The 264,493-nt window shown below is 43.3% G+C and overlaps 5 protein-coding genes and 1 long non-coding RNA gene across 9 annotated transcripts; 3 read left to right on the top strand and 3 right to left on the bottom strand.

Annotated features, from left to right (window-relative positions):
* Positions 1-20,945: 20,945 nt before the first annotated feature.
* On the top strand, positions 20,946-46,014 carry NHLH1 (nescient helix-loop-helix 1). 3 transcript variants are annotated; one of them, XM_069950121.1, is made up of 4 exons: positions 28,533-28,588; positions 28,937-29,033; positions 29,178-29,255; positions 43,360-46,014. In XM_069950121.1, the coding sequence occupies exon 4, from the start codon at positions 43,621-43,623 to the stop codon at positions 44,008-44,010; it is 390 nt and encodes a 129-aa protein (XP_069806222.1). In that variant the 5' UTR covers positions 28,533-28,588; positions 28,937-29,033; positions 29,178-29,255; positions 43,360-43,620; the 3' UTR covers positions 44,011-46,014. The 3 variants fall into 3 exon arrangements, with proteins under 3 accessions (XP_069806224.1, XP_069806222.1, XP_069806221.1); XM_069950120.1 differs by having other exon boundaries at positions 28,538-28,618; XM_069950123.1 differs by lacking the exons at positions 28,533-28,588; positions 28,937-29,033 and adding an exon at positions 20,946-21,033.
* A 31,449-nt stretch (positions 46,015-77,463) lies between these two features.
* Positions 77,464-165,345, top strand: VANGL2 (VANGL planar cell polarity protein 2). 2 transcript variants are annotated; one of them, XM_069950324.1, is made up of 10 exons: positions 77,464-77,478; positions 92,967-93,066; positions 131,536-131,715; positions 146,937-147,210; positions 148,351-148,474; positions 151,430-152,034; positions 153,983-154,116; positions 160,971-161,106; positions 161,992-162,223; positions 164,316-165,345. In XM_069950324.1, exons 4-10 carry the CDS (start codon positions 147,140-147,142, stop codon positions 164,574-164,576), a joined length of 1,563 nt encoding a protein of 520 aa, XP_069806425.1. In that variant the 5' UTR covers positions 77,464-77,478; positions 92,967-93,066; positions 131,536-131,715; positions 146,937-147,139; the 3' UTR covers positions 164,577-165,345. The 2 variants fall into 2 exon arrangements, with proteins under 2 accessions (XP_069806425.1, XP_069806424.1); XM_069950323.1 differs by lacking the exons at positions 77,464-77,478; positions 92,967-93,066 and adding an exon at positions 102,509-102,886.
* LOC138770435 (snake venom metalloprotease inhibitor 02A10-like) lies at positions 86,841-95,073 on the top strand. Its single transcript, XM_069949538.1, has 3 exons — positions 86,841-86,977; positions 92,967-93,020; positions 94,452-95,073. The coding sequence occupies exons 1-3, from the start codon at positions 86,841-86,843 to the stop codon at positions 95,071-95,073; spliced, it is 813 nt and encodes a 270-aa protein (XP_069805639.1).
* Positions 165,346-169,889: 4,544 nt separating the features above from the next.
* Positions 169,890-170,992, bottom strand: LOC138770934 (uncharacterized). The gene is made up of 2 exons (XR_011359528.1): positions 170,450-170,992; positions 169,890-170,419 (listed from the first exon to the last, which is right to left on the bottom strand). It is a non-coding gene; the product is annotated as an uncharacterized lncRNA (long non-coding RNA).
* Positions 170,993-171,011: 19 nt separating this feature from the next.
* LOC138770933 (SLAM family member 6-like) lies at positions 171,012-181,463 on the bottom strand. Its single transcript, XM_069950254.1, has 5 exons — positions 181,362-181,463; positions 179,985-180,296; positions 175,907-176,155; positions 174,939-175,026; positions 171,012-171,224 (listed from the first exon to the last, which is right to left on the bottom strand). Exons 1-5 carry the CDS (start codon positions 181,396-181,398, stop codon positions 171,188-171,190), a joined length of 723 nt encoding a protein of 240 aa, XP_069806355.1. The 5' UTR covers positions 181,399-181,463; the 3' UTR covers positions 171,012-171,187.
* Positions 181,464-212,779: 31,316 nt separating this feature from the next.
* Positions 212,780-218,461, bottom strand: LOC138770997 (SLAM family member 9-like). The gene is made up of 4 exons (XM_069950379.1): positions 218,398-218,461; positions 216,948-217,274; positions 214,648-214,932; positions 212,780-213,458 (listed from the first exon to the last, which is right to left on the bottom strand). The coding sequence occupies exons 1-4, from the start codon at positions 218,438-218,440 to the stop codon at positions 213,316-213,318; spliced, it is 798 nt and encodes a 265-aa protein (XP_069806480.1). The 5' UTR covers positions 218,441-218,461; the 3' UTR covers positions 212,780-213,315.
* Between the last annotated feature and the right edge of the window lie 46,032 nt (positions 218,462-264,493).

Raw genomic sequence — 264,493 nt, 5'->3', positions numbered from 1 at the left:
TAACCCCTTCCTTGCTGTGTTCGCTCCACCCTGGGTCGGGATGTGTGCAGGATGACAGAACGGTCGTTTAAGCGCTATGGACAGTGCCAGATACATGGAGACTGATGCCAGGACCCCGGAGGTGACCTGGCCTCCTCTCATCTTACTCCTCCATCCATGTTCCAGCTCCTCTTCCTCTCAAAGTTAAATATTCCAGTTATTTCATTAGCTTTATAGGATCTCTTCCTGTCATGTTATATTTATTATGTCATTAGTTTTATATTATCTGCTCTTGGATGCGCAGCACTGTTGTTACCCAGCTTTCCAGGGTGGAGGCCGCCAGATAAGACTGAGGCTCTACCCCTAGGTGTACACAACAGGTACGTGTCCCCTTTAATTGCCCTATACATCCTGCGGGCCCTCATGGGCTCTGTTATGGCTGCGGCCCACCATGATTTTTAGGTCTCGGGCCCACCGGAGGATTCTCCTGACTTGTTGTCCTGCGCAGGAAAGTTTGCCGTTCAGCAGCCAAGGAAAGCTGACACCAGACATTGCTCAGAACACTTTAGCATCAATAATCCATGTGCTAGAAGCGTTCTGGAGCCGGGAATTCATTTCCATCGCTCCGCTTCACACACAGCAGGAGCCGCCGCCGGGCTCTGCAGCACAACCTGGAGACACCTGAACCCACAACAGATGAAAACTCCCAAAATCCTGGCTACAGGCTCTAACAAAACCAAAGGACAGGTATGGGGAGCTGTGAACACTAAACGGGTGGCATCGGCTCCAGCACGAACCCCGGCAAAGAAAATATCATCGGGTCTCGTAAAAGGTTTGGGGAGTAAAGTGATAAATAATTCTTTGCCTTCTTCGACTTTCGAAATCAAGAAGAATATGGACTTATCCTTTAAGTGCACAGAGAGTAATAGGGGCGGAGTCTTGACAACCTTGAATTTTTATGAACAGGAATATAGTTGTCACCATGAACAGGTGACATGGTATAATCCTAGTATGAACGGGGTACATTTCCTGGAGCCTTTGAAATTAAAGTAATAAATAAATGTGGACTTATCTTTTAAGAGCTCATACAGTATTAGGGCTGTGACAACTTTCTGTTTACCCAGGAAATACATAGGCGTCGTGCCAGCACGCTCTGGGGACCATTGCATTTCATTGTTCCATGCTACAATAAAGGGCTGATTGGATATAGTTCTCTTTTTGTGAACTTCTATAGTACTTTCAAAGTATATTAGCCCTCTCCTGCCGCTGCACTGTAAATTAACGTCGCTGCAGCCTATGCCTGATGCTGCAGCGCCATTAATTTACGATCAAGGATAACACAGGCGCAGAAGCTGCGCCTGTGTCATCCCTGGCGGGTCCTGGCTAGCACACTCCGGTGCTGAGAGTTAACCCTATAGATACTGCGGTCAGCACGACCGCAGCATCTATAGGGCTCCTGACAGAGAATTCTCCCTCCACAGAGGGAGAATTCTCTGTCCGGTGTCCATCGGGGCTCTGCAAAATGATCGCAGAGCCCCGACGGTAGCCATGGAAACCGGAAGCCTCAGGCTTCTGGTTTCTTGGCTACTGAGGCCGGCGGCGGAGGAAGAGAAGGCAAGGCGCGCGGCCATGCGCTCTGCCCCCTTCTCTCTCTCCCCTGCCACTGTCACAAGATTGTAACAGCGGCAGGGGACCGAGGAGAGGGGGCAGACACAGGAAGACCTGGGCATTGATGTATCAATGACCCCAGGTTTAAAAAGGGTTAACTCCTCCTATGCTTTCATCTACTCAGTGGACTGTTACTGCCAGTGTTTTTTTGGAATCAGGTGAACTTTTTTCTTTTTCTCCTGATCACATAAACCCCAGATAAACCAGCAATTTGTCCTGATCTAGCTGTTACTAGAGACAGATTTCTCTTGACAGCAGACAGTGGAAAGGAGACACCTAGTGGTCAAGTCTAAAAGGGGTGCTTCAAGGAAAGGACTTTTTTTTCATATATAGGCCTAGGGATGGGTTGTATGAAAATAATACAGCACACTGATGTCCCTGGCTCCCCCGCCCCCCGCCGCTATCTTGCTGTTCTGTTACACTGTTCAGCGGCTTCTGGGTCCTAGGGCCATGAATTTGCAGGCCCACCCAGCCAATCAGTGTCCCACCTCAGTCGTTTTTGGTTAATGACACAGGAAGAGAAGTTGTGTGAAATGAGAGTGACCATTTAAGTGCACCTACTGTAATAGGGGTAGCGCTTAACCAACCTTTTTTATTCATATTTATGAATAGGGGAGTGGTTGTCACCATGGACCAGTATGAACAGGGCACATTTTCGGGGCCTTTGACTTTAAAATACTACACAAATGTGGCCTTATCCTTCAAGTGGCGGAGCTGTGACTACTGTTTCACTTTTATATACAGGAGAGTGGTTGTCAGCCTAAATATATGAAGCCCTAACAATAGTATAAAAGGCTATATTTCAGGGGGGTATGGTAGTATTATGTATGCACTGTATGGTAGTATTATGCACTGAACATCATCATTATTATGCAGGTACTGTAAGGTAGTTTATGTGGGCACTATATGAAACCCTAACATCAGTATTAGGCAATGTTCACACAACGTCAAGAATGGAGAAAAAACGTCTGATTTCGCTATTTAAAAAAACGTCAGTTTTTGTCGCGATTTAACTGAATGCAATGGCAATGCATTGGAGTCAATGGAAAGATGGATGTCCAATGCACACTATGCATTGAAAAACGGACGTTTTTGTTACGGACGTCATAATATTGAACATGAATATTATTTTTGGACGTCTTTTGCAAATCCCAAACTAAAATAATGAGGAGGCAGGCTGCTAAAAAAGGTCCGTTATTTTAGACTCAAAATAACGGACGTCATTTTAAACGGAGCAGAAAAAAAAACGTTGTGTGAACATAGCCATAAGGGGTATGTTTCAGAGGGTTTGAAAGCAAGTTAACAAAGGAATGTGAACCTTTAAAGGGGGTGTTCAGCTTAAAAAAAAAAAAAAATGACGCTTTCTTCCAGAAACAGCACCACTCCTGTCCTCAGTCTGGGTGTGGGCTTTGCAGCTCAGTTCCACTATAGTTAATGGAGCGTAATTGTAATTCCACACATAACCTGGGGACACGGTGGGGCTGTTTTTCCCTTTCTGATCCTGGATAGCCCTTTTACCTGTACAAATAGAGGCAAGGCAGTGACAACCTCTATTTCGAATAGGTGGACTTAAAGTGAATGCACCACTATAAGTAATCAGTTAAGTTTTCCATATCACTCGATTGTAAGGGTGTCATCTGTTACTACTATTGCTGCCCATTTGTACTTGTCTGGTTTGGTGCACTGGAGGCGGGCTCACTGATAGCTCCTCCCCTCAGTGACTTGTCAGGGACAGACTTCATTGGTGGAGAAGAGAAGAAGATATCAGTGTACAGGGGGCGCTGAGCCCGCCTCCAGTGTACCAAACCAGGCATATGCAGGAACTCAGGATCTCAGGAACCAGCCACCAATGGGAGGAATGGACGGCACCATTACTGGTGATGTGGAAAACTTTATTTAGTAGTTATAGTGGTATATTGGTTTTAACTTTTAACATTTTTAATAAAAAGCGCTTGTGGGTGGAGTTGACCTCTAATTATAGGCAACATGGCACACTACAGTCAGTTATACTGGAAAGCAAGGGCAGTCAGAGGGGCGGGGCTAGAGGAGCCTGTGTGGTATGTGCAGGGTGCCAGAGGGGGCGCTAATAAGCCACTCTGCCGTGCCCACTATTAGGAATAGGGTTAGGGTCGACGACGGAACGTCCATCTTCTTGAAATAACAGTGTAGTAGATGTCTGCACAGTGTATGTTCAGGAAAGTTCAGGACCCCACAGACCCCTCAGAAAAAGAGAATATATATAATTCCGGTGCTAATATAGACGCCATCTCTTCACCTGGCTTCAGTGCCCAGACCAACACCGAGGTACAAAGGAGGCGCATCGTGTACCAGCATGGACAAGGCGCCGGAACGCAGCGCCCGCTGAATGCAAGGGACAAGTCTTGGCAGCAGACGAGGTGACATATTGCACAGGCACACTCAGGGGAAATCCTTTGGTCTGTTCTGTTAGAAAGAACAGACGGCTTTAACCTTTCTTATGCTGGAGCAGCAGGAGGCATATTTTAACTCTGCTAGCTGCAGCCAATGAGGTGTAGTAAACAGGAGCTTAACCCCTGCTTAACCTCAGCCCTGCAACCCTGTCTTGTTATGTCTCCTAGGAGTGTCTCCCATTATAGGGGCCCCCGGAAATCCTAGTCATGTAAACTCTTAGGGATCATTTATCCTGACTACGTCTTCACAGGAGGCGGCTGATGGGTGACAACCCATTACAGAGGTACAGGGGGTCACTTATTCTGAGAAACACTGATATGTGATGTATCAGGTAGCAGCAGGTTGAACCACTGATTTATATAGGACACCTCCTCAAAGGGGCATATGGCTCTTTCATCATACCTCAAAACTACTATAAAATATAAGTAAATACAGACCCCAGACCAGACCCCTAAGTAATCTCAAACCCCAAAATATAGACCCCAGTTCAGACCCCCAAAATAAATACAAACCCCAGACCAGACCCCTATGTAAATACAAACACAAAACCAAACCCCCAAATGAATACAAATCCCTGAGTAAATACAGACCCCAAGACCCCATATAAATACAGACCAGACCCCTAAGTAATCACAAACCCGCAAAATAAATACAAACCCCAGACCAGACCCCTAAGTAAATATAAACCCCAGACCAGACCTCTAAGTAAGTACAAACCACAGACCAAACCCCCAAAATAAATACAGACCCCAGACCCCTAAGTTAATATAGACCCCATACCAGACCCCTAAGTAAATACAGACCCCAGACCAGACCTCCAAAATAAATACAGACCCCAGGCCAGACCCCTAAGTAAATATAAATCCCAGACCAGACCTCTAAGTAAATACAAACCACAGACCAAACCTCCAAAATAAATACAGACCCCTAAGTTTATATAGACCCCATACAAGACCCCTTAGTAAATACAGACCCCAGACCAGATCCCTAAGTAAATACAGACCCCAGACCAGACCCCTAAGTAAATACAGACCCCAGACCAGACCCCTAAGTAAATACAGAGCCCAGACCAGACCCCTATGTAGATATAGATCCCAAACCTCTAAGTAAATACAAACACAAAACCAAACCCCCCAAATAAATACAGACCCCTAAGTAAAATCTAATACATACCCAAGATGAGTCGCCCCAAATATTCTGTAAGCGCAGTATGGTAGTTCTATGTAAATATAACAATGAACAGTAATATTATATAGGCCTTATGGAGGAGATTTATCAAACTGGTGTAAAGTGAAACTGGCTCAGTTGCCCCTAGCAACCAATCAGATTCTACCTTTCGTTTTCCAAAAAGTCTGTGGGGAAAGAAAAGTTGAATCTGATTGGTTGCTAGGGGCAACTGAGCCAGTTCTGTTTTATACCAGTTTATCAAATCTTCCCCTATGTGTCAGTATTATGAAAGCAAAATACAGTAGTTTTATATAGATATTCTATGTAATATATACCAGGCTTGTTTGGCAGTATCATGTAGGCACTGTAGGGCACCATTAAGTAGGAACTAAAATGGTAATATTATGTAGGCGTTGTATGGAGGCACTGTACAGGACCACCAGTATGTCTCCCTAACTGATAGAAAAGTGTTTGGTGTCCCACCACGGGTGTTGCCATTGGTTACACCTTTCGCAAAAGCCTGTAATTTCTGTAAGCAAGTGGTGATGTAGTAGTGATAAAGTTTTGCCATAAGATGTCGCTATTGTGAGCATAAGCACTTAGTTGCTGCACAGGGGAAGTATGGAAAGGGTTATTGTTTGCTTATATGTCACATTGATCTGTGGACCAATGAGAGCATCTTCTTCTATCCTATCATCTCTTTCTTTACTTCTTTTGTATGCACTCTTCACCCATACACAGCACACCTTACAGGGGCTGTTGATAGGAAGTCACATGGGTAGAGGAAGTTTATGAGTTCCTTGATGCTGGACTTTGTAGAGACAAGATGCAACTAACAGTTTCTCTTCAAGTAGCTTTACTCAGCACTAAGCAGTGTTAAACCCTTCACAGGAGAGGACAAGTCAGAGATCATCTCAACTCACGTCATGGACTAGGAGAGTCACAGTGCAGGACAGTATCCACAAAGGCAGAAAGCTAGGAACTGATTCGGATAGAGCAAAGTTGCTGTAAGCTTATGAACTCTTTCTCTCAGCGCGGGTGTTAGCAGGTAACAAGGTCTGGGGCTTGTGTCACCCACTAGGACGGGTCCCCCAACACTGGTAGGGCAATAGGTGGTTTATTCCGACAAGAGTCGATGCACGGGCACAAGTATTCTCTCACAAGTATTCTTCTATTTCTACCTCATCCTCCAACATCCCAGCAGAGCACAGTACTACTTGGGGTTGGGACTCCTCCCTGCTCCTCTGATTCTTCTTTGTATCTCTCAACACGCAACCCAGTCAACACGACTGTACCACTCTCTACACTCTCATCACAGATCTGAATCCTGTACTATTAAGTGTATTATCAAATGTAAAGTATTCTGACAAGGCAAAGCTGTATGTTCTGCTGCACACAAGTATCTTCCGAGTAAACAGGAGATTATTTATGATAAAGAGACTCTGTGATTCCTTCGCCTTGCACCAACACAGTGTACACACACTCCTTGGGACATTTCCCCTTTCTGTGGGTGGCAGTACCAATAGTCCAGGAGGGTCACTATTCCACTCCGGCCCACCGTGATAATATCCCAAGGGACCCCTCAGCAGCCCCGCAGATCACTGTCCACAGGGAAAAAGGTACAACCGGCCCTTTAAACTAAAAGCAGGTGTGCCATCATACCTGTGTGCCCAACCGGCACTGGCATCACAACATAACCTCACTGGGCCCGGCTGTATCTCGGCCAACAACCACAGAAGTGGCGTCACGCTTCACCATCTGGCAAGTGATCGGCCGTACCTCCGCCATAGCACTGCGAGGGTATAGCACATGTTATAGTAGTTTTATACAGAAAGGCAGCTGGGTAGGCTTCCTCATGCTGCAGTTCCTTGCACAACGGGTGGAGCGCCGCCATTGCATAGTGCTGAGGGTACAGCACTATATCAACGCTGCAGCCCCCATTTTCTCGTTTCTTAATGTAATGGCAGTCACTTTAAAGAATACATCTGTGTACATATCATACAGAGAAGTATAGCTGCCATATATCATACATATAAATAAAACCTTTACATACTGCTCACAATAAACAATGTCGCTATATATGATCATGATCGTATTTGCGGCCGCCATTATCTATATACGGCTGTCATTTTACACTAAAATCTTGTAGTGACCTGACTAATACAGACAAATACAATGTGAATTTCCTCTGTTAGGCGCTGTTTGGTGTCATCATGAGGATACTATATGGCAGTAATATTTCAGCACTGTATGCTAGCGTTACATGAACCATGTATGAACGTCTTATGTATGCATGGTATGATCATTTTTTACAGGCGTTGTAATAGGTCTAGGTAGATATATACAGATCATGTATAGTATTCTTATTCAAGCACTATATGGCAGTATTATTTTAGCACTGTATAGTACTACTATTATATGAACCATCTATGTCTTATGTAAGCATGGTATGGCAGTATTATGTAGGTACAGTACTAGTTCTATAAAATCATGGAACTTGAGTGATATAGAGAGGAGCCATGTACAGTAGTATTATATAAGCACTATATGGCGGTATAATTTAAGCACTGTACAGTGCTACTATTATATGAACCATCTATGGATGCCTTATGTAAGCATGGTATTGCAGTATTATGTAGGTACTGTACTAGTTCTATAAAGTCATGGCACTTGAGTGATATAGAGAGGAGCCATGTACAGTAGTACTGTCAGTACGATATGGCGGTATAATTTAAGCCCTGTATAGTGCTACTATTATATGAACCATCTATGGATGTCTTATGTAAGCATGGTATTGCAGTATTATGTAGATTCTGTACAAGTTCTATAAAGTCATGGCACTTGAGTGATATATAGATGAGCCATGTACAGTAGTATTATGTAAACACTACATGGCGGTATTATGTAGATTACATATGGCAGTGTTCTAAGGCCAATGCACAATACTTTTATTGTCACCACATGATCCTTAACCAATATTTGGGCAACTCACATGCACACAAGTGTCCCCCAGTACCATGGCGGGCCCTGACCCTGCTTGAGGCCGTATGTCAGCCAGAATCATCTCTACTATGAGCGTCACTTACTAAAAAGAGCTTTCTACTACTGATTCAGTAAAACTTTCTAAAAGTTTAACATTCCTGTAATCTCCTATAATCTAATGAGAATTAGCCATAGCTCCTGTGTTATTAGCTGACAGCGGAGGAAGGGGGGGGGGCGCCATATAACGGATGATAATCATCCGCCCCCATTACCGCCACTCACTACTTATTGAGACGTGTGCACTAATATGAGCTTAATGCGACAAAAGCTTCGGCTTCACTTTGGCTCATTGCTCCTATAAAAGAGTTAGAGGACCCTATGGGCATCTTTAAAAGCTGCACCTGTGGCCCACTTAGGCTGCCCTCCCCTGTTTTATGCTGAAGACCTCTGCTTGGAGGGGATTGTCAAGGCAGCAGGGTTTTATGGTGAGCGGGGAAGGCGTCCAGGTTCAGCGGTGTACTGACTGCCACATCACCCCCCCTCCTGCTCTGGAGATGGCTTCAGGCTCTGGCCTTGTGCCTCTTCCTCCCCCATAGTACAATGTTATGGTCAGGTTAAGCTGTCACTACTGTGCATTTAATGTGACAACTTGCCGTGAGTTACTTGCATGCCGGGATGGCAAGAGTCCATGCTCTGCTTAACCCCTACAGTGCTGCACAGTGGCAGAACCCAACCAGTATAGGATATGATAAGGATCATGAAAATTAAAGGGCATATCCCCCTGGAATAAATTCCTAGTAATAATAAACGTAATAATAAAAGTAAGTCATATTTTACCAAGTAATGGATTTTTTTTATACATCATTAGTTTTCCATTATCTGTTCCATTGCAAACTTAGTGGAGTGTTTATCCAGAATTAGAAAACGTAGCTGTTTTTTTTTTTTTTTTTTTAACACAGTGCCACCCCTGTCCTCAGGTTGTGAGTGGTATTACAACTCAGCTCCATTCACTTCAATGGAATTAAGCTGCAATACCACACCTAATCTGATGGACAGGAGTGGACAAAAGCTCATGCCAAGATTGAACCAGCAAAATGGTGATATAATGTTGACGGACACGACATCACAATTTTCCCTAACGTTTTGACACCAAAATCCTTCCCACTCCTCTACTATTAGTGACAACCACTGTCCTGTTCATGAACTGAGTGATTGTACTGTATCAATAAAGTTTATTGAACAGTGGTACTGATGGTGTTTCCGTCAATAAACTTTATTGACATACTTCTGGAGAACCTTCTCTATTAAAGTTAAAGGGGTTGTCCAGGATTGGTCACCAGTAGAGATGAGCGAGTAGTGAAATATTCGACTTTCGAGAATTTGAATCAAATAGGCACCGATATTGGACTATACAAATATTGGACCGATATTGGACTACTACAAATATTCAATCCCATTATAGTCTATGGGGAAAAAATTTGCGGCACTTGGAAATCAAAATTCGACCACTTGGAGGTCACCAAGTCCCTCATGAAACCTCCCTAAATGATGGCAACACCTCCAAATGACACTGTGACATCAGGGGGAGCATGCCTGGGTGCACCCAACACACCAAAATCGCTGTATAATGCCACTCTCCGCAGTTGTGAAGGAAAAATATTTGCGAGCGCTTTACAAACGTTTATGGCAATGTTCACACATTTCCTTCGTATTTCTTATGCAGTGTTACATACATGATTCCAAAGTGCGTCTGTAAAGCGTCATATTATTCCCGCGTATCACGCGTCATGCTGTACGAACGTTACTGGAACAGTATGTATGACGTGCCTTTTACTGGGCTACTGGAACAGTATGTATGACGTGCCTTTTTCTGGGCTACTGGAACAGTATGTATGACGTGCCTTTTTCTGGGCTACTGGAACAGTATGTATGACGTGCCTTTAACTGGGCTACTGGAACAGTATGTATGACGTGCCTTTTTCTGGGCTACTGCAACAGTATGTATGATGTGCCTTTTTCTGGGCTACTGGAACAGTATGTATGACGTGCCTTTTTCTGGGCTACTGGAACAGTATGTATGACGTGCCTTTTTCTGGGCTACTGGAACAGTATGTATGACGTGCCTTTTTCTGGGCTACTGGAACAGTATGTATGACGTGCCTTTTTCTGGGCTACTGGAACAATATGTATGACGTGCCTTTTTCTGGGCTACTGGAACAGTATGTATGACGTGCCTTTTTCTGGGCTACTGGAACAGTATGTATGACGTGCCTTTTTCTGGGCTACTGGAACAATATGTATGACGTGCCTTTTTCTGGGCTACTGGAACAATATGTATCACGTGCCTTTTACTGTTTTTGCTTTTTCGCTCTGTGTGCGTACTCCCAGGGTCCCTCACGGCCTCCCTGCATAGTCATTGGATAAAAAAAAAAGTGCCAACTGCGATGGGAGGGCTTTCGAATGTTTCCCGCGTATTCGCCACACTACTCGATTGAGTCTGAATCTTTCGAATACCACAATATTCGATTGAATATCATCTCGATTGAATCATATTCGCTCATCTCTAGTCACCAGTGCTTGCATCCACAGGTCGTGTCTATTATAGAAGCTTAGACCAATTTACTTTACAGGAGCTGCGATACCGGACACAGCCCGTGACCAGGTGTGGAGCTGTTTCTGGAGGAATGTAGCCATGTTTTTTTCTCTTGTACATTACTTGCAAATTACATTCTGTCGTTGATCATGAAAAAAATAAGGTTTCACAGTTAAGACGTCAAGCGTTTCCAAGTTCTTAACCTGTTGCTAGCTGTATTCTCCTAGGTGACGTAAGTAACAGTTGTGGCCATGGAGGGTCTGGTCCATATAGAGTTACGTGTCAATCTTCCTGTTTTTAGCACTTTGTGTCCCTGTGGGTGGAGCGGGTCTTCTGGGAGTTCTCCATCTGTCAGATTTACCTGATTAGTCAGCGTCAGTCAGAGCAGGTAGGAGGAGGTATTGATTGGGTTACACTGTGAGATCCGTCATGGAGCTGGAGGACACGGTGTCTCCATGCATCTACACAATGTTTTTCTCCAACATGTTTGTGCTTCTCAATGGTAATTTATTGTTATAAGGGACATACACTGGTGGGCTAGACTGAGGGTCATCATGGACATCCGGTAACTTCTCCACACCTCCCCATTAAGTGTCCAGATGAGAAGAGTAATCCACTAGGCTCCATATTCAGGTGGTGATCCAATACATGACCCCACCACCTGCTAGGACCCACTTGGTATTCATCGGTTCCCTGATTGGCAAACATCTAGCAATCCAGGGACAAAATGAATAGGTTGTTCAACCATGGGGTACTTGGCAGACCAAGGAGGGTGATCGCAAAAAGTGTCAGTATCAAGCACCCATTGACCACTCCACTATTGGCATTCATCTGGTGGCCATGATATGCTTGTTAACAGTCCCCGGACAATCCTGGGAATGAGACTGCAAAGAGGGTGGCGTTTATATAAATCCTGACCAAAATAGGGGGATGATTATGGGAATTTCAGGGTCTGTCCCGAGCATCCTCAGGGGTGGGGCTTAAATGTCACCATATTATCTTTTACAATTTAGATAAACATGCTGTGATAGACAAATATTGCTAAAGTAAGGGGATTGTATAGGATAACAGATACAACTCATGGATAAGCCTAGCTCTGTTTAAAGGAGAAGTCTGGCCATGTAATTTTTTTCTCAAAATACATTGCTCAATTGCCACTCTGGGACCCCTGCTGGGCTCCAGGATTTCCACAGGACCCGACATCATGACCTGGTTGATGGACTGGCCGCTCAGTCACTCAGTGATTGCAGTCACTGACTGGCTGAGCGGCCAGCCCATCAGCCGGGACGGGCATTCCCCCACCAAGTCATGATGTCAACACAGCCGGTCACGCGGTGGATCGCGGGCATGGGGAGAGGTAAGGATTGGTTGTTATGTTCACCCCTGCTACCATTTAGATTTTATCCAGTTCTGGACTTCTCATTTGATGAACATTTGGTTGTGTGGGAACAATGTTGCGATGGAGAGGAAACAGATAACCAGAAGCTGATGGGGCATAGGTGGTAGTCACACACAGGGCCGCCATCAGGAATTTCGGGGCCCCATACAACCAAAGTGTCTGGGCCCCCCACATTAATAAAAAAAAAAAAAAATTGTGTGTTCGCCCCACGCCTTGCTGGGAGGTATAATTTGGTTCAGATCAATTCTAGAGAACTGGCTCATATTCCCCATTTTCCCCAGTGGCTTAAAATGTAACCTCTGTTATACAGTTATAAAATTGTAGAAATTAAATGTGAACAAGGTGCAATTCAAATAGACACTTACTTGTATAGCTGCCTCTTGTGCTCTGTATGCAGTGCATTATATTCACCCCTGCAACGTACAATTTATAGCGTGTCTACAAGCCCAGCGGGGCTCATTATGATGGAGACTAAAACTTATACAAGAGTGGGGTAGGGGTTCCCCTGTATTCAGAATGCTGGTGAGTACCAGGCAATGCCCCGTTTGGGATTATTGAATTTCGAGGGTCTGGGGGGCTGTTTGATTTGTATATGTTCACCAATATCCCCCCCCCCCCCCCGGTATGCTCACTAACATAGAATATGTTGATAAGGCTAATATAATGAGGCTTTTCCATGTTAGTGAGCATATACAAATCACCCCCCCCCCCAGGCAGACTAGTTTAGCTCACCCAAGCCAGTGATAGCGAATACATGGCGGTGAGAACGCTTTCTAGGAGATCCTGTTTGTGCAGCAGAGGTGTCTTTATCCTGCTCTGCATAGACCCTCGAAATTCAATAATCCCAGACGGGGCATTGCCTAGCACTCAACAGCATTCTGAATACAGGGGAACCCCGACCCCACTTTGTATAAGTTTTAGTCTCCATCATAATGAGCCCCGCTGGGCTTGTAGACACGCTATAAATTGTACGTTGCAGGGGTGAATATAGAGCACAAGAGGCAGCTATACAAGTAAGTGTCTATTTGAATTGCACCTTGTTCACATTTAATTTCTACAATTTTATAACTGTATAACAGAGGTTACATTTTAAGCCACTGGGGAAAATGGGATATATGAGCCAGTTCTCTAGAATTGATCTCACACACAGACACCAGCACACATGTATACAGACACCAGCACACATGTATACAGACATACAGACACCAGCACACATGTATACACACATACAGACACCAGCACACCAGGGCACGATGAAGTTTGAACTTCTGCAACCTGGAGAAATCACCTGATATCACCTGCAGTCCTATGTAACACCACATAACACAGTGGTATCTCTGAGTACAGATAATGTAGTAGATTTCACCTGCAGTCCTATGTAACAGCACAGATAACACAGTGATACCTCTGAGTATAGATCATGTAGTAGATGTCACCTGCAGTCCTATGTAACAGCACAGATAACACAGTGATATCCCTCTGAGTACAGATAATGTAGATGTCACCTGCAGTCCTATGTAACACCACAGATAACACAGTGATATCTCTGAGTACAGATAATGTAGTAGTCACCTGCAGTCCTATGTAACACCACAGATAACACAGTGATATCTCTTGAGTACAGATAATGTAGTAGTCACCTGCAGTCCTATGTAATAGCACAGATAACACAGTGATATCTCTGAGTACAGATAATGTAGTAGCTGTCACCTGCAGTCCTATGTAACACTACAGATAACACAGTGATATCTCTGAGTACAGATAATGTAGTAGTCACCTGCAGTCCTATGTAACACAACAGATAACACAGTGATATCTCTGAGTACAGATAATGTAGTAGCTGTCACCTCGGGGCGCCCCTACTAAATGATGTTCTATAAAATAAGAAAAGTGTCATACAGGGACTCACAGGTGACGTCTTCTTTGATCTGAGGCGTCACTTTCCCTTTTCCTCTCCATCCGGCCCAGACCTCCATGATGATTCCTTCCAGATACGTTTCATCCCCTTAGAACCTGCGAGACAAACAATTTAGGCTCCGCACATTTCTAGCAACTTCCTTTCCTTTCTCCCCCCTGTAGGCTCCCATAGTAACTGCGCTGTGTGGGATGCCCCCTGTATGTAGGATCCCCTGCTGTGCCCCCTGTATGTAGGATCCCCTGCTGTGCCCCCTGTATGTAGGATTCCCAGCTGTGCCCCCATGAGCTAATAATGCCCCCAGAGGTGCCCCCATGAACTAATAATGCCCCCAGAGGTGCCCCCATATACTAATAATGCCCCCAGAGGTGCCCCCATGAGCTAATAATGCCCCCAGAGGTGCCCCCATATACTAATAATGCCCCCAGAGGTGCCCCCATATACTAATAATGCCCCCAGAGGTGCCCCCATATACTAATAATGCCCCCAGAGGTGCCCCCATATACTAATAATGCCCCCAGAGGTGCCCCCATATACTAATAATGCCCCCAGAGGTGCCCCCATATACTAATAATGCCCCCAGAGGTGCCCCCATGAACTAATAATGCCCCCAGAGGTGCCCCCATGAACTAATAATGCCCCCAGAGGTGCCCCCCATATACTAATAATGCCCCCAGAGGTGCCCCCATGAACTAATAATGCCCCCAGAGGTGCCCCCCATATACTAATAATGCCCCCAGAGGTGCCCCCATATACTAATAATGCCCCCAGAGGTGCCCCCATATACTAATAATGCCCCCAGAGGTGCCCCCCATACACTAATAATGCCTCCAGAGGTGCCCCCATATACTAATAATGCCCCCAGAGGTGCCCCCATATACTAATAATGCCCCCAGAGGTGCCCCCATACACTAATAATGCCCCCAGAGGTGCCCCCATACACTAATAATGCCCCCAGAGGTGCCCCCATATACTAATAATGCCCCCAGAGGTGCCCCCATATACTAATAATGCCCCCAGAGGTGCCCCCATATACTAATAATGCCCCCAGAGGTGCCCCCATACACTAATAATGCCCCCAGAGGTGCCCCCATATACTAATAATGCCCCCAGAGGTGCCCCCATATACTAATAATGCCCCCAGAGGTGCCCCCATACACCAATAATGCCCCCAGAGGTGCCCCCATACACCAATAATGCCCCCAGAGGTGCCCCCGTAGACCAATAATGCCCCCAGAGGTGCCCCCATACACTAATAATGCCCCCAGAGGTGCCCCCATGAGCTAATAATGCCCCCAGAGGTGCCCCCATATACTAATAATGTCCCCAGAGGTGCCCCCATACAATAATAATGCCCCCAGAGGTGCCCCCATACACTAATAATGCCCCCAGAGGTGCCCCCATACACTAATAACGCCCCCAGAGGTGCCCCCATACACTAATAACGCCCCCAGAGGTGCCCCTAAAAAAAACAAACATCCTACTCACCTAATCCGCGCTGTGCAGGCAGCAGCTCTTCCTCCTCCTCTTCGGGCTCCATCTTGCGAGCCGGAGGGACGGGACTTCCGGCAGACGTGATGACGTCACATCATCACGCCTGCCGGAGGGGCACATGATCACGGCCCGGCCTCCCATAGGCTGCTGGTATGAAGTGCCGGCAGCCTATGGGAGAGAATACAGGAGGAGGACGCTGACAGGTCCTTCTCCTGTATTCTGATCGCTTTAATGTTCCGCCCGCTGTGCGGGCGGAACATTAAAGCGATCAGTGCGTCCCGAGAAGCTGCGTGGCCGCAGCTTCTCGGGATGCTCAAAAACAGGTGGCAAGGGGGGCCGTGCGGGCCCCCCTAGCGTAGCGGTCGGGGGGCGGCGGCCGGCGGGCCCCCCCCCCCGTGTCTCTTAGGGTCCGGGCCCCATACGGCAGTACCAGTTGTACTGCCCTATCGGCGGCCCTGGTCACACATATCTCTCTGAGGTGAGTAAGCAATCCCTCTGGCTATATAGGAAGACACCAAAATTCTAAATTATGAGTATATGTAGACTTTCATAGAAACATAGAAGATTATCAGCAGAAAAAGACCACTGGGTCCATCTAGTCGGCCCTTTTAGTATTTCCATACTTATTATCTTAGGACAGATATATGTATATACCAGGCATGTTTAAATTCTGTTATTGTAGATTTACCAACCACATCTGCTGGAAGCTTGTTCCAAGTATCTACTACTCTTTCAGTACAGTAATATTTTCTCATGTTGCTTCTGATCTTTCCCCCAGCAACCTCTCACTGTGTCCTTTTTTTTCGTGAGATCAGTTTTTGACTAAAAACACTTCCATCCTGAACCTTATTTAGTCCTGTAACATATATAAAGGTTTCCATCATGTCCCCCCTTTCCCGTCTTCCTCCTGTAACATATATAAAGGTTTCCATCATGTCCCCCCTTTCCCTTCTTCCTCCTGTAACATATATAAAGGTTTCCATCATGTCCTCCCTTTCCCTTCTTCCTCCTGTAACATATATAAAGGTTTCCATCATGTCCCCCCTTTCCCGTCTTCCTCCTGTAACATATATAAAGGTTTCCATCATGTCCCCCCTTTCCCTTCTTCCTCCTGTAACATATATAAAGGTTTCCATCATGTCCCCCCTTTCCCTTCTTCCTCCTGTAACATATATAAAGGTTTCCATCATGTCCCCCCTTTCCCTTCTTTTCTCCAGACTATACAGATTCACATCCTTAAGCCTTTCCTGATGTTTTATGTCTGACACCCTCCACCATTTTTGTAGCCCGAGAGATGAGAGATGTGCCACTTGTCACCATAAAAACTTTCATCTAATCCAGGGGTCTCAAACTCAATTTACCCGGGTCCCGCTGGAGGTAGAGTCTGGGTGAGACTGGGCCGCATCAGGGTTTCCACAAGAAAAGCTCTTACAAAAACATTCCAATGTCATCAAATGGTTTCTCTTACCCTACTTCTCTCCCCCATGCTTTTCTCCGCTGTTTCTCTCCCCCATCCCCATGTTTCTCTCCCCCATCCCCATGTTTCTCTCCCCCCTGCTTCTCTCCCCCATCCCCATGTTTCTCTCCCCCATCCCCATGTTTCTCTCCCCCCTGCTTCTCTCCCCCATCCCCATGTTTCTCTCCCCCCTGCTTCTCTCCCCCATCCCCATGTTTCTCTCCCCCATCCCCATGTTTCTCTCCCCCCTGCTTCTCTCCCCCATCCCCATGTTTCTCTCCCCCATCCCCATGTTTCTCTCCCCCCTGCTTCTCTCCCCCATCCCCATGTTTCTCTCCCCCATCCCCATGTTTCTCTCCCTGTCTCTCCCCCCCTTTTCTACCCCCTGCTTCTCTCCCCCATCCCCATGTTTCTCTCCCTGTCTCTCCCCCCCTTTTCTTCCCCATGCTTCTCTCCCCCATCCCCATTCTTTTCTCCCCCATGCTTTTCTCCAGTTTCTCTCCCCCATCCCCATGTTTCTCTCCCTGTCTCTCCCCCCCTTTTCTACCCCCTGCTTCTCTCCCCCATCCCCATGTTTCTCTCCCCCATCCCCATGTTTCTCTCCCTGTCTCTCCCCCCCTTTTCTTCCCCATGCTTCTCTCCCCCATCCCCATGCTTTTCTCCCCCATGCTTTTCTCCAGTTTCTCTCCCCCATCCCCATGTTTCTCTCCCCCCCTTCCTCCTCACTTCCTCCGAGATAGTCACCGCTGCTGTCTGCCTCACCTACTGGCCGCCCATAGGGCCCGGACGTGCTCCTCCTATCCAATCAGCGAAGACTGGGAGCGTGGTGCACTGCGGCCGGCCATAGCGCACACGTTGATTTGATGCATGCATCACGGACCGCCGCAGCGCACCACACTCCCAGTCTCCGCTGATTGGATAGGAGGAGCACGTCCAAGCGCTACAGGCAGCCAGTAGGTGAGGCGGACAGCAGCTGTGGGCTCGTAAGAGCGGGGCAGACGACATCCGGACTCCAGGGACAGCGCACACCACAGCAGCACATTACTCAGGGGCCCGCTGGGCCCCGAAAGTGACGTGCTGCCGTGTGCTGCAAACTAATAATGTGGGCGGCGGCATGGGCCCCCCCGGAGCCTCGGGCGCCGGGTGGCCTCCCAAACCGCCCACATTATAATCCGCCACTGTCAGTGACACAGGGCCGCACTTACAGTAAAGTTACCATTGAGGTGGGGGCCGCAAACTAGTGTCCCGAGGGCCGCAGTTGGCCCGCGGGCCGCAAGTTTGAGACCCCTGATATAATCCATCAGCATCTTGTTACAAAGCAGAAGGAGCTGAGTAGATTGATATATAACTTTAAGAAAAAAGATTCAATATAAGTTTGAATTTATTTAGAGGCCAAGTGGGCGGTCTTACTGAGTCATACTGCCCACTGGACTCCTAGGTCCAGAATGAGCAATTGTTTAAATTAAATAACTACACGTTCTGCTGAAATTTTCTCCATGAAACTATATATCAGTCTACTCTGCTCCTCCTGCTCTATAACATGGTGCTGGTAGATTTAACATTTTCATGGAGACAGGTTCCCTTTAAGTCTTAGTATTTTAAACATAATTTAGAAAGGCAAGTTAGACATTTCAGGGGTGAAGCTAAAAGGAATTGAGAGGGAGCCACTGCACCCAGGTCCTTGTGCAGGAGGAGGCCTAAAGGTCCCAGTCCAATGGATACTAGTATTATAAATGGCACATAGTATTCAGGGGCTATTACATATTTTCCATTGGGAGCATGAAATTCTATCTCTGTGATTCTCAGGCAAGCGAAGAAAGAGTTAATCATGAGCAACTTAGAGAAACGATGAGGAACGGTGGAAAACAGATGGAGATAGACGGTCAAAATGAACAAACTAGAAGTTTCAATCATAAAATATGCTTCCAAAGTGAGCTGATACACAGGACAATCCAAGCCGGCACCAGAGCCTCATCTGGCCACGCTCCCCAGGCTGTGCATAAAGTTCCCATCGGGAATGAGACCAAGAGGACTCCATGTCACCTCCCGAAAACAGTCCTCGGTCTTCTCCACTGGCCGGCAGGATGCCCAAACTGCAGCCTAGGATCAGCTGGGGAGGCAGCTGTGATATGCTACATGCCTTCCCGGCTGGAAGGAAGAAGCAGGAAAAGAGACTGCAGGGGGCAAATAGGAACTCATCCCAGAAACCAAGATGTGAGGTCCCTGTGGGGTAGAGGACTCGGGTGATGAGGGTCTGTGGTGCATAGAGCATGGGAAGAGCGCAGAGCAAATCTATCAAATGTCTCTCTACAAGAATACAACAAGATCAGAAGGTAGAGAATAGGGCAAGGGCAGGATAAGTGAGCCCCCAAAAAGGCAGGATAAGTGAGCCCCCAAAAGGGCAGGATAAGTGAGCCCCCAAAAGGGCAGGATAAGTGATCCCCCCAAAAGGGCAGGATAAGTGAGCCCCCCAAAAGGGCAGGATAAGTGATCCCCCCAAAAGGGCAGGATAAGTGAGCCCCCCAAAAGGGCAGGATAAGTGATCCCCCAAAAGGGCAGGATAAGTGAGCCCCCCAAAAGGGCAGGATAAGTGATCCCCCCAAAAGGGCTATGTGACCTCCAAATGTTCAACTCTATCTAATTCCTATCTATCTATCTATCTATCTATCTCCTATCTACAGTATCTATCTATCTATCTCCTATCTATCTCCTATCTATCTATCTATCTATCTCATATCTATCTATCTATCTATCTATCTATCTATCTATCTATCTATCTATCTCCTATCTATTATCTATCTATCTATCTATCTATCTATCTATCTATCTATCTATCTATCTCCTATCTATCTATCTATCTATCTCCTATCTATCTATCTCCTATCTATCTATCTATCTATCTATCTATCTCCTATCTATCTATCTATCTATCTATCTATCTATCTATCTATCTATCTATCTATCTCCTATCTATCTATCTCCTATCTATCTATCTCCTATCTATCTATCTCCTATCTATCTATCTATCTATCTATCTATCTATCTATCTATCTATCTCCTATCTATCTATCTATCTATCTATCTATCTATCTATCTATCTATCTCCTATCTATCTCCTATCTATCTATCTATCTATCTATCTATCTATCTATCTATCTATCTATCTCCTATCTATCTATCTATCTATCTATCTATCTATCTATCTATCTATATGTTATCTATCTCCTATCTATCTATCTATCTATCTATCTATCTATCTATCTATCTATCTATCTATCTCCTATCTATCTCCTATCTATCTATCTATCTATCTATCTATCTATCTATCTATCTATCTTCTATCTATCTATCTATCTATCTATCTATCTATCTATCTATCTATATGTTATCTATCTATCTATCTATCTCCTATCTATCTATCACATATCTGTCATCCATGTCTCCTTTGAGTTGTGTGTATCTCAGCCATGTTGTGTCGGTGTCCTCGGTTAGCGCCGGTGTATTGTATCTATTAATATAGCAGACATTGAGCCTATAGCAGATTGTGTTTCGGCTGGGTTGTGTAGGTGTTTGTGTATATTGTGCAGGGGTTAATGGCTGAGCGTGTGTGTGTGTCAGATGTCTGTCTAGGCGCGTGTGTGTTCAATTTCAGGGTGGGTGATGTTATTGCCACAAGCTCATTAGGCCGATATTGTTTTTTAATCAGTGCCATGGCAACGATGATGCAAGCCTGCACTCCACACCTGATCCACTGCGCTCTCACCACCCTCTTCTTCTCTGCAGCGATGTCTCTTACTGCAAGGCCTCTGAGACCATCTGTGTCAAGTTGGTGGGAGGGAGAACTTGCCCCGGCTCTCTTCCGCTCTGGAATTCTGACTGGGGACCAGGGGCTGCGGACTCGCTGTAGACTGGATACAAGGCGGCCTTCACCATAACATAATGTCATGGAGGTCAATGACTGATTTATAGGGAACCTGTCATCACACAAAAGCAACATGCTAAACTAGTAGCCACAACTGCCCCCCACCGAATGCCCCCACTCCATATAAAATCTCAATGACCTAATTATAGAGTATCAGCCTTTATTTATGGTTCTCCATAATAGACCAGTCTCCATTTTGTCATATTATGGTGGACCATCATCAGTTCCACTCCATTCTACATTAATCATAGGGACCATCATCAGTTCCACTCCATTCTACATTAATAATAGGGACCATAGCGACCACTACCATACAGCTCATACTTCATATATTCCATGTCATTTGCACTCTTCAAGGTGGCCACATCCTTGACAGTCTCCATTTTAGATTTCATCATTGGACCATGTTGGATGCCATTGAACCATTGGCGATTTATAACTTTGGTTCCTTGATCGTTTTGGGTCAGGCTAATCTAAGGTGCAGAGTGTATTGAATCTCCTCATTCTTCACCCTTAACCCTATAAGAATGATGGAACTTCATGGGTGGAGTCACAAATTGTGGTCCACAGTGTAGTTGCCGCTGGTGGTGGGCAACTATATGCATCTAGAACAGTAAGTGAGGTGTTATGCTATCATAGTTCATGGGGGGCAGTGGTGGACCAATCATACCAGACTCTATTGTTTTTTTATATCTACATGGACCATACTAGCTTCTGTTCTTCAACCGATGTCGATGTGAAATCTTTGTTCTCAATGGATATACCATCGTGTTTACATTTACTTTAATGTAGCAGTCTCCCTATAATCATATTATAGGGAGCCATGACGAATCTGGTCCATCAGAATAACAACCTCCAAAGTAGACCTGATTCTTACCCATCTGATTTCTATATACCAACACAGTGCCCCCCCCCAAGCTTGTATCAATGTGACATCAGCTTGTCAATCTTGATGGACCATCGGTTCTAAGCTAGAATAAGACTGATGTCAGTACTGTGGTGGATGATCTTTACTTACATCTACATCCAAGGAAATTGGCAAAAACATTGACATAACAGCGACCGTTCTAATTCTCGTATTCTGAAGATACTACTTTAGTTTAATAACTTCAAGGCTGCGGTCGCGTTTTATGCCATTTGTGACAAATCTACCAAGTAAAGGATTCCTAATCGAATTACCAAGTGACATAGCAGTTAGCCTGGCCAAACTCCAGTGCTAATTATTCCCTAATTTAACGTGGGCACAATTACATTTCCTCTCGAAATCTGTTCTTCTTGTCATTAACAGAAAAGACCAAACAGTTTAGAAGAACATTTGGCCATTTATCCAATCAGTTTTCCCATGAAGCGTGGAGCTTACCTCCGCTGCGTCCTAATTCATGGGCTGTTTCTCCACTTACGAGGAAAGTTTACTTATCCTTTCAATTTTCGTAAAAGTTTTCTAAGCTAAGACACAGAGTTCTACTGACTTCATGTGTGATGTGGCCCAAGAGGTCCCCAAGGGCTCCACCATTTTATTGTGGTTGCTTTAGGTCCCTGGTCGGACCAGTTCACCAGCCCTGAGAGTTTATATCTATTTTGTCTCTATTGACTGTATCTTATGAGTAGTGTTGTTTTCTGACGCATGGTCGTTTGGCATGTCCCCTACTGATATGGATTCTTCTTCTGATACGTCTCCATCTTATGATGTTGTCAACTGGGTAATGTTACCTTCTGTTAGGCACTAACGCAATATAAATATTTAAGAGTCAAAGGCCTCAATTAAGAGTCTTAAAACAAAGGAATGGCCAGGTATCCCTCTGAAGAAGGACCTAGAAAAGGGGTGGCTCCTCTAAGGAGACCACCACGACCACCATATTAAGTAGCCATTTCAGTCAATATCCAACTTACGAGTCTAAGGATAAGACAAGGTAAATACCAAAGCCAAGTATAGTCCAAGTGATGTCATCTTCTGATATCCTTTGTGCTCTGACATCTCCTGAATGTTGTCTTCTGAAATATCTACATCTTCTGATATGTTTTCTTCTGACATGTTATTTTCTAAATAATGTTACTGCTTGATATTATATCTCCAGAGTGATGTTATATTACATTATCTCCTGAATGATGTTGCTTTTTGACTTTTAAGACCACAGCTGATGTTCTTCTACATGTTATCTCCTAATTGATGTTTTCTTCTGACATGATATCCCATGAGTGATGTTTTCTACTGACATTTTATCTCCTGAGTGATGTTTTCTTGTTCTTTTACTGATGATTTCTTGCCAGTTATCTCCTGAGATAAGTCATGTTGTCTTCTGACAGATCTTTACCTTTCTTTACTATTCTTCTGATATGTCACCTCATGAGTGATGATATCTTACATGAGTGATGTTATGCTATGTGATATCCCATGAGTGATGTCTTCTTCTAAAAGTCTATCCCATGAGTGATGTTTTCTTCTGACATGTTATACCATGAGTGATGTTTTTTTTCTGACAAGCTATCCCATGAGTGATGTCTTCTTCTAAAAGGCTATCCCATGAGTGATGTTTTCTTCTCACATGTTATCCCATGAGTGATGTTTTTTTTTCTTTTTTTTACTGATGATGTCTTACATGATATCTCAAAAGTCATGTTGTCTTCTCACAGATCTTTACCACTTGATATGTTATCTCCTGATATTATCCTATTAATGATGTCATCTTCAGACATGTTTTGTCACAAGTGATGTTCTTTTTTGACATATTATGTTTCGTTTGATAAGATATAAATTTTTATCATATGAATTCGGACAACACTTTTGGTGAAATCTTCTTCTCTTCCTCAGGTCAAAATTTCAGATACTGGATATTTGGCCTTAAGGAAGAGGAGAAGACTCCTATAACAAAAAATAATATCTCATTCCTAATACCTGGGTCTGTCTTTGTGTGACTTGCAGGCTCCATCCATGAGACGAGTGTATGCCCAGGAATCCACAAACTTTGGATCCCTACTGAGGAAAGGCTTCATCGGTAATTCCATGTATTCCCATGCCATGTTTTCTCCTGAGGGATATCTTACACATTATCTTCTGCAATATGATATCTTACATGTTATCTTCGGAGTGATATCTTACACGTTATCTTCTGAGTGATATCTTACATGGTATCTTCTGCATGACATCTTACACATTATTTTTACATTTTATCTTGTTTGAATGTTTGATACCAGTTTGTTCACATGCATAAAAGACTAAAATATTAAATAATATATACTGTGGTGCCTTAGATTAGGAGTATAATTTGTTCCGGGACCGCGCTTGTAATCCAAATCCATTCTAAAACCAAAGCATATTTTCCCATAAGAAATAATAGAAATGCAGACAATTGGTTCCACACCCCAAAAATAATGATTTATTATTCTGAATAACATGTAAAACAGATGAAACAAACATTCAGAAACAGCTGAATATGTGATATTATAAGTTACTGTACAGTAATGGAGAAGATGGGAAACACAAGGGCGGACAGAGACTGCAGGGAGCATGAAGAAATGAGCAGGACAGATGTGAGCACAGTATAGCAGCACTCTCTGTCCGGGGAGAGAGGGGTTACAGCTATGGAGAGATTACCTCAACCGTCTTGTCCCCTGATGTAAGCCCCAGCCTGAAGTGGATCTGGTATGATTTGGAAGGTGAGGGAGACTTCCTGGGTCAGAGTACAGGGCTGTAGACCCCGCTATGCAGGCCATGCCCCTCCCCCACTCCCCCTCCTACCCAGTACAGGGAGCTCTTACACCAAAGCAATGTTTTTAAACCAAGTCACAAATTTTAAAAAACTGTGAGCTCTTAAACCAAAACGCTCTTAAACCAAGTTACTCTTAAACCAAGGTACCACTGTATTTTTTTTAAATTATATAAAAAAAATTTGGGGGGGTTTTAAACCATGTTTAGAATTTGCAGGTGGTCTCAGAGAGTGACAGAACATGTAACCTGTAACACGGGCGATGTCTGGTCCTGGGTGTTTAATGGACATGTAGCCGGTTGTAAAACAGCTGTTTAAAAAGGAAAGCACAGAAGTCCTTCCATCCAGGCAACAGGCTGGAGGAGACGACAATCTGTCAGCTCTGTAATAAATGACCCATTGTATTAAGAGATCAATGGAGAAGGAAGAATGTTCATCCCAGAGTCTCCCACGATGCATTGCTGTCAGGAGGCTAATTACACAAATAATGATCAAGTAGATCTATGAACCTGAAGTCGCGTTGAGCCGGCTCCATTAACGTTCTCCGCTTCTGTGTTTTGAGGCGATGTGAATCTTTGACAAGTTTATTTGCCAGAAAATGTCTGATGTTATCTTAGATTTCGGTGAGAATTTCCATTCAGGAGACGAATGATTTAAAGGGATTTTTCATGCTGCCTAAACCAGGAGTCTTCAGGGCGTTCTTTCCTATCCATCAGGCTTCTTTCCATCTTGATTGATAGATTTGTCCCTACACCCAAACAGGGGGAGACCTATCTATAAAGGTCAGCGGGGCTGGGAGAAAGTGTTGGCATCCGCTCCATTGAGGTTTACTATAGCATAGTGTACTTCCTAAGGCAAATTGACTTCTAGTTTCCATTTGACCTTTCTGAGGGCTACCGGTTGGGTATTTGGGTAGACCCTAATCTGTGTGGTCTGACCATTGATTTATAAAGTTGTAGAGCCAGATGTAAATCTGTAATGAACCTATTACTGCTAACGTGGGCCTAGGGAAAGTCGGATTGAATAGAGCCCAGAAGAAGCCATCGCAGAGCCCTGCCCCAACACCACATGGAGAGTCTCCAACGTCTTGGCAAAGGCTTATCTGCCCATCAGGCCTGTCCAAATACATGTATAGTCATCACTTAACATACAATTAAATATGAATCATTAAAAAAAGTATACATTATAACCAAAGTGCTATCCAAAGTGCCCACTTACATGTCATCATATGTAAATGCAGAAATGTAAAACCCAAGACATCCAAGAACGTCCATGAGTCCATGTTTTTGGCTGTTTTTTGCATAAATTTAGCCCCGTCTACTATACAGTTCCTGTGATTTTCCTGGCCTATATGTTCCTGATCAGATTAGTGTGACCGGACCCTTATAAACCTATATTAATATTTATTTTCATTGAGATACTCCAGCATATATTCTCTTCCAAAAGCATAATGCCAATCCGTAGTTACCCGAGAGAAGAAGTATTAAAGGGAACCTGTCACCCCCCGTGCTGGGGTGACAGGCTCCCGAACCCCACTACAGCCCCCTATACTCACCTGATCCCGCCGGGTCCCGCTTCTGAATCCGGTCGGGTCACGGAGATCTCAGCCACTGCAGGCCGGCCCGCGCGCTGAGAGAGCCCAACGCTCATAGAGAGTCCAGCGCTCCGTCATTCTCTATAAGCGTTGGACTCATCTCTCAGCGCGTGCGCCGGGCTGCAGCGGCTGAGATCTCCGTGACCCGACCAGATACAGAAGTGGGACCCGGAGGGATCAGGTGAGTATAGGGGGCTATAGCGGGGGGTTGGGAGCCTGTCACCCTGGCACGGGGGGTGACAGGTTCCCTTTAAGGTCCTATTATGCTGCGTTTACATGGAACGATTATCGTGCAAATTTGCACGATAACGGTCGAATTCGAACGATAATCGTACGTGTAAACGCAGTGAAAGATCAAACGACGAACGATCTTTCAACATGTTCTCAAATCGTGGTTGATCGTTCGCAAAAAATTTGCAGATCATTCCGTGTAAACGGTCGTCGCGAAAGTCCGGACGCCCGCGCCCCCCGCTCGCAGCCCGGCCCCCCGCTCATCCGCAGCCCGGCCACGCATCCTACAGCCCCCCCCTGCCGGCTCGGAGCGGCATGGGTGGCGATCAGGGCAGCGGGGTGGCGATCGGGCCGGCAGGGGTGGCGATCGGCGGGGCGGCGGGGTGGCGAACGGCCCGGCGGGGGTGGCGATCGAGCCGGCGGGGGGGGCTGTAGGATGCATGGCCGGGCTGCGGATGAGCGGGGGGCCGGGCTGCGAATGAGCGGGGGGCCGGGCTGCGGGCGATCTTAAAATGATCGCAAAACGATTTTTCCGTATGATATATCATACCGTCTAAACGCTGATCGTTATGTAAAAGAAAACATTACTCTAACATCGATAATCGTATGATCGGGCGAATTATCGTTCCATGTAAACCCAGCAATAGACACAGCGAGTTTTATCGATTAATGATTGCAAACGAGATCGTTTATCGTTAACCTGAAATTGTTCACCATATTACACAAAGCGATAGTCGTTACTACGATCGTTTACTCCATCTGGTCCCAGCAAACGAAGGAACGATGTGGAATTACACTGAACAAATAGGGAATTACACCGAACGATTAACGATGATATTGGTGTCAGCATCAAACAATTGATGAATAATTTCTCGTTGGTGGTCTGATCATTGCCTGCATTTACACTAAACGATTATCGTTTACATTTGCATAATATAATGATAATTCACACGATAATCGACCCATATATTAGGGCCCTTATAGGCCTATGGTTCCCAAGAACACCATTTGACTTCTTCTGGAGCCCCCGTCATTGAAGACAATTCTTAAATATTAGAAATGAAGATCTGTCTATAACATGACTTAATTCCCTCAGAACACAGGGGTGTAGAACATCTACACCATGACAATGACAGGACAGTCAAGAGAGATAATAATGTGGATGGAGAGGGTTAGTGGGGTACTGAAGAAGAGACATCTGTTATGGCTACGTGGGATTAAACTAGGGAGAAGAGGTAGGTTATTCTTGAGAGACGAGAATGAAGGAAGAAGAGGCAAATTCTTATCAGATGATACTGAGGTGTCCATAGACATTAGTGAAATTCTGCCAAACCCAGATCGGGAGCGGTTTACCTTGTTTCCCTTACGGATACTTGGCCAAGCCAAATTTTGGCGTAAATAGAGGGATCAGGTCGAATGAACGTTCATTCGGCCTGTACAGCCGAAGCGCTTTGGCTGTCCAGTCATGATGGGAATTATAGTTTTGCAACAACTGGAGGGCTGAAGGTTCCCCATCCCTGGTGTAGTGCAAAGTTTATGATCCTCAGGGGTGGGAGATAGAAACAGAGGGAGGGAAGTATTGATCTATATAGGATATAGGAGAAATAGATAGATTGATAAATAGATAGATAGATAGATAGATAGATAGATAGATAGATAGAGATATATAAAAAAAATTACTAGCAAAGTTGCTTAAAGGGGTTGGCCACTTTATAGTAAAATTGCTCAGTGTATAGTATTAGTAACTGTACTCACTGTATATACTGACAGCAGCTCCCGCTGTACCTCATAGAGCTAACATCAGACTCTCCTCCTCCTCCAGGCTGTACTGCCCTGCTCTGTGGTGTTTTGGTCCATAAGATGGCTGACATAGAGGAGCATGTGACCAGGCCCCGCCCTCCAGTGTCCACCACTGAGCCTGTATATGTCTATGGAGGACACAGGGGACAGGGCCTGGTCACATGCTCCTCCATGTCAGCCATTTTATGGACAGAAACAAAACAGAGCAGGGCAGCCCAGCCTGGAGGAGGAGAGTCTGATATTAGCTCTATGAGGTAAACAGAGAGCTGCTGTCAGTATATATAGTGAGTACACTTACTAATACTTTGTACTGACCTATTTTACTATAAAGTGGCCAACCCCTTTAATTTTTATTTTAAATACATTGTGACCAAGCTAAAATGGTTGTGACTGTGGCCGGGTCTATGATTTGTGTTCTTGGTGTTTGTGCAGGAGGTGGGGGTGGGTGGATTCTCCTTAACATTTCACACAATGGAACACCTCTATAGCTGCGGACCTTGGATATATGGAACCACTATTGTTATGGAATATTTTATTGTGGCGTCCTTTCTGTGATCTAGAATGTCCTCCTATTCATCTTACAAGGTCTATATATTTCACAGGTTACAATGATTTCCCACAGCTGTCCTATCAGCACTGAAGTCATGGAACAAAGGCGTACATACAGCAACAAGGGGCGCCAAGAATGGTGGATCCTGGGTATTTACTGCTATTTACAGGTTACCAACCACTATGCAAACTGGACAGTGTAAAAAACACAAGATACTGAGTAACAAATGTATAGGTGGAGGGAGCCACTCTCTGCACTTCTCGTCAATTGAATGGGCATTTCTTTATATTTAGAGGAGGTGGAGGAGATGGCAGCAGCCGGGGATCCGGGAGATGAGGAAACTTAGGGCTCCTCTATTACACAGAGCAATGGTAAGGTAAGTTAATACTTTATTTTACACTAAAGGCAAGGGCTGCACGGACATTGCTAACGATGTCTGTGCAGCCCTTGCTGTTTAATAGTTGGTTCATGTAATTGCTCAGTAAATAAGAAGCAATCTGGCAGGATGTTTTTTTTTTTGCTCTCGCCACTCGTGACATGCCAGCACCGAGATGACAGCAGCCACAGCCTCTAACAGCAATGCCTGGCCCCACCACGTATTGCCTGCCCGACGTACTGCCCGGACACTGCTCCAGTCACCTGGCACTAGTTCATTGGTCATGTCCCCTGGCAGTAATACATTGCAACACAGCCAGCCATAGCGGGTCAGGTGGGGTACTGTGTGTGTGTGTGTGTGTGGGGGGGGGGGGGGTTGGGGGTCACGTAGGGTAGTGTGTGTGGGGGGTCAGGAGGGGTAATGTGTGAGGATGTGTGTGGGGAAGGGTCATGTGGGTTACTGGGTGTGTGGGGGGGGGTCAGGTGGGGTACTGTGGGGGGGGGGGTTGGGGGTCAGGTAGGGTAGGGTACTGTGTGTGGGGAAGGGTCAGGTGTAGTAGTGTGTGTGTGGGGTCAGGTGGGGTACTGTGTGTGGGGAAGGTTCAGGTGTAGTAGTGTGTGTGGGGAACGGTTAGGTGGGGTACTGTGTGTCTAGGGAAGGGTCAGGTGGGGTACTGTGTGTGTGTGGGGTCAGGTGGGGTACTGTGAGTGTGTGTGTGTGTGTGTGTGGGGGGCCAGGTGGGGTACTGTGTGTGTGGGGTCAGGCGGGGTACTGTGTGTGTGTGTGTGTGGGGGGGGGTTGGGGGTCAGGTGGGGTACTGTATGTGTGTGTGGGGTGGTGAGGTGTGGTACTGTGTGCAGGGGGTTGGGGGTCAGGTGGTGTAGTGTGTGTGTGAATGAGTCAGGTGGGGTAGTGTGTGCGGGGGGATGGGGGTCAGGTGTGGTAGTGTGTGTGGGGATGAGTCAGGTGGGGTAGTGTGTGTGGGGATGAGTCAGGTGGGGTAGTGTGTGTGGGGGGATGGGGGTCAGGTGTGGTAGTGTGTGTGGGGAAGGGTCAAGTGGTGTAGTGTGTGTGGGGATGAGTCAGGTGGGGTAGTGTGTGCGGGGGGATGGGGGTCAGGTGTGGTAGTGTGTGTGGGGATGAGTCAGGTGGGGTAGTGTGTGTGGGGATGAGTCAGGTGGGGTAGTGTGTGTGGGGGGATGGGGGCCAGGTATGGTAGTGTGTGTGGGGAAGGGTCAGGCAGGGTACTGTGTGTGTGTGGATGAGTCAGGTGGGGTAGTGTGTGTGGGAGGGATGGGGGTCAGGTGGGGTAGTGTGTGTGTGTGGGGGGGGGGAAGGGTCAGGCAGGGTACTGTGTATGTGTGTGGTCAGGTGGGGTAGTGTGTGTTGGCATGGGTCAGGTGGGGTACTGTGTGTGAGGGGGTTGGGGGTCAGGTAGGGTAGGGTAGTGTGTGTGGATGAGTCAGGTGGGGTAGTGTGCGTGGGAGGGATGGGGGTCAGGTGGGGTAGTTTGTGTGGGGATTGGTCAACTGAGGTAGTGTTCTGCACATATTTTATTGTAGCTGGGGGGTGGGGGGGAGTGGCGGGGGCCCATGCCCCGGATGTTTTAGGATCCTAGCAATGCCCCTGCTTACCAGACTGACCAAACAACACCCTATGACCCGCTACTATAGAGTGAAGGTGGCATTGATTGACATAAACTCATATGTCAACAAAGCAACAAAATAATTATGGCCACTAGAAGGTGACAAAAGTGTGGTGGTGACTTCAGGCAGCCAAAATGTTTTTATTTAAAGTGTATAAGAAATTTAAAAATCTGCATGGTTTGGATACATTAACTCTTCATAGTAGTGACAAGGTGATGTTAGTGCTCACTCTGCTGTCATTGAGTCCCATCCATCGTGCATAGATATTTCTCATGCTCCACATTTCTGGAGCCGGGACGACAGATGGGCTGTTCACCAGTAGCACACTAAGGGCACTATATAGGTTTGCTCTGTGTTGGGTGGATCAGGTATACACTACTATCGATGGCATGTTGGGGGTGAAGGAGTTACTGGTACAGTGATTAGTTTTGTAAGGTTCCATATGAGCGGAAATGAAAGAACTGCAAGAAAACAGTTACCCTTAGAACTGAATAGGCTGGCACTGGGCTTGGGGATGATTTATACAGTACAGTAATATAGATGGCATGTGGAAGGGAGAAGAGGTTACTGATACACTGGCTTTGCAAGCAGCCCTGGTCTAAACAGTGAACTACAGCTGATAATGATCAAGATGATAATAATAATAAAAAACTATAGACGGGATTATGGCAAGGAAAGGGTTACATCACAAAAGCATCCCTGGTCTAAACAGTGAACTACAGCTGACGATGATCATGATTTTGATAAAAAGCTAGAGGAAGGGGATTATAACAAGGAAGGGGTTACATCACAAAAGCAGCCCTGGTCTAAGCAGTAAAATATAGCTGCTGCTGTAGACGAGGATGATGATGATAAAAAGCTAGAGAGAGTGGATATAGCATGGAAGTAAAGGATCAAAAAAGCAGTCCTGGCTTTCTTCTGGACACAGCATCAGCTAAGCCCTGACCCCACTTCATGTTACTAGAGACAGACTAAGCCTAACAACAGACAGTGAACTGCAAATTCAATAGAAGTAAATTTTTAATGACAACAAATTGCAGATTTTCTTTTGATCGCTCCTGCTCTCAGATGTGCACAGGTAGCGTAATATGTTTATGTCAATTGCAGAGGATTTGGGACTGTGGTCACTATAAAATGCAAAAAGCTGAAAGGTGGAGCTTCCCTTTAAGGGTGTGACAGGTTACAGATTAAAAGCTTACATTATAATAAACAGTAAAACCATAAAATAAACTGATAACTGTCTGGTTGGAGTCTTTATGGGAGGTGGTCGGTGACTTCCAGTGTGACAGGAGATACAGAGCGGAGGGAAGGTGGCGGAGTGTTATTATACAGGAGGTGACGCTCCAGTGACTGCTGCAGAATAATCATCTGATGTCACCTCTCACCTCTAGGGAAATCGCAGCCTTCCCGGCTATGTCCTACACATCTGCAGAGCATCGCTCTGTCTCATCTACCTCCTGACAGATACATGGTGATATATTCTGCAGATTATCACACCACTGACCTCTCTACACATCTGCAGAGCATCGCTCTGTCTCATCTACCTCCTGACAGATACATAGTGGTATATTCTGCAGATTATTACACCACTGACATCTCGAGAGGTCTGCGTTAATGTCCTCTCATTATATATTCTAAACCATTGACCTCTCTAGATCCGCAGAGCATCGCTCTGTCCTCTATGCCCCCGACAAATACATAGTGATATGTTCTGCAGATTATTACACCACCGACCTCACTAGAGATTTGCAGAACATTGCTCTCTTTACCTTCTGTCAGATACATAGTGATATGTTCTGCAGATTATTACACCAGTGACCTCATTGGAGATCTGCAGATCATTTCTCTGTCCTCTCCACCTCCTGATAAACATATAGTGATATATTCTGCAGATTATTACACTATTGACATCTGTACAGATCTGCAGAGCATTGCTTTGTCCCTGCTACCTCCTTACAGATACAGTGATATGTTCTGCAGATTATTACACCACTGACCTCATTGGAGATCTACAGATCATTTCTCCGTCCTCTCCACCTCCTGATACACATATAGTGATATGTTCTGCAGATTATTACACCACTGACCTCATTGGAGATCTGCAGATCATTGCTCCGTCCTCTCCACCTCCTGTTACACATATAGTGATATCTTTGGCAGATTATCCCACCACTGACCTCTTTACTGATCTGCAGAACATTGCACTGTCCCCTCTACCTCCTGACAGATACATAGTGATATATTCTGCAGATTTTCACACCGGTGACCTCTTTAGAGATCTGCAGATCATTGCTCCGTCCTCGCCACCTCCCGATACACATATAGCGATACATTCTGCAGACTATTACACCACTGACCTCTCCAGAGATCTGCAGATCATTGCTCCATCCTCTCCACCTCCTGATACACATATAGTGATTCGATCTGCAGACTATTACACCACTGACCTCTCCAGAGATTTGCAGATCATTGCTCCGTCCTCTCCACCTCCCGATACACATATAGTGATATATATCTGCAGACTATTACACCACCGACCCAACGCCTGCGTCCTGTATAAACTCTGTCCCATCTCTGAGCTGAATCCCTTTAACTCTTCGCGCTCCCACCTGCCTCGCAGTGCCGCAGACATCCACCACCCTCCCCGCCGCTCGCCGTGCGCTATCCTGACAGGAAGACGCGGAGCATTTCCAAGTCGCTAAATAATTCAAGCAAACGGCAAAGCGCGTTATTAGCGACGACAGAAATAGAAAGGGAACGTATTTTCTGCATAACATAACGGTAGTAATATTGATGATATTACGGTGGTGGTGTGTGTGGGGGGGTAGGGTCATTATCTGGCGGTGTAATAACCAGTCGGAGTTCCAGCTCTTTACTTATGCATAGTACCACGCCGCATCCCTTGGCGTGAAACGCGTTAACATCACAGCAGCTTTCTGAATGGTGCAAAAGTTCACAACATCCTGTCCGAAACTTTATTGGGAGCAGTATTGCGGAGCAGGAGCGGGGGGCAGGTGATGGGGGGCGGGTGGCGGCTGACAGAGCGGTGGCGGAGTCTCTCTCCCATGGTCTGTCACTTTCCCCTGATTGACTGTCCCCGGCCTGTATGTCCCGGCTCCCTCTCCCTCCTATCTATCCCCCTTCTCTTTATGAAATATGCATGCTGAACAGATGTCCTCATCCCCCAGCCAGTCCTGGTCCTCTCCCTCTGCCCCTCAGCCAAGTCACAGGAGCTCTTCCAACGCCTCCCTCTCCCATCCCCAGGGTTTTCCCATTCTGCCAGCCAATGTCTTGCCATCCCAGCTGTTTAATATGTATGATGGAAGGCTCTGCGGTGGCCAATGAGAGCCGCCACCTCTTCCTCATGTGGTGTGCTCCGTGTCACCCTATATATATAAATATATGGGACTCCTATACACATGGGTGTATGTCTACAGACCTCCTATACGTGGGGCTGGGATCTCAGGCAAGAAACTTCCGCCTGGACCTGAGGAAGGAAACTTTAGCTGAGCTGCTCCCTGTATACATGGCTACCTGAGGAGAAGCTGCGGACGCTGGGACAATGTGCAGGTAAGGAGAGGAGACTCACCCCGGGGATGAGGGAGAATACTGCTGGGAACAGATCCGAATATACTGGGACTTTATGTCAGTGACTGATCAGATATAGAGATGAAATGATAGAATATGGAACTATTGGTCTATCTATATATTATCTATCTTGTATCTATGAAGTATTATCCATCTGTTTCAGATACAGTTATATGTTCTGCAGCTTATCTATCATCTATCTATTATTATTATTATTATTATTATTATTATTATTATTATCTATCTATCTCCTATCTATCTACTATGTATCAATCTATTATCTATCTATCTATCTCATATCTATCTATCTATCTATCTATCTATCTATTATCTATCTTCTATCTATCTATCTATCTCCTATCTATCTATCTACTATGTATCGATCTATTATCTATCTATCTATCTATCTATCTCCTATCTATCTGCTATCAATCTATCTATCTATCTATCTATCTCCTATCTATCTATCTTTCTATCTATCTATATATCTCCTATCTATCTATCTATCTATCTATCTATCTATCTATCTATTATATTTCTCTCTCTCTCTCTCTCTCTCTCTCTCTCATACCTATCATCTATCTGTGTATTATCTATAAACCCTGGGCCAACAAGGGTTAACCAATCCCTTTGTCTGGAAAGTTTATGGCTGTGGTATTAGTGAGTGGATGGCACTGCTCCTCACCCAGCATCTGTCAGGCGAATGTTGGAGTGCTTCAGTATAGGAGTCATATGCTTCCTCCCCGTCCAGGGTGGTTTCCTCTCCACTGACAACAACAAACAACATTCAGCACCAAAACACCATTCCGCACATAGGCCGCAGTCTTAGCCCGATACGCCGTGTACACAATGTCATTAAATAGTTAACTCCCTGCAGAGCGCATCCAGCCCTGATGTGCCTATCATCTTCTGAATGACAGCTGTCAATCAAACCACAATTTGCAATCAATGACCCGGAGAGCAAATACAACGCCCGACGGGTAATGTTCTATGTGATTTGTTTTCCTCATTTGTGTATTAAGTATCAGAACAGGGGATCACAGCTAGAAGGAAAGACACAAATGATCTAGTCACAAGAGCTGACACTCTTCTAGATGGTGTATAGATATACGTGGTGGAGTCTGACTGCCTCTGATGTATTATAGACTGTGCCTATTATTATAGCTATTATGATGATACTGTGATATTGGATAAGCCTATCGTCTGCAAATGGTTCACTAGACTAATACTTTTTGTATTTGTAATTAAATTTATTTTATTTTTTGTGTTAGAATTTTTTATTTTTGTATAGTATTTATATTCTATAATATTTATAGTTTCTTATATTAACAAAAGATTCATCATTTTGTATTTTATAGACTAAACATTGTAAAGGATATTTTTTTGTATTTTGTATGCTCTTTATCTATCTATCTATTTATCTATCTATATATCTATCTATCTCCTATCTATCTATCCCCTATCTATCTATCTATCTATCTATTATCTATCTATCTATCTATCTATCTCCTATCTATCTATCTATCTCCTATCTATCTATCTCCTATCTATTTATCTATCTATCTATCTATCTATTATCTATCTATCTTCTATCTATCTATCTATCTATCTCCTATCTATATATCTATCTATCTCCTATCTATCTATCTATCTATCTATCTATCTATCTCCTATCTATCTCCTATCTATCTATCTATCTCCTATCTATCTATCTATCTATCTATCTATCTATCTCCTATCTATCTCCTATCTATCTATCTATCTATCTATCTATCTATCTATCTATCTATCTATCTCCTATCTATCTCCTATCTATCTATCTATCTCCTATCTATCTATCTATCTATCTATCTATCTATCTATCTCCTATCTATCTCCTATCTATCTATCTATCTATCTATCTATCTATCTATCTATCTATCTCCTATCTATCTCCTATCTATCTATCTATCTATCTATCTATCTATCTATCTATTTATTTATCTATCTTCTATCTATCTATCTATCTCATATCTATCTATCTATCTATCTATCTATCTATCTATCTATCTATTATCTATCTATCTATCTATCTATCTATCTATCTATCTATCTACCTATCCCCTATCTATCTATCTATCTATCTATCTATCTATCTATCTATCTATCTCCTATCTATCTATCTATCTATCTATCTATCTCCTATTATCTATCTCCTATCTATCTATCTATCTATCTATCTCCTATCTATCTATCTATCTATCTCCTATCTATCTATCTTCTATCTATCTATCTCCTATCTATCTATCTATCTATCTATCTATCTCCTATCTATCTATCTATCTATCTATCTATCTCCTATTATCTATCTCCTATCTATCTATCTATCTATCTATCTATCTATCTATCTCCTATCTATCTATCTATCTATCTATCTATTATCTATCTATCTATCTACCTATCCCCTATCTATCTATCTATCTATCTATCTATCTATCTATCTATCTATCTATCTCCTATCTATCTATCTATCTATCTATCTATCTATCTATCTCCTATTATCTATCTCCTATCTATCTATCTATCTATCTATCTATCTCCTATCTATCAATCTCATATCTAATCTATCTATCTATCTCCTATCTATCTATCTATCTATCTATCTATCTATCAATCTCATATCTAATCTATCTATCTATCTTCTATCTATCTATCTATCTATCTTCTATCTATCTATCTATCTATCTATCTTCTATCTATCTATCTATCTATCTATCTATCTATCTATCTATCTATCATCTATCTATCTATCTATCTATCTATCTATCTATCTATCTATCCATCTCCTATCTATCTATCTATCTATCTATCTATTTCCTATCTATCTATCTCCTATCTATCTATCTATTTCCTATCTATCTATCTATCTATCTATCTATCTATCTATCTATCTATCTATCTCCTATCTATCTATCTATCTATCTATCTATCTATCTATCTATCTATCCATCCCCATGTGTGTTGCATAGCTGGTGGATGTCTGTGAGGCTTGCACTGATAGAGACTATACTGGACACAAAGGGACAATTACCAATTCCGTACAATTGATCACTGACAAACTCCTAACTTGTGACAGATGGGCGATTCAATACAGAGCCGTATGCCAGCCTGACAACCTTTTCAGATCTTTTTGCCCTGTTGAATGCAGCCTTCAAAACAGTTTACACAATCCAGAATTTTCTATTTTCATTGAATAACAAAAAACAAATGTAAAAAGAGAAATTCAAAAATCTTTCGAACCCCCCTAAATGGTGCTGTCACTTTTTATCATTATTATTTCAAGTCAATTCTTTCAATTTTCATATAACTTTTTTATATTTGACATTTTCATTAATTATTATATTAATCAAATATTTCAGTTCAACAAGTGAATGTAAAAAAAAGCATAAAAACTATTTAGTTAAAAAAAAATCTTGATTTATATTGCGCTTTGATTTCCTTCATTTCTAATTTAATAAAAAGTTACTTTAACATTTAAAAAAAAGTTTCCTCCTCAAACATTTCATAGAATCTCATCCCCCCCCTTTAAAAATGTAAAAAATAAATTCTAAACAATAAAACTACACGGATAGAAACAGTTCAAAATTTTAAATTCGGATTTCCATCCATCATTGTTTTGCACTCACGTCCTTTCTACATTATTTCATACTTGTAAATTATTTATTTCACGACCCAAATTTTGTTAATGTCCATTATCACATATCGACTATGACACGATCACTTTCCCCTTTAAATGGGAATTAACCCCTTAGAGCCCCGTTAGAGTTCTACAACCCGGAACTATCTGTGGAAAAAAAAAAAAAAAAAAAAAAATCCCAACTTTGCTCCATTAAACGGATTTACAAGCAATTAGGGAATTTTCTCAGATGGCGTTAAATCTCGACTTTCCTTGTTCTGTTGTTGTTGTTGTGTTTTTTTTTTTTTTTCGGGAGCTCACATTTCATTAAGCAATAAACACCTCTAACAAGGCTCCAGTGGGCCGTGTGATTGCTTATATACAGGGACTCAGCAGCCGGTATAAACTGGATGCCTCTTACATTTCATTTCATAGCGCGCACTTTTCCGGATTGAGTATGACACACGAGTAAAGGAAGAAGGTTGTTCAACTTTACGACGTGCGTTACTCTGTCAATGGCCGCGCCTGGAGATCTTAAAACCACATTAATGCTAGTAAAATCCCATCAGGTCCCGGAGAAATTTCAGTGCATTTATCCCATTGTCCACACTAATGAGCTGAGAGTGGCCCTACCTCACTCATTACAAGACTAAAGTCTTACCTCCTCACCACTTACAAACCCAGATTTTTTTTTTTTTTTGCTTTTTCCTCTGATAGATCGGTACATTTTTGAATTTTTTTAAATTTTAAAATTATTATTATTTTTTTTAACACAAAGTTGAAACCAACTCAGCATTGGTAAAACTGATGTGTAAACAGACCTCAGATACCCACTGGGACCATGGGAGGAGACAGTTTTCCAGTGTACACATAATTTCCTTAAGTGGATATAGAAATAATAATAGACGATCGCCAATCACCTTCGATGGCTTCGATGTACGTGAAAAAGTCAGGACTTTCTCAAGCGTATTCTTTTAAGTAATGTTACCACTGACTGGCGAAAAAGCATCACGGTTCCTAATCGGAAGAGTACTGTATAGGACATAGGACTGCTTTATGTAGGCAGCTACTCCTTTAAGTGTTCTTTAAGGCGGGTCTTTACTTATTCTGTAATTTACTCGGTCGAGCTTCTTGAGTCATGTGACACAAGTTTTGCCCAATTCGGGTCTCCTTGAGTGTTCCCCTTTGCTGGGCTGAGCTGTCAAACTTCTGCGACTAGTCAATGTACGTGTTTTTTTTAATCTCTTTTTACTAAACTTTATTTATATCAGATGAGTCCTGACAATGGACAAATCTATACATCTGTATACACATGTGCTTGTGCCTCCTGTAATTCGATGATGGCAATTGTTATAGATGATGGCTGCCAAAAACGAAATAATGTCTTCTCTCCTCTGTGTGTTTTGCACCTTATTCCTCCCAGAATCCAATCTGTAAGATTACATTACTGGTTAGTAAGGTGCCCCGCAATCCGGAGCGCTCCGCCACGGTAATCAGATGAAATTCCCAGGCCTGCTACAGAAAAGAGGCCATATTTATCCTGCTTTCCTCCTGACAATAGGTGTGCCCATTAATCATCCCCGGCCACTCCGCCTACCCCCATGTCACCATGGAATAAGATGGAGAGACGGAAATAACATACGGGCTTTATCTGGAGTCACACAACACAGGGAACACTCAACACTTACTTTAAATGGCGTAGACAAGGCCCATTCCTGATCGAAGGACGCACAACTGGGGGGATATATCCCTAGATAGTAGATAGATAGATAGATAGATAGATAGATAGGAGATAGATAGATAGATAGGAGATAGATAGATAGATAGATAGAGGATGGAGAGTCCACAGCACACCAGCTCAAGTGGTAAAAAAGTGAGTTTTATTCCAAAGATGAAGAACAAAACAGATGCAACGTTTCAACAACCTCTCGTTGTCTTTCTCAAGAAAGACAACGAGAGGTTGTTGAAACGTTGCATCTGTTTTGTTCTTCATCTTTGGAATAAAACTCACTTTTTTACCACTTGAGCTGGTGTGCTGTGGACTCTCCATCCTCTACTTTCGGAATCCTTGGCCTAAGGACTTATTACCTGAGCACCCGCCACATCACAATCGGACGTGCGGCTTGTTTTCTATTTTTCTAGATAGATAGATAGATAGATGATAAATAGATAGATAATAGATGGATAGGAGATAGATAGGAGATAGATAGATAGATAGGAGATAGATAGAAGATAGATGATAAATAGATAGATAATAGATGGATAGGAGATAGATAGATAGATGATAGATAGATAGATAGATAGATAGATAGATAGATAGGAGATAGATAGATAGAAGATAGATGATAAATAGATAGATAGATAGATAGATAGATAGATAGATAGATAGGAGATAGGAGATAGATAGATAGATAGATAGATAGAAGATAGATGATAAATAGATAGATGATAGATAGATAGATAGATAGATAGAAGATAGATGATAAATAGATAGATAGATAGATAGATAGATAGGAGATAGATAGATAGATAGATAGATAGATAGATAGATAGATAGAAGATAGATGATAAATAGATAGATAATAGATGGATAGGAGATAGATAGATAGATATGTCTGTCTATTTCTCCTATTCATCATCATCACAGACTATAAAGTGTGGCCCAGCACTGAGGAGGTTAATGGTATACCCAGCTGTTGGTGCTAGGTAAAGCATGAAATGTGGAGTTTATGGTAGATTAGGAGAACATTGTGTAGCCGCCAGCCCTTCTCATCCCCCATCTCGCCTACAGTTACTTTCTATTCTAATCCTGACCAACCTGTGGATGTGGCATCTCCAGGTGCTTCCTGACAGGAGACACTAATCCCAGTGTTAGGGGGTCTGTGACTATGGGGGGCGCTGTATAATAACACAACCCTAGGAGTCCCATATACGGGAGTGACGTCATAGAACGGTATCAACCTGATTGGTATATTCACCACTCACTATGGATATATAATAGATAGTCAGCCCTAAATTGTTGTTTACATGGGCCATAAGGAAGCTATACTGGGAGGAGCTTCTATCTATGTCACATTCCCACTGGGACCCCCATGGAGTTGAGACCTTTTCAGACACATTGCACAAAACAGCTGTGTTGGGTTCCATATGTCTCCAGTGGTAGAATCTGTGACATACGGGCTAATTTAATATACACCCCCCCCCCCCCCCCCCAATATCTCCTCCCCCCTCCCTCTGTCTCTCCTTCCCATCCATCCACCACCTGTCCTGTCTCAGGAGACCCCAGAGAGAAAAATGCATTTTCATTTACATCTATCTTTATGAAATGTGCTGCGTTCCCTGCGGGCTCCGGCCACTGCCTTTGGGTGCTCGCTTCCATCTCTCTCATTTGTCCTCCCCGTCAGCTCCACTTAGTGTGAGAGGAGAAGACACTTTACTCTCACAATAATCTTTGACGGTGATATCAGCGCGTTTTTCTCGGGCCTGTCATCCATCTTTCCCTTGTTCCCGGCTCGTTTCTGGGTTATTTTCTTTCCATTAATGTTTCCGCCACCTTCCCCTGACACATAATATATTTGCCATTACTATGACATCTTATTTTTCGTGACTAATGCGTTACAGTGTACATGTGTACAGAGACATTGGCACCCCCACTCTTTAGCTAGTCGTATACGAAGTCCTCTTTTAGTCAAAATGGTAAAATTTCTGTTAGGTCTCTGGGAAAACTTGGTGATAACCAATATGGCTGACGTGATAGCTTCCATTGGGAATTGGGATGCAAAAATGGGCCCCCAGTGTTACATTTGGAAGATGTGACAGATGTATGGGATTAGACTATTACCTTCCTCTTTATACATAATGCTGTGAAATATAACACCATTGTCAAGGGGTTTGCCTTTGACACAGATTGCCTTTGAGTGCTTTATAGATAGATAGATAGATAGAGATAGATAGATAGATAGATAGATAGATAGATAGATAGATAGATAGATAGATAGATAGATCAATTGTCTTTCTATCTGCTATTTATTTCCCATTTATCAATTGTTTATCTATCTATCTATCTCCTATCCATCTCCTGTCTATCTATCTATCTATCTATCTGCTATCTATCTATATCTATCTATCTATCTCCTTTCTATCTATCTATCTATCTATCTATCTATCTATCTATCTATCTATCTATCTCCTTTCTATCTATCTCCTATCTATCTATCTATCTATCTATCTATCCATCTCCTGTCTATCTATCTATCTATATCTATCTATGATAGAAGACAGATAGATAGGAGATAGATAGATATAAGATAGAGAGACAGATAAATAAATAGTTTATAATAAATTAGTTGGTTTCATAAATGTGAACTATATTATGCTAAAACGTTGCGGTCACGCCATGGGTTATACGTCACCCTATAGTTCATGTCTGATTATCAATAAGAACACAATACTTTGACATTTTCCCTGTACATCATGTAACTATATAAAATAACGTTTTGTTCATAGAAACAAGTCTGACATTTTCACAATAGCATTGTTTCATCATTGAGGTGCAATGGACTCAATGTGGACCCCATTACAGTACCAAAAATGAGGCTTTCACTGTGTTACACAAAGAAAAGTCAAGAGGGTGCCCTCTGATCATGGTTTAATGAGGCATCCTAATCGTCTAGATTAGGATCGTCTAAGATTAAGGTCACTTCCTAAGGTCACTTCTAAAACTTGGGAGAAGTTTTTCTCCTACAGAAATTTCTGAGCCCATTCTTTGTTGGTCTAGTTGCGGGAGCAGTATGCACAGCAATTTACACTGACCTTTTTGAGAGCTTTTCTGTAAAATTCTGACCTCTACAATTTGGTAACAATTTGTCTATTGAAAAGTATATTTCTATTGTTGGAACAATTTTGTGGTAACGTTCTGTCCCTCTATGTGCTGTAGTCTTGCAGTGATACCAGAAATGGTTGATATTATTGACTAATCTATTTATCGAGCCTTGAATAAACCTGTGTTGATTCGCCATTCCTTTTACGAGGCTCCTAATCGCTTTGTTTCTTTTTTACTTTGCTTTATATTTTTTTCTGTGCTTTTATACTTCTCCTACATACCATACTATCTCTTTCCCATTAAATTTGCTTTTTATCTTGTTGGCACAATTCCCTTCATAGCTATTAAGGAACCCTTTTATAATTTCTCTATTTCTCTTTTGTTCCAGGGGGAAAAACAAGAACGAGAAAGCAGAGAGGAAAATAAAGGCTTAATCTCAGCTGAACACTTTTATGAGTTAAATTCTTTCTCTTAAGTGCATTGTGTGAGTGGGCAATCACATCAGGTGCCTGAAAGCAGTATATTTCGCAACATACCCATACGTTCCAAGGCGATCCATGAGATCGGGAAGACGCTGTCTTGCGTGAAGCACTTTATCGACTGATCTGGGGTATATAAGGGGACACAATCTAAAAATCTTCAAACGGGAATGATGTTAAACTCCGAACAAACAGAAATCCCGGCTCATTCAGAGACTGAATCCGTGTTTAGCGATTGTGGAGGTGGAGGAGGACTAAATGACGCGGGAGGCATCAGTTTATGTGGAGAAACGCGGATTTGCGAAGCGAGTGATGCAGTAAAACGAGAGCTTCAGCACTTAAGTCGAGAGGAGAGGCGAAGGCGGAGGAGAGCCACCGCGAAATACCGCACTGCACATGCTACACGGGAACGCATACGGGTAGAAGCCTTTAACTTAGCCTTTGCAGAGTTGAGAAAGCTTCTGCCAACTCTCCCCCCCGACAAGAAACTTTCAAAAATCGAGATTCTCCGACTCGCTATCTGCTACATCTCCTATCTCAACCATGTTTTAGATGTGTGATAGCTCCAAGGTGCACTATATGGGGTTATATCTCACCCTCTTTATTTTATGCTGCTGTATTCAGCTACAGACTAGGACTTTATGACAGAGGAGAACCTGTGGGACCATATGTTTTCTACTCTGTCATGGATTTTTGTAGAGTCCCCAAGTCCCAACCTAGAATGTAAAGCTCCTGCCTTTCCAACATCAGCCATTTTGGTCACCCTTTCCATGCTTTCTCTACAAGCATAGTCACATTGTAGCCATCTATCATGGAATTAAGACCATCAATCCCAACTACCTGCAGATATAGCTTACACAAGACCATTATTCATCCAAGACCATTATTCATCCATTAAGAACTCTAAGGACCTTCTTAAGGTCTTCAAATAATTGCTAAAACTTTAGACTTACGTCATGTTGCACTTGTACAATTTAGTGACGGCTGATCCGCAAGAACTTGGTGTAGCTAACATACCTCCTGCAAGATAGATATGCACAGGGCACACATAAATCCCTATCAGGAGGTTTTGAGCACTTCCTCGTCACAAACACCATGAGATGGACAGCCACGGGTGGGGGACTTTTCCCAAAGGTGAATCTCTAGAGCTCCATTTATCGATCCCTTCATAAGTCTCATATGGATACCATGTGGCACTCATATTTCAAACATATGTCCTACATAGATTGACCCCTTGCCCTTTTTCAGTGCACCATCGAAAGGCTACTACAACTCCCATGTACAGTCTCCTATTGATATAGTTGGATAAATAGTCCGTTTCTAGGCAGGAATTTACTTACTGAGAATATAGTATGAAATGTGCACTTTCCTTCCATATGAAAGTCGATATCTAGTTGTTTAGTCTTCGTTCACTGGATGGTAACAAAAAGAGCTACGTCTACAAGTATAAATTGCTTGTGGTTGGTTGATAGGTCTTATGGATGGGCTACCTGACCCAATAAAATCCTCATTTGAGGTTAAAAGAAAACACTAGTTACGTTACATAGATGACATACTCGAAGTTTTCCTTTAACTGAATAGAAAATGAACCATACGATATCGCCAACCTCAAGGAAGTCATATTCTAAAGACTTAACGCAACAACCAATACTACCTACTCTAGATAGGAGCATGATGGACAGCAATGTAGATTATAAAATGACCTCATAGCCAAAGGTAACATAATCTCCTATAGATAGTTTAATTTTCACAGATAAAATGTCCTACCTTCTGGACAAGGGCGTACCTACCATGAAAGCAGCCACGTGCTGCTACTACAGAGCCAGTAAATAAGTGGATACTTCTCCCTTGTTCCTCGTGGGTGGGGTTTACCAGGACTACTCCAAGACTGGGGAAAACAGGGCAGACGGCCACACCACCCTTGAAGGGATAGGAGGGTGAAGAAGCACTGGGACCATGAATGGTTATATTTTGATATTGCTATGGGTCCACCTTAACTACCTTATGTTATAACTTTTATTGTGAATTAACCCTACCTCCTACAGTCCATAAAATGTCCCGAGCAATGAGGAAAATTTCACCTTGGATTTCTGAGTTAAGGGTTACATGACATGGAGCTGAAAGGGTTGACTAAAACCACACGACCTATTGGTTTCTAAGCAAAGTTCTCATCTTGGTGCTGCCACCACACCCTACGTACACAATCTTTCCCACTATGACTACTATCACCTTTTTTTTCCATGTTTACCCCCTTTAAGTGACCCGAAACGTACGTGCCAGGAATTAACAAATTTATTTATTTATTTTTATTTATTTATATGAGTCATTATTTATTTCATGTGTCGTGCACTTTGTAAGAGAAAGAAAAATGTGACAAAAAAATTTTTTTCACCGGGACTTGGGCGCGGGCCTCCGAGCACAGTGGACCTGGACTCAAGTCTTACCTCCGTTCTGCCACCGAGAGCCTCGATTCTTCTGTAGATACGTTCGATGACCTCTAAAAAAAGCTCTTGAAATGAAGGGGAAAAAAATCCTGTAAATACTTTGACAATGTTTTATGTGTTTAGAATGGATACAGACTATTTATGATTTCTTAAAAAAGTTGAAGGATTCAATTAAAAAAAAAAAAAGAGAAACATGTTTCAGTCTGTTTATTTGTCACCTTTACATCCAATATCCTACTGTATACAGGGAAGCCTGACTCCTGTGCCCTTTGTTGTTTGAGCCTCCTGGGAGTCAGTAGGCTGTACAAGGAGTGCTCCCCCTGGTGGACACCTCAGGGCTGGAGAGGTCTATTGATACTGATCTGTACACTGTATACTAGGTGGAGGTACAGCTCCTCTCCTGTATACTAGGTGGACGTACAGCTCCTCTCCTGTATACTAAGTGGACCTACAGCTCCTCTCCTGTATACTAGGTGGTGGTACAGCTCCTCTCCTGTATACTAGGTGGCAATACATCTCCTCTCTTGTATACTATGTGGCGGTACAGCTCCTCTCCTGTATACTAGGTGGCAGTACATCTCCTCTCCTGTATATGAGGAGGTGGTACAGCTCCTCTCCTGTATACTAGGTGGCAGTACATCTCCTCTCCTGTATATGAGGTGGTGGTACAGCTCCTCTCCTGTATGCTTGGTGGCAGTACAGCTCCTCTTCTGTATACTAAGTGGAGGTACAGCTCCTCTCCTGTATACTAGGTGGCGGTGCAGCTCCTCTCCTGTATACTAGGTGGCAGTACAGCTCCTCTCCTGTATACTAGGTGGCAGTACAGCTCCTCTCTTGTATAGTAGGTGGTGGTACAGCTCCTCTCCTGTATACTAGGTGGCAGTACAGCTCCTCTCCTGTATACTAGGTGGCAGTACAGCTCTTCTCCTGTATATGAGGTGGTGGAACAGCTCCTCTCCTGTATATTAGGTGGTGGTACAGCTCCTCTCCTGTATATTAGGTGGCGGTACACCTCTTCTCCTGTATAGTTGATGTGGTACAGCTCCTCTCCTGTACACTAGGTGGAGGTACAGCTCCTCTCCGGTATACTAGGTGGCAGTATAGCTCCTCTCCTGTATAGTTGATGGTGGTACAGCTCCTCTCCGGTATACTAGGTGGCAGTACAGCTCCTCTCCTGTATACTAGGTAGCGGTACAGCTCCCCTCCTGTATACTTGGTGGTGGTACAGCTCCTCTTCTGTATACTAGGTGGGGGTACAGCTCCCCTCCTGTATACTTGGTATTGATACAGCTCCTCTTCTGTATACTATGTGGCGGTACAGCTCCTCTCCTGTATACTTGGTGGTGGAACAGCTCCTCTCCTGTATACTTGGTGGTGGTACAGCTCCTCTCCTGTATACTAAGTGGCGGTACAGCTCCTCTCCTGTATAGTTGATGGTGGTACAGCTCCTCTCCTGTATACTAGGTGGCGGTACAACTCCTCTCCTGTATACTTGGTGGTAGTACAGCTCCTCTCCTGTATAGTTGATGGTGGTACAGCTCCTCTCCTGTATACTAGGTGGCGGTACAACTCCTCTCCTGTATACTAGGTGGCGGTATACCTCTTCTCCTGTATAGTTGATGGTGGTACAGCTCCTCTCCTGTATACTTGGTGGTGGTACAGCTCCTCTCCAGTATACTAGGTGGCGGTACAGCTCCTCTCCTATATACTAGGTGGACGTACAGCTCCTCTCCTGTATACTAAGTGGACCTGCAGCTCCTCTCCTGTATACTTGGTGGTGGTACAGCTCCTCTCCTGTATACTAGGTGGCAGTACGCTTTCCCCCTCTCCTGTGTACTCTCATCTAACCCATCGTAAATTAGCATTTCATATCAGGTCAAGAGAAGGGAGCTGTGGTGTTATCTCAGAGCACAATACATCACTTCATCTCCATTGTGAGGACACAGCTTGTAGAAGACTCCATCACCCGCCCTGTGTATATAACACTCACTGCTCAGGAGGAGCCATTGACCCTCATCTTAAGGAAAATGGCCGCCTCTTATCATTGTGTAGTTTAGACAGCTGCGTAAACTTCAGGCCAAGACCCGGAGAGAGACGACACAGAGCCAAGACTAGCACAGATCCCTCAGGCAGTATCACACATAATAGGCTCAGATACACCGGCTGAGCAGGCAGTATCACACAGGAAGGGCTTAGGATATGTTCACACAACTACTTTCTAGCTCCTTGGATTTGTGTCATGTATTTTACTCGCTATCATGGATGCAGATTGGCCCTATTCAATGGGCACTGGTGGATGGCGCTTTCCAGGTGATACACTCTGAAAAAGTGTATCACCTATTCTGAATCGATTTGATTAATTAATTAAATTGATTGATTCTGAATTATTTGAATGTGTGATATATATAAAAAAAACGTCAAAATACTAATCGTGAACCATCAACCATGGTGTAAAGTGAGACTGGCTCAGTTGCCCCTAGCAACCAATCAGATTCCACCTTTCACTTTTCAAAGAGTCTGTGAGGAATGAAAGGTGGAATCTGATTGGTTGCCGGGGGCGACTGAGCCAGTTTCACTTTACACCATGTTTGATAAATCTCCCCCAAAAGGCTTAGATACATGACTAAAGATGGAGTATTATGGGATAAATTTAGGTATAGTGGCGCTGTAGACAGTATCACATATAATTAGTTTAAGTACAGCAATTCAGCTGCACATTTTTAGATATGAAGGTTAGATACACCAGTTTAGCGACAGTATCACACAGGATAGGCTTAGGTATAGAAGCTCAGAAATAAGCATCACACATGATAAGGTTGGATACAGTATCTCAGCGGACAGTATCACATGTGACAGGCTTAGAAACATTGGTGCAGTTAACCGTATCACACATGAAATACTTAGATACCTGGCTCAGCAGACAGTATTATATATGATTAAATACACTGGCTTGACGGACATTATAACTCATAATACGTATAGTGACAGCAGCTCAGCAGAGAGTATCACACATAATAAGATTAGATACACCAGCTAAATGTGCAGCATTACATACAGAATGATTGGGCTAAGGAGACAGTATCACACATAATATGATAAGATTAGATACAGCAGCTCAGCAAACACTACCACACATGACAGGCTTAGATACATCACATCAGCATACAGTATAACGCATTATAAGGTTACATGAAGCAGGCTCCACAGACAGTATCATACATGGTAGGCTTAGATACACCAGCTCAGTATCACACTGCCCCTAGAGATCATTTATATGGCCACATCTGCCCTATATACAATGACTAGGTATACCCTGCACATTTGGATACACTGCTACTCGCTGTGTAGACTATGGGAGCGCTGCTCTGGCTGCGGATAATGATATTCGTGGAGCCGGAGTGTTACATCTGTTGTATCCACACTCTACATAATTCATAAGGACGGGGCCAGATGAATTTCCAGGGGACGGACCTGAGATTCCATTCTTTGTAAATCAAACCTGATTTTGCCGGTGTCACAGGATGACAAGATTAATCAGGAAATTGAATTTATAAGAAAAGATGTGCGGTCTGCGGCGGTATTAACACTGCTACATAATGCCTGCTGACAGAACCAATATCTCAGCGCAGGACTCCACGTAAACTGTGTCTGGAAACATCCCTGGGAAGACAATAATAAGGCGGAGGGTCATTTACATCTTACATGTTATTATGACTGAGGTACTGAGCATAAAATTGCCTTCCCTTTAAAAATTTTAAGGGAAATTCCACTTTTCCCCCCATATACATAGTGCCATCTGTTCCATATGTTCCAGGCCCATCCAATGGTTCATATACCCTGCACACTACCAGGAAGCTGCCTGATAAGCCAAGACTGTTTCCTTTGTTTCTCCCTTTATGTCCTCCCAGTCTTGGCAGAACTGTGACCATGTTATAGGGTCAGGAACATCTATGCCCAAACAAATGCTGAAGGAAGAACAGGATGGGCTTGCCAGGATCTGGGAATCTCTGGGTAAATTAAATGGTCCCCGTTATTTCAATTTCCCCCCATGTGATAGCATAAGTGATCCCTATTTTTTTATAAATCACTTCATTAGCCATAACTATGATTACTTATCCCAGTCTTGGCCACTTGGTGTCTCCCTTCTCTACAGTCTCCTGTCCACTGGCTGTTGTTAGGGGAGTTTTGTATCTAGCAACAATAATAACAAGACAGATTACATAAAGTCAGGCTTAGTATCTCCTTTGTGCTCTCTAAAGAAGAGAAAGCTATTCAGCAGCGTCTGTGAGTGTCCTGAGGATCTGCACTGTCTATACACGGTCAAATAAAGGTTTCCCTCTTATCTTGCAGCTCAGTGCTTAGAGTAAGGGGCCTATTCCACGGAGCGATAATTGGCCGATTATTGCTCGGTGGAATAGAGAAAACGATCAGCCGATGATCGTGTCATCGGCTGATCGTTTATTTAGGCCCAAACCTATAATCACCGGTCACCCACAGCACATCGCTGTGTGGAATAGCGATGCGCGGTGAGCGACCAATGATTCAAGCAGCATACATTACCTAGCATGGCTTCTCCTCCGCTCCGTCTTCATCCCGATCCCGCTCGCAGCAGTGGCTTCGGTGCCGCCTGACTGAGCTGTCAGACCGCTCAGCCAATCACAGGCCGGGACCGCCACTGCCAGTGATTGGCTAAGCGGTCAGACAGCTCAGTCAGGCCGCTCCGGAGTTGATGCTGCGAGAGGGACCGTGATGAAGACGGAGCGGAGGAGAAGACCTGCTAGGTAATGTATGCTGCAAGGACATCGGTAACGATATCCCTGCAGCCCTCACTAAACGATCATCGGGCCGTGGAATAGGCCCAGTAAACGAGCGCCAATCTAGCAGCTTGGCGCTCGTTTACATTAGCCGTTCCTTTCTTTGCTGCTGTTTTCTTTCCTTTCTGTCATAGCAAAGCCAGTGCATCATTAACCCCTTCTCCGCCCATCTATAGCATTGTACTGAACAAATCTCCCCTTAGCCCAGTGCCAGCCTCTTCAGTGCTTAAGTTAACCTTTTCCTTGCTGTTCTGCTGCTCTTTCCCCTTTCTGCATACATCCGTGCATCAGTAACCCCCTTCTCCCTCTATAGTAGTGTACTCTGTGTTCCGTGTACTCTTACCAGCACTATGCCACCATCTAAAAGCTACTTTTTTCATTTGGGATGTTTTTTGGCCCTTTTCATTGTTGTTTTTTTAAACAGCAACGCCATTCAACTAGGACAATAGTGGCATCTTTTTTTTTTACCTATTGTCATCTATTACGTCGCCTTATGTAGAATTTATACCATTTAGGCCTTTAAGAAAGCTAAAAAAAACTAATAGCGGCCACATAGGTAGTCACCCAGCTTTCCTCGAAGCAGCCAGAATTAACAAATAGCACTGACAGCCTCTTTGCGCCTCGGACACAGATCTCTATTTGCCCACATTATAGACTTCAGTTATTGTTCAGCCTGCGTGGTGACTTCCCTCTCTCAGCTGGAGTCACTGTCACTTTGTATAGAGGGAGGTGTGAAGAATAAGAGCCAGAGGGGAGATAAAGGAAGAGGGGGTGGGGTACGTGGGGAGATGGGATGATGAGACAGCCTCCGCCATGACTTAAGATCGCACGAGCCAGGGTCAGCTGTGTAAGTTTTCCCCGGGGAGAGCATTGCCCAGCCTGGTGTAGATGGCGGTGACAGCAGGCCCGGGGTGGAGAGGTGTGCCCATTTGTCACCAAACAAAGGAGTCGGCCTGGAGAGGGTGTCATTTTTATATTGCTCAGCTCATCTTCAGTCCCACATGGGAGGCGGCGAGGTGACCCGGCCTGCGCCTGATCAATACTTGTAATTGAGTCTTTGAAGTCGCTGTGATTGGTAGACGCCGCCTTGTTAATATCATCCGCCATCAAGGGGGGATCTCGCTCCGGAGGTCATTCTGATAGATTCTCATTTGTGAGCCCCGGCCGCAGCTGTCCACATGTTAACCCCTACACCACCGCAGATTGCCTCCATACAAAAATACTGGGCTCTGTACTGAGCGGTCAAAGACAAGAAACCTCTATCTGCTCTAACCTTTAACTTCTTCATTCGGAAGGCTGAGCAAGCCAATTGGAGTAGTCACCCAGCTTTCCATGAATTCTGAATAATGTGCCTTGTTTTGTGCGAGCTGAGCCATAGTTCAGGACCTTCTGTACTACACAGTTGATTTTTGGGAAATTTGTGGACAATCCCTTTAAGAACAATTTATTACTTTATGGTATTATAATGGTGCTGCGTAAAGATCAGGATTACATCATATTGTAGTGAGTAGAGCTGAGCTGCAGTACCAAAAGGTGCCTGTGGACAGGTGTGGCGTTTTTATAGAGAAAGTCATCCTGTACAGCCCCTTTAAAACAGATTCATTATTACGGCAGCCTGGCACTGAACAGTCCCCATCTACTGACGACCATATTCTTACATAGCTGTTGGTAGCTCTGATAGGGAACAAAGGGCTGGATATCCTTCCCTGATGATAGATGTTAGGGGAGTCAATGACAACCAAACACATTAGCTTTGCTGCATTTTGATATTTTTTCCCTAGACTTGAGTACCAATCACTAACTTGTCCCTAGTCCAGATTAAGGAGGAACTCTGGATAGGGAAAATAATTTTCTATTAAAAAACATATTAAAAGTTATATAGATATCACTATATAATATATCACTGTGTCTGGGCAGTTCGGCCTCACTGGAAGTTGAAGAAAACTGGCCTCCCTGCAATCCACTCTGACTCCTGCTCCCTCAGCTGCTGTCCCTCTCCTCAGAAGATAGAGATCATGTGACCTCTGTCTCACATTTAGTTTGTTTGCTGAGCACAGACTGACGATACAGATGTAAAAGGGGGCCTGGGGCTGTGGGTCATGGGTGGGGTTTATGGGGAGGGAGAAACAGGACGTTCTGAGCATGTACCGTGAAGACTACTGGGAAATGGTAGTCTGATAGCAGTGCAGGGGAACCTCAAGAGAAATTGTACAGACAAAAAACGGTATTAGAGAAGCAAGACTACTGTAAAACAACATGAAGAGTGTCGGAAAGGTTTGGAAGTTTAAAGTTGTTTTTTTTTTCTTTTTTTTAAAGGCTACCGGGATTTCCTCTATAAGTCCAGGACAATCCTGTGAATTGGCCTTTAATAGGGGTGAGCTTTATGTAAGCCTTACCCCACTGGTGTAGCTACCAAAGTGGTAGACCACGCAGCTGTTATGAGGCCTGCGTGGCCTGTCCCGGCAAGTCGTGGTCTGCCTCTATGGGGCTGCTCACACCAGTACCCCCCTTCTCCCCCGGACAGCTGCCAGCCCACACTGGCACCCACCCCAACACCGCACAGCCGCCAGCCTGCTCTAGCCCACTGACCCGACCCTGGGCAGCCGCCAGCAAGCACTGTCCCCCCACCCCCAGACAGCTCCGGGGATAAAAATCGGATTGAGACACCTCTGGGCCTAGAGAAGTCGAAAAACCTGGACTGATGATGTGACCGAATGTGAAAATCTGCCCTTTCAGCCTACAAAATCTAATGTGTATTTCTATCTTCAGCTACAGGCTAGTACTGGAACAAGTAGTAACTAGTTTTAGAAATTCTTCAGTAGACTATCTAAATATACGACCACCTCTATGGGCCCCTACGTTGTTGAATCTCCTGATCACGCTGTCCACCCTTGGTGTCGTTGATCATGTTGCATTGGTTTGGACGACTGCAATGGCCGATATGGACTAAAATGTGTATAGTTATTTCTATGAGACGATCAATTTATCTAATGTGTATGACTATGCTGAGATCCACTTCACTTATCCCTAACCAATCACGTAGCAGAATGTGGTCATAAAGAACAAAAGGGTTTCCTTACACAACCTGTGGTCCAAAGTGTCTTACACTGAGAAGGTCATTGCCCCGTTTTGGTAGCAATTGGCTGAAACACATGCTGGACCCACAGTATGCAATTTTCCCGTCAGGAATTTTCTCATCAGTCTTGACCTTCTATAAGTGAGCACACCATGGTCGATCGAGGCAGCAGTGTTTAATAAATCACAGACATATTCGAGATAATTGACCATCTCAATAGGGGCATTTTTGGATCTATGGTTGTCTACCCCTGCTCGTATATTATGAAGGCCTGATGGCAATGTCTTCTCGACACTCAGTGTGTGACCAGGGAGGAAGGGGTTAGTTCTACCATGATTTTGCTTTTGTTTACCCTCAGAACATGGGGGTCCCCTCAGGGAACGAGGGCTGCAGCTGTTCGTTCAGTTGCTCCAAATTTCTTCAGAGAATCGGTTGGACACGGTAGCATCGCTTCCCAGCAGGGATGCATTAGATCAAAAAATAGGCAACATCAGAGTGAAAAATCGAGTGAAGGAGTGTGAAATGGCCATCCGCCATCCAAGGAGATGAATTTTAATAAACGCTCCACTGAGCGGGCAACCATCGGACTCTCGTAGCTTCCAAGTGCAGAAGACGAGTCACTGGCTCGAGGTGGACCTCCCTGTCTCTTGCTGTGGTCTCTAAAAGCCAATGTTTGCTAAAGCTTATGACCCTCTCAAACCACTGCGTCGCCACAGCCCCAGGAATGAGGAGTAGAAGGGAACACAGAGGGGGGCATGGAGATTGAACCAGTCGCCTGGCTGAATATTTACTGTGCTGGGGATAATGTCTCGACGGGGGCAAGATGTGTCCGAGGAGCTTCTCAAAGAGGCAACCTGAGATCCGTAGGTAAACATTCAGGGATATTTAAAGAATTGCAAATCAGGAAATGTTATGAGTCGCGGCTGTATATTCTATGCGGAGACGGTAAAACGATTCCGGATTAGATGCTGGATGAGCCGAATGCTTTATAACAAATAGAATTTCCTAGTTTGGGATGTGTAAGAAATACGTTCGGCAGATGTGACCTTTAGAACAATGACAAAGTTGAGAAGAGACGACTGATCCATCTAAATCCTAGTCCCGCCATACCCTGTGCACACGGGATGTCGCCACTTTACTTTTTCGTATTTAATATCAACAAGTAACCCTCAAGTCAAGCACATATTTGCCCATAGAATAAGGATCTCGCAATGCACTGCCTGCCTGTTGGGCTTCAGCTTTGTAGCTAAGGTAAAGAAGCAGAGCTGCAGTATAAGGCATGGAGCCCATGATAAAACTTGGAGCATGTGATTGGTCCAAGTCTATTTGGGTAGGGTAGGTTTACACCAACGGATTCCGTAGCTCGCACCCGTTCACGGCTGCTCGCCTCTCCACCCATGCCATAGACACCATACTATGCACGGGCGGATTCCGCATTACGCCGAAAGGGTAGGTTCACACTACGGAACCACAGCGGAGAATTTCCTATGGATTCCGTAGCTCGTAACCGTTCACGGCCGTGATCCTTTTAGCTGGCTCCATAGATTCTTTGGGCTGCCCGATTCCGCTATCTGCTGAAAGAATTGACATGTCAATTATTTCGGCGGAATGCGGAATCCGCCCGTGCATAGAAGGGTGTCTATGACACGGGCAGAGAGGCGCACGGACGTGAACGGGTACGAGCTACGGAATCCTCCGCTCGGGTTCCGTAGTGTGAACCTACCCTAAATGTAAAGATGAGACAACAGTGAAGCTGCAATCATCTGATCAATGACCTTGTAGGTCTATAAAGAAGGTCAATGTCACGCCCTTCATTACAGACGAGTCCTTTATTACCTACCAGTATACAAGTAAAGGGGTTTATGATCTTTCGCCACATATACACATAAGCAGGAGCATACATACCTCAGTGGCAGCCTGGCTAGCCCCTATATAAGCTGGCCTTAAAAAGGTCTAGAGGTGCCAGTATGAAGCCATACCCTAATGGACAGTATCTTTGTAAAGGACAGGGTTAGTGTGGACCTGTGTGACGTAACACAGGCCGGGGAGGGACATCTGTGAGGAGAAAAGAGACCTCCCATGGAGTATTAATATATTTCTGATAACCTTGTATTCAGGAAACATTTAAGCAACAGTGCCAACTAGTGTGAATGTAACCATTAAGATTGTGTGCCTCATCTGAGAATTGCAACCATTGAGGCTGATGTGCCACTATATATAAAAAAGCGTTATGTAAATCTGATCTCTTTACAATTTACACATTACAATGGGCAGTCCTATTTAAAGAGGAACTATAGAGGAGACAGAGCATGTTACAAGAAAGATTGATAGATAGATAGATAGATAGATAGATAGATAGATAGATAGATAGATAGGAGATAGATAGATAGGAGATAGATAGATAGATAGATAGATAGATAGATAGATAGATAGATAGGAGATAGATAGATAGATAGATAGATAGGAGATAGATAGATAGATAGATAGATAGATAGATAGATAGATAGGAGATAGATAGATAGATAGATAGATAGATAGATAGATAGATAGAAGATAGATAGATAGATAATAGATAGGAGATAGATAGATAGATAGATAGATAGATAGATAGATAGATAGAAGATAGATAGATAGATGATAAATAGATAGATAGATAGATAGAAGATAGATAGATAGATAGATAGATAGATAGATAGGAGATAGATAGATAGGATGTATGCATAGAGAGGCATCAGGACATCAACCACTTTAGTTAATCCCATAAATGACCAGACCACCTGCTATTCTTCCTACAAGCAGCTGACTCCTGTGACTTACATGTCGGCTCCTTTAAGAGATAAGACAAGCAGGGAAGTGTCCCCGGTCTCTCTGGTGCTATTACAAGCTCATGAACAATGGAATTTATTTGTCACATCTCATAAAAATCCAATTTCCCCTCCTCCCCTGAGCCGCAATGCTGTAAACATAAACAGGGCCCAGGCCAGGGACCCCCTCCTCATCCTCATTGCTCCCCCAGCCCCAGAGGTTGCATGAAGTGTGTGCAAAGCAACAGATGAATGTACTGTGAGGAGTGTGAACATTCTGCCGCTGCTCCCGGCCTTCTGGGACGTCCATTGTTACCATTGATGGCATATGGTCACCATTGTGCGCCACACAAAACCTCCACTTAATGCTCATTCAGCTCCATGGTCCGGCCTGATCATGCCGACAGACTGGCTTCTCAGTATGTTCATTCCAAGAAGAAGAAGAAGAAGAAGAGGCAGGGAGGGGGGGCAGTGTCCTGAAGAGGCTGCGTGAGTGGTCTCCGAGCCCGGGCACAGCTGGACTAGAGAACCGTTTTAGCAAAATGAATGAAATTCAATTGTTTGCCCAAGTCGGTTTCATTAGATATTGAAAGGTAAAGGACTGATTGAGCTGGAACCCTCTACACCGCACAATCACAGGCGGCAGAACGTCCCCATGGAGAGAGAGGCGCATGCCAGACCGCTACCGTGAATTCTGCTCGCTTTTAGTCTATTTATAGGGGCTCAGAAAAGAACATCTCCCCTTTAAATTAACAAAACAACTATATTGCATAACCCCCCCCCCCCTTATTGTAGAAGGGTTGTCACTCATCCTTTGAGCGACCCAATATGGACTCTTCTTCTTAGACAAGGTTTGCTTACCTACCAATAGACATGGGATTGTTTTAGCAACAGGGCAACAAATAGGCGGGTCTTATATTTCCATAAAAATTCCAGGAAATTCCTTGCTTGAAAGTGTGTGGAGGGGACGAGAATGTAAACTGTTCTGTCAAACATTAAGTATTGCGCTATGCCGAGGTAGCTTGTGTGGTGTTGTGGCTGCAACGTGGGTGCAGGGTCACTTGGGCACTTGTCACGGTAGCCTGGAATGGCACTGGGACCCACCTTACCGGACAAACGGGCACTGCATTCGAAGTTCTGGCTAGCCAAAGTGTAACCTGGTGTGTATGTACAGGTGCGGAATGATAGACCAGAGTCCAATATCTTAAACAGGGTAACGTGCGATTACTAAAAATCTTCAGTGCAATACAGTAAGAATACGTTGGTAACTGTAGGTGTAACTGTAGGTAGTAGAAGTAGACTGTGTAAGCAAGCATAGAGTGGAGTAGTGCAGCATCTTGAGGGCCTTGTTGTGTACTCTGCCAAGATAGCGTAGTTGAGGATACAAGAAGAAGATACTCGTACTCATGTATAGGTTCTTTCCTGATCTGACTGTCTTTTTCCCTATAATTTCGGGGTACCCGTCCTGCTAGGGTAGTACGATGTCCCAGGTCCCTGCGCTTGGCTGAGCAGACTTTCCAGGGTTTCCCAGAATAGCTGTGCATTACAGTAAGATATGTAGGCTTAATCTGCAGCTTTGTCCTACTGGGGTCAGTACCTAGCCTCAGGTATACTGCTCTGAGTAGTGCTAATGGTATCCCTGGCATGGACAAGGTGATCCTCAGAGGACGTCCTTCCTGCTGAGGGGTCTAGTTCTGCATGCTAGTTATTCTTTAAGGAGTTACTTTGCCTTGGTGCATAAAGAACCTAGTGGCACACCTGTGCTGGGACATTATACAATGTTCCCTTAATTGCAGGAAGCTTTAAATGAGCCTTCCCCCAAACTAAGTTAAAGGAAACCTATCAGAACGAAAATACTTCTTTACCATGTTATAGAGCAGGAGGAGCTGAGCAGATTCAGCATAACCTGCAATTTATTGATGGAAATCCCTGTTCATTTTAGGCTTAGCCCAAAATGTGAAGGGATGTTGATTAACCCCTTCCTGCATCCGAACATAACTGGACGTCCTGATGCGGGTGGGGGCGTTCAGAGAGGGGTCGATCCTGGGTGCTATCTGTAGCCCGGGACTGCAGCTATTAGCGGGCGCAGTCCGATCGCTGCGCCCACTAATTATACATTTAAATGCAGCTTTTTAAAACTGACGGCTGCATTTAAATGTATTATGTCCCCCTTTCTCTGGTGTAGTGGGGGGATCATCCTCCCCCTCCCCCCATAATGCGGTCGTGAAGGGGAGATCCCTTCTCTTTACCGGGGCCGGGGCTCATCATCGCACTGACGCTAATCCCGGCTCGGCAATCGATGTGTCTGGTCTGCTATCACCAGGTTAGACTAATTGTGCAGAAGATGGCGAGGATGAAGGTATGTCTCTTAGATGGCTCAGTAAGACCGTAGGAGCACTACCCTGCCCCTATAGCACCGATCTGCCCCAAGCTGGCACGCCCCTTTCTAATGATAACCAATGGAGCAGGCCAGATTGTCAACGTGGGGGCGGGGCATTGCTCCTTACAGTCAGAGGACTTACTGGTTTTGCAGTAGATGCCACAGTCTGCAGATATCTCCAGATTTCATGTGTTTTTTCTCTCTGATCATCCCTGATCATAACCAAACTAAAGAAAATTTTGAGTAAATCATAAAAGGTAACTATTCTGCAACCTGAATCAATACAGCTGGATGGAGTTTCTCTTTCAGACCTAAATATGTTGTCGTATATATCAATATTTATGGGGAGTGGAAAAAGACTAATGTTCTGCAATTCCCTTGGGAGGCCAGTAACGTAATAATCTGCAATCTATACAGGATTATATGCAGCATGTGTTAATATATGAATGAGGTGGGTGGGTAGAAACCAGGAGATGAGTACAGAGGCCTTAAAGGGAACTCGTCACCATGAAAATGCTACCTAAGATATCGGCATCATGTTATAGAGCAGAAGGAGCTGAGCAGATTGATATATAACTTTTTGGGAAAAGATTTAGTATAACTTGCAATTTATTGATTGAAAGCGCTGATGTTTCCATGCTAAAGAGTCCAGTTCATTGAGTGACACCGCCCCCAGGACTCCTTATCACAGAATGATCGTGGATTTCAATCAACAAATTACAAGGTATACTGAATCTTTTCCCACAAAGTTATATATCAATCTGCTCAGTTTTTCCTGCTCTTTAACATGATGGTGATAGCTAAGATAGCATTGTCTTAGTGACAGGTTTCCTTTAAGACATCTTGGGTCAGATAAGTAGAGTCCTGGGACGGAACTAGAAATGGCTAGGCCCCGTAGCAAACTTTTGAATGGGGCCCCCCGGGGCCTGCGCCGACACCCCACTCCCCCCTCCCAGCCATCAAGTGAAGTCATCAGTGACTATCAAAGCAGTTATTGAAAGCGTTGCTGTAATTGGAGTACCCTATGCTGTGTCTGTGTCAAAAGTTACTGATCACAGCAGGTGCTGAGACCTGCTGCAATCCTGAGATACAGGTGGGCTAATAGGGAGTGTGCGGCAGTGTGTTCCTACCGCCAGATGGCGCATTGTCCAACTCTTAAGCCCCTATTACACGGGGCGATCAGCAGGAGCAATCGAGTGCCGATCTGTCAGGTCAGATCTCGCTTGTTCTTCGTTCCCTGCTTGCTGCCAGTGGTATTACATGAACCGACAGCAAGCTGGTAAGAGCTGGATGGGGGGGGGGGGGGGGGGGGGGGGTGGCGACATAGCGGCGGTCTGCTGCCACTACTCCTATTACACGGAGCGACGGCAACAGATCGTTGCTATTCAGATAGTCGGTCTTTCGACATGTTGACAATGATCAGCCGACATCCTGCATGCATTATATTACAGGAAGTAATTATTGACCAAATACCGCCGATAGTCACTTCGAATAATAGGGCCTTTACGCTTCATACTAATGAAGTGAACCTTCCGCACTCTCCCCCCCAGCTGTTTCTTGGGATCACATTGGGTCTCAGCAGTGAGACGATCTGTGGGATCACCATGCACCCCTGCCCTGGTGTGCGTCTCAACTCCTTGATAAAGGCAGGTGCCGAAATGCGCACAGGGGTGTGTGGTGATCCAGGGTATACTGGTATATATCACTGCATAAGAGGTCATCCATTTTTCTGTGTAATTTTTCACTTACTCAATCATTTGCATAGAGCACTGGTCACTTTATACACACTTGGGACTTACAATTAAATACATTCTATGCTATAATATACAATCATTTAGCAGCTATTATTAAAGAGCCGCTGTTGTTGTAACTTTCAAAATCTAAATCAACAGTAGTTTGCTATTTAAATTCATTATTTTTTGTTGTTGTTATCATGCTGTAAAACAAAGCTAAACTTACCAGAAATCCAGGTCCAGTCTCCTGAAGGCTGATATATAACAGCTATACTTACTGTATCCAGGTTCAGTCTCCTGAAGGCAGCTATATAACAGCTATACTTACTGTATCCAGGTCCAGTCTCCTGAAGGCGGCTGCTATATAACAGCTATACTTACTGTATCCAGGTCCAGTCTCCTGAAGGCTGCTATATAACAGCTAAACTTACTGTATCCAGGTCCAGTCTCCTGAAGGCAGCTATATAACAGCTATACTTACTGTATCCAGGTCCAGTCTCCTGAAGGCGGCTGCTATATAACAGCTATCCTTACTGTATCCAGGTCCAGTCTCCTGAAGGCTGCTATATAACAGCTAAACTTACTGTATCCAGGTCCAGTCTCCTGAAGGTTGCTATATAACAGCTATACTTACTGTATCCAGGTCCAGTCTCCTGAAGGTTGCTATATAACAGCTATACTTACTGTATCCAGCTCCAGTCTCCTGAAGGTTGTTATATAACAGCTATACTTACTGTATCCAGGTCCAATCTCCTGAAGGCGGCTGCTATATAACAGCTATACTTACTGTATTTAGGTCCTTTCTCCTGAAGGCTGCTATATAACAGCTATACTTACTGTATCCAGGTCCAGTCTCCTCAAGGCTGCTATATAACAGCTAAACTTACTGTATCTAAGTCCAGTCTCCTGAAGGCAGCTATGTAACAGCTATACTTACTGTATCTAGGTCCAGTCTCCTGAAGGCAGCTATATAACAGCTATACTTACTGTATCCAGGTCCAGTCTCCTGAAGGCAGCTATATAACAGCTAAACTTACTGTATCCAGGTCCAGTCTCCTGAATGCTGCTATATAACAGCTATACTTACTATATCCATGTCCAGTCTCCTGAAGGCAGATATATAACAGCTATACTTACTGTATCCAGGTCCAGTCTCCTGAAGGCTGCTATATAACAGCTATACTTACTGTATCCAGGTCCAGTCTCCTGAAGGCAGCTATATAACAGCTATACTTACTTTATCCAGGTCCAGTCTCCTGAATGCTGCTATATAACAGCTATACTTACTATATCCAGGTCCAGTCTCCTGAAGGTAGATTTTCTGACTGCTGGCTGAAAAAAAAACAGACTAAACAGAATTCGGGCTAGAATAGAGAGTCACGGCTCAATGTGCCCATCAGTCACATGACTGTCTTCTCTCTGTGAGAGCTCAGATGGCCTGGAATACGTAGGACTTCCTGTTTTCTGACTGTTTCCTGTATTTTGAGGAAAAAAAAGTAAGAAAACAGGAGGTGCCGTGTTTTCCATCATAGCTAAAAAAATAATGAATGTAAATTCCAAACTTGCTGTATATCACATCTATTGATGATTTAGAGTTTGAAAGTTATAACAACAGTGACACTTTAACCCTTTGAGGACCAGGCCCAAAATGACCCAGTGGACCTTGGAAATTTTCATTGTTGTGTTTTCGTTTTTTCCTCCTCCCCTTCTTAGAGTTCTAGCACTTTCAGTTTTCTATCTACAGGGCCATGTACAGGAGTAGTTTTACTTTGTAATGGCGTCTTTCATTCTACCATAACATGTATGAGGGAACCCCAAAAATATTATTTCTGAAGATATAAATTGGTGAAATCGTAAAAAAGGGTGTTCCTGTGTCTACGTAATGCACTATACAGTAAAAGCGACATGATACCATTATTCTATAGGTCAGTCCAAACACAGCCACATGCAGGTTTACACAGAATTTTTTTAAAATAAAATCCTTTTTTTTTGCAATTTCTTATTAATAAAACAGGCCTTTTGTGACGCTTATAACGGTTTTATTTTTTCACCTATGGGGCTGTATGGGGTGTAATTTTTTTCCTACATAATCTCTAGTTTTTATTAATACCATATTTGTGAAGATCGGATGTTTTGATCACTTTTTAATACTTTTTTTTATATATAATGTAAAAAAAAAATCGGTAATCACTCTTTTTGTTTACGCCGTTCGCCGTTTGGGATGATGACTGTTATATTTTAATAGATCGGACAACTACGCGATTGCTGCAGCCTGTCATTAACGGTGAGGCCCACCTGCTATAAAGCGTGCTCCGCTCCAGAACGCGCTTCATAGCTCAGGACGTACCGGTACGCCCAGGGTCGTCTGGGGACAGACTTCCAGGGCGTACCGGAACGTCCTTGGTCGTCTAGGGGTTAATAGCAGCTGCTGCAGAAACTCTTTGGAAGCAGAGCGTCAATCACCTGATAGATACTACTTAAGTGCAAAATGGGGCAATATATAGGGGTAGCATCTTTCATGTGTAACGGGGTGAGGGTGGGGGGTTACAACTAAAAATCAGAGCTCAGCATACATAGAAACAAACCTGTTAATCATTTGAGACACTGCTGACACACACACAAACACACCCACACATACCACTGACACAGACACTGACACACATACACACACTCCACGTATACTTTATTTAACCATATTCACAGTCAGCAATGCAAGGTACAAAATAGGCAACGAACGTTTCACGCTTAGTCGCGCTTCATCCTCCCCCTGCCTACTGTTCCTGCCTCCTCCCCCTGCCTACTGTTCTTGACTCCTCCCCCTGCCTCCTATTCCTGATTTTACTCCCTGCCTCCTGCTCCTGACTCCTCCCCCTGCCTCCTGTTCCCGACTCCTCCCCCTGTCTCCTGTTCTTGACTCTTCCCCCTGCCTCCTACTTTCTGGGGTCTTAGAGCATCTGCCTTACACACAGAAAAGGAGTCGGGAGACAAGGGGGAGGAGGCAGGAGATGTACTTGCCACACTATGTCCTGGTTAAGCAGTCAGCCTTAGGGTAGAGGCCTGCTTGCAGTCTGTAACCCTTAAAGTTATGGCACTGTAGGCAGAGCTGGCCTTAGGGTAGATGTCGCTCTCTGCAGAATTTGCCCCCCCCCCCCCCCTCAGAACCAGCAGGACATGAGACAAGAATGCATACAGGTAGTGCGCTCATATACTGTGTACGGAGAGCACCGCTAATAATTTTTATCACCCACATGAACCCCTTTAAGGACATGCTCTAAGTCTCCTCACACAGTATGATGCCTCCTGTAGTGCCCCGCACACAGTATAATGCCCTCAAATTGCCCCACACAGTATCAAGTGCCACAATACATACATAGTTATCTCATAACATTATTACCACCATACAGTGATTACATTTTGCCTCCATACTGTCAATGAACAAAACAGAAAGATATTACCAATGATACCACTAATAATACCGCCACACTATGACCACTATTGCTACCACTACAGATCCTATAGGAGAGTGCAATTATATCCCACAGGGGGCATCTTCTGATCAGAGTAGTTCACTTTTCTTTTTTCTATCCATCCAGCCTGGGACATCTTGAAGTCTTCTCCTAGCCATGAATCCTCTCTGCAGAATCTTCCAGAGAAACAGTTTAGGCTCCTTGCTCCAGCACACATAGTAGTTAGGTCCCCTGTGCCCCTATATAGTAGCTAAGTCCCTTTTTGCCATCATAGAGTTTTAAGGCTCACCTGTGCCTCCAAATAATAGTTAGGTATGCTCTTTGCCCCTATATAGTAGTAAGGTCTTTATATAGTATAGGCCCTTTTGTGCAGTCCTCAAATAGTATAGGCCCCTCTGTGCAGTCCCCATTTAGTCTGAGGCATCGCTGTGCACTGCAATGTATTATGAGACCTCTCTCTGCAGCCCACAACTAGTATAGTCCCCCTGTGCAATCCCTATATAGTATCAGGCTCCCCTCTCTGGAGCCCTTATATAGTATCAGGTGCCTTCCTGTGCATCCCCCATATGGTATCAGCACCACCAGCACCCAACACCCTCCATTTAATATCAATCCTCTCTGCAGCATGAGCCCCACCTGCAGCCACCATATGATATCAGTCCCCCCCCCACACACACACACAGCCCCCATGTAGTATTAGGACCCCTAAATATCCCCCTTCAGTCTCCATATGGTATCAGTCCCCCCGTGCAGCCCCCATATAGTATCAGGACCCCCCCAGTCTCCCCCTGAAGGCTTCATATAGTATCAGTCCCCCCCTGCAGCCCCATAGTGTCAGGACCACCAGTCCCTCCCTGCAGCACAAGATGCCATTGGCTTCTCGCAATCTTCTCGCTTCTGTCAATCACACTAGTGTTTTTTTTTTTATTTCTGCACACTGAGACTATATTGAGGGTGCAGGGGGAAGGGGTGGAAGCAGGGTGCCCTATCAAACTATAAGCATGTCATCAGATATGCTTATAGTTAAAGGGGGTGGTGCAGCACCCGATGGTGGCCCTCTTGTCCGGGTTCACTGGTATCCCCTTTGCTTGACACACAAGTCGCACACCCCTAAGACCCTGTCAGGTAGTAGGTGGGGAGAGCACTGTTCTGCAGATAACTAGAAAGGCCAGCGGTGTAATAATCTGCAGAATATATCACTATGTATCTGTCAGTAGGTAGCGAGGACACACCAATGTTCTGCAGATCACTAGAGAGGCCAGTGGTGTAATAACCTGCAGGACCTATCACTATGGATGTGTTTGGATGTAGAGGGAGTAAAGACTTAACACCTGAGATGATCCAGTGTGCCAAGGCCTCGAGACGTCTTGAGTTGGACCCGAGCAGCTCTTATCGTCTGCCATCATGTTGTCATCTAGAATAACACAGCCTCTCCAGATATTCAAGGTCTGCTCTTGTGCGGAGCCTCATCTGGTTCCCTCTATTGACTTTGGGATTGAATTTTCCTGTAGAAGTCGGCAGGAGAGCAGCTGCTCCGCTGCCTCGCACACCCCACAATAATCTTGTGTGCACACACGGATCTGTTTGCACACTTTGTTTCAAAACATGGGCCTTTGTGGTGCCGCCATCTGGGTTCCTGGACTGGCACCCAAGTAGGCAGAGTGGCAGCTCGTCGGCTGCCGGAATAAATCACAGCAGAATGTTCTATGATCATTATTATTATTATTATTCTTATATACTGAGGAACACTGACGGGCGTCTGAGCGGCCCCCGGTGGCCATTTTCCCCAAACGTTATGCAAGGGCACATTTTTTAATGTGGCCGTTTAGATGCATCTGACTTATGTAGGTTTCATCCTGTTTTCCATAACATCTGTTACTCAAGGTTGGCAAACACTTTACATAATGCATTGGTGCCAGGTGGGCATGCCATAGAGTCTGGAAGACATGGTAGTGGAGAACAAGTTGCCCGTAGCTCTGCATGAGAGAACGCCCCCTCTGCCCCCACACGTTCAGCTTCTTTAATGGACTACCCAGAAAGGGAGAGACATACATATATTATACATATATTATTATAGTAGTTATATTCTTGTATATAGGAGCAGTATTATAGTAGTTATATTCTTGTGTATAGGAGCAGTATTATAGTAGTTATATTCTTGTATATAGGAGCAGTATTGTAGTAGTTATATTCTTGTATATAGGAGGCAGTATTATAGTAGTTATATTCCTGTATATAGGAGCAGTATTATAGTAGTTATATTCTTGTATATAGGAGCAGTATTGTAGTAGTTATATTCTTGTATATAGGAGCAGTATTATAGTAGTTATATTCTTGTGTTAAGGAGCAGTATTATAGTAGTTATATTCCTGTACATAGGAGCAGTATTATAGTAGTTATATTCCTGTACATAGGAGCAGTATTATATTAGTTATATTCTTGTACATAGGAGCAGTATTATAGTAGTTATATTCCTGTACAAAGGAGCAGTATTATAGTAGTTAGATTCTTGTATATAGGAGCAGTATTATAGTAGTTATATTCCTGTATATAGGAGCAGTATTATAGTACTCATATTCCTGTATATAGGAGCAGTATTATAGTAGTTATATTCCTGTATATAGGAGCAGTATTATAGTAGTTATATTCTTGTATATAGGACCAGTATTATAGTAGTTATATTCTTGTATATAGGAGCAGTATTATAGTAGTTATATTCTTGTATATAGGAGCTGTATTATAGTAGTTATATTCCTGTATATAGGAGCACTATTATAGTAGTTATATCCCTGTATATAGGAGCAGTATTATAGTAGTTATATTCCTGTATATAGGAGCAGTATTATAGTAGTTATATTCCTGTATATAGGAGCAGTATTATAGTAGTTATACACGAACTGGAGAGAGTGGAACGGCTGCACATCCCATCTATGGCTGATACTAATGCCGCTAGGCCTATATTAAAAAATCAACACCAGAGTGTCTGTATATGAATTGATCAAGCCATATTGCCCCGTGTACCACCGCGCAGGTCCTCTGGTCCACACGGGTCAATATGGCTTGATCAATTCATATACAGACACTCTGGTGTTGATTTTTAATATAGGCCTAGCGGCATTAGTATCAGCCATAGATGGGATGTGCAGCGGTTCCATTCTCTCCAGTTCGTATTATAGTAGTTATATTCTTGTATATAGGGGCAGTATTATAGTAGTTATATTCTTGTATATAGGAGCAGTATTATAGTAGTTATATTCCTGTATATAGGAGCAGTATTATAGTAGTTATATTCTTGTATATAGGAGCAGCACTTGGCGTACACTCCCGGAGGCTGCGGGAGGGGGCGTCGACCCCGCGCCCAGAGGAATCAATGACGAGATCTGAAATGTCTGTAAGTCATTATCACTGTATAAATTGTCTGTTTGTCATTGTGTGCTTTTGGCTTGAGAAAGGTGGCCGCTATGCCACTGAAACGCGTTGTCCAATAAACCGTATCCAATACATCCTGTTTACTGCAATTGTGGCGTGGTATCGCATGGATTGGGATTGTTCCCCTTAACTGGCTTTCCTGGAGGGGGATGAGATACTGGTTATCTATCCCCCAAGCGAAGTAAGTAAATTCCACAATTTATTTAGCACTTTGGTTTATCTTGAGCGCGGTCCTTTTCTTTTGTCTTCTCTCTTTTTGGCTTTGTTACCGGTGTGGATCTCCACGCTCGGGCACCGGACCTGCGCTCTCCCCTTGTGGATGTATAACCATTGAACCTACCTGGCTCTAGGTGATGTGGGTGTTCCAAGTAATACCCACAATCACCGGGTGAGTGTCACTCTTTGTTTACATCTTTTTTATTTGGATAAGCGCTGCTCTATGCATTACTCATATATTCCTGTATATAGGAGCAGTATTATAGAAGTTATGACACGAACTGGAGAGAATGGAACCGCTGCACATCCCATCTATGGCTGATACTAATGCCGCTAGGCCTATATTAAAAATCAACACCAGAGTGTCTGTATATGAATTGATCAAGCCATATTGCCCCGTGTACCACCGCGCAGGTCCTCTGGTCCACACGGGTCCCTACGCTAACTCCACACCGTGTCGGTCAGCGACCGCCAACCCCGCAAAGCGTGCACGTGCAGGGAAGGGAGGCCATGGAACGGCCCTGCAACCCCAATGTCACAGGACCAGACCCAAAAAGCCCCACCATAACCCAGCCAGCACCACCGGCGGGGAAGGCTGCCCCCAAACGACACAAGTATGGATATGGTATTACACTTACCATTGCTGCTCTCACAGAATGGGGAAGACATAGGGTCCAGACATGTGAGCACAGACATATCCTGCTAATTTTGGTCATGTGGGTCTTATAAAGGAGTGCTAGCTGTTCAGAGAGGGAGAATTGCAAAACACGAACTGGAGAGAATGGAACCGCTGCACATCCCATCTATGGCTGATACTAATGCCGCTAGGCCTATATTAAAAATCAACACCAGAGTGTCTGTATATGAATTGATCAAGCCATATTGCCCCGTGTACCACCGCGCAGGTCCTCTGGTCCACACGGGTCCCTACGCTAACTCCACACCGTGTCGGTCATTATAGAAGTTATATTCTTGTATTTAGGAAGCAGTATTATAGTAGTTATATTCTTGTATATAGGAGCAGTATTATAGTAGTTATATTCTTGTATATAGGAGCAGTATTATAGTAGTTATATTCTTGTATATAGGAGCGGTATTATAGTAGTTATATTCTTGTATATAGGAGCAGTATTATAGTAGTTATATTCTTGTATATAGGGCAGTATTATAGTAGTTATATTCTTGTATATAGGGAGCAGTAATATAGTAGTTATATTCTTGTATATAGGAGCAGTATTATAGTAGTTATATTCTTGTATATAGGGCAGTATTATAGTAGTTATAGTCTTGTATATAGGGGGCAGAATTATAGTAGTTATATTCTTGTATATAGGGGCAGTATTATAGTAGTTATATTCTTGCATATAGGGAGTAGTGATGAGCGAATACTGTTCGATCGAATAGATATTCGATCGAATAGTGAGATATTCGAATATTCGTACGAATATCCCACGAATATTCGATAAATATTCTATAAGCGTTCCAATCCCCCAGCTTCCGCTTTCACCCTCCAAATGGTCAAATAGATGTTTTTCCCTATTCGAATACTTGTTCCCATAGACTTTAATGGGATCGAATAATCATCACTAATAGGGAGCATTATTATAGTAGTTATATTCTTGTATATAGGGAGCAGTATTATAGTAGTTATATTCTTGTATATAGGAGCAGTATTATAGTAGTTATATTCCTGTATATAGGAGCAGTATTATAGTAGTTATATTCTTGTATATAGGAGCAGTATTATAGTAGTTATATTCCTGTATATAGGAGCAGTATTATAGAAGTGCAGCAGTTCCATTCTCTCCAGTTCATGTTTTACAGTTCTCCCTCTCTGAACAGCTAGCACTCCTTTATAAGACCCACATGACCAAAATTAGCAGGATATGCCTGTGCTCACATGTCTGGACCCTATGTCTTCCCCATTCTGTGAGAGCAGCAATGGTAAGTGTAATACCATATCCATACTTGTGTCGTTTGGGGGCAGCCTTCCCCGCCGGTGGTGCTGGCTGGGTTTTGGTGGGGCTTTTTGGGTCTGGTCCTGTGACATTGGGGTTGCAGGGCCGTTCCATGGCCTCCCTTCCCTGCACGTGCACGCTTTGCAGGGTTGGCGGTCGCTGACCGACACGGTGTGGAGTTAGCGTAGGGACCCCTGTGGACCAGAGGACCTGCGCGGTGGTACACGGGGCAATATGGCTTGATCAATTCATATACAGACACTCTGGTGTTGATTCTTAATATAGGCCTAGCGGCATTAGTATCAGCCATAGATGGGATGTGCAGTCGTTCCATTCTCTCCAGTTCGTGTATTATAGTAGTTATATTCTTGTATATAGGAGCAGTATTATAGTAGTTATAGTCTTGTATATAGGAGCAGTATTATAGTAGTTATATTCTTGTACATAGGAGCAGTATTATAGTAGTTATATTCTTGTATATAGGGAGCGGTATTATAGTAGTTATATTCCTGTACATAGGAGCAGTATTATAGTAGTTATATTCCTGTATATAGGAGGCAGTATTATAGTAGTTATATTCTTGTATATAGGAGCAGTATTATAGTAGTTATATTCTTGTACATAGGAGCAGTATTATAGTAGTTATATTCTTTTACATAGGAGCAGAATTATATTGACGTGTTACCCTTGTAACAAGCAGTATTGTGACAAGTCTGTGTTCTCCTGAATGGATGAGCTGATCAGAGTGGAAGTTTCATCTCTGCACCCTTCTGAATCATGTCCATACATTTTGGTACAATAAAAATGCATTTAAGTTATTTTTCTTTTTACTTATTAAACCTTCATAGACTTTATGACAACTACTGTTTATAGTAAGTGGAGATCCCCCCTTACATTTAGAATAATAGGAACATAAAGTGTAATTCATGCTGGGGATTGTTAATCCATATCCTTTCTATACATGGAACAGTAATATTATACAAAGTATATTATATTATTCTTATTCTTATTATTCCTATTATTATTTTTGATATTATAGAGCAGACACACCCTTACAACTTATTCCTTATCCTTACTCGCCACCTAGTGTTCAAATGTGAGTAAGCAGCATTGCCAAATAAGAATGATTACAAGCGCCACTATATCAATAGAAGGTGAAGAGGGTTATTCACATATTGTAGAGGAAGGAAATGGAAGTATTGCTGCCATAAGTCACAACAAATAATAGTGACATGCCTAAATAATGGCAGTAATACAGTGCAATGCTTCATTTCAGCCACCACTTTTAAAGGGTCCATTTTCCACAATAAGGGTGGGTTTACACTATGGAATTCTCGCGGATAAACTCAGCAGGATTCCGTCGACTGTCCGCGCGCATGCACGCCTTTCCGCCGGCTCCATAGACACCATTCTATGGGCCGGCGTATTCCGTTATCCGCCGAAAGAACTGACATGTCACTTCTTTCTGCGGATAGCGGAATACGCCGGCCCATAGAATAGTATCTATGTAGCCCGCGGGCAGTCGATGGAATTCTGCTGAGTTTATCCGCGAGAATTCTGTAGTGTGAACCCACCCTAAAAACATCCAAATGTCATCCATATTTGGAAAAGAGCCATGGAAGGTAACATGTTGCCTGCGAACATCCAATCCAATATTGCATATAATAAACATATAATAACAGACCATATCATAACAGGTGCTAAAGCATCATCCGTTACGCACAGGGCAAGTTTTAGACTAGATGTGGCCCTGGGCAAAGTTAAAGGTGGGGCCCCAAATGCTGAAATATTTTAGCAACAATTTAAGGTCCCCATACATTTTACTCTTTTGTTGGTAGTACCTGTTGCTCCTGTTGGGTACGACCATCAGTGTAAGGTGTATGGGGCTCTCTGGACAGTCCTCTGACAGATGATATCAGTGGACATAGGGGGTCGAGCTTGATGGAAAATCAACGCCCAACCTCTCTGTTCTCAGAGAGATAAGCCGGCATCAGATCTGTATGGCTATGGCTTTCCCCTCTCATAGAGAACACAGGAACACTCAGATGTGCCAAATTTCTGTGTATGGGGAGGACGGGACCGGATGGGACAGATAATTGTCAGCTGAAGGATTGTTCAGCCAGCAGTTATTGGAAGCATACGGCCACTTTTAAGGCCGTATTACAAGGCCTGATATTCCGCAGAAGCGAGCGCCAATCTGGTAGAATGGAGCTCGCTTAGAGAGCCTACTACATGGCTCTTTTAGGATGCAGCAAAAGCTATGGAGGAGATTTATCAAACTGGTGTAAAGAAGAATTGGCTCAGTTGCCCCTAGCAACCAATCAGATTCCACCTACTTAGAATCTGAGTAATGAAAGGTGGAATCTGATTGGTTGCTAGGGGCAACTGAGCCAGTTTCATTTTACACCATGTTTGATAAATTTCCCCCTATGTGTATATATACAGTATATCATTAGTGATGTGTGTGCAATCCTTGCTGTATATAGTAAACAATAAAGATATATACTACCTGATCACGTTCCCCGGTGTCCTCAGGCCTTGTCTGTGATATATACTACCTGATCATGTTCCCCAGTGTTCTTAGGCCTTGTCTGTGATATATACTACCTGGTCATGTTCCCCAGTATCCTCAGGCTTTGTCTGTGATATATACTACCTGATCACGTTCCCCGGTGTCCTCAGGCCTTGTCTGTGATATATACTACCTGATCATGTTCCCCAGTATCTTCAGGCCTTGTCTGTGATATATACTACCTGATCATGTTCCCCAGTATCCTCAGAGCGATATCGTCCTGATTCGGACAATTTTCCCTCCATGTATTAGGGCCCTTAGTTCAGAAGGTTACATGCCAGGACTGCCGTTACATGCCAGGACTGCCGCTACATGCCAGGACCGCCGCTACATGCCAGGACTGCCGGTACATGTCAGGACTGCCGCTACATGTCGGGACCGCCGCTACATGCCAGGATTGCCACAACATGTCGGAACTGCCGCTACATGTCGGGACTGCTGCTACATGCCAGGACTGCCGCTACATGCCAGGCCTGCCGCTACATGTCGGGACTGCCGCTTCATGCCGGGACCGCCGCTACATGCCGGGACCACCGCTACATGCCAGGACCGCCGCTACATGTCGGGACTGCCCCTACATGCCAGGACTGTCGCTAGTGGTGTAAACACAAGAACTATTTATATGAATTGCTTTAAAAAAATAAAATAAAAAAATCACTATAATCAGGACCAAATATTACCTCCATACCGTTAAGAAAACACACTATATATAGGCCAATATTACCACCATAAAGTGACCGCCCCATAATGACTCTATATACACTATATACAGACCAATATTACCGCCATAGAGTGACCACCACATAATGACTCCATATACACTTTATACAGACCAATATTACCGCTATAGACTGACCACTGTATAATGAATGACTCTATATACACTGTATACAGACCAATATTATGTTGCTGTCACTCTATGGCTGTACTATTGGTCTGTATATAGTGTGTATATAGAGTCATTATGTGGCAGTCAATCTATGGCAGTAATGATATACGCTATACACTATACGCTATATATACGCTATATACAGACCAATATTACCGCCATAGACTGACCACCACATAATAACTCTATATACACACTATATACAGACCAATATTACTGCCATAGATTGACCACTGCATAATGACTCTATATACAGACCAATATTACTGCCATAGACTGACCCCTGTATAATGAATCTACTGTATATACACTGTATACAGACCAATATTATGTGGCGATCACTCTATGGCTGTACTATTGGTCTGTATATAGTGTGTATAGAGTCATTATGTGGTGGCCACTGCATGGCGGTAATATTGGTCTGTATATAGTGTCATTATGTGGTAGTCAATCTATGGCAGTAATGACTCTATATATATATGCTATATACAGACCAATATTAATGCCAAAGAGTGACCACTGCAAAATGACACTATATACAGACCAATATTACTGCCATAGACTGACCCCTGTATAATGACTCTATATATACACTGTATACAGACCAATATTATGTGGCGATCACTCTATGGCGGTAATATTGGTCTGTATATAGTGTATATAGAGTCATTATGTGGCGATCACTCTATGGCTGTACTATTGGTCTGTATATAGTGTGTATATAGAGTCATTATGTGGTTGTCACTGTATGGCGGTAATATTGGTCTGTATATAGTGTCATTATGTGGTAGTCAATCTATGGCAGTAATGACTCTATATATACGCTATATACAGACCAATATTAATGCCAAAGAATGACCACTGCATACTGACACTATATACAGACCAATATTACCGCCATAGAATGACCACCACCTAAGGACTGAATACCACCTTATTTTTTTCTCAATAAAATACACTGTATTACCTTAGTGATGTCATCATAAGCTATACATAGGAGCTGCAGCAATTACATAGGACTGATGAGGCCAGAGAACAGCTGCAGCTCCTATGTACAGTCTATTCACCTCAACACTTGGAGTCAGCAGTGCTGATATACACACACACCATTATATATATATATATATATATATATATATATATATATACTCTCACCGGCCACTTTATTAGGTACACCTGTCCAACTGCACGTTACCACTTAATTTCTAATCAGCCAATCACATGGCGGCAACTCAGTGCATTTAGGCATGTAGACATGGTCAAGACAATCTCCTGCAGTTCAAACCGAGCATTAGTATGGGGAAGAAAGGTGATGTGAGGCCTTTGAACGTGGCATGGCTGTTGGTGCCAGAAGGGCTGGTCTGAGTATTTCAGAAACTGCTGATCTACTGGGATTTTCACGCACAACCATCTCTAGGGTTTACAGAGAATGGTCCGAATTAGAAAAAACATTCATGCATTATACACTTACATTCATACACATTACACACTTCATGTACAGTATACTTACTCCATCTAGCATGCTGGGTGTAGTGGTGAATCCCCCTCATGTTCCTTGCAGCAGCAGCAGGCTGTCATCCTCACCCGGTAGCCCCTCAGTCACGTGTAATAAGAGGAGCTGGAGGGAGGGGGAGGGGGAGCAGACACCGAGCCCAGCGTCCTGCAGCCTCTGTGTGACCCCTGATAGCAGCAGCCAGGGATCACTCCCAGACGCTGCAGGACCCTGTCTGTGCTCTCCTCTCCTACTGTAACTGCGGTAGGGGGCCCCTGGGGGATGGGGGCCCTGGGCAATTGCCCTGCTTGCCCCCCCTAACGCCGTTCCTGGTTAAGGCCCTATTCCACCAACAGATCTGACGAGAGATTATCTGCCAAAGATTTGAAGCCAAACCCAGGAACAGACTATAAACAGAGAACAGGTCATAAAGGAAAGACTGGATTTCTCCTCTTTTCAAATCCACTCCTGGGTTTGGCTTCAAATCTTTGGCAGATAATCTGTCGTCAGATCTGTTGGTGGAATAGGGCCTTTACACAATTGATATCCGTAATAATATACAATTTGCTCATCTATCGTCTGCCTCCTCCCTGACCTTTTTTGCAGATTCCCAAATATGGAGACAATACAGATGCATTACAGATGACTTTTTGCAGAACGCAGACAAAAAATTGTAAAAAACGAACCCGGACAGAAAGAGCAAATCTGATCTGTTAAATGGAACCACAGGTCTTCTTCACACGACCATATTTTTAGGTGCGCATACTATACATTGATTCCTATGCAACCCTCCCCATGCATTCACATTTGCATCCGCAAAAAAAAGGACCTGCATTTAAACATTCCATATCTGCAGAACATAGAAGTCAATGGGTCTGTGAAGAATAAGGATGGCATACAGATTAGGCCAGATAAGTCTATGGGCAAATTCAGACGTCTAGTCCATGTGTTTGCTTGTAGCCTGACTCCACAGCAGGGACTATTTCGATTTTCAAAAGGCAGCCCTGGCAAAACAATGTTCCAGTTATGACCTGGGATGCCTCGCCCCCTGTGCCTTTCACTATAAGCACTCGTAACGAGCACTTATAGTTACATTGTAAACAGGGCCGTATTTACCACTAGACACCCATGGTCCGGTGCCTAGGGCAGCAGCTTTCAGGGGGGCAGCACCAAGGGAGGAAGAAAAAAAATATTTTTTTGTTTAGTTTTTTTACTCTCCCACCTCCCCTTCAGACTTGCCAGTAAATCTGGTGTATTTGTGTGTGGCGGAAACCACACTCCCATTTCATCCCCACGATTCATGTGCTGTTACCAGGATTGTTGACCATACACCTATTGGTTACCACATGAGTGTCTGGTAGCTGCTGCATGTGGTGAAGTACAGTAAATGTGTGAACGCAGCCTAAGACTGATCAGATATCAATGTGATGGGGAGTGAAGATGGGGCGTCTTCAGGTTTAGTGCCTAGGGCAGCAGCAGCTGTTAATACGGCCCTGATTGTAAACATAAGTGTATATGGCCTATAGCTGAATCCATATTTTCCAGGACTCCCCTGGAATCGAATGCCAAATGTTTAATTCCATGAATGTTGCCAAACCCGAACAGTGTGACAGATCCGCTCAACACTAGAGTCAGGAGGATGGCTGGGCCCGCTGACATCAGTGAGGTCAATTGACTTTTTACTCCTGTGTATGGGACCTTTATTTGTGATGTATTATTGTATTGTGTCCTTTTTTATGCACATTTCAACACTCAGCAGATTGTCTGTTCTGCTAAATCCCGCACTGTACTATTCGTGTAAATGGGGCCGCCTGCAGTTCTCTACAAAACCATGTGACTGAGAGTGCCCCTATGAGGGGAAAACTTAGAAGAGGACATGATGCATACAATGAGGACAGTATAGAGAAAATTTAGCAAAAACCAATCTAGAGACAAGCCACACACCCAAAAACCCACACCCACAACAGGCCGCACCCCTCATTGACAAAGCCAGTGTCCCTGGAAAAAACTTTCAAATATTGGCAACTATGCCAACCATGTATACAGCTAGTCAGGCTCTTCCCGGCAGCCATCTTTTATCTTTTTGTATTGCAGATGTTTTTGTGGTTTGCAAATACAATATGGCCTTGTGAAGCAGACCTTATAATAAGATTCTGTTTGTTGTCCATAGCAACCAATCTCGGCCTAGATTTCACTTCTTATGTTGCTCCGGTAAAATGAAAGCTGAGCTGTGATTGGTTGCTATGGGCAACAGAAAATCTTTCTATAAAACAGCCCGATGACTGATCGTCTGTTAATGAGGGTGACACAGGATGACGTATCATCACAGCGCACAAAAAGTGCTGTGTGGCTGTGTCAGTCAAGTAGCGTGAACATTTAAAGGGAAACTGTCACCACCCTTACTGTATATGTCCACAAGCTTGGATACTGCACGTGATATATACCTGCATAAAACCGGTCTGTGCCTTCTTTCTGCTCTAAAACGGCATCATTTTATTGGTGGACAGTGGCACCTAGGCGGAGCCTAGAAGATCCGGGAGATGGGGCCCAACTGCCATGAGGCCCCGCCTAGTTGACACTGTCCACCGATGAAATGAAGTGAGAGGCACTTCAAACTGTTTTGAAGCTCCGGCATCATGATCATAATGTAGGAGCTCCAAGTTCTGGCCCGCAGAATACTGTCCGTGCACGGACAGTATTTTGTGATCATATGAATGCCCCCTAAGAAGGAATTGTTGGAAACAAATGAAGTATGTAAGTGATCACAATATTAGAGTGATAAGGAGAAATTTATTGGGAAAACTACAATGAAAGGAGGCTCTAGGACCCTGTTGGGCACCTCTAGCCTGTATCATACCTGCCAATGTTTCACATCCATAGCCATACCACACCCCATGGCATACAATGCTGTTCACACACTCATAGGGTAGTGCCAAACGCTGCAGATCTTTTGCAGCAGAAGAATATAGCAAAAGCCAAAAGTGAATTTATACCATAGCGTCACACTGTTACTGACTAAAGCCAGTAAACAAAACAAAAATTACCAATAATACCAGAAACATATGTTATTACCACACTTTCACCCCATAGTGACTAATACCACCCCACTAAAAAATACACTATAAAAAGACCAGTATCCCACAGTACACTGACCTATATGGAGGTAGATACCAATGGTACACAGGCTCTGCTCTCTTTTCTTCTACATCTGGCCCGAGCATCATAAAGACATGTATTGCGCCACACTGTGACTGTACCCACTTTCTGTCCCCATGTAGCATTTAGGCCCAGTTTGAATCCTCAAACAGTACTCTATAGGCCTCCACTTTGCACTAACATAGAAGATCATTCTCCTCTGTCTGTGCCACCATATAGTATAGTAGTCAGGCCCCTCTGTGCCACCATATAGTAGTCAGGCCTTCTATGTGCCCCCATATAGTACTTATGCCCCTCCCATACCATAGTGAGGCTCCTCTGTGCCCCTAAATAGTAGTTACACCTGCCACCTATATACAGGAATATAACTACTATAATACTGCTCCTATATACAAGAATATAACTACTATAATACTGCTCCTATATACAAGAATATAACTACTATAATACTGCTCCTATATACAAGAATATAACTACTATAATACTGCCCCCCTATATACATGAATATAACTACTATAATACTGCTCGTATATACAAGAATATAACTACTATAATACTGCCCCTATATACAAGAATATAACTACTATAATCAGAACACGTAATAGTAAAAGAGGCGGTCACTCACCACGGATTAACCGATGCAGTCTTTAATCGTGATCACACTGTGAACATGAGCAGGGAAGGGGGAAGATGGAACAGCGGAAGGTAACAGACAAAGGTTTTCTCGCTTCAACAGTGCATCATCAGGTCAGGACTATAATACTGCTCCTATATTCAAGAATATAACTAATCTTCATGCAGGTAATGGCTTTATTCAAGGCAACATTAGGCAGATACATAAGGTGTGGTGCCCGGGGCTGTCTCCCCCTGCCCCTTTGTCCATCTGCCTGATGTTGCCTTGAATAAAGCCATTACCTGCATGAAGATTGGTGAGTGCCGCTGGAACAGTGGCGTAGCTACCTTGAAGGCAGGGAAGGCGACTGCTATGGGGCCCTTGTAACTGTAGCGCAGGGTGAGCGGGCTGCACATCAGAAGGAGAGGGACAGAGGAACAGGACCTGCCAGGTCCTGTACACACAGAAGGAGAGGGATGAAGGACCTTATCACATGACCCAAAGGTCCTCAATACCTCTATGTAAGGAAGGATCAGCCCAGACTACAGGAGGAGGAGGGGGAAGCCTGGGAGCTGTCAGTGCTTTGTATGTGTGTCAGTGTGTGAACATATGTATCTGTGTATATATGTATATGTCAGTGAGTGTATGTATGTATCTGTGGGTATATGTTAGTGTGTGTACATATGTATCTGTGTATATATGTATATGTCAGTGAGTGTATGTATCTGTGGGTATATGTATATGTCAGTGTGTGTACATATGTATCTGTATATATATGTATATGTCAGTGAGTGTATGTATGTTTGTATCTGTAGGTATATGTATATGTCAGTGTGTGTACATATGTATCTGTGTATATATGTCAGTGAGTTTATGTGCGATGCCCTGGCCCCTGGGGGCCACTTCCGCAGTGCTGGTGTTATGAGTGGGCAATGACCGGGGCAGCTGCAGGGGTTATACTTGTCACGGTATAGGCCTGAGGGCGGCACAGCTGTAGGGCCGGTCTGTGGAATCTGCGGTTGATGATGGGCGTGCGATTCTTCGCTGCACTTAGTCAGGGCACCAGTTAGTGGACACCAATGCCAGGGTTCAGTAACAGCGGTTTTATTATAGATGAGGTAACTAGTAGCAACAGTTCTGTCCGGATGCAACCGGGTATATAGCAGGCTTTGACCAATAAAGCAGGAGTGGTGCTGCATAGGCTGTGAGAATACGTGCCGGATGATGGGAGTAGGAGTATGAGAGAAATAGCGTTGCTGGGTGGATTAGCTTGAGAATAATACTTGCTGTGAATCCTTGTAGCGATGATGAGAGATAACGGAATGACACCCAGATGAGAGAGAAGACTCCGGACACTTGAGCAGGCAGATACAGCCGAAGACTTGAACACAGCAGAGCACTCGATCCACATTTCTAGTGGTGAAGTGGGAGCTGCAAAGAAGAAGTCCAACTCCTCTGAGGTAGGAGAGGGACGACACACACCTTTCTTGCTTGGAAGCAGGGGGAAGACTAACTTGTTAGGAGGAAGTGGGAGGTCACATGGTTGCTCCTGGCCAGAGCTAGTCGGCCATTGGAGGAACCATGGTTACAGGGCACTGGCACGGTCACGTGATCAACAGCCTTGCATACCACTGTACAATGTAATAATACACAGGAATACATGAGAATGCACATTACCAGAGAATACTAGGGGAAAACCAGCAGCAGTTGCAGTGCAAACACTTACCAGAACAGGCATTGACACAGCAATAGAAATGGCCATAATAGGAGTAGTAGTCTGCATGTTCTGGGACACTGCATATGTATCTGTGGGTATATGTCAGTGTGTGCATGTATCTGTGGCTATATATGTATATACTGTAGTGTCTGTAACACTGGTGTATATGTGCGTGTGTGTGTCAGCAGTGTCTAAAGTGATTGACAGGTTTGCTCCCAAAGAACCCACCACTAAAAGAAAATGCTGCAGATATCATTTCTGGTTCTTATTACACTTGGGGATGATTTCCCTGTATATGGTCTATTCATGATGTATATGTTATCACTAGTGTAATCACATGTCAGTGGTGTATTTGTATATATGTAAATAGTGCCTCTGTGTGTGTATATATGTGCGTCATTGTGTGTGTTTGAGAGTTGCCTATCTATGGGGGATGGGAACGTACAGGATTCAAGGGGCCCCGTACAGTTTTTTGCTATGGGGCCCCATGAATCCTAGCTACGCCCCTGCGCTGGAATCAATACTTCATACTTTCCTACTGGCTTGTGCTTTCTATAACTACTATAATACTGCCCACTTTACATAAATTGCATAATACTACTGCTCAATATAATACTACGTCCTCCTCACATTGAGTTGTTATTTTTTCTCAGGATTGTATATACTACACTGTATACTATATTGGGTTACACAGGTTCCCTCACACATACAGTGCCCGGGGCAGCAGACAGGTTGGCAGAGGTGGTGATGTACTTGTCACCTGGCACAGGAGGAGATGTCTGCTCTGTATAAATCTCTTATGGCCGCCGCTAGAAATTTCTCATGATTAAGTTGTTCTGTGCTCACATGCTGGCTTCTAACCACACACGCACAGTAACACTTCCCGTCTGATTTGGATCCTCAATGAGTTGTTTGCTATCATTGTGCAGATCATTCACCCTACACACCAATGAGCCAAAACATTAATACCACTGACAGGTAAAGGGAATAACAAGATGGCAGCAAGTGATCAGCTATCTAAAGGAATTCATAAGTCTCAGTATAAGGGGAATTTATCAGTATTTGCTCTTATTCTGTATATACAGTATATATATATATATATATATATATATATATATATATATATATATATACACTGCACAGTACCACTTCTCCTGTCCTGTATACTGGGTGTAATCCTCAGTATCTGCTCTTATTCTGTATATATATACACTGCACAGTACCACTTCTCCTGTCCTGTATACTGGGTGTAATCCTCAGTATCTGCTCTTATTCTGTATATATATATATACACTGCACAGTACCACTTCTCCTGTCCTGTATGCCTGATGTAACTTGACTTTAATGGCTCCCATTGCTAAACCTTATGTGTAAGCATGCCCTGACAGAGAGCCCAGAACCTTACATAGATGCATTTCGCCCAAAGACCTGAAAGGTGTCATTATCACAATTTACCAGCAGGGGGCAACATGTTACTATAATCTGTATTTGTATCCAGATCTCTGTTTATCTTACACAAAAGTAGGAAGAGGGAAACTACTGGATCTAATCTAATATTTCTATCTCCTATCCATCTATCTATCTCCTATCTATCTATCTATCTATCTATCTATCTATCTATCTATCTATCTATCTATCTATCTATCTCCTATCTATCTATCTATTTCCTATCTATCTATCTCCTATCTATCTATCTATCTCCTATCTATGTATCTATCTCCTATCTATCTATCTCCTATCTATCTATCTATCTATCTCCTATCTATCTATCTATCTATCTATCTATCTATCTATCTATCTATCTATCTATCTATCTCCTATCTATCTATCTATCTATCTCCTATCTATCTATCTATCTCCTATCTATCTCCTTTCTATCTATCTATCTCCTGTCTATCTATCTATCTATCTATCTATCTATCTATCTATCTATCTCCTATCTATCTATCTATCTATCTATCTATCTATCTCCTATCTATCTATCTATCTATCTATCTATCTATCTATCTATCTATCTCCTATCTATCTATCTATCTATCTATCTATCTATCTATCTCCTATCTATCTATCTATCTCCTATCTGTCTATCTCCTATCTATCTATCTATCTATCTATCTATCTATCTATCTATCTATCTATCTATCTCCTATCTATCTCCTATCTATCTATCTATCTATCTATCTATCTATCTATCTATCTATCTATCTATCTATCTACCTATCTCTTTTCTACCTATCCTTCTATCTATCGCTCTCCCTTCCTTTTCCCACCATCTATCACTTCTGGGATCACATTACATTTCTATACAATGTCTCCTCATTACTTATTTACTGTTTCGCTTTTCCTGTTAACCCTTCCCTTCCCGCCTCCCCCCTCCCTTCCCTCTGCTGTGTATGGGACAATGAGCTGGGAGCCTCGGCCGCACAAGGGGTTAACCCTCCCCGTCCTGCTTCCTATTCTTCAGCAGAATTTGAAATGCGGCCAATGAGCAGAGAGAGGCGGGCGGTGCGGTGAATGGTGGTATACTGGGGGTGAGGACCTGTGTCCCTGACTACCGCCTTCTGTCCTATTGAATAAAAGTGAAAAACCTTTGTATGAGATTTGCTGTTCCCTAAGAAACTGGAAGAAGCCCCTTACCCTTTAACTCTTTCCTCTGACTCATACCGGTATAGGGACTTGGAAGAAAATCCAGTTCTATAGGGTGTGATAACCTGAAATGCGTGGTGCCCCCGGTGACTACCTGCAGGAGTGGCACCATGCACTTACTAGTGTCATAGGGTCATATCATGGTCCCTATTGGTTGTGGTGGGCACAGTGTGGCTCCCCTCGCCCTTTAGGTTTCTATAATTTGGGACCGGTGAAATGAACGAGGCATTGACCCCTTTAAGGGAATCCTATTAATGTGTAGGATCCGTAGGGATTTTCTAGAATAATTGGGGACTTTCCCTAATCTCAGGTTGTAAGTGTCTCCAGATGGTGGGTTTGCCGCCCTGTTTTCTGTATTTTGGCAGCGTCGCGCCCGTCTCCTCCCTCCAGGCCGGGATGACGGTAATTATGTCTGTCTTGGAAATTAAATCTGCAATACTTCATTACTGCCGCCTTCCCCTAGTCGCTACATCTCATTGAAAACATGGAAACCCTCTAAGGGGGAGATTTATCAAACATGGTGTAAAGTGAAACTGGCCCAGTCGCCCCCGGCAACCAATCAGATTCCATGTTACATTCCTCACAGACTCTTTGGAAAATGAAAGGTGGAATCTGATTGGTTGCTAGGGGCAACTGAGCCAGTTTCACTTTACACCATGTTTGATAAATCTCCCCCACTATGTTTAAAGGATAGGCATCTCCCCCATCTTATACCCTCTTAGGTGCCAGGTACCAAAATATTTCTGCAAAAAATATCCACCATTAGAAGTGAGGACTGTTACCTGCTGCAGCTTTTCTGTGCACAATGGCGCCACTCCCAGCTACCTGCTGGATAGGGAACTACAACACAGGCCCATTTAAAGTAGAGGTCAGAGGTCAGACCCCCACAGATTACAATATTAAGGTATATCCTTGAAATATGGTGATATTTCCTTAAAGTGGTATTCCTAACTTACTCAGTTATCTCTTATGCAAAGGAGAGCTGGTCGGGGTCCGACCACTGGGTCCCTCACTGATAACTGAATGGAGCACATCATGCATTAGTGGACAGCACTCCAGGCATTCACTTTGGGGCATCCGGTACTTATCAGCAGCTGTATGTCCTGCAGGAAGTGGTGTATTCTTTCCAGTCTGGAGAGCAGGAGAGGTTTTCTATGGGGATTTACTACTGCTCTGGACAGTTCCTGACATGGACAGAGGTGGCAGCAGAGAGCAGAAAGAATTCACCACTTCCTGCAGGACATACAGCAGCTGATAAGTACTGGAAGACTGGAGACTTTTTAATAGAAGTAAATTACAAATCTCTGGCACTTTCTGACTCCGATTTGAAAGAATTTTTCCCCTTGCTGGAGTACCCCTTTAAAGAGCTCTTTCAGCTCACACAGTCATTACCTATGCATTGGATAAGCAATAACAAGCTGATTGGTGGGGGTCCGACCACTGATCTTAAAGGGGTACTCCAGTGAAAAACGTTTTCATTCGAATGAACTGGCTTCAGAAAATTATATAGAATTTGTAATTTGCTTCTATCTAAAATCCCCAGTCTTCCCATACTTAGCAGCTGCTGTATGTCCTGCAGGAAGTGTTGTATTCTCTCCAGTCTGACACAGTGCTCTCTGCTGCCCCCAGCTCTGTCCATGTCAGGAACTGTCCAGAACAGGAGAGGTTTTCTATGTGGATTTGCTGCTGCTCTGGACAGTTCCTGACATGGACAGAGGTGGCAGTATAGAGCACTGTGTCAGATTGGCAAAAATACACCACTTCATGCAGGACATACAGCAGCTGATAAGTATGGGAAGACTTAAGATTTTTAAATAGAAGTAAATTACAAATCTACATAACTTTTTGTAACCAATCTATTTAAAAAAAAATGATTTTCACTGGATAACCACCTTAAGAACAGAGGAAACCTGACCCCTTGAAGATACCTCTATAGGTGCTGGCTACAGATAGGTGTCTGCTACAGGTTCGCATATGTGACAGTACCCCAATAAGTGCCGAAGAAGATGAATGATAAATGCCAGCTATAGATGCTCCTCTACTTACCCAACTAAAATACCCCCATAGGATGCAGCCATGTATAATTCCATAGGTGTCTGCTATAGAGTCTGTCTATTTCTGACATATTGCCTCTATTAGGAAGTGGCAACAAGGAGGACCCCAGGGTGTGACAGACCAGGCGGGTTCTGCAAACAGGAAGGACAGCAAGAAGAGTCTCTATACTGGGTCAGAAAGTCACCCAGCTTGATATCCGCTGCATTTATTAAGGTTCAGCGGCAGCTGAGGTGTTTGATGAGGTTCTGCAGCAGCTGAGGTGTCTGATCAGGTTCTGCAGCAGCTGAGGTGTAGTATGAGGTTCTGCAGCAGCTGAGGTGTATGATGAGGTTCTGCAGCAGCTGAGGTGTCTGATCAGGTTCTGCAGCAGCTGAGGTGTAGTATGAGGTTCTGCAGCAGCTGAGGTGTAGTATGAGGTTCTGCAGTAGCTGAGGTGTATGATGAGGTTCTGCAGCAGCTGAGGTGTAGTATTAGGTTCTGCAACAGTTGAGGTGTCTGATGAGGTTCTGCAGCGGCTGAGGTGTGTAATGAGGTTCTGCAGCAGCTGAGGTGTCTGATGTGGTTCTGCAGCAGCTGAGGTGTCTGATGAGGTTCTGCAGCAGCTGAGGTGTAGTATGAGGTTCTGCAGCAGCTGAGGTGTAGTATGAGGTTCTGCAGCAGCTGAGGTGTGTGATGAGGTTCTGCAGCAGCTGAGGTGTGTGATGAGATTCTGCAGCAGCTGAGGTGTATAATGAGGTTCTGCAGCAGCTGAGGTGTCTGATCAGGTTCTACAGTAGCTGAGGTGTAGTATGAGGTTCTGCAGCAGCTGAGGTGTAGTATGAGGTTCTGCAGCAGCTGAGGTGTATGATGAGGTTCTGCAGCAGCTGAGGTGTATGATGAGGTTCTGCAGCAGCTGAGGTGTCTGATGAGGTTCTGCAGCAGCTGAGATATATGATCAGGTTCTGCAGCAGCTGAGGTGTATTATGAGGTTCTGCAGTAGCTGAGGTGTATGATGAGGTTCTGCAGCAGCTGAGGTGTAGTATTAGGTTCTGCAACAGTTGAGGTGTCTGATGAGGTTCTGCAGCGGCTGAGGTGTGTAATAAGGTTCTGCAGCAGCTGAGGTGTCTGATGAGGTTCTGCAGCAGCTGAGGTGTCTGATGAGGTTCTGCAGCAGCTGAGGTGTAGTATGAGGTTCTGCATTAGCTGAGGGGTATGATTATGTTCTGCAGCAGCTGAGGTGTAGTATGAGGTTCTGCAGCAGTTGAGGTGTCTGATGAGGTTCTGCAGCAGCTGAGGTGTATTATGAGGTTCTGCAGCAGCTGAGGTGTATTATGAGGTTCTGCAGTAGCTGAGGGGTATGATTATGTTCTGCAGCAGCTGAGGTGTATTATGAGGGTCTGCAGCAGCTGAAGTGTATTATGAGGTTCTGCAGCAGCTCAGGTGTGTAATGATGTTCTGCAGCGGCTTAGGTGTGTAATGAGGTTCTGCAGCAGCTGAGGTGTATTGAGGATCTGCAGCAGCTGAGGTGTATTATGAGGTTCTGCAGCAACTGAGGTGTATGATGATGTTCTGCAGCAGCTGAGGTGTATGATGATGTTCTGCAGCAGCTGAGGTGTACAATGATGTTCTGGAGCAGCTGAGTTGTAGTATGATGTTCTGCAGCAGCTGAGATGTATACTGTCATGTCCCATTTAGACTTGCCATTCAGGATTCCAGGAAAGCTGGGTGAAATGCACAGTAGTCTGCCGGCAGTTTATTGCGTCTTTTACAGTCAGTGATGAGATTACATTGGGCAGTTTATTAGCGGTCATCTAGTCAGCAGTCACTCACCTGCCCGTCTGTGTCATCCCGGAGGATAATGAAATGCGTTGACTGTAACTCCGCCCCTTACTGTGCAGCTCCTGGCAGCCCGGCGCTAGAGGTGACAGCCACACAGCTGCTTCTACGGGCATGCTGCCACCTTATAAAGATGTCCTACTTGGAGACCAGAGACTAGAAGGGACCAACTCCAAGGTGACAGATGTTCCCGAATGGAAGCCGACCAGCGCGTTTCACATCACCGAAACATACAGAGAGAAGAGACCCTGGTATAACATGGTGGCAGGGATTTATGTCTTTAGTCGTGGCCACAGAGTCAGCCATATTGAATGAGATGGTCACATAACAGTCCCCCCTAGTAAAAATTAAAGGGGTACTCCAGCAAAAAAAAAATTCTTTAAAATCAACTGGTTTCGAAAAGCTATAAAGATTTGTAAATTACTTCTATTACTTTGTAAATTACTTCTATTACTGGAAAATTGTCTTCCAGTACTTATCAGCTGCTGTATGTCCCGCAGGAAGTGGTGTATTCTTTCCAGTCTGACACAGTGCTCTCTGCTGCCACCTCTGTCCGTGTCAGGAACTGTCCAGAGCAGCAGCAAATCCCCATAGAAAACCTCTCCTGCTCTGGACAGTTCCTGACATGGACAGAGGTGGCAGCAGAGAGCACTGTGTCAGACTGGAGAGAATACACTACTTCCTGCAGGACATACAGCAGCTGATAAGTACTGGAAGAATGGAGATTTTTAAATAGAAGTAAATTACAAATCCCTATAACTTTCTGAAACCAATTGATTTAAAAGGGGGGGGGGGGATTTGCCGGAGTACCCCTTTAAATTGTTTTCTCTAATGGCTTCAGGACATGGCTGGACCTGTGTTATTGGAGGGATGCAGGGAAGACACACACTTGTGTCCCCCCTGCATTGCTCTATATAGAAATCAGTGATCTAATGGCTGTATACAGCATTCTACACCTCCCAGCTGTCAGGATAAGTACAACCCTCATCATGTTCTGCTGGGAGTTGTAGTTGCCAGTGAATAGATGTGACTCAGGGATTGGATATTTACTGCACTGGTGATGTTATGGGGAAACGCTCTTAAAGGGAGGGATAATTGTTGGTGTGTGTTATATAGGCCGCCCTCAGGTACGGCACCCACGGCTTGCTTCCATCTCCTGGGACACACCTATGTTGTACGCCGGCCAGATGACTCCAGGCCATACACATCATCAGGAGTCCAGCTCCGTCTTCTCATTGGTGTAAGTGATACCTCCCCTGTAACTTATTCAGATAAGGAGGAGAATCTTGGCTGCTTGGGATCCATGTCGTGTGTTAGCTGTGCGATTGTGTACACAGGACAGCTGCGGAATCATGCTTATATATACACTCTCTTGTACTGTTATTATAAACCACTATGATTGCTGAGGACATCACATGGCGCATTACAGCTGCTGCAAAACTACCAAACAGCTATGATAGGTGTTGTAGTTTTGCAACAGCTACAGAGGCTCCGGTTGGGGAATATTGCCATAATAGTGGAGTAACGCAGGGGAGCCAGGTGGTGTAAGCCAGGCCAGATGGGATGTTCCGCTAAGGCATTTGTCATGGTGGTGGGAGTGGTGTATGCCCACCCCTGGATGTACTGACACACAATGGTTTAGTAGGTTGGGTGTAGTGCAGGTGTTCCTGCAGAGTCCAGCAGATAAACTTAAAGGGGTAGTTGAACAGAAAAAAAATTCTTTCAAATTAACTGGTACCAGTAAGGGCTAGACATCTATTAAAAAAAGTAAGTCTTCCAGTATATATCAGCTGCTGTATGTCCTGCAGGAAGTGGTATTCTTTCCAGTCTGGAAAGCAGGAGAGGTTTTCTATGAGGATTTGCTGCTGCTCTGGACAGTTCCTGACATGGACAGAGGTGGCAGCAGAGAGCACTGTGTAAGACTGGAAAGAATACACCACTTCCTGCGGGACATACAGCAGTTGATAAGTACTGAACAACTTAAGAATTTTAAATGGTAGTAAATTACAAATCTGTGGCACTTTCTGGCACCAGTTGATTTGAAAGAAACATTTTTTTTTGTGAACTACCCTTTAACCAGGAAACTGTTTCCTAAATCTTTAGAGGCAGTAATACAGTCACAGCTTCTCTCTGGTGGTTAGAAACAGTCTCTGAATACATGGATAAACTGTCTTGAAGTTGTAGCTAGCAGTGGTGATAGTGGACTGCCAGTAGGATGAAGAGATAGCTGTGGGGGCTTTAGAGAAACGGTACCTACGTCAATGGGTATGTTTCTTCTGCCTATTGCTGTTGGTGGGCATGGAGTGACATGCGATCAGGGACGTAGGCAGAACTAGCCGTTACAAAGACCCCTGAATAGCAGTGGACAATCGCTCTTGGACACTGCATTAGTTTCAGTCATCTCCCCCATAACAGGGATAAGCAGTAACCCCCTTAAAGTTTCACCATTCCCCCCCCCTTCATAACTGACCTGATGATTAATAAGATAGACAGAATTGATACCCTATAACAATGCCATGATAATACAATCAAGTGCCTCCATACCACTATCAATGTTGTCATAACAGCTCTACATCTAACTTCTTCAAAGCCTGACAGAGTATCCCTATAATAGTATTACTAGAGTGTCCCAATAACAGTGTCAGCCACAGTACCCCATAACATTATCAGCCACAATGCAACACAAAACAACAGCCACAGGATCCGATGACAGTACTGTATTAGCCACAGTGCATGATCTAACAATGACTACCCATATCACAGGTTGCCATGATCAACCTGAGTGCCCCACAGCAGATCCACACCCAGCACCCTCATAAGCATGCACCAGATCCCCTATAATAGTTCAACAAGAGTGGTCTCATTACAATGTCTGCCATGGTGCCATCGTGCCTCGGTGCCCCATAGTAGTATCAGCCACTGTACTCCTTTAACAGAGCCGGCCTCAGTGCCCCTTAACAGTATCAGCCACTGTACTCCTATAACAGAGCCAGCCTCAGTGCCCCATAATAGTATCAGCCACTGTACTCCTATAACAGAGCCAGCCTCAGTGCCCCATAATAGTATCAGCCACTGTACTCCTATAACAGAGCCGGCCTCAGTGCCCCTTAACAGTATCAGCCACTGTACTCCTATAACAGAGCCAGCCTCAGTGCCCCATAATAGTATCAGCCACTGTACTCCTATAACAGAGCCAGCCTCAGTGCCCCATAATAGTATCAGCCACGGTACTCCTATAACAGAGCCGGCCTCAGTGCCCCTTAACAGTATAAGCCACAGAACACCATAACTATATCAGCCACTGTAACAAAACCAGCCTCGGTGCCCCATAGTAGCCATATCAAAACCCCCATATCAGTGTCAGCCACAGTACCATGATACACAGTGAACCTGGTTGTACCTATATTAGCCACTGTGGCCCCATAACAATATAGCTGTTCCCCTTAAAAGTATGAGTACCTTAAACAATGACGGTCCAGTATCATCCCCAGTGCCCTCATAACATATTTGCTATAACAGTTCCATACCTAACTCCCCCATAGCTGAGCCATGCACATTTTTTTTATTATAGTTCAGTCACAGTGACCCCACAACAATGATAGCCACCGCTGTACCATAACAGCTCCAACACTAGCTCCTCCATGGATGCAGAGTATCCCTGTGGTGTCCCACCACGGGTGTTACTAGCTTATACACTCCCCCCCCCCCCCCCCCCCCCATAAAAGCCTGTACTCTAAGTCAAAGTGGTAATGAAGTCGTACCTAAGTTTTGCCACTAGGTGTCGCTAGTATGTACAGTATGTACTCAAGTGTTGCACAGCTGTATTGCTCAAGGGGTTATTGTTCTTTGTGATTTGGATTTGTGCACCAATGAGAGCTCTTTTTTCTTCTCCACCTATCTCTGTTATCTTTCTTCTTTTGCACTCTCTTCTCACTCGCTCACAGCAAGTATTACATACCCTGTAGGAAGTTGTCACATGGGGGGAGAAAGTGTAGACACACTTAGTCAGTCTTAGTCTGGTTCCTGTACAGAGAGGACACAAGCCAGGACAGTCCCTACAGCAGTCAAGTTGGGCCCTGGCTTATGCCAGGTCCCCTGAGAGAGGACGAGTCCAGTGTAGTCTGAAGTGAGGTAGTCGACAGACACACATGGGAAGAACAGACACATGTTTCTTGAAAGCAGCACTTCTACACAATATGCAGTGCTAAACGCTCACAGAGAGGACAAAGCCATAGATCATCGCAGCCCACGGAGGTGAACAAGTCTAAAGGTGCAGGACGGTATCCTGGAGCAAGAGGAACTGATCCGGATAGAGCAAAGTTGCTAGAAGCCTACGTACTCTATCTCGTAGCACGGGTGTAACCAGAAAATTCTGACCCGTCTGCTCAATCCAGGTAACAAGGTCTGGGGCTTGTGTCGCCCTAGGAGGACAGGTCACCCGACACTGTAGGGCAATAGGTGGTGCAAAGACAAAGGTCAAAACACGGGCACAAGTATTCTCTTTATTCTCAAGTATTCTACTTCTCCTATCTCTAAAATTTCCAGCAGAGCAAGTTACTACTTGGGTTGGGACTCTCATGACATCCTTCTCTCCACTTCTCTGAACTTACTCTATGCAACCAAGCCAGCACGGCTATACTGAGCACTAGCCTTGTCAGTCAAGTCCAAAGTATATTATCAAGTCACAAGTCTACTATCTACTATTGTATTGAGCATTCCTGAAGTAAGGAAGATTTTATTTATGGTAACAGGACAGTGATTATCACTCTAACACCGATACAGTAATTTCACCTTCCTTGAGTCACCTGCCCTTTTTGTGGGTGGCGGTACCAATAGTCCAGGTGGGCCACAACTCCACTCTGGACCACCGTGATAAGCGCCAAAGGGACCCTCTCACAGCCCGGCAGGTCACCGACCACTCACCGACCACAGGGGAAAGGGTATAGGTAGCCATTTTAAACTAAAAACAGGTGTGCCCCCACAGTGATAGTGCCACATGACTCTATAACAATATAAGTGTCCCATAGCAGTGCCAGCTAACAGTTCCCCCATAACAATAAAGGCAAGTAACGCTCCGTAAGTATCACCCTGTATCATATATATATATATATATATATATATATATATATATATATACACAGTGGTGCCTTGGATTACGAGCATTATTCGTTCTGGGGCCGTGCTTGTAATCCAAATCCACTCTTAAACCAAAGCAAATTTTCCCATAAGAAATCACTGATATGCAGACAATTGGTTCCACACCCCAAAAATAATGATTTTTTTTATTCTGAATAACATGTAGAACTGATGAAACAAACAATGAGAAACAGCTGGATTTGTGATATTATAAGTTACTGTACAGTATAGCAGCATGTGGAGTATAATGTATAGTAACTGTATAACCCTGATAACACAGCAGCAGTTCATAGATACAGGATGGAGCAGCAGATCCCCATAATGCAGTAGTGTAGTACAACAGGCTAGAATAGAGGAGCAGGGCTGCTGTTAGAGGTCTGTGTGGACAGCATGACGGGTTCAGCATAGACCAATCAGGAAGTTAGAATCACAGAGCTGTGCAGGAGGACAGTGACAGAAACTTTTCTATACAGCAGTGTGAATGGCTGAGTGTAAGTGCAAGCACATTATAGCAGCAGTGTGTATTGCTGACTGTGAGTGTAGGCACATTATAGCCGTGTATATAGCTGACTGTGAGTGTAGGCACATTATAGCAGTGTGTATAGCTGACTGTGAGTGCAGGCACATTATAGCAGTGTGTATAGCTGACTGTGAGTGCAGGCACAATATAGCAAGAATGGAGAGGATGGGAAACACAAGGGCTGACTGAGACTGCAAGGAGCATGAAGTAGGAAGGAAGTAGATCTGTCATGATTTCGAAGGTGAAGGAGACTTCCTGGGTCAGAGAATAGTACTGTAGACCATGCCCCTCCCCCACTCCCCCTCCCACCCAGTACAGGGAGCTCTTAAACCAAAGCAATGCTCTTAAACCAAGTTACAATTTTGAAAAACTGTGAGCTCTTCTTGCGAAACACTCTTAAACCAAGTTACTCTTAAACCAAGGTACCACTGTATATTCCTCCACAATATGTTGATGAAAACGTTAGATTTTTCTGGTTTGTCCTCAGGATGGCCCGCCTGTAACCGATGAAAGGAATAATCCCCTTCCCCCATGTAGTCTCCACATTCATGTGGATAATTATTACATGTCTCTTTCTCCTTCAGGTTAATCCTTAATATACGACAGGAACGACTCTCTGGGAAATGTGCAATTTCCATGTAATCTGGTAATCAGAGCCGTAATTCCCGCTCACATGCGCAGAAGGTAATTAGCAATCAGTCTCTTCCTGTCTCAGTAATCCGCAGTCTTTCACGTCCGATAGCTGACAAAGTCACCTGCACTCTCATGCCCGCTCCCAGGTTTTGGACTTTCTACAAATGTATCCCCTTCTTTGTTTTCTGGCTTGGCAGCCACAGACTGGACTTTGTATGCAACTCTTACTGTTCATCCTGAGCTTCCTGGTTCATAAATAAAATGCCAGAACTACAGTAAATACTGACACATTAGGAGTCGAAGCCTTTAAACCCTCAGTGATATGTATTAGTTGAACACATGGTTTAACAGGTCTAATTCTAGATTTTCTTACGTTATCTGAAGTTTTGTTTCTTAAAAGGAAAAATAGAGTTGAAAATGCAATCCAGTTTGTGAGCACCATGTTATAGAGCAGGAGGAGCTGAGCAGATGGATATATAGTTTTATGGTAAAATATTCAGTAATTCTAGTAAATTGTTCATTTAAATCTCTGGCTTTAGGAGTCAAGTGGGTGGTTCTAAACAGTGATTGGTGCAGGGAAGGCTGTCAGTCACTGAGTAGTCCCACCCACTAGGCTCCTAGACCCAAAGTTAGCAGAGATTTAAATTAATAAATCATAAGTTCTACAGAATATTTTCCCACAAATATGTATATCGATCTGTTCAGCTCCTCCTGCTCTATGACATGGTGCTCGTAGATTGGACTACATCTTAAACATCATGGGTTCCCTTTAAAGGAACCTCTAAGAGGTCATATAGACTTCAGCCACATGTTGAGTTTAGCTATGCACTGCAGCTGTTCCCATCTTCCCTATCTGTTCATATTGAGCTTTCTGGTTTATGACTTTAATGGTAGGACTACAGTAAAGACTGACAGTTAAAGCAGCCATACACACTCGATAGCTGGAAGCCCTGACTAGAATCTAGAGACTCTTCCAGTCATGGAAAAGGGTATCTCACAAAACAGGTGTGTATGGGTATCTGGAGCTTGTACTCCAGAGCTTGTTGGCTCCCAGCTTGTATAAGAGTCTTTACCCAGAATTAGAGCTGCAATTCTTAACTGTAGGGTGCAGGTTTGAGGGTGTAGGGCTTGGTAGCCACATGTTCCTATGCCTCTCAGGAAGTCCATGGGGATCCTAGGGTAATGCTGTAATGCTGTGGGGCCTTGTGCAGCTTCTTCCCAAGGGCTAGCCTTTCCTTCCTCTGATCAGTCTCTTTATTTCTCTGCTCTAGGAAGTGACACGGTGGCAATGAGAACCAGGGCTATGTTCTCAACAGGAACTGGTCTTGCTTCATGCAAAGGGAAGATCCATCCACCACTGACCACAAGGGAAAGGAAGATTAATCCACCACTGATCACCAGGAAAAAGGGAACAACAATCCACTATTGACCACCAGGGAAAGGAGGATTAGTCTACCACTTACCACCAAGGAACAGAAGATCAATCCACCACTGACCACCAAGGAACAGAAGATCAATCCACCACTGATCACCAGGGAAAGGAGGATTAGTCCACCACTGACCACCAAGGACCAGAAGATCAATCCACCACTGACCACCAAGGAACAGAAGATCAATCCACCACTGATCACCAGGGAAAGGAGGATTAGTCCACCACTGACCACCAAGGACCAGAAGATCAATCCACCACTGACCACCAAGGAACAGAAGATCAATCCACCACTGATCACCAGGGAAAGGAGGATTAGTCCACCACTGACCACCAAGGAACAGAAGATCAATTCACCACTGACCACCAAGGAACAGAAGATCAATCCACCACTGATCACCAGGGAAAGGAGGATTAGTCCACCACTGACCAACAAGGAACAGGAGATCAATCCACCACTGACCACCAAGGAACAGAAGATGAATCCACCACTGACCATCAAGGAACAGAAGATGAATCCACCACTGACACACCAAGGAACAGAAGATCAATCCACCACTGACCACCAAGGAACAGAAGATCAATCCACCACTGACACACCAAGGAACAGAAGATCAATCCACCACTGACCACCAAGGAACAGAAGACTGACCACCACTGACCACCAAGGAACAGAAGACTGACCACCACTGACCACCAAGGAACAGAAGATCAATCCACCACTGACCACCAAGGAACAGAAGACTGACCACCACTGACCACCAAGGAACAGAAGATAAATCCACCACTGACCACCAAGGAACAGAAGATCAATCCACCACTGACCACCAAGGAACAGAAGATCAATCCACCACTGACCACCAAGGAACAGAAGATCAATCCACCGCTGACCACCAAGGAACAGACAATCAATCCACCACTGACCACCAAGGAACAGAAGACTGACCAACACTGACGACCAAGGAACAGACGATCAATCCACCACTGACCACCAAGGAACAGAAGACTGACCACCAGGGAAAGAAAGATCAATTCACAACTGACCACCAGGCAAAGAAAGATCAAGCCACCTCTGATCACCAAGGAAAGGAGGATCAATCCACAACTGACCATCAAAGAAAGAAAGTTCAATCCAAAACCGACCACCAGAGAAAGAAAAATTAATCTATCTATCTCCAAACACCAGGGAAAGGAAGATTAATTCTCCACTGACCATCAGGGAAAGGAAAATCTACCCACCACTGGCCACCAGAAAAAAAAGGTTAAATCCACCAGTAACCATCAGGGAAATGAAGGTTTAATCCACCACTAGCCATCAGGAAAAGAAAGATCAATCCACCACTGATCACCAGGGAAAGTGACTCTGTACCCACAATCTAACCACCCCCCCCCACCCCCCCACCCAAACCACCTGTACCGTCAGATGTTGCTTTTAATCCAAGATCTGTCCTCTAGCCCGTTCGGCAGGTGTTGCAGTTATTGTCCTAAAAAAAAACCTTTAAACTTTCAGCCCTGTGCCCAACGGCCGTGGCCTAGAGTATTTGTGCCCTAACTTTGCACCACCCCTCCGTCCCTCCTCCCCACCTTCTTCATCATTAGGAATGCCCCTAGAACATTTTCTCCATGCTGAACATTGCACAGGTGCCTTAATGATCCAGCCCGTGTTCAGTATTCACACAGCTGATGAATAGGAGGCAATCTGCCTGGAGCATTCCTAATGGTGAAGAGGGCGGGGAGGAGGGACAGAGAGGCATCGCAGGCCTAGGGCACAAACACTCTATACCATGCACGTTTGACACGGGGCTGCAAGTTTAAAAGTTGTTTTTTAGGACAATAACTGCATCACCTGCCGAACGGACCCCAGGACAGATCTTGGATTAAAAGCAGCTATCCGAAGGTACAAGCGGTTTGGGGAGGGTTAGATTGTGGGTACAGAGTCGCTTTAATTCACCACTGACCACCAGACAAAGGAGATCTCAATCCACCACCGCCTACCAGGGAAATTAAGCTAAATCCACCGAACCTGTAGGACAAATCATTGGACTAGACAGGAGTTTCTGTTTATTCGCACACTCACACATTGCAGTTCTTGTTATGCTCAGATTACTGTCATCTTCTTCTCAGCTGTGCAGCAATAACTTAGCATAAATCCCTTTAATTGACCTGCCTGCTCTCAGCTTGTCCCATCTCTCCTATACTAACACATAAGCAAAAATAATAAGAGGCAAAGGCAATGGTGGCCCGGGGGGCTGTGACCTGCCGAGCAGGGGACACTGATATTGGAGAGCTGGCTGCAGCTAGCATGGCTGGGATTCTTGCATATTTCAGAGGAAGGCAGGGCAGGGCAGGGCGCAGAGGAGTAACCTGTCAGATCCCATGCACAGCTCCCTGGGTGTTACCTTACCTGCTCTAAGGCCTGCAAAACCTGCGCTCATTAACCCTTTCCCTGCACTGCTTATCACACAATAGGTTCAGATACTCTGTATCACATCCTAATGGATTACATACACTGGCCTAGCAAACATTCAGTCACAGAATCATCAGGCTTAGATACATGAGCTCTAGGGACCCTATCTTACATGAAAGGCTTAGACACATCAGTTTAGTAAACTGTATTACATGTGACAGGCTGGTATATAGCTATACACGTAGATAGATGTAGGCTTAGATACACCAGCTCATCAAATAGTATTTTATATGACAGGCTTAGATACATCAGACAGTATTTTATATGATAGGCTTCGATACACCAGCTCATCAGATAGTATTATAAATGACTGGCTTAGATACACCAGCTCATCAGATAGTATTATAAATGACTGGCTTAGATACACCAGCTCATCAGATAATATTATATATGACTGGCTTAGATACACCAGCTCATCAGATAATATTATATATGACAGGCTTAGATACACCAGCTCATCAGATAATATTATATATGACAGGCTTAGATACATCAGCTCATCAGACAGTATTATATATGACAGGCTTAGATACACCAGCTCATCAGATAGTATTATATATGATAGGCTTAGATACACCAGCTCATCAGATAGTATTATATATGATAGGCTTAGATACACCAGCTCATCAGACAGTATTATATATGATAGGCTTAGATACACCAGCTCATCAGATAGTATTATATATGATAGGCTTAGATACACCAGCTTATCAGACAGTATTATATATGACAGGCTTAGATACATCAGCTCATCAGACAGTATTATATATGATAGGCTTAGATACACCAGCTCATCAGATAGTATTATATATGATAGGCTTAGATACACCAGCTTATCAGACAGTATTATATATAAAAGGCTTAGATAGACCAGCTTCTCAGACAGTGTTATATATGGCAGGCTTAGATACATCAGACAGTATTATATATGATAGGCTTAGATACATCAGAAAGTATTTTATATGACAAGCTTAGATACATCAGCTCATCAGACAGTATTATATATGACAGGCTTAGATACACCAGCTCGTCAGACGGTATATATGATAGGCTTAGATACACCAGCTCATTAGACAGTATTACTTATGATAGGCTTAGATACATCAGACAGTATTTCATGTGACAAGCTTAGATACATCAGCTCATCAGACAGTATTATATATGATAGGCTTAGATACATCAGCTCAGTATTATATATGATAGGCTTAGATACATCAGCTCATCAGACAGTATTATATATGACAAGCTTAGATACATCAGCTCATCAGACAGTATTACTTATGATAGGCTTAGATACATTAGACAGTATTTTATATGACAGGCTTAGATACACCAGCTCATCAGACAGTATTATATATGATAGGCTTAGATCCATCAGCTCATCAGACAGTATTATATATGATAGGCTTAGATACACCAGCTCATCAGACAGTATTATATATGATAGGCTTAGATACATTAGACAGTATTTTATATGACAGGCTTAGATACACCAGCTCATCAGACAGTATTATATATGATAGGCTTAGATCCATCAGCTCATCAGACAGTATTATATATGATAGGCTTAGATACACCAGCTCATCAGACAGTATTATATATGATAGGCTTAGATACATTAGACAGTATTTTATATGACAGGCTTAGATACACCAGACAGTATTTTATATGACAAGCTTAGATCCATCAACTCATCAAACAGTATTATATATGATAGGTTTAGATACAGCAGCTCATCAGACAGTATTATATATGATAGGCTTAGATACATCAGCTCATTAGACAGTATTTTATATGACAGGCTTAGATACATCAACTCATCAGACAGTATTATATATGATAGGCTTAGATACACCAGACAGTATTTTATATGACAAGCTTAGATACACCAGCTCATCAGACAGTATTATATATGATAGGCTTAGATACATCAGCTCATCAGACAGTATTACTTATGATAGGCTTAGATACATCAGACAGTATTTTATATGACAAGCTTAGATACATCAGCTCATCAGACAGTATTATATATGATAGGCTTAGATACATCAGCTCATCAGACAGTATTATATATGATAGGCTTAGATACACCAGCTCATCAGACAGTATTATATATGATAGGCTTAGATACACCAGCTCATCAGACAGTATTATATATGATAGGCTTAGATACATCAGCTCATCAGACAGTATTATATATGATAGGCTTAGATACACCAGCTCATCAGACAGTATTATATATGATAGGCTTAGATACATCAGCTCATTAGACAGTATTTTATATGACAGGCTTAGATACATCAGATCATCAGACAGTATTATATATGATAGGCTTAGATACATCAGCTCATTAGACAGTATTTTATATGACAGGCTTAGATACATCAGCTCATCAGACAGTATTATATATGATAGGCTTAGATACATCAGGCAGTATTACACAAGGTTATAAAGAAGTGCCCGGGCACTGATCCCCCGCTGCCCTGGCATTAGGTATGATGAGTAGCTGCAGCTTGGCGGTAATATATTCAGTGTTTGTTATCATCAGCCGCCCGCCTGTCAGTGATCCTGCTGAGCAGCAACAAATGTGATCGCCATCATTGTACAGGGCGCTGGAATGTGAATCTACAAGCAGACAGATGATGGCAACATGAAGCATGGTGATATCCTGCAGACCGGGCCTTGTACAGAGACCCTCCTAGGAACCCCCACCGCAATGAGCCCCCCCTTATAATGCTTCATTTATAGTACTGGTCCCCTAATATAGGAAAATTGTTCCTTATTGGTTCCACCACCACATCCTCTAGTTATACCCTGGTGGGAGCAGAAGGTATTACACCCACATGATAGGGGCCCATATTGCTTTGAATGGCCTCCCTCCTGTATGGGCCATCAGATTGCCGCAGACAATGAGGATATCATGGCTGAAGATATTACATTAGTGAGACCCACAAATTTATTGTAATACAGCAGAAAAATCAAGACCATGATGCTTTGCAGCAAAGCTCCTTATTCAAATTACTCTTGGCCTGGGAGGGGCTTGGACAGCTCCACCCCTAAGGGGCAACAACTCTGTAATTCCATCATAGCAGGCTATTGTCTTCTGCTATTTCAGAATTTATTATACGTTCCTGGGAAAGCTGGGTGACAAATGCTATAGCTGCCATTATGGATTCTGCGGGTTTCCTACCCATTGCTCCTAAGCATTTTATTGAGATAAGACTATGCAGGATCCTGAGAAAGCTGGGTGACAACCACAATAGTTTTCAGATTTGACAGGTTTCCTAAGCAGTAGCTTAGTTATATTGTACTTTAGAAGAAGGGAAGAGCCAGTGAGTCATATCCGTGCAGGATCCTGAGAAAGCTGAGTGATAACCACTATAGCTGTCTTCTCAGATTCTTTTTCTTCCCATTCCCATGCATTTTTATTTATATGGTGATAGGAGATGAGTAATGAACCAACAGATAATAGGAGGGATGCATTATTTTCTGTGCAGGATCCTGAGAAAGCTGGGTGACAACCACTATTGCTGCCCATACCGAATGCTTCCATGCAGATCTTCCTCTGTTGATAGAGTAGGATGGATGGATGGGTTGTTCACCAATTTATTTATTTTTTTCAAATCAATTGGTGCCAGAGATTTGAAATTTACTTATAATTTTACTGTAATTTTCTATAAAAAAAATTCTTTAGGCTTACAGTACTTATCAGCTGCTGTATGTCCTGCAGAAAGTGGTATATTTTTCCCAGTCTGACACTGTGCTCTCCGCTGCCACCTCTGTCCAGAGCAGGAGCAAATCCCCATAGAAAACCTCTCTTGCTCTCCAGACTGGAAAGATTACACTACTTCCTGCAGGACATACAGCAGCTGATAAGTACTGGAAGACTTGAGTTTTTTTTATTAATAGAAGTAATTTACAAATCGCTGGCACCAGTTGATTTGAAAGAAAAAGAATTTTGGTGAACTACCCCTTTAACATACTTCCTGTGCAGAATCCTGGAAAAGCTGGGTGACCACTAGTATTTTAACCATGGATTCTGCACCCAAAGCTTTCTCGCTGCTGCATTTTGTGATGATCTAGAAGGGGAGATGAACTGAATAAATTTTCTGTGCAGGATCCTAAGAAAGCTGAGTGAAGCCCCTGCAATGGGCTTTTCAGGAAACAGGGGCCATGATCACAATAGCTTTCCGCCTAACTTTCCAGCTCAACAACAATACACTATATATGGGGGAGATTTATCAAACATGGTGTAAAGTGAAACTGGCTCAGTTGCCCCTAGCAACCAATCAGATTCCATCTTTCATTCCTCACAGGCTCTTTGGAAAATGAAAGGTGGAATCTGATTGGTTGCTAGGGGCAACTGAGCCAGTCTCACTTTACACCATGTTTGATAAATCTCCCCCATAGTTCTGCAGCTCGGTCCATTTTAGAATTGTAAAATGTGCACAATTGCTTCCACCCAGCTTTCCCAGATCCCTGAATGGTATACTATGTTATTCTAGATGTGAGGTATGACCAGATAACTGGTCCTAGGTACTATACAGGAAACCTATAATCATAATCCGCTTAAGAGTCGCCATGCTCATCACCACCCAGCTTTCCCAGATACAGATATATCTGGATGGAATAATGTCTGGGCATGTCCTGGAAAGAGCATAGGGGGCAAGTGCTAGTATTGCCCTTTAAGGGTACAAACACACACAGCAGATACGCAGCAGATACGCAGCAGATTTGATGCTGTGTTCAGTTATTTAGATCTAATCTGCTGCGTATCTGCTGCGTATCGCAGCAGTAAATACGCAGCGTATAAGCCGTGTGTGTTTGTACCCTAAGACTTATAGATTGGTGGGTACTAACATCTGTTGCAAAACTACAAGTCCCAGCATGCCCAGACATATTTTTTCCCTTGGCCACATTTTTTGTTTTTATTGTTAGTTTTTGATGCCAGGGGGCGTGGCTTAACCAAAGTAATATTTTTTATATTTATTATTATAAATATTTATATTATTATTATTATTATTATTATTATTATTAATAATAATAATAATAATAATAATAATAATAATAATAATAATAATAATAATAATAATCTATATTTATTTATTATTAAAAATATTTATTTATTATACATTTATTATAAATATTTATTTGTTATTAAAAATGTTTATTTATTATTTATTTATAGCTTAACATTCCGTTGATCCGTAAAATTTCTCATCCATCTTGCGCCAATTTGATAAATCTAACATAAGAGAGCACGGCAGATAATTCCCCCATGGATAAACTGCGCCCCCCAGTGCCAGGGCAGCGCTCCTACACTGTGGCAGTGCCAGGGCCAACAAAAGGCATCTGTTTCGCCTCCTCCTGTCATGTGATCCCATTGCAAAAACAAAAGAGGGGATAATGTCCCAAAATAAGATCAAGGAGGGGGGAAGCCCTGAGGTCCTGAAATCCCTTGAAACAGCAACACATTAGAAAGAGAAAGGGGATCTGTGAGTGTGATCTGAGACAATGGTGAGAGAGGGCAGGAGCAGAGGAGGAGGGGAGCAGAGGAGGAGGAGGAAGGGAAAGGGTTGTCCTTGGAGCAGCCACAGAGGTGTAGAATCTGCATTCTGGAGAGACACACGACTCCGCACACATCCATAGATCCTGGGGAATCACTTTATCCATCCGTCTGGAATTCCGCCCTTCCCCACTGGGATCCACTCACCAGGACTGGGATCTACCCTTCCCACCCTTACTCCTCTTCCCCTCTCTCCATTTGCAGAATGTGGATTTTCTAACACAACAGTGGACAACAAAAGCTTCCTCATATAAAAGGAGACTCTACCTCCCCTCCTCCTCCTTTTTTTTTTTTTAAACAGCCACAGTCCTGCTTCCCTCCCTTCCCCCTCCTCCCTCCTTCTTTCCCAAGAAGTGATCCTGGAAGCCAGGGGATTGCACATGTCTGAGGCTTTTCCTAGCCGCTTGGGGTAAGCTGCAGAAAATCTGCACAATATTCTGTTGTTTTTTCTTTGCACTTGTTGGGGGGTCTGTCTGGCTGGAGATCAGGATTGGGGAGGGGGGTCGGTTGGATACATTGTAACACTGAGCTGATACATTGTAACTGATCTGATGGGAGCCATTCTCTGCTGAGGATCTGCTATTAGATCAGTAGGAGATCTCGGGGTTGTGATCTTGTAAATAATCCTAATCCATATTGCAATCTCATTAATATCACCCAGAGATAAGGGGCGGCTAATCCCAGGCTTTTACCAGGGGGCTTTATTGGATTATAGAGCGTATCGCTGGCCTTCCTCTTCCTCCTCCAGCAGGCCCAATGAATCCCTGGACTTTCCTAAAGTCCCAGCCCTGGTGGGGATGCAGCTGGTCGGGTGGATGTGGAGAGGGATCTGCCCACTAATCCCCTCATTAGGCTTGTAATTGTTTGCTGTTGCTAGCCACTCCGGTGTGACTTGTTTGCAGGGTGGGGGTTGGGGGGAGTTGGTCACCCCCTTTTGTTGGGTCGATGCTATGGTCTGGGAAGTGGCCCTATCGGAGGGCATGTTAATCATTAACATTCCCGTACACAGACTGATGGGAGCGATAGGGATCAGACAAGGTGACGGATTACCCGCAGATAAGATGGGGGGACACAACATTACCATGCGCTCGCCGGTTTTATGGGCTTTGTTGTTTTAATTCAATTTTGTTGTGGATTTTTTTTTTTCTTCTGAAAGACAAAGGTTTCGTTTATGGCAGCGAGATGGCGTTCGTGAAATTGGCATTGTGGTTAGGACCCAATGTCGGGTTTGGCATCATGGGTCCCTCCGTGACTGGCTGTTACATTGTAGATATGGGGGTTCTGCTAATGGGTCGACACTGATTGAGGAAGGGATCATAGGTCCTGATTATATGACTGTGGGCCTGTGATCTTGGGGTCATGTTGTCTCTGGATATGGGTGGTCCCACATTGCCTGCTGATTATAAGGGACTTGGATTACGCTTTTGATCTGTGGTCCCGACCCATAAAGTCTATGGGAGCTTCTCAGTCACAGTAGTGGCCCCCTTAACCAAAGGGGCCCCATTATCACAACGACTCCACTATCAAGCGTGTTATCATTTACTAGAAGTCACCATTTTTGTGGTTACAGCATAAGTCTAAGGGGCCTATTCCCCGATTATCACTCCGTGGAATAGAGAGAACGATCAGCCGATGATGGTGTCATCGTCTGATTGTTCATTAAGGTTCAAACCTGAAATCACCGACGATTTCACAAACATCATACATTACCTGTCCAGGCGCAGGTCTTCTCCTTCTCCCGGTCCCGCGCATCAGCTTCGGAGCGGCCTGTCTGAGCTGACAGACCGCTCAGCCAATCACTGGCCAGGACCACTGCGGCCAGTGATTGGCTGAGCGGTCTGTCAGTTCAGACGGCCACTCCGAAGCTGATGCTGCCGCGTGGGATCGGGAGAAGGAGACCTGCGCCTGGAAAGGTAATGTATTAAACAAGGGCTGCAAGGACATCGCTAACGATTGTCGGGCCCAGTAAACGAGCGCCGATCTAGCAGATCGGCGCTCATTTACATCGTTGATCAGGCCCTGCTCGGCCTGTGGAATAGGACCCTAAGTGTCCCACATAGAAAACGACAGTCTAATTGTGGGTCCCTCTATTGCCTGCTGGTGGTCCCGAGCGTTGTACTGACTGGCAGCCACCTGCTGTCTATAAGGAACCTGTGAGTGAACTTGGAATTTCTGGTCAGCCTTGATTGGCATTTGCCTGCTGGCTATGGGTTTGGCACCTTGGCTGTCCATCAGACTTATCATATGTCCCATATTGACTGTCTATTGCCCAAGACTCCCAAAAACTCCTGTAGAGTGATGTCCGAAACCTCTTTCAGATCCCACAAGGTCCAACCTCTCGTGAGCAATTGTGTTTCTAGGAAATGGTCTGTATAGGTGACACCTAAAGGTTAATTTCCTGGGGTTGCTTCGGTCAATAAAGGAAAGCTATATGGCATCTCGGAGGTGGAGATGTCAGTAATTAGATAACAATGACTATCTCAATTTGTTTATAGCACCATTGTCACAAGAGTCTCTGCTCGGCCTAATATGGTATCAACCTTTGTGTGACTGTGCACCTTGGAAGAACCTCTTTGGAGTTGCGTCACCACCAATACTTTAAAGGCCGAATTCTCAGACCCATAATACATATTGCAAATTTTAATGGGCTTTCCATTTTACTTCCATATGTTGTGAACCCTAAGACATTAGGACAGTCTTCTAACCTTCAGTTTGGGGGGGGAGGGGTAATCTTCATTATGGTTGTGGGTCTGTGAACAAGACTACTTGGGATTTGTCCTGAGAGGGTACATCTGCGCCAACATAGAGAAATTGCCAGCTAGCCCTTATGCAGGTACCTTCATAGGATAGATAACAGGAAGGCCAAGTTGGTGACTGAGTGTACGTGGCTGGAAATCTTACGACTGACAAACCTTTTACTGGCCGTCGGTGACAGTCAAATGATATTGGGGTATTGGTGACCAACGATGAAGGATTGGTAAATGGCATTGGTCTTTCCAGCTGACGTTGTGGGCAGATTATAAAGGGTGATCTGGCCTGCTATGTTTTTCTTCTCACAGGGTCTATACAACCTTTAAAGGAATTGGGTGTTTTTGAGAAACCTAAAGCCAGGGCTACTGGGCAACTTCAGATTTGAGATAACCCATGGCTTCGAGAGTCGATAAGCAAGCTTAGCTATGTCGGTGCCGCTTGGTGTGACCATGTTGACGACTTTCAGGAAAGCGTCAGTTGACACCGTCGCTCTACGAGCGAAATCAATAGTAAATGTCACATGACCACAACACAACTGTGGCGCAACCTATACTTCCGACTGGTAGTGATGGTGGTGGGGGGGGTTCAATAGTATCTACACTGAATTGTCCTGTCTTGGGACAATGCAACTAAAACTGCCGTGTAGCCTGGGCTAAGGAATGCTTGGCACTATGTACCCAATAATGGTGCCCCTCCCATTCACTTGACATCCTGCTGATGGAATGTGGCACCAAAGTGTTGAAATTCAAATTGACTCTCGGCAGACCTCACCAAGTGAGTCACAGCGTCCTCTGTATACTGGTTCTAGGTGGTCAGCCTCTAGGGAGATGGACGCTAACTAGGCTGGTTGAACTGTATGGCGATGGCCTATGTACTGATAAGTCGGATCACGCTAATGTGGATTAATGGTTGTGGCTATGCTGTGGAGATTTTCTACATCAAACCAGTTAAGCATGATCTTACCCTTAAGGTAAACGGTATACAATTTTTTCGGGTTTATCCAAAGTATAAGGGGATCGGCTGCAGAATGTTCCCGCAGAAAATCCATAGAAAGCTGCAGGGAAAAGGGGTTAAAGGGATATTCAGGATTAGATTAAGCACAGCTTCTTTCTTTACAAAAACAGCGCCACCCCTGTCCCCAGGTTGTGTGTGGTATTACAATCCAGCTCGTCACTTCAGTGGAATTGAGCTGCAATATCCAACACGCAAATTAAGGACAAGAGAGGCACTGTTTCTGGAAGAGAGCGGACATGTTTTTTTAAGGCCGGACAACCCCTTAAAGATGCCTATACACCTTCACTGCCCCTTCCTCCTCATATACATAAATACTCAGCACAGCTGAGCATTCCTGTGTTCTCTATAGGAAGAGGAGGAATAACCTCTGCAGTGCCTTATTTCTTAGAGATCAAAGGGCCAAGCAGTGAAACTCCATCATGTTTGACCCTTATCCCCACCAACATTATCTGTCGGGGGTCCTCATGCACTTTATATTGACATAAGCTCCAGAATAAAGTGTATGGGCATCTTAACGTCTTACTAAACGTCTTACAGACTTACTAAAACAAAAACTTAGTTGCCCATAGCGACCAGTCAGAGACCAGGTTTCATTTTACCAAAACAATTTGGAAAATTAGAGCTGTGTGGTTGCTATGGACAGTTTTAGTAAATTTGGGCCATAATTTCACAGTAGAGGGGGATCGGGCATGGTCAATTTTATCTGCCCAATCTTTTTGTTCTCAAAGAAATAAGCCGCCGACTGATGTCTGTCTTACCTCCCCTGTCTCCATAGAGAACACATGAACGTTTATGTATATGGTGGGATTATGATACCTTCAGGCCCTGTCCACTTGTCCTTTTATACCTCAGTGCCGTCCCACAACAGACACTAATGGCGCCAGACTCGTAATACGCGCTGCAGTTCTCAGTGTAAACTATGACCCATGTTCCCACAGAAAAGGATAGAAACAGTGGAACCTTTTTTTTTATTTTATTTATTTTTATTTTTATATTTTATTTTATTTTATTTTATTTTATTTGTATTGTTGTTGTCATTCTTGAAGCAGCAGGTGTTGATGGGTATTTGAGATGCAAACTCAATGGGAATGCAGCCTGTAACATGAGAGCGAGCATAGAGTGTAAGCTGTTTGGGTTAGAGGATCCTGTTTCTACCTCTATGTAGGTGCGGATGGAATTGATACCAAATATCCTGTCATTATTCTGGAGTCTTTGTCCTACATTATTATCCTTTACAAGTGTTATAGCCTATGACTTGGGGAGGGTCATAAACTTATTAGGATTATTATTATTATTATTATTATTATTATTATTATTAAATATATATATAATAAAATGTATTTATTTATTTATTTTTTCCCCCCTCATGGTTGCTTTCTTTAAACAACAACTAAACAAACAGCGCCACACTTGTCTAAAGGTTTTGGCAGGCATTGCAACTGGGGTACTACAATGAAAAGAATGGGGCTGAATTGCAATACCACACACAACCTGTGGACAGGTGTGGCGCTGTTGTTGGTGGGGGAGGCAGCTGTTTTTCTGATTCTGGGCAGCCCCTACAAGCTTCGAGAATACTAAGATATTTAGTCATTTCTTGGTTCTATCCTGAGAAAGATGAGGGAGCGTTGTTTTGATAGACATAGAGATTGTTGTCACCTGACCTTCCCAATTAATATAGGTACCTAGTAGTAGCATATGTAGGAAAGCAATATCATACCCCCTGATGGTGGTGGTTGTGTATGTCGTCACTCAGGTAAAACTAACAGATGGCTGAATCTAATATTGACATCTTGGCGACACATTGCACCAACAGGATCCATTATGGGGTGTCAGCCGGGATGGTCAGGCTTTTACTGATGTTTACTCAGCTGAGTTTGGGACAACATATGGGTACTTCAAGGTCTCATCATAAGCCAACTTCAACATGTCCCAGTGATCCTTATGCTGGGGGTATTGGGGACTTACATCTGTATTCCGGCTCTGGCTTTATCCATATTGGAATAGAATAGTGCTATAACACCATAAAATAGGCAGGGGCGGGGCCAGGAGTTTGGAGTTAGGCCCAGGAGGAATATCTTAAATAGGAACAAGGAGCTTTTATACACACAAAAAAAACAAACATATTTAGCTCATTGGGTCGCTGGTGCTGACCACTTGTTTCTAGGCCCCATAGCTATGGACTGACTGATTCTTATGGTTCAATTGACCTTGATGAGATCTTGAGATTTCCTCACTACGTCTTCAGACTGGCAAAAGACCATTTTTCTATTTTCACCTCTGTCCCCACCAGGGACCATGAAACAAGCTGTATCTCTCGGCAGGCAGCAGCTTAATTAATATGGGATATGTGCCCTGGAGGTAGCTGTCTTCCTTCATTCCTAAGGAGTGATCCACAGACAAAAGGCGGCATTAATCATTGACCCTAGTTCCTTATATGCGCCTTGTGCTATGTCTCACAGAGGGGGGGGGGGGGGGTTGTCGGCCCCTGTGATGCATTCAGGCCTGTGTTAGTACAGATGTGCTCACCTTTCATACGCAGATCGGGGCGGCCGGTTTGTGGTGTCATAAATGACCATGTGACTAACACATCCTCCTTGGCATCTGCATAGTAAAGGCCTATTGTGTGTACTGTATGAGTTCTTTACCTACTATTACTACTTTTTTTTTTTTCATTTTTTTTTTTGAGTGCTGTCCCTTTAAAAAAAAAAAAAAAAAAAAAAAAATGGCGTCAGACACCACCCTTCCTAGACTTGTAGTCTTTATTCCGATACAAGCCGGCATAAATATTAGAGATTACCCGATCGCCTACACATGGTAGAACATGAGTCAGTGCTGTGGCGGCTCACGACGGTTCCCTCCTCGCCATCCTCATGCCAGACTCCAGGCTTTTAGAGGGTAATTAGCATTTTTCTCTATATTTATATCTCGAGAGTCTTAATTAAGGAAATAAAAACAGAGGAAAACCCCGAATCCCACCCTGATTTATCCGCCGTCGGAAGAAAACACGTCTCGTCGCGTGCGCCTTCCACCCCCCTCGCCCCTTCCGATATAATGAAGGTGAGGTGTTAATGGGAAACCTATTAGTGCCAGGCTGACATGTTACCTGCTGATAGACGAGGTGCGACTCCTACTCAAATATTTATAGCGCCGTGGATACGAGTAATGTCTGCGCCTGGAAGATTTTTTTTTTTACTGCCGCGCTACTTGGATTTTTATAGGAATGATGATTTGATAATGTTCCATGTACACTTCCCACCTAGTAGGCTGTCTGTATGAGAACTATATGGCGCCATTATATGTTAACACAATATGGCGGATTAGGAGTGACCTATTGTTAACCCCTTATGGCAATGTTTCTCAACCTGTGGCTCTTTAGATGTTGCAAAACTACGATTCCCAGCATGCCCAGACAGCCGAAGGCTGTCCGGGCATGCTGGGAGTCGTAGTTTTGCCTCATTTTAGGGAACACTGCTGTTTTACCTCATGTTTACCTCATGTTTACCTCATGTTTACCTCATGTTTACCTCATGTTTACCTCATGTTTACCTCATGTTTACCTCATGTTTACCTCATGTTTACCTCATGTTTACCTCATGTTTCCATGTCGTATAACGTAGCGTCCATATTGGGTCATCGCCAAGGTATACGGCCTGCATCTGTGTCACGGACGTCTTCCTCTTATGACTGATCCTTGTATAATGCTCCATAATATCCATAGCAAAGCCATAAAACAAGAACTGATGTATCTAAGACTTATGTTTGATACATTCTCTCCGCAGACATGTCTAGAGAAGATTTACAGTACTATCTTCTGAGCTGATGTATCTACACCTGTTGTGTTGGATGCTGTTTGATTACATTGTGTGATATACCATGGGCTAAGAGGGTGTATCATGTGATACTGCCTGCTTAGATACTGTAGCTGAACATAACGCATCACACAATAACGCTAGTTAGAACATCTCAGTTAGAAGTAATACAAATTATTAGATAAGGTAACACAATATAAACAGACAGGTTTATGACGTAACAGGCTTAAGGTGCGTTTACACGTAAGGATTATCGTGCGAGTTTGCGTGTTAACGATCGAATTCGAACGATAATCGTACGTGTAAACGCAGCGAACGATCAAACGACGAACGAGAAATCGTTCATTTTGATCTTTCAACATGTTATCAAATCATCGTTCGCTAAAAGATCGTTCCGTGTGAACAGTCGTTCGCCGATTTAACCAATGTGTGAGATAGGCTTAAGCGATCACAAAACGAATTTTCCGTACGATATATCGTACCGTATAAACACTGATCGTTATGAAAAAAAAAATCGTTACTCAGACAACGTTAATCGTACGATCGGGACAATTATCGTTTCGTGTAAACGCACCATTAGATACTGCAACTACTGTGATGCAGTATCTAAGCATGTCATGCAGTCTGGTGACGTTATTTATCTAATCCTATAATTTGTGATACCTTCCACTGAAATGCTATATCCAGTATTATACTGTCTGTTGGGGCAGGGTGTCTAATCCAATCATGTGTGATACCCTTTGTGAGCCGCTGTATCTAATCCTATCATGTGATGCTGTCTGTTTAGCTTTAGTATCTAAGTCTCTTAACATGATACAGTTTGCTAACCCTTAGTTTTAAAGCCCCTGCTGATACAGTGTATCTAATCCTATCATTTGTGATACTGTCTAGTATTATTGTATGTTACTATGTGTCATGGGGTTTCCTCTGCTGTATCTAATCCTAATATGTGTGATACTGTCTACTGAGATTCTGTATCTAGTATTATTGTGTGTTGTGATATCCCCTGCTGTATCTAATCCTAATGTGGGATACTGTCTACCAAGCCAGGGTGTTTCATGTTATCATGTGATACCCTGTGCTTAGAAGGTGTATCTAAGCATATTGTGGCTGCAGTATCTAAGCCTGTTGACATAGGATTAGGATATGCTATTATTTGTAATAACCAGTTGCAATATCTATTATTGTCTTGTGGCAATGTATCTAATCCTATTATGTGTGATACTGTCTTAATATCAAAGCCTCTGCAGATGTGTATCTAATGCAATCATTTGTGATACAGTGTGAGTTGTGTGATACTCTCTGCTAACATGGTGTATCTCATCCACAATACACTGTTATGCTGGTGTATCTAACCTTAACATGCATGATACTCATACTGCTGAGCTACTGTACCCAAGCTTGTTCAGCCAGAGTATGTTATTCTACAATATGTAATCCTGTCTGCTGAACCATAGTATCTAAGCCTGTAACATGTGGTCCTGTCTGCTAAGCTACTGTATCTAAGCCTGTCACACGTGGTCATGTCATGTATCTAATCCTACATACAGCTGAAGTATCTAAGCTGATCATACAGTCTACTGATTGGCTGTATCTAAGCTGATCATGTGTGATGGAGTATTGATGGTTTGATACACCCCGGACAATGTGTTTCCTGATGTTATATATGGCGGCTGATCTAATAATCCCTGAGAGCCTCCTCCTGGTAATAAGGGGTCCCGGTGGGTGGGCGCAGCTGTTGTTTTCCGTGGGCACAATGTGGCTTTTGTCCCCCCTTTTATTTAGTATTTATTAGAAAATCCCCTCAGAAGAGCGCCATCTTCTCCTGCCGGGCGCCGCTTTTCAGGCCTCTTCATACTGAAACAACTTCTTGTGTTGTGTCCGAATATGACAGCGAGGAGCGAACGGCAACAAATCAAGTGTCTCCGCGGGAGATCAGAGCGGCCGGGCCCCCGCCGTCTGATGGATTCGCCCCCGCCATCGCTCTGTTTGGATACATTCAGGCTCCGGCCTATTCAGGCCTACCCAGCTGGGGCGGACCTGCTCATTCTGTGACTATAGACAGTCTGTGTGCACTAGAGAGGAGAGAATCCCTCATCACGTGAAGTTGGAAGGGGCGTCCAGCTTTCCCAGACTCCTGAACGAGTACATATACTTACGACTACCATATCATAGTGTTAAGAAGGTTTGGCGCCATGCGGTGTGTCAGACCCAAGATGAGTGACAGAGATTCCCATAGGTCTATACTTATGCCCCAGAGGTCCTCAGGGCTCCAGGAAGACTGGTAGATCACCTCATAGTGAGCTGTAATAGCGGCCATATTGGTACCATCTAGTCTTCAAGTCCTGAATGACTTTCGGTAACCTGGAAAAGCTGGACTACAGCATGACAAAAGGTGACGTAACCGTGTCCGGAGATGAAAGGGTTATGTGATTATTAGCATATGTCAGCCTTGAATCGGAGATGGAGCCTTCCTCTAAGGAAATGGTCTGTGGTAATTCTCTGCTTTCATCATCTGAACGTGATCTGAATTAGGATTCAGACGTCGGGATCGGTTCATCTTTGCCAGAGGGATTAGGGTCGGATGGGAGGATTACTTTCTATAATGCCGTAAGATTCCAATAGTCCAGCATACACTGGTTAGATGCTGGACTACTGGATTATACAAATTCGGGGCCAATTAATAGTAATGGCAATTGCTGTTGTCCAGAACAAGAGAGTGAGGTGGTCTATCGGATGTCAAATGACTGGAATTTTTATGGCATGGCGACCATATTAATGTGTAGATCTTAGAATCACAGGATTCTCTGATATTTGCGGGGCCTGTAGGTGTGCTGCCATTGTGGACCGGACTGTGCAAACAAACCTGGTCAAACACTTGTGAGTTGTCATCGAGATGCCAGTGAAAGTGTTCAGAAAGCTGCGGGCCTTGCCTAACCCAGCGTTGGGGCGAGCTGGGGGGGAGGGGAGGGAGCCGGCAGGTAACACAAGGTTTGCTTTCAAGTTCATCCCTTCAGGTCATAGAAGAAGCAATGGAGAGAAGTTACTCTTAATGGCCGCCTGTAATACTGCAGGAATCTTAATGGCTCCTCTGTATACGTACGTCCCAGATGTAAGCAATGGCTTCTAGAGAAGTGACAGCCATTTGTTATCTCCACCTTACTTATGTAAACCTATACTGTCTCGGGATAATATCTAACATGGCTGGCTTAGATACACGCGCGCCTCGGCATCACACAATAGGACGGGAGACAGAAAACAAAAATGGCGTGTCGTATCTGTTCTTGCTATTGAATATGGTGGAATCTGTGAGGATTTTCTGATGCACATGTGAACACCGACCTAAGGTGGCCATGAGATATGGATAAATTGTGGAAGTGTTTTTTTTTTGTTTTTTTTTTTGCAGACAACAGATCTGTGATTTTGTGGACATTGTGCATGGCGGACGGGTATCTCTCCCTTTCTCACCATAGACATGGTCTTCAGCATGGCTCTCTCTCCAAATTTTCCCACCTCTCAATGGAGAAAGGAGTGGAGGTAGTTCTGGCAGCGGCTTATCTCTCTAAGTTCAAAAGAGTCAACAGATCCAACATGGGCGACTTACCATCTTAGTAGCAGGAGCATAATCGGCCTTGTTCACATGTAAAATGAGCATACATCCATGGTATATGTCAGCATATCGGCAGAAGAGCATGCTGACATATACCGCACTGGATCTATCTGCCCGTAAGTCTCATAAAAAAGCATAACTGTATATAAATGGGCTAAATATAGTCACTATATAGTCTACAATCAGTCCATTAAACTCAATGGCTATGGTGCCAGTAAACCTGATATACGTTAGCATATTGTACTGTAATCTGAGATGTGGTGCACCAGGTTAGCAGACAATATTACACATAGGCTTAGATACCTTAGGTATCTCTAACTTAACATGTGTATCGCACGTATGCTTAGATATAGCCACTCCGTTCACACATGATACGACTAAACTCTTGCTCAGCAGTCTACATCGCACCGTATAAGCTTAGATACGCCAGCTCAGCAGACAGTATGAAACGAAAGGCTTGTGACATTCTCAGCAGGCAGTATCACTCACAGGCTTAGATACAGCGACTCAGTATGACACATGATAGGATTAGACACCGTGACTCTGTATTAAGCAGCACAGTGTTAGATACACAGCCGCTGTATCTGATCTTATCATACTGAGACACCTGCTTAGATACACCGGTTCAGCAGTACAGACCTGTACGGCAATAAATCTCACTTCTCGCGCTCACATACTGCCCCTTTGCTTTTTTGGGAGAAGTATAGAAAATGACATCCGGCTGCTGACAGGAGAGTTTTTTTTTCCCCCTTTTTTCCTGAGGGTCTTTTCAGAGAGAGCTTGTTTTTCCAGACTATCAGATGACGACTCTGGGCTAAGAATTTCAGGTATACAGAGTTTCACCGTAGCCCCTCACCCACTGTACTTTCTATTGTCCCTTATGTTCAAGTAGAAATCCTGCTATTCAGATACTTTCACACGAGCAGTAATTGCAGCCCGGCCTGCGTTAAACGCTCTATACAATTTTGCTGCCATTAACATTTCCAGGAAATTTCGCATACCTTCTATTCACTTGTGTAATGTTTCTTAAAGTGACGCTGTAGCTTTAAATTTCTGTTTTTACTTTTCTATGCACAGCAGGAAGGTCTCGCTTTACAGCAGTATGTAACCTTGAAAGAGTCAGACAACAGATACTCTATACTCTGCGATGGGAAATGTCTCCCATTGTGGCGCAGGAGGGAACTGAACTACTAATTTGCAGAGGATAACCTAAATTAAAGTTTCTAATTGCTTTACAGCAGTTGTAAAGAGAGACTTGAATAGTTTAACATATGATTTTAAATTTTTATCCCAATGTTTGCGTCCATTTTACCAGCCATCATTATAGACTTGTAAGTTGTTTCGCTTCTATGTTTGCAACCTTTTCCCTTTAAATATATTTCTTAAAGGGACAGATCATCAAAAAAGGGTAAAATGGACAAGTGCCAGGTGTTTTTTAAAATTGAATGCATCCTTTAAATTCATAACTTCCGATTATATATGGGGGGTTGTAAACTTGCGTAACTGCTTACAGGACCCGCTATGTTAGCTATAGTGTTAGAGAGGGCATCCACTGGCGCCATTCCAAGCCCTAAAGTGCCCGCTGGCTCATCCCGTGCCTGTGAATGATTGGTCGTGATAAGTTTTTATTGTGTTTGCTTTGATAAATGACTTTATGGATGGAGCTGTAAAGCCATTTAGCTACAGATAATAAGGCGCATCCCTCTTTATTGTGCCCATTTGTGAAACATAAGCTAAGAAGGTAGATAAGAACTGTCTGAGCCTCTCCACCTGCGCTACAACCATATTGTTCTATGGGACCGCTATTAATGTAGAAAAAATAAGAAAACTTTTCATCGTAGGAATTAAGTACACTGAAATACTCTGTGCTGCTGTGAGTATTCAGACATTTTTCCCCCTCATCCTCCTTATAGGAAAGCAAATGGTTGACGGACACCGCTGAATGGGAAAATCTTTCCTGATATGTTATTAAAAAGCTGCGCTGGATCTGTGGTTGGCTGTTCATACGGCTAAGTGCCTCGCGGACCTGAATTATAGCCTTATTATGCCTTACATGACTTCAGCGACCATTAGAAATGTATTTTACTGGGTATTGATTTCATAATGTAACTCGCCACCCGCTTCTGCAGGATATTTTAACCCTTTTATTAAGATGGCGGCCATGCAGGCAGTAACCAATCAGAATCCACTTTTTTATTGTTTTAGGGTGCGTTCACACGTACAGAATCCGCAGCAGATTTGATGCTGTGTTCAGTTGTGTAGACGAAATCTGCTGCGGATCAGCAGCAGAAAATCTGCTGCAGGTCCTGTACGTGTGAACGCACCCTTATGCAGTATAAGTCTGAGGTTATATAATTGGTTACCTTTGCAACTTCTTTTGTACGTGAGGCCCCTGTAGTTGTCATAAGGTGTTTTGGGGACCCTTGAAGTTGGCTCAGATACGGGTGGTGGTCTTTGTTGTGTTAGACATTGCGGATAAGTTATTGTTGTGTGGCCAGTTCCCTCATCCGTCCCTCTGCCAGGTTGGGGGTGTGTGTGTGTGTGTGCTTGGTTTGTTCGCCCACCAGTAATGTCCGTCCCATCTGTTCTGCTTATTTGGAGAAGTGAATATGGTCGTGTGTAGGCGTACTTCCTATAACAACTGATCTGATGACTAAATATTCCATAGGTGGACGGATATTTGGACAGTTGGTTGTGTGCGAGTTGGAGTAAAATGGAAGGATTATAGCACAATAGCCCTAGTGTTTATAGGGAATAATATTACAGCTGATGCTATTGCAAACCAGGTGACTGCCCCCTATATACAAGAATATAACTACTATAATACTGCCCCTATATACAGGAATATAACTACTATAATACTGCTCCTAATATACAAAAATATAACTACTATAATACTGCTTCTATATACAGGAATATAACTACTAGAATACTGCCCCCTATATAAAAGAATATGACTACTATAATACTGCTCCCTATATACAAGAATATAACTACTATAATACTGTTTCTATATACAAGAATATAACTACTATAATACTGCTCCTATATACAAGAATATAACTACTATAATACTGCTCCTATATACAAGAATATAACTACTATAATACTGCTCCTATATACAGGAATATAACTACTATAATACTGCTCCTAAATACAAGAATATAACTACTATAATACTGCTCCTATATACAGGAATATAACTACTATAATACTGCTCCTAAATACAAGAATATAACTACTATACTTCCTCCTGTAGCCTATAAAGTATGAGAAATGTGTATAATGTAATATTTGCCTATGGTGTTGGTAACTTGCACAGTTTGCTATCGCTGTGATCTCTAACTTTTTTTTTTTTTACACACTATTGATTTTATTGATCGCTTGATAATCCTCCGTCCATCGCTCCCACATTTCCTGTCATTTCTGTAACCTTGAGTGGTTCATTTCGAGTTGATACTCTCCAGAGACCTGAGTAAAGAGCTATCTCTCGGAGGTGCGGGTTGGGCCACGCGGGGTATGGACATCATTGTTTGTTTGCGTTCAGATCCAATTAACGCGACCTTCACTCAGTTACTTAATCTCCTCCCGTCAGCTCTTGTGTTGTGGATCCATTGTACGTGCCTTGCAGTGACTTGTATATACAGTCAGCGTGGCACAAATGAACGTTACTCGGAAACTTGTTGAACCGGCTCGAAGCTTTGTTTACTGATGGCTTCCCTCTGACTCAGTATTATATTTCTATAATCCAGCAATAGCAACGTGCACAGCTTTAGAAACCAAAAAAATTATTGGGACGGGGGGGAATTTAAAATTTTTCTTTTCTTGGCCATGGACCTGGCTGGCTACTGTCAGGAAGGGCCAAATATCGAGCATTGGGGTAGTTGTAGCATAAATCTGGTGTTGCACTTTTAATACCAAAAGTCACCACAGCCTTGTGCTTGATCTGTTGAGGCCTGTTACATCTTCTGAACTCTTATAGGAGAAGAGGGTGATGTGACCTTGTGTATGCCTCGGCTCCATCTAGTCCTTTACATCTCCAGTAGTATTGTTGTAGGCCAAGTGAAGGGTGGTCTGAGCTTGAACCTCCTACTAAAAAAAACTGTGTGTGGTTCCTCTATGGAATATGTTTTGACTTGCTCTCAGAAACCAACTTGATTACCAGTAAATTGGTGTTGCTTGATGTCAGACAGGTCTTAGCAGGACCATCTTTAGTATCAAATGGTGGACCCTCACCTTCTGCAGGGGCTTATGGCAAACACCAACAGAAGTCATGGCTGTGGGGATCAATTTGTTCTGGGTACAACCCGGTAATAGGAATGAATTGGTAGATGCCATTGGCCTAAAGTGGGGGTTTGGCTTGTTGAGTGCCATCAGCTGTTTAGCAATGTTGAGGTAGGACAACTGTCAAAGTCTGGAGCGACCATGGTTCTTCATGGTAGGGCTTCAAAAAATCTTAGTCCTAGAGAAGATTCACTCGTAGCTGGGTTTTCCTGGCACCACCACCAATGACCACAAAGTGGTCAATAGATTCATAGGTACCCTTGTTCATCCCCAAGTATTCAAAAGTTTGGAACATCCTTAACCCAATAGAGTTAACCCAATAGAGTGGTGTTTGCAACAACCCATGCTTATGACCTCATGCTTCCGAACAATGAACCCCTACCTGGTTTCTCAGATTCTTAGCCATATTGACCAGGGTAAGTGCTTCTGTCTGGTGAGGATTATGATGTGTATTTTTCTGGGATAGCTGACACCTCAGAGTAATTATAGATAAATGCTTCTTTGTAAACAAGGTGAGCAGAGACGGCAAGTTGGGTGTTGTCCCCCCACCAATGTGTTAACTTTGTCGACTTAAATATGTTTCAACAAGAGTGTGTGCAGGCAGCTTCCACCTTCAAGGCATGACGTAAGAGGCTTTAAACTATAGAACTGTTACAGGAGACATTGCTCCTTGAGACCCACGTTTTATATTTTATTTCTGTTTCAGTCCATGCGGCCTTGTGATAATCTAGAGTTGTCTAACCCTGACCTGGTCGGTGCATGTCTACTGACTACCTGGCCCTAAAATCTGGCAATCTGTCAGCTTTAATTTAGGTTCCAAACTCCTGACACTGTTCGATAGCTGTTAAGTCAGTTAGACACATGGTACCTTTTCCATATCCAGCAGTGCTTCCAGGATTTACAGACATGCTGTTATTCTCTGGTATCAGTCTGGCGCCTCCTTGGTCCCCCTCCCACTCCTATTCCTGCTTGACTGACAGCTGAAAGCTGAGTCCCAAGCAGGGTCATGTATGAGAGAGGGACCATCTCACCAGAGAGTAAAAGCACCTTTCTATTTTCCGGAAGCACAAACTGATATATGAATGGTACCATGTGTCTCCTTGATCTAAAGGAGGCCATTCACCTTCAATAACATACAGCCGATCATTTGGCTGCCTTTTATCACTTTCAACCGGCTTTCCAGGAACATACGGCACAACCAATCATTCCTGTGTTCTCTATGGGCAGGGTTGAGCTGCAGCTGGAACGCCCTCTAGTTTTAGGACCCTATTGCAATTGCTACCTCAGCATCCTCTTAACCATATCACTAAGTACAGTTGCCACTCTAAAATATGTGATAGTTTGTTGACATCTCTTGCTGTAATGTTTCTAAAACCAGTTTTACGAGAATCGGGAATGGATTTAACAAATTTTTTGACGACATGGCCGAAGAGGATGATTCAAAAATTAGCTGTAAATATTTTCTGGGTGAATACTCCTTTTATATGTAATAGAGAGGAGTTGCGCTCACAGGGTCGTCTCCTGGTTGCGTTATGCTGTCGTTGAGGCAGCACCCTCCTGCGATCTGTCAAAAGTCTTCATCTTTACTTGTTGTCAGAGCTGTCCTGCTTCATTACAGGCTCCTCGCTGTGATCCCATGCAGAACAGCACGACGCTTCGACTTGCCTACATGTAGATGGCCCGCGTAGCTTTGTTCCAAGCCTCTGAGGGAAATTAGACTTGATGTCTGAAGATGAAAAAACTGTAGCTAGATTTTTTTATTTTTTTTTATCTTCACGTTTAGATTTTTTAAATGTCATTTTTTTTTTAAAGTTATGTATACAAATATGGTGTCTTATTATACTGGAAACTTTTCACGATTCCTGTTGGAAAACCTTTCAACTTTCAAGCTACGTGTTGCGTTCTCTTTAAGAGTTGAAAATCAAAGAAGGCTTTTTATCCTACAGTCTATTGTAGGCCAGAGCTTCGACTCATCTGGTCACTATTCAGTAAGATGCTTGGCACTGGAGTCCCCGTTTCCATGTATATGAGGTGCCTCCTTCCCTGGCACAGGGTTACAGGGCCTTGCGTATACAGCTGCAATGTTTGTTTTTACAGCCCGTCCTGTAAGATTTGTCTCCATGTGCTGCTGGGTTAACCAAATTTTCAGTGGTGGGTGGAGGGCTTTATTGTGAGGCACCTTCTTTCATCTTGGCTGGTTAACGTCAGATCTGCCGGTGTATGTTGCGGGCAGGAATCCCATGGAGAGAGTGTTGGGTGAGGGGATGCAGTTTCTTCAGAGGGCATCATCTGAGGTCTGGACACTACATAAGAGAATGATGGATTACACAAAATGGCTTTGGTGCGGTGGAAGCAGCTGGCTACTCTCCGCAGGACAGCAGGTTGAAATGGCTGTGTCCTTGGCTACATGTCACCTTTTGTGCCGCTTGCTACATTTAATGAGGAAAACAGCCCAAATCCCTTTTTTATTCCATGTCTATTCATCAGAAACCATTTTTTTGTGATACTGCTTTACAAAATTCTGTCCACGTAATTGAAGTTGTGAGACCAACCAGGCAGAAACTTTTTTTGTTAAAAATAATCTTTGCAGGTTGGTTGTTAAATTTGGCGTTAACCCTAAAATATATTTTGTGATTCTCCCTTCCGTGACCACAAAAAAGAATTTTGTAAAGTCTAAAACCATTTTGTAAATCGTATAGGTACAGAATAGTTTTTGTACTACATAGCCGTATTTCCAGACATAAGTGACCTTTTTGTGGCTCGGTATATTATAATTTTGAGCAGCTATCCGTGTAAACCCATTAAGGAAACCCAATTCTCAGCTGATTTCTTTTGGCTCCAGTTCTAAGACGTCTCCGCATTAAACAGAAGCTATGGACGGGTAACAACAGGCCTGGGATTAATCAGAAGAGCATTCGATGAAAGATTTGATTGCCACCACGAGATCATCACTGTCTTAAGTCTCCATGTAGCAAATCATCTCTTTACAGAGAGGATTTTTGGCTAGAGTGTATTATTTGCGCTCTTGTAATTCTTAAATCTCCTTATAATTATATTTTAGACTATAAGGAGGTTAGTCATTTGATGGAAAGAATGAGATGTGCTGCTTCAGTGTATTTTTTGTCTTCCTATATCTCTTAATACGAAGATTCTTCAACATGGGATCAACTCAGGGAGTGATGAGTCTTAAAGAACCGGGATTATAGCGTCAAGGGTTTCCAGTGTGTCTCATACTGGAGGTTGAATTTTTTTTTTTTTTAATGGCCTTGAGTTTCAAAAAGTGAAAAGAGGTACTTGGCTAAGGTCGAATCTTCACCAGGTTCTCCCATCCTTCTTTCCTGGCATGACTCTTCAGTGGTGTTGGGTCTGATCTTGATTTCGATATTGGGTGTTCCCTCTTCTATTTGAGTTGTGAAGCAGTCCAAAATGTAGGGTCATAGCTGGAGATTTCAACTTCTTGCAGAAACTCTTTCCTCCTGAAGACCTTGGTAAGAGTAGACTTTGCCAATGTTTCCTCCTAGCTGCAAGTGACTCTAATGGAAATTTCTCTAGGATGCAAGCCTTAGACTTTTATAAATGTGACAGATGGTTTATCCTTCTTGTTAACACTTATTGCCCTGAAACAGAGCAGCATTAACCTCCTCTAACTCAAGCTTTAATTTTAGGTAGAACTCAGCCTTTGCAGATACATGTGACTCCATTTAGAACTAGTTCACAAACCCTATAGATATTATTTTTGAAAAAATAAATTGTTATATTGACTGTTTTATTGTCGTTTTATTTGTTTTTTGGCAGAAATTTTTTTGGCTTTACAACCAGTGACTCTCTGTCTGCCAGGGACGTACTGACAAGAATCCCATACATAAGGCCGTGTTCTTAGTAGTTCTACTTTACTTTTATATGCCCTAGAAATGTGTGTAAGATGGCCAGAAATCCTTTGAGTTTGGAATGAGTCTCAGAAACTATGGTGCACCTTAGTGCTAAGTGGAGTTGCTGAACATTTCCAGATTATGCAACGTTCTCCAAACCCAAAGCCTTGGCATTTGACTGCATTCAGCTTCTGCAGCCGCAAGGAGTCACGTGCTGAGCCTTTGGGGTCGGAGAATGTTGATGAACAGTTTAGCTTCTCCGCTCTTCACTGTTAGAATATAAGATACCTGAATAAACTTGTGCCTAAAAACCATAGGCACTTTTGGACCTTTTACTTTCGAAACCCCCAAGTCGGAGATGTCATATTAAAAGCGAGTTCCATCTTCCTCCTCAACGCCCGGCCAGAGACTCGGTTTAGAGACTTGAATCCAAAAACCTAACTATTTCAATGCATGAAATCCATTTTTTGTTTTTTTTCATTGAGGACCCATAAACCATTGAGGTTTTTCCTTTAGGTTAATTTCCAACAGATTTTCTCCCCCCCCCCCCTCCTTTCAAAATGACTGGTTTTGTCCCAGCAGCTCTGGTTTATGTCATGTCAGGATGGTGCTGGATAATGTCAATCTGCAGACATGTTGGGTAATTGGGAGTAATTACAGATGAAAAGGGCATTATCAGGGCAATGTTTTGCTCCCAGTGACCCGATGTAAAGAGACACATTGGAGGACAAGTCCGATCATAAAGGTGTGTTTTCATGGTTGAATGTTGGGGGTATTGAAAATCAATGAAACTTTTTTGGCTCCAGGAAATTTTGTATCTTTTTGAACTCCCTTTTGGATTATCTTCTTACTTTTTTAGAATTTTCATTTTTTTTATCTACGTAAATCAAAGTCTAGGAATATTATACTAGAAATTTTGCTGGATTTGTTTTTTTTTTTTTTTCTTTTTGGTAACCTCTCTTGCGGTGACCAGAACGTGAACCTGTCCTACGCATTGGTCTGCTGACACGATTCATTTACTGTGCAAGTTTGCTAATAAGTCCGCAGTGCAATGTACACTGTCTGTCTAGAAAACCATGTGACAAGCTGGGAGGAAAAGGTCACCATTGGGGTTCTCGGAAAACTGTCTAGCATTTGACAGTGAGCGCTACAGTCCGTCCGTGAATACGAATTGGCAGACGTAAATCTCACCAATGGAACTCCAAAATAAAAGAAACTGATTCTCTCCCACTGTGGTGGGAGCAAAGGATTGGTAGGTTTAGGGGTGCCTTGCAAAACAGTATTTTTGCCTAATAAACTAGTTTTACAATTTGTTTTTGTTTGTTTTGTGTCCCCCCAAATTAGAATACTCAGCTGAAGTGGGGGTATACCCCTTTTAATCCAGTCTGAAATATTCTCCTGACCTCTGCACAACAGTTTTTTATTTTTCTCTTCGTTCTCCCCCTTTTTCACATAGCAAAAAGTAGTAAAGTTTGCACAATCCCTGCCGGTGTGTTTTCTATAAGGGTGAAAGGTTCATGCCCTCGGGTGCTAGAATGAAGCAAACCGTAGAACAATACGAGATTATACCCTGGCAGCCTTGGCGTTGTTAAACATGAGTCGCTACACAGTTTCTCTGATTGATTTAGGGCGTTATAGCTGAAGCTTGTAGTCTCCGGATTGGTTTGCGAGGAGGCAACTGGCAAGGTAGCGTTTTATTGGCTTACTATGAATTATGTCTCTTTATTGTTACTTCATACAATACTGCACTGTTGGGAGATTTCTATAGGATTTCTTTAGGTGTCTACTTCCTAGATTCCTACTTTTAAAGATGGTGCTTGGGTTTCAAATACAGTCAACTGTGTTAGATGCCAGGTAGGGGTCTTGCGGTCATAAATTGCACTAATACAGTTGCGTTGAACTGTAGGGTGTGGTCATTGCTAGCTAATGTATATGGTGGCCTCTCCTTTTTTCTTATATCAGATGTTGGAAGAAGAAATAATTGGGAATGTTGGCTTTTAGCTGCAAAAGTTGTCTGTCAGCGCTTTTTTTTTTTTTTCTTTTTTTTTTTTTTGTCCTTTAGCGCGGGGAGAGGAGGCACGCAAGCCTACCATAGACTGTCATTATGACAGGGAGGCTGGCGGCATTCTACTACAGAGTTCCACAACTTTTGCTCCCTGTAAACGGAGCCCTAGGATAGTAAAATCGGTGGAATTCTGCAGTGAAGCTCTCTGCACCGAAATCCGGCCTGCCTCCGTGTCCCACATTATCTCTATGAGAGAGTTCGAGTCCTCCACGTGAGCCCTCCCATAGAGATATTGTGGGACACCGAGGCAGGTGGGATTCTGTGGTGGTGGTGTATAGAGCCCGTAGCTTTGGGGGGTGGTCAGCACTGTTTTACAACACTCCCTTATCCAGGGAAAAATTCTGAGCTAATTAAATAAATGTGTGTCACGTGACTATTGTTGATTCGGGAAGTTCATAGAAAGCATGACAGTGGCATGTTTGATGCATGCCGAGAAGTCATTTTAAGGTCCCTATATACTCTACAAGCCACTTGTGGCAGTCATCTGTGTAAGGTCTATGAGGCTCTGCCAACCAACCACTGTCACATGGGGTCAGGTGTGATGGAACATCACTGCCTGACCCTCTGGTAAAGAAGCCACAGAGAGAGCTTTGGTTGGCTGCGGCTTAACCCTCCCTCATATAGAACACTGGATCTTTTGGCCGTGCCAAACTTTCCTGTGCATGAGGAGAATGGGGGCTGGATGTGAGAGATAACTGACAATCATTTGGCCATCAGAAACTGAAGGATTATGGGAGCCTTTAGTCCGAGTCATCCTGGAGGACACCAATCCTAAAGACTGGTGCTTGTTTAAAGGGTCTCAACCATTGTGCAGGTAGGGCCACAGGAACAATTGCTGCATCATTCTGTTGGCCCATTCCTTCCATCATTCAAATACCCACTTGTTGGGGCCCTTCAACACGGCTCAATGCTGCACCACCAGCGAGATCGGCACTTGTTTGCAGACCTTTATAAGCCTGAACCCTGCATCCTAATAACTTTATAGGGTATTTTAATGCTTGCATATAGGATGCGATCAGCTAAAGAACTGGTCCTTTTACACAGTCCGATTACCGGCAGTGAGGGTTCCTGCCAATAAGCGGTCTGTTTATGAGGACATTTAGTTGGCTGATTGTTGGCTCTAATATAAAGGGCAAAACCGGCCTTTTTGCACGATAGTTGCCTTGTGTCTTAGGGCCCTTAGGTTTGGGGATGGTGCCAGATTGGAGACTGAGTGGATGAATGTGATCCTCAAGTGGAATGGACTCAGAAAAACAAAGGTCTCAGTTAGTGGGAGAAAAATTGGCAACCACCCGGATAGTACTGATACTAAGGGCGCATTCACGCTACGGAAGATATTAACTGATTCGGCCACTCTACCCGTGCCATAGACTCCATTCTATGCTCGGGCAGATTCCATCCGCCCAAAGAATTGAAATGTAACGGGTTGAAGAGTCGAACGGGAGCAAGCGGCGGAATCTGCAGAATGTTATCCGCACGAATTACGTAGTGTGAATGGACCCTTATAAAATTGCACCTTGCCTTCATTGTATTGGATGTATCCATATTTTCCTGGACTCCCTAGGGCGGCATCCAACTTCAGCCATGGTTTTCAAATGCCAAACCATTGTGCTTGGGTTGCACTCATTTGTATAATAGATTCCTGGGATGGTTTGTTACTTGAAGTTGACTGATTTCGTAGGACTGCAAAAATACTCCGACAATCCCCAACAATCATGCAATCCCCCCCATATATATGGCTTTAAGGTCTGATCTTGTGATCAGTATACAATGATGCTACAGAGCCCTGGCCCAAATGATCATTTCCTGGAAGCCAGATTGGCAAAACTTCAACTCCAGATGGCTCCAAACTCAAATTTTAATCCCTTTTTTTTTTTTTTTTTGTAATTCATCATTCTCATCCACCAGTAAATCTTTTGTACTTTTCCTAACATCTACCTAATTTTTTTCAGTTGTCTAATTAGGTAATTAATTTTTCTTTGCTTCCATTCCAAGGCATCTTTTCAATTAAAAAAAACAACAACTTTTTTTTGTATTTTTGTTGGATTTTTCTACCCATTCCTACAGACAAAATACTTTTCAGTCACTAGTGTTGTAAAGCTTGAGAGATGTCCCAATGACACTTTTTCTTTTTCTCCGTGAGATTCTGCATTGTCTGAGACAAAAGCCTTTTGATCTTTGCATTGAAATTCCCCATAATCCTCTGTTCTGGGGACTTTCAGTAAGATTTATGATACATACAGGATTGCCTTATCAATTATTTACAATGTGCCAGGCTCACTCCCCAGGGCTGTCTGAGGCCTACACCATTAAAATCCCTAAAACCTTGCTTTATAAAAATGACAAAAAGGATTTTTTTTTTTTTTTTGTTCCCCTATACTCTTAAGCAAAATAATAGAATTACATATTTTATGTTTTTTTTTTTGTTTTTTTTTTACCCCACACGGGATATAAAATAATTTTGCACAAACCAGCAATAGAATACTTGTGGGATTGGTAGGCGTGAATATTAATAGGCCCTAGACTGCGCTGTTCTCTATAATCTACCACACTTAATGATTCCTGTCAGCCTGGCGCTTTTCTGGCTATTTGTATTCCAGGATTTAGATTGTAATAGAATTTGAGGGGAAAAAAACAGCAAGAAAATTAGAAGAAAAACAATGTAAAATTACAAAAAAAAAAATTTAAATTGTAACTCACAAAATAAAAGTTGAATGAGTTCCCCAACCCATTGTTTACGACTGAGATTGCAACAGTTCTGGCAATGCGTATACATGGACGGCTTATAAATCTTTTACAGTGTACTGTTCCAGACAGGGTGAAGAAAAAAAAAAAAAAACCTCCCATGACATATGTTTATATTAATGCCCTTTGCCTCCCGGCTGCATACACTCAACTTTTTTTTTTAGAAAGAAAAAAAAAATCTGGTTACTCCACAATTGGCTTATTCTAAACAAAATGTTGATTTAAATTGTTATGATAAAAAATATTTGGAATTTTTTCTTTTGATATAAACAAAATTTCTCTTTCCATAACGGTCGTGTATTTTAACTGCTTTGGTATTTGTTTTAATTTCTACTTAAATTCAATTTCAAAATTGTAAACAAAAATTTTAGACCTATCGTGGTTAAACTTAAGGTAAATAAATAATAAATTTACACGTGGACAAATCTGGATGATACAGACAACATCCCCCCCCCCCCATATGATGATACTATGAGACCTGAATTTTAGAATGCAATTACTCTTAAGCTCCATTTTCTGTCCTGCAGAATTTATTTGATCCATTCTAGGGTTGTTCTTCCAAAATTTATTTTAGTGTTATTTTTTGGTAATATAACCTTTTTAGTGTGTTTTTGTTTTCAATAGACTGTAATTTTTTTTTCTGATTTTTAAGTGAATTTTATTCGTTTCAGGGTACAATGAAGTCCAACAAAAGCCCTGTAGAGAGAGACAATATTTTAGTGCTTTCTGTGGGTGGTGATAATGTTGTGACAATAGGCTTAAGAATTGCTAATGCCTCGTCCTCCCTGGCTAGAAATTAAATTTATTGCTCGTTGAATGGGTTATGGAGATCTGCGGCTGAAAAGGGAAAGGAGGAGAAGGAGGAGGGGGGGATGTCTTCACTTTCGCCCTTCTCTCTGTACATGCATTTAGTATTAAACAGACCTGACAGTGGTTACAGTACATTGGACATCTGGTTCATTCTGGACATAGCTTTTTATGTAACTAAAAAATTTTTTATTCCTTTCTAGACAATATATTTAAATAAAAAAATAATTGTAACAGTTTTTATATAACTAAATTACCTTGAGTGTTTCATTGACTTTTTTTTTTTTTTTTTAATTTCTTTTTAAAATTGTTTATTTACAAGTATTAATGTAGACCTCCCCACCCAGGAGTGATTTGGAGTTAAAGGGCTTATTCAGGTATAGCTATCATCTTGCAAAAACAGCACCAAGCCTGTCCCCAGGTTGTTTATGGTATTACAAAGCGGCTCCATTCACTACAGTGGAACTGACCTGCAATACCACACCCAAACTGAGACCAAAAGTGGTGCTGTTTTGGGAGTAAAACGAATGTTTTTTAAGACTAGGCAACCCCTTTAATGCCCTTACTTTTACACGCCCCTATTTGAGGCAGGAGCTGAGCACAGATCAGCGACACCGAGTGATCAGCCAACAAATGAGCAAACGCTCATTTGTTGGCTGATCCTGTCTTTGGTGCAGGCCCAAAATCACTGTAAGCAGCAAACCCCTTGCATATGTGAGAAGAAGGTGGAAGCGAAGGACCGAACAAACCATCCAAGAGATTCTTCATGCCACCCTTCTTACAGAAAATTTAAGCCGTGTAAAAAAAAAAAAAGTACCACTAGTTTGCCACTTGTATTGGGGGTCGTACACGGGTCTACCAGTTTAAAGGATCGCATGATCTCACCCATTTTCTAAGTTTAGAAACCAAAGTGTCAGGTGTGTCTCGAAACAAAGTTCTTGTCAGGCAAAAGAAATACACCACAAAAGTTTTGCATCTCTTGCCAAAAATCAACCGCAAACATAACAATAAACCTCTGTATGTTCCCGTGAGACCAGGACAAACTGTTGTTGTAGTTGGTGGTAGTAGTAGTAGTGTCCCTTCCATACGTGTTTATGTTCACTACAATTAAACACATTGGGGCGGGGGTTTGTTACACCGTGTATTTGTAGTTTGCCGGGAAAGTCACAAGGTAGACCACCTATACGTTGTACCATAAATTTCTAGGGTTCCAAATGGCTTCCTCTAATTTTTCCCTTCTAATGTCTAGCTACAGAAAAATTATTGGGGAGCCCCATTGGGTCAATGACTGGGTAGTATAATTTAAGTACAGCCTATTCTGGCAAGTCGTATAAATCCATGGTGACCATATATATCCATGTTTATATGTGCAATGAGTCACACATTTTTGGGATTTGCTATGGACCATGACCCACATACCAGTAAGGCACCCTGCACTGATGACTTCACAGATCTTAAGCCACATCTATGATTTATGGTATCCATTATCGATGGAGACCCTTTAAGCCAAGGCCCGATATGTCGGGTGTTTTCAGGGCACAATGAGCGTCTGTCTCCGGCTTCCTACACAGTCTGCCCTTCAGGCTTGTGCTTTGTAACCTGTTTCCCATCCTTTGTCTCGCTGCTTGTGTCATTTCACGGATAATGTACTTTGTTCCTTGTGTTCATACCTGGGTTTGTGTTCTCTCTCTGTTTACAATGGTTGCTGCTTGAATAGAATGGCACATTATTCCGTGGTGTCATAGGGCTCGTTAACCCTTTTTAGACCCTGGAGGAAGTGGAAAGAGAGTCCTCTCATTTACAGGATAAATATTTGGGAGGGGTATTTCAATGGTAATAGGAAAACAAATGCTCCCTTGTATTCGGTCTTCTGGCCATGTTTCCTTTCCTTTGGTGGTATTTTCCTGTTTCTTACCTCCTTTTGTTGTTTTTTTGGGCCAATTATTTGGCATGGAGCCCTTTGGGTCAACCCACTTATTGGATACAGTCCTTGTAGGTTGAGCGTTGATCCCAGTGAAAGCCAGTTGGTCCATCTTAAATGGCCTTAAGGTCCCCATACACTTTATGCTTATGTTGACTGAACTTGCCATATAGGTGTATGGGGGTCTCCCGAGACTTCCACAGACAGATAATGTCAGGCATAGTGGAAAATCATTGGCCAACTCCTTTGTTCTCAAAGAGATACACTGCCACTAGAGCTGTCTGGTTGCAGCTTCCCTCCCCATATAAAACGCAGGAACATTCGGCCATGCAGAATGTTCATGCATATGGGGAGGATTAGAAAGATAACTGACAATTATTGAAGGTGTATGGCCAACTTTAGGCTGCTGCTTGCCACCTCTGATGGTGGCTTATCTTCTCCGTTAGAACACAGGATTGGGCGTGTTTACATTCTGGCTATCTCCATACACATTTGATTTTTGGTTGGCTTTGACAGAATTCACCATCTTGTGTGTAAATCCACCTTTTTAAATAAGGTGAATTTGTTTTTGCTAAGAAAAGGAAGCAGCAAAGAGTGGTCTGCATCTGCCTTTTTGTGGCCACTTCTGTAGTCATACTTAGAGATGAGGGAACTCCGAGTACGCTCTGGTTCGTCTGAACGCTCTGCGTTTGATTACCAGTTGGATGGAGGCCATAGGTTGTATCCATGTTTTCCAGGAATCTCTAGGGCTCCATTCAACTTTTTCAGCCACCGGTAATCAAATGCCAAGAGTTTGGGTTCAGCCGACCTTAAACATTCTCAAGGTACGCAAGTTTGCTCATCTCTAGTCAACCCAATCTTTGACTGCTACTGGTTGGTTAGTTTAGATAACGTCTTAAGTAAACAACGATGAAACACTATAGTAGACCAAATTTCCTTTCTTTTTGGCTGAGGCCTACACATCTAGGCAAGTTGAGCAGCTGTATTAGTTGTATGAAGTGACGTTCACACAATTCGAGCTTGACAACTACCCTCCACCCACATTTTTCAGAACGATTTCTCTAACGTTTGTTGACTCCTACAGGGTGTGATTAATGCGTCATTGGCCAAGAGCAAGTTTCTTGTGGACCTTGTTCCTAACCTAAAGCAGCTTTCTCTCTGGTCTTCTCTTCATACCTTCATCCTTCATGCATTTTCTCTGTCATCCCCAGTTATTTTTATTTATGAACAATACATTTTCCTCCCATTGTTGACACATTTCTTTGCTAGAACATCCAAAGCTCCCTTCTGTGGCTTGTATTCCATGTAAACCCTTTGTCTCCAGTTGCCAAATTAATTCCATCTTCTCCTTTTTGCATTTATGAAATTCCTCAGCCTCTGTGTTCCTGGCATAATATTTCATAGCCAGCTTCCAGAAAGCAGGAGGAATGTGTGCGGCAGACTAGGGTGATATTCGGGATTTTTTATGGCTGCCGGTCAGCATGCAGACATTAAGAGCTGCCGATGATGGATGAGGTTGAGATGAGGTAATGAACTCTCATCGTGTGAGCGTGGGACTGGCAATCTAGGATTTCCTTAATGTCTGCTTGGATTTCCAGAGCCAGGAAGGAATTAATATTTATTTTCTCTCCATTTTTTTTGTTAATGAATCCTTTCAGATCATACCCAGCATGTCTGGCGCTTCACAGCCCATTGTCAAGTCAATGTTAAGTGCTAATGTGTGGCCATTCACGTAGTTGCCCATTCATCATGTTGGCAGCTCTAGCAATCCTATATATTATTGTATGCCTTCCAGTTGATATGGGTAGAATAAGTAATTTCATTTTTACTTTATATCTGTAATGCACTGTGAATATTATAGCCAATATGTAATTTACCTTGGATAGGTCATTTGGCCAAAAATAAATGGTTCTAGGTGATGCTTATTGTTGGCCGGCAAAATATAAATCACTCTGTGGTTGGTTTTAGACAAAGCCTCACATATATGTGGTTTTCAGGGGGTGGAGAAATATAGCTTTGAGCTTTATGCTTTTTGTTTTTAAAGAAATTTTTTTTTTTTTATTTAAATGATTGATTGAAATTTTTAAAAATTCTTCCTCCTCAGTGGTTTAACCTAACCTGCGTTTGTTGCCTTTAGCTATACTGTTTAACTTGCAATGTTTTTTTTATTCTTTTATTTGTAGGTGTTTGATAATACAAAAAGGAGTTTCCTAGAAGAGAAATCGATGATGTATATCTGAGGAAAACTTTTTTTTTTTTTTCCCCCAAAAAAATTTTGATCCAGATTTCACTCTTAAGATGCACGAAGGATAGTGGGAAAAATTTACACAGTCCTAGCCCGTCTCTCCTGTTATCATAACCTGGTAAGTGTCCATGTACGGTATACCTTTTTCTGTTTGAAACGGGAAAACACAATGTGTAAAAAAAAAATAAAAATTAAATTATTTATAAATCTGTTTTGCAAGAATATTGGTTTCTGCCGCCTTTATTGGGTCGTTCCTTAATGTTGCCTATTTGTAAACTGGTATTACTACACCCTATTATATTATTGACTCATTAGCGGTTATTTTACTAGGTTGCCAAGTATTTTTGTGTCTGTGTTTTATTGTTTATTGTGGTTTAATATGACAGACAGGCTTCTAAATCATATAGATATATATAAAATTAAAATTTATATGTCTGGCGACACTGAAGGCAGTAGTTATTCAGTGACAGGAGTTTGGCTTGAGTTGCACTGTAAACTACAGTTTCACAATATGCCAATGTAATCATTTTTTGGGGATTTATATTTTTCTATATTTCTTAATAGCTCAAATCAATTGTTTATTTTTGAAATTTATTTTTAAGACCTTTTTACATAGGCTAATGATCAGGAAGGAGTATCCATTCAGCTGATCAATGCTTGTTCTTCCTGATAATCACCCCAAGTACATGGGGCTATAGTCTGTTGTACCAGATCTGTGAGCCTGGTCATGGAAAGTAAAGGCTCTATTACACAGGCCGATTACCTGCCCAATCGGGCAACTATTACCCTGTGTAATAAAGACAAACATCACCCGAGGAGCCGATTGTCAGCTGGTTGTTGTCTTTCAGCAGGTTTGAAAATGGCTTTGTGTAATAAGAGGCTAATAACGATAGAAAAGTTGTACTTGCCTGTCCAGGTTCCACTGTGTTGGCCTTCCTGTTACCTGCTCACTGCAGCCACCACTGACACTTCCAAACCCATCTGTGCAGTGACAGCCCACTCAGCCAATCACTGGCCAAGACACTGTCCTTTCTGGGCCAGTGATTGGCTGAGTGGCTTGTCACTACAGAGACTCCTTTGGCAGTGGCTACGGTGAGTGGGGAACAGGCAGGAGGACACCAGGGGAGCCTGGACAGGTAAGTATTACTTAGTTATTTTCTCTATATGCCAGAATACCAGCAAGGGCTGCAAAAACATGGCTAATGATGTCCATGCAGCCCTTGCTGCATGATCATCAAGCAGTGCAACAGGCTCAGTAAGCGAGCACCAATATAGCAGATAAGCTCTCTCTTACATAGAAAATCAGGCCGTGTAATATGGCTCTAACTTGTAGTCCCAAGCTGAAGCACAGTTTTAGGCCCCAAGTGTCATGTGCCTCCAGGGGCAAAGACTGAGTTTGCTGTCCCAATTCTGTATACAAACCTCTTGGTTTAGTAGCTTGTTGGTGCGATGTGCACCCAATTCTCCTGATAGGTGGGCAGGGGCTTGTTGCAAAGCATAGAGGGTAAGTGGCCTGCCCCTCTGCCTTATTTATCACCAGGAGATGGTGTGAATTTCTGAGACCGCCACACGGCAGCCTCAGATTTTCCCGATCCAGTGAGAGGCGTGCGCCTTTCAATAATTCTGGTGTGGGGGCTGGGACTTAGGTAAGAGTGGTGTACAGATACATCGGTCTTAATCAATCTCCCCCACCCCCCTCCTTTGTGTATACAGCTCCTATACAACCCTTTATGGTTGCAGACTGCAAACCTTGTGTAGTCTAGTCCTTTATTCATGTGTTTCTTCATCTTAGTTTTTAGGGGTGTTTAGTTTCTCCATCTTCGTTTTCTAGGGTGTTTAGTACTGCTTTATTTTTAAGGGTGTTTAGTCTCTTCTTCTTCGTTCTTTAGCGTGTTGAGTGACTCTCTATCTCGTTGTTGTAACCGCTATGAAAGATTTACGTAGAGGATCCTAAACCAAACCACAGGGAACCATTCTGTATTTTATTGATCATGTGCAGTTCATTAAAGAAGAAACAATTGTGCAACTGGAAGTTGTTATCCGGCCCATAAATATGTTTAAAAGATTCCAAAAAGTTCTTGTCCTTGAGGAGCCCAGAACCTTCCCTATGACATACTGTATGTATTTAGGAAGCTATTCATTTTCTCACCAGGCCTTTAATGTGTGGCGGGCCTCTTAAAGGGATTTCCAAGAACTTTATGAATAAAGTTTATTGAAGCGAGTATATACGTTTTATTATAATGTTTTCTGGACAACCCCTTTTGACCTGCTACCTATCAGCAGCACTTACAGAAGCCTCCAAGCTCCTCGGTCTTTGGGGATCTATGTTTGTTGTTTACAATTGTGCCCCCCACATCTCTGGCCTCCAATGAAAGCACAGTTGTCATGATGTTGATGTGGTCTGATCATTGGCCCCACGTTAAGGCCGCCATACAAATTTACCAAAATTTGGACAAACCCAATGTGTGTGTTTTTTTGTTTTTTTGGGCCCAGATAATCATCATGGAATGTATATGGATACCTCCTTACTCTCCACTGATGGGTAATGGTAGTGATTTACCTCTCCTCTCTCCCATCACTATACGTGAGTGCTGGACCAAACCAAATGAAGTCAAATGAATGTTTGGCTGACTGTTATTCAAGGTATAGGCACCTTTTTATAGGGCTGGAGGAGATTACCAGATTGATATATTGTATTAAGGGGAAAGATTCAGTATCACTGTATTTTAATAATGTTAAATATTTTCTTTTTTAGGTCTAGGAGTCCAGTGGGCGGTCCTGATAAGTGACTGACAACTCTCTCTTTATGCGCACTCGTACAGGAAGTGTTGTCAACTGATAGTATGACCACCTACTGGACTCCTAAGCCCAGAATAAGCAGGGATTTCACTTAAGTCACAGATTCTACAACCTTCTCAGCTCTTCCTCTGTAATAACATGATGCTGATAGTTTAGAATAACTTTTCCCGCCAAAAGTTCCCTTTTAAGCTGAATTCCTAAAGAAGACTCCTTCCCCTTGCAGAGGCGTAGAGGCTCTATTCTATTGCAGAGGGGCAGATTTTCACGTGGGAGGACTGTCTAATGGTTCAGCCATTCTGTGAACAGGTTCTACAGGTTCTCCCTATCAGCTGGCCTTCTATTTCAGCTTGGCTAATATGTTATTATGGCATTAAGAGTCGGCCGCTTATTTAGAAAAGTCGTTTAGTTAAACTAGTAGATGTAGACTTTCCCGTGTGTAATTTGTATCTACACTTTACATAGCTATCATGTGATTATAGCAATGGCATTGTCTGAGAACGGGGAGTGGGGGGTTGAGTGGTATAGGGAATTAAATAAAAAAATGAAACATTTTGCCCATCCTGTAAATGGGAGAGAATTAAGGCCCTATTCCACAGAACGATTACCGGCCGTATTCGGTCGATGATCGTCCCATGGAATAAAAGGCACAGCACTCACCTGCTCGCTGCAGCCGCATGTAATAGCGGCGACAGCGAGTGGGGAACGAGAAGCAAACGAGCGCTAATAGCGCATGTTTGCTCCTTACAGTCGGCTTGTGCAATAGGGGCTTTAGAGATGAGCCAACCTCGAGCACACTCTGGTTCATTCAAACTCGAAGTTGGATGCAGCCCTAAGGCTGCCTGAAAAACCTGGATTCAACCTATGGTGATATCATGCTTGAGGATCGCTCATCTCTAGATAAATTCCACCCCAAATAGTTACCCCTACCCCCCCCCCCCCCCCCCATATCATATCATTAGTGTTTTGGGAAATAAACCATGTATATTGGCACTGATGAATTACACTTGTACCCTCCTCTTTCCAGCCAAGGATGCCCTGACTTCCAGTGCTTCTTTTTGGCTTTTGTTCCCTACTTTTCTTCAGTGTGTACCATGTATGTATTTTTGTATCATTTAAGAAGCCTGTCGCCCTCTATTTCAGTCAGAGCCTGGATGGACGGCTGGAAGACTGAGAGATGCTTGAGAACCATTACGGCTCATTGTTGAAGCACGAATGCAGATCCTTAACGTCCTTTTATCAAGCCAACTATATGGAGTCCACTTCATGGTTGCTTCCCTGTGTTAATGTGCTTTTAGGTCTCCAAGACCTTTGAAGTCGTCATCGTCCCCATCATTTCTCAGTGAAGGAAATTGAAGGCCTAAAGTGCATCTTTTTGTAACAATATGTGCCTAGGTATATGTGCCTACAGCAACCTATTGGATCCTCCTGGTAAACTAATATATTCCATTGAGACCTCATATTAATTCAAGATGGAGCACCTCCATCAGCTCCAACAGCTCTATTATATTTAATGCCAAGAATGACTGACTAAGTTACTGTGGGGTTCATTGGAGCCCTGGGACCTTAAGGAAGCATTCATACATTCTGTGCACTGTCGTGACATGCTACGGAACAGAGTACCTGGCATACTCATACTCATACTCATACTCGTTCGCATTTACGGAACATGTAAATGACCCCTAACATCTCCCGGAGTTAAAGAAATCTAAAATGCCTGATCTATCGGATCATCCCTTGTTTACAGGGGTGAATTATTTTGTTGCGGATTATCGGTCCATGTAAAAGCGTGAGAAATCAGCTGATAAACAGAAATGCATTTTGTCGGCTGGCGGCATAATTTGTTTGTACTTAAAGGAGAAGTCCGGGGAAGAGGTAGTTGACATAACAACATGCATTTACTTCTCTGGATCCAGCACAGGAGTCTGCTGTCCTTCTTTCCGGTTCCCCAGCTGCTTCTGGGTCTGAGCGGGGACCCGGGTCATGACGTGTCAGCCAGTCAACGCCCGTAGCACGATCCCGCCTTGGTGGCTGACTGGCTAAGCAGGGCTGACACATCACAGCCCGGGTCCCCACTCAGACTAGGAAGTGGATGGGGCACCGGGAACTGGAGCTGGGGACAGCAGACTCCTGCGCTGGAGCCAGGGAGGTAGGTGCATGTTAAAGGGGCACAAACAATCCAGTGCCTGTTCATGGGGCCAGCTTTACAATTGATTGAGCCTTGTAAAACACCAATGGGCAGGATCGCTTGTTCCCTCACTAAAATCTTAAAAGCAAAGATTATTTGGAGAGAGCACTCCTGCCGACAGATGGGCACAGGATGTGTGAAAAGTCGGGGCCCTATTACAGGGGATGATTATCGTGCGAAAAATCATTATATCGTTTGAATTTTAACGTTAATCGTTCTGTGTAATTGCAGGCAACGATTGAAAAATCGGTCACATGTCGTTTATGATTTAGATTAGGGATGGTCCGAACTTGCTGGGGATGGTCCGAACTAGCTCTCGGAAATGATTCCCGCTGTCTGCCCGCTCCGTGGAGAGGGTGGATACAGTGGGAGGACCGCCTGGAAAACTAAGATACAGCCATAACCATAGGCTGTATCCCAGTTTTCCAGGCGGTCCTCCCGCTGTATCCACCCGCTGCACGGAGCGGCCAGACAGCGGGAATCTGATGCAGAGATTTCAGGTTCATACGAACACGAACCTCGGAAGATTTGGACCATCCCTAATATAGATCTGAACCTAAAATTATCATTAATCATTCGCTGTAATTCCACGTTCGTTAGATCGTTAGTTAAAAATCGCTCATTTTAACAGCACCCTTAGTGTCCATATATACGTAAACGCTAACATAGTAGGCATATGAGTGATCCTTTTGTTCTTTGGGAGATGAGCTACTGTCAGAGCAATCTGGCAGCAGCCTACCCCACTTCTCTTCTGATGCCACGTGCTGTGTATCCAACATGTCTGACGTATCTGTTGGGGGAGAGTTGGGAGGCCCCATACACATCAGATGATTGGCGGGGTTGGGTGATACTTATATAACATGTCTGGCCACCTGTAGATTGTAATCCTTTTATCCAGCTTCACACGGGGGCTGTAACTCTTGCATAAATAATGCCGCCTAGGTGTTTGCTGTGTAATCTGCAAAGATTGATCCAGGTCTCTTTAATCTTTCGTTCCTAACACTGGGACTGGGAATGTGATGTCACGTTTTGAGATATTGCATCATCATATATTACTTTTGTGTGTTTTTTGGCCTTGTATACTATTCTGTGCCCCCATCTTTTGGCGGCTGGTTTTTCAGGGTCCTGTTAGCCCGTGTTGGACTGAAGTTCTTTTGTCTCTCTAAGCTTTTTCATGGTCGTCTCCCTGGAGAAACTTGATCCCTTTTTCTGAACAATGGAAGAAGAGTTACAAAATAAAGAATTTTTTCTTCCCCCCCCCCCTCCAGTTCCACTCCTTGCTCGCCCTTCCTTCCAGCCTCTCCACCCTGCTTCTCTCCATGCATTTGCTTGGGTGAATTTTTCTAGGCCTTGCTGCCATTACCTTGGAAACCAACGGGGTGCTTATGGGGGAGGGTGGGAGAGATGCGCGGAGACCAGGCCTTTTGGGTTTCCATGGTAATAGATGCGAAAAATCTGGTATTCGGGACAAAAGCCTTCACTGACTGCAGCATCCTGACCCTGTCCATCCAAAACCAGTGGCTGGAAGCAGGACATGATTGGATCTGTATTTTTTCCGTCGTGTTTCTATGGTCACCAAGCCTTGTCATATTGTCCCTCTGCTGTTCACGGAGCACAAGATGTCACTTCAGATGTCACTCAAACTTGACAATGCTCAATGCTGGTTTTTAAAGGTGCCGTTTTTTTTTTTTGTTTTTTTTTTTATAAGTTTCCAATTTGACCAAGTCACATGTAAATGACAGACGGTAGGGGACATTATATGGCACCTCCTGTAGTCAATAGACATTAAGAATTCTATGGTAGGAAAATCCTAAGGGCGTTCTTATAGTTTCCCTTTAGTGTGGCTGCCCCAGATCCCCAAAAATTGCATGCAATGTTTTTTACAGGTCCATGGACATAAATAGGAATAGACTAAAGCTGTCCCAATTACGTTTATGGGAGATGTTACTGGAGGGACGAACGCAACTCGAGCATGCTTGACTCCAATCAGCATTTGAATACCGGTGGCTGAAGAAGTTGGATGCAGCCCTAGTGGGTCTGGTAAAATATGGATTAATCTATAGACTGTCTCCATGTTTTCCCAGATTCCTTAGGGCTGCATGAAACTACTTCAGCCGCTGGTATTCAAATGCCGAACAATCTGACTCGAGTTTTGCTCTTCTGCTGTACTCTGCTCTTTTGGTCGCTCCATAGGAATGAATAGAGATGCGGGTCACATGCTGACCCCCGGGGCTCTATTCTCAACAGAGCCAGCGGGGTCCGATATGGAGATCGCCAGGGGGGTTCAGTGGACGGACCCCCACAATCTCCTACTTTTTCCCTATTCTGTGGGTAGGGGAAAAGTGAATTTTTTCCTGAAATACCCCCTTTAAGCCTAGTGGTGAAAATGTAAACTATAAAAAATATGTAATGTTAGGACTTTAATGGAACAATGGGTCAATTTTTTTTTTTTTTTTTGGCATTATATTTTTGATGGCCTATCTTTACAATGAACAGACAATAAAAAATTAATGGCAAAAAATGTCTGATAATGTTAATGAGAAAAAAATGTGGCAATCATTGGTGACTCGCGATCCCCTACGATCAGCCAATCGGGAAGGGCGCAGGAAGTTGGTAGAATCGGATACTGATAGGACATTAATAATATAATCCCAGAATGCCCCTTATAGTGGTCAGATGATCACATTGAGGTTTGGCTGCTTTTCTGGTTTAGGTCTCATTGGCAAATTGGGAGGAATCTTAAATGGGGCAACCATTTTAGTAACTATATTTGGGTGAAAAATGTGTTTATAGTAGATTACAACCTTACGGGCAAACCTGCTGGGCTAGCACTTCTGAATGCGAGATGTCTGAAGGAGTTTTCATATCTCAAGCATGTACTAAGGGGCAGAGAGCGATCACTCCTTTGTGTGGTCCATAACCATATCCAGAACTTATTGACCTTACCCAAGTCTCTCTCGGTTCATCCTGTTTGATGCTTCCTGGTATTCTCCTACTCTATGGTTGTCTTATAGTGATATCTGACCCTTATATGTGACCTCAGTCTTCAGGGAAACATTCCCACAATGCAAATAGTTGTGAATAGGCCTCTGCCATAGAACTATAGAGAGTACACAAACCCTTCCGGAAAGACCTGATTCCTGCAGCCTCATGACACACTATACTATACTAAGCAAGGATTGCCCATAGGAATTTAATGGACTGCAACGATTAGTAAACAGGCTGATATTTCTATCAATTCAGATGCCTTTTTGTCCTGTTTGGCACAGTATATAGGAGCAGTATTAGGCTGGGTTCACACATAGTATATTTCAGGCAGTATTTGGTCCTCATTGCAACCAAAACCAGGAGTGGATTGAAAGCACAGAAAGGCTATGATCACATGAAGTTGAAAATGACCGTCATTTAGGGTACGTTCACACTTACTGTATCTGCAGCGTATTTTCTGCTGCGGATCCGCTGCAGATTTCATCTAAATAACAGAACACAGCAACAAATCTGCACGATCAAATCTGCTGCGGATCCTGTAGGTGTGAACGCACCCTTGATGGCAAATATTTGCTGTTATTTTAAAACATTGGCTGTTGTATTGAAATAATGGCAGTTATTTACTGTTATATGATGGCCATCCACTCAATTTCAACATTGTGTGACCAGATCCTTTCTGTGTTTTTAATCCACTCCTGGTTTTGGTTGCAATGAGGACCTGACATGAGGACCAAATACAGCCTGAAATATACTGTGTGTGAACCCAGCCTTATAGTAGTTATCTTCTTGTATATAGGAGCAGTATTATAGTAGTTATATTCCTGTATATAGGAGCAGTATTATAGTAGTTATATTCCTGTATATAGGAGCAGTATTATAGTAGTTATATTCTTGTATATAGGAGCAGTATTATAGTAATTATATTCTTGTATATAGGAGGCAGTATTATAGTAGTTATTCTTGTATATAGGAGCAGTATTATAGTAGTTATATTCTTGTATATAGGAGCAGTATTATAGTAATTTTATTCTTGTATATAGGAGGCAGTATTATAGTAGTTATTCTTGTATATAGGGGGCAGTATTATAGTAGTTATATTCCTGTATATAGGAGGAGTATTATAGTAGTTATATTCTTGTATATAGGAGGCAGTATTATAGTAGTTATATTCTTGTATATAGGAGCAGTATTATAGTAGTTATATTCCTGTATATAGGAGGGAGTATTATAGTAGTTATATTCCTGTATATAGGAGCAGTATTATAGTATTTATATTCTTGTACATAGGAGCAGTATTATAGTAGTTATATTCCTGTATATAGGAGCAGTATTATAGTAGTTATATTCCTGTATATAGGAGCAGTATTATAGTAGTTATATTCTTGTATATAGGGGCAGTATTATAGTAGTTATATTCTTGAATATAGGGACAGTATTATAGTAGTTATATTCTTGTATATAGGAGGGAGTATTATAGTAGTTATATTCTTGTATATAGGAGGGAGTATTATAGTAGTTATATTCCTGTATATAGGAGCAGTATTATAGTATTTATATTCTTGTACATAGGAGCAGTATTATAGTAGTTATATTCTTGTATATAGGGAGCAGTATTATAGTAGTTATATTCCTGTATATAGGAGCAGTATTATAGTAGGTATATTCTTGTGTATAGGGGCAGTATTATAGTAGTTATATTCTTGTATATAGAGGGCAGTATTATAGTAGTTATATTCTTGTATATAGGAGCAGTATTATAGTAGTTATATTCTTGTATATAGGAGCAGTATTATAGTAGTTATATTCCTGTATATAGGGGCAGTATTATAGTAGTTATATTCCTGTATATAGGGGCAGTATTATAGTAGTTATATTCTTGTATATAGGAGCAGTATTATAGTAGTTATATTCTTGTACATAGGAGCCAGACAACCATTTTGTAGGCTTAGGGTACAAACCCACTTGACGTATTTGCTGCGTGAATCAGTCTTAAAAATAAGCAGGCAAAACGCAAGTTGGCTTTATACGATTGTTCTGCGTTAAAATACGCAATTGCGTATTTTTGAAGCGTGAAGCTACATGCGTTTTTCGCACAGGTTGTTAACAACTGATGCTTTGCTAACAACAAGCTTCACGCTTCAAAAATACGCAATTGCGTATTTTAACGCAGAACAATCGTATAAAGCCAACCTGCGTTTTGCCTGCTTATTTTTAAGACTGATTCACGCAGCAAATACGTCAAGTGGGTTTGTACCCTTAAACTTAAAGAACATATATCACCCACTCTACTTGGCAGCTCATAGCTACAATTAAGGCATGGAAGAAATCTTTGGTCAGTGTGAAGAAATTGACATGTTTTGAGGTTTTTTGTATGGTGATGGGGTGACCTACACTTGTAACATGCCCTACATTATGGTGCTGATGTTGACCCCCTGGATTGTGACTATAATAACTATTCCTTTGTTCTTTCTGAATTGGTGACTTTCCCAGAGGTTATAGGGACTCAATCAAGTGTTCCTTAACCAATGAGACGTAACATTAAATCTTTTATAACTGACCTAATTCCTTTATTGTGGTTTCCATGTGGTCACCATGTAGCCTGACAGGGCTTGTAAGTATTATTGGAAGTAGCCAAATGTCTTGGTGAGCCGGTAATGAATACTGAGCATCTAGATTCTAGACTAAAAAAAAAAATTTTTTTTTTTTTTTTGTCCTTTTGGACCTTTTTAATTTAGCGGTGTGGTATAGCCCTACCCAATGATACCCCAATGTAGCGGGCTAATGTATTCTTGACCTTTTTCAATTAGAATTTTGGAGACTGCTCACATTAAAAACTGTCTGCCTAGTAACAGATCTACATCCACCATCTACATCGAGTTCTGCCCCCGGGTACACGGAACAGATGTCACCATCCAAATTTAACAAGTTCCCTTTTAATCCAGAAAGTTGGCTACCTTTTATTTAAGAATGTGAATTACTCGATGGTTTTGGCACAAAAACAATAGAATAATGATGGGAATCTGCAGCGATAATATTTTTTGTATTTTTATATTATTCGTCTTTATTGACTGTCAAACGAAATCGACAAGAAAAATACCGCCAACTGTTCCTCGCAGACATGTTGAGCATCTTTAATTAATAACCCTCATTAAGTATTCCTGGCAATTTATAAACCGTGGGAGCTGAGGCCGTTTTACTGTTTCGGGGAATATTCTAGAGCCAGGTAATCAAAAATAGATTTTTTTTTTTTCCATTCGGCTTTACTCTTGAATTTTTATTAACTCCTCGAAATGACTGGAGTGACTGACTTGGCCATAAATTATGTAACACTTACGATGTCCCTATGTGTGTAGTAATTTAATCGATGCGACTGATAATGTTCAGTAGTGGTAGCACTACTGTTTTTATTTACTTAACCCTTTAATTTTCTAGTACTCTAAAGGCCCTATTACACAGAATGTTTACAGCTTTACTTGCCAGTCGTTCAGGCTGATAATTGTTCAGCGTAATATCCCATGTTGAAAATCAACGTAGTAGCCCATGTTGAAAGGCAAGGCCGATTGTGGTCATTCAACATATTGAAACATCACGATGTGTGTAGCGTTGATCTGCAACGCGGCGTTCTGTGTAATAGGAGTGGCATGTGCTGCAATTGACTTCAATGAGCAGCCTGGGCGATCTAAGGATCATTCGGGCGCCCCCTTCTGCCTATTACTTGATCGCTGTCTGTTCATAGTGCAGCGAGCGAGGAATGAGGGGGAAACAAGCGCTGAGCTGACAGTCCAGTGCTTGTTTCCCCCAGAGCATTTGTCCATTTAATACAGCCTTAAAGGGGTACTCCAGGCTATGTGTATTTTCAGTGTACAGCCGGTGAGGGGGTGGATATAGAAGCCGACGGTCAATTACCTCTCTGGTTCCAGCGCCGGGTCCCGAATCGCGCCGCCCCATTCTCACGTCCGGCTGCCGCTTCCTGGTCTGAGCTGCGGCTTGAGACGTGACCTCTCAAGGCAGCTCAGCCATTCAGCAGTCGTAGTGGAGTCCTGCCTCGGCCGCTGAATGGCTGAGCTGCCTTGAGAGGTCACATCTCAAGCCGCAGCTCAGACCAGGAAGCCGTAGCTGGACGGGAGAACGGGGCGGTGCGATCCGGGACCCGACGCTGGAACCGGGGAGGTAAGTGACCGGTGGCTTCTATATCCACCCCCTCCCCGGTCGTACACTTAAAATACACATAGCCTGGAGTACCCCTTTAATGCTTCCCATAGATTTAAGGTAGAGATTAGTGAATCACTCATCTAAACAAAGTGAAGCGCTTGGTTTGATCTGCTCCTCAAGCTGTGCCCGTTTATACTCTTGCACCATTCATTTTTTTAAATGGGTGAAGGGGGAGCCGCTGCCAGACAACTCTGGCATCTGAAAGGAGAGCAAAATTATTTGGGCACTGAAAATTAACATGTCTGATCCTTCACCCAACATATACATCAGTTATGGCAGTTAGCTGATCTCGACACGACGGTTTAGCGCCGATTGTTTTTTTTTTTCTCTAAACATTTATGGGGGCTTAACATGAACTGTTGACTACCCATATAGGTTAGTTGGCCACTCCTGTACTAGTCCTATGAGAGACATAGACACACAATGAATGTTTGACGAAAAAGACTATTTACATTGGTTCTTCACAACGGAATTCCGCCAGCTGTGCGCTTTCACGGACGCGCGCCTTTCCGCCAGCTGCATAGACACCATTCTATGGGCCGGCTGATTTCGCATTCTGCCGAAAGAATTGGCATGTCAGTTCTTTAAGCAGAATGCGGAATCAGCCGGCCCATAGAATGGTGCCTGTGGGACCGCCTGTAGGAGGGTACGACAGCGTATCTCTTTTCCCCCAGCTCTCGATCAAATCCAACTTCATTGCTTCATTATAGTCTAAGAAGAAAATGACTTGGATGCTCTGCCGACCAAGGAGTAGAGCACTGTATCTCCGGATCGCAGTGGGTCTCAGGATTGAGACTTGGTGCTATCAGTAACTTTGGTGGATGTGTAATGCTTTAAAGCTGCTTATCCAGAGTTAGGAAAAACACAGCTACTTTATTGCAAAAACAGCACCACCCCTGTCCTCGGGTTGTGTGCAGTATTACAATTCTGCTGTATTTACTTCAGTGGAGCTGAGCTGCACAACCCAGACCAAAACTGAAGACAAGAGTGGTTCTGTTTCTGGAAGGGATTACCCCTTTAAAGGGGTTATCCAGCGCTACAAAAACATGGCCACTTGCTTCCAGAGACAGCACCGCTCTTGTCTCCTGGTCAGGTGCGGTTTGCAATTTAAGCTCCATTCACTTCAATGGAACTAAGAGGCAAACCCCACCCAATCTGGGGACAAGAGCGGTTCTGTCTCTGGAAGAAAGTGGCCATGTTTTTGTAGCGCTGGATAACCCCTTTAACCATTGGCCTTGTATTTATCATGTGCCTATTTTTAGGACACCTGACAGTTAGGGTCAGTTCACACGGAGTAAAACTGACGGATTTCCGTGGCGGAGAATCCTGCCAGCCTCCGTATCATACTGGCAGTCTATAGGAGGCTCGTGTGCCTCCTCTGCGCGGAACAATGGACATGCCAATTCTTCCGAACGGAGAGAGGAGGCGCTCTAGCCTCCCATAGACTGCCAGTAGGACATGGAGGCTTACAGGATTGTCTGCTGCGGAATTACGCCAGTTTTAGTCTGTGTGAACTCAGCCTTAGTCCTTCATAGAGACCTGAATGGCAAATCTAGTTATCGTAACTCCCTTTCCCCTCCAATATTGCTGCAAACCTAGATAAATAATTCTGAGGGTCTGAAACAGAACAATTACTCCAAGACTGAAAATGTATCGGTCTGAAATGTGCCGGCTATCGATGCATTATGTTGATGGTGTGAGTGCCTTTCACTATGTAAATTGAGTAATGAAGTGGATGTAACGGAGATGGTGCTGGACCAAGAGATAGTAGATTTTTTTTTTTAAATGATCCTTCTAGCTAAATGGCTGCTACCATGCTATTTTAGTCATCACCCTTAACGCTGTCATAGATTATTTACCATCACTTAAGTATGAGGAAATGCCGATCACGGCTCCTGTTTGCATTACCCAATGAGATTGGCGTTTTTAGAGAAAGACGAATGTACAAGGTAAACAGAACGCTGAGAGTCACAGAAACTTAAACAAAAAGTTGCCCCGGGGGTGGTTGATCTAGTAAATAAGGTAATGAGTTTTCCCTTGTTGGCTCAGGATGAGAGGAAAGTCTCCTATCCAAGGGTGAGTTCTGCAGGTGGTGGGCTCCCGCATGGTTCCCACCTCCATGTTTGAAGTTCTTCTTGATGGCATGAACCGGCGTAACCCGACAGACTCCGACATGTACCTTTCCTTATTAGTACAGCATGAAACCCCATCATCTTTTAATGGTTCCCAGGTGTCTGTAATTTCTAGGATCCGCATCCAAGTTTTATTCATTTATCTCATACATTTAATTTTTTTCCTTTTTTTTTTCCTTTAGTTCTTTGTATATTTTTATATTTTATTTTTATGAATATTTTGACCTTATGATTATACTGTCTTATCTATCATCTAAGTCTAGTCATAAAGGGGCAAACCAGACAAGTAGCCGAAGGGGGTTTCCACCTACATTCCATATACTGTAGACCGGTTGACATTGATGTGGTTCAGAGATTTGGGAAAGACTATGGACTTTTTCTGCTGACAATTTTTTTTTTTTTAATATGTTTTTGTTTCTATGACTATGACTGTGAATATGAACAAAGACGGCGCGGCACTCTGTAGAGTACCTAAATCTGGATCAGGGGGTTCCACAAGGATTCAGGTGGTCTTATGTCTATGGCGGCCTTCCAACAGCAGATGTCAGGGGACATCAGGATCAGGCATACGGATTTAAGCTCTGCTCAATCTGTTTGCTCTGGTGGTGGCTAACCTTTCCAAATCTTGTAGCGTTTGTGTGACCGCTATCTGCTGGCCCCCAAACCCTTGGTGGACTTCTGAGTCCCAAATGTGAGATCATGGCCGGGACAGGAAAGATATCTGTTGGCCGAATGACTGTTTGGCCAACGGTTATTAAAGGGGTTATCCAGAGCTACAAAAACATGGCCACTTTTCCCCCTCTCTTGTCTCCAGATTGGGTGGGGTTTCAAACTCAGTTCCATTGAAGTAAATGGAGCTTATTTGCAAACCACATCTGACCTGGAGACGAGAGGGGGATAAGTGGCCATGTTTTTGTAGCGTTGGATAACCTCTTTTAAAGGTCTATAGGCACCGAGAGATTTGTGGCCGGCTTTTGGTGATTCTTTGGACAACTATTTAATCATTCTTTTTTGTTTTTTTAGGTCCCCTTTTTTTCTTATGAGACGGACCAAGACAGCCAATCAAAATAGAGTCCCTCAAGGTGAAGGTCGATTTTCTGACGGCGCCTTTTGGCCTAAAAAAGCCTGTGCTGAAAGAGGCGGCAGCAGTTCTGGCTGCAGTTCCGGGTTCAGGGAAACCGAAATCTGTAAACGTGGATCGCCACAAAGGCCGTTACTCTGAAAACATGGACAACGAGTCCCAATATTCTGGGTACTCCTATAAATCCGGGCAGTCCCGGAGTTCACGCAAACACAGGTGAGACTTTCTGTTCTGTTCAGAATTTCAATTCCTTTTAAAGAAATTTGTACGTTTTGTTCATTATCTTGGTCACATTTAAACTATACCATATAAGTTTATGGATGTTATAAATGGCCGCTGCCTTTCTCTACACCTCCAGTTACTAATAGGCCTACTTGGAAGTCTCATTTTAAATCTTGTAACGCTCACCTACAATCTGGAGCACTGCCATTACTTCTGGTGATATCAGCGGTATGGTTGCGTCATGGTGCTATTGCTTGGCACTCGTAAAGCTTACCTAAGCCAACCAACGCCCTTAAGGGGCAAGTATGACAAACAACCTATTGTCAGCTACATGGCAAAATTTTAACTATAAAGAATCTCTTAAGAGATTTTTTTTTTTTTTTAATCACTTTGTTCACTTTCTGAACATATCCCCTGGCTAGGATTCCTACCAGTCCACTATTATATGTTGAGAAACCTGGAAGTAAGTGTTCTTTTTCTCTGCAGCGCCACCACAGGATAAACTGAGCATTACAGGGTGTCCATACCTACCAATGGATTACTTCTGACCAAGCTAAAGACACTCTTTATAGCCATCCCCTAGTGTGGCCTTAGAACGACCTAAAAGAATATGTACAAAATGGTTTTCTAAACCACTTTATAGGGGTATGCAAAAAATTTTCTTTCAAATCAACTGGTTTGAGAAAATTATATTGATTTTGTATGACATATTTAAAAATCTAAAGTCTTTCAGTACTTGTAAGCTGCTGTACGTCCTGCAGGAAGTGGTGTATTCTTTCCAGTCTGACACAGTGCTCTCTGCTGCCACCTCAGTCTATGTCAGGAACTGTCCAGAGCAAGAGCAAATACCCATAAAAAAAACACTCCTGCTCTGGACAGTTCCTTACATGGACAGAGGTGGCAGTAGAGAGCTCTGTCTCAGACTGGAAAGAATACACCACTTCCTGCAGGACATACAGCATCTGATAAGTACTGGAAAACTTAAGATTTTAAAATACAAGTAAGTTACAAGTCTATATAACTTTCTGACACCAGTTGATTTTAAAGAAAAAGATTTTTGTCGGAGTAAATCTTTTAAATTTGGTTTAAATTTTTGCTATTTTCAGTTATTTTATTATTTTTTTCTTTTTTCAGAGATCGAAGGGAAAGACATCGGTCTAAAAGCCGGGACGGCAGCAGCCGAGGAGACAAGTCGGTCACTATTCAAGCCCCCGGAGAACCTTTATTAGACAATGAGTCCACAAGAGGAGAAGAAAGGGTAAGATTGCTATATAAGTGTGTGTGTGTGTATATATGTATGTATATATATGTATGTATGTATGTATGTATGTATGTATGTGTGTGTGTATATATATATATATATATATATATATATATATATATATATATATATATATATATATGTGTAATATATATATATGTATATGTGTATATATATGTGTATATATATGTGTATATATATATATATATATATGTGTGTATATATATATATATATATATATATATGTGTATATATGTATATATATATATATATATATATATATATATATATATATACTGACAAAGGTTGCTAGACGGCACTGTGTAGGCTCTGCGGCTCAGGTGGGTGCACGAACTCAGGTAGCCAGACCCAAGCTTCCGAATTTCCAAATAGTCGAATGAGGCGGCACTCCAGTATAAGTGATAAAATAGTGGTTTTTATTCACCCATTGGTAAGCAACGTTTCAATCTCTCTTTGAGATCTTTTTCAAGGTTGCTTGAAAAAGATCTCAAAGAGAGATTGAAACGTTGCTTACCAATGGGTGAATAAAAACCACTATTTTATCACTTATACTGGAGTGCCGCCTCATTCGACTATTTATATATATATATATATATATATATATATATATATATATATATATATATATATATATATATATATATATATATATATATATATACACACAATTTGTATTAGATGTAAATCATATACACACACGTGGGTACATTTTCCATTTTTACTCCTGCGGAGCATTGTTCAGCGATGACAATGCTCATTCAATCCTAAAAACATTGCTTCCATCATGGGATTTTCCATAGTCTGTGGCAAACAACCACTTAACCCATGAACCTCCTACGCAGGCTATTCTGTATCCCCATTTGATGACTCCACACTGTCCTGCAGAGCATCGCAGCCATTACCTCCTCCTAACGCCTGACTGGACCTATGGCTAATGATTCTCCAGGATTGGTAATTAGCAGAAGGGCTTATTGATTATTTTGGCCCATTAATCGCCTCCCTGTCACCGTCCTATAAGCGGCCACACTGCAGGGTTAATGTGAGCAGGCAGCTGGGTGTGTAAGGGAGACGTGCCCCGGACCTGTGCATCTCTGGCCGCTCGCCAGGCAGAGTTAATGAGCTGATCCACAGTCGCAGCTCAGTGCACAGGGTAATTGTCAGGATTTTGCTATTGGGCCGTGATGATGTCATTGTTTCCCGGTCGTGTCAAGGGCAGGAAGGTACAATGTGCTGAAGCCATGAGCCTTGCTGTGGGAACTACATTATCCCGCTTCTCTCTACAAATCTACTCCTCTTAGCTCCATTACATAAGGATTTGTAAAGGGGGGAAATATCTGGACCACCCTAAGGAGTGCGCACAGTGTCCCTTCTGTGTTACTGGGACTCCATTCATCTCTATAGCACTGACGGAGATGGTGGAGTACAACGCTTGGCTATCAGCAGTCCTATAAAGAGTGGTCTTCCTGCTAATTCACAAAAGACCCTCTTTCTCGTAATCGGTGGGATCCCAGCAATTTGAATACTTGTCTACGTTATGGATAGGTGATACGTTGTATTTTTGGGATAAATTAAAGGGGTACTCCGGCAAAAATCGTTTTCTTTAAAATCAACTGGTTTCCGAAAGTTTGTAATTTACGTCTCTTTAAAATCTCCAGTCTTCCAGTACTTGTCAGCTGCTGTATGTCCTGCGGAAAGTGGTGTATTTTTTCCAGTCTGACACAGTGCTCTCTGCTGCCACCTCTGTCCATGTCAGGAACTGTCCAGAGCAGGAGAGGTTTTATATAAGGATTTGCTGCTGCTCTGGGCAGTTCCTGACATGGACAGAGGTGGCAGCAGAGAGCACTGTGTCAGACTGGAAAGAAAAAACTACTTCCTGTGGGACATGCAGCAGCTGATAGGTACTTGAAGACTGGAGATTTTTAAATAGAAGTAATTTACGAATCAATATAGCTTTCTGAAACCAGTTCATTTGAATGAAACAAAAATTGCCGGAATATCCCTTTAAACCTTTTAGAAAATTTCTGACCTGTCATAGTGATGAGTCAGAAGTTATGATCGGTGGGGGTCCGGGTGATCGCCCCATGGGTTATATAGTTACATGTGTCCATACATTTCAACCTATTATGCTGCAGGGATGATTCATAGAGAGGCAAAACAACATGAGGAAGAAGCTATTTTTTCTCCTGTTAGGGAAAAAAAATCTTTCTGATTCCAAATGTGTCAATCAGAATAAATCCCTTAATCAAGTCCCTTCTTAAAAATCTAGTAACCATACCTTGTAATATTTTACACTATATTCTACCCTTCTAAATATTTTGTAAGTTTGCCATCACTAGCAGAAAGCTTCATAGTGTCACTGCTCTTACAGTAAAGAATCCTTTTCTATGTTGTAGATACCTTCTTACCTTTAGATATAGCTGATGCCCCTTGACATAACTATAGTTCTAAGGGCGACCCCGGATATATTTACCCCTAGTTAAGTCACAGATTGGCAGATTGGTACTGCATAGATGGAGCTGCATAGATGAATGTTGGCTGGAATGGCCAATTTTGCCTATGTCTCAATACCATTGTTGTAAATTTGGCCAGTGTCTTCCAAGAAGATTCATTCCAAAGGTTCCATGTTTGACAGCCTGGGATAATACATATAAGTTATAACATAAGGTGTATACCAAGGAGTGGAGCCAGTGAAGGTGAGAATAGTTCTCTCCAGATGAATCCAAACTCCTCCCACAATGAGAACGCTCTTTATTGTGTAATTGGCCGCCCTCCCGATTGACAGGACACAACTTGTTCCGTCACTTTGTTCTAAGAAATTCAATACTCTTAAAGGTAACGCAAGATAGAAATGTAATTTACAGAAAACATAATTCAAAAAGATGGAATATTACTGAATCTCTAACGTATCATATATTTTTCTCCAATTCTTAGGATGACAATTGGGGTGAAACCACTACAGTTGTCACTGGGACTTCGGAGCACAGCATATCCCACGATGACATCACACGTATCACTAAGGACATGGAGGACAGTGCTAACCTGGACTGCTCCCGGCACTTTGGAGTCATCATTGGTGGAGCTTTAGCACTCATCTCGTTCCTGACCCCTATAGCCTTTATGCTGTTGCCCAAAATTTTACCGTGGGATCTGGAAACCTGTGGTACGCCTTGTGAGGGTCTATTTATCTCAGTGGCCTTCAAACTCCTCATCCTCCTCGTTGGCAGCTGGGCACTTTTCTTCCGTCGCCCCAAAGCTTTCTTCCCTCGGGTTTTCGTCTTCCGGGCTCTGATCATGGTCCTCATATTCTTGCTGGTGGTGTCCTACTGGCTTTTTTATGCAGTCCGTATCTTGACTACGGCGGAGAGGAATTACCAGGGGATCGTACAGTATGCTGTATCACTTGTGGACGCTCTTCTCTTTGTTCACTACTTGGCTGTTGTCCTGCTGGAACTAAGACAACTCCAACCTCAGTTCACCATCAAGGTTGTCAGGTCCACCGATGGAGCCAGTAGACATTACAACGTTGGCCACTTAAGGTAAGTCAACCACGTGAAGAGTGACTAATAATGCTACTGTCAAGGTTGTTTAAAGGGAAACTCTGTTGAAGAGTAGCTTTGAGTGAACCTGTCAAAATGTTCGGGTTCGGCAATGTTATTTGGGTTCGGATGACGTTGCCCAACCTGGACATTTTGACAGGTTCCTACAACACAACTGAAGATGAAATTCTGGCTAAAGCCTAGAATTATTACCCCTATAATCTTCTACCTGCCACCATAAAAAACTGTTTTGCTTTCAATGTATTAGATGAAATCTGCATTGGGCATGCTTGAGTACGATGGTCAACCATGCTTGACGGAGAGCATAATCCCAGCCAGTTTAGTCTTGTTGTTTATGAGCAGTGATTGAACCGTAATAGTGAATCTTCTATGGTGGTGGATACAATCGCAGCACCGAAAACAATACTTGTTATAGTCGTAAATGATGACATGGATTACATTACGTTTCTTTTTTGTGGTCTGTAATTTGTCAGCAGAATACGTTTTTAGGTTGTTAAAAGGGGTTGCGTAACCTCGGGGGAAATTTTTTACAAACTATAGAAAAGCCGTAATGTGAAATAAATAATAGCAATAAGTTGGACAATGAGAGGAATGTGAATGAACCTGAAAGCAAACGTAACCCATAATTCTCCGAGTGGAAGCAAGGTTATTCTCATTCAATATGTCTCCTCACATCTTATTTTCTAGATTGTGGACCCATTTTTGAAAAATGTTAAAAAAAATTGAAAAAAAAAATCTTAATAGTAGTTATAACATCATGGTTTTTCCATTTTCGAATGGGAAATGCACTTCACAATACCAAAAAAATAAAATTAAAAGACTTTCCATGGCTTAAATCTGTTAAAGTGCCTTCAACTTTTTGATTTATAGGCATAAAGGTTATTTTATGAGAATTTTGACACTTTAATATATACCACTGAAGTTTAAAAATAGTTTAGCATTTAGTTTGTGCCTGTGACGTACATTGAAATGAGGGAGCTTCATAGTGATGAGCAAAATGGGTCCCCATTATGGTGCCAGCATTTACCCACCAAGTCTTTCTTTGCATTTCTATGACCCTTTGGGTCCTATTACACCGAGCAATTAGGCCCATTGGGGCAGATATCGCTCTCTGTTATAAAGACAACAATCAGCCAAGGTGCTGATCATAAAGTTTAAAAATCATTGGCTGCCGATTGCTCATTGCTCCATATAATAGGAGGTGCACTTTCTATATAAAGCTATACTTACCTCTCCAGGATCCCTGGTGTCCTTCTGGCTTCTCCCCGTGGGGCACTTCTGACACATCTTGGTCAGTGATTAGCTGAGCAGCCTGTCGCTTCTGAGGCGCCAGTGGCGGCTGCAGGGAGAAGCCAAAAAGAACACTGGGGAGCCTAGAGAGGTAAGTATAGCTGTACAATAGATAAAACAACCCCAACTTGCAGGTAAATGAAGAGAACACCAGCAGCCTATACATAAAATACTATGAAAGTATGGCTGGTGGGTACAGCTCGGACCCTTACAAGTTTGATTTTAGCTACATTGTGTGTACAGCTTTATGTCTCTGGATATCATCAATCCCAGCTTGCTTGCCTCACATTGAGGATGGAGGTGACTGCAATCCTGGATAAGCAATTGTGTCAATTAGATGACCCCCTTGCTAGTGATGGCATGCACGTTTGTCGGGCTGCAAAACTATTGGGCTAGATGGTGTTTGATCCTTCAATGGACCAATCTATATCAACACCCCTACTGGGTTGGTGCATTTCCCACATAAGTGGAAGCCATATTTGTTTCCGCTAGCTTTTTGTACTGTTTTGCTTTTCCTCATTGGTTCCTGTGACCCTCCCGTATTCTCCTTGTGTCTCCTACTTACCTCTCCCCCTACACAGATTATATATTTTTTGTTTTGCTCCTGGTCCTACCCTGTCTTGTTTTCCTCTCACAGTATCCAACGAGTTGCTGTATGGATTTTGGAAAATTATTATCACGACTTCCCTGTCTACAACCCTGCTCTCCTGAACCTGCCAAAATCCATCCTGTCCAAGAAAATGTCTGGCTTCAAGGTCTACTCCCTCGAGGGTGAGATGTTAATTCCCCCCCCCCCCCCCAGAACTCCCTGGTTATCTCCTTAATGTCTTCACCTGATGTCCTCTAACCTGTGCTATATGATCCTGTGTCACCATTGACTTTGTTTGTGGCCCGTAATGACATTTCTTTCTTTATGATGATGATAAGTCCTGCTGAGATGCCTGCCAACACGAGGCACTAAACTTCATGGTTTCCTAATCTTGGTTTTATTGTACTGTTCACATCTATCCGTTGTATTGTAACTGGTAATTCAGGTTTGGATGATGATTTCTGCTCATCCTAATCTGTGTATATTGGAAGAACCGGTGTCTCGCAACTCCTTTTTGACTACCCAATGGGTTACTGGTTTATCACTTCTCAACGACTGTATTCTGTTGACTGACGGATTGGTCGCATCTATTGATCTCTGGTATTGGAGTTTACAGGCAATGCTTCGTAGGTCTTTGTTGTAAAATCTGACCTAAACACTTAATAAATCTATCAGAAAAATTCAGATCAAGTTAAAAAAAGGGGGGGGGGGGCAACAATGTTGGTTTTTGGTTTAGTAAATCTAGGACATTGTCTTCCAGATATGTAGAGGTGGCCATATATATCTGATAAATGTCGGCTGAACTCACAGATTTCTGTGGGACAGACGAGAAAAAAAACGAGGAATCGGCCATGTTGAAATGTTTGATCCTTTTGGAGGAGTTTGGCAGCAGCTTGCTTCTCTTTTCCCTCTAAGGACACATGCACACTTGTCTGAGCCATTTGAATAGGGAAGATTTTTGAAGGAATAACTTTTAGATGAATGGGGAAACTCCTGTATAATGTATGTGGTCGTAATTTTGTTAAACGTAGGTGTATAGGCTCCTACACACATTAGGTAGGACACATTATGGTAGGACTGCCTGACTGTCTAATGCACAGGTTTAAAACTGTGGCCCTCCAGCTGTGGCTGGAAAGCTTTGGCTGTCCAGGCATGATGGTAACTGTAGTTTTGCAACAGCTGGAGGGCCACGAGTTTGACACCCTCAGTCTGATGTGTATAGGAGCCAACTGACTCTCTCCTGAAAGATTGTGTTGTGGAAGAGAAAAATTGGACATGTTGGATCTCTGCTGCCCGATCCTTCTGTTTCAGGGATATAAGTCACCACCAGAGTTATCGGGAAGTTGCTTACCCCACCTGAACACTCAGCCAAGCTTTAATGTCTACGGTGTTATAGAGAAGGGGGTCTGTTGGACAACCTTTTGGAGTATAAGATTTGGTAGACTACTTGAGTTGACTTCTTTCAACCTCTTAAAGGGAACCAATCAACCCAATTGGCTCCCAGAAGCGCTGTATAAAGCTCCTGCAGCAACCACGGAACGTAACGGCTGCAGCAGGAGCTTTATACTGGAGAAAAAAAGTTTTATTCTCCGGGCGTGTGACAGACACGGACAGGAAAGTAGTCATCTGGGTGGCTCCTTGCCCATACACTATCTAGTCACCGCGCTCTGCCTGTCAGCGCGCTCGGAGAGGATGAATGACAGGCAGAGAGGTCCATTACTGGCCTCTCTGCCTGTCAATCATCCTGCGGGGCGCGCTGACAGGCAGAGTGTGGTCACTAGATGCGGACGGGGAGCCGCCCAGATGACTACTTCCCCGCCCCTGTCTGTCACACGCCCGGAGAATAAAACTTTTTTTTTTCTTCTCCGGTATAAATCTCCTGCTGCGGCCACGGGCAGTACGTGCCGTGGCTGCTGCAGGAGCTTTATACAGCGCTCCTGGAAACCATATCAGCCCAATTGGGCTGATTGGTTCCCTTTGGAGTGACAACATGTATGAATTAGTGTGGTATGTAACACCATGTACCAGATGATACAAATAATCCTAGCAATAAAGATAATATTAACAACAATAGGATATGCTTAATAAAAAGTGTTTATTTAGGTGACACCTTCACCAATATGTACAAATATTTACAAATGAGATCAGTTATAGAAAATTATACAAAATTATGCACACTGTTGTGCCGTTCTTTCCCTATGTCGGGATTGTCCAGTACAGTCCAGAGCCTTTTTTGGTCTATCAGCTGTAACCAGAAACTTATCAAACAACTCTACACCGTGATGGTAACACCAGCTAAATTACTCTTTCCAGTTTCAATTTATGAGTATAGCAGTCAGTCACATCAATCACGTTTCCTGTAGTGTAAGTTAATGTTAGTCCAAATAGTCATATACATGTGCCATGTGCCTCGCCCAACGCGTTTCAGTCACTGGTAACCGTGACCTCATCAGGGGCGCCGAGGCTAATTCAAGACTGTGACAATGTAATACAGTTAGGTATAATACATAGTACACATATCCATAGAGGACTGTTATTCAGGCACAGCGTTATGGCTACTCACTCAAAACCGTTATCGGAAGCAGTAGGAGGGATGATCCTGAGTAGCAGTGGCTACCATAAACCCTGTAGAAAATGCATATGTGGCTATCAATATTGGTATACCGATACCACCATTTAACATTAAGAAAGGGTAACTATACTCACAGTTTTCCCTCTCTGCTTGTATTTCCGAGTGAGTGCGCAGTGTTTCTCGGGATATCTACCCAGAGAGGAGAAGTGATAAGCACCCTCATAAAGTAAGCAATGTTACATACTATGTGCTGAGTCAGTAGGGAACTTACATAGCTGTCCTGTGTAAATGTGAGCCTGTCCTCCCGCGGTCCTGCAGTGGCAGATAGACGGGAGCGCTCGCGGCCGCACACTCTAGTTAAAGGGCCGCGCGGTCACTGCGCGTCTGACGTCATCAGGCCGTTTGGGAGCGAGCCAAGCTGTAATCACTCCCCGTAGACGCCCTTAGGGGAGTGATCACTCACTGTTGGTAAACAGAGTAGTGATGCGCCTGGATAGCGGCGCTCTCGCGTGCCCGAGATAGAAGCGGTGTACAGGAATGATGTGATCCTGTGCTACTGCTGATCGGCTTTTGGAGGGTGAGAACTGGTCGATCTGGGCGAATGTGCATAGGCCAATAATTCAGAAGGTCATGAGGCTATAAATATGGAAGCAAGGGATTGGATTTGATTAAATTTCGTTTACAAACAGTATTAGGTAATAGTGATAGGTAATAAGTGAGAGTGTGCCTAAATGCATGGCTACATCTCAAGTAGTGTACCTGCCTAAGTGAATGCAAATGTGCAAGGTATAAAATGGTATTATGAGGACCACCTCATCCCTCTGTGTAGGAGAGGGAAAGGAGGTGTCAGGGGAGTATAATACCATACAGGGATTGACTAAATACATTAAGACGGTGGGGTCTATCATTCCCTACCAATCCCTACACTAGGGTCCCTACAGCCTAGGTGGGGTGGCCGACCCTAAAAAGGGCGGTCCCACGCTAGTGTACCCTAACATACCCTATTAGACTAATTGGGAGCCAGCTCCACTATCTTGTAGAGGGTCCACTAGGCCCTTCCCTGACTACCTAGGTTCAGCTGGTAGTGCCTGGAGGTGAGATATAGGGTAAAATTATGGGGGGAAGGATAGGAGGGGAGGGGGGGGGGGGGGAGGAGAGTGTAGAATAGGAGAATGATTATTGGGGAGAGAGTGGGGGATTTTTTATATAAAGCAGGCAAACTTAAGTAATTCATTAAGCCCTTTCGGTGCTACAGTCTGGAGTGTATATGTCCATCTTGTTTCACGTTGTAAGAGTGATCTGTCCATATCCCCCCCTCTAAGCGATGGTTTGAGGCTATCAATTGCTATAAATCTCATGCATGCGGGGTCCCCTCCATGACATTTGCCTACGTGTGTGGCTATAGGGGTATCCCTTTTGTTCCTGATGTCACCAATATGCTCTAAGATCCTTCTACGCCAGGGCCGTAGTGTCTTTCCCACATATTGCAAAGAGCAAGTGCAAGTAGCCAGGTAGATAACCATTGTTGTACTACAATTCATATATTACCCTATATCTCACCTCCAGGCACTACCAGCTGAACCTAGGTAGTCAGGGAAGGGCCTAGTGGACCCTCTACAAGATAGTGGAGCTGGCTCCCAATAGACCCCACTGTCTTAATGTATTTAGTCAATCCCTGTATGGTATTATACTCCCCTGACACCTCCTTTCCCGAGCGCTCCCGTCTATCTGCCACTGCAGGACCGCGGAAGGACAGGCTCACATTTACACAGGACAGCTATGTAAGTTCCCTACTGATTCAGCACATAGTATGTAACATTGCTTACTTTATGAGGGTGCTTATCACTTCTCCTCTCTGGGTAGATATCCCGAGAAACTCACTCGGAAATACAAGCAGAGAGGGAAAACTGTGAGTATAGTTACCCTTTCTTATCGGTATACCAATATTGATAGCCACATATGCATTTTCTACAGGGTTTATGGTAGCCACTGCTACTCAGGATCATCCCTCCTACTGCTTCTGATAACGGTTTTGAGTGAGTAGCCATAACGCTGTGCCTGAATAACAGTCCTCTATTGATATGTGTACTATGTATTATACCTAACTGTATTACATTGTCACAGTCTTGAATTAGCCTCGGCGCCCCTGATGAGGTCACGGTTACCAGTGACTGAAACGCGTTGGGCGAGGCACATGTATATGACTATTTGGACTAACATTAACTTACACTACAGGAAACGTGATTGATGTGACTGACTGCTATACTCATAAATTGAAACTGGAAAGAGTAATTTAGCTGGCGTTACCATCACGGTGTAGAGTTGTTTGATAAGTTTCTGGTTACAGCTGATAGACCAAAAAAGGCTCTGGACTGTACTGGACAATCCCGACATAGGGAAAGAACGGCACGACAGTGTGCATAATTTTGTTTAATTTTCTATAACTGATCTCATTTGTAAATATTTGTACATATTGGTGAAGGTGTCACCTAAATAAACACTTTTTATTAAGCATATCCTATTGTTGTTAATATTCCCTTTGGGGTGACAATATACATTAGACGCCTGTGGGCTGAACTCTTCCTCGATTTCCCCCATACACACCATGGCTGAGGCGAGGCAGAAGTACCCCTCTGCCAGATGGCTCTGGGGTGGCTTAACGTTCCTGGGAAGATACAGATAGGGCATGTTAAAATCTATTGAAACCCAACTTACCCAAGCTGTCTCTTCCCCCGAACCCAGGAGGATAGGCTTCTGTACATATTAGATAATTGCCAAGTCTTACCAAAATCTGCACATTTGCCCGACAATCTGATGTGTATGAGCAGCTCTGTAGGCCCTTATGACCCTATAAGACTTTGGATTGCTTAGTTCATATGCTGGTCACAGTTCTTGGATCCTTTAGTGGTGACCAAACTGACCAGGTGGAGTTTAATTCAATCACATTCCTTAGTGGTGAGAGAGGTCACTGTCTATTGGATGCATAGGCTTCTATAAACCGGCACACTGGATCCAATTCCCTCTTTAGTCGTGGGAACGTTCTCCTTATAGCATACAGTGCTGTGACCATATCTGTGGTTAGCACACAAGTCACAGCATCACGTTATACTATACATTAACACGTTTTATAGAACTTTAACAATCCTGGGGGGAAGGGGCCTGGCTGCTCCCACCCACTTCATTTCTGTGACCTTCTTGTCTACAATAGTAGAAGCAGTAATAAATCCTTTGACCTTTCTAGGTCTCCTTCCATTGAGTAGCAGCTGGGAGGGGGCTTCTCTTTTATTATAGAGTGTGCAGAATTCCACCTCCTGAAATCCCGGCCCCTTTAGGGCACTGTGAGTTGAATATCAAACCATGAATTTCTGAAACTTCAAAGCTCTCCTGTCACATGTGTCGAGGCTTCATTAAGTTTCTTTGCTGACTTGAAATATAGGTTGACGGCTTGGGGGCTGCTTTTTATATATTAAGTCCACTTTAACTCCTTCAAGTATTGTAATCTGAGTCTTACTAACCTTCTGGTAGTAATATACCTGATTATACAAATACAAAAAAAAAATAATATATCATATTGGCTTGAGTTTTAAGCTTTAAGCCTGCATCTGCTGTCGAAAACCTTGTAACCATAATAGACTTTAGAGGGATCTTGCGTGTTTGGCAACACCTTTTTAAAAGAGATGGTGAAGTTACATTATTGGGGAGAGGTCATCCTTGAATCTTGCCTTCTAGACTATGGTTGGGGATGGACGTAGCGAGCTCCATGCTACTTTGATTTTCAAAAAGTCACCACTCCTATAACCAAAAATCATCTTGAGAAGATCAGCCTAGATCCGTTCTGGATCACCGTTCTGTAAGCAGCCATCTTGGAGCACTCATCCTAACGGTATGAGGAAATCTCCGAGACGTGTAAAGTACAAGAGGCCTCATATTTCATGTTTGAGACTAAATCCCTCCTCCCAGCTCTCGAAAAGACATAAGAAGTGGTCAGTTTTCTTGGAAATGAGATGAGTTGTCTTGGAGGCAGCCTTATGATGTGCTCAGCTGTCTGACTCCTTATCCCAGGAGTTTTCCGTTTCCTTAGATGACTCTCACCCAGATTGTTGACTAGAACACGTGTAGTCCATTGATATATATATAAAAAAAAAAGAATTTGGTTAGAAATTCACAACACAATGGATTTCTCAATGTACTGGGGGAGGGTGGCGGACCCTCAAGGCTTATCTTGTATAATTGCTAGTTGTTGCCGTTTTCAAAGTATTCTTTTAAAAGTTGGTCAAAAAGTTCAGTAGGTCAAACACATTGTTAATGGTGACTCCATCTCCCTCTAATACCCTTATATGTGTGTAACATACAAACGTCTCCATCTTCTCAGCATCAAATCCTCATCGCCTTCTTTCCGAAATGTTCTTTAGTTGTTTTTACTTTTTGCCAGTTCTGACTTTCTTTTTTTTCTTTTGTATATAGAAAATTCTACCAACAACTCAACAGGACAATCGCGGGCGGTGATTGCTGCGGCCGCTAGGAGAAGAGACAACAGCCACAATGAGTATTATTACGAAGAGGCCGAACATGAACGGAGGGTGCGGAAAAGGAAAGCAAGGTACCTCCACAGTCACTCCACGTTGCTTCTTCTAATATTGTGGCACTGTTGTTTTTTGAGCTTGAACCAGATTGTGTAACTAGTTAATCCGTATACAGATTAAATGGTGTTCGTTCACAGGTTTTCATTGTTTTGTGGGCCCAATATGGTTACTTGATTAATTCTGCACTGTGATACTGTAAGAGATGGCATCAATTTGAAGTTCTGGTGGGGCACCATCCAACCTGAGGCCAGATCCGTGTTACATAGCCAGTGTCGTAAAGAGGATCTTTGAAGGGGTTGTCTGGGAAACTTAAAGGGTGTCTTTATTATGTTGCTGTATGTCAGGAATGATCATGACCTAATGCTGTTATATAGTTCCAATACATTCTACTGTCATTTTAATAAGCCTCTATAAAAATAGTAAAATGGATCTTCTGTGAATCGGATTAATCTAGTTCACACCTTGTTGGATCAGTGAAGCTTTATGTCTTTTAAGCTTCTCTTTAATATGCCGCTCTCCTCTCCTTTGAGCTTGGTGTCTGTTCTAAGACCTGCAGTGACCTGCACCTTCATCTGTCTTCATATACCCTTTAATGATGATCTTGGTATAGATAGGTGTCATTCTCACAAATAATTAATGACAACAAGCAAATCCCTGGAATTTAAAATAATTCTAGATGATTAGGAGAGGTGTCTACTAAGGGGGCAAAGATGAGTATACATGCCGACATACATAAGAATCATGTTCCCAGTAGAGATGTTGGATCCCAAATGGAGAAGAACATCTCAAAACACCACAAACATTTCCATCTTCACCAGTGTATGATGAATGGTTTGCCTTCGATAAATGGTTCAGATGGTCCTCTGGTTGATTTACTAACATGGCTGACACTTCCATCCTAGGTTGGTGGTCGCTGTAGAAGAAGCCTTCACTCACATCAAGAGACTACAGGAAGAGGACCAGAAGAACCCACGTGAGATCATGGACCCCAGGGAAGCTGCTCAGGCCATCTTCGCCTCAATGGCCAGAGCCATGCAGAAATATCTCCGAACGACAAAACAGCAGCCGTACCACACCATGGAGAGCATCCTGCAACATCTCGAATTCTGCATCACACACGACATGACTCCAAAGGTTAGTGGGTAACATCCCTGCCGATCTGGTCTGCCACCGTATTAGTTAGGCCCCATAGGATCTATCCTTGGTTGATGACATCATCATAACTGTTATTTTGTACTAAAAAAAACGTTATCTTGTTAGCTTGCATGTTATGTATAGAAGGTTTTTTCTTTAACATATCCCATCACCCATAACTTAAAGAATCAAAATATGCTGGGCTCAATACTTAGAGTTCTGGAGATTTAATGGTGTCCTTGTTTTTCTGAACGGTTTGATTTTCCTGGTATCAGTGGGTGTTGGAAATCCAACAATCTGTCCTCACCATGTTACGGTGCTGGATATTTTTGACTGTGGTCTTCCTACTGGGGATCTGCTTCTCCTGCTACCGGATACCGCTCTATTTACTCCCGATATGACCTGTGAAACATTTCCCGCAGAGGTGTTAAGCTTTTGTAGGACAACTTGTTAAACTGTGGCTTAAACCCAGTCCCCATTTAGCAATAAATTGTTCACGCGTAACCCGATATTTTTAGTTTCTTAGAAATACAACCCTGCCCCCTAGTGTTTACTAGTACAAACTACAGCTCAAATATCCTCTCCCGTAGGATATTTGTTTCACACAGGCGGGCTTTACCGTACCTAGCGCTCACATTTTATTAAATATTCATGTCTTTCATTCATATTTAATTACGGTCTCACTGCAGAAGTCTTTGTCATACGCTGAGCAGATGTGTGGATCACACCCTGAAGCCTTTAATAAAAGACTGTGAAAAGCTAAGAGACCTTTTAAAGCCGCCATTCCTCAGATTGTAAACACTTAGCTTATGTTTCCGCCGATAGGTTACAGTGGTGGAGTTTACATCCCTGAAATTATTTTTGTCTACCCACTAAATATTTAATGCCTCCTCTTTGCTCAGACCACAGACACCTGTCTGGTTGTCTTGAGTCCATACGCCCCAGTAGGCTCTTGTGGTTATGTCATGTCCAACAAGTGGTCTACCTGTCTATTGATTGCTGCATATTTAAAAAAAAAAATTAATAAATTATTTTTTTCTTATTTTGAGTTGAGAGAGAATGCAGAAGAAAAATTGAGACCTCTCGAATATTGTGATGGTTTACCACCTTAGTTCCTTAATTTCGGGTGCACATATGGTGCAATGTTCCTGTTACGTAGAGTTTCTGGTTCAGAAATGATGAGTGTTAGAGCCAGGTCTTCTGTGGGTGTGACCACTGTTGTGCAATAAGGTTTTGTAGAGTGCTTTCACTAGTTTTTGACTGAGTTGGAAGTGGTGATTGTTGTTGCCATTGATTAGATAGATTATTGGCATGAATACTCATTATTACACCTTGGCCAAATAATGTTTGTTTCCTACAATAGAATATTGTGCATCTGTATGGTTCCCTCCAACATACAAACATTAAAGTACCTAAAAGAACAACCGCCCCCCAAATTATAAACTTTTATATAAAAATAGAACCCCATACTGGTTTACCCCCAATAAATGTGAACTTTGACCCAGGTGCTAACCATCGAGCCATGTGCTTCTCTACTCTGTTACCCTTTGCCTAATGTGTATGGCCAGGAAACAAACCGGACATGATGGACGTGTCTGCCAGAACCATTGATTCTGGCATGATTGGCCAACCTTCTAATGTGTATGAAAGCCGGTGGCGGATTGAGTTTACCATAGGCCCGAAGCTGCCTGTTATAGGGAGGTCACTCTGCCAACCCATCCCCAGACTCTGGTCAGCCTTAACATCCACTCCACACACTGAGCCTAGACTGGTCAGTCTGCCGTTACATTCACCCCCACCTCCAGCTTTTTACATGCCCCTCTCTTTTCTTTTCCCCACATGCCTACAGCTCCTCTCTTCCTCTATAATGCACTGCACAGTCAGTAGGACCTGTGTAACATCGTAGTCACATGTTTATGGTCGAGGGTAGTTGGGAAAGACTGTTGCCTTGTGTGTTTGACTACCTATTAGTGGCCTGTTATAGAAAGGTCTTAACACACTTAGTTGTGGAGTAATCTGGGTTGTTAAAGGTAATAAGATTCGTTTTTACAGTATCTGTTCATTTTACATGTATTTTTTTTTTCTATCACAGGCTTTTCTCGAGAGGTACTTGGGTCCAGGACCAACCATCCAGTATCACAAAGACCGCTGGCTGGCTAAACAGTGGACTTTGGTCAGCGAGGAGCCAGTAACTAATGGATTGAAAGATGGTGTTGTATTTGTTCTAAAGCGTCAAGATTTCAGTTTGGTGGTCAGCACAAAAAAGATCCCCTTCTTTAAGCTCTCTGAGGAATTTGTAGACCCCAAATCACATAAATTTGTTATGAGGCTTCAGTCAGAGACCTCAGTTTGAGATCTAAGGACCTTCACCCAGATGGAAGGGATTACAAAGGGAAGATGGCCACAACTTTTGTACATCTCTGGTCGTCTTTCTTCCTTGGTGGCTTTTTTAGAAACTCTAACGCTGACTTACAAAAACCTCAACATGCCTTCATTGGGTATGCACCAAACAGGAACTACTGGTAACTTCAATACTGTTATTGCCGAATATAAGGACCTGTGTGGAATATCATGACTTCCATTTTATGAGGGGATTCTGACCCCATTCTTCCAGCTACCAGAGTGCTTATTGACTCTCCCCATAGAGCCGGTGCTACTGTCTGGTTCATAAGCATTATTTTTCTTCTGTCCATCTTGGCAATAATTAAGATCTACTACTGTTTATATCAGCAGAGACTTCAAGAATATGAAGACCTACCCCAGAGTTTCTTCAGGACCTCTTTGTAACCATCTCCACCAGCCAAGGCCATTAATGGATACAAATGTTTGGTGCCAAACGCAAAGGGCTATCAGTTGATGCTTTTTTTTTTTTTTTTTTCTATCTGCTAAATTTCCTGGTGCTGTCCCCACAAGGTCCACCTTCAAATGTTTGAAGTATTAAGTGCTTGAGAAGATACTCTGAACCTAAACCATGCGGTTTATTCCCGATAACGTTCCTCCATAACTTTACAACCTTCAATAAAGACCAATGTGATGTAATGGTTGACAAAATAATGTTTTCTTGTTGACATAAATGTTTTTATAAGTCCGGGCAGATTTGCTAAAAAAAAAAAAAAAAAGAACCACTAAAACGTGGCACTGTCTTTTGTGTCTTTTTTTTTTTTTCCAAAAAATTTCTAATTTGTACAAAATAGGAACTTCAAATATGTAAATGTATTGGTACATATCGAGGCAGGATATCAACTCCATTTTTTTTATTGCAAAAATGTATTGCCATTGTGGTTTGAGATGTAAATTCACCTTCATGTGCGTCATACCCTTCTCCAAGATTTTTTCTTTTTTTCACGTCATAATTTTTGCACCAGTTTTTCTTTTTTATGGGTGCTAACCAGGAAATTACAACCTGTTACATTCCAATAAGGATTCTCTGGAATAATTCGATAACACTAAGTGCACTAACAGCCTTGTCATCTCGTTTACAGTCCATAAACCCCTCGGATTGGCTTACCTAATTTATGTTGACATGATCATTTTAGGTGTAACGTTGCTACATGTGGTTCTGCCGTCTTTTTGTTCAAGTTGTGAAAATTTTGGTTTTTGAATTTTTTTTTATAAATAAATAATAAATCCTTTCTACACTGTGCACAATGGTCATTTTTCAAAATTCCTTCCATTTTGAATTTGGCCCCCAATGCCTTGACGGGATTTTCCATCTCATTGTCTTGAGTAGACATGATCATGTAAGACTTGTCCATGTGTTTAGAAGCCAATGTAGCACACGGCCTTGTTTGCCATCTTTGGCTGGATTTTTTTTATTTTTTTTTTTGTACTGTTTACATATTTCATTCTTTGCATTTTAAGACCAGTTATCCATAATGGATTAATGTGCGGTCAATGCCAGATCCCTAGAAGGAAATGCCAAAAGAACAACCAACTTCAGGCACGGGTAGACTTGAGTATTCCAGAAAGCTTCATGGTAGCTGTGACCAAAAACTATGGTTATTTCTAAGCACATCTTAGCCTTCCTAAATGCTGTGGGAGTCGTCTTGTCTAGGTGGATAGAAGGGTCACAAGTGGATCTGTATTCAGTGTTTAGTCTTTTAATTAAATAGATCCCTAAAAAGTTCTCAAGCTTTGGCTTATTGGAAGATATATAAAAAAAAAATTCAGAGGCAACCCTGTAGGCCGCAATTTTTTGAGAAGAAGTGACTCACTTGATTGTGGAAATGGGGTGGCATTAAATTTGGGGCAGCTGTCAAAATGGCGGCCTCCATGTGGCATCACAAGAGCTTTAGACGTTCACAAATTACATACAGACCACTAGAACCGAATACAGGACACAGCTTTGTTTTTTTTGTTTTTAATCTTTTATACTGCCTTAGTGCCTTGTTTTAATTCCTATTTTAATTCAAATCTTCACCATTTTCAAATATAGCTTTTAGGGTACCTGCCCTTATTAACCATTACTTTTACCAAGGTTCCAACCCTAGTGGATTACAGGGATTTTTTGATTATGTGTAAATTGGTACAGTCGGAGTTCAGCCAGACGTAGGTGTGGCCATTGACTACTAAAGCTATGGTCAAGGAAACTTTGCAATAGTCAAGCCATTCTCTTAGTAAATGGAAGGGTAATGATGACACAAAGACTTGTCCAACACGTTGATTTATTGGGTCCATACTAGAGATGAGCCCACCTCCAGCATTCTCGAGTCCGATCAATTGACAATTGAATATCGTTGGCTAAAGAAGTTGGATGGCGTCCAGGGAAACATGTATACAGTCTATGGCTATATAAATGTTTTCCAGGCAGCCTTAGGGCAGTATTTAACTTTGGCCACCAGTAATCAAATGCCAACGAATGCGATTGGACCTGAATATGCTTGAGTTATGCTCATCGCTGGTCCTTGCAAACATTATTCCAGTATACTGACGAATTACCAGTCTGTTCATTGTATCGGCCTTTATAAATGACTGTATATGATGAACTTTGACCAAGGATATTCAAGGAACCAACCTGGAACATTTCTTTAAATTTGTATTTGGTGGTCTGAAAAACTTTTGATCTGTCCTAAGGACATTTAAAAAGTTTTGACCGGACAAGGTCTGAGGGTTCAAAGCCCAGCCAATCAGTTGAAGGAGTTGGGAGAGATGCATGCTACCGTGTGCCTTTCTTCCTGATCTGTCTCTATGAGCAAGTGTTGGAACCATAGACATATATTATGCAGCCGTTTCGATCCATACTTCCGACTCATTCTCATTCAAACTCCGACCAATCAAAACTTTTGATGGGTCACTATGACATATCAAAAGTTTTCGGACATGACGGCACCCGTTTTATTTATTCATTTTCTTTCCAATTATGTCTTGGTTGGTAACTCTATACCGCTATATGCTCACACAAAAAAATTCTATCAACTTTTATATCCAAGCCTTTTTATGCCCAAAGTCAATGGTTCATCCCTTTTCAGCTCATCTGGTGGATCCAGGACAGAGCATAAAGACAGATAAACTTATATGACTAGAATTTTTAAAATTAAAAAAAGAAAAAAAATTTATAAAAATTCATTAACCTTTTCCCAACCGCCAGATGTCTTCAGGATGTGGTTAACCTTTTCTGACCGTGACAGATCTTTGCACCCTACCTTGAGATACTTCCAGAGATACGTGATGAATTTATTGAGGTTTACTAATGGGGCTGTGATTGTAAAATAAAATCTTGTACATTTGATTTTGTTTTTTGTTTTTTCCCGGGCTGTTTTATGTGCATGCCTGTAGAATACTGTAAAATGTCATTTTTTTTTTAATATATACAAAGCCTGTTTTTACAGTTTGCAGTGATTTGAGACCGTATGGCATTAGAATTTTTTTTTCTTCAATTTAGAATAACACTGTACATTTTTTTTGTATAAAATAAACACATTTTGAAGCTTTCTTTCAATTTTTGGTTTTGCATTTTTGGGAGAATTTTAGGGAGCGAAGCAATTTTTCTGTGTGAAAAAAAAAGTTACAATTTTGACTATTCTATCCCTTGAAGAAGTCAGTAATAAATCATGAAATCAGTGAGGGTATGACTTTGCATCTGATGGATCGGCTGCTTGAAGAGGTCATTGAGGTCCAAGCTCTACAGCCGCCTTATTGCTTACCAGATACAGTGCTAGTGGCCATGTCTGGTACTGCAACTTTCTACAGCTGAAACCAATTCAATACTAGGCCTTGGTGAACAACACTACAGCGCCTTCGATCAGCTGATCGATCATGGTGATAGAAGTTTACCCTAACCAGCTTGATATTCATTGCCTATCCTAAGAATACTCCATCTATACTAACGTCCCAGGAACTCCTTTTTAGAGTCAAATTAACCCCTAAAATCAGTAACTACCATCCTATTCCATTTGGAAGTTTATCTATTAGGTCCCGGTCACACTATGGAATCCAACCTCCGGCAGATTCCTTGAGCGCTCCTACTTGAACATCTGGCTGTCCCTTAGGCTCCATTCTATAGCGGCAGCGTGGGGGGCAACCTAAACCACAGGCACAACACTATGGCACGCTCAGTACATGGATCACCAGTGGAAACTTCCGTGGCGGACAGGCAGGGGAGCAAAGCTAAAACCGGACCAGGTTAGCAAGTACAGAAAAGGTTCCTCCTTGCATCGCGCACAGGTGAACTTTGCAACCGGCTCTGGGGGATACACATCCGTGTAATTCACATTGGATGGACCACACTAGTGCTATTATCAGTATAAACGTTTCTTAATTAGCTTTGCCCCCATGGGAGAGATCCCAATGCTGGACAAATCGGCTGCGGCTTGATTTATTTAAATTTCAAGGACATAAGGGCAACAAAGTGTGAGACAAGGGCATGCGGTGGGGGGTTGTAGAAGAATCTGTACATCTGCCAGTTGTGAAGTATTGCAGCTTCCTGTAAGGAAAAGATATCACTTCTCTTCTCCTTTTTCACTCTCCACAATTACACGTGAAATCTAAACTTTAAAAAAGGAAGTTGCAGCCGTTTTGAAGACCATGGGGAGAGCTGTCTTTAGTCACTTGGTCACCCATCTGCATACAAGCACACCGACTAAGGGATACCAAGGGTAGGAAAACATAGTGGCCTTCTTCCAAACACAGCACCACACCTGGCTGTTTGTGGTATTACAATTTCTTTCACTTTATTGGCACTGTATGCCTTACAGAAGTGGTGTATACTTTCCAGTCTGACACAGTGCTCTCTGCTGCCACCTCTGTCCATGTCAGGAACTGTCCAGAGTAGCAACAAATCCCCATAGAAAACCTTTCCTGCTCTGGACAGTTCCTGACATGGACAGAGGTGGCAGCAGAGAACATCGGTATAACTGTTTGCCACTAGTTTTTTTAAAATATTTTTTTTCCCAATAGAGTACCCCTTTAAGTCCAGGTTCAGTCATGGTTTTCTGACAGCCCGGAGCTACACTAGATATGAACCATTATTTAACCCCTTCAGCTCAGTAGGCTGTAATATGCCATTGATGCCAAACCCACCAACTTGAAACTAGTTTATGCTTTGATAGGTCTTGCCAGATCACTGTACATATGTGAACACATCTTCAGTGAGGTATGGCACATTGTGAATATGTAACATGCAGGTGAGGTGTGACAGAACCGCAGATATTATATAGACACATCTATATAACTTTTAATGTACTTTTAATATAAAACAAGTTTTTCTTATCTGGAGTTCCCCTTTAAAGGCTTTGGCTGTCCAGGCATGATAGGCCTAGGTTCCCATGCAATCTGATAGTAAAGATAATATGGGGCTTGTCAGCTTCTCTGTTGTCCCAGCATTAGAAAGTAGGGACAGCAGCCGGCCATATAGAGCAAGGGGACCCTCCCGCAATAATCACATTCTCCAATCTGTCCGACTTCCTATCCCCTAATTTTACAGCAAGGTAAATGATACTGGAAATTCCTCCGCCACCATCTTGATTAACCCCCTGGTAACCATTATAGTGCACCCACACAATATCAATGTAATAGCAAATAATGCAATGTATATAAAAAAAAAAACTAAACACAATCATCAGAAAAATACAACGAAAATAGCATGTATTATATATGGGCTCCCCCTTACAAATGCCTGCCTATGTGCACTGCATTGTGGGTGTTGTCTAATCCCTACATCTCCCATAAGACACAGAAACAGACGGGAGAAACCCAGACCTGTACAATTCTAATTGGAGAAACCCAGACCTGTACAATTCTAAATGGAGAAACCCAGACCTGTACAATTCTAAATGCAGCTTTGGATGTGACTAGAGACAAGATTCTCCTCAAAACCAATAAACTGGGGCTTTGAGGGACTATGGTTCTCACAGTGGTAGAAAAGGCCTAATGGGGGTGAAAGGGTTAATCTGATGTGATGTAAGAGTATAATTCTATGTGTACAGTACACCCTGCTGGTTCAGTGTCTGTAGGGGCTGTACTTGCATCTCTGACCATTAGGTGGCACTGTGCTCTGAGACATATAAAGTAACCGTAACCAATTCTAGCACAGCAGATCACCTATATGCTGGGTGTGCACAGCTGGATATACACTGGGTTACTGATCAGCAGACCATGCAGGGTGAGTACACCTTACAGTATTCTTCACCTTCAGAGGTAGATGGACTGCTACTATCAAGCACAGCTGGGACCTGTAGTTCTACTACAGCAACTGAAGTTAGAGTGTGTTATCCTGCTCCCTCATGGCTGATGCAGTCTATACACAGTATATACATGTGGACTCAGGGCTGGTCCTTACAGGGTCCTGGTCCTTATTTTCTGGGAATCTTCTCATCCAGGTAGAGAAGGAACAGAGATCTCATCTGACACTGCTGGCAACTAAGAGGATGGTGGGGCCCTGGCTGTCAGATCCCCACAATACACAATAATGGCCGTCTTCTGATTTATGGATGGAACAGGTGAATCTTATAGTGTTCCTGGTGGGTGTCATGGCTGCTGTGTAATCTCAGCGGTGTCCTGCGTCCTGAGGAGAGATCAGAGACATTGCCGAATTACCAGATGCATTTAGAGGAAAGTCCCTTTAAGTGTCATTACCCTGTACCCCAAGTGTCACTATCCTGTACCCCAAGTGTCACTATCCTGTACCCCAAGTGTCATTATCCTGTACCCCAAGTGTCATTATCCTGTACCCCAAGTGTCATTATCCTGTACCCCAAGTATCATTATCCTGTACCCCAAGTGCCACTATCCTGTACCCCAAGTATCAGTATCCTGTACCCCAAGTGTCACTATCCTGTACCCCAAGTGTCATTATCCTGTACCCCAAGTATCATTATCCTGTACCCCAAGTGCCACTATCCTGTACCCCAAGTATCAGTATCCTGTACCCCAAGTGTTATTATCCTGTACCCCAAGTATTATTATCCTGTACCCCAAGTGTCATTATCCTGTACCCCAAGTATCAGTATCCTGTACCCCAAGTGTCACTATCCTGTACCCCAAGTATTATTATCCTGTACCCCAAGTGTCATTATCCTGTACCCCAAGTGTCAGCGTATCATTGTCCTCCCACAGCTTAGCACATTTACAATAATTTGTACCTAAACTCTGTGCTAGTTTTTTACTTATATTGATTTCAGTCTGATGGCACAAAGATGCTGAAATATACTAAGAGGCTTTTTTTTTGTAAGATTTACTTCCTTTTTCTAGTCGAGTTTTTATCAATGGAGTTAAGAGTTCCATCTAGTGGAAATTTGGGTGTACTGCAAAACATAGTACATGTAGTTATATTCTTGTATATAGGAGCAGTGTTATAGTAGTTATATTCTTGTATATAGGAGCAGTATTATAGTAGTTATATTCCTGTATATAGAGGGCAGTATTATAGTAGTTATATTCTTGTATATAAGAGCAGTATTATAGTAGTTATATTCTTGTATATAGGAGTAGTATTATAGTAGTTATATTCTTGTATATAGGAGCAGTATTATAGTAGTTATATTCCTGTATATAGGAGCAGTATTATAGTAGTTATATTCTTGTATATAGGAGCAGTATTATAGTAGTTATATTCCTGTGTATAGGAGCAGTATTATAGTAGTTATATTCCTGTATATAGGAGCAGTATTATAGTAGTTATATTCTTGTATATAGGAGCAGTATTATAGTAGTTATATTCTTGTATATAGGGAGCAGTATTATAGTAGTTATATTCTTGTATATAGGAGCAGTATTATAGTAGTTATATTCTTGTATATAGGAGCAGTATTATAGTAGTTATATTCTTGTATATAGGAGCAGTATTATAGTAGTTATGCTTGTATATAGGAGCAGTATTATAGTAGTTATGCGGTTCAGGGAAGAAACAGAGTGCTGCACCTCACACCTATGGCTGATACTAGTGCCCCTAGGCAAAATAAAAAACACATCAGAATTTAGTGTATGAATTGATCAAGCCATACTGCCCCATGTACCTCGTGCCGGTATCTGATACACATGGGTCCCTACACTAAGTCCACACCGTGCCAGTCAGTGGCCACCAACCCCGCAGGCGTGCACAGTCAGGGAACGGGGGCCATGGGACGGCCCTGCGACCCCCATGCCACAGGACCAGACCCAAAAACACCACACCAGAACCCGGCCAGCTCCGCCGGCGGAGAAGGTCGCCCCCAAGCAGCACAAGTCTGGATAAGGAATTACACTCACCATAGCTGCAGCAAACAGATAGTAGATTATAGTAGTTATATTCTTGTATATAGGAGCAGTATTATAGTAGTTATATTCTTGTATATAGGGGCAGTATTATAGTAGTTATATTCCTGTATAGAGGGGCAGTATTATAGTAGTTATATTCATGTATATAGGAGCAGTATTATAGTAGTTATATTCCTGTATATAGGGGGCAGTATTATAGTAGTTATATTCCTGTATATAAGAGCAGTATTATAGTAGTTATATTCTTGTATATAGGAGCAGTATTATAGTAGTTATATTCTTGTATATAGGAGCAGTGTTATAGTAGTTATATTCTTGTGTATAGGGAGCAGTATTATAGTAGTTATATTCTTGTATATAGGAGCAGTATTATAGTAGTTATATTCTTGTATATAGGAGCAGTATTATAGTAGTTATATTCTTGTATACAGGAGCAGTATTATAGCAGTTATATTCTTGTATATAGGAGCAGTATTATAGCAGTTTTTTAATGAAAAGTAGGACTACCAAGGTCTAAGGATATGTTCAGAGAAATGTCCGAAATTCATTACCCATTCAGCTCTGGCAGAATAGGAGCAGAATTCTAACAATTTAATTTAAGCCCCCTTTGACCTCTATCGGATTCCTCTTCAATTCCTTGCCTATCCTTCAGTGTGCACATACCCTTTGTCCAAAACCTGCTGTGAGTTATAGGCATTCTATACTGTCCCCCTACCCTGTCCAGCTGCCTGTTCTGACTATAGGCGTTGTGCTCCATTATAAGTCTATAAAGTCGACTGGAGACGGACTCTAAACAGTGGGATCAGGCAGCTGGGCTGGGAGTACTAGCTAATAATTTACGATGGCAGCCGGACTGATACCTGGAGCCATCTTAACTTTTAACCCATCAGAATGGGTGAGAAGTTTCATAAATTACACAGCACTAAGGGTCCTCTTACACTGGCTGATTATCTGCAATAAACATTGCTAGAAACACTCTTTTGGCCAATAATCGGCCCATGTAAAAATGACAGCGGTCAGCCAACTCCCCCCTCCCTTCCGAGACGGCTGATGTAAACAAGTCCCTGGCAGGCTGTCTCTGCACTCTTGACCTCCGATTAAGTCTCCGGGTATTATAGCCACCCAGGGTGCTGTTTACATGAGTCATATGGGAAGGGAGGGGGAAGCACTTGCTGCTTATGTAGAAAATAATAAAGTGTCCACCTGGCGCAACTCTGCTTAGCGCAGCCACCACTGGTGTGTCTCTGCAGTGACAGGCGGCTCAGCCAATCACTGGCAGGGTTGGGACAGCGCCATGGCCAGTGATTGGCTGAGAGGCCTGTCACTTCAGAGACTGACTCATAGCTTCAGCGGCAGCTGTTTTGAGCAGAAAAAAAGCCAGGACGACTCCGGGGAGCATGAACAGGTAAGTATTACTTTATTAATTTCTATATACTGTTTCATCGGCTGTTTACCTATTACACGTAGTGATGCGTGGTTGAAGGTCGATGAGTTTTAGACCTGTGGAGGTAATCTCTTCATAGCTGTAACCCCTCTCTCCCCGGACAGAGAGTGCTGCATGTATGCGCCCCAATCTGTCCTGCTCATTCCTTCATGCTCCCTGCAGTCTCTGTCTACCCTTGTGTTTCCCATCCTCTCCATTCCTGTACAGTAACTTATAATATCACATATTCTGCTGTTTCTCAATGTTTGTTTAATTTGTTTTACATGTTATTCAGAATAATAAATCATTGTTTTGGGGTGTGGAACCAATTGTCTGCATTTCTATGATTTCTTATGGGAAAATTTGCTTTGGTTTAAGAGCGCAGTCCCGGTACAAGGTATCACTGTACACATATACACTAAAATGGGAGAAAAAAAAACACACCAGAAAAACTACTGGCAGTTCTTGGAGTTTTTTTTTTTTTCAACCCTAAAAAACATGCAAAAATTGTGCCTGCTGGAAGCCTTGGGCTACATTCACACATAACTGACTGTTATAATGTAATTGTTATATTTTTGCCCCCTTTATTGGTTACCGTACCTCCTGCGCTGCCAGTAATACAAACAGGATGCAATCGAGACAAAAATAATGAGACTTAAAATTGTTATTAGGATCCAATATGTCCTTCCTGAAATAAAAAAAACAACAACATAGATTTGGTTATTTTTTTGTCTTTTTAGTTGCTTATAAGAATGATATTAAAGGGATTATCCGGCATTAGGACATTTTTTTTTTTTTTTTTTTAAACATATTTTATTGAGATTTTTGTGATATGATAAATCAATACAAATATCTGTTGTAAGACAAATTTCACTGTATCACTTTTACATATCAGAAGATCAGTATACAGCATATCTAGACAGATAGAAGAGAGCATAAATTTACTGGACATTTTTATATAATGCTGCCATACTGGAGAACATAACAAACATCTCTCACCTCTCTGTGCTCCCCCCGTATACTGCTGTGTCTTCTCTGGTGTCCCTGCTGACTGCAGCCCCCACCATTTCAAGAGTGACAGGCCAATCGGCCAATCACTGACTGTGGGGCTGTCCCATCAGTGATTGGCTGAGCAGGTTGGCTGCAGTGTCATCCACTCCCCAGCCTTCCCACCCACTCCTGGACCCTCACTGGCATTCTCCATCTCTTTCTCCTTCACCATCACAACCCAGCTGATGGATGCCGCTTAGCCAACCAGTGACTGGGACGGGACACCTCACCCGACTGGCTCACTGGGCTATTTCCCACCCTTTCCCGTCAGGTCCTGACATACCCCATCCGACGGGTGTCCGGGAGCCTGATGGTGCAGGAATGGGGGTGGTAAGTATACTTCCTTTATTATATTTCCCCCACCCCCTGCTAGCACTTTGGATTTCACCAGACTTCTCCTAAAACAGGACACCCTTGTGCACTCAAGGTACTAAGTACAAACACATTAAACTAATGTAACTCTATTACATAACCTACTTTTGGATAGTTCTCAAACATATGATGTGACGACAGATTACCTTTCTTGGTTTCACAGTATTCAGATGGTGTAATAGATTTGTGGGCTTCACTGACAGGGTTTACTGCTGTACACGTGTATTTGGTCTTCGGGTCTGTGACATTTACATCTTTATTAGTCACTCGTGTGTCCCCGCTGGTCCAGGTAATGGTCACATCGCTTCCGTTCGCTTTGCAGGTCAAGGTCATATGACAGGGCGAATGACTGTAGACGTTATGCGAGATCTTGATATCATCGACTGATAATTCCTCTGCGGATGTTGATGGTGAACAGTCAGTAGAGCCATATTATCATGTAAGACTTCAGAGGTGAATGACATTAACCCTAACATCTCGCTTCTCTATGCCCTATACACAGGGGGACTGATAGGTGGGCTATGGGGTGCTGTTCTTTCCAGTCTGACACAGTGCTCTCTGCTGCCACCTCTGTCCATGTCAGGAACTGTCCAGAGCAGTAGCAAATCCCCATAGAAAACCTCTCCTGCTCTCCAGACTGGAAAGAAACCATTTGTGTTACTCGACTAGTAATGTGCTAGGATGTTACTGGTGACGCCAATTCTGTGGTGGTGGTTCTGTTCTGTTCTACAGCTCAGCCAGAGATGTTCGTGTCGTGACGCCAATGCTAGTCCAGCACACAGGTGTGATGTTGGTACCTGCCTTGTGTTGTGGCTGGCTGTACTCCCCAAAATGGTTGTTAATCTGCCGGGTTGTGATGGGTCCCTTGGGCTCTTGTCACGGTAGTCCTGAGAGGCAATTGACCCACCCGGACTATTGATACCGTCACCCACAGGAAGGAGAAAAATAACCCAAGGTGTACGGCTAGTGTGTATAGGTGCTGGTGCGGAGGATGAGTCCCAGTGATGTAAAAATAAAATAGCTTTACTGTACAGTCTCTTGATAGTACACTTTGGCAGCAAATCTTTACACAGACTGTAATGCTTGATCTTGACTGTGCTGAGGAGATACTAGAAGGAGTAGATTAGAGGTAGAGTAGAGGTAGTTGTAGCAGTGCTTGAAGAATTGAAAGTAGAGCAGAGCAGCATAGGGGAGAGGAGTTTGTCAAGGGGGTCCTAACCCAATGTAGTAATGTACTCTGCCGAAACTTAAGAGTATACTTGAGAGATACTTGTACCCAATGATAGACTATAGTCTGACCACCTTCTGCCCTACAGTGTCGAGCTTCTCGTCCTAATAGGGTGATACAAGCCCCAGCCATGGTTATCTGGGTGAAGCTAAGCTTCTGAGCCTTCCTGGGTATTTGCACTGCGAGATAGGATACGTAGAGCTTCTGGTAGCTTTGTCCTATCCAGGCTAATTCCTCTTGTGTATCAGGATACTGTCCTGCACCTTTTAGACTGGTTCACGGCGAGGGCTAGGATATTCCCTGACTCTGCTCCCTTTGTATTGTCTAGCACTGCATAGTAGATATAGTAGAAATACTAAAAAAAAGCTAAGAGTCCCTAGTTTCTTTTGCATACACGCGTGTCTTAACCAACTCACTAAAAACACTGTCTGCACTGAAATGACCTGTCAGGACCTGGCTTGGCTACAGCAGGGATATCTGCTCGGTGTGTCCTTCTGCCACGAGAATATTAGTAGAACTGACGCTACACCTACTCCCACCAAGTAACTTCCTACAGGGGCTATGTAAGGGACCCTGTGAGTGGTGAAAAGGAATGTGTGCAGGGAAAAGAAAAAGAGTGATAGGTTAGACAGAAAGAACATCTCCCATAGGCTAGCAAAAGCACATGGTACACATAAAACCGTAACCCTTTGCTGACTTCAGCTGTAACAGCTTAACGTAAAATACCTTCATCACCACTTAACCTGGAGTAATGAGCTTTTGCGGCAGGTGTACATGAAAAGGACACCTGTGGTGGGATACCACACACTTCCTGCAGGACATACAGCAGCTGATAAGTACTGGAAGACTTGCAATTTTTTTTTTTATAGAAGTAATATACAAATCTCTGGCACTTCCTGGCACCTGTTAATTTGAAAGAGTACCTTTTAACTCCTTCTGCTCCCTAAACATTCATGACACTGAAATACTCTGTGCTGCTAGAGGGATTCTCTTTGCTCCTTTCATCCAGTGTCCCATGTCCCATTCGGCAGTGACCACATTACCCCTTATAAATAGTACTGCCTCCTTAACAGCCATAGAACTAATTTATAAACTTCTTGCTGCAGCTGCCACTAGGTGGCGCTCCCTGCATATGTACTAATACAGCTTTCATGGATGGTAAAGAGGCAGCCCTAGCAGTGACAGCCTTCAGAAAAGACCTGCTTTCTCTTCCATGTTCTTCCTAGAATTTTGGGACACAGATTCTAATCATGATAGGTTACGGCCCACCCTATTGATCAATACACCCAAAATACTCTGTGCTGCTGAGATATTATAGTCTGAAGGTTATATATGAATAAGGAAGGAAGTGTAATCTCTTCAGCTTTATACAGTACAGCCCTTGTGTCACGCTACTTAGGTCTTTTGTTTTAGGAGACCGGAAGTCATTGTCTGATCATGGGTTACATATTGTTGCTTCACCTTGTCATCTTGTTCCTCATTAGTACTAAGTAACGTCACCGCCATGGAAAGTGTCTGCAACATTTTATGGAATCAGTGGGTATGATGATCCAAAGTATGAGGAGGGGTAAAAGTGAAGTGGGGCTGCATAAAGGGAGCTTTTTAGCTGATAATGGGGGGGGGGGGTTTGTGAATGGAAATGCAGAGGAGTACACTATGTGGAGTCCTTAAAGGGGTTATCCAGCGCTACAAAAACATGGCCACTTTTTCCCCTACTGTTGTCTCCAGTTTGGGTGGGATTTTGAAACTCAGTTCCATTGAAGTAAATGGAGCTTAATTGCAAACCGCACCTGAACTGGAGACAACAGTAGGGGGAAAAGTGGCCATGTTTTTGTAGCGCTGGATAACCCCTTTAAGGTGTAAGGGGTGAAGACACAGCTGAAAGGAGGCACAGGACAGGAAGGGATCAGCTCTCTGCTCTACGTCTTACTTCTCTTACTTCAACTTCATTATGGAAGGGGATTTGGTGCACAGTAAATGGAATTATCACTATCTGGAAGGGCACAGGAGGGGGGATTATTACTACTTGGGGGCACGGAAGGAGGAATTATAACTTGGGGAAGGATTATTACTACTTGGGGGTATGGAAGGTTATTACTACTTTAGGGCACAGGGAAGGTTAGTGCTACTTGAGGGCACAGGAGGGGGATTATTACTACTTGGGGCACAGGAGGGGGATTATTACTACTTGGGGCACAGGAGGGGGGATTATTACTACTTGGGGGTGCAGGAAGAGGGATTATTAATACTTGGGGGCACAGAAGGAGGAATTATAACTTGGGGGGATTACTACTACTTGGGGGCATGTAAGATTATTACTACTTTGGGGCAAAGGGAAGGGGGATTATTGCTACACAGGAGCACAGAAGGGGAGATTATTGCTATTTGGTGGAAAAAAGGGACATTATTAGAATTTGGTGGCAAAGAAGGAGGCATTATAATAGTGTGGAAGCGCAGACGGGATCTTACTGTGTGGGCCTTTACAAGGGAGAACTATTCATGTTGGGGCACCATGGATGGGGTTTTGTATAGAGTTGAGGAAGGTTCTGGAAAAGTACAGAGTCTAAAATGCTTGTCCGATAGATGCTGTGTAGACAAGTCATAAGCGCCCGGACTGAATGGAGAAGAAAAGGCAAAGTGAACAACAACATGATGATTGATGACCCCTCTGAGTCACTGAATGTACCTGCACTGTAATCCCTACATTGTCACTACAAAGAGGTAATGTCAGATTCTGGTTGTTGTTTTTTTCATTCAGTATCTGTACTGATGGTGTTTTTTTCAGTCATTAACGCGGTCATGCCGTGGTTGTATTATTTTTCCCTTGTGTAGTGGTAATATTGGTGATGATATTTAGTCACTACTTTAGGATGCAGAGAAGCTAGAATCTGCCCTGGGTGAGTACACTGTAACTCAGTAGATCAAATAGCACACTAAATTCTTGGGGGGAGATAAAACTTTAAGCAGCACAGGGGTGAGACGGGCAGGTAACTTACGGTAGACAAGGAGCTGGTACTGCTGTGTACACATGTCCCCGGTGCGGAGCTTTACACTTGCATCGTACGTCCCTTCATCTTCCTTACGCACATTCAGGATAACTAAGGAGGCGTTCTGGTCACTCGCCAGCTTCCCCGTGTATGGTGCCGACACATTGATGGGTTTATATGGCGCTGTTGAGGTGATGCTATTGAATTTATGAATCCAAGTGATGTCATCTATATTCTCCATAGACATTTCTAGTGTTACATTCCAGCCATGTGCCCCATGTACAACCATGGTCTCCCTGCAGGGGTTGGCACACCAGATACCTAGGAACAAGTCATCAAGATCAAGATATAGAAAATTAGAAAGCTATTTATTTAAGAACTATGGAAGTTGTACTGTGCATACATTTTATTAAGTCTCTGGCCATAATTTATGATATACATTTAGGAGAGGCGCTGTGTGTGACCCTATATACAGAATAGGGAGGAAACCTGAAAGTGAGTCCCAACATATACAAAAAGAAGAGTAGTACTGTGCATTAACCATACATAGAGAATACGAGAGATAGTGGTACTGTGCAGTGTGTGTGTGTGTATATATATATATAGAGAGAGAGAGAGAGAGAGAGAGAGAGAGAGAGAATAATAGAGATAGTGGTTATATATATATATATAACCACTATATATATATATATATATACAGAATAAGAGCAGATACAGAGACGATACTTAACATACACATGTGTTACTGTTTAGTGTAATGTACAGTGATGTCCAAATTTTCCCATAAGAAATCATAGAAATGCATACAATTGGTTCCACACCCCAAAAATAATGATTTTTTATTCTGAATAACATGTAAAACAGATGAAACAAACAATCAGAAACAGCAGAATCTGTGATATTATAAGTTACTGTACAGGAGAGGATGAAGTATGAAGGAATGAGCAGTACAGATGTGGGCACATACATGCAGCACTCTCTGTCCGGGGAGAGAGGGGTTACAGCTATGGAGAGATTACCTCCACAGTCCTGTCCCCTGATGTAAGCCCCAGCCTGAAGTGGATCTGCTATGATTTGGAAGGTGAGGGAGACCACCTATGCAGACCATGCCCCTCCTCCACTCCACAAAGCAATACTCTTAAACCAAGTTACAATTTTGGAAAAATACTCTTAAACCAAAGTACCACTGTATTAATAATTCTTGCTGAAGACTTCAGAGGGTTAAATGCCCACAACCAGTGCTGTATATAGGAAGTATACTGGCGTGTGACTGGCATGTACAGATTATCAGCGGGCACAGGGTTGCCTCCACCACATAGCAAATCTCTATACATCATACATGAAGTCAGACTAATTGATAACATGAGACTAAACCACACGACTCACATCTCACATAAAGAAGGGTTACGAAGCTCCACTTCATAGTCACCACCGATAATCACAGAGGAGGATACTGCAGGGAGAGAAGATTTCCACGCCCTCAGAGGAGGAAGCGGTGACTGAAATAGTTTGGGACTTATAGTGTCTCCTATTTATCTCCTCCTTATGACTTCATACATATCCCACCTACAGTGTCAGCATCAGCCTCACATCACACTTCCCCAGGGTGAGTCACATGTACTGGACTCCGATACATGAGCTTAGCAGACAGACGATAAACTTATGAAGATGAGAAGAATATTAAAGGGGTTATCCAGCGCTACAAAAACATGGCCGCTTTCCCCCTACTGTTGTCTCCAGTTTGGGTGGGGTTTTGAAACTCAGTTCCATTGAAGTAAATGGAGCTTAATTGCAAACCGCACCTGAACTGGAGACAACAGTAGGGGGAAAAGTGGCCATGTTTTTGTAGCGCTGGATAACCCCTTTAAAAAAAAGGATCGGGTAAGGGGCTGCTCCACGTTAAAAAAAAAAACATAAAAAATGTATTTGAAAAGTACAATACAACAAATAAAAAGATTTGTTTCGGACATGGAACGACTCCTTCTTAAGGTAGGTACATATACCTACCTTAACCCCTTCGCGTCAGTAACATGTATATATACGTTCTTACTGCACATACCCCGTGCAGTAGGAATGTATATATATACGTTCCAGTACTGACAGGGTTACTGATAAGAGCGCTGCAGAGATAGCAATCACGCTCACATCAGTGTCTGGGGGCCGGAGGTAATGAGAGGCAGCTGCAATCCTGCACCCGACTCTCATTAACCCCTTAAACGCCGCAATCTACAGCGATTGCGGCGTTTAAGGTCCTCAGTGACAGATCAAGCACCTGTCACCGAGTGATCGGGACCCCCGCAGCCGTGCTGCAGGGGTCCCGATGGCATGTACTGACAGGCGGGGGTAAGCTCCTTACCTCCATCCTGTCGGATCGGCGATCTATGTGTAGAGTCTGCTCTCAGGCAGGCTCTATACATAGATCGCCGATAACACTGACCTATGCTATGCCATGGCATAGCATAGATCAGTATATGCAATCTAATGATTGCATATTTTAAAGTGAATAAAAGTGGGGAAAAAAAAGTGTAATAAAGGTTTCAAAAGTATTAAAAAAAAACCTTATAAACCCCCTCCCAATAAAAGTTTAAAATACCCCCTAGCCCATTCTAAAAATATAAATATAAATAAATTAACATATTACATATCGTAGCGTGCGGAATTGTCCGATCTATTAAAATATAACATTATTGTTACCGCATGGTGAACGGCGTAAACGGAAACAAACAAAAAAAAAAACACCAGGATTGCTGATTTTATTAAACTATATATCACAAAAAAAATTCATAAAGAGCAATCAAAATTTTTCTGTTACACCAATATGATATTGTCTGCCCATTATTCACACTCAACGTGTCTGCACATATCGCTTTCCCTATTGTCTTTTCACACAACAAACTAATGCCCCTATTCCACCGGTCAGAAGGGGCCTAACGTTTATATGGGGGCACAAGGGGCCTCTACTACATGGGGGCAGTGTGCGGGACCCTAACTACTATATGGGGATAGTGTGAGGGATGTTACTACTGTTGGGGGTCCACATTGGGGGGCTAATTACTATATGGAGGCAGAATGAAGCCTATATACACTAAATAGGCACAATATGGAGCCTATCTATTGTATAGGGGCAGTGAGGGGTTACTCTAAGTAACATATGTGGATAGTTTGGGGGCCTAACTACTGTATTGGGCATAGTGGAGCCTATCTCCTATATGGGGGCAGTATGGGGTCCCAACTACTATAAGGGGGCAGTATAGGGTCCCAACTACTATATGGGGGCACATATTCAGTGCAGAATGTTAATAAGCTTCTGAATCTCAGAAGGTGACCTACAGAACCCATTACTTATGTTCTATTAATAAATTGATGCAGAATACAATTTTTTGTGTATCAGGTACAATAAAGAAATGTCCATTATGAACCATTCTGATACTGATGTGGTCTTGTGGTTTCTTTAAAGGAAATGGAAACAAACATACTGTACAAGATAGAAGAACTGTATCCACAGTAACAGGAGAAACAACACAATTCTGCGTGTTGTGGTAATGAAAACAGCACAAAGTGACCACAGGAAAGGATGCTGATGTTCCAGAGGTGTTATACAGATGGTTCTTGTAGCTCCACAGACAGGGTCGCTCACAGCAGCTGGAGGATGTGTCTGGGTGCTGGTGAGCAGAACAGTCTATGACCCCAGGTGAGCGCCTATGGGTGTCTGCTGCCAGAATGCCCATGGTGCTAGTGCAAATGATGGAAGCCAGACACACTAATAAACAGCCAAGAGCAAAATAAAGGGGGTGATACTTACCTGTCCTGGTCCAGAGCAGCTACCATGCTGCCAGTCCTGGTCCTTCATCAACCAGTTCCTGTGATGCTAAAGCTTTGGCTGTCCAGGCATGATGGGAGTTGTAGTTTTGCAGCTACAAGAGATCTGCTTACCCAACACCCTGTCACCCATATATGAGATGGGTACTAACTAAACAAAAGGTTTCCCCCCAAAAGACTATAAAACAGAAAAAGAGGAACAGTGTCGAAAGGAAAAATACTGCAAAAAAGTATAAAGAACTACACTATACAGTAAGGAACACTAACTAAATCATATTATACATTCATAGCAGTGGTTGCGCCCCCTGCTGTTTCCTGTATTGTTGATTTCTGGGGGACCCACACCTTCCATTGCTGGCCTTTGCATCAAGCGCATTGATACCGGTGTAGATGCTTATACCTCACACACTTTCTTTATATACTATATCAGAAAGAGAGAGTGATCTGGTAGGTGTTGATGTCGTCCTGTAGTCCACAGGAAGTAAGATGACCAAGAGCAGACCACTTCCCTCTGACACTTTCAGCACTGTGATTTCCATAGAGTCAGACTGGTGACCACTTAATGTAAGACCCACTGAAGGTAATAAAATACATGGATGCAGCTGCAGTGGAATCAGACAGATGCTGCTGTATGACTAGCTATGATGAGTGTGCATGTTAAAGGGGTTATCCAGCGCTACAAAAACATGGCCACTTTTCCCCCTCTCTTGTCTCCAGATTGGGTGGGGTTTCAAACTCAGTTCCATTGAAGTAAATGGAGCTTATTTGCAAACCGCACCTGAACTGGAGACAAGAGAGGGGGAAAAGTGGCCATGTTTTTGTAGTGCTGGATAACCCCTTTAAAGGGGTTATCCTGTGCTACAAAAACATGGCCACTTTCTTCCAGAGACAGCACCGCTCTCCAGTTTGCGTGGGGTTTTGCTACTCAGTTCTACTGAAGTGAATGAAGTTTCGACATAGGGCGTATATTTACGCCCTGATGCCGTTAAGGATGTTCAGAGCGGGGCTGCGCGGCGACCCTGCTCTGAACCGCGGCGGTACCGGGTGCCGCTTATAGCCGGACCGCCGGTATTAGCGGGCACGGTCCGATCGCCGTGCCCGCTAATACAGTAATCAGATGCAGCTGTCAAACATGACAGCTGCATCCGATTACCGGACGCAGCACTTCCCTGGTGTCTGGTGGAGGAGATCGCTCCTCCGGGATGTTATCCCGGAGGAGCGATCTCCGTTTCTGAAGCCGGCCGGGGACCGCTCCAAGATGGCGCCGTCCCCGGCTCGGCACTCATTTACTTCCAGCTGCAGCAGCCGGAAGTAAGCGAGTGCCTATCTCATGGATCACATATCTATGCTGCAGAGATCTCTATGAGAGATCAAAGTGTATATACTAGAAGTCCCCCAGGGGGAATAACCCTAACCCCAGGGGGAATAACCCTAACCCCAGGGGGAATAACCCTAACCCCAGGGGGAATAACCCTAACCCCAGGGGGAATAACCCTAACCCCAGGGGGAATAACCCTAACCCCAGGGGGGCTTCTAGTATAAGTGTAAAAGTTTAAAAAAAAATGTTGTTAATAGTAAAAAGCCCCCTCCCCTAATAAAAGTCTGAATCACCCCCCTTTTCCTAGGTTATAAATAAAAGTAAATAAATAAATAAATAAACAAACATGTTTGCTATCGCCGCGTGCGTAATCGCCCGAACTATTAATTAATCACATTCCTGATCTCGCACGGTAAACGGCGTCAGCGCCAAAAAATCCCAAAGTGCAAAATTGCGCATTTTTGGTCGCATCAAATCCAGAAAAATTGTAATAAAAAGCGATCAAAAAGTCGTATATGCGCAATCAAGGTACAGATAGAAAGAACACATCATGGCGCAAAAAATTACACCTGACACAGCCCCATAGACCAAAGGATAAAAGCGCTATAAGCCTGGGAATGGAGCGGTTTTAAGTGACGTATATTTGTTGACAATGGTTTGAATTTTTTACAGGCCATCAGATACAATATAAGTTATACATGTTATATATCGTTTTAATCGTAACGACTTGAGGAACATGCATAACAAGTCAGTTTTACCCCAGGGCGAATAGCGTAAAAACACATTTCCCCCAAATAAACAAAATGCGTTTTTTTTTTCAATTTCACCACACATTTATTTTTTTACTGGATTCACAGTGTACCAAATGCAAAAATTCAGCCTGTCATTGCAAAGTACAATTAGTGGCGCAAAAAATAAGGGATCATGTGGGTTTCTAGGCGGAAAAATGCAAGTGCTATGGCCTTTTAAGCACAAGGAGGAAAAAACGAAAATGCAAAAATCGAAATTGGCTCTGTCCTTAAGGGGTTAAAGGACAACTCTGCGGTCTGCTCAATAAAACCAATTATATAAACAAGGGATCATATATAGAGATGATCGAACAGCGGGAAATCTTAGGTTCTATCAAACTCGAACCTTCTGCGTTTGATTCCCGTTGCCTTCCCGGTCTGTGGTGAAGGAGGAGACAGCCCGGGTACCGCCTGGAATTTCAGGATACGACCTATTAACTAGGTTGAATCCCGGAATTCCAGGCGGAACCCGGGCTGTCTCCTCCTTCCCCACGGAACGGTAATCAAATGCGGAAGGTTCGAGTTCGATAGAACCCAAGATTTTCCGCTGTTCGATCATCTCTAATCATATATACCCTTTGTATAGGAACAGTTTGAGCCCCAAATCACCGCTCTGTGACTCCCACATCGCCTGTTCTCATCATCATGTCTTCTCTCCTCACTTCCTGTCTGAGCTGCAGCTTCTCTACTAGATTTCCCAGCATCCTCTTCCCAGTTTCAGCCAGGAGGAGAGAGCTTCTCGCCGAAAACCGCCCTCATGTGACGTCGTCCTGTGAAACCATGTGATCGGGCCGATGTCACATGGGGAGGCAGGGAAAGGCCTTACAATCAGCTTGCAGTGCCCATAGCCTTTCTCTGCCTCCTCATGTGACGTGTGACATGTTTCAAAGCTGTGGGAGGTGCCGTGCGGCAGAGAGCTCTTCCTCATCAGCCAGAAGGAGAGAGCTTCTCGCCGAAGTCCGCCCACAGCAGCGTGGAGGGTCGGCAACGTCCCTGCATATTTCCACCTACATAATGAAGGGGGTTGTACCGAACCGCAGCAAGCAACGCCTCATTTCGTGACGTCACAAATCAAGATTGCAAAACGGTAAGTAAAGTATATTAGGCACCAATCTAACTTAGGGCTTAAACTTAAACTTATTTAGGGCTTATATTAAAAAATTGTGTTTGCCCGGACTTCCCCTTTAATTGGAAATTACACCTGAATTGGAGACAAGAGTTGTGTTGTCTCAGGAAGATAGTGGCCATGTTTTTGTAGCTCTGGATAACATCTTTAAAATAAACCAAAAATAGTGGGTTTTTTTGCAGTACCCAATTTGTCTCTCTCTTTTTGGAATTCAATAGGAAAATCTGGGTAGAAAGAGACTTTTGCACCGTCAGTGGAGAGGTGCCCAGCATCATATGTCAGATACAGAATCTATTCCAGACTTCCACTTAGTGCAGAATGTTTTTGTTATCTTCTCAAGCTCTATATCCACAATCTATGAGCTCTACAGGCAGCTCTTTCCTCCTCATGGCTTAGTGTTTGCTCTGATATACATAGCTGTGACACCTTATATAGACAGGGGCGTGTCACATATAATCCTGTCCAATGAGGAGTGCAAAAAAAACAATGTGAAAGAAGTAAAAGGGTCTGAAGACAAGATTGACAGATAGATAGATAGATAATAGATAGATAGATAGATAGATAGATAGATAGATAGATAGATAGGAGATAGATAAATAAATAGATAGATAGATAAACGATAGATAGATAGATAGATAGATAGATAGATAGATAGATAGATAGATAGGAGATAGATAGATAGATAGGAGATAGATAATAGATAAATAAATAGATAGATAGATAAACGATAGATAGATAGATAGATAGATAGATAGATAGATAGATAGATAGATAGATAGATAGGAGATAGATAGATAGATAGAAGATAGATAGGAGATAGATAGATAGATAGATAGATAGATAGATAGATAGATAATAGATAGATAGATAGATAGATAGATAGATAGATAGATAGATAGGAGATAGATAGAAGATAGATAGATAGATAGATAGATAGATAGATAGATAGATAGATAGATAGGAGATAGATAGATAGATAGATAGATAATAGATAGATAGGGAATAGATAGATAGATAGATAGATAGATAGATAGATAGATAGATGATAGATAGATAGATGATAGATAGATAGATAATAAATAGATAGATAGGAGATAGATAGATAGATAATAGATAGATAGATAGATAGATAGATAGATAGATAGATAGATAGATAGGAGATAGATAGATAGATAGATAGATAGATAGATAGATAGATAGGAGATAGATAGATAGATAGAAAGATAAATAGATAGATAGATAATAGATAGATAGGGGATAGATAGATAGATAGATAGATAGATAGATAGATAGATAGATAGATAGATGATAGATAGATAGATGATAGATAGATAGATAGGAGATAGATAGATAGATAGGAGATAGATAGATAGATAGATAGATAGGAGATAGATAGATAGGAGATAGATAGATAGGAGATAGATAGATAGGAGATAGATAGATAGATAGGAGATAGATAGATAGATAGATAGATAGATACATGATAGATAGATAGATAGATAGATAGATGATAGATAGATAGATAGGAGATAGATAGATAGATAGGAGATAGATAGATAGATAGGAGATAGATAGATAGGAGATAGATAGATAGGAGATAGATAGATAGGAGATAGATAGATAGATAGATAGATAGATAGATGATAGATAGATAGATAGATACATGATAGATAGATAGATAGATAGATAGATAGATAGATAGATAGATAGATAGATGATAGATAGATAGATAGGAGATAGATAGATAGATAGGAGATAGATAGATAGATAGATAGGAGATAGATAGATAGGAGATAGATAGATAGATAGATAGATAGATAGATAGATAGATAGGAGATAGATAGATAGATAGATAGATAGATAGATAGGAGATAGATAGATAGGAGATAGATAGATAGATAGGAGATAGATAGATAGATAGATAGATAGATAGATAGATAGTCCTCCTCTCAATCTAACAAAAACATTTTTGGAGAAAACTGAAATCTGTTTTTGGGGAAAGGAATCTGCAAATATTCTAGAGTGTGATTGAATTGAGGTGGAGACAATACCGGTAGATGGAGGCAAGAACCACAGATGGCTACAAAAACACCCGGCGTCACTGTCACCTAATGTTGTATAATGACAGGAAGAGTGACTAATCCCGCTGATGTCACCTACTACATTCAGCAATGGATGACGGCCGCTCAACTTTCTGCGGAATATATTTAGACATATCATCAAAGATATTCCAAGGATACAGAGTCGGTATATGGAAACAATGTCTACTTATTCCTGAAGATATAATTATTTTTATACTAAACCTACTAATAGTGTGGATAAGGGATAAGTGTTCCTCTTAAAGGGGTTGGCCAGCCTTACATACGTTTTGGTAAACTCTGTTATGATGGTGAGCAGTAGAGACGGGAAAACACGTCCAGGGCCAACACCCAATCATCCAACTCCAGGGAAATTCACATGTGGTAACTCTAGGCCACAGGTGTCACTCACGGCCCTCCAACTGTTCCCAAACTACAATTCCCATCACTCCTGGACAGCCAAAGATTTAGCGTGATGGTATATACTAGGCCCTATAACAACCCACCAGCAGTGTATATACCCAGGCCCTATAACAACCCACCAGCAGTGTATATACCCAGGATCTATATTAACTCACCAGCAGTGTATATACCCAGGCCCTATAATAACCCACCAGCAGTGTATACCCAGGCCCTATAACAACCCACCAGCAGTGTATATACCCAGGCCCTATAATAACCCACCAGCAGTGTATATACCCAGGCCCTATAACAACCCACCAGCAGTGTATATACCCAGGCCCTATAATAACCCACCAGCAGTGTATACCCAGGCCCTATAACAACCCACCAGCAGTGTATATACCCAGGCCCTATAATAACCCACCAGCAGTGTATATACCCAGGCCCTATAACAACCCACCAGCAGTGTATATACCCAGGCCCTATAATAACCCACCAGCAGTGTATACCCAGGCCCTATAACAACCCACCAGCAGTGTATATACCCAGGCCCTATAATAACCCACCAGCAGTGTATACCCAGGCCCTATAACAACCCACCAGCAGTGTATATACCCAGGCCCTATAATAACCCACCAGCAGTGTATACCCAGGCCCTATAATAACCCACCAGCAGTGTATATACCCAGGCCCTATAAAACCCACCAGCAGTGTATATACCCAGGCCTTATAACAACCCACCAGCAGTGTATATACCCAGGCCCTATAACAACCCACCAGCAGTGTATATACCCAGGCCCTATAACAACCCACCAGCAGTGTATATACCCAGGCCTTATAACAACCCACCAGCAGTGTATATACCCAGGCCCTATAACAACCCACCAGCAGTGTATATACCCAGGCCCTATAACAACCCACCAGCAGTATATACCCAGGCCCTATAACAACCCAACAACAGTGTATATACCCAGGCCCTATAACAACCCACCAGCAATGTATATACCCAGGCCCTATAACAACCCACCAGCAGTGTATATACCTAGGCCCTATAACAACTCACCAGCAGTGTATATACCCAGGCCCTATAACAACCCACCAGCAGCGTATATACCCAGGCCCTATAACAACCCACCAGCAGTGTATATACCCAGGCCCTGTAACAACCCACCAGCAGTGTATATACCCAGGCCCTATAACAACCCACCAGCAGTGTATATACCCAGGCCCTATAACAACCCACCAGCAGTGTATATACCCAGGACCTATAACAACCCACCAGCAGTGTATATACCCAGGCCCTATAACAACCCACCAGCAGTGTATATACCCAGGACCTATAACAACCCACCAGCAGTGTATATACCCAGGCCCTATAACAACCACCAGCAGTGTATATACCCAGGCCCTATAACAACCCACCAGCAGTGTATATACCCAGGCCCTATAAAACCCACCAGCAGTGTATATACCCAGGCCCTATAAAACCCACCAGCAGTGTATATACCCAGGCCCTATAAAACCCACCAGCAGTGTATATACCCAGGCCCTATAAAACCCACCAGCAGTGTATATACCCAGGCCCTATAACAACCACCAGCAGTGTATATACCCAGGCCCTATAACAACCCACCAGCAGTGTATATACCCAGGCCCTATAAAACCCACCAGCAGTGTATATACCCAGGCCCTATAAAACCCACCAGCAGTGTATATACCCAGGCCCTATAAAACCCACCAGCAGTGTATATACCCAGGACCTATAACAACCTAAACCAGTGTTTTTCAGATGCGTCATGAAGCAGCTGCAAAATTACAAATTTATCTACAAAGACAGAAGTAATGGAGCGATAGATACCAGTTTCAACATAAAATAAGAGAACTGCTTACATGTGACTGTCCATGACATGATTGCAGAGCACTGCACCTGGCGGACAGCAAGAAAAAGTCCCACATTTTCTGGCAAATAAAGCAAACTTTTTATTTACAGAGCTCTGCAGGACATATCACTATATACAAAGCTCTGCAGACTGCAGGACATATCACTATATACAGAGCTCTGCAGGACATATCACTATATACAGTGCTCTGCGGACTGCAGGACATATCATTATATACAGTGCTCTGCAGGACATGTCACTATATACAGTGCTCTGCGGACTGCAGGACATATCATTATATACAGTGCTCTGCAGGACATATCACTATATACAGTGCTCTGCGGACTGCAGGACATATCATTATATACAGTGCTCTGCAGGACATGTCACTATATACAGTGCTCTGCGGACTGCAGGACATATCATTATATACAGTGCTCTGCAGGACATGCCACTATATACAGTGCTCTGCGGACTGCAGGACATATCATTATATACAGAGCTCTGCAGGACATATCACTATATACAGAGCTCTGCAGGACATATCACTATATACAGAGCTCTGCAGGACATCGCTATATACAATAATCTGCGGGACATATCACTATATATAGAGCTCTGCAGGACATATCACTATATACAGAGCTCTGCAGGACATATCACTATATATATATAGAGCTCTGCAGGACATATCACTATATACAGTGTTCTGCGGACTGCAGGACATATCACTATAAACAGAGCTCTGCAGGACATATCACTATATACAATAATTTGCAGGACATATCACTATATACAGAGCTCTGCAGACTGCAGGACATATCACTATATACAGAGCTCTACAGACTGCAGTACATATCACTATATACAGAGCTCTACAGACTGCAGGACATATCACTATATACAGAGCTCTGCAGGACATATCAGTATATACAGAGCTCTGCAGGACATATCACTATAAACAGAGCTCTGCAGGACATATCACTATATACAATAATTTGCAGGACATATCACTATATACAGAGCTCTGCAGACTGCAGGACATATCACTATATACAGAGCTCTACAGACTGCAGTACATATCACTATATACAGAGCTCTACAGACTGCAGGACATATCACTATATACAGAGCTCTGCAGGACATATCAGTATATACAGAGCTCTGCAGGACATATCACTATATACAGAGCTCTGCAGGATATATCACTATATACAGTGCTCTACAGACTGCAGGACATATCTCTATATACAGTGCTCTGCAGGACATATCACTATACACAGAGCTCTGCAGGACATACACTATATACAGAGCTCTGCAGACTGCAGGACATATCACTATATACAGAGCTCTGCAGGTCATATCACTATATACAGAGCAGACTGCAGGACATATCACTATATACAGAGCTCTGCAGGGCATATCACTACATACAGAGCTCTGCAGACTGCAGGACATATCACTATATACAGAGCTCTGCAGGACATATCACTATATACAGAGCTCTGCAGACTGCAGGACATATCACTATATACAGAGCTCTGCAGGACATATCACTATATACAGAGCTCTGCAGGACATATCACTATATATATATATAGAGAGCTCTGCAGGACATATCACTATATACAGTGTTCTGCGGACTGCAGGACATATCACTATAAACAGAGCTCTGCAGGACATATCACTATATACAATAATTTGCAGGACATATCAGTATATACAGAGCTCTGCAGGACATATCACTATATACAGAGCTCTGCAGACTGCAGGACATATCACTATATACAGAGCTCTACAGACTGCAGTACATATCACTATATACAGAGCTCTACAGACTGCAGGACATATCACTATATACAGAGCTCTACAGACTGCAGGACATATCACTATATACAGAGCTCTGCAGGATATATCACTATATACAGTGCTCTACAGACTGCAGGACATATCTCTATATACAGTGCTCTGCAGGACATATCACTATACACAGAGCTCTGCAGGACATACACTATATACAGAGCTCTGTAGACTGCAGGACATATCACTATATACAGAGCTCTGCAGGACATATCACTATATACAGAGCTCTGCAGGACATATCACTATATACAGAGCAGACTGCAGGACATATCACTATACACAGAGCTCTGCAGGACATACACTATATACAGAGCTCTGCAGACTGCAGGACATATCACTATATACAGAGCTCTGCAGGACATATCACTATATACAGAGCAGACTGCAGGACATATCACTATATACAGAGCTCTGCAGGACATATCACTATATACAGAGCTCCGCAGGGCATATCACTACATACAGAGCAGACTGCAGGACATATCACTATACAGGGGCGTAACTAGAAATGGCTGGGCCCTATAGCAAACTTTTGATTGGGCCCCCCCCCCCCCCCCCCCCCCGACTGACCACTAAACGGTCAAGTGAAGTCATAACTACATAACTGCTAGCTCTGGTCAGGAGTGCTTGCAGTTAAAGGGACATTTGCAAAACCCAGGAGACCAGCAGGACCACCCGGTGCTGCAAATGATGACGGCTCAGGGGGCCCAGTGTATTGCAGGAGCAGACCATGGGGCCCCCTGATGCGGCGGGCCCCATAGCAGCCGCTATGGCTGCTATAGTGGTAGTTACGCCCCTGTCACTATATACAGAGCTCTGCAGACTGCAGGACATATCACTATATACAGAGCTCTGCAGGACATGTCACTATATACAGAGCTCTGCAGGACATATCAGTATATACAGAGCTCTGCAGGACATATCACTATATACAGAGCTCTGCAGACTGCAGGACATGTCACTATATACAGTGCTCTGCAGGAAATATCACTATATACATAGCTCTGCAGACTGCAGGACATATCACTATATACAGAGCTCTGCAGGACATATCACTATATACAGAGCTCTGCAGACTGCAGGACATGTCACTATATACAGTGCTCTGCAGGAAATATCACTATATACATAGCTCTGCAGGACATATCACTATATACAGTGCTCTGCAGGACATATCACTATATACAGTGCTCTGCAGGACATATCACTATATATAGAGCTCTGCAGGACATATCACTATATACAGTGTTCTGCAGGACATATCTCTATGTACAGTGCTCTGCAGGACATATCTCTATATACAGTGTTCTGCAGGACATATCACTATATACAGTGCTCTGCAGGACATATCTCTATATACAGTGCTCTGCAGGACATATCTCTATATACAGTGCTCTGCAGGACCTATCACTATATACAGAGCTCTGCAGGACATATCACTATATACAGAGCTCTGCAGACTGCAGGACATATCTCTATATACAGAGCTCTACAGACTGCAGTACATATCACTATATACAGAGCTCTGCAGGACATATCACTATATACAGAGCTCTGCAGACTGCAGGACATATCTCTATATACAGTGCTCTGCAGGAAATATCTCTATATACAGAGCTCTGCAGGACATATCTCTATATACAGAGCTCTGCAGGACATATCACTATATACAGGCAGCCATTTGTTAGTATACAGGCAGTGGGTGCGGCTCTTCCTTGGGGGCGGGTCTCGCACTGTGAATACAGCGCAGTGTCAAGTGATTAGTGGAGCTCAAGACAGCTGCACCAATCACAAATCACTTAGTTGGACAGTCCACATAAAAGCCCCGCCCCTTTTGTCACGTAACTATAGCAACATCACTAGATTACTGGACGGAATTACAGGGGACGGCAACCGAACCTGGAGGAGGAGCTACAGCCAAATCCCGATCTGCTGGGCAAGGAGACAACATCAGTGGGATGACAGGCCGAGATAGTGGAGCTGCTATTGTATGAATAGGGATGGTACAATTAGGCAGCGGCTCCATCTAGTGGCCGCTGTGCAGTACAGCAGCTCATTCATTACACTCATCACATTTATCGGTTCCTGCCTATCCTTGCTGCCCCCACTGACATGCAGCATCTATACACTGTACCACAGATGTCCGCTAGGGGGCGATGTAACTAAGGTAACATGGCCACATTTCTTTATAAGAGTGGTTGAATATCTAGAACTAAGATGCCCTTCACCCCCACCCCCCACCCTCCTGTGTACAGTGTCTGTCATCAGCTGATGGTTACCATAATGCTGCATGCTATTTCCTTTAACCCCTTAATGGGGAACTATCAGCAGGGTAGACAAATCTATAGGGCCAGGGACACTGAGGAGGAAGATATGGGTCTCACGTTCCCACATGTCCCGTATAGCGGAGCTTTGATAATTGCAGATATGCTCATCCCTGGTTAGGAGCTTAGGAGCTTCCCAACCTGCCACTTTCCAGCATAACTACAATTCCCTTTATGCCCTCACAACATGATGGGAGTTGTAATTTTGCAGCGTCTGGGAATAAAACGTCTGCTATATGTCTAACGTGTTTATATACAGGTATATATGTAAAACAAACCTGTATTATATAGGAAGTAGTAATTATTGTCAGTTACACTTGAAAACTGCTCCTTATATTTTATTACTTATATTATATTCCATATCTACATTTACATTCTATTCCATTACCCATTCATTTCTAAGTCTCTAAGTATGTCCCTGTATGAGAGCATGGCTGCTGTTGTGCTTGCATCAGGGTATCTGGCTGCTGTTGTGCTTGCATCAGGGTATCTGGCTGCTGTTGTGCTTGCATCAGGGTATCTGGCTGAGGTAGTGCTTGCCTTTGTGGGTGGGCGTCTGGTTGCAGGTCAAGCCGAAGGCCCGGTGTGCTTGCCTGTGAGTGTGATTGTCTGGCTGCTTTTGTGCTTGCCTGTGTGCGTGGGCATCTGACTGCGGGTCAAGCGGAAGGCCTGGTGTGCTTGCTTATGTGAGTGGGCGTCTGGCTGCTGTTGTGCTTGCCTGTGTGCCTGGGCGTCTGGTTGCGGGCCTAGCCGAAAGCCCGGTGTGCTAGCCTATGTACGCGGGTGTCTGGCTGCTTTTGTGCTTGCCTGTGTGCGTGGGCGTCTGGCTGCAGTTCAAGCCGAAGGCCTGGTGTGCTTGCCTGTGGGCGTGGGCGTCTGGCTTTTGTTGTGCTTGCCTGTGTGTGCGGGCGTCTGGCTGCTTTTGTACTTGCCTGTGTGCATGGGTGTCTGCTTGCGGGTCAAGCAGAGGGCCTGGCGTGCTTGCCTGTGTGCGTGGGCGTCTGGCTGCTGTTGTGCTTGCCTGTGTGCATGGACGTATAGCTGCAGGTCAAGCAGAAGGCCTGGTGTGCTTGCCTATGTGTGTGATCGTCTGGCTGCTGTTGTGCTTGCGTGTGGGTATCCGGCTGCTGTTGTGCTTGCCTATGGGTGTGGACGCCTGGCTGCAGGTCAAGCGGAAGGCCCGGTGTGCTTGCCTGTGTCTGTGGGTGTCTGGCTCCTTTTGTGCTTGCCTGTCTGGTTGCGGGTCAAGCAGAGGGCATGGCATGCTTGCCTGTGTGTGTGGTTGTTTGGCTGAGGTAGTGCTTGCCTGTGTGCATGGGCGTCTAGCTGTGGGTCAAGCGGAAGGCCCGGAGTGCTTGCCTATGTGCGCGGGTGTCTGGCTGCTTTTGTGCTTGCCTGTGCATGTGGGTGTCTGGTTGCGGGTGAAGCAGAAGGCCCGGAGTGCTTGCCTGTGTGCGTGGGTGTCTGGCTTCTGTTCAGCTTACCGGTGTGTGTGGGCATCAGGCTGCAGGTCAAGCGGAAGGCCTGGTGTGCTTGCCTATGTGCGTGATCATCTGTCTGCTGTTGTGCTTGCATGTGGGTATCTGGCTGCTGTAGTGCTTGCCTGTGTGCATGGGCGTCTAGCTGCGGGTCAAGCGGAAGGCCCAGAGTGCTTGCCTATGTGCGCGGGTGTCTGGCTGCTTTTGTTCTTGCCTGTGCGCGTGGGTTTCTGGCTGAGGTAGTGCTTGCCTGTGTGCATGGGCGTCTGGTTGCGGGTCCAGTGGAAGGCCTGGTGTGCTTGCTTATGTGCGTGGTTGTCTGGCTGAGGTAGTGCTTGCACACGTCTGTGTGCACGGGTATCTGGCTGCTGGTCAAGCGGAGGGCCTGGTGTGCTTGCCTATGTACATGATCGTCTGGCTGCTGTTGTGCTTGCATGTGGGTATCTGGCTGCTGTTGTGCTTGTTTGTGTGCATGGACGGCTGGCTGCGGGTCAAGCGGAAGGCCCGGAGTGCTTGCCTATGTGCACGGGTGTCTGGCTGCTTTTGTTCTTGCCTGTGCGCGTGGGTGTCTGGCTGAGGTAGTGCTTGCCTGTGTGCGTGGACTTATAGCTGCGGGTCAAGCGGATGGCCTGGTGTGCTTGCCTATGTGCGTGATTGTCTGTCTGCTGTTGTGCTTGCCAGTGTGCGTGGGCCTCTGGTTTAGGGCCAAGCCAAAGGCTTGGTGTGCTTGCCTATGTGTGTGACGCCTGGCTGCCGGTCAAGCGGAAGGCCTGGTGTGCTTGCCTATGTGCGCGGGTGTCTGGCTTCTTTTGTGCTTGCCTGTGTGCGTGGGCATCTGGTTGCGGGTCAAGCAGAGACCCTGGTGTGCTTGCCTGTGTGCGTGGGTGTCTGGCTGCTGTTCAAGCTGAAGGCCTGGTGTGCTTAGCTATGTGTGTGATCATCTGACTGCTGTTTTGCTTGCCTGTGTGTGTGGGCATCTGGTTACGGGTCAAGCGGAAGGCCTGGTTTAATTGCCTACATGCGTGGTGCCTGGCTGCTGTTGTGTTTGCCCGGTGTGCTTGCCTATATGCGTGGGCATCTGGTTGCTATTTTGCTTGCCTATGTGCGTGAGCATCTGGCTGCGAGTCAAGTGGAGGGTCTGGCATGCTTGCCTGTGTTGGCGTCTGGCTGCGGTTGTGCTTGCCTGTGTATGGGGGCTTCTGGTTGCATTTGTGCTTGCCTCTGTATGGGGGCATCTGGCTGCAGTTGTGCTTGTCTGTTTATGGGGGCATCTGGCTGCAGTTGTGCTTGCCTCTGTATGGGGGCATCTGGCTGCGGGTCTGCTTGCCTGTTTATGGGGGCATCTGGCTGCAGTTGTGCTTGCCTCTGTATGGGGGCATCTGGCTGCGGGTCTGCTTGCCTGTTTATGGGGGCATCTGGCTGCAGTTGTGCTTGCCTCTGTATGGGGGCATCTGGCTGCGGGTCTGCTTGCCTGTGTAGGTGGGCATCTGGCTGCTGGTGTGCTTGCCTGTGTAGGTGGGCATCTGGCTGCGGTTGTGGTTGCCTCTGTATGGGGGCATCTGGCTGCGGTTGTGCTTGCCTGTTTATGGGGGCATCTGGCTGTAGTTGTGCTTGCCTCTGTATGGGGGCATCTGGCTGCGGGTGTGCTTGCCTCTGTATGGGGGCATCTGGCTGCGGGTGTGCTTGCCTCTGTATGGGGGCATCTGGCTGCGGGTGTGCTTGCCTCTGTATGGGGGCATCTGGCTGCGGGTGTGCTTGCCTCTGTATGGGGGCATCTGGCTGTGGTTGTGGTTGCCTCTGTATGGGGGCATCTGGCTGCGGGTGTGCTTGCCTCTGTGTGGGGGCATCTGGCTGCAGTTGTGCTTGCCTCTGTATGGGGGCATCTGGCTGCGGTTGTGCTTCCCTCTGTATGGGGGCATCTGGCTGCGGTTGTGCTTCCCTCTGTATGGGGGCATCTGGCTGCGGTTGTGCTTGCCTCTGTATGGGGGCATCTGGCTGCGGGTGTGCTTGCCTCTGTATGGGGGCATCTGGCTGCGGGTGTGCTTGCCTCTGTATGGGGGCATCTGGCTGCGGGTGTGCTTGCCTCTGTATGGGGGCATCTGGCTGCGGGTGTGCTTGCCTCTGTGTGGGGGCATCTGGCTGCAGTTGTGCTTGCCTCTGTATGGGGCATCTGGCTACGGGTGTGCTTCCCTCTGTATGGGGGCATCTGGCTGCGGTTCTTATCTGGCTACATTCTTATCTGCTTCACCCAATCTAGTTATAACATCCCACGGGTGCAGTATCTATGATCTATCCCATCTGCGGCCCGTCTGCCCTCAGGTGGGTCCCTACACTAACACTGGCTATAGATATATATTACACTCTAGCTGTATACCAGGATCCATTGGGCGGCATGGGGGATGTGCTTGTCAATCATGCATCCTGGTATAATAGTCTTAGTGTAGGGACCCATCTGAATGAGGTCGCCTTGACGTGGCAGATGGGCTCGCACAGCGGGATCAGATTGTGCGCTAAGAACCTCACGCTGTATAAAGTCTAGGTGACAAGGGCCCTGGATCGTTTATGACTACCCCAGCAAGTACATGGAGTTCTGCACATGTCGGATTGGGATATGAAGTCATGTAAGGGCCGGGGGTTGGGTCTTTATGTAGGGCAGAGATAGGGAACCTACGGCCTCCAGCTGCTGAAATACTACATCATGCCTGGAGAGCCAAAGCTTTGTCTGTAGAGGAATGCTGGGAATTGTAGTCTTGCTGGAGGGCCGAAGGTTCCCTGTCCCCTATGTCGGGGGTCTGGGGTTTGGTATCTGTGTGTGTGTGTGTGGGGGGGGCTATTAATCTTGTCCCTATCTTGCTCGTTTTCCCTTACTGTGTATATAGCTGTATGGTAATGTACGGTAGTGTACGGTAATGTGTTCCGTTTTATTCACCGATAGATTATATTCCTGGGAGCAGCTGGGCAGCCTGAACCGGGACTATACAGAGGACAGACAGGGACTATACAGAGGACCCAGGGACTATACAGAGGACACAGAGACTATACAGAGGACACAGAGACTATACAGAGGACAGACAGGGACTATACATAGGGCACAGGGACTATACAGAGGACAGACAGGGACTATACAGAGGACACAGAGACTATACAGAGGACAGACAGGGACTATACATAGGGCACAGGGACTATACAGAGGACAGACAGGGACTATACAGAGGACACAGAGACTATAAAGAGGACAGACAGGGACTATACATAGGGCACAGGGACTATACAGAGGACACAGGGACTATACAAAGGACACAGAGACTATACAGAGGACAGACAGAGATTATAAAGAGGACACAGGGACTATACAGAGGACACAGAGACTATACAGAGGACACAGAGACTATACAGAGGACAGACAGGGACTATACATAGGGCACAGGGACTATACAGAGGACAGACAGGGACTATACAGAGGACACAGAGACTATAAAGAGGACAGACAGGGACTATACAGAGGACACAGAGACTATACAGAGGACAGACAGGGACTATACAGAGGACACAGAGACTATATAGAGGACAGACAGGGACTATACATAGGGCACAGGGACTATACAGAGGACACAGGGACTATACAAAGGACACAGAGACTATACAGAGGACAGACAGAGATTATAAAGAGGACACAGGGACTATACAGAGGACAAACAGGACCTATACAGAGGACACAGGGACTATACATAGGGCCCAGGGACTATACAGAGGACAGACAGGGACTATACAGAGGACACAGAGACTATACAGAGGACAGACAGGGACTATACATAGGGCACAGGGACTATACAGAGGACACAGGGACTATACAAAGGACACAGAGACTATACAGAGGACAGACAGAGACTATAAAGAGGACACAGGGACCATACAGAGGACAAACAGGGCCTATACAGAGGACACAGTGCAGTGACTATACATAGGGCCCAGGGACTATACAGAGTACACAGAGATTATACAGAGGAGAGGACAGGGACTATATAAAGGACACAGGGACTATATAGAGGACAGACAGGGACTATACAGAGGACAGACGGACTATACGGAGGGCACAGGGACTATACAAAGGACATACAGGGACTATATAGAGGACACGGACTATATAGAGGATAAACAAGGACTATACAGAGGACAGACAGGGACTATACAGAGGACACAGAGACTATACAGAGGACAGACAGAGACTATACAGAGGACACAGGGACTATACAGAGGACACAGGGACTATACAGAGGACACAGGGACTATAGAGAGGACACAGAGACTATACAGAGGACAGACAGAGACTATACAGAGGACACAGGGACTATACAGAGGACACAGGGACTATACAGAGGACACAGGGACTATACAGAGGACACAGGGACTATACAGAGGACAAACAGAGCCTATACAGAGGACACAGCGACTATACATAGTGCACAGGGACTATACAGAGGACAGACGGACTATACAGAGGACAGACAGGGACTATACATAGGACATACACGGACTATATAGAGGACAAACAAGGACTATACAGAGGACAGACAGGGACTATACGGAGGGCACAGGGACTATACAGAGGACAGACAGGGCCTATACAGAGGACACAGCGACTATACATATACATCCCCTAACTGCACCAATGACTGTAACCAATAAGCAGGTTACGGTGGATGGGTTTGTAGTAAAGGCCACTGACTTGCAGAGAGGGTTTGGGGTCAGAGGTGGGAGCGGCGGTCCTGGTGCAGCATTGTACTGGTCATCTGTCTGTGGTTGGAGACTCCACCAGGACCCCCGGATTGCTCCCCACGTCTTGTCCTCAGTGTCTCCATGTAAGACGACAACATATTAGCTCTTTGTGGTTCTGTGATACATTCTCCGCTCTCTGCTGATTCCTGAGCTCTGCGTATAACTGGGGTATATAGCTGCGTCTTCAGGGGGTCATACAGAAGAGCCCCAGTGACCTGGGAAATTCTAGAAAAGGGGACATTCACACTGAGGAAAACAGTGATATTGTGCTCGGAATCCCGCCTGGGCGCCTCCAATCTCCACGGCTCTCCGCTCAAGGAATTGGGCTGCGGAGCGTAGAGGCGTCCTACACATACAATCGAGACACATAGACAGGCGGGATTCCAAGTGGAGTCTGCAGCGGGGGTTCCACTCGGAATTTCTGCCTGTTTTCCTCAGTGTGAACATAGCCAAAGGTTTTTTTTGAGGCTTTGGGGGGAACATAATAATAACGGAAAAAAATAATAAAATATATATATATATATATATATATATAGTATATATATATATCAGTCTTTAGGGCAGGACATGACCGCAGTTGCTAATTGGCTGAGCGGGCTATATCCCACCCTTTCTCCCCAAGTCATGACGTACCCCAAAGACAGGAAAAATGGCATCCGGCGGGGTACAGACATGGACTTATGAGAGCCAGGATAGGGATTAGTGGGGGGATCAGTAGCCATGCTGGGGTACTATTAGCTGGGGAGCCATGATCAGGACATGGAATGAGAGGGGGGGTCCTGGGGTCCAGTCACATGACACAGGATTTATCAGGCTATCTCAGGCCACATTCACATTGAAGTTTCCTTTCAGTATGGTTACGGTGCTCCATCACTTCAGCACAAATGCTGCAATACGACAGTACAGCAAGAAAACAGGTGTAAACACAGCCTTATAGTGGGAGTCTCTGCTGTCCATAGCAACCAATCACAGCTCGGCTTTCATTTCTCACTTTACTCTGTAATATAAAAGCTGAGCTCTGATTGGTTACTAGGAAAAAACAGAATCTTTAGCATAAAAGAGTGTGATAAATTATCCCCATTATTGTTGGCTCTTTCGTCTTCATCATCATCATCTTTATTATCTGTGCGCTGTACCTGGTTGCTGACCAAATTAATGATAATACTTCCTTTACTTATATAGCGCCATCTTATTCCACAGCGTTGTACTTAGCTTGTCACCACTCGTCCCCATTGGGGCTCACAATGTAAATTCACCTCTCTCTATGTTTTGGGTGTGGGAGGAAACCGGAGCACCTGCAGGAAACCCACAAGAACACAGAGAGAACCTACAAACTCTTTGCGGTCTTATCTCCAGGACCCAGATGGGCCCACCATTTCTACTGTATATCCAGGCTCCCCACCACCTGCTGTATAGGGATCTGCAACACAACTGCATTCAGCACCGCTGCTTGTTCAGGATCTGTGAGGCCCCATCCAGCAGTCATTTCTTATGGTGCAAAACAGGACAGGCAGAAAGTAACAGTATCCATCTAATAGATGTTATTCCTGGATTCATCTGGTGGATGGTGGGTCTGTCATTGCTCCTGGAGGGCGACTTGGCTGCAGTGTAATATTAGCACTGGGCTCCGGCCTTCTGAGATATAACAGAAATCACCGTATTAACAGGTAAGTGTCAGTGTCTCATTGTTCTGGATACAGATTATCATGGTAAATACTGGGGGAGGGATGTATTAACACTTATGGCAAAAATCCTCAATTTGTGGAAATATTTGTAACTTCTCTCAGTTTTGTGCTTCTCACCCCATGTTTTCTATAGGTGAATGGTGCTTAGAAGGAGATGGAGCAGAGTGGAGTTTCTCTGCCACCTAGTGGAGGATTGGTGGTACTGCAGACTCCAGTAATCATATATGATAATCTACTTGTACATGTCAGCCTTTAAAGTGTCACTGTCGTGAAATTTTTTTTTTGGTTGCAGAAATCAATAGTCCAGGCGATTTTAAGAAACTTTGTAATTAGGTTTATTAGCCGAAAAATGCATTTTTATCTTGAAAAAGCAGTTTGAAGCTCTCCCCCCTGTCTTCATTGTTCTCCTATGGAGAGAGCTAAAGAAAAGACCAAAACAGGACTACAAAGAGTTAATCTACAAATACCTCACCTGTTATCTCCTGGGACAGTCACCACTGACCTCTCTGAGCTCTGACTACTGCTGTCACCCAGTGTCTGTAATCCTCTGTTATCTGCTTTCTGCTGCCGGCTAACTCCCTCCTTCCTCCTCCCCCCTCCCCTCTCCCTAGAGCAGACAGGGTACGTCTCCTGCAACAAGTCACAATTTTCAGATTTTTCAGAGTGGATGAAAAAGAGGAAGGAGGGGGGGACCTGGGAAAAGGCTTTTTACATGCAGATAATGGCAGATTTGGCTAATAAACCCAATTACAAAGTTTCTTAAAATCGCCTGGACTATTGATTTCTGCAAAAAAAAGAAATACGACAGTGACTCTTTAACCCTTAGACGACCCTGGACGTAGGGTTACGTCATGGAAGTCTGTCCCCAGACGACCCATGACGTAACCTTACGTCCTGGGTGTTTCTCCCGCTATGAAGCGTGCTCCGGAGCGGAGCGCGCTTCATAGCAGGTGGGGGCCGGCTGCAATCAGCAGCCGGGACCTCACCGGCAATGACACGCTGCAGCGATCGCGCTGCCGCGTGTCATTAACCCCTTAAATGCCGCGATCACGGCGCGACCGCGGCGTTTAAGTGTAAGTGACAGGGGGAGTCCCCTGTCACTTACCGATCGGGACCCCCGCAGTGTGACTGCGGGGGTCTCGATCGTTGAAACGGACTGCCGGAGGTCTCTCACCTGCCTCCGTGCGGTCCGATCGGCGATCTGCTACACTGAGCCTGCACAGGCAGGCTCAATGAGCAGAGCGCCGATAACACTGATCAATGCTATGCCTATGGCATAGCATTCATCAGTGTAGAAATCTAAGTATTGTATGTAAAAGTCCCCCAAAGGGACTTCAAATGTGTAAAAAAAAAAAGTTCAAAACACTATTACACTACCCCAAAACCCCTCCCCCAATAAAAGTCTAAATCACCCCCCTTTCCCATTATATAAATAAAACATATAAAAATAAATAAATAGATAAACATATAATATACCGTAGCGTGCGGAATTGTCCGATCTATTAAAATATAACAAGCGTCATTGTGACCGGTAAACGGCGTACACGAAAAGAGGGGAAAAAGTGCGCAGATTACCGATTTTATGTTACATTATATATTAAATAAAATCAATAAAAAGTGATCAAAACGTCCGATCTTCACAAATATGGTATTAATAAAAACTAGAGATCATGGCGGAAAAAATTACACCACATACAGCCCCGTAGGTGAAAAAATAAAACCGTTATAAGCGTCACAATAAGCCCATTTTATTAATATTTAATTGGCAAAAAAAAGGATTTCATAAAAAAAAATATATATAACATTAGAGAATCTGTGTAACCTGCATATGGTTGTGTTCGGACTGACCTATAGAGTAATAGTATCATCTCGCTGTTACCATATAGTGCATTACGTAGACACAGGAACCCCCCAAACGTTACCATATTGCATTCTTTTTTACGATTTCACCTATTTATATCTTCATAAATAATATATTTGGATTCCATCATACATGTTATGGTAAAATGAAAGACGCCATTACAAAGTACAACTATTCCTGTAAAAAACAAGCACTTACATGGCTTGTAGATAGAAAACTGAGAGTGCTGGAGTTCTTAGAAGGGGAGAAGGGAAAAACTAAAACACTAAGATCAAAATTTGCGCGGTCCACTGGGTCATTTTGGGCCTGGTCCTCAAAGGGTTAATGGGGTTGTCCAGCGAAAATATTTTTCTGTCAAATCTACTGGAGTCAGAAAGTTATACAGATTTGTAATTTACTTCTATTTAAAAATCTCAAGTCTTCCTATACTTATTAGCTGCTGTATGTCATGCAGGAAATGTTGTTTTATTTTCAGTCTGACACAGTGCTCTCTGCTGACATCTCTGGCCGAGACGGGAACTGCCCAGAGCAGGAGAGGTTTTCTATGGGGATTCATAGAAAACCGAGACAAAGTTCCTGTCTTGGCCAGAGATGTCAGCAGAGAGCACTGTGTCAGACTGAAAATAAAACACTTCCTGCATGACATACAGCAGCTAATAAGTATGGGAAGACCTGAGATTTTTTAAAAAAAGTAAATCAGAAATCTATATAACTTTCTGACACCAGTTGATTTAAAAGAAAAAGATTTTTGCTGGACAACCCCTTTAATTCCTTATTGCAGAGGAGCCTCAAGATGGAACCTATACTATAGTCCCTCACTGATCAATCATAGGGCGCTACTCTAAAATTTAGAATGGGTGCCACTCACCAAATTGCTGTTTTTTTTTGGTTAATTTTTACCTTAATTTATTTAAAAACTCTATATAGTTTTTAAATAGAATAGAGAAAACGATCAGCCGATGATCGTTTATTTAGGCCCAAACCTAAAATCATCGGTCACCCACAGCGTATCGCTGCGTGGAATAGCGATGCAGGACGAGGGACCAACGATTTAAGCAGCATACATTACCTAGCAGGGCTTCTCCTCTGCTCCGTCTTCATCCTGGACTCGCTCGCAGCAGCTGCTTCGGTGCGGCCTGACTGAGCTGTCAGACCGCTCAGCCAATCACAGGCCGGGATCGCCACGGCCAGTGATTGGCTGAGCGTTCTGACAGCTCAGTCAGGCCGCTCCGGAGTTGATGCTGCGAGCGAGACCAGGGTGAAGACAGAGCGGAGGAGAAGCCCTACTAGGTAATGTATGGTGCAAGGACTGCAAGGACATTGGTAATGATGTCCCTGCAGCCCTTGCTAAACGATCATCGGGCCGTGGAATAGGCCCAGTAAACGAGCGCCGATCTAGCAGATCGGCGCTCGTTTACATTATTGATCAGGCCCATGAAATAGGGCCCTAAGTCTGTCATAATAAGTGGCTCAGGTGTAGGTAAAACAATGCAAGCGCTATGGCCTTTTAAATATAAGGAATAAACGAAAGCGCAAAAATGAAAATTGTCCCGGTCCTAAAGGGTTAATAGCCCATCTGGTGTTACTTTACAATAACATCTGGGCTAACCTCTTGTTTCCCGCTCTAGTCTGGTTTTTATCTAATGAGGAGGTTATAGGTCAGGGGTCCTCAACTGGCAGCCAGCTGTCCGGACCCCTGGTCAGGTCTCCTAACCGCCCCGGATCCGGTCCGGGGCGGTTAGGAGGTCCCGCTCCCCACCGTAATGCCTCCCGCCCTATAGGCGTACTGTCCTTAGATTTCAGTACGCCTGTGGGGCTGGGGGCAGTGTCGGTCCAGCCCCCGGCTGATACGCACTCTATGGGGACGTCCCGGGGATTCCCCAGCAGAGCGCGCACCAAAGACCTCAGTGTACGCCGCCAGCCTGCTCTACCGGAAGTACAGGTCGGCGGCGTACACTGAGGTCACTGGTGCGCGCTCTGCTGGGGAATCCCCGTGACGTCCCCAGAGAGAGCGCATCAGCCGGGGGCCGGACCGACAGGAGAAGAGAAGAAGACAGCCGCAGCGGGGAATGAGGTGCTAGGTGAGTTGTGGTTTTGGTTTTTTTTTCGTTTTTTCTGGGGGCCATCTATAAGGGGAGAGCGCACAGGGGGGGGGGGGGTATATACTACAGGGGGAGAGCACAGGGGGCTATATACTACAGGGGGAGAGCACAGGGGGCTATATACTACAGGGGGAGAGCACAGGGGGCTATATACTACTGGGGGAGCTCACAGGGAGCTATATACTACAGGGGGAGAGCACAGGGGGGCTATGTACTACTGGGGGGAGCTCACAGGGGGCTATATACTACTGGGGGGAGATCACATGGGGGCTATATACTACTGGGGGGACCTTTCAGGGGGCTATATACTACTGGGGGGAGAGCACAGGGGGCCTATATACTACTGGGGGGACCTCACAGGGGGCTATATACTACAGGGGGAGAGCACAGGGGGCTATATACTACAGGGGGAGAGCACAGGGGGGCTATATACTAGGGGGAGCTCACAGGGGGGGCTATATAGTACAGGGGGAGAGCACAGGGGGGCTATATACTACTGGGGGGAGCTCACAGGGGGGCTATATACTACTGGGGGGAGCTCACAGGGGGGCTATATACTACTGGGGGGAGATCACATGGGGGCTATATACTACTGGGGGGACCTTTCAGGGGGCTATATACTACTGGGGGGAGAGCACAGGGGGCCTATATACTACTGGGGGGACCTCACAGGGGGCTATATACTACAGGGGGAGAGCACAGGGGGCTATATACTACAGGGGGAGAGCACAGGGGGGCTATATACTAGGGGGAGCTCACAGGGGGGGCTATATAGTACAGGGGGAGAGCACAGGGGGGCTATATACTACTGGGGGGAGCTCACAGGGGGGCTATATACTACTGGGGGGAGCTCACAGGGGGGCTATTTACTACTGGGGGGAGCTCACGGGGGCTAAATACTACTGGGGGGAGCATACAGGGGGCTATATACTACAGGGGGAGAGCACAGGGGGGCTATATACTACTGGGGGGAGCTCACAGGGGGCTATATACTACAGGGGGAGAGTGCACAGGGGGGCTATATACTACTGGGGGAGCAACAGGGGGCTATACACTACTGGGGGAGAACGCACAGGGGGGCTATATACTACTGGGGGGAGCAACAGGGGGCTATACACTACTGGGGGAGAGCGCACAGGGGGGCTATACACTACTGGGGGAGCAACAGGGGGGGCTATATACTACCAGGGCAGTCTCCCCCTTTGTACCTTATATCAAAGTGCTGGTGAGAGAGAAAAAACGCCAGTTTTCCCGCTAATAAGCAGCAATTCTGTATGTAAATAGTTGAACGTTTGTGAAAAGTAACAAAACACATTTCCTACTGATGTTCAGCTCGGACCTTCACCTGACAATAGACCCCGGTAAGTGGACCTTCACTAAAAGTTGTTGAGTACCCCTGTTATAGGTGTTTATCATTATATTAACATGACACCCTTGTTCCCTCAGGTTACTAAGTAGCACATAATAAGAACAACAGGATGGCTCAGCAGTAGTCACCTGCTTGCTGACAGTCCTCATAGATAGACTGATGTAATAAGAGACTGACCAATATAATATAACGACTGATGAACTTCACCATTTTTACAGAATTCCTGAGGTTTAATGAATCCGAGGACACTGGCGACAGGGTTCTGTGCTCTACAGATGTATAGGGTCTCCGGGCCTGGGTCTCTTACATCCACATCCTCATTATATATTTTTATGCCATCACCCATCCAGGTAATGGTCACATCTCTTTGGCTCGTTGTGCAGGTCAAGGTCACATGACAGGGTTTCTGACTGATGACCTTATGCGAGATCTTGATATCATTGACGGATATTTCCTCTGTGGATGTTGATAATGTCAGTGGAACATGTCAGTAAGTTGATATTATTTTACTATATGTAAATCATCAGGGATAACTGAAATTAAAGAAGGACACCAAGCAAACATAAAAAAAACAGGGACGGCAAGGGGTGGTGGGAACTAAATAATTGATACTTGCCCATCCAGGTGCCCCCACCACTCATGGTCACCGACTGGTCTCCTGTATCTCCCTTTGTGGTACTCGGCCAGTTGTTGAGCTAACCGTGACGCCATTTCTGTGGTATACGGCTAGTGATGTTATTGTCATGACGCCAGTGCTAGTCCAGTACACAGGTGTGATGTTGGTACCTGTTTTGTAGTTGGCCAGTTTGTGTCTCCAAGATGGTCGATAACCTGCCGGGCTGTAGTGGGTCCCTTGGGCTCTTGTCACGGTAGTCGTGAGTGGCAACTGACCCACCCGGACTATTGGTACCGCCACCCACAGAAAGGGGAAAAATAACCCAAGGTGTGTGGTGAGTCCCAGTGATGTAAAAATAGAACAGCTTTACTGTCAAGTTGTTCAATATAACAATACACTTTTACAGAATAGATAAATCTTCACATAGACTTTTAGCGTTTGACTCTGTTTTGCTTAAGGAGATGCTTGAGAAGTACAGTAGAAAAGAGGTAGTTGTAGCGGTGCTTGGAGAGGGGAGGAGTTTGTCAGAGGAGCCCCAACCCAATGTAGCTGTGTACTCTGCCAGAACCTGAAGATATACCTTATAATGAGATACTTGTAGTTGTGTTTAGACTTTGGTCTGGCCACCTTCTGCCCTACAGTGTCAAGCTACCTGTCCTGTCAGAATACTACAAGCCCCAGCTGTGATTATCTGAGCGTAGCTAGCTAAGTGTCTGAGGGTGTCCTGGTTACCTGCACTGCGAGATAGGATACGTAGACCTTCTTTATGGTAACTTTGTCCTATCCAGACTAGGTCTTCTTGTACTCAGGATACTGCTCTGCGCTTTGTAGACGTGTTCTCAGCATGGGTTAGGGTGTTGATTCCTCTCCCTTTAAAGTGCTTGGCACTGCATACTAAACGTACTGATAGTTTAGAGAGAACTGGCTGTCTCCAGCTGCATCTATACACTTGTGTGTCTAGGCTAAAATGCACTGCTAGTCCCCAACAGGGTTCCTGGAATCAACCAGACCCTGGCTTAACTACTGCAGGAACAGCTGTTTTTGCATCTTCCCTCTCTAAGGATCTGGTAAGAACTAACTGTGCACTTCCTCCACCATGTAACTCCTACTACAGGGGCCTATGTATGCCTGCCTGTGAGTGGTGGGGAGGAGTGTGTGCAAAAGAAAGGAAAAAAGAGATTGGTTAGAAGTAGAGAGCACCTTTTATAGGTCAATAATACACATGGTACACATAAAACATTAACCCAATACTGACTTCAGCTGTGCAGCACAGACATACAAAATACTGACACCTAGTGGCAAAACTGTAGAATACCTCATCACCACTTTTTAACCTTTAGGAAAAGGTTTTTTGACAGGTGTGAAGGAGAGACAAAAACACCTGTCTGGAAGCCTTGGAGTAAAACTGGCGGAATTCCACGAGAATTTTCTTCAGGCAGTCCTTTCCCTGCGCCTCTCCACTAGGAAGAATTGACATGTCAATTCTTCCAAGCGGAGAGAGGAGGTGCGTGAGCCCTCCCCTGTATGACACTGAGGCTGGCGGGATTCTGCTGCGGAATTCCGCCAGTTTTACTGGCTTTTAGAAGAAACTGACTACAGCATACTGAAAATGTATTGTACTGTAATACTGTACTGTAAAAGGCATTTTTTATTGTAGTGTCCTTGTATGGGTGGTCCACTTAGTCTTATGTCCCCTGGGTAAAGGTAACTCTGTCAGGTGTCACACAAGAGGATGATGGCTGCCTTTAGTGCTTTCACCACTTGGTGTCTCACTCTCCTCTAGCTGTACTGTATGAGCACAGCTGAAGGTGAAGGGTTAACTTATATATTTTCTGTTCAATGTTTGAACCAATCACTAGTGCAGGTACCACACACGCCTATTACACTTCTTCCCTCTCATCTCTCCACACAGCCCCACCAATAGGAGGTTAGACCCGGTCACCCTTATATAAGTCTAGTTGGTTCTTGGTGGGATGGTGGAACGAGACACACCTAGTTTTCTTATATGAGAGACTTTGTTTAAGATGCACTGCTAAACCCACAGTTGGGGTAAATGTCCTCTATGGAAAACCTTGTCTACATCAGTGATCCTTCCCCAAGATTCTCAGGACAGTCTTCAAGAATCAAGGGAATGATCCGCAGTAAGACAAAGAGCCTAAGCTGAAGTATCTTACTGACCACACATGATTACCTTCAGAGATCACAAGGAGTCTGCTACTCCCAGTTGTAAAGGCTTGGGGCTCGTATTACCCAACCTAGCACTAAGGCGGTCTTATATATTCTTACTAACCCTCTCTAAGTCTAACCCTCTCTAGGTCCACAATGCTCCGGTAACGGTGCAGTCACACATACCATGGTTGCTGCAGAATGATGCTGTATAGTTGCAGTTTTATCCAATGAACAGGTAAGGAGGAGCGTAATGCTGGCGGGCAGCTCTGTAACCACTGGCAGCACTTCTCCATCCTGTCCTCTCATGGCTCCCATGGCTATACTAATGAATTCTATGTCCTCTGCATTGTGCCCTGCTCTTCTGGCTGCCACCATGTTTCTTCTGCTGTCACTAGCTGATCTGGTGGCTGAAGAAGTTGGATGCAGCTCTATAAGAGTCCGGAAAAACATGGATACATTCATGTTTTCAGGATGCCCTAGGGCTGCATCTAGTAGATCAGATAGTTGATTTACACAGTATAGCACTATACATGTCTTGTTGGGAGGGAGAAGGGAGGAATTGACGCATTGGGATTGCAAGGTGTTACAGGAGCAGAAAGGGGGAAAAAAGCAGCTTTAAAGCAGGGATTAGGTCACACTAGGCACTGGACTGCTACTGCTGATGACAAGTCTGCAGACTAAAGGAAAGGAGAGGCCGGATTACATTCAGGAGGCAGCACTGTGCACATTCCGTGGTATTAACCTGCCCATAACTTTATGATTAGTAGGAGAGAAGAGAGAAGCCTTGATTTACCTTTCTGGGACAGTGTGGATCACCTGGAGAAGGCAGACAGGCTCAAAGAGTGCAAGTACACAACTCAGGCTCTCTCTTCTGTGCAGAGCACAAACTAAGCCATGGGTCTCCAAACTGTGGTCCTCCAGCTGTTGCAATACTACATTTCCCATCATGCCTGGACAGTCAAATTTAAAGCTTTATCTGTCCGGGCATGATGGGAATTGTGGTTTTGCAACAGCTGAAGGGCTGCAGTTTGGAGACCCATGAACTAAGCCCTGCTACTCCCTGTTTTCCATCCGGGTTTCTCTGCTGCTAGAAAGATACTGGGTCTAATAACAGGCAATAAATAGCAGATTGCAGGAAAGTGAGACCCCCTCGTGGCCAAGACTTTTATTCTGGAGTAAGAAGTCATTTTTGGTAAATGAAATGATTTACAAATAGGTTGGGAATCACATAGAGGTAATTTTTTATTTTTTTTTAAATAACAGCGACCAAAAAATCCAACCCCTTTAAGTGCTCATACATATTTTTCAGGCTACACAAACAATTCTAGCTTTCTCCTCTGAGACACATTGGATTTTTCCAATGTTTATAACGTTTGTTATCGCAACTTTTTCTTATGCCTCATTTGTAGGTAATTTATTCAGTGTCTTTATTACTTTTATTTCCATCTGTAATATGTAGTTACGTTACATCATTTACCCAAGGAGGAAATCTATAGTCATGTAACTCAGCAGTCTATTTGTGGCATATTCCCATGTCTACGTGCATCTTACAGACGTACCTGAAAAAATGATTAAATTGTCTATACTATATACATAGCTCTATTCAAGAAGGAGTCCATACTCCGAATGTAGCCTGTAAAATTTACTTCTGTTCTTCTAAGCCTAAACTTGGCGCGTGTAGGACCTTCATCCATTGTCTCCTGAGGATGCCACCACCTCTGTTCTCATGTGATGGCCAAAAATGAAGCCCATGATGATCAATATGCAAGCAGCCAGCTTCAGCCTTATTATGTTCAGGGCCGTGTAGTCTTCTGCTTTCTGTTGTCTTCCTAAAACAGCCAAAAAAATAAACATATAAAAAAAAGTAAATCCAAAAGTTGTGTGGCCGAGGATGGCATTACACTAGGTAACTTCAGACGGGCACCGGTTGGTTGGGTTAGTGTATTATTTTGGGGCCCATATACTTAAAAGTTGTCAAATTTGTGACAATGACACCATGGATCAGCCATGTTTGCCCTATGGTGGTAATGGGAGGATTGAGAGCAAGGTTTGCATTCAGACAGGTGGTCACTACTTAAAAGCTGACACCCCCAGACCCCCAGTAGGGAGACACCATTTCCAGATACTTTGTACTCCACTAACAGCTTTGGACACTTAATCGATCAATATTCAAAATGAGAAAACTCTCTGGCTCCATAAACTCAAATTTTCATTTCTTCATCCTACCATGAACCTGACGCGTTTCAGATGAGGCCATACTTTCTTCCTTTCATCCATTCATTTCTTCTTGCTAGACTAAAAGAAAAGTACAAGAGGGCTTGTGATGGGGCGGCAAGGAGCCTTATGGCGGCCACCTCTCTCCACCTGCTCTCTCTAGGTAAGACACTCTCGCACTGTCCTTATTCACTACTGTCATGGTGATCCTTCAGCCACCAACAACATGGTCACACAACAACATATGCACCAATCAACAGCTTCCTACGAGGTTCCCAATGATAGCACCTCCTAGCTGCCCAACAGCAACACAACACGAGGCAAGATATCCCTCCGCCATGTTGCTTGACCACAATGCATCCTTTTTTTCATCAGTTTTTTTGCATAAAATGGATGAAAAAAAAAATGCCTGCAAAAAAGCAGTGTAAACCCAGACTTATTCTCACACTCCAAGCTCGGTCCGTAAGTACGGACAATGTGTTACAGAGTTCCTGGCATCATCTGAAACTCTTTAAATGTTTACACTTATACAGGAGTACAAACATTTAAACAGTTTCGGAGCTCACGGCACCATAATGATACATGATGCCGGGAACTCGAAATTCCATTCCGTAGCACATCATCCGTATTTATGGACCGTGCCGAAATGTGGGAATAAGGTCTAAGTAGATTCAGCCCTATTGTCATAAGGTTTAACTATTATTTAGCGGACAAAGTGTGTTGTAATCTCTATAAATAGCGGTAATACATAGCATGCTATATGTATAATAATGGTATAATACGTTATAAGAATAGTAATGATACCTCGTATGGAACTGTACATCATGGTCTTACTATTGCAGTATTCCCAGGGGCTGACAGACTTGGAGGTATAAGTGATGGAGTTCCTTGCCGCACAGGTGTAGATGACATGTGGATCAGGGTCCTGTATATGTACAACATTACCCGTCACATTAAGGTCACCGCCTTCTGAGCTCTCCCAGGTGATGGTCATGTCGGATCCCCTCACCGTGCAGCTGACGGCCACATTGCACGTCTCATTATCGAAAACCTTGTAGTTAATGTCAATATGATCATTGGATAATGTGTCTATGGATATATATACAGAGAGAATGTTCAGAATCAAAGAATTTTCAACAGATCCATATTTTTTAATGATTTAAACCAGATGACAGCTCAATGTCAGCCGGAAGCAGTAAAGGAAGTTGTGGTGGAGGCATGTGACCCAGAAGGTGTTCGGAACAGTAAGTTGGTTCAAGATAAACAGATGGGAGCTTTACAGAGGATATCTGATACAGTGGTACCTTGGTTTAAGAGCGTTTTGGTTTAAGAGCTCACAGTTTTTCAAAATTGTGACTTGGTTTAAGAGCATTGCTTTGGTTTAAAGTGACTCCGTACCCACAATCTGACCCCCCCAAACCACTTGTACCTTCAGATAGCGGCTTTTAATCCAAGATCTGTCCTGAGGTCCGTTCGGCAGGTGATGCAGTTATTGTCCTAAAAAACAACTTTTAAACTTGCAGCCCTGTGCCCGACGGGCATGGCCTAGATTGTGTGTGCATTAGGCTGGCACAACCTCTCTGTCCCTCCTTCCCACCCTCCTCATCATTAGGAATGCTCCAGGCAGATTGTCTCCTATTCTCCACCTGTGTCAGCACGGCGCATGGGCTGGATCGTTAAGGACCTGTGCAATGTTCAGACAGGAGAAAATGTTCCAGTGGCATTCCTAATGATGAAGAGGGTGGGGAGGAGGGACGGAGGGGTGGTGCAAAGTTAGGGCACAGATATTCTAAGCCACGTCTGTTTGGCACAGGGCTGCAAGTTTAAAAGTTGTTTTTTTAGATTGTGGGTACAGAATCACTTTAAGAGCTCCCTGTACTGGGTGGGAGGGGGAGTGGGGGAGGGGCATGGCCTGCATAGTGGGGTCTACAGCACTGTACTCTGGCCCAGAAAGTCTCCCTCACCTTCCAAATCATAGCAGGTCCACTTCAGGCTGGGGCTTACATCAGGGGACAGGACTGTGGAGGTAATCTCTTCATAGCTGTAACCCCTCTCTCCCCGGACAGAGAGTGCTGCATGTATGTGCCCACATCTGCCCTGCTCATTCCTCCCTGCTCCCTGCAGTCTCTGTCCGCCCTTGTGTTTCCCATCCTCTCCATTACTGTACAGTAACTTATAATATCACATATTCTGCTGTTTCTGAATGTTTGTTTCATCTGTTTTACCTGTTATTCAGAATAATAAATCATTATTTTTGGGGTGTGGAACCAATTGTCTGCATTTCTATGATTTCTTATGGGAAAATTTGCTTTGGTTTAAAGTGTCACTGTCGTGAAATTTTAGTACAGGCGATTTTAAGAAACTTTGTCATTGGGTTTATTAGCCGAAAAATGCATTTTTATCATGAAAAAGCAGTTTGAAGCTCTCCCCCCTGTCTTCATTGTTCTCCTATGGAGAGAGCTAAAGAAAAGACCAAAACAGGACAACAAAGAGTTAATCTACAAATCCCTCACCCGTTATCTCCTGGGACCTATCTCACCACTGACCTGTCTGAGCTCTGACTACAGCTGTCACCCAGCTCTGTGCCTGTAATCCTCTGTTATCTGCTTTCTGCTGCCGGCTAACTCCCTCCTCCCCCTCCTTTCTCCCCTCTCCCTAGAGCAGACAGGGGACGTCTCCTGCAACAAGTCACAATTTTCAGATTTTTTGCAGTGGATGGAAAAGAGGAAGGAGGGGGGGACCTGGGAAAAGGCTTTTTACATGCAGATAATGGCAGATTTGGCTAATAAACCCAATTACAAAGTTTCTTAAAATCGCCTGGACTATTGATTTCTGCAAAAAAAAAAAAATACGACAGTGACACTTTAAGAGTGGATTTGGATTACAAGCGCGGTCCCGGAACAAATTATGCTCGTAATTCAAGGCACCACTGTATTTTACATCTCAACATAACAATAAGGTGTTTCCAGATGGCACTGTACTATGTTAATGCATCGCCCTCTGGTGGCACAAAAAAGGAAAGGCAAAGATGGTAGTCTACTGTATCTATATACTGTACCCATACACAACCCATAAGCTGACATATAAAAGGACGTTTCTCTCACCGTATACTCTGAGCTCATAGATCATCGCGCACAGCTCTGCCTTTCCTGACGTTTTTTTCAGGGTACTTGCTATGTAAGTTCCTTGGTCCTTCCCGACCACGTTTTTCATGAGTAATGATCCGTCCTCCATGCTGGACACTTTCCCTTTGTATTGATTATCCCGAATTTTTATACTTTTTCCAGATTGTGAGGTGGCAAAATGATTTCCGGAGATGAGCCAAGTGATTTCTCCCACGACTCCCGCTACATCTACCTGAAATACGACATCGCTGCCCACAGCGCCGACAACATGACGCCTCTCCCCACAGGATCCTTCACATAATATACCTAATAGGTGAATAAAATAGAAAATGGCATACAATCACATTAAAAGTCATATTTTTGGTAATATAATTTTTTTTTTTTTTTAAGTAATTGGCTGATTTACAAATAATAACTAATTTATGGGAAGGAATCTTTGCAGTAAGAGCAGTGAAGCATTTGATATTTTGTATTGCAGGTTTATAAATGAAAAAAAAAAACCTGAAGCAAATTAAATTATGAGAACTGCAACCCCAACAGAGTGGCACTTTACGTTGAATTAAAGCATGGTAGCCCTGGGTTCGAATTCAACCTGGGGACAATGTTCATTGATCTTGAAAGATCTCCCTGCTTGGTGTTCTATCCAGTAAACAACACTCTATCTATCTATCTATCTATCTATCTATCTATCTATCTATCTATCTTCTATTTATCTATCTATCTCATATCTATCTATCTATCTATCTATCTATCTATCTATCTATCTATCTATCTCCTATCTATCTATCTATCTATCTCCTATCTATCTATCTCCTATCTATCTATCTATCTATCTCCTATCTATCTATCTATCTATCTATCTATCTATCTCCTATCTATCTATCTATCTATCTTCTATTTATCTATCTATCTCATATCTATCTATCTCCTATCTATCTATCTATCTATCTATCTATCCATCTATCTATCTATCTATCTATCTATCTATCTATCTATCTCCTATCTATCTATCTATCTATCTATCTATCTATCTATCTATCTATTATCTATCTATCTATCTATCTATCTCCTATCTATCTATCTATCTATCTATCTATCTATCTATCTATCCATCTATCTCCTATCTATCTCCTATCTATCTATCTATCTATCTCCTATCTATCTATCTCCTATCTATCTATCTATCTTCTATTTATCTATCTATCTCATATCTATCTATCTATCCATCTATCTCCTATCTATCTCCTATCTATCTCCTATCTATCTATCTATCTATCTATCTATCTATCTATCTATCTATCTCCTATCTATCTTCTATCTATCTCCTATCTATCTATCTATCTAAACAAATCTCAATAATTAAAAAAATAAAAAATAAAAAAAAAAGAAATCAAAAAGTTGTACTTAGCCAGTGATGTATGATACTCACGTTTTAGGAAACATCCCATGAGAATCCACAGGAGACAGCTCATCTTCTTTGGTCACTTTGTCTTGCTCATTATGACCTAAGTTAAAGCTGACAAGGAATTTCATACTAGCATGTAAACACCCATCCAAGGGGGAACTTTTTTTTTTTTTTTTTTTTTACTTTCTAATATTTAGATTCAAGGTTTTTTATGTAACATGACCAGGATGTGACATTCTGCAGGTCCTCCCCAAGAGGTCATTGTAGAGAATGAAACGTAGCTTTCCGTTCACAAAATTTAGGTGACTTTCAAGCTCAAAGTGTTCTGTCATTTAATAAAGATATGCAAAGGTAAAAAATGAAAGCAGCATACTCCAAATGCTAAAATATATACATAATGTAAAGATTTAAAAAATTGAATACAGTTATAGAAAAAATGAGTTTCTTAGCATACCATTTGATCAAGTAGTGTGTACCATTCCACCACGATAAGGTGACCTCAGAAACGGGATGGACCCTACACTGTAGATATGCCTCTTTTGGTCTAGCTCACAAATTCTGGCCATGTAGGATCCAGCTCAAATCACTGGATCGGTGTACAATTTCCAAATTGGGGCAGTGACTCCTCCCACATATAATATAGAAATACAGAAAATTGGTGTTATTTCTTTTGGATGTGCTGACCAATTGTTTGTATTTCTATATGTCATTGAGAGATGTCAAAATTTTTTATTGGCTGCTGTCTCAGTCTTCAGATCACCACGATCGTGAGATTGAGCTGGGAGAAGCGCTTTACTGTTGAAGGCTCCATAGATATACTATACAATCCTTCTCCTAAAATGAGATAGGGGGAGCAAAAAATAGCTATCTGTGGTGTCCCACCATGGGTGTTGCTAATGGTTAAACCCTTCGCAAAAGTCTGTACTCATATGTGTAAGTGGTAATGTAGCATTACCAGAGTTTTACCACTAGATGTCGTTATTGCAAGTTGGTATGTCTAGATATTGCACAGCTGTAGAAGCTAAAGGGTTATTGTTTTTCTATGTACCACATGGATCTGTACACCAATGAGAGTTCTTTCTTCTTCTATCTTTGCATCTTTCACACCCACTCACAGCACAGCTTACATGCGCTGTAGGAGGGAAGTCACATGGGTGGAGGAAGTGTGGGGTCTTCTTGCTTTGGATTCTGTAGGGGAAGGATGCCAGCTAGGTCGCTTCCTACAGCAGTCAAGTTGGGCCCGGGCTCCTCCCAGGTGTCCGTTCAGTTGTGGTCCAGACGTTGAGCAGAGCACATGCACATGCTAGACCTAGACACAGTTTGCCCTCAAGCAACACTATCAAACACTATGCAGTTTTATACCGCATAGTCACTACTAGAGAGGACAAGTCAGGGATCATCTCAACCCATGCCCAGAACCAGAAGGAACACAATGCCGGACAGTATCCATAAAAAGTAAAGGAACTGATTCAGATAGAGCAAAGTTGCTATAAGCCTAAGCACTCTATCTCGCAGCACGGGTGTAAGCAGGGAACCCTCAGCATACCGCTCATCCCAAGTAACAAGGTCTGGGGCTTGTGTCACTCTCGAGGACGGGTCACCCGACACTCGTGGGCAATAGGTGGTGTGGAGACCAAGGAGTCAAAACATGGGCACAAGTATTCTCTCTACTTTCAAGTATTCTACTTATTCTACCACTAAAGTTCCGGCAGAGCACAATACTTCTTGGGTTGGGACTCTCTTGACACCCTCCTCTCTACTCTTCTGAACTTTCTACCTCCCAGCACGCAACCCAGCTAGCACGGCTATATCTCTTCTTTTACTCTCAGTACAGATCTGGTCTATTAAGTATAAAGTACCGTATCAAGGCAAAGCTGTATTATCTGCAACCTGTATCAAGTATCTTCACAGTAAACAAGATTATATTTATTGTAATGGGACTCTGTGGTTCTTCCCCAAGCACCGACACAAAAATCACACTCTCCTTAGGTTATCTCCCCTTTATGTGGGTGGCAGTGCCAATAGTCCAGGTGGGTCCGGACCACCGTGATAATTGCCCAAGGGACCCCATAATAGCCAGGCAGGACACTGTTCACAGGGGACAAGGCATAGCTAGCCCACCTAAGATGAAAGCCGGTGTGCTAACATACCTGTGTCCAACCGGCACTGGCGTCATGACAAACCATCAACAGGCAGGGCTGTACCATGGCCAACCACCACACCAGTGGAGTCACCCTGTTCCATCTAATTAGTGACTGGTTGTCTGCCACTGCAAACCGACGGTGCAGCGTACTATCCCACTAGCTACGCCATCACAACATATCCACCAGCTAAGGCACAACCAAAGCCTAAACAACAGGGCTTGTAGGTGGTAGATTATCTTTCCCAGTTGTTACATGATCTTAGTGGTAGAAGTGGGATTCAGTTTTAAAGTGTTTTTGTCCTTAAGGGTATAAACCCACACACCGTATATGCAGCATATTTACTGCTGCGATACGCAGCAAACTCGCACCAAACTCGCAGCAAAATCGCAGCAGATTAGATCTAAATAACTGAACACAGCATCAAATCTGTACCAACAAATCTGCTGCGTATTTGTTGCATATCTGCTGCATATACGGTGTGTGGGTTTATACCCTAAAAAAACTTTTGACATGTTTGGATCAGTCTGGGTCTGAGTGTTCAGGTTCTGACCAGTCATGAGAATGAGCCGGGAGAAGACCACACTCACATGATAAGTCAGACTCATAATGATATTCAAACCCTACTCTGGAAATTGCCAGAATTACCCCCACTATTCTATATTTGGATGGTGTTTGTATAAGATATGTCAACTTTGTGGTCCAGTCTGCAAAGGGACAGCTGCCCAGATCTTTATGACTGGTCAGAAATGAGAAGAAGGAAGCCTTGGTTTACCTTTCAGGAACAGTGTGCATATTTTCAGCAGGTAGACAGTCTCAACTTTTAGTTACACAGCCCAAGCTTTCTCATGCTCTCTCTTGCATAGAGCACATGGTTAGTATCTTCTGTTCTCTGCTCTTGACTCTCTGGCTGGGGCAGGAGGACAGGCTGTGTTGTAAACCTGGTTGCTGAATGTGAATATCCCGCTCTCAATGCTGCATTGCCCAGAGGTCCTAATACCACATGTGATCTCGACTTGATTCTGCTGACGTTCCTGAGGTTAGGCAGCTTGGTAAAGGAGGAGTAACTAGGCCAGTCAGTCAATCTAACTGACCATATACTTTCTTACTGGTGCTTGATATTACCAGTAAAAATCTTACTGCCAATACCACTTGGGCGAGTGGTGTCCCTTAGAGATGAGCGAACCAGTTCGGCCACTTTGGGATCCGGGTCAGATTTTCCCAAAAGTCCGAGTCTGGTCGGATTCGGATTTTTGGAAGTCCGCTCTGAATTTTTCATTTTTTTTACTTGCTTTCTAAAATGGCAGCTGCCATTTTAGAAAGCAGGAAGTGTTCCAGCCGGGAAAAGCGCTTTCCCATGATGCCCGAAACACATCCAATCAGCAGGGATGTTGCACTAGCCCACCCCCTGTGTCACGTCGGTATAGCTTTAAGAGGAGCGGCCTCCATGTTCACTACTGCTGCCCCTGTACTGGCCTCAAATGACTATTGCTGGACCTCCACCGGCCTCCAATGACTACCGCTGCTCCTTCACTGTATTTGTGACCTTTTTCGTGCATAGACCCTGTAATGGTGAGTTTCCTGCATAGACCCTGTAATGGTGAGTTTCCTGCATAGACCCTGTAATGGTGAGTTTCCTGCATAGACCCTGTAATGCGGAGTTTCCTGCATAGACCCTGTAATGGTGAATTTCCTGCATAGACCCTGTAATGGTGAGTTTCCTGCATAGAACCTGTAATGGTGAGTTTTCTGCATAGACCCTGTAATGGTGAGTTTCCTGCATAGACCCTGTAATGGTGAGTTTCCTGCATAGACCCTGTAATGGTGAGTTTCCTGCATAGACCGTGTAATGGTGAGTTTCCTGCATAGACCCTGTAATGGTGAATATTTAAGTCTAAAAAAAAAAAATGACTTTAAGATATTGAAAAGATAATGATGTTACTAACTATGAAATCCGAAGAAATACAAAATCCGATTGAAACGAACTTTTTAAAAAAAATCCAGAAGTCCGGTCGGAACGAACTTTTGAAAAGTTTGTTCATCTCTAGTGTCCCTGTCTAGTACTGACCCTATTTAGGATGTATTATGTTCTTGGAGCTTGAGGAGTATACCAGATCGTCCAGACCATTGCTATTGTCAAATTTATAGTTCAGTGCATAGTTTCTATTACATTACTTCATTTGTAATCTTCAATCTTCTTAGTGGACATATAAGTATATTGGCTCCAAGAGCAAAAGGCAGATAAACAAGCACATAAACAAACTAGGATGACATCTCCTCCAGAATACTTGGAGACATAGAATCTGCTGAACGGTGACTGGAGGCCTAAAGAGAATCGAAACCAACTAATTGTATATAGTGTTCGTCTTATGAAACTGGAAGGAAGATCTGATCTATGAGCTTTTTCACACATGTGACTCCTGGGAACGTGCCATCTCTCAGCTGTTTGTCTAGTGGTTGTTGACCAGCAGTTTCCTACCCCCTGTCCTGGGATGTCTAATGGTTTATTGCCACAAGTTGTTGGTGTTCAGGGTCATAAGGACCATTGTCTGGTGGTCACCTCGCGCCCCTTTCACACTGTATTTCACCTTATCTATTAGAGGTATACATGCGGTGACCCAGAGGTAGCCTGGTGGTGTTAGCTAGGGCTGCGGCACTTGACACGGGATCTCATTTGTGACCTAAGTGAACTCTGTTGGGGGACTGTAAAGGCTTTATGTAGAAAAGGAAACCAATACTGGCACTACCCTTCAGGCACAGCTTAGGTAATGGGATGAGGTTGCATATAACTAAAAAGCCATGTACGGGGTGCTCCTCGTGAAATACAGAGAGTTCATAGGTATATCCAATAAGGAGAAAAAGATAAGAGGGCACTCACCGTACTCATGTGCAATCTTTATTTTGTATACATTTTTAAATTTCGGTGGGTCCACCTGTAGCGGGCTCGGACGCCAACCACTCATTCACAAAAGCTATCACAGCTGTTTCACGCGCATGCACGCTTCATCAGATTGCGCGCATGGGCGTGAAACAGCTGTGATAGCTTGTGTGAATCAGTGGTTGGCGTCCGAGCCGCTACGGATGGACCTGCCGAAATTTTAAAAAGTATATGAAATAAAGATTGCACATCAGTCTTGTGAGTGCCCTCTTATCTTTTCCTCCTGATTGGCTTTATGTAGAAGATACCCGAACTCACAGCTTGCCGGAATAGATCACGGATTGCCAGATCCAGGAACATGGGCCCTGGGCTTGAACAGTCGGTTGGAGCTAATCCCTTACACAATGTGATCGAGTGTATGTTAGTGGGGAAACTTGAGACTTTAGGATTTTCTGAGACAGATTGGAACAGTCCCTCCAAAGGTGGACCTTTTATTAAGGTATTGTATTGTCCCCCAAAAGTTATACAAATGACCAATATACACTTATTACAGGAAATAACTATAAAGTGCTTTTTCCCCTGCACTTACTACTGCATCAAGGCTTCACTTCCTGGATAACATGGTGATGTCACTTCCTGGATAACATTGTGATGTCACTTCCTGGATAAGATAGTGATGTCACGAGCCAACTCCCAGAGCTGTGCGGGCTGTGGCTGCTGGAGAGGATGATGGCAGGGGGAGGCTTAGTGTCCCTCCAGTGCCCTGTGTCCCTCAGTGTCCCTCTGCCATCATCCTCTCCAGCAGCCACAGCCCGCACAGCTCTGGGAGTTTTATCCAGGAAGTGAAGCCTTGATGCAGTAGTAAGTGCAGGGAAAAAAGCACTTTATAAGCATTTCCCGTAATAAGTGTATATTGGTGATTTGTATAACTTTTGGGAAACAACACAATACTTTATTAAAAATTTTCACCGGACTTCTCCTTTAAGGCTCAGCAGGCCACAATAATTTAGGTGAAGCTTGTAGAATTCCACATTTCCAACCAAAGAATAGTTTTGCCCGGTTTAGGCACCAGACCCTGAGGTAGCTGTCTGGTCTAGACCAAAAGAAAAAGAAAACAACAGACTGACCACTGTGGTGTCCCACCACGGACGTTTCTAGTCTTTACACCCCTCGCAAAAGACTGTATTCTAAAGTAGAAGTGGTAATGAAGTAGTACCCAGGTTTTGCCACTAGATGTCGCTGTTATGTATATTATGTACCTAAGTATTGTGCAGCTGGATGTAACTAAAGGGTTATTGTTTTAGGATCTGTGCACCAATGAGAGTTCTTTCTCTTTTCCTCCTATCTCTATCCTTCTCTTTCTCTTACACTCTCTTCTCACCCACTTACAGCACACCTTATAACTGCTGTAGAAGGAAGTCACATGGGGAGAGGAAGTATAGCCACACCTTAGTAAGTCTTACTTTTGTAGAGCAAGCCAGATCGGTCCCTGTGGTAGATAGGAGGGCCCTAGCTTATGCCCGGTCCCTTAAGGAGAGTCTTACTTTGTTCTCTGTAGTGAACGGATGCACATGAAACACCTTAGAATTTTTCTCTTGAAAGCAGCACTTCCACACACTATACAGTGCTGAACGCACACCTAGAGAGGACAAGTCAGGGATCACCCTAACCCACGCCGAGAACCAGTCTAAAAGATCAGGACAGTATCCACCAGAAGAAAGGAACTGATCCAGATAGAGCAAAGTTGCTAGGAGCCAACGTACTCGCAGCGCAGGTGTAATCGGAAAATTCTGACCACTCTGCTCATCCCAGGTAACAAGGTCTGGGCTTTGTGTCACCCTCATCAAAACATGGGCACAAGTGTTCTCTCTACTTTCAAGTATTCTACTTATTCTCCTTATAAAGTTCCGGCAGAGCACATTTCTACCCTGGGTTGGGACTCTTTCGACATCCTCCTCTCTACTTCTCTGAACTTCTTTTACCTCTCAGCACGCAACTCAGTCGCCACAACTGTATACATAACTTCCCAGCACAGTTCGGGTTACTAAAGATATCATCAAGTCAAGATCCTATTATATATCACTGTATTAAGCCTTCCTGCAGTAAAGAAGGGTTTATTTACTTTAACTGGACTCAGTGGTTATTCGTTAGGCACCTACACAGCCATTGCTCCCTTCTTGGGTCATCTTCCCTTTTCTTTGATCGGTGGTGCCGGTAGTCCGGGTGGGTCACAACTCCACTCCGGACCACCGTGATAAGTACCAAAGAGACCCCCTCACATCCCGGCAGGTTACTGACCACAGGGGAAAGGGTACAGCTAGCCCCTTTAAAATAAAAGCAGGTGTGCCAGCATAGCTGTGTGCCCAACTGGCACTGGCATCACAACAACCTAACATCTGGCTGAGCTATATTCTGACCAACCACCACAGAAGTGGTGTCACACGTTATAACCTAGCAAGTGACCGGTCGAGCGTACATCACATATCTACACCTCATATCACAACTGAGGAATAGCTGAAACATAATCATATCTTATCTCAAGATGGAGGATATGCAATGACAGATGAGGCTTTATTTATGGTGTCTCCATATGCTGAACACATCTCCCTCCACACCATAGACTGGGGGATATAATCATGAATGGTTTACATGACCTGCACCACATTTTCAAACACTTCGTACACCACAACCACCACCCCAGGAGTGGATTAACTTTACCATAGGTCCCGGGCTGTTCTCCAGGCCTGGGCCCCCCATGCCAAACACTGAGGTAGTATGACGTCCTATTGGCTGAGAACTTGCTAAAACTCCTCGGGGATAGGTTAGCATAGTTGCCAACATTAGAATTTTTTTTCCAGGGACACATTAGCGTTAAAAACAAAGGGTGTGGCTTATTGTGGGAGTGGTCTCAGTGGGGTGGGGCCTATCATGGGTCTGGTTTGTGGGATGTGGCTTGTCACCAGTGTTTTTCCCCCCAGAATTTTACAGTTAGAATTTTACAGTTAGAACAACTCAAAAGGAGCATTACACGCCCCAGTATCAGGTCCCAAGTATATTACACACCCCAGTATCAGGTCCCCAGTATATTACACACCCCAGTATTAGGTCCCCAGTATATTACACACCCCAGTATCAGGTCCTCAGTATATTACACAACTCAGTACGAGGTCCCCAATATATTCCACACCCCAGTATTAGGTCCCCAGTATATTACACACCCCAGGATCAGGTCCCCAGTATATTACACTCCCCAGTATCAGGTCCCCAGTATATTACACACCCCACCTAACATCAGCATACAGGCTGTGGCCCAGAGATAGCACTCTACTGACTGCCTGTACATACTGGTAGTTTGTGCCCATATGATGCAGATGCACCCCATATCATCATTCTACTACTACCCCTTCATCCTCCTGCTCCTCCATCATCATACTACTACCCCTTCATACTTCTTCCCCTTAACATCATACTACTACCCCCTTCATCCTCCTGCCCCTACATCATCATACTACTACCCCCTTCATCCTCCTGCTCCTCCATCATCATGCTCCATCAGTGCTTTATCCTCCTGCACCTCCACCATCATACTACTACCCCTTCTTCCTCCTTCTGCTCCATCATCATACCACTATCTCCTTCATCCTCCTGTCCCTCCATTATCCTTCTGACCCTCCATAATCATACTACTACCTCCATCACCCTCCTGCCCCTATATCATCATACTACTAACACCTTCATCCTCCTGCTCCTCCATCATAATACCACTACTACCCCTTCATCCTCCTGCACCTCCACCATCATACTACTACCCCTTCATCCTCCTGCCCATCCATCATCAGACTACCACCCCTTCATCCTCCTGCTGCTCCAGCATCATGCTACTATCCTCTTCATCCTCCTGCTCCTCCATCATCATCATACTACTACCCCATCATCCTCCTGCAACTCCACCATCATACTACTACCCTCTTCATCCTCCTGCATCTCCATCATCATACTACTACCCCCTTCATCATCCTCCTGATCCTTTATTATCATACCACTTCCCCCTTCATCTGTAATTTTTTTTGAAAAAAATACAAGACATTTGCTTTACCCTTATACACATCATTAACCCCTTAACAACATAGGGCGTATATTTACGCCCTATTGCCGTTAAGGACGTTCAGAGCGGGGCCGCGCGGTGACCCCGCTCTGAACCGCGGCGGTCCTGGGTGCCACTTGTAGCCCGGGACCGCAGGTATTAGCGGGCACGGTCCGATCGCCGTGCCCGCTAATACAGTAATCGGATGCAGCTGTCAAAGTTGACAGCTGCATCCGATTACCGGACGCAGCGTCATCCCTGGTGTCTAGTGGGGAGATCGCTCCTCCGGGACCTTGTGCCAGGGACCGCTCCAAGATGGCGCCGTCCCCGGCTCGGCACTCGTTCACTTCCGGCTGCAGCAGCCGGAAGTAAACGAGTGCCTATCTCATGGATCTCTGCAGCATATCTATGCTGCAGAGATCTCTATGAGAGATCAGAGCACTTATACTAGAAGTCCCCCAGGGGGAATAACCCTAACCCCAGGGGGAATAACCCTAACCTCAGGGGGGCTTCTAGTATGTGTTAAAGTTAAAAAAAAAGTGTTGTTAATAGTAAAAAGCCCCCTCCCCTAATAAAGGTCTGAATCACCCCCCTTTTCCCAGGTTATTAATAAAAGTAAATAAATAAATAAACATGTTTGCTATCGCCGCGTGCGTAATCACCCGAACTATTAATTAATCACATTCCTGATCTCGCACGGTAAACGGCGTCAGCGCAAAAAAATCCCAAAATGCAAAATTGCGCATTTTTGGTTGCATCAAATCCAGAAAAATTGTAATAAAAAGCGATCAAAAAGTCGTATATGCGCAATCAAGGTACCGATAGAAAGAACATGTCATGGCGCAAAAAATGACACCTGACACAGCCCCATAGACCAAAGGATAAAAGCGCTATAAGCCTGGGAATGGAGCGGTTTTAAGTGACGTATATTTGTTGACAATGGTTTGAATTTTTTACAGGCCATCAGATACAAGAAAAGTTATACGTGTTATATATCAGTGTAATCGTAACCACTTGAGGAACATGCATAACAAGTCAGTTTTACCATAGGGCGAACGGCGTAAAAACACATTTCCCCCAAATAAACAAAATGCGTTTTTTTTTTTCAATTTCACCACACTTTGATTTTTTTTCTGGTTTCGCAGTGTACTTTATGCAAAAATTCAGCCTGTCATTGCAAAGTACAATTAGTGACGCAAAAAATAAGGGCTCATGTGTGTATGTCAGTGGCGTATCTGTATATATGTTAATGGTGCCTCTGTGGGGGAGATTTATCAAACATGGTGTAAAGTGAAACTGGCCCAGTTGCCCTTAGCAACCAATCAGATTCCACCTTTCATTCCTCACAGACTCTTTGGAAAATGAAAGGTGGAATCTGATTGGTTGCTAGGGGCTTTACACCATGTTTGATAAATCTCCCCCTGTGTGTGTATATGTGCGTCATTGTCTGCGTTTGGCGGGGGTGGTGGTGGGGGGGGCGTACAGGATTCATGGGGTTTTTGCAGTTTTTTGCTATGGGGCCCCATGAATCCTAGCTACGCCCCTGCTCATCAGATATGAGACTTGTGTATATGGGAAGCCACTAGACCAGGAGAAGCCTATTAATAAAGATGGCACCAAGAGATACTCCATTTGCTGTGTGTATTTAGCTGAGGCCAGGAGGTCTATGAGGGGCATGACCATGGAGCCCAGTAGCTGTGAAGGCCATGCGAGTGATCCTTCTACCGTGCTGTGAGAGAGAAATTCTCATGGGGTCTATTGGGAGTTAAAGCTGATTATCATTCCTAGGAACACTCATTCACATGATGATCGGCCCATGTAAAAGGAACAGCGATCAGCCGACAAGTGAACCAACACCTGCTCGTCGTCTGATTGGATTATTTGTGCGGCCAGTAAAATCATCATTATTGGCCGCACATCTCACTGTCTAAACAGGAGACGCATGGCTGATAACAATGCATTTAAATGGCCGCACCAATGATACAGCGATTGCATTTTCTGTGTCTTCTACAGGCTGTGCGAGCCTATCCATAGCTACCCAAACGACTGCACTCTGATCGGGTAAGGGGGCATCATGGCAGGTAGCTATTATAAAGGAAATCAGCGATGTAGCAGAGCTGAGAAAGATGTAGCAGAGCTGAGATGGCGATGCAGCAGAGCTGAGATAGCGATGGCGATGTAGCAGAGCTGAGATAGCGATGGCAATGTAGCAGAGCTGAGATAGCGATGGCGATGTAGCAGAGCTGAGATGGCGATGTAGCAGAGCTGAGATAGCGATGGCAATGTAGAAGAGCTGAGATAGCGATGGCGATGCAGCAGAGCTGAGATAGCGATGGCAATGTAGCAGAGCTGAGATAGCGATGGCAATGTAGCAGAGCTGAGATAGCGATGGCGATGTAGCAGAGCTGAGATGGCGATGTAGCAGAGCTGAGATAGCGATGGCAATGTAGAAGAGCTGAGATAGCGATGGCGATGCAGCAGAGCTGAGATAGCGATGGCAATGTAGCAGAGCTCAGATAGCGATGTAGCAGAGCTGAGATAGCAATGGCAATGTAGCAGAGCTGAGATAGCGATGGCGATGCAGCAGAGCTGAGATAGGGAAGGCGATGTAGCAGAGCTGAGATAGTGATGGCAATGTACTGGATGAGTTGGAGCGGATGTCGGGTGGCCGGGTGCTCTACTGAGGGGGGGGGGAATGGTGGGGCCGGGAGATCGTGTGTCGGAGGGTGGTGGGGCTACAGTCACCGGGTGAACTGCAGGGGGGGGCACATTTCTGGTGGTCGGGCCGTGGGGAGATCACTCACTTGGGGGGGGGGGGGGGGGCTGCACTCACCGGGTGAGTTGCGGGCTGGTGGGTGAGGGGTGAACGGCGGGCGCTGTGTGAGCTCTACTATGGGGGGGACCGTGGGCGGACACCAGGAGATCGCACTGGTGAAGGGGGGGAACAGAAGTCACCAGGTAAGCTCCGGGCTCCTGGGACACTTGGGGGGGCTGCATACTCACCGGGTGCTCCGGACGGGGGGCGGGCGGCCACCGGGAGATGTCAGTGTCCTTCACTTCAGATTGGCTGGGTTAGAAGCCTAACCCGGCCCATTGAAGAGATGGAGGACACGTGATGCCGTCTCGGAGGGTGCAGGCCAGCAGCAGAGAGCGGTGTCAGGTTGGACTGCGATTTGATGATTCTATGCATTCCTTGGGGGTGAATGCAACTAGATAACAGCAAAACTGTGCAAAATCCATAATATATTGATATTGGAAAGATGGAAAGCTATGGGTGGGCAACGTATTAATGCAAAAATAATTTTGGGGGGAATACCCCTTTAATGTTGTATACCAGGCTGTATATTGTATAACACTGTCAATGTTACATATAACCAGGCTGTATATAACACTGAAAATATTGTATATAACCAGGCTGTATATAACACTGCCAATGTTGTATATAACCAGGCTTTGTATACAGTCTGATCACATGACATCTCAGTTTGGCTATTAGGTATTTAGGATGTTTAAAGTTTTTAGTTTATTTCTAACCTACAATTTACATAAACAGTGCAGAACTGTCGGGGTATATAGCATATAAAGGGATATATAGGGCTCCTGGCGATTTCCCCTTAAACAAAAAAAAAAAACCGAGGGCATTGATTGGCCTCCTGGGCGACCTTGGAACAAATCTAATTAACACACTGACACTTAATACCCGGGCAGCGCCGGGTACATTTTCTAGTAATAAATATATATATATATATATATATATATATATATATATATATATATATAAAAAAAGGTATTTGTATTTCCATATTAGATATAGCTCAGGTTTTTCTGCAGCTGAAGAACAGAAGTGGATCTCATGATGTCTGCCGATACAGAATATTACAATAACATCACATGACAAGACTTATGCACATGCTACATTATTTTCCTAACCTAAGCAGAATGATCATTTCTTGCAGACTCTCAGTCTCCTGTACATGGATATTAGACATGTAAATATCAGCTACAACCAGCAGGTGTCAGTAAAGGTCAATAATTACAGACATTACGGCGAGTGCTTACATTGTATTACTACTACTACTGTTGGTAATATTAGTATAGTATAGAGCAGTGCTTCTCAAACTGTGAGGCGCCCCCTAGTTGTCGGTGAGGCCCAGCTGGGGAGTCAGTTTTAACAAAAGTAACGATGATCTGCACAGTCCTTTTTCTGTTTGCAAAAATCTCCATTTTAGCAACATTATTAACTTATTTTGTACTTGCTTTATTAGTATAGAGAGCTTGGAGATGAGTGAAAGGTAGCCCTAGCATTATTTCCAGCTTTTAAATGGACTTTCACCACAGATAGTGAGGCCCAGGCATCCTCTTGGCCAATCTGGTGAGACACAAGCATTGCCTTGGTCTGTTATGTATGGTGATATATGTTGTGATATGTATGGTGATATGTATGGTCATAAATGTGATATTTATGGTGATATATGTGGTTATATGTATGGTGATATGTATGGCCGTATATGTGGTGATTTTTATGGTGATATATGTGGTGATATGTATGGTGATATATATGGTGATTTTTATGGTGATATGTATAGTGATATATAAGGTGATATATGTGGTGATATGTATACTGATACATGTGGTGTTATGAATGGTGATATATGTGGTCATGTATAAGGTGATATGTATGGTGATATATGTGGTGATATGTATGGTGAAATATGTGGTTATATGTATGGTGATATATAATGTGATATATGTGGTGATATATATATAGTGATATATGTGGTGATATATACAGTGATATATGTGGCGATATGTATGCTGATTTATGTGGTGATATATGTGGTGATATATGTAGTGATATGTATGGTGATATATAATGTGATATGTGGGGATATATATGTTGACATATGTGGTGATATGGATGGTGATATATGTGGTGATATGGATGGTGAAATGTTTTGGTGATATAAGTGGCGACCTAAGTGGTGATATGTATGGTGATGTATGTGGTTATATAAGTGGTGATATATATGGTGATATAAGTGGTGATATATATGGTGATATATGTTATGATATGTATGGTGATATATGTTGTGATATGTATGGTGATATATGTTGTGATATGTATGGTGATATGTATGGCCATATATGTGGTGATATTTATGTTGATATATGTGGTGATTTGTATGGTGATACAGTATATAGTATATGTGGTGATATCTATGGTGATATATGTGGTGATATGTATTTTAATATATGTGGGGATATATGTGGAGATATATGTGGTGATATGTATGGTGATACATGTGGTGGTATATATATGGTGATGTATGTGGTGATATATATGGTGATATAGGTGGTTATATATATGTTGTGATATGTATGGTGATATGTATGGTCATATGTGTGGTGATATTTATATTGATATATGTGGTGATATGTATGGTCATTTGTATGGTGAAATACGTGGTGATATCTATGGTGATATATGTGGGTATATATGTGGAGATACATGTGGTGATATGTATGGTGATATATGTGGTGGTATATATATGGTGATATATGTGATGGTGTGTATATATAGGGTGATATATGTGATGATATGTATGGTGATATATGTTGGTATATATGTGGAGATATTTGTGGTGATATGTATGGTGATATATGCGGTGATATGTATAGTGATATATGTGGTGATATATATGCTGATATAAGTGGTGATATATATGGTGATATAAGTGGTGATATATATGGTGATATATATGGTGATATATGTTGTGATATGTATGGTGATATGTATGGTCATAAATGTGGTGATATTTATGGTGATATATGTGGTTATATGTATGGTGATATGTATGGCCGTATATGTGGTGATTTGTATGGTGATATATATGGTGATATGTATGGTGATATATATGGTGATTTTTATGGTGATATGTATAGTGATATATAAGGTGATATATGTGGTGATATGTATACTGATACATGTGGTTTTATGAATGGTGATATATGTGGTCATGTATAAGGTGATATGTATGGTGATATATGTGGTGATATGTATGGTGAAATATGTGGTTATATGTATGGTGATATATAATGTGATATATGTGGTGATATATATAGTGATATATGTGGCGATATGTATGCTGATTTATGTGGTGATATATGTGGTGATATATGTAGTGATATGTATGGTGATATATAATGTGATATGTGGGGATATATATGTTGACATATGTGGTGATATGGATGGTGATATATGTGGTGATATGGATGGTGAAATGTTTTGGTGATATAAGTGGCGACCTAAGTGGTGATATGTATGGTGATGTATGTGGTTATATAAGTGGTGATATATATGGTGATATAAGTGGTGATATATATGGTGATATATGTTATGATATGTATGGTGATATATGTTGTGATATGTATGGTGATATATGTTGTGATATGTATGGTGATATGTATGGTCATATATGTGGTGATATTTATGGTGATATGTATGGTGATATGTATGGCCATATATGTGGTGATATTTATGTTGATATATGTGGTGATTTGTATGGTGATACAGTATATGAGGTGATATCTATGATGATATATGTGGTGATATGTATTTTGATATATGTGTGGATATATGTGGAGATATATGTGGTGATATGTATGGTGATACATGTGGTGGTATATATATGGTGATATATGTGGTGATATGTATTTTGATATATGTGGGGATATATGTGGAGATATTTGTGGTGATATGTATGGTGATATATGCGGTGATAGTTGGTGATATGTATAAGGATATATGTGGTGATATGTATAGTGATATATGAAGTGATATATATGCTGATATATGTGGTGATATATATAGTGATATGTATGGTGATATGTATGGTGATATATGTTGTGATATATATGGTGATATAAGTGGTGATATATGTGGTGATATATGTGGTGATATTTATGGTGATATATGTGGGGATATGTGTGTTATTTTGTATGGTGATATATGTGGTGATATCTATGGTGATATATGAGGGGATATATGTGGTGATATATGTGGTGGTATATATATGGTGATATATGTGGTGATATGTATGGTGATTTGTGTGGTGATATATATGGTAATATATATGGTGATATTTATGGTGATATGTATAGTGATATATAAGGTGATATATGTGGTGATATGTATACTGATACATGTGGTGTTATGAATGGTGATATATGTGGTGATGTATAAGGTGATATGTATGGTGATATATGTGGTGATATGTATGGTGAGATGTGTGGTTATATGTATGGTGATATATAATGTGATATATGTGGTGATATATATAGTGATATATGTGATTATATGTATGGTGATTTATGTGGTGATATATGTGGTGATATTTATGGTGATATATGTAGTGATATGTATGGTGATATATAATGTGATATGTGGTGATTAGAGACGAGCGAACCTCGAGCATGCTCGAGTCGATCCGAACCCAAACTTTCGGCATTTGATTAGCGGTGGCTGCTGAACTTGGATAAAGCCCTAAGGCTATGTGGAAAACATGGATATAGTCATTGGCTGCATCCACGTTTTCCAGATTTATCCAATTTCAGAAGACACAACTAATCAAATGCCGAACGTTCGGGTTCGGATCGACTCGAACCCGAACCCGGTTCGCTCATCTCTAGTGGTGATATATATTTGTTGACATATGTGGTGATATGGATGGTGATATATGTAGTGATATGGATGGTGGAATGTATGGTTATATATGTGGCGACATAAGTAGTGATATGTATTGTGATATATATGGTGATGTATGTGGTGATATAAGTGGTGATATATATGGCGATATAGGTGGTGATATATATGTTGTGATATGTATGGTGATATATGTTGTGATATGTATGGTGATATGTATGGTCATATGTGTGGTGATATTTATGGTGATATATGTGGTGATATGTATGGTGATTTGTATGGTGAAATATGTGGTGATATCTATGGTGATATATGTGGGTATATATGTGGAGATACATGTGGTGATATGTATGGGGATATATGTGGTGGTATATATATGGTGATATATGCGGTTATATGTATGGTGATATATGTGGTGATATGTATAGTGATATATGTAGTGATATATATGCTGATATATGTGGTGATATAAATGGTGATATGTATGGTGATATATATGGTGATATATGTTGTGATATGTATGGTGATATGTATGGTCATATGTGTGGTGATATTTATGGTGATATATGTGGTGATATGTATGGTGATTTGTATGGTGAAATATGTGGTGATATCTATGGTGATATATGTGGGTATATATGTGGAGATACATGTGGTGATATGTATGGGGATATATGTGGTGGTATATATATGGTGATATATGCGGTTATATGTATGGTGATATATGTGGTGACATGTATAGTGATATATGTAGTGATATATATGCTGATATATGTGGTGATATAAATGGTGATATGTATGGTCATATGTGTGGTGATATTTATAGTGATATATGTGGTGATATGTATGGTCATTTGTATGGTGAAATATGTGGTGATATCTATGGTGATATATGTAGGTATATATGTGGAGATACATGTGGTGATATGTATGGTGATATATGTGGTGGTATATATATGGTGATATATGTGATGATATGTATGTTGATATATGTTGGGATATATGTAGAGATATTTGTGGTGATATGTACGGTGATATATGTTGTGATATGTATGGTCATATATGTGGTCATATTTTTGGTGATATATGTGATTTGTATGGTGATACAGTATATGTGGTGATATCTATGGTGATATATGTGTGTGTGTGTATATATGTGAAGATATATGTGGTGATATGTATGGTGATATATGTGGTGGTGTATATATATGGTGATAAATGTGGTGATAGTTGGTGATATGTATGGGGATACATGTGGTGATATGTATAGTGATATATGTAGTGATATATATGCTGATATATGTGGTGATATATATGGTGATATATGTTGTGTTATGTATGGTCATATATGTGGTGATATTTATGGTGATATATGTGGTGATATGTGTGGTGATTTGTATGGTGATATATGTGGTGATATCTATGGTGATATATGAGATGATATATGTGGTGGTATATATATGGTATATATGTGGTGATGTGTATGGTGATATATGTGGTGATATTTATGGTGATATGTATATTGATTTGTATGGTGATATATGTGGTAATATCTATGGGGATATATGTTGTGATATGTATGGTGATATGTATGGCCATATATGGTGATATTTATGGTGATATATGTGGTGATTTGTATGGTGATACAGTATATGTGGTGATATGTATGGTGATATATGTGGTGGTATATATATATGGTGATATATGTGGTGATATGTATTTTGATATATGTGGGGATATATGTGGAGATATTTGTGGTGATATGTATGGTGATATATGCGGTGATAGTTGGTGATATGTATGGGGATATATGTGGTGATATGTATAGTGATATATGTAGTGATATATATGCTGATATATGTGGTGATATATATGGTGATATGTATGGTGATATATGTTGTGATATGTATGGTGATATATGTGGTGATATTTATGGTGATATATGTGGTGATATGTATTTTGATATATGTGGGGATATATGTGGAGATATTTGTGGTGATATGTATGGTGATATATGCAGTGATAGTTGGTGATATGTATGGGGATATATGTGGTGATATGTATAGTGATATATGTAGTGATATATATGCTGATATATGTGGTGATATATATGGTGATATGTATGGTGATATATGTTGTGATATGTATGGTCATATATGTGGTGATATTTATGGTGATATATGTGGTGATATGTGTGGTGATTTGTATGGTGATATATGTGGTGATTTCTATAGTGATATATGTGGTGATATATGTGGTGGTATATATATATGGTGATATATGTGGTCATGTGTATGGTGATATATGTAGTGATATATGTGGTGATATGTAAGGTGATATATGTGGTGATATGTATGTGATATGTATGATGATATATGTGGTGATATATGTGGGGATATGTATGGTGATATATAGTGATATGCATGGTGATAAATGTGGTGATATGTATGGTCATATATAAGGGGATATGTATGGTGATATATGGAAATATATATGTGGTGATATGAATGGTGATATATGTGGTGATATAAGTCAGTGCTTCTCAAACTGTGAGGTGGGCCTCACCAGTGAGGCGCCCCCTAGTTGTTGGTGAGGCCCAGCTGGGGAGCCAGTTTTCACAAAAGTGACTATGATCTGCACAGTCCTTTTTCTGTTTGCAAAAATCTCCATTTTAGCAACATTATTAACTTATTTTGTACTTGCTTTATTAGTATAGAGAGCTTGGGAGATGAGTGAAAGGTAGCCATAGCATTATTTCCAGCTTTTAAATGGACTTTCACCACAGATAGTGAGGCCCAGGCATCCTCTTGGCCAATCTGGTGAGGCACAAGCATTGCCTTGGTCTGTTGGGTGAGGCTCCAGTAGAAAAAGTTTGAGAAGCGCTGGTATAGAGTACACTGGTGCACACAGTAAAGTACACCCAGGAGGGGAGAGGGTTAAAATTAAAATCAAAACAGGATCTTTGTTCCTGATGAGTTGCCCCTGGTTGGTTGCACCAACACCCCCACCCCAACCCTCACACCTCGTGATGCCAAATGTTGCTAATGAAATCACTGTGATTAACCCTTCCAGTATTACGAAGAAGCTACAGTGTTACATTTGAAGCCTGCCAGGGATTTGTTTACATCAGCTGTCTCAGAAGGGATGGGGGAGGAGGGGGAAGACAGAGCTCACCCACAGATTTTTTTGTCTTCAGCATAAAGCAGCAGCTGAGAACTGGGGGAAGGAGACTGAATAGATAATAACAATATCATTCTTACTCTTCTCATTACCCCAAGATATATAAGTACTAATATAATGTTAGCACAAATAGTACCGGCTTCAGCATTTAACTTTTGAGTCTTGTGACACCATAAGCGTGAGGAGGTAGTGGCTGCAATAAGCTACACCTTAAAACCTCTTCCCTCTGATGGTGTTACAGCAGTATGTATATTGAAACTCACGGGTTCCTGTGTCACACTGTTAGGACTTGTGGTGTTTACTAGTATAAAGTGTTACTGTGGTTACAAAAACTCTGACATGTCAGAGAGACATTTTTCCCAAAATGACTCCCCCCCCCAAAAAAAAAAAACAAAAAACAACTACTAGAGTTCTCCCTGACCAGCAATCTGCAGTCCACTGCCTGTTGTTAGTTGAATTCTGTCCCTAGTAACAGCCACATGAAGACAGCTCTATGCTGAAGAGATAAAGAGAAAAGGTGTGTTCCTGCAAGCTGTGTATGCTCTTCAGAATTTCAGCACTATCCATGACTCCAGTGAAAGACACCGTCAGCTGCACCTGCGCCCTTACGTGTGGGACCGGAGTCCTTGCTCCTGTACGCATATTTCATTCCGCAGTATTGGAGTGGTGCTACACAAAATATGCGTGCAGGAGCGGAGACTTCTGTAGTAAGCTGCATACTGTACATATAATAGATTCATGGCCTCACACTATACAGGAGTAGCCATTGCTGTCCCCCCAAGGGCTGTGTATTCTGCCACCTGAGGCAAGATGCTCATCTCACCGCATGGCAGATGGGGCCCTGAGCTTAGGATTGTTGAAGTACCAAGTACATACTTGGTGTGTACTAAGTTAAGAATATGTAGACTACATTGTGTGTTCAATCCTCTGTACTGACTGGATTACTAGTGTCCACATTCATAAATATGTACAGTGTAGGTTTGTGGCTATAGGGAATAATGTGGTACTACAAGTGGAAAGGCAAAACGTTTAAGTCACATGACTGTACCAGTAAATTTATAGGGGTTCTCCAACATAATATAGATAAAGGGAGGAAGCTAAATATTTCCATTGTTCCCCTTGGTAGTATCTTGGGTTTCCCCTATATTAGCCAATGGAGAAACCTCTACATGGAGCAACTCTTCCCCCATGGACCAATGGAAAGTATAATTTGCAGCAGTGGTCTCTGTAAGGACTCTTCATGGTCAGCTCAGAACTGGGGACCTGATTTCTGTCCGGTGGTTGTCAAAACCAGACAGTCCCTTACTAAAAGATGTATCAGTAAAATATAAAAGAATTTTTTTTTCAATATATATAATTCTGCAGAACCCCTTTAATTACTTACAATGTATATTCCAGGAAGTGATAGACAAATGACTAGTGGTGAAAGAACGTGCCAATAGTTCGGCAACATTTTTTCGTATGATCGGCATTTGACTCCCGGTGTCTGAACAAGTTGGCTGTAGCCCTAAAACACGGACATAGTCATAGGCCATAGGCTGTACCCATGCTTTTCTTTCGGCAAGTTTGCTTAAAGTGAATGTACCATCAGTCCCGGGCTGAAGCACTGAAGGCGGGCCGACCCACCCCCAGTGGGAGGAAACCCCCGCCCCTCTATGATGTGGCTCCATTGATTGTAATGGAGCCCCTTCATAGAGGGATAGGGGGTTCCTCCCACTGGGGGTGGGTCAGCCCGCCTCCAGTGCTTCAGCCAGGGACTGATGGTACATTCACTTTAACACTACAGATGACCCATTGCTCTATTTACATACAGAGTGAGTCATTTTCCTGGAATGTTGCGTAAAATCAGAATTTTTGTTTTTTACAGTTCCTTAGTAACAAAACACGACGTAGTAAGAACTGTTAGAGAAGATGAAGTCCAGATACAGAACAGAAGTGCCCGAGAAGCTGTCCGGTGTTGCCAATAATGGTCACTCGATCTCTGCATCTTGCAGAAATGTAGCAAAAGTCTGGATTAAATATATCCTCCTGTTTCTGCCTACAGCTGCTATGTACCATGCATCTCCATGGTAACAGACTACAAACCCTGAGTAGTCTGATCCTGCAGTCACTCCCTTTTATTTGAAAGCTTTGTGAGAGCCAATGGACGGCAATATGATTGCATGATGATCAGTAGTTTGTTACCATGAAGACACTACGGTCTGTATAGAGAAGCTGTAGAACACTAAATTTGTACTTTGTGTCTTTTAAGGTGTCATTTTAATAGGAAATACTGGTGACTCATTTCAGACTGACCGGCCAGAACTGTGGTATATATATATCTTGTTATTTTCTGCAGAAATTGGTTGTCAGTGTCACATATATCTTCCTGAGGTACTAGTGTTGTGTGACCCCCCCCCCTCCCACACACACACACATACGGGCTTTGACATTGTCGGTTTAAACCACACAAAGAGGGAAGTGAGACTCTCTTATGGTGCGTTTACACGAAACGATTATTGGCCCGATCGTACGATTAGCGATGTCGGATTAACGATTGTTTTTCATAACGATCAGCGTATAGACGGTACGATATATCGTAAGGAAATTCGCTCTGCGATCGTTTAAGCCTATCTCACACATTGGTTAAATCGGCGAACGACTGTTCACACGGAACGATTTGCGAATTTTTTGCGTACGATGAACGACGATTTGATAACCTGTTGAAAGATCAAAATGTACGATTTATCGTGCGTTCGCTGCGTTTACACGTACGATTATCATTCGAATTCGACCATTATCGTGCAAATTTGCACGATAATCGTTACGTGTAAACGCAGCATTACTTGGGCTGATCAGGAATGAGTGTCACTAGGATTAACCCCTTAAGGACCTGGCTAACTTTCGTTTTTGCATTTTCGTTTTTTCCTCCTTGTGCTTAAAAGGCCATAGCACTTGTATTTTTACACCTACAGACCCAAATGAGCCCTTATTTTTTGCGTCACTAATTGTACTTCGCAATGACAGGCTGAATTTTTCCTTAAAATATGCAGCGAAACCAGAAAAAAATTATATGCGCAGTGAAATTGAAAAAAAAAAAAAGCAATTATTTTTCTTTGGGGGGGGGGCTTCATTTTTACGCCGTGTGTCCTATGGAAAACTTACTTGTTATGTATGTTTCTAAAGTCGTTACGATTAAACGATATATAACATGTATAACTTATATATACTATGGCCTATGGAGCTGTATGAGGTGTCATTTTTTGCGCCATAATGTTTACTTTCTATCGGTACCTTGATTGCGCATATACGACTTTTTGATCGCTTTTTATTACAATTTTTCAGGATTTGATGCGACCAAAAATGTGCAATTTTGCACTTTGGGATTTTTTTGCGCTTACACCGTTTACCGTGCGAGATCAGGAATGTGATTAATTAATAGTTGAGGCGATTACGCACGCGGCGATAGCAAACATGTTTATTTATTTTTATTTGTAAAATGGGAAAAGGGGGGTGATTCAGACTTTTATTAGGGGAGGGGATTTTTATTAATAAAAACACTTTTTTTAAAACTTTTTTTACATGCCCTGTCAGCTACCTGTATATGTAATTTCTATAGATTATAGTAAAATAATAAAATAATTAGGATAAACCACCAGAAAAGAATAATTTCTTTTAATTTTACAAAAAACATAAAATATACTGTATATTGGGTATAATCATTTTCCCTGGTAAAATAAATTGAAGGCTTATCCACAGGATACAGTAGCTCATCGGTCAGTGATTGTTGCGATGCCATCACCCAGCACCCCTGATGTTCAGCCTTTCAGTTCCCTGCACTACACAGTAAATGGGTCTGGAAGCAGCAGGTTCATTGGACTGTGTAGTGGTGATACTGGTGGCACATAATAGCAGCTGAGCTGCAGTAACAAGGTCTGGCCACTACACAGTGAATGGAGCCAGCTGCTTCCTGTCCATTTCAGGAGCTGAACAGCTGCAGACACTGAACAGCTGGGGGTATTGGGTGTTGGCATCCTGCCCATCAGTGATCGATGAGCTATCCTGTAAATAGCTCATCATTTCCTTTGCCCTGGAAAAAAACCCCATTATTAGTTACAAATAAAATACATTTACAATGTAATTTAGCACAAAAAAACAAAGAAAAATTCCTTCCTGCACCATAACTTTACTTTGCTAAACAACATATACCCAGGAGCCAATGCTCTATTACAGTGACCAGGAATCGGATCATAGACAACTCTGATCCCTGCCATTTAACCCCTTCAGATACAGTGGTCACTAGCAACTTCAGCATCTCATGAGCTTGGAGGATTCCATCTCTCAGCCCATCCCTCCTGCATTGCAGTGGGGTATCCAGAGGGTTATGATGCGACCATGGGCCTAACAATGGATTCCAGTCCTGCCATCTCTGGAAACTTTTTAGGTCCAGACACAGGTGATGAAAGCCAAGCCCCCTCCTGGGACTGAAAAATATGTGAAAAAAAATAAGTTATTGAAATAATAAAATCTTAAAAATTGAGAGTAAAAAAAAAAAACCCTTCAGTATCACTATTTTCCAGTATTTAAAAGGAATCTGTCAGGTTCTGACAGTGTACTGTAGGTGTCAGGCTCCTTCAGTAGCGCATTATAATAGGTCCATTTCAGGCGGTAGCCCGGGGCCCTGAGCTCCTGGGGGGCCCATGACCACCCAAACAGATTAATACTTTCAGTAGTGTATTGTATCTTGGCTACAGTTCTGTACAGTTGCCATGATTTGCAAACAGTCACTCCTTTTTTACTGCGATTTTGCACAAATCAGGGCATCATGATATTATCTATCCCGTACTATGAAGATAACGCTAGTCCTGCCATAGCTACAGTGGGGTGGGTTGGCCCAGGCTTGTGAACAGCTCAGGGCCTATGGTAAAGGTAATCCGCTCCTGGGCTCCTTGTCAGCATGGTACAATTTGTGAATGCATCCAAGAAGTAGATACTGTGCAATCTCAGCTCTCATAATGTAATGAAGAGTCAAAGAGGAGTTGTGACTCAACGTTTGTGCTGCATCCTGGCACTCCTTACCACTCCTTCCTCCTCCTTCTGCTTCATGAATATTTTCTGCTGGCCGGCGCCCTGCTCACCCTCGCCGTCATTGCTGTGCACACATGTGATGCGCATGCTGTGTCGACAGTTCGCCCATGATCTCCCGTCGACGTGCTTACCCAAGTGCTGTAGACCGGAAGAGAAGTGCACATGTGAACTGTCGAGATGGCACACGAGCAACAGTGATGATGGCGAGAGCGAGTATGAGGCTGACCAGCAGAAAATATTCATGAGAAAGAGAGAGGGAAAAGCAGTGGTGAGAAGTGCCAGAGTGCCAAACGCTGAGCCACAACTCCTCTTTGACTCTACATTACTTTACAAGAGCCGAGATTGCACAGAATCTACTTCTTGGATGCATTCACAAAAGATACCAGGCTGTCAAGGAGCCTGACACCTACAGTACACTGTCAGCAATTTGGGTCATGTCTGGGTTCTGACAGATTCCCTTTAGAGGAATTATCTCTTCTGCTCCCCAGCACTCCACTTCCAAAATATAGAAGTAGAAAAGTATACATTCTGAAACAGGAGAGGGTGGGTACCAAGTTGGATCATGCTTTCATGCAGTGTCCAATAGTCAAAGTGCTGAGGGCGCATGTAGAGCACCGGGGAGCAGAAGAGGTAAAGGGAATCGGCCAGCTGCAATTCAAGTACCAAACTGCTGACACTATACAGTTAATGAGACACATGGTACCTTCCATATATAAGTCTGTGCTTTCATAACATAGAAAAATGCTTTTCATATATATCTAATATCTACAAATATAAAAAAATACCAAATTCCTCCTTTTGTCTATCCTACCCTTCCCCTCCCCAAACATTTAGAACGTGAACAAAGTCATATACATTTCAAGGCGCAAATACAAACTCCAAGAAAACATTCAGTCTACATCTATAACATACTGAATAGGTTAAAAAAAATGGAAATAGCCGTCTACTGACATGTTCCTTTTAAGCGGTTAGGAGACGTATAATGAAATCTTGGGCTGAGCTGGAACTTCACAATAGAAACCACAATACCTATAAACAAATTCTAAGACAAATTAGTGAAATAGGGGGAATCACATCCCGACATGTAATACTGGTCACCACCACTAGGAGGCCACACTGCATAGAGTGGGTGCTGAGCTACAATGTCTGTACACAATAAGCTACATAGACTCTTTCTATTCTAGTAACTGTTGGTTTCAGGAAGCCATGGCCCAGTATCTCGCAGTTTTAGTTCACTTGTGGTTTCCGGAATGTAATTTTTTCAGTTGCCTAACTCACTGGTGAAGCATCATACTTCCCAGTATATGGTGTATGCTATAAAATAGTTCACTCAATATATATCTAGCCTACAAGATTGATCCCTGTATAGAATATATGCACAGGAAATGTTCTTTAACCCCTTCAAGACAGAGCCCTTTGATGCCAAAAATAATGCAATGTTCCTCCTTGTCGTCTAAGAGCCATAGCGCTTTTATTTTTCCACCTACAGGGCTGGTTGGGGGTGTCATTTTTTGCACCATGATCTCTAGTTTTTATGAACATCATATTTGTGTAACAGAAAAATTTTTGATCGCTTTTTATTAATTTTTTTGTGATTTATAATTTAATAAATAAATCAGCAATCCTGGTGCGTTTTTTTGTTTGTTTTGTTCCACACGATATGTAATGTTTTTTTTTTTTTTTATATTTGTATTTTTTTAATAGGCAAAGGGGGTATTTTAAACTTTTATGGGGTTGGGGGGGAATAAGGTTTTTTTTAAAAATACTTTTAAAACTTTTTTATTACACTTTTTTTTACATTTTATTTTCACTGTAAAACATGCAATCATTAGATTGCATATACTGATCTATGCTATGCCATAGCATAGATCAGTGTTATCGGCGATCTATGTATAAAGCCAGCCTGGGAGCAGACGCTATGCATGTATGGCCGATCCGACAAGACGGAGGTAAGGAGCTTACCCCCGCCTGTTACAGATGCTTGTTCTGTCACTGAGCACCTTAAACGATGTGATCGATATAGATCGCGCCGTTTAAGGGGTTAATGAGACGCAGCAGCGGAATAGCAGCTGCCTCTCATTACCTCCGGCCCCAGACACACTGATGTGAGCGGGATCGCTCTCACTGCAGCGGTCCCGCACACATCAGTAAGCCCCTGAGTCAGGAATGTATATATACATTCCTACTGCACGGGGTATGTGCAGTAGGAACATATATATACGTATTACTGACGGGAAGGGGTTAAGGTCTGTTCACATTAGCACATTTTTGGCCGTCCATCAAGGGATCAGCCTTGTTCGTATTACCTTTACCTGGCACAATTAATTTAGTGGCTGGGCTGGACGAACAATCCCTGTATTGATCGTGCGGCCATTTAAAATCACTTCTATAAGCAATGATTTTTAGGGCTGCATAAAAGATGCGCTCACTGACACTCTAATACGGGCTGATTATTTTCTGAGTAACGTTTCTAGAAACCCTGGAAGTTTACAGATTTTTAGAGGGGTGAAAAGTTGAATTTAGTGCTCTCACACAGCTATTTCTCAGCAGATCTGGGCTGTTGACACACATAGTAACTACTTCTATTACTTCTCTATTACTTCTAGCCAATCATACTACAGCCCAACACATCACATACTCCTCTCTGCTATGCCATGATATAGTGCTGGTGAACAGGTTTGCACTGTACCAGGCTGATGATTTACACAGTACACTACAATACATGGCATGTTTGGGGGGGTTGCTGATGCACTGTGTTTTTTTTTGCAAGGCGCTATGGGAGCAGACATAAAAGAAACAGCAGGACAGCAATAAAGCTGTTACCCTAAGCAGACTGGCACTGTGCTGGGTAGTGATTTACATAATACACTACTATAGATGGCTTGTGAGGGAAGAAGGGGTTGTTCATTCACTGGCTTTGCAAGGTGCTATGAGCAGAAAAGAAATAGCAGCAGTAGCAATAAAAAAAAAAAGGGATATGCTAGATGCTTCAACTTTCTGAGATTAGACGGAAGCCTTGATTCTGCATGGTTACTGATGCAGGTACACAGTCTTTCTCTCTCTTTTCTCCAGCACAGAGCACATGGTAAGCCTTGCTCCCGCTTCCTGTGTTTCTTCTTGGTCTAGCTGTTATTAGAGATCGATTTCTTCTAACATCCGGCAGTGGACAGCAGACGGAGGCACCTAGTAGCCAGGACTATAGAGCTTTTTTCTGGAGTAAGACATCATTTGTGATCATTCTAATGCTGTATCATATTTGCCCCCTCCCACCTATGCTGCTGCTGCCATAATGGGTTTTGGTCTTTGTCTTTGTAGATATCAACACTGATTTTTCTTTACAGTTTTTTTCCCCCAGATGTTCTTTGGAGACTTCATTAAGAATCTTCTGGATAAGACCATTAGAGTTTGGTCCGTGTAAGTTACAAAAATAAGGATGGGAGTCCTTGGTTTAGCTGATATATGTTTAAGACTTTTCAAGTAGTCAGATATAACATATTAGAGACTAATCGTGCCTGTGCTGTACATTCAGTCTCATTATACCTGTATAGAAGACAAAACAGTGTTAAAACAGTGAAGTCTATAGGTAAAGGCAAAGACACTGAGATGTATTTTAAAGCGAGTGTGCCATCAGGTACAATCATTTTAAGTGTTGCACATGAATAGAATGGTGCCGGCGCAGAGAAGCCAATGCCGTGGTCCTATTTAGGACCCGCGGCCTGGTTCTTGCGCATGGTGCTGGTCTATTACTGAGCACTGCCACGGCCCACGTCCAACTTCATAAAACCCCCTGCCCTTTGTGACGCGGCTCCATTAATTCTAATGGAGCCATATCACAGAGGGGAGGGAAGAACATCACACTGCAGGCGGACCGTCCTGCCCACAGTGGGAGGAAACCCCCACCTCTCTATGATGCGGCTCCATTGATTCTAATGGAGCCACATTAACCAGAGAGCTAGTGGGCCTCTGTGCCCTCCAATGCCAGGGCTGAATTTAAGTCCAAGTCTGGCCTTGCACCCAGCACAGGACATGTATGAGGGCGCAGAACCTCTCAAGTTGATGTTTTTCTTTGTGAGAGCAGAAAAGGGATTGCATGGAGTATAATGTAATGTGCCGAAACCCTAGGCTGCTTTATATAAAGGGAAACACAGCAATTATACAGATACACATTCCCTAGTAGTCTGTAGTCTTACCGCAATATTATTTTAAATGTCAGGAAAAAGAATATCCCCATATATAATGTATTTTCTTTTTCTTAGAGAAATGAAAATTACAAAAAAGCAAAAAAAAAGGATTATGTTATCTCTGGAACATCTGCAGTCAGGTCATTTCCATATAATGGCTTATATACAACTATATCCAATATAGTGAGCTGTAAGTAGGATTATGTGGCCAGCATGTATATGATTGCATCATTGCATGTAATAAATGTACATACAAGTGCAAACATGGGTGTTGTGTAGATGCAAGTATGTCCCTGTATAAATGTGTAGAAATGCACCTATGTATGTAATAAGCACACATACATATCAATGTATTCATGTATGCTGTATGTAGAAGCACATATATCAATATATCCATGTATGTTGTATATAGAAGTCCACATATGTACGTAATAAGCACACATATCAATATATCCATGTATGTTGTATATAGAAGTCCACATATGTACGTAATAAGCACACATATCAATATATCCATGTATGTTGTATGTAGAAGTCCACATATGTACGTAATAAGCACACATATCAATATATCCATGTATGTTGTTAGGCTAGGTTCACACTATGTTTTTATAGTTTGTGTAACATATCTGTTTTTAACTTGTTACTTTTAAGGAACACAAAAATGTAGTCAGCCAGGTTTTTGTGTACGCTAAAAAAAAGCACATGCATTTTGATCCTTTTTTTATAATGGAAGTCAATGCAAAACAGATTGCACACAATTGCATCCATTTTCTTTCCATTAAATGGATATACGTTAAATGGATGTTAAAAACGCAGTGTGAACCTAGCCTTAGCGCTTGCATATTCATATCAGTTGTGAGCATGCATATATGTACGTCTATATGAGTGAATGTATGAGCACATGCATGTATGTTGGGACAGTTTGTATGAATATGTCTGTATGTCTCCATATATGTGGTGAGTACTGTATGGGTGTATACGTCAGAAATGACCACACGTATCCATTTGTTAAATGTCACTAAAATTTCTTGTGGTTTTCAACAGATATCATTTACCCAGAATTCACAGCCGATATCTATTCTTATTCATAACACTAAGATGTACGGCACTTTCTGTGGATTTACCAACCACAAGACAGAGGTGTTCTACATTTACAGACTTACAGAAATATATAAAGCATAATCTAGAGCTGACAGCTCCTCCTAAGACATGGGGTTACCCCCAGGATCCTGCTCAAGTGATACTGAGAGATATGGAGGTAGCAGAGGACTCTCTATTATGTACTTGTGATGTGTCCTCCTTATACACATGCATTCATACACATCTACGACTTTCCGCTAAGGGATGAGCTATTGGTTGATAAGGATTTAGTACAAGAACAAGCCTCTTTTATTTTAGATTGGATACAAATCTGCTCACAATTTATTTTTTGTATGATGACTCCTTATTCCTCCAGACTGTAGGTACAGCGATGGGGGCAAAATTCGCCCCAAGTTATGCAGGTCTGTACCTGGTGGTTTGGAATGAGAAATATAGTTTTCTAAAGAAAAAAATCATTTTCTCTACTGTTCAAGATCATATCGAAGCTATACTAGGGTGTTCTAGGGTGTTAGAAGATTTTATAAGTTTGGTGAATGATAATTGTAAGAATCTACGCTATATGTTGGAATATATGTTGGATTGTAACAGCTTTATATAATTGCCCCTTGGTTATGAAATATTCCCAAGGGACAGACAAATCAAACAAGTCGTCATATGGAAGATTTCCTTGGACGGACAGAGTTGCTAAAAAAAAAGAAAAAAAACAAAAGAAAAAGATTTGAGGAGAAAGATTACGGCAGGAATATTTCAAATATGACCCTGCAGGAGGGTGATCAAGGGGTTTGTAAGGATCGGAGAGAAAAGAAGACAAATTAAATGGGTTTCAGCAGTTGCGACTCTGTGTTGACGTATTTTGGCCGTTGATGTAACAACAAAGCACCAATCTTATGGATCAATGCAGTGCATGTATTGCATCAATCTGTATGAGCAACCCTGTGATTGTTCATACAAGTGTAAAAAATAAAGTTTTAAAAAATGTAAATTCTTCATAAAATAATATGAATAAAAGCATAAATAATTGATTGTTTTAGTAATACTGTGAGCAGTCATCTCCATTGTAGTTACTTTCTGATAGTTTTAGACTAGAAATCAGGGATAAGCAACTAAAATTTCAGTATAACAGCTTTATGCACAAGGTGGGCGGAGCAGGAAGTCTTTGCAGTGCAGCATCAGCCAATAGCTGAAGAGCAGGAAGTGATGTAAGAACATAGAGTACTGCCTGTCCTTGACAGTATTTTGTTATTTCCCGTGGGAACAAAGTAAAGAAATGAATGGCCCCATTGGATCACATGACTGTAGTACATCCATGTTTGTAATCTTCTCATTTTAAGTGATAAAGAATAATACCCTATTAGGCAGTAACATTACTTCAGTATAGCTTGTATGTATTGTTAGTTATCTTCTATGCTTACTATTCATGGCAAGTGTTTCTGACTACATATTGTTTATGCTCCCTGTACCACACTTTGGTTGATGGTTTTCATTGTTTAACAAGACCCTAAAACAAGTTAGAGCTGTATAGGTGTAAAGCTGAGTCCAGGAAGGCTGGATTCTGTATATTGATTCTTAGTACATACATTGGCATCTATAACATTGCTGTGGTTACCTGATTCTTCAAAATTCATAGGTTCCATTTCCTGGCACTGGCATCACGACACTTTACCATCTGGCTGAGCTATACTTCGACCACATACCATTGTAGTGGCCACTAGGGATGCTCCGAACAGAGTTCGTACGAACCTGAACCATCCGCAATGATTACCGCTGTCTGCCTGCTCCATGCAGCGGGCGGATGCAGTGGGAGGAACGCCTGGAAAACTGGGATACAGCCATAGCCATAGGCTGTATCCCAGTTTTCCAGGCAGTCCTCCCGCTGGATCCGCCTGCTGCACGGAGCGGGCAGACAGCGGGAATCCGATGCCGAGCGTTCGGGTTCAGCCGAACCCGAACCTCGGCGAGTTCGGACCATCCCTAGTGGCCACTACACCACAATAAGTCCAAAGACAATAGAAAAATGCTTTGAAGTGTCTCTGTGACAGCAGGACCAACTATGATGTTGTGCAATTTTTAATCTTGTTTTGGTTCCTTATGGGTTATTATCTACATTTACCATCCATGGCCAGTGTTCTCACTGTGTTCCTTGTACTACACTAAGGGCCCTATTCCACGGGCCGAGGAGGGCCCGATTAACGATGTAAACGAGCGGCGATCTGATAGACCGCTGCTCGTTTACTGGGCCTATTCCACGGCCCGATCATCGTTGAGCGAGGGCTGCAAGGACATAGTTACCGATGTCCTTGCAGCCCTTGCAGCATCATACATTACCTGGCTCCAGGGCTTCTCCTCCGCTCCGTCTTCATCCCCGGGTCCCCTGCGCTCTATCTTCTGAATGGCCGGTCAGCTGACAGGCCACACTCAGCCAATCACAGGCCGTGGCGGTCCCGGCCTGTGATTGGCTGAGCGCTCCGTCAGCTGACCGGCCATTCAGAAGATAGAGCGCAGGGACCCGGGGAGGAAGACAGCGTGGAGAAGAAGCCTGGACAGGTAATGTATGTTGCTGCTGCTGCTTGTCAAATCGTCGGTCGCCCGCCGCGCACCGCTATTCAATCGTAGCGATGCGCGGTGGGGGAACAATGATTTTGGGTCTGGCCCTAAATGAACGATCAGCCGATGACACGATCATCGGCTGATCGTTCTCTCTATTTCACTGAACAATAATCGTCCGAATCGGGCCAAATGGGGCTCTTCGTCTGGCTCCTTGTATAAGAACCTTACCAGTCAGTACAGTCCTTATTCTGCCAGGTTGACAGAATACCAAGATGCTGAGCAAAGCTGCAAGAAGATGGAGTGTTATAAAAGAACGAGACTCAGTACACAATCGATCCACATTATTTCCTCACATACCTTCACATGTGTAACGTTACTCTGGTTACTTGGTCCGGCAATCCGGGCGCCTGTACCATTACTTTGGTTTCCCTTGAAGAGAAAAATAAAGAGATGCACAAATTAGTTATGAAATTAGTTTTTGAGTCTTGTTGATATAATAAAGTAATGAAAAAAATTGGAACTACAGTCTTCTAAAATATTTAAGTAGTGATTAGTTTAGACTTCACAGTTGGGGTACAGGATAATGACACTTGGGGTACAGGATAATGACACTTGGGGCACAGGATAATGACACTTGGGGCACAGGATAATGACACTTGGGGCACAGGATAATGACACTTGGGGCACAGGATAATGACACTTGGGGTACAGGATGATGACACTTGGGGTACAGGATAGTGACACTTGGGGTACAGGATAGTGACATTGGGGTACAGGATAGTGACACTTGGGGTACAGGATAATGACACTGACACTTGGGGTACAGGATAGTGACATTGGGGTACAGGATAGTGACACTTGGGGTACAGGATAATGACACTGACACTTGGGGTACAGGATAATGACACTGACACTTGGGGTGCAGGATAATGTCACACTAAATTTTAGGGTACCTTAGGAGGTCCAACTTCACTGTACACGGTTTCTACTTGAATTTTTTCTTTTTCATTCTCCTTATTTTGAGGGTTTTTTTTCTGATATAAAAAATATGAAAACAAAAATGAGTAATGTGTACAGTGTGAGATGAGTTTTTGTATTCTAGCAGCTACAGGTTCTGCATTATTTCTATAACACAAATGTCACGTGAGACCACTCCGCGATAACTTGCATAACTAGCCATTAAAGATATCACTCCTGATGACTTTCCGAACTGACTTTCTATATGAGTTAGACAACCTCCAGAAATAGATGCAAGAGTGCTGTAATAATCCGTCAGGAAATACAGTAAGAAATGCTTAGCAGGGCAGAGGGGGGAGGCTCCTGCTGCAGACAGTTATAGCCAGATATTGGAGTAATAGGCTGATAGTCAGGGTGGTGCTCCTATCCGGCCCCTATCTACTGCTACAGTTTTTCCTTACTTCATCTCAGGCTACTGTTATTGTTACTAATTATTGCACTAAGTACCAAAATTTAAGTGGGACTCTGTTATCTCTGTCTCCGCACCCTGCACCTCCCACTAGTCCTACCGAAGGTCCAGTGCCCGTGTGTCCGGGGGTGGGTATTACCACTCCTGCCCACCGTGACAAGTCACCACAAATACCAGAGCCCACCAGCTGGTTCAACACCAGTATGTAGCGCCCCAGGCCACGGCAGTATTGACGAGTCAAAAATTACTGATTGCATTGGGTCTTACCCCTGAGACCCACTTCAATTTTGAGATACAGCCTGTGCAAATCAGCAATTTTTTTTAAAACTCGGTTTATTAAAATAAATCACTATAATCAGGCAAGTCATATAAATGTGTATATAATGGGTTTTGCCAGAGTCTGGACTCAGCCGGGATGTCCACATAGTTAAGGGTCATCCTTGCAAGGGACCAGACCTTACGAGCTGTCTTGTATGCGGGAAGATAATATGCTCTTGGAAGGACGTCAGCCGTGAGGGGTGACCATAGTGAGGGGGTTGGGGAAGAATCGAGGAGCATCACTTCGGGGGAGGTGGGGGGATCCACCTGGGTCCATTGGGCTAGATACTTAAGTTGGCCTGCAAGGTAATACAATGAAATATCTGGCAGGGCCATACCAGCTAAGTCCTTTGGTCTTTGGAGCTTGGCCAACTGGAGTTTAGAGCCAGAAGAACCCCAAATAAAGGATATTATTGCAGAATTAAGAGACTTAAAGAAAAGTTGGGGTAATGGAACAAATACATGCTGCAAAACGTATAAACATTTAGGAAGAGTAACCATTTTTACTAGATTAATCCGTCCCGTGACGGAGAGAGGCAGCGAGCCCCAGGTCCGGAATTTATCTCTAAAATGGGTCAAAAGTGGATCTACATTCAGGGTTATAGTTTCCAAGGTCGTTTTACAGACGTGTATGCCCAAGTATTTAAATGTGCGTACCACCTTCAGGCCGGCCAACCGCTGATCCCGTCAGATCCGCCCTAGCAGGACTAAAATACATGATAGCGGATTTAGACCAATTAATGGTCAGACCGGAGTAGCGACCCCGTCATTTATAATAGACATTGCTCTCGGTAAAGATCTGTCCTGATCCGATAATGTCAGCAAGAGATCGTCAGCATAAAGGCTGACTCGCTCCTCACCCAGGGAGTGTGGGACATCAGAGAGTTCACCATCTCTGCGGAGCAGGGCTGCCAGGGGTTCTATGGTAAGTATAAATAGCAGGGGATACAGGGGACACCCCTGTCTCGTCCCGCGCCCCAGCCCAAATGACGGGAAAAGCAAGCCATTTAATGCAATGGATGCCTTAGGATGATGGTATAATATGGAGATCCAGGAAATAAAGGTGTTACCAAATCGGAACCTCTGTAGCACCTCTAATAAGAATGGCCACTACAAATCAGTCATTTTTCACTTGTCATAACATATTAAGGCTATGTTCACACTACGTATATTTCAGGCTGTATATTTGAGGCTGTATAGCAACCAAAACAAGGAGTGGATTGAAAACACAGAAAGGTTCTGCTCACACAATGTTGTAATTGAGTGGATGGCCGTCATTTAATGGCAAATATTTGCTCTTATTTTAAAACAACGGCTGTTGTATAGAAATAATGGCCGTTATTTACCATTATATGGTGGCCATCCACTCAATTTCACCATTGTGTGACCAGATCCTTTCTGTGTTTTCAATCCACTCCTGGTTTTGGTTGCAATGAGGACCTGACATGAGGACCAAATACTGCCTGATATATACGTAGTGTGAACCCAGCTTAAAAATGTCTTCAAATGACAGGTTTTAAAAGCGAACTAAGCATAGGTGATAGCAGAGAGAGTTTTTCCTTCTGAAGAGAGACATTTTGCATACCTAGAGGGCACCTGACTGGATATGGAGGGGGCACACTGACTGCACATGCACCTTCCTCTATTTCCTCCTAAATCCTGACTGTTAGCAACTGCCAGGAAAGGGTTAAAAGTTACTGTGAGGCTGTAACTCCTCCCCATACCCCTCCCCTTTGCAGGCACAGCTTCTGGGTGTTTCCTATGTGCTCAGTGGCCAATAGGCTGCTTTCCCTCCTTGCCCTAGCCCGTCCCTATCCCTTTAGTCCCCTGAGCTTCCTCTTCCTGCTCTCAGTCTCCACAGGACTGACCTGCAGCCAGTTACTCAACCTCCCTTTCCCCTCTTTGGTTTTCTATGGTGTTTTGTTTCTTTATGTGCCTTGTTTTTGTTAGTATACTACTGGTGTGTGGGGTTAGTAAGGTGGACTTGCATGACAGGAGTCTGTTGTCTCAATCTAAAAGTTCAGCTCTACCAACAAAGTATTAACTCTCCCCATGCCTCTTCAGCTCTGGATCGCCGATCCGGGACCCCCGATCTCCGATGCTGCAGACGTCATGACCCGGCTAATGGACTTGCCGCTCAGCCAGTCAGTGACTGGGGCGGGATGTCACTCCAGTCACTGATTGGCTGAGCAGGCTGTCCATCAGCCTGGATGGGCATTTTCACGTCATCACAACATCACTAGGGTAAAATGCCTTCCGGAGGGGGTCCCGGAGCCAGTCAGATGGCGCATTGCGGGCAAGGGGAAAGGTAAAAAATAATCTATTGTTATCCTCTCCCCTGGTCCTGCCATCTCTGAGAAGTCTGCAGAGGCCGGACAACTCCTTTAACCCCTTCCTGCATTAGCACATACCGGCATGTCCTATGGCGGCCAGGGGGGTTCAGAGAGGGGTCACGCCAGCAGCCTGGGACCACGGCTATTAACAGGCACAGCTGATCACTGTGCCTAGCTAAATGACCATTTAAATGCCGCTGTCAAAACTGACAGTGACATTTAAATGTCTATAAAATAGTCTTCCCTGGTGTCTACTGGGTGGATCGCCTCCCCCCCACAATGCAATCATGAGGGGGCGATCCGTTGTATGTGCTGTGCCAGGAGTCAGCGCCACAATGACGCTGATCTCGGCTCGACACTGCTTTACGTTTCAATATATTTATTGAAGGGTTTTTTGTATTTTATCAACACAGACAAGTAACAGATAGCATGCCCCTTTATGGGGAAAAAGTAGCAATTAAACGAGTAGAGAATGCAAACATTATCAAATGTAACATGCAGTAGAGGTGCAAATAGTGATGCAAATAAGTGACAAACAACACACAACTTATCAACAAACAACAGACAATACACATGAATGCGTCCGACCGGGCCACTAGTAATGCATGTGGCTAATGAGATTGGTCCATGCAGGGCCAGAGATCTAGGCAAGTATGTTCAGGGGAGATACGCTATATATATAACCTGTTGCTCTTAAATCATGTGAAAGCTTGATAAAACCTGAGTGAGTCTAATATTATCTAGATATACCCGAACCTTACAGCTTTGAGAAGGGGTCTTGACGCTAAGCTATGGATACACATTATAGAATTATAAGCATAACTATATAATGCAAAAACATCTAAATAACAACATAAAAGGGACGCAAATGAGGTTATAGTAACTGTTGCACATAAGAAAACATAAAAGAACCTTTGATTTCACACGCAATTAACATACGGTAATCATCACTGAGTAATGTGGTAGTGAAAAGGTTAAGGAAAAGGCGTGACAAGATGGTACAAACGCGCCTATGGGGGTTGGGGGGTACACAGTCCAGCCTATGTCAAGGGTCTAAAAGGAGATTCATAAGTGTAGGGGCTCAAGCAAAAGTCCAGGATTTTATTAGCTGGTGACCTTCATCCGGGGTGGCAATAAGGTGTTTTGTGTCCTGACGATAAATCAGCATACGAGCAGAAGACACCCACTTGTATGGGATACCTTTCCCCCTTAGAAATTTGGTAATGTCAGCAAATGTCCTGCGTCGTTTCAAAGTTTCAGAGGACAAGTCGGCAAACACTGCGATATTATGATGTCCATCAGAAGTTATTCCAGACCTCCACGTTGCTGCTAGAAATTGGGACTTCACCCGAAAACAGTGTATCCTGGCCACAACGTCTCTTGGTGCCTCTGAAGGTATATGGTTAGGCTTGGGAATCCGCTTCACCCAATCAATCACCAAATCGGTTTGCGTAGTGGTGGGCAATACCTGTTTAATAGTCTTTTGAATGTATGACGGCAGCTCTGCAGTGGTGATAGATTCAGGAACATTACGGAGCTTAATATTGTTGCGCCTGTTGTAGTCATCTGTCTCAGCAAGTCTATTCCGCTGTATACTGACTTCCTCTGTCAGTCGGTTATTAGCTTCAAAGAGAGCATTTTGGGCATCAATAACCTCGTTCATTTTCAATTCCAGCCTCAAAGCTCGGTCCTCCGCCACTGACACCGCTGAGGCAAGAGAGGTAAACAGATGTTCCATGCCCGCGAGAAGTGAATTCCTAATAGACAATACCATCTCTTTTACCAAGGCAGAGGAAAGCTGAGTGGAGTCGTTTAACAGAATATCAAGGTGGGTTTCAGAGTCTTTTTTCAGACGCGACATCAAAGAAGGGAGTGAAGGGAGAGGAAGCTGAGAGGTATGCTTTAAAGACTGTGGATGTGTTGATGGTATTGTAAGCGAGGCAGAGTCCCGAGAGGTAAAATCATGGCAGGGAGAGTCATTAAGCTGAGGATGAGAGTTGCTGGTAAATGCTGGAGCCGTGGGTGAGAGAGTGCTAAAGCCATGGGCTGCTCTGGTTGATGGCAGAGTCTGTGACTGTATATCAGCAATATCAGCTGCTTGATCAGCAACAGTCTCCAGTAAATCAGCAGGCAATTCGTCTGTGTATAGGTCCGGGAGACACAAGCTTGAGAGTGAGCTCGAGGCTCGAGATGCTGCTATAGAGAAGGGAGGGGGAGTCAGGGAGGGAGCTGCACCAGGAGAGAGAATAGTCTGTTCAGCTGTAGATTGTGCAGAACGCAGCCGATAGGAATGTGTGCTATGCGCTCTGTTCTTCCTGCTCCTCCGTTTAAAAGCCTTAGTAGGCACGTAATTGTCAGTAGTGTCTACCTTCGGGTGATCCGCTGGTGCGGGCGCCGGGGTCTCCCACCACTCTTCCCCAGCGTCAGCGAAAAAGGCAGCCATGAGGCGGTCCTGAAGCGCGGCGGCGCCATCTTGTGCAGCCGCGGCCGTAGGGAGAGATGATTGTATCTTTCTCCGCGCTGCCGCCGTTGCTTTCTTAGATGTAGAACGCATACCGGCAGGTACAGGGAGGGTTCCGGTATCTTCTGGTGCCAATCAAGCAGAGTTACAGACCCGGTGGAAGGCTGTAGGTCGCTATGTGAACGGAGCTCCTCTGCCGCGCGTCTGGTCCCTTAGACTGCAGGCCACGCCCCCCCTCGACACTGCTTTACGATGGGCTACAGCAGCCCATTGTAATTCAGTGTCAATTACATAGATCAATGCAGTACATAGGTACTGCATTGATCGCTATATAAAATCAGTTAAGTGTGCAATTGTAAAAGTTAATGCAGTAAAAAAATAAATGTTTTTTTAATAATAAAAAAAATCCCATCCCATAATAAAAGTTTTAACCACCCCCCTTTTACCATTTTATGAATAAACATATTTGGTATCGCAGTGTGAGGAATCGCGCAGACTATTAAATTATCCCATTCCTGATCTTGTATGGTAGGCGCAGTAGGCGCAAAAATCACAAGTGCAAAATTCTGCATTTTAGTTTTTTTTTTTGGGTCAAATCCAGTAAATTATAATAAAAAGTGATCAAAAAAATCGCATATACATAATATAGGTATCGATAGAAAGTACAATGGTCATGGTGCAAGAAATGACACCTCACACAGCCCCATAAACCAAAGGATAAAAGCGCTATAAGAATGGTAATAGAGCAATTTTAAACACATTTAGTTTTTTGTTTTTTTTAAAGGGTTTTCTTTTTATAAAAGCCAACAGATAAAATAAAGGTTATACAAGTTACATATCGTTGTAATCATACTGACTCGAGGAACATAGATAACATGATAGCTTTGCATTAGGGCAAACGCCGTAAGGATGAAACCCCCCAAAATGGAAAGAAAAAGTGTGTTTTGTTTTTCAGTTTAATTTTTTCCTGGTTTGGCAGCATATTTATTGGAAAGATTGAATCTGCCATTGCAAAGTACAATTAAGTACAATTAAAAAATAAGGGCTCATGCGGGTCTGTAGGTGAATATATACAAGCGACACGAGAAGGAAAAGGGGAGGGAAGGGGTTGAGTATGGAGTCTTTGTGCAGTCTAAGAAACATTGTCTAAAAAAAATTTCTGCATCTCTTCCTATGATACAGAGGATACCATACCTTGACATGCTGGACCGTACTATACACAGATGCAAGGTCTTGTTTTTCTTCCTGAGGCTGGTGATAGGGATTTTCCACTTGTCTTTCATTGCCTCCCACCTGAATTATTAAATATATATATCTCAGGTACAATGTAATATTCTGTAGTATCTTTCATATTACCAGCTGCAGAGAACCAGAATGTTACATAGAGGATTGTTGTATGCGCTGTACAAGCTGGTTGGATTTACACTGATATAATCACAACTTTCATCATCTACACTGAGAAGAGTATACAGCAGCGTATACAGAAGAATACTGCTGGGTAATACTGCATCATCTACACTGAGGAGAGTATACAGCAGCGTATACAGAAGAATACTGCTATAGGCTATGTTCACACTATGTATGTGTGCGGCTGTATTTTTTATGCGGCTGGAAATGTGCGGCTGAAACTACGGCCGTGGGAAAAAATAGACATGCGGCTGAAAACATACAGTCATTACACGTTCAACTAAAAATAACAAATAAAATCTTAAGAAAGTGATGCAAACACCTCTGGATGCATCTGGGAAAGCAGGGAAACAGTTTACATGAATTGCTATTACCGGGGTTTGCGATCCTCTGCAGTATGCCGATGTCTCTCATGGTTAATCTATTGAATTAATATATTAAACACATTTTCTTTGTAATAAAGTCCCTTTCATTGTTCAATAATTAAATTTAAACGATTCCATCATTTTGCAATTAAATATACTGTTAAAATAAATATATATATATATAAATAAATGTATATTTATATATATATATTTATTTTTTGACAGTATATTTAATTGCACAATAATGGATTCGTTTTAATTAAATTATTGAACAACGAAACTGATTTTATTACATCGAAAATGTGTTTTATTAATTAAATATTAATTAGTACAGGAAGCTCCATTAAGCCGTTAATTCATATTGCCGGCAATAGAGCTTTCTATACTAATCATCACTTTACTTTAATGAAAACATCAAATGTTTCTTCTAATTATGTTATCACAATAGCATTATTAGAAGAAACATTTAGAATTATATGTGCGCTCAGCTAATTGGCTGATCGTCTCAGCGCACATATAATGAGCCGGTCCGCAGCACAGTGACTTCATTGTGCTGCGGACCAGCGAAGAGGACACATCGGGGTGAGTATAGAGCTCTCCCCACCCCCTCCCCAGCACTGCACCCCTCCCAGCAAGGAAGGGGGGTCACTTAACCCCTTCCTTGCTGGGATGGGTGCAGTCTGACATCAGTCTGGCCCCCAAGGGGTTAAGGGGGATACAATACATCCTCCCTTAACCCCTTGGGGGCCAGACTGTAAGCAGCGATCTGTAAAGATGCTGCATACTGTAAGGAGCACAACACCGCTCACAATGATGGGTGTTGTGCTCCTGTTTGTGTGTTTTTTGTGTGTTTCTCCCTTTTTGTTTTTCAGATATCGGTATCCTGGGGATTACGTCGGATTCCGTGGACTACGTCGATGACCAGCGGTTGTTTGTTGTTTTTTTTTAATAAAATGGTCAATGAGGGGTGTGGGGGTGTTTTTATTTGAATAAAAATTTTTTTTAACTTGTGTCTTGTCTTTATTTCTTTACTTTATAGACTTAGTAGTGGAAGCCGTCTAATAGACGGAATCCATTACTAAGTCGGGGCCTAGTGTTAGCCGGTATAAAATGGCTAACACTAACCCCCCATTATTACCCCAGTACCCAATGCCACCAGGGGTACTGGGAAGAGCCGGGTGCCAGTGGTCCCGGAGCGTCAAAATTGGCACTCCTGGAGCGGGCGGCAGCAGGCTGGTAAGATTTAGGCTGGGGAGGGCCTAAACCAATGGCTCTTCCCACCCTGGTGTTACCAGGCTGCTGTCGTTTGGTTTTTAACCCGGCTGGTTATAAAAATAGGGGGGACCCTATGCGTTTTTTTTTTAAATAAATAAATAATTTAAAAAAAACGCATAGGGTCCCCCCTATTTTTATAACCAGCCGGGTTAAAAACCAAACAACACAAAAAACACACAAACAGGAGCACAACACCCATCATTGTGAGCGGTGTTGTGCTCCTTACAGTATGCAGCATCTTTACAGATCGCTGTTTACAGTCTGGCCCCCAAGGGGTTAAGGGAGGATGTATTGCATCCCCCTTAATCCCATGGGGGCCAGACTGATGTCAGACTGCACCCATCCCAGCAAGGAAGGGGTTAAGTGACCCCCCTTCCTTGCTGGGAGAGGTGCAGTGCTGGGGAGGGGGTGGGGAGAGCTCTATACTCACCCCGATGTTGTCTCTTCGCTGGTCCGCAGCACAATGAAGTCACTGTGCTGCGGACCCGCTAATTATATGTGCGCTCAGCCAATCAGCCAATCAGCTGAGCGCACATATAATTCTAAATGTTTCTTCTAATAATGCTATTGTGATAACATAATTAGAAGAAAAATTTGATGTTTTAATTAAAGTAAAGTGATGATTAGTACAGAAAGCTCTATTGCCGCATATGAATTAACGGCTTATGGAGCTTCCTGTACTAATTAATATTTAAAAACACATTTTCGTTAAAATAAAATCAGTTTGGTTGTTCAATAATTTAATTTAAACGAATCCATCATTGTGCAATTAAATATACTGTCAAAAAATAAATATATATATATAAATATACATTTATTTATATATATATTTATTTTAACAGTATATTTAATTGCACAATGATGGATTCGTTAGAAACAACGAAAGGGACTTTATTACAAAGAAAATGTGTTTTATTAATTTAATATATTAACTATTAGAGGCATCGGCATTCGGCATCATTGCCGGCTATTTTTGAAGTACTCCGTACGGACCGCCTGTTAATCCACGGCCGCATTTCCAGCCGCAAACAATGGTCTTGTTCATTTTTTACGGGTCCGTTTACGATCGGGCCGTAGATTCATGCCGTAGATTCATACAGAGTGTGCACTGTGCAGCCGTATATCGTATACTTTCCAGCGTACGCATGAACTGGAAAAATCCGGCCGATGATTTACCGCCCGCAATACAGCCGCACAGATACAGAGTGTGAACCTAGCCATATACTGCATCATCTACACTGAGGAGAGACTACAGCAGAATATATAGAAGAATACTGCTATATACTGCATCATCTACATTGAGGAGAGTATACAGCAGAGTATATAGAAGAATACTGCTATATACTGCATCATCTACATTGAGGAGAGTATACAGCAGAGTATATAGAAGAATACTGCTATATACTGCATCAACTACACTGAGGAGAGTCTACAGCAGAGTATATAGAAGAATACTGCTATATACTGCATCAACTACACTGAGGAGAGTCTACAGCAGAGTTTATAGAAGAATACTGCTATATACTGCATCATCTACACTGAGGAGAATATACAGCAGAGTATATAGAAGAATACTGCTATATACTGCATCATCTACACTGAGGAGAGTGTACAGCAGAGTATATAGAAAAATACTGCATCATCTACACTGAGGAGAGTGTACAGCAGAGTATATAGAAGAATACTGCTATATACTGCATCATCTACACTGAGGAGAATATACAGCAGAGTATATAGAAGAATACTGCTATATACTGCATCATCTACACTGAGGAGAATATACAGCAGAGTATATAGAAGAATACTGCTATATACTATATGTATTTTAAAGAGTAACTGTCATGTTTTTTTTATTGCAGAAATCAGTAGTATAAGTGATTTTAAGAAACTCTGTAATAGGTTTTATCAGCCAAAAAAGCCTCCTTCTGTACTCAAGAAGCAATCTCCCAGCCTCCCCCCCTGACTTCTTATCTGTGCATTATCAGGCAAACACGTCTTCATTACAGAGAAGCCAGTGAAGACGGGCTCTGCTCTCTCCATTGTAAGCCTATGAAGAGGGGAGGGGCTGAGGGAGATGAGGGAGCAGGAAGAGGTGACATGAAGGTCAGCTGTTTGTAGACTCTCTGGGCACCTAAAACGCAGGATTCAGGTGTCAGAAAGGTCAGTGCTTATCTATGAACTTACTGAGAGAAGATTGCAGGGTGTTGTGCTGTGCAGGACTGCTCCGTGCTCAGTCACTCCTAACAGCCCCTCCCCTCTCCATAGCCACATAATGGACACAGAAATCCTGCTTCTTCTGAAGTGAGGGGAGAGGCTGGGAGATTGCTTTTTTAGTCCAGAAGTTAACTCTTTCAGTACATAAAACCTATTACAGAGTTTCTTAAAATCGCTTGAACTGTTGATATTTAATGTTTTCAAAAAAATGACCCTGAAATGACGGTTACGCTTTAAGCCAAAATCAGGAGTGGCACAGTACACTTCAGTACGGTTTCTTTGTTTTCACCCCACTTATGATTTTGGTTCAAAAAATACTGACCGAAAGACTGACGAAAATACTATGGGGGACATTTATTAACATGCACCCCTGGCGTACGCCCCTTTTTGTGACATATGACTTTATTTAAGTGTGGACATAGCCATTCACTGCTTCATTCAGTTAAAGGGACCCATGAATTGGGTAAGATTTATCAAGCATGAGGTAAAGTGAAACTGGCTCAGTTGCCCCTAGCAACCAATCAGATTCCACCTTTCATTCCTCACAGACTCTTTGTAAAATGAAAGGTGGAATCTGATTGGTTGCTAGGGGCAACTGAGCCAGTTTCACTTTACACCATGTTTGATGAATCTCCCCCTTTATATGTACAGTAAAATATATATAAGACATGAAGGTTTACAGATTTATAAGTCCCAGAAAACTTGCCTAAAACGTCATCATATATTTATCATTAAAAAAATAAATATAAAGAAAGATTTTACAACCTGAGCGTATGTGGTTACAGCATTAGGTGTTTCACTTCCTCTCAAACCTAAAAGCAAAATAATAATTTATTTGGCGGTGACACGTGATATACCATACACATACAGTAATAGAATACAGGGTAATAACACTTGGGGTACAGGATGATGACACCTGGGGTACAGGATAGTGACACTTGGGGTACAGGATAGTGACACTTGGGGTACAAGATGATGACACCTGGGGTACAGGATAATGACACTTGGGGTACAGGCAGTGGCGTAGCCACCGTGGTCGCGGGGGTCGCCGCCGCGACCGGGCCCGCCACAAGGGGGGCCCGCGGGGCCCCCCAATCAATCACTCTTGTGACCGCAAGCATTGTTTTGCTTGCGGTCACAAGAGTCTGGCTCCGTCTTTCCCACGGCTGCTACGCGGCTGCCGGGGGTGTCGCGTCTTACCCCCGGCAGCGCGCGCATCCCAGAGCTCCCTGCGCGTCTTGGGCCCTGACTTCCAGTTTCTGGCGCGCAGGGAGTTCTGGGATGCGCGCGCTGCCGGGGATAAGACGCGACACCCCCGGCAGCCGCGCAGCAGCCGGGGACAGACCAGGAGGAGTGAGGATTAACGTGGGAGCGCGATGTCAGGTGAGTTAAGTTTTGTTTTTTTATCAGGAGGGGGCCATCTATGAGGGTGGGGGG

This window comes from Dendropsophus ebraccatus, chromosome 13 (assembly GCF_027789765.1).
Source record: "Dendropsophus ebraccatus isolate aDenEbr1 chromosome 13, aDenEbr1.pat, whole genome shotgun sequence".
NCBI classification, from domain to species: Eukaryota; Metazoa; Chordata; class Amphibia; order Anura; family Hylidae; genus Dendropsophus; species Dendropsophus ebraccatus.
The sequence above is the reverse complement of the archived record's forward strand: the minus strand, read 5'-3'. Positions and strand labels throughout refer to the sequence as shown.

Excerpts from the sequence above, each read along its gene's own strand:
- NHLH1 (XM_069950123.1), top strand. The coding sequence starts at position 43,621 with ATGATGTTAAACTCCGAACAAACAGAAATCCCGGCTCATTCAGAGACT.
- LOC138770435 (XM_069949538.1), top strand. The coding sequence starts at position 86,841 with ATGCTGCCACCTTATAAAGATGTCCTACTTGGAGACCAGAGACTAGAA. Across the intron at positions 86,978-92,966 it reads TACAGAGAGAAGAGACCCTG|GTTAATCCTTAATATACGAC; the intron begins GTATAACATGGT and ends TTTCTCCTTCAG. Across the intron at positions 93,021-94,451 it reads GGGAAATGTGCAATTTCCAT|GGAAAGGAGGATTAGTCTAC; the intron begins GTAATCTGGTAA and ends ATTGACCACCAG.
- VANGL2 (XM_069950324.1), top strand. The coding sequence starts at position 147,140 with ATGGACAACGAGTCCCAATATTCTGGGTACTCCTATAAATCCGGGCAG. Across the intron at positions 147,211-148,350 it reads CGGAGTTCACGCAAACACAG|AGATCGAAGGGAAAGACATC; the intron begins GTGAGACTTTCT and ends TTCTTTTTTCAG. Across the intron at positions 161,107-161,991 it reads GTGCGGAAAAGGAAAGCAAG|GTTGGTGGTCGCTGTAGAAG; the intron begins GTACCTCCACAG and ends CTTCCATCCTAG.
- LOC138770933 (XM_069950254.1), bottom strand. The coding sequence starts at position 181,398 with ATGAAGTGGAGCTTCGTAACCCTTCTTTATGTGAGAT. Across the intron at positions 180,297-181,361 it reads AACCCTTCTTTATGTGAGAT|GTATCTGGTGTGCCAACCCC; the intron begins GTGAGTCGTGTG and ends ACTTGTTCCTAG. Across the intron at positions 171,225-174,938 it reads TATTACTGGCAGCGCAGGAG|GACGCAGGACACCGCTGAGA; the intron begins GTACGGTAACCA and ends ATCTCTCCTCAG.
- LOC138770997 (XM_069950379.1), bottom strand. The coding sequence starts at position 218,440 with ATGAGCTGTCTCCTGTGGATTCTCATGGGATGTTTCCTAAAAC. Across the intron at positions 214,933-216,947 it reads CTATGAGCTCAGAGTATACG|ACACATTATCCAATGATCAT; the intron begins GTGAGAGAAACG and ends ATATATCCATAG. Across the intron at positions 213,459-214,647 it reads GATGTACAGTTCCATACGAG|GAAGACAACAGAAAGCAGAA; the intron begins GTATCATTACTA and ends TGGCTGTTTTAG.